Raw genomic sequence first — 288,358 nt, forward strand, 5'->3', positions numbered from 1 at the left:
GTTGGGAACAGTCGGAAGAAATAAGCCAGAACTTCCCAGTGAAATTCTGAAGATGCAGGGCAGACCTCTGCATTCCTCAATATTTGCTTTCCCTGAGAAAGCAACAGTTGTTTCATACTGCCCAAAGAGAAACAAGAATGTTCTTGTCATGAGCACGATGCACACAGATGCATCTCTGAGCACAAGAGAAGACATGAAGCCACAAATGATCCTGGACTACAACTCCACCAAAGGAGGAGTTGACAATCTGGACAAAGTCACAGCAACATACAGTTGCCAGTGCAAGACTGCTTGTTGGCCCTTGGTGATTTTCTACAACATTGTGGACGTGTCTGCTTACAATGCCTATGTCCTGTGGACTGAAATCAACCAGCAGTGGAATGCCGGCAAATTGTACCCACGTCGACTTTTGCTGGAAGAACTCGGCAAAGCACTCGTCACTCCCAAGATCCAGAGGTGAGCCAGGCCACCTCAATCCCCAGCAGCTGTAGCTGTCGTTGAAAAGGTCAGGATCAAGTGGATACAGGTGTAAAGAAACGGAAAAGATGCCAGGTCTGTCCCTTCCGAGAGGACAGTAAAACAGTACCTTTTGTGTGAAATGCAAGAATTACATCTGCAGTATAGTTACATTCTGTCCATCATGTGGAGAACACTGAAACTGTTGAACATTGAAAATCTGAGAAAATGGGGCAAGTTAAATGGAAAAAAGTGTTTGTGAAGAGGGAAAAACTTCTACTAAAAACTTCAACTAAATAGTTCTTAAACATAGTGTTGGTATTAAAAATGTATTGTATGTCTCTTTTCTAAATGCTTATATGATTTAAAATAACGTTGTTATTGGTTCACCTGATTTTTTGACTGTTTTGAGTGGATTTACACAGTATGGGTCAAAATGACCCGCAACATAATCAATGTAATTTTTTTTCAACATAATACAAGGGTTAATATTTTTCAGTTCTCCTCATTTACAGAAATATCGTTGTGTTTTTGTTGTTCATAAGTGTTACATTGTATTGTTGCATTGTTTACAAACAAAAACTATCAACAGGGAATCAGTCTTTGGACATGGGAGTGTTTTAGGATTTGACCAGTCCTGAATTACATGATCTCAAGTGAGTCGGACTTGGGACCACAGTCACCAAGACTGGGAGAATGTGATGTGGTTAGATGAGAGAGAACACCACCCCCAGTTTCAATGATGGAGGTGGTCGTATAAAACCCCTATACTGTACCGATACACTGATTAGACACTAGGGGTCAGTATTTAGCTAAAATCAAAAGGAGTGTCCATCATAATTGCTATACTATACATTACTATACATTATTTTCACTTTTTTTTTTACTTTGAATTGTATCCTGTGTGATGATATGAATTTTGAAAAAAACATATTATGCTATTGCAGTGTTATATTGAATATTCACTTTAGTGAAGTTTCTTAATTAAATAGTTGCATTGGGCAAATTAAGAGAAATATTTTCTTATTGTTGCTTCTTAATGTATTGTTGAACTGTATTCCTTTATGGCAGGGTCTCCAATGTGTGGAATGGTGACATTTTATTTTCTTTAATCTGCAAAGATGGAAGAAATGGTTGCTTGTCTGTATGTGCCCTGCAATTGGCTGGCGACCAGAGTACCCTGTCTTTTGCCCAATGTCAGTTGGGATAGGCTCCAGGTTGTCCTCCCTGCAAACCGAGTGAGGACAAGCGGCATCGAAAATAAATGAATAAAACGTGGAAATGATGATGCTATTAGCTAACAATAACAACAAGAACAAGAACAACAAGAAACCACTGAGGGCTGCACGGCGAAGGAGTGGTTAGCATGCAGGCCTCACAGCTAGGAGACCAGGGTTCAATTCCACCCTCGGCCATCTCTGGAGTACTCTGGGTACTCCGGTTTCCTCCCAAAAACATAATAATAATAATTTAATATGAATTTATATTTTATTGAATTTATGTTATTATTATTATTATTTATTTATTTATTTATCAATTTAATAATAAATTAATAAAACTCCGGTTTCCTCCCAAAAACTCCTCCCTAAGGTTAAATGGCAACTCCAAATTGTCCATAGGTATGAATGTGAGTGTGAATGGTTGTTTGTCTATATGTGCCCTGTCATTGGCTGGCCACCAGTCCAGGGTGTACCCCGACTCTCTCGCCCGAAGATAGCTGGGATAGGCTCCAGCACCCTGTGATAAGCGGTAGAAAATGAATGAATGAATATATAACATATTTTTCAATTAATAGTTCTCCATGGGAACTAAAACATATAGGCATAAAATCTGTTCTGAATAGCCATTTTCTTGAAAAAAAAATCCATAATCTTTGACCTACATATGTTAGTAATAATAAAAACCATCTACATATATTCTAATGTCATATTGATTATTCAAGAGTCAGTTCAAGTATTATAGTAGAGCAAATCAACAGTAACCCGCTGTTATTTTTGATTGTTAATGATTTATTAGCTGCCACACTGATGTAGGGCAATACCAGGCTTTTAAAGACTACATTACCCAGAATTCAACAAAAACACTACCACCACCACCAGCAGCGGCTCAGTTGTGTCTCGTTCCAGCAGACGACAGAGGCGTCCTCCACTGCGGTGTGTGCTCGAATGTGCACTCCCTCGATGGGATATACAAGCAAAACCGGGCTTGCCTTTGTGCCTCCGACTGTTTTCCTCTCGGTTCGCGGATCACCGGCAGGCCGGACACTTGTTCGCCGAGCGAGGTGCACGTCAGCCGGGTGTATTTGTTCGGACACTGACCGCCTGAGCCTATGGTGTGTGTATGTGTTTGACATGCGTGTGTGTGTTTGACAGCTCGATGTGTCACGTCGTTGAGGATAAAAGCTTGCTTAAATTTGACTTTTTTTTTTTTTTTGGACGTCTGCGGGTGATGGTCTATCGGATGCAAGCTCACGCCCATGACATGTCGATGGATGTTGCTATGCTCACTGTGCAGGTTGGGTTACAGTAAATATTATTATTATGGTGCAGCCCTTTGGATGTGGCCTAAATTACACCTATCTGTACTGAAATATTATTTATATTTAGATTTCCTTCGCTTTTATGGATGATGCATGTTATTTTTCATCTAGTGTGTATCTGTATATTTAAATACTCCCTCTTCCTACTACTTCACTGATGGATAACAGTAAAAAGCCCACCCAGTCCTGCCACCGTCATCAATGTTGTGTCCACTACAGCTGTGGACTGAAAATGAGGGACCATCTAGTGGGGGTTCTTTGAGCACCGTGGATGCATGCAGGATTTCGCTTGTGTCGGGATGTAGAGCACACCCATCCATCCATCCATTCATATATCCAATGTTATTTCCCACTTTAGAGAGAAAGGCCTATATTCATAGATATGGCTGACGGGGGAGGAGCATCGACCCTGGATAATGAGGACCCCTCGGAGGATTTCACTCAGCATTTTTATCAGTAATCTAAGCATATTCCCCTAATCTAATGACAGACCCTTTGCATTATTGCCACTTGAGTGTTGGAGCCTTTATGGGAAATTCATCCGGGAAAGAGTTTTGCATGGACAGCAGGATCCATTATTGTTTTTTTGTGAAATCTACACAGACACTTTGGAAGTTATGAGCCAGTGTTTGATGATTTGTGATATGAATTATGCCTTAAGAAACAAGACACCGGCTGTTCTTAGAAATAGATACAAACAGTGGGTGGATGTGCAGCGTCATCATTGTCCCTGAATGAGCATACTTTTTCGGAATACATGTTACTACCAGTGCAAGTGGAGCTAACATTTGGGACTATTTCATCAACAACATGCAGAAATGGGGGCTGGGTACCCCCAGTTCTTTGATACACTGAACCCCGGTCCCCCTTACTGGTGGTCGAGGATACCTCGCCTCAGTCCATGGGCCCAGTGTGTATATTGAAGCTGACTTGACAAGAGGGCAGGCTACCAGTATCCAACAACAAGTCCGGCCCCCATGAATCCGTTCGGCAGAGTGAGTACCTCGGCGACCCCCCTGCCCTGCACCAGCTGTGGGGGCTGCTGCTCCCCGCCACCTCCTTGCCTTATTCCCTCCACGGCATCCTCAATGTCTCCGCCACCATCATTGTGCGCCGCTCCGGTTATGCAGGTGGAGAATGGCAGTAGCTGGAACTCGTCTGGCTCCCCAGACACCCACCCTGGTCACCTGTGTGGGGTGCCGAACCCCTACTGGACGGCTGTGTTTGATTATGAGGCCACAGCAGATGAGGAGCTAACCTTGCACCGTGGGGACCTCCTTGAAGTTCTATCTAAAGACTCTAAAGTGTCCGGGGATGAGGGTTGGTGGACAGGCAAGATCCAGGACAAGGTGGGGATATTTCCCAGCAACTATGTGACAAAGGGGGACGCCCCCAACTACCAGCAACTTACTGTAGATGGACTGGTAGCTGGTGGGGTGGGCGTGGGTGAATGCCCGTTGGAGATAGACTTCTCTGAACTGCTCCTGGAGGAGGTTATCGGAGCTGGTGGATTTGGGAAGGTGTATAAAGGAATGTGGCAGGAAGAAGAAGTCGCAGTCAAGGCTGCAAGGCAGGATCCCGATGAGGATATCAGTGTGACAGCAGAGAGCGTACGCCAGGAGGCCAGACTTTTCTGGATGTTGCGGCACCCTAACATCATTGCGCTACGTGGGGTCTGCTTACGGGAACCCAACCTGTGCTTGGTCATGGAGTACGCCAGAGGGGGGGCTCTGAATCGTGCCTTGGCTGGAAAAAAGGTGTCCCCGAGGGTCCTGGTGAACTGGGCTGTCCAGATTGCCACAGGGATGGACTACCTGCACAACCAAGCGTTTGTTCCTATCATCCACAGAGATCTCAAGTCCAGCAATAGTAAGTACAAATAGCTACAAATACTTTTTGGTTCCATTGTATAAAGTTGTGGTTTTCAAAGTGTGAAGCGGTAGAAGACTTTGCAGCTTGAAGAAAATGAAGAAAAACATTTTCAAGGTTATGGTCTTAAACGTTATCAGCTGATGATAGCTATTTAGTTAATAATGGTTTGCTAAAAATTTTTTTTTTTTCATTTTTTTGTTTTTTTTAAAGTTAGATCTTCCAGAATCTGCACCTATTCCAGCTGTATTTTCTTGGATTTGTGCTTCCCAGCAAACATTCATTTTCTACTGAATTTCCTCACGAGGGTCGCTGGGGGTGCTGGAGCCTATCCCAGCTGTCTTCGGATGAGAGGCAGGGTACACCCTGGACTGGTCGCCAGCCAATCACATATAGACAAACAACCATTCACACTCATATTCATACCTGGGGACAATTTGGAGTGACCAATTAACCTAGCATGTTTTTGGAATGTGGTAGGAAACCGGAGTACCCGGAGAAAACCCACACATGCACGGGGAGAACATGCAAACTCCACACAGAGATGGTCGGGGGTGGGATTGAACTTGGGTCTCCTAGCTGTGAGGTCTGTGCGCTAACCACTTGACTGCCATGGTTAATTAGTTAATAATGGTTAGCAAAAAAATATATATTTTTCATTTTTTTTGTTTTTTTTTAAAGTTAGATCTTCCTTGAATTTGTGATTTTTCAAAAAAATAATAAATAGTGGCTGACTATGGACTATTATTAGTAAACAAAATGTTCAAAGAAAAGTTATATGAGCTGAGCTCTAATGGGGAAACAAAACTTCCTCTCATTGCGTGTGGAAGTGGTATTTTTTTGGCTTCTTTGTCCTTCCTCAACACTTGAAGTTAAGAGTAAGAAAATTGGAGAGGATAACTTGTTAGCTCGCTAGCTTGCTATGCTAGCGCCACCCGTCTCTTTTTTTCCCTGCAGTGATCCCGTAGCCTATGCAATGTGATGTAAACAAAGAATTTCATGTCTACAGGGCTCCAATAATATTAAAACTTGTATTGACAAAGTCATTAAGAGGCTTTATATTCTTTACAGGGCAATTAGTGGTGTTTGTAATAATTGTAGTTAATTCTAATGAAATGCTAAATGAAGTGCTCTTTACCAGCACTGCAGTCCAATAATAATAATATTGAGAGGCGCTAATGATAATGATTAAGTGTGCTAAAATTCAATTAGAGAGCAAGAGTGGAAGTAAGTCAACAATAGGTCCTTGTAGAAATACAAAAAATAATATCACGTATTTAATGACAAGAAACAAGGGAAGCCCAAAATCCATGAAACTGTTCTCCTTCGGCCATCTTTTCCCTGTCATTTCGCTGCTCCTCCTGCTACTTCTCCTCCTACTCCTCCTCCTCGAGGAGAGCAGTTCTGCTCTGCAACTAACTGCTATTTTTGGTCCTTTGTGCTACTTGCTGTTTAAAGACGCAGTTGCAGTTGTTAGTGCATCACACACAAAGCGTAGATGCATGCAAGTGCATGGGGGGAATATTATGCACCTCAGACAGTGTGCGGTGATCTTCACTGACACGGTTGTGGGGGGTGGGGGGATGTGGGGTGGTGTGTGCAGCATGATGACTAAAGGCTCTTTAAAAGTGGGAGACGGTTAAAGTGTAGCATAAATGCACTTGCTGCTGATGTGCACAAAATGACTCCATCATCTTTACATCATCTCGTCCCTCACTCAGGCCAGTGCTTCCATTTCTTTACATCATTTCTCTTCCCGTTGCTCCAACAACATCAAATGTAACACCACCGGACACCCTTCTACATGGCATTGCTTCTGTGTCACTGAGTCATGCAGCTTCTAGCCTGGATCTGCTGCTGCAATAAATGTCAATGGTCTAATTTAGAGTATTGTCTACTTGTAAATAACAGCAGAAGAAATGCAAGAATGTCTTAGTCAGGGTCTTGGACCCCTTCTAGCCCCCTTGGATGTTGTTGAAAATGTGTGTGGGTTGCAATCATTAAGGATGTGAATCATTAAGCATGACTCACAGCCACTCACTCTAAGGCGGTTTGTATTATATGCCCGGCAGGGACAAGGGGAGAAAGTAACACAGAGGAGACGTTTGGTAGAATATGGGAAATAAGATTGCTTTTTTTCTAATTTTGGTCCCTTTCGGTCAAACTTCAGGTTGTTTAACTTTTCAACTGGAAGAGGTTTTGCCACCTCAGAATCAGAATCAGAATCAGAATCGCCTTAATTGTCATTGTATTGCATACAATGAAATTTGAGTGCAACTCCATGGTGCATTTTGTAGAAGGTAAAAATAAGAATAAAGAAAAGGATAAAAATAAAACAAGGTGCTGTTCAAAATAAGTGTAAATATATTCATTCATTCATCTCCCACCGCTTTTCCTCACGAGGGTCGCAGGGGGTGCTGGAGCCTATCCCAGCTGTCTTCGGGCGAGAGGCGAGGTACACCCTGGACTGGTGGCCAGCCAATCACAGGGCACATATAAACAAACGACCATTCACACTCACATTCATACCTATGGACAATTCGGAGTCGCTAATTAACCTAGCATGTTTTTGGAATGTGGGAGGAAACCGGAGTACCCGGAAAAAACTCACGCATGCACAGAGAGAACATGCAAACTCCACACAGATATGGCCAAGGGTGGCCCAAGTGTAAATGTAAATATATGTACATCAAAAACAATAGCCTATACAGTAACAAAATATAAAATTGCAGTCAAAAAAATAACCTATACAGTAACACTATGTGGAACGTTTTATCAGCTGATGATAGCTTTTTAGTTAATGATGGTTTGCAAATAAATTTTTTTTTTCATTTTTTTGGTTTTTTTTTTAAAGTTAGATCTTCCAGAATCTGCACCTATTCCAGCTGTATTTTCTTGGATTTGTGCTTCCCACCAAACATTCATTTTCTACCGCTTATCCTCACGAGAGTTGTGGGGGGTGCTGGAGCCTATCCCAGCTGTCTTCAGGCGAAAAAACCCACGCATGCACGGGGAGAACATGCAAACTCCACACAGAGATGGCCGAGGGTGGAATTGAACACTGGTCTCCTAGCTGTGAGGTCTGCGCGCTAACCACTCGACCGCTGTGCCGCCCAATAACAAAAAAAAAGGCAATCTTACATGTTTTGTTGTGAGGCGATTTCACACTAGAATCATTATTTTATTTGTTGATGTCATGTAGGTTTGCATGCTGTCTGATTTTTGCCCATCTAAGTTGAAGATAATTACGATTACAAAATATAAAAAGTATGTGGTTATAATAACAGGAATCAATGGGACCAAAATAAGGCCAGAGAGTAGAGCGTAAGCATATGCAAATCCACTTCTATGCACCTTGCAATCACATATGCAGAATATTTAATCCTGCCTTGGGTGTTAAAGTTTATTCATGTCGTTTTGTACATTATAATCCCATATGAACACAGTCAGAGCCAAGTCACTACGAGGAAAATCATGGGCGTTAACGTCATTGGATGACCAGCTTGTGAGTTCCTTTATTTGTAAAAGCAAAATACAACTGTGCATTTTATTTTTAGTAAGAGGCTCGACTCAGGTCTGCAGAGTAACCTGTTGTGCAAGTTTGTTTTGTCAAATGTGAAAAATAAAACATGAAGGGATCTGGTGTAATTTAGTAGTTTGGATAGTCATTTTCGAACTACCTCATGTGCAGTTAAAACAACAACTTTATATTGTTTCACAGGTGTTGTTTCATGTTTTTCAACAAAATTGAAGGTGTAGTAATAAATTGATATCGGCATGTAAGGCTTTTTAAGATGGTAATAGGCCAGAAAATTGTCATTGCTGCACTCCTATTTCTCAGCTAATTTATCAAAATGCTGGCACTTGCAATTTCTTTGGCTCCATGGTGGGTTATTTTGAAGCCGTGATCAAAAGAACAGCAGAGACTTGTGGTGTAACTGTGTTCGTTAGAAAAGAACTACAGAGTCAACAGCTGATGACATTATAGATGAGCTGGGGGAAGATGACTACAAGTACGTTTTGTGGTCAAAACATTTTGTGTACCACATTTGTACACTAACTGAAAAATGTATGTGAACCGAGGCAGAAATTGACTTAAACTGAGGCATACGCTATCTGAGGTTTCACTGTAATATTAACAAGGAGCCAAGTTTTCATTTATTCATTCATTTTCTACCGCTTATCCCTTATCCTGGAACCTATCCCAGCTGTCTTCAGGCGAGAGGCGGAGTACACCCTGGACTGGTCGCCAGCCAATCACAGGGCACATATAGACAAACAACCATTCACACTCACATTCATACCTATGGACAATTTGGAGTCGCCAATTAACCTAGCATGTTTTTGGAATGTGGGAGGAAACCGGAGAAAATCCACGCATGCACAGGGAGAACATGCAAACTCCACACAGAGATGTCCGAGGGTGGAATTGAACCCTGGTCTCCTAGCTGTGAGGTCTGTGCACTGCCAAGTTTTTTTTTAATTTTTGTGACCAATACAACACGTAGTGGCGACACCCGCTGTACCTTTAGGCAGTTTAGCTGAATCAACACACAATTTAGTACACACCTTTAGGGGACTGACAAGCAAATTGTAACAATTTGAGCATGATTGGTTGAAAAACACGTCTACCGTAAATCAAAACTTCTTAGCAATAACACGAATGAGACTCAACTAATTTCCCATAAGTCATTTATGGGAAATTGTCTAATGGTTATCTTTATCATATCACATGACAGTTCAAACCTCCAGAGTGGAGACTGATGGGAAGGACTAAGAGGAGGAGAGTACAGGGGGGGGTAAACAGTGGTTCATCCTCGTTTTGAGTTACACCTCAGCTCATTGTCCTGTTGCGCTGCTCTCAGGTGTCCTCTTCAAACCGCCGACCACTTGGCATGGGTGCGCTCACAGTGCAACCCGGGCCCCCAAGCCTCTCTTAGTAAACAATGATGCTTCATTCTTTAATACGCCATCGAGGCATATTACAGAAATATGACACTTGTGAGTTGTTTTTTATAGCTTTATTTTTGGCTCACTTCTATAAATGTACCCAACTTGTAAGTCACGCAAAGTGTATATTTGTATATTCTCCGTCTTAACCTGCTCAGTGTTAACCTGGTGAGGCTGTGGAACGGGAATAATCTGATTACCATGACCTGATGTCACATCATGTTTGTGAGACGGACAGTCACTGACTGGCCTGGTGGTCATGCTTTACCTGTCACCCTGATCCCGCATCAGCCTCAGGTTTCTCCCAATGTGGGGCACTAGTCCGACTAGATTGCACAAAGACATATGTGTCAAACTCTGACCGATTTGACCTGCGTTTAGAAGCATTGCTGCATTATTTCCAATTGGACAACTTGTTCCAATCTGTCTAGGTTCTACTCTATATGGTACCATGGTCATGTGACAATGACTGAATGGCTTTGTTTGTGTAAGGCTGGGCATCGAACACATATTGAATAGCTCTATCTCCATACAGTAAATGTCAGATTTGTTCAAAAAGAGCAGAATACATGCATGGACGAGGCTTATACGATATAGACAGAGCCAGGCTGACATAACGTACTGTTTTTTTGTTTTTTTTTTGCCACAGTAGCTTCAAATGGGAGCCATGTTTACATAGTCAACAATCATCTGAATAAAAGGGAGCCCTAGGTCTCCAGGCAGACTTGACGAATATGTTTTTTTTTTTTTACAACAGTGTCATTTCCGAAGCAGTAAATAAATAATAATAGGTTTCTTCTTTTCTTCTTTTTATGAATACTTTAATAGCTACTAAACAGATTAGCGAGGCAAAATATGGAGTACGTATAATGTAGTGGTTGTAAAGCTGCGTCTGGCAGTGGCTGGGAGAATATAAGAGTGAGGCTGTTGAGGAAAAGGATTAGAGTGGTGGCCGAACCCCGGGAGCTAATCCCTCGGAGAGACGGTGGAGCGGTGGAGGACGAGACTGTGACTAACTTGGACTAGTGAGAGCTAGCAATGATGATGAAGCAGCGACAACACGGAGGGGGTTGGGTACTGTCGTGTCTCAACCTTTTAGACTGAACTATTTCATAGCTATGGATTCAGGTGCTATGTAAATGGTATTTGTAGCGCCCCCTATGGGTTGTACTCAACATGGTTTGGATCATGTAATGCAGATATGCTCAAAGTTGTATATAATTGTGAGACAAATGGGTAATGACTTATGGGCAATTAGTTGCTACGTCCCGCCCATGCTACTGCAAAGACATCTTGCTTGATGGTGGCCGTGTTTTTCAGACAATTTTTTTCAAATTGTGTGCTTGTCAGTCTAATAAAAGTGTGTACTACATTTTTCTACCATATCTTACTTATTGTGTGGAAATATGGGGTAATAACTATAAAAGCAATCTTCACTCACTAAATGTACTGCAAAAATGGTTAGTAAGGATAATTCATAATGCCACCTACAGAGAACATACTAGCTCCTTATTTCTAAAATTACAAATACAGAAACTTGCTGATATAGTTCATCTTCAAACAGCTAAAATAATGCATCAGGCTAAAAATAACCAATTACCTAAAAATGTCATCCAGTACTTCTCTACAAGAGAGGAGAAATATTATCTCAGGGAAGAACTACATTTGAAACACTTATATGCTAGGACTACGTTAAAAAGCCATAGCATTTCAGTATGTGGAATCAAACTATGGAATGGATTGAGTAAGGAACTCAAACAATGCACAGCGATGAGCCAATTCAAGAAACAATACAAGCAGTTGATGTTTGCTAAATACAAGGATGAAGAGTCTTGAACCAGTCATGATGTGCTATATATATCACTATATTGACACTTACTATGGTACCCATTATGTCATTGGATGGTCATATCACCTCGTACTTCGGTACGAGGTACATTATTTAAAAAAAAACTTAAACTGTATTCTGGAAAGCAGGAAGTGAACAAATGTAACAGTTACTGATTGTAAAAGTACCAGATGGAGGGGTAGGATTTAATAAGCTTTGCTTCTTCCTACTCCTTTTGGACATGTGGAACTGTGAACTGATTATGTGATGCATTCAGTTGTAATCTGATGCATGTTCAAATGAAATTAAACCATTACCATTACCAAACATTAGAATTTAATAACAGCGTCACCGTGTGGTTTATACTGTATGTCAGACACATAATCACCCAGGCAACACACTTGCGGGGTGAGGGTGTATGTTTTGACAACTCCTCATCCGTTTGTTTGCAGAGGTTCTGGACTATAGAAGAGTTACTTTGTTAGGAAAATGAAATTTAGACATGTAGTATGTGACAGGGTGTGACTGTATAGTGTTATCTGCTCACACACTACATAGCTTCCCAGCTGCATATCCAAGTAAAATTCCCACTACTAAAATCCACACTATTTTGCTCAGGGACAAGACGAGGGTACACACTTGAGTGACCCAGACATAAGAAAATGTGCATTGCTTTCTATTTGTGGCTGTCCATAAGCAGGTCGAGTGGTTAGCGTGCAGACCTCACAGCTAGGAGACCCGAGTTCAATTCCACCCTCAGCCATCTCTGTATGGAGTTTGCATGTTCTCCCCGTGCATGCGTGGGTTTTCTCCGGGTACTCCAGTTTCCTCCCACATTCCAAAAACATGCTAGGTTAATTGGCGACTCCAAATTGTCCATAGGTATGAATGTGAGTGTGAATGGTTGTTTGTCTATATGTGCCCTGTGATTGGCTGGCCACCAGTCCCAGACAGCTGGGATAGGCTCCAGCACCCCCTACAACCCTTGTGAGGATAAGCGACAGAAAATGAATGATTGAATGAATGTCCATAAGCGCATCCATCGTCAGTCATTGCATATACAGTATGCCTCCTCCTCAAAAGTAGAATTCTTTAGCTTGCAAGCATATTTGCCCCCATATGGACAGTTCATAGAGATAAAATCAAAGTGAAACTCTCAAGTTGTACAAATAGTCGATACTCGGCTTCACTGTCCTTGTAGATTACAAGCAATTACAAGACAAGGCTGTGTTTTCATATATTCAATTGTGCCAAGTACAGTACAGTGCAGTGAATATGCAGCCTCGTGTGTGTGTGTGTGTACATGGAGGTCAGACATCAGGACATGCTGGCGCTAGGGCAGCGAACCCACACTCTCCATACCACACAAACACATGTACACATCGCTACAGAGCAACAATGACCCCATTCTCACACAGCAGCCCAAGACAGAAAGAAAAGAGAGCATGGCTCACAGTGGCAGGAGTAGCTGCATGGTTGAGGAGGAGGAGGAGAAGGAGGAGGAGGGGTGCTATAGAAGCAGCCATGGGCGACTGTAGGCAGGGAATGAGAGAGTCTAGAGATGGATGCAAGCAAGCAAGCAGGCAAGGCAGGAGCTGAGCAGGAATGTAGAAACCCCTGGAGGCTGGAATGGAAATGGAGAGTAGGGTAGGGGGGGGGCGGGGGGGGGGGGGGGGGCAAAGAGAGGGATGAATGCTGCAATGGGGACATGGATAATACCGGTCACTTTGACTTTTGTCTTTAATGCGGTGTGTGATACCACAGGCCACACTTTTAACAGTGCTTGTGTCCATCATTGGTCTATAAAAAGTAATTTACTCAGTCCTCCCGCCAGGTATTAATAATGATGACCACCATCTTGTACAGTAGAAATAGACTAGAAATGATAAAAAAAGACAAAGCCCACTGTAATGTTGACCTCTATCTTCTATACTGGGAATAATTAGAAAGATTAGTAATAATCCACAAAGTCATACTGTATGATTAATGCCATTATTGCTTTTACAAGTAGCCACGTATACATGGACCCTTATATTCCAATTCTATTTGGATTATTTGCTTAAACGGAAATAATCTAACCTTTGTATACACCTCGTTCCGAAAGAAAAGTGCCATTCCGAATGAATATATAATCGGATTCACAGTTGTGGAATATTCCTTTCCCCAACCCGATTGAGGTATCTTGTACCCGCTCAATCGGAAAGTTGTCAGACTGCGTTCTTCTTCCTGGTGTTTTTCTTCTTCTGTTGTTTATTGGCGGTTAGCAAGCAGCTTTCGTGTGCATTACCGCCATCTGTGGAACAGAATCTAAACCCTTCTTTACGTCATTCACAAGTCCAGTTTTATTAAAAAAGAAAATAATTCTTCTTAATTATAAAATATTAGCAAGATTGAACTTTATCTTTTCCTGTTCCCGGGTGCATTCAAATCACACCGCTCTGTCTCACCAAGTGGGATAAATAGTGGCATAGTGACACTGACACCAGTCAATGGCCACATGGCCATAACAGAATGCATGCTTGCCCACACACACACACGTTTTTCTCCACTGGTCAATAAACATTTGATTGGAACCTAAAAACAGACATGACCTCTCACAGAAATGACTCCCTGTGGACCTGGGATGAATTCTGACACACATTTGCCTTCATGCTCCGTGTTAGACATGTTAAAATGCCTCAGCATAGAATGTACATGCAGTATCGAATACCTATTACATTTTAGGAAGCATTTTTTGTGCTTTAGGCATCTCTGTCTTCTATACTGCTTCTATATTATATATAAATACCACCTACCCATGCTATACCGATGCAAACGACTGTACATTCCACATAACTGCCAAATGTGACTACTTTTTTTATGTTTGACTTTACCTATGGTGCACTATTCCTTTTGGGCACTACTTTAATAGACGGTGTAGACATTGAAAGGGTGAAGGAAAATACATTTCTGGGGATCACAATAGGTGAAAATATGAGCTGGAAACCTCATATTACAAATATACAACATAAGGTGGCCAGAAATATTTCAGAATTGAACAAAGCAAAATTTGTTCTCAATCAGAAATCACTCCACACTCTTTATTGCTCTCTGGTTCTACCATATCTTACTTATTGTGTGGAAATATGGGGTAATAACTATAAGCAATCTTCACTCGCTAAAAAAGGTCAGTAAGGATAATTCATAATGCCGCCTACAGAGAACATACTAACTCCTTATTTCTAAAAATCACAAATACTTAAACTTGCTGATATAGTTCATCTTCAAACAGATAAAATAATGCACAAGGCTAAAAATAACCAATTAGCTAAAAATGTCATCCAATACTTCTCTACAAGAGAGGAGAAATATGAGCTCAGGGAAGAACTACATTTGAAACACTTCTATGCTAGGACTACGTTAAAAAGCCATAGCATTTCAGTATGTGGAATCAAACTATGGAATGGATTGAGTAAGGAAGTCAAACAATGCACAACGATGAGCCAATTCAAGAAACAATACAAGCAGTTGATGTTTGAGTCTTGAACCAGTCACTATATTGATGGTTACTATGGTACCCATTATGTAATTGTATGGTCATATCACCTCGTACTTCGGTACGTGACAAAAATAAAATAAAAAAAACTTAAACTACATTGGGAAAGCAGGAAGTGAACAAATATAACAGTTACTGATTGTAAAAGTACCAGATGGAGGGGTAGGATTTAATAACCTTTGCTTCTTCCTACTCCTTTTGGACATGTGGAACTGTGAACTGATTATGTTATGCATTCAATTGTAATCTTTTGCATGTTCAAATGAAATAAAACCATTACCATTACTTTATTATGTATTGCTGACTGCTGCTGGGCTCTGAGTAAGCAGTTTTGTTCCAAGCATGTACTGGTAAGTGTCCACCTTGAATTATTGAACCCTCACAGGTGGAAAAAAAATAAAGGTACAATGTATTTACTTTAACAGACAGCAGGGCGAGCACATTATGAGGTCCCGCTGTCCTTTTTAATTCTGTGAAAGTGGCCTGTTAGTGCAGTCAGTAGTGCAGTAAACACAGCTGTTAAACACCAAAGGCTGTGAACTGCTTCTTTATCACCTCAGCTACACCGCCTCAGTGAGAGGGACGCTATATGAAAAACAATGAGAGGAGGCTGTATTGATTCTTTACCCTAAGAGAGATATTTTTGTCTTTGTAGGGTATTTTTCACATTATTGAGTAATGTACCTCCTGGCGTGTTCGAGTGGCTGTTGACTCTTCTGTTATGGGGTCATTGCTGTTGTTGTCTGCCAGCAGTCCGGCACAGCAAGTGGCGAGTCCAGCCAACCAGAACGGGAGTCAAAGGGGCGACCTCCTGCAGACGGATCATAGTAAACCATGATTCCGATGGGATTTACCGTATTGATAGTAGAGTCTGTGATAAATTAACAGCATAAATTGTGTCTTCCACACCCATATAACACACTCCATCACTATAAGAGCCAAGAAGAAGCAGCTTTGTTTAAAAGCTCTTTGTCTTCAGCGTGAGGGGGGGTGGCCTCGTCATTACACAAACCTGACAGTAACATTTGCGTGCAGACAAAGTCAATGTCTGCAGGGCGAAAGTGTGCTAGTTGCTGCTTCTGCTGTTGCTGCTGTGTCGCTCTGGACCAGAGCCTCGGAGCCCGGTGCTGGTCCATGTGGATCCAAGCTGGGGTATCAGTGTCACAACACACATAGCACAGGAGAAGACCCACTGTGTGCTATTGTCGTAAGCTTTAATGGGTTTATTGTGACTGGGACAAGGTGTAATATGACTAAATATGATAAGGTGGGAACATAGGAATTAAAACACAATTTTAATATTATTACAATATTTTGCCTATTTTGTTATTATGTAAAACTGGATATATTGCAAGAAGATGAAGAAAAACAAGAAACTAATAATAAAGGTCACCATTATCAAAGTAAACTTTATAGCATGTATATTATAGCATCATTATCTGATTTCCGTGTATCCTCATTAAGGTCACGGGGGTATGCTGGAGCCTATCCCGGCTGTTTTCGGGCAAGAGGTGGGGTACACCCTGGACTGGTGACCAGCCAATCACATATAAACAAACAACCATTCACGCTCACATTCATACCTATGGACAATTTGGAGTCACCAATTAACCTAACATGCATGAATAACAACATTAGCACTGTTGGAATGAGTAATGTGGTGTTGTGTTCAAAGACACCACATACATTACGTTGAATTATTCATTGTTTATTATTATTATCATTATTCATTGCACAATAAGGACTTGAGACGGCCGCTAACCTGCCAAAAACTTACCACTTCCACATGGAATGGGAGCAGATTTTTTTTCCCTCCATTCTGTCATGTCAGACATGCCATGGTTGACTTCCTGTAGTCTTAAGGTAATTTAATATAAGGTAATGTCTCGTCGATGTTTTGTGTCATTACTGCCGTCTCGTGACCAAAATAGTATCACATATCACTTGTATTTCAACATGTTTTGACTAATAATAGACCATAGAAACAACAGCAAAACGCATCAAAGTGCCCCCCCACATTCATTTTTTACTGTGTGTGGCCCTCAGTGGAAAAATATTAGTATTTAGCTGGTGTGTATTGATAATGTATCACAACAGGGTGAAATGCTACCTTCCTGCGTCAATGATTGTGTCCCTCCCCTGCTTCAAGGGCATATGTCTTCATGCTTCATGGTCTTCAAATCTCTGGAGAAAAGGCTAGAGGAGTAGTAAAAGAAGAACAGTGGATGGAGTCATTGAGAGACAAAGACATGTGCTACTAGGACAAGGACAAAAGCTCTCCCTCTAGTCATTTCTCCTCTTTACCCCTCGAAGGCAGCATCTTTTCATCGTCTCATTATATATATGAGCGTCCATTTCTTGTTTCGTTGGGATGGTAGCACGGAGGGCAACAGCTGTGCAGTGGGCAGAGCCGGAGGAGAGGATGATGATAATGATGATGATGACAGGGTTAAAAACAATGAGAAGATGAATAGATGTTTGTGAGACAATTGTCATTTGTACACGTTGAGACGCCCTTTGACTCAGCATGCACGAAACCCTGCATCTTGCCAGTGTTGTGGTGTTATTAGCATATTCGCATGTCAACCAAAAGAGCTGGTGAAGTCTTTTAGTGGGATGTGAGAGTGCAGCAGAGTGTTGGAATAAAGTGGGAGGCTGCAGACAAGTCAGTTGAGTCACTAACTTGGCCTCCATGGCAACCCTTGCCCTTGTGTGTCTTGTATGCGCATGCAATGTTTCATAGAAGAAATAGAATAATCACTTTCTGTGTCAAATTACGTACCTTTTTAACATGTTTAACAGTATGAAAGTGGGAATATAAAATCACAAATACTTAAACTTGCTGATATAGGCTACAAATAACCAATTAGCTAAAAATGTCATCCAATACTTCTCTACAAGAGAGGAGAAATATGATCTCAGGGAAGAACTACATTTGAAACACTTATATGCTAGGACTACGTTAAAAAGTCATAGCATTTCAGTATGTGGAATCAAACTATGGAATGGATTGAGTAAGGAACTCAAACAATGCACAACGATGAGCCAATTCAAGAAACAATACAAGCAGTTGATGTTTGCTAAATACAAGGATGAAGAGTCTTGAACCAGTCATGATGTGCTATATATATCACTATATTGACACTTACTATGGTACCCATTATGTCATTGGATGCTCATATCACCTCGTACTTCAGTACGTGAAAAAAGACAACAACAAAAAAAAAACTTAAACTCTATTAGGAAAGCAGGAAGTGAACAAATGTAACAGTTACTGATTGTAAAAGTACCAGATGGAAGGGTAGGATTTAATAAGCTTTGCTTCTTCCTACTCTTTTTGGACATGTGGAACTGTGAAGTGATTATGTGATGCATTCAATTGTAATCTGATGCATGTTCAAATGAAATAAAACCATTACCATTACCATAAGTTAAGAAATGTGCAGATGTGAGAAATATATTTTGTTCTCTATTTTTAATGCTTACAGCCACTAGGGGCTAGACTGTAAATCACGCACCAAACTCCAAATCCGCCCCACCAGGAAAATAGCATTGAGTCGGCCCCCCTCACGAAGCTAAAACAAAGTGCTTAGAACGATTTAAGTGAGCGAGCAAGTTTTCTGGTATAAACTCTGGCATTTTGATTTTAAATAAATATTGTATATAGCATGACATTGATAACAATTCTTAAGAAGTGTGCCAGATTCAGAAACCAAAGTCCAAAATTATTTAACTGCCGGACTGGATCAAGCCATGAGCCGCAACGGAGTAAAAAGGCATAAGACAATGAAAAGTTATCAATCGAACTACAGCAAAGCATGCTGGGAAATGCAACTGCTCATTCCACAAATGCACACTCTTCCGGTTTGTTTGAAAAAACATTTTCCCACATAATTTCCCCCACTACCATGGGCGGAAGGGGGGGCACTTAGGCTTTGAGTTTTGGCCCCCGTGTGTGATTGACTTTGACGCCCCTGCCGTAAATGGTCTAATTATAGCTAATTATAGTTTACTTCCGAAAATGTCAAAACTAATTTTATATAACCTATTCTTTAAACCTTAATAATGATGTGGAGTGCATGAGAGAGTAGAGTGCATGAGAGAGTATAAAGGAAAAAAAAACATTGATCACATGGTGATTGTTTAACAAATATATGGCACGACTCCACAGCAGAACGCACAAGCAATGTTGTAGTTTCATAACAACACCATTTTAAAGCGCATGTAGAGTTAGATAAAGCCGCTGGATACTGACATCTTGTGGCGCTTCCAATAAACTACCTAAGGAGGTTGCCTGAAGCCACAGACAATGTTTTGTTAACCTGCCACTGACCTGGTAGCTATTTGTTTTTGCCGACCACGCACCAGGCGACTACAGGAGACACTGTGTGGTTCCTTGGAGCAATTATGAAATTTGCATTGTATCTTTGGTGTGCTGTGATATGCTGTGATGTATTAACAACAATTCAAACTCGACAGTTCTACGTATACTAGACATTGAAATGAACAGTGATATATTACATATGCTTAGTTGTACAGTGTAAACCCGAATGTCCAAAGTACTTAAATAAATGAAGTTATGCATGCTCAAAGTTCTTAAAAAAGTTCTAATAACTTAATTATGTCAAGTGTATTTAAAATGTTGTTCCATTTTGAGTACTTTTAGCTGATATGTTTTGATTAAATTGAACTATGGCTATATTAAGTAAGATTAACTTAAAAACAGTTTACAGAGTGTCTATTAAACATGAATAAATCAAACCAATAATCAATTAATTGTACTGTGTAGGTTACACATGCACACCTTCTTCCTATGGAAAGAGTTGAAATGACAAAGAGTTGAAGTGAGAAAAATAAAATAAAAACTTAAAACTATATTAGGAAAGCAGGAAGTGAACAAATGTAACATAAAAGTAGGAGGGGTAGGATTTAATAAGCTTTGCTTCTTCCTACTCCTTTTGGACATGTGGAACTGTGAACTGATTATGTGATGCATTCAATTGTAATCTGATGCATGTTCAAATGAAATTAAACTATTACCATTAGCATAATAAAACAGAAACTAATTCACATGAGGTTTCCCTTCTGGGACACACCTGTGACCTCCGCCCCTTGTTACCATAACAATATCCTGATGACACAGCACTTTAGCCGAAAACAACACAGTGAAATTGCGTGACATGTGCCTTTCTCCTCATGCTACCACGTCAAACAAAGTCACTGTAGTGTTTATTTGGCTTTGCAATAAAGCTATGTGTATAATTGGGATTGGCATGGTTTAGACTGCATGTTGCTGTCTGAAAGCCTTGGTATGAGTTCCATGTGACGCCCAGCTCCACCTTTTTGTGTTAATTATTTCCTTGTAAGCATTCCGTTGTCTCATTGTTGTTAAAAGTGTGCATTTCTGCTCACTGAGGAATCCCATACACCCGTCTTGGCTTTGCATGTTGGCTAATGTGTCACCTGCGTTTAATCCACTGACTAACCAACGTTGTTAAATCGTGCTTCTAACTTGTGTTGTTTAAACAGTGACTTAAAAGCATTTCAGTCAGGGTTCACGGTCAAAGGACGGAGGACCAAAGGTATGAGGTTAAAGGTTATGTCAATAAATCATCAAAAGTGGACTGGAACTTAAGTCGAAGTTGTTGTCTGTGAAGAATGTTTACCTGCCATGTATACGTAGCATTTTACAGGTGAACCTAATGAAGTGTCCAGTGTGGTGTATAATGGTCAGCTGACTTTTATTGACTTTTTATTAATGATCCACCAATACAAATTTTGCTTAGTGCATTTGTTCCTGTCGACTTCAGCTGTGCTGTTTATTGGATAGATATACTGTACAGTATACATCAGTTGGCTGTTTCTGTTTTACAAGGATATTATAAGACAGGACCATACCATCTTTGTAGTAGTTCAGGCCCTGAGAAAATGGTTCCATTGCAACAAAAAATCCCAAAAAATAAACTAAAATTGTGTTTGGTTTGGTTGTCCAGGCAACTTCCTGGTTCATGGATGATAAAACTAAGAATTTCTATACAAATGAAACTGATTTGGGGCAGCACGGCGGACGAGTGGTTAGCGCGCAGACCTCACAGCTAGGAGACCAGGGTTCAATTCCATCCTCGGCCATCTCTGTGTGGAGTTTGCATGTTCTCCCCGTGCATGTGTGGGTTTTCTCTGGGAACTCTGGTTTCCTCCCACATTCCAAAAACATGCTAGGTTAATTGGCCCCTCCAAATTGTCCATATGTATGAATGTGAGTGTGAATGGTTGTTTGTCTATATGTGCCCTGTGATTGGCTGGCGACCAGTCCGGGGTGTATGCCGCCTCTCACCCAACGACGGCTGGGATGGGCTCCAGCGCATCCCAGCGACCCTCGTGAGGATAAGCGGTAGAAAATGAATGAATGAAGCTAATTTGCGTGATCGGACTACTGTTTTCCAACTTGGATTTGTTTTGCTCTGACGAAACAATACAGTATTGTGGGCGACCTAGCTAGCCCTGTGAGGAAAATCTGAAGTTTGATTGGTTAAAGAAACCCTAATGCTAATGGTGTTTAAGTGACATGGGCCAGCACTCCTGATTTTGAAGGCCTTGGGCCTTCATAAAAAAATTACAAAAAAGGCAGATTGACATTAGCCACGTATACATGGACACAAATATTCCAATTGCATTCGGTTTATTTGCTCAAACGAAAAGAATGCAACCTTTGTATACACCTCATTCCGAAAGAAAAGTGCCAATTCGAATGAATATATAGTCGGATTCACAGGGGTGGAATATTCCTTTCCCCAATCCGATTGAGGTATCTTGTACCCACTCAAACGGAAAGTTGTCAGACTGCGTTCTTCTTCGTGGTGTTTTTCTTCTTCTGTTGTTTATTGGCGGTTGGCAAGCAGCTTTCGTGTGCATTACCGCCATCAGTGGAACAGAATCTAAACCCTTCTATACATCATTCACAAGTCTAGTTTTATTAAAAAAGACAATATGTATCTATATAAAACAAGTCCCGAGTTTAATTATAAAATATTAGCAAGATTGAATTGTATCTTTTCCTGTTTAAAATGTTCTTTCAGCACATGCTCAGATACGATGTAACACACATTGTTCAGTTTTAAGAATGGAGGCGAGCAATCGATACTGGACTGCTGCGGAAAGTTTGTTTTTGATTCAAACTAATTTCAAGACTGGATGAAGGAAAAACTGGCAATACGGAGTTATTCCAACAAGTGAAAGAAAAACTCGGGGAAGTCGGTATCACGTGATATTGATGTTTACGTTTTACTGCGTATGCCCCATTGACTATTCTGGTTGATTATATCGGCGCATGTAGACAAGAGATTGGAATATTCCTTTCCATGTATACCATTGTTTTCGGAAAGGTCCATTCGGAAAGAGAAAAACTCCTCATGTAAACGTGGCTATTGAGATAGCAACACATAGCTAAAGCACAGGCTAAAATCTGATTGGACAAAAAGCTAACAGACTGTGATAAATGTGTCACAGTGATTCTGCTCCTGATTAGGGCCAGCAGAGAAGGCTTTGCTGGCCCGAACAGCACACCACTGGTATGTGCAAACACATTTGTGTCGTGTAATAGCCACTCAATATGACAAAGGATGTTTTTATTCCCAGTTGTCATAAAATGTGTCGTGATGCTTCCCTACGCCTTTGCAGGTGTTATTGCAGGTTTAACCCCCTGAATGTTTTCCTCCATGGCCACCATGTGCAGGTCTTTGTGCACACACACGCTTCATATACTTCTTTATGTACCTGTTGGGGTCAGCCCTATCCAAACAAACCATGCAGGAAAGGTGGACACACCCATGTAAACATGCAAACACATCTCGCTGGCGTCTGCCTTTGCTCTCCAGACGGAACGAGTCAACCCCCGAGGAGGAGATCAGCTGTCTCTCCCATTAAAAAAATAAAAACAACCTCCTCTTGCCTGTCTAAATCAATGAGGCGCTCGCACGCTAACAGTGTACATAAGCACAATTCTGACAGGAAGTCATTACAATGTTGTATTCTCCTGTTGTCACTCTCACCTAATGTATTTTTTTTTAGGGTCGAACATGTTAACTCATTCATTTTATCAATTACGTTAAATTATTTTAGTTTAATTAACACATGCGCACCAGAGCAAACGTGCCTCCGTTATGCCTCAGCATAGAAACGACAATGACACAATGTCCACCCTCATTGGGATGGCTGTGTCTTCCAGCACAAGACTTCTTGTTGAGTCTTTGTAGCGAAATTAAGAGCCAGTCGTCCGTCCGTGCCGCTTGAGATGCTGAGACTAGTGACTAGCAAGGCGTTGTGTTACTACTTTTCAATGTTAGCTTCTAGTTTTTTTGTGTTAGCTTGGGTAACATATAGGTCAGTTATTTAAATGGAACACTGTTGGTGTTTTTTTAGCGTTAAAATAGTTACATCCCATGAAGTGCATTGTTAGCTAATTCATACATTTTCTCTTGTTAGAACGCACAGAAAAGGGAAAGAAATATGTGTTCATGTTTCACATAAGGACTGTGAATAATGAGCAAAATTCCCCAAACAGCGCCGTTTTCATTCAAATTAATTTAATTTGAATATTTTTAAAAGTAATTTTTTTATTTTCTAGTTTTATAGTAGTAGTCGGAGTATTTTTTTGTAGATTTTCAACTGAGCTACCTATATGTAAATGTACTTTACTTTAATTTTAGCTTTATTCATAATAATAGTAGTAGCAGCAGTAGTATTTTTGTCCATATTTTCAATTAAGTTTCTTGAGTGTTCATTCATTAATTTTCTACCGCTTATCCTCACAAGGGTGGCGGGGTGCTGGAGCCTACCCCAGCTGTTTTTCGGGCACATATAGACAAACAACCATTCACACTCACATTCATACCTATGGACAATTTGGAGTCACCAATTAACCTAGCATGTTTTTGGAATGTGGGAGGAAACCCACGCATGCACGGGGAGAACATGCAAACTCCACAGAGATGGCCGAGGGTGGAATTGAACCCGGGTCTCCTAGCTGTGAGGTCTACGCGCTAACCACTAGACCACCGTGCCGCCCAAGTGTAAATATATGTACATCAAAAACAATAGCCTATACAGTAACAAAATATAGAATTGCAGTAAAAAAAAAAATAACCTATACAGTAACAAGATGTGGAATTGCAGTGATCAAATGTGGAATTCCAGTAAATGGAATTGAACCCGGGTCTCCTAGCTGTGAGGTCTGCGCGTTAACCACACGACCGCTGTGCAGCCTTTCTTGAGTGTATTTTACTTTATTTTTCTGTATTATTATTATTATTATTATTATTACTACTACTAATCCACACTGCCAAGAAGTTTCATTTTCTCATAGTCGACTCATCCATCAACTTTCTATTTTGCTTATCCTGATGTACAGTAGGTCACTAATTACTTTACTGATGATTTTCATAATCACAGGACTTTAAACACACTCAATCCTGCTCCACATCCTTTTAATTAGAATGCAACAAAAGCAACATTTTGGACAAATCTGAGCTTCATTTTCTGTCAATCATTCATCCATTTTCTATTTTGCTTGTCCCGACACACTCGACTATTTCTGCTTTATCTTCATAGGACTTTCAAAAGTAGTAAATCAGATGCAGTACTATTAAGTCATCATGCTGAATATTTCCAATACATGTGTTAGAACTGTACCATCTGTAGGTCATGTAGACTGGTAAGGGGTTGACTAGCTTTAAAGGCAAAACTGGTTTCGCAGAGTGCTTGTGGACAGAGAGGCACACCTTTTATCACGTGAAGGTTTTGCAGTGTGCGTGTGTATGCGTTGAAGAGAGAGAGTGTGTGTGTGTGTGTGTGTAAACAAAGATGCTACTGTGTGTGTGTGTGTGTCACCGAGCTCCACCACCCTTTGCATAAGGCTGTAGATAAGCGGGAGAGACAGACAAGTCAGCTCTTCTGCACCTTGCCTCCCTGACAGTACATGTGAAGTGTGTACACTCCAAATATTTCCTTAGCTAGGTGGCTCGCACGCGGAAATGAAGGAGGAAGTCCTCCGTGGTGCATGAGGCGGAGGGAAAGAGAGATGACGGGAAAAGCTGGAGGAGCTTGGAGACACCTTCTCATGCAACTGAGTGAGAAGGGGTCTCCAAACTGTGCACACACATTATTTTGCTATCATAAAAAAATTAATTGGCTGCACGCAGGCCTCACAGCGAGGAGACCCAAGTTCGATTCCACTCTTAGCCATCTCTGTGTGGAGTTTGCATGTTCTCCCCGTGCATGCGTGGGTTTTCTCCGGGTACTCCGGTTTCCTCCCGCATTCCAAAAACACGCTAGGTTAATTGGCGACTTCAAATTGTCCATAGGTATGAATGTGAGTGTGAATGGTTGTTTGTCTATATGTGCCCTGTGATTGGCTAGCCACCAGTCCAGGGTGTACCCCGCCTCTTGCCTGAAGACAGCTGGGATAGGCTCCAGCACCCCAGCGACCCTTGTGAGGTTAAGCAGTAGAAAATTAATGAATGAATGAAAAGAATTACCCTATTTTTTAAGTCACACTTTTTTTTCATAGGTTGGCTGTTCCTGCGACTTATACTCCAGAGTGACTTATAAATGAAAAACTGTTTGTTACATAAACACTGGACATCTTTTCTGTTCATGTTCATTTTTTGTGTAGCTGAATAAGCATTGTGTTAGCATATCTTACACCTATTCAGCCTGATCTCTATTCTTTTATTAATGTTAGAACTTGCCTTCCAAGATGACGTAATGTCTGTTTTGGTAAAGTAGTTATAATATATATATTATAAATTACCCGCACAAAATGTGACTCCAGTGCGACTTATGTATGTTTGTTTCTACCTAATTATGCATTTTTGGCCTTTTTTTTGGCCATTTTTGACTTATACTCCGGAGTGACTTATATTCCAGAAAATACGAAATATATATTTTCTTTTGAGTTGCTCAAACTAACAACAATTACAACAAATAACTATGGTAATACTCGGTACGTGACAAAAAAAATTAAACTATATTAGGAAAGCAGGAAGTGAACAAATGTAACAGTTACTGATTGTCAAAGTACCAGATGGAGGGGTAGGATTTAATAAGCTTTGCTTCTTCCTACTCCTTTTGGACATGTGGAACTAGGAACTGATTATGGGATGCACTCAATTGTAATCTGATGCATGTTCAAATGAATTAAAACCATTACCATTACGATAACTAAATTGAATATACAGTACTTTCGAGTAGTCAGTGTACAGCAGTATAGATTTATTATCCACTGAAAATGACTCAACACATCAATTATTGACGCAATTCTGTGAGATCTCAGGTATTAAGATTCTAATTATGTGTCTCCTCGCCTTCAGTCCTCATTCTGGAACCAGTGGAGCGGGACGAGCTGAGTCGGAAAACCCTAAAGATCACAGACTTCGGCCTGGCCCGAGAGTGGCACCAGACCACCAAGATGAGCGCAGCGGGCACGTACGCCTGGATGGCACCGGAGGTCATCAAGCTGTCGCTGTTCTCCAAGAGCAGCGATGTGTGGAGGTGAGTGCTACACTTTTATCTGTCTTTTTTTCACTTTTTGCGTCTAAAGCTTGAAATTGTGGTCTGCTCACAGTTTTGGCGTGCTACTGTGGGAGCTGCTGACCGGCGAGGTTCCATACAGAGAAATAGATGCACTGGCTGTGGCGTACGGGGTGGCTATGAATAAGCTAACACTTCCTGTCCCTTCAACGTGCCCTGAACCTTTCGCTCAGCTTCTTGCAGGTAAATAAAAATCAAGATGGACTACTACATAATAGTGACGAGGAGACTGTCACTGTTATTGGAGCTTTTTGTGATAATGTGGCAGACGCTTGCGGACACGCTCACCCATTCGGCGGCCGATTTGGGGGCGTGGATTGTGTTTTGAGCATGCAAGTGTTCCTTTCAACTGCCGCATTGGTGACCCCAATGTGATCTTTATGAGACTTTATTCTTCATTCGTCAACAGAATGAATGTCAAGACGGGAATCTTCTAATTGGTGCCCAAACCTGTGCGGTCAAAACATAGTCCACAAACGCAACAGACGAATGCCTCACAGTGTCCGCCACATTGACTAATTCGCCCCGAAAAATGTATTTATTCATCTTTAAAAAAAAAATGCACAAGAGGCAACTCCAAAAGAGCAAGTTTTGCGCGGTTTTAAGCTCCGCATGCATCTTCAAGTGAAAAGGCGTCTCGCCATTTTGCGCGAAGCAGGTTATGCATCAAAGGTTAATTTTAACGCATTTATGCGCCTGAACGCGCACACACACATAGTTCAGCTGCAAATGTGAAAATTGCACATTTTCATGGAAAACATCCATTTTTGTGTTGTTTATGTTGAGGCATGGCTGCCGAGTGGTTAGCGCGCAGGTCTCACAGCTAGGAGACCCGAATTCAATTCCACCCTCGGCCATCTCTGTGTGGAGTTTGCATGTTCTCCCCGTGCATGCGTGGGTTTCCTCCCACATTCCAAAAACATGCTAGGTTAATTGGCGACTCCAAATTGTCCATAGGTATGAATGTGAGTGTGAATGGTTGTTTGTCTATAGTATGTGCCCTGTGATTGGCTGGCCACCAGTCCAGGGTGTACCCCGCCTCTCGCCCGAAGACAGCTGGGATAGGCTCCAGCACCCCCCATGACCCTTGTGAGGATAAGTGGTAGAAAATGAATGAATGTTGAGGCATCGTTGTTTAGACATTTTGGGTAAATATCCTGTACATGGCTAATTTTGTGTTAATAGTGAAAGTTCATTCATTCATTCATTCATTTTCTACCGCTGATCCTCACAAGAGTCGCGGGCGGTGCTAGCCAATCACAGGGCATATATAGTCAAACAACCATTCACACTCGCATTCATCCCTATGGACAATTTGGAGTCGCCAATTAACCTAGCACGGGAGAACATGCAAACTCCACACATGCAAACTCCACACAGAGATGGCCGGGGGTGGAATTGAACTCGAGTCTCCTAGCTGTGAGGCCTGCGTGCTAATCACTCGACTGCCGTGCAGCCCTTGTGAAAGTTCTGCTTGAATTTTTTTCCTCTTTTCTCTAAAGAAAAGGTTGTTTTTCCTCCAAAAGATGAGAGTTCTTTTGGTATCTCCCATGTCTGTATAGCCCATGAACACAACATTCTGTGTACCTTGAAAAATCATAAGTCGAAATCATCAAAAATGTCTGGGATTGAATGAGTTAATATCAATACATAACATGATAAGTTATGTACTTGCTTCTCCACACGCTAATCCATATCATTTGAATAATGAAGTTGACTGGATCTGTCAGACCTGCAGTATGATTCTGCTTGGCCAGATCTTTTTTATTCTGGCTCAGTAGATCTGCATCTGAAGGTGTGATGAGCGTCATGTTTGTGTGATTCTGTCAGCGCCGTTTGGCTCAGGGATTGTTGCCATATGCTGTCTCTCTGCCACGTCTCCTGATTCCTGTCTGCTGCCAGCAGGACGGACACCATCACTATGCATCCGTGCATATTTTGGTTCATCGTATAGACCCGTATACCGGAAATGAGTCCCTGGTGTGTGGTTTAGCACCGGGTCAAAATACATTGCCATTAACAGCTGTGGCTGTAGGCAACCACGGCATCTGGCAGCTTTACTTATGCTTGCATGCTTTTTAAAATATTCCTATTCAGCTGTTAATGTGAAGTCATGTTCCACGTCCAATACCGATTCAAGTCTAAAAATAAGGTGTTGCGTATTACAACTTCTATCAAATGCCCCGTCCTCTCTGCAGTTGAGTGAACTAAACACCACATCTTGTTCATTAGAGTGCTGGAGTCCGAATCCCCACAGCAGGCCCTCCTTCACCAGCATCCACAGGCGACTGTTGGCTATTGAGCAGTCGGCCATGTTCCAGATGCCCCTGGAGTCCTTCCACTCCTTACAGGAGGATTGGAGGCTGGAGATCCAGCAGATGTTTGATGAGCTTCGAGCCAAAGAGAAGGTGAGAAAACCCCAAAGGAAGCAACATGTGTATTTCTGTATACTATATATGATTATTCTTCTGCTGGTTGGATTTTTGGAGAGAATAAAGACCTGATCTTGAGAGAATATGTTTGTAATATCCCAGGAATCATATTTAATCGCACTCTGTGGGTGACATCTCACCTTGTCATTAACTGCCTACGAGGTGTTTCTGCAAATATGAATCACCTTAGCAACAAGCAGAATTCACGTGTGAGAAGAGGTGCTAACAAACATGTCTCTCCAGGAGCTGAGGTCTTGGGAGGAGGCCTTGGCCCGAGCGGCAGAGGAGCAAAGAGAGCAGGAGGAGCAGCTCAGAAGGAGAGAGCAGGAGCTGGCCGAGCGGGAGATCGATATTGTCGAGCGAGAGCTGAACATCATCATCCACCAGATGTACCAGGAGAAGCCCAGTGTGAAGAAGAGGAAGGGTCACTTTAAGAAGAACAGGTTGCTCAAGCTGTGCAGAGATGGCAACAGCATCAGTCTGCCCTCTGGTGGGTTCAATGTGCAATTACCACTTTTTTTGTACCGCATAATGAAATGTGCATCATTTGCGCATATTTTCTTGTGCAAAAGGCTTTGAACATAAGATCACGGTGCAGGCGTCCCCCAGTGTGGACAAGAGGAAGACACAAGGGAGTGAGAGCACCACGCCGCCCGCCAGCCCGGGCGTCATACCTCGACTGAGAGCCATACGACGTGAGAGCAACAGCGCAAATTTTTCATTTTTCACTTGCTTTAAGGTGTCTTCTGTGTGATAGTGACCCCCAGTGACGGCAGCAAAACGTGGGGCCGCAGTGCTGTATGCAAGAAGGAAGACATGTCAGCTGGCAAGAAGAAGGGACGCACGTGGGGGCCCAGCTCCACCCACCAGAGGGAGCGGGTCGGCGGGGAGGAAAAGTAGGTAGCAAAAAGTAGCAAAAAGTAGGTGAAAGGAAATGAAAGAAATTGTTATATATCGTTATGTTATTGGGGCTGCATGGTGGTCTAGTGGTGAGCACGTAGACCTCACAGCGAGGAGACCAGGGTTCAATTCCACCCTTGGCCATCTCTGTGTGGAGTTTGCATGTTCTCCCAGTGCATGCGTGGGTTTTCTCCGGGTACTCCGGTTTCCTCCCACATTCCAAACATTGGCGACTCCAAATTGTCCATAGGTATGAATGTGAGTGTGAATGGTTGTTTGTCTATATGTGCCCTGTGATTGGCTGGCAACCAGTCCAGGGTGTACCCCGCCTCTCGCCCAAAGACAGCTGAGAATGAATGTTATGTTATTGACAAGCTTCTTTTTTGTGAATATTTTCAGACTGAAGTCGCTAAGTGAGGGCAGCAAAGTATGGTCATCCAGCGCACCCAATCTTGGAAAGTCGCCCAAACATGCCCCTATGACAGTGGGCTTCTCCAGCCTCAGTGAAATGGGTCAGTCCCGCACGGTATTTCCATTCAAGTACTGTATTTATTCCCTTTATTCCCTTCTTATATCTCAGAGGAATGCTGCGAGTTCGAGGAGTCACCAGGTTCCTTACAACCCTCCGAGACCAGCAGTAACGGGGCTGCTGAGGATTCAGGGTCCCTGTGGAGCACCCTGGGGTCTGGCGTGGCTTCTGCCACTGTGGGGTCATCAAGTGCGAGCTCCACTCAGGGTTCTGGGGGTGTTGGGGCTACAACGAACCACCAAGACTCGCTGAGACGCTGCAGCCAGAGGAAGAAGAGTGACATGTTGTTGTTGGGTTGTGCTTCGCTGCTGGCCTCGGTGGGTCTGGGACAAGACCTGCTGCAGCTGGGAAGACTGCAGGTAAAAACTATACAATGTGCGGAACTATTAGGTAATGCCGATTTGGTAATGGTATGGTTTAATTTCATTTGAACAAGCATCAGATTACAATTGAATGCATCACATCAGTTCACAGTTCCACATGTCCAAAAGGAGTAGGAAGAAGCAAAGCTTATTAAATCCTACCCCTCCATCTGCTACTTTTACAATCAGTAACTGTTACATTTGTTCACTTCCTGCTTTCCTAATATAGTTAAATTTTTTTCATTCTTTTCTTTTTATCCCTCCAGTGAAGTCGTAACAGTATGTACAGTGTCTATCAGTGTGGGTTTGTTCTTTTGTTTATTTCTCGGTGTGCAATTTTCCACCTACAAAAAGAAACAAATGCTTTTTTTTTTTTAAGTGGTAAATATTTCTTCCTCTGTGTGGGTTTGCCTATTTGCTTATTTTTGGTTTGTTTGTGTGTTAGCTATTGGCTATAATTTTGAGATATTTTTACTTGTATCATTAATAAATTTGATGTAAATAATGTTTTTTTTTCCACTTTGTGTGTGTTTTTTTTAATATTACAATTTATCATTCATTCATTCATTTTCTACCGCTTATCCTCACGAGAGTCGTGGGGGTGCTGGAGCCTATCCCAGCTGTCTTCAGGCGAGAGGCGGGGTACATCCTGGACTGGCGGCCAGCCAATCACAGGGCACATATAGACAAACAACCATTCACACTCACATTCATATCTATGGACAATTTGGAGTCGCCAATTAACCTAGCATGTTTTTGGAATGTGGGAGGAAACCGGAGAAAACGCACGCATGCACAAGGAATGCGTGGGTTTTCTCCGGGTACTCCTGTTTCCTCCCACATTCCAAAAACATGCTAGGTTAATTGGCGACTCGAAATTGTATGAATGTGAGTGTGAATGGTTGTTTGTCTATATGTGCCCTGTGATTGGCTGGCCACCAGTCCAGGGTGTACCCCACCTCTTGCCCGAAGACAGCTGGGATAGGCTCCAGCACCCCTCGCAACCCCTGTGAGGCTAAGCGGTAGAAAATGAATGAATGAATGATCAAATAAAAACATTTCCAATAAAGGTTTGATGCTATAATCCTCCAACTGTTATTGCAGGTGCTCCAAGATGAGCAGGACCTCAGAGAGGAGCAGAGGAAGAAGAAAGAAAGTCTTTTCCAGCGAACAGGACGTTTTCGTCGCAGCACCTCTCCCCCCAGCAGAAACCTCTCCCTGTCCCTTTCCCGATATCACGACTCAGCACTCTCCTGCTTGGACCCTTCGCCCTCGGTGACGCTCCTCTCCTTGTCCTCGCTCTCGGACTGCAACTCCACCAAGTCTCTCCTCCCCTCCGACCCGGATGACTACGCCCTGACCCCCGCCAGGATGCAGGTGGTGCCAGCGGCCCCCTCCCTCAACCCGCTGTTGGACTTACGGACAGAGAGTTTCAAGAAGGAGCCCAACCAGTCGCTCACGCCCACCCACGTCTCTGCGGCCATGGCGATGAACAGGGGGCACAGGCGCACACCGTCTGACGGTGCCATACGACCCAGAGCGCAAACGCTGGTACACCACAGGACGCCATCTGACGGCAGCATGCCCATGCCGCCCCCACCTGGGGTACCCAGTATTAGGAATAATAAAGGTAGGACACATTCTTTAACATGATTTAGCAAAACGATTTTAAATAAATTAGTTACCATGGTTAACATGCTCGTTCTGATGTTATTAATATTTTTTATTTCCTTTTTCATCTTCTCCAGGTGTGCTGGACACCCTCGACATCCCTCGCCTCCCAGACCCTTTTGCCATCTACTCGGCCCCCCACCGCAGAAAGGCCCCAGCACCTCCCACCCACGACCCGACTCCTCTCTGCCTCATCAGCCCCCTTGAGAGACCCAAGACCCTCGAGTTTGCCGCCCGTCCCCGGCCCACACCAGCCCGGATGAGAGCAGACCCGTGGAAGCTGGGCACCCTGTCCAGGACCTTGAGCTCATCGCCGGGAAGCAGCTGCGAAAGCCCCCTCGGATCGGCGGACAGTGGCGTCCCTGCGACGCGGCCCAATCTGATGGACATGGACGTGGAGGGACAGAATTTGGACCATACGGTTCCTCTGTGTGGGAAGCTGCCACCCGCCACACTCTGTGGACAACAGTACACATAGTGAGGAGACTACAAAGACGCTTTTTTACAGTTTTTTTTTGTGATGGAAGCCATCTTGTCTTGTGTGCTGTTCTACTGAGCATCCTATATAAGAAGGTATGGCACCTTAAAAAACGAGCCCTAACTAACATGCACACCAGTGAGGGTCAGGATGCCTCTTAAAAGCCTTGCTCACTGGCCTACATCCTTCTCATCTGATCTCCTGCAAAAAGCCATTGAAGAAACTACTTGTTGAATTTCAATATGTCTGCCTTCTTTTCCCGTTCCATCATTCTTAACACATGTACATTCACTATGTCACCACAGCACTCTTTGGGGGGCGGGGGGCTCCAAAGAACATCACAAATATCTCCCACTAATCCTCCTCAAAAAACAACGCTCTCTGGCAGCAACCAAAGGACTTGGGCTGGCTTTTTCCACTCTGATGTTTTGCATTGGTTTGACAAAGTACTTCCTCTCAGGGTGAATGTTGATCACACAACATTGATTTACCCATTCAGTCATTTACTTTTAACCCTTAGATGCACGAGTGACTGGACCCAAATTTTGGTTAGGAATAATCACTTGTTTGATATTTAGTATTATATTTAGAACCACACAAGAATGATTTAATGTTAGAAACATCTTAATTTTTCACTTTTTTACATCTTTGAAAAAGAAAATGATCCCGTACAACAATAGAAAATGTGAGAATTAGGGATTGACCGATATGTTTTTTTGGGGGCCGATGCCGATACCGATTTTGCTTGGGCCGATAGTTGTGGCCGATACTGCTTTTGCTCCCTCAATTTACATGAAAAAATGACAATGATAACAAATATCACAGGTCTCAAGTTTAAACAAATATTTATTGAAATGTAAACACTGAACACAGTAGGATTCAGCTTTCTCAAACACACATTTAAACGGCATTATCAACTTATTATCAAGGAATAAATATTCAACCTTGTGCAAAACATTTCTGTTGTAGTTTAAGTTTATCTAGCATCGATGTGATGACTGAAACAAAAGAGTAATGCCCAACAATACATATACATCATGTTAGCCAGCTAGTGTCAGCTAGTTATAAAGTAGGCTAATTTGTTGATAATACTAACAGTCATGAAAGACACATACACAATATTATATGAAGATAATACTTGTTATATTAGCACTTTATGTGTAAAATAATCTTCCTGAGGGATGACACTTCTGATATAGTCTGTGTGGTCTCCAGTTAATTTATTCCTGACAGCCAAATTTGACAAGAATTAAAGGTTCCTATTGGATTCCATAGAAAAAATGCATGCAGGTCATTTTTGGCCCACTTATGGAAGGTTGGGGCAGTAACACAAAAACAAAAAATTATAAAAGGTAAGCTAAAAATGTGAATGGCATGATATCAAAAACATTTTTTTGAGGAATACCTGGAATATTAAATGATAAAAATTTTTCATTATGAAGATATTTCTAGAAAACAACCTGACCACGTCACTTTTGACCCACTTATGCATCTAAGGGTTAAACACACAAATTATTTTACAAAGGAATATTAGGGCCACACTGAATGACAACAAAACAAGAATAAGGTCACAGGATTTCCTGAACTATTACGAAAATACAACATTTTTGTGGCCCTGATACATATTTTTGCCTAAAAAGCTCCATCGAGGGTTCTATTTGTTCATCACATGGTGCATCCGAGTGTGTTGCGACACTGTCATGTCTCTGTCCTTCTACAATATGTAATATTTCTTGCCGGGTGGGGGTCGAACATTCCTCCTTGGCTCCCTGGATGCATGTTTCAATATTCGGAGACAACCTTACGTCACGTCTACAACTTCACGCTCACGTTCACACAGGACCACTGAACTCAACACGCACCCTTCAGGACCAGGTGGCACTTTATAGGAGCCTTGCTTGTGGGCGACTTGCAGCTGACAAATCATCGTGGATCTGACCAGTTGTTTGTAGCAATGGACTGGGCTGACCGTGCTAGTTAGATTCCTGTGTTTGTGTGTGTGAGTGTATTTGTTATATGTATGGAATGAAGTTGGAAGAGTTGTCCTGTGATCATGTACAATGAGTATTTATTATGAGATCTATTGTTATTGGAAATAATTATTGCTACCATGCTTTTTTTCCAGGGATATCTGTATATATTTGTTAATATAATATTAAGGGCAGGGAGGAAATATGACGTATTGAATCATCCCTGCCGTTTTTTGGGGCGGTGGTTAAATGAAGAATAAAGTGTGTCATGTGATGAATGGTTGACATGAGAGATGAATAATAAAAAAAAAGAAAGATGCTTCAGTGTTAGTATGGAATCTTTTTTTTACTGGACATCTCTGTCCCCCCCGCCGCCCCTTTGTGGGTTTTCTCCGGGTACACCAGTTTCGTCCCGCACTCCAAAGACATAGATACTGATGTGCGTTTTAATGATTGTTTGTCTATATGTGCCCTGTGATTGGCTGGCGACCAGTCAAGGGTGTCTCTCGCACAAATCAGCTGGGATAGGCTCCAGCATACCCCGCCACCCTAGTGAGAATTAAGCGGCATTGAAAACAGTTGAGATATATATAGATATATATATATATGACTTTTTATGATAATGTTTTGTATTCAGGTATCACATTCAGTCATATTCAATTAATAGATGAGCTACTTTCCCATTTTTACCTTATTAAATAGCTAATAAAGTCATTCATTTAAACAGAAGCAATAATTTAAAGCTAGCTGTTTGTTTTTCTGAGATAAGATAACAAGCTAGCATGTGATAGCATAAATTAACATAGCCAATACAATAACATCATGAAACCTTACCTTCCACTATTCCCCCACATATTATCAGCATTTGGGACCAAATATGAGAAAAATACAGTACAGCGGTCGATTGTTTATCAGGGGGATAGGTTCCAAAATATCAAACAAGTGAAAAATGCAAAGTAGTCAACTGTGTGTGACTTATTCTATATGTTTCAAGAATTTAAAAACATCTGTCCTCACATTTCTGTCTGTTTTTTAAACACTCAAAAAAGTTCAAACATTCCTTTGAATTTTAACGGTCAAACTACAGGTTGGAGACAAGAATTTTTTTATGTGACTCACCCGTAATCATCCCTTTTCGTCCTGGCGCCGTTCCTTTGTACTCTAGCGTTTTTGTATACTTGTTACAACATGTAACTGCAGTCCTTCCAACCAAAGATGCATTCACAGTATTCCAAAATGGCGCCGTATAGCCGCTTAACTTCTCCATTCGTTCAGTATGTCCAGAAGTCCAAAATTTTGTGTCATGGTTAGTATTCTTCTTTGTCTTTTGGTCGCAGGCCGTTTCGTCGACATTGTGGGTTTTATCATGAAGAAAACTACAAACATACAGAAACTTCAAGCTAGCAAGAGACTGCAAGCTAGCAAGCCGTCAGAAGCGGTCGTCGGCATGGCCGCACGAAGAAGATTGATTGACAATGGCCTGCAGCCAATCAGGACGCAGAAGACAAAGGTGTGGAAACGATTGACGAGAGAGAGACACAACTTCCCACAATGCAATTTCTCTTAAAGAACCATACTCAATCAGTAACAGGAAGTGATAAAAAATAGAAGCACTAAAAAGAAAGAGCAAATCCGCGAAAGGTGAACCGCGACAGAGCGAGGAAACACTATAAAGCCATCTACCTGTGCAGCGTGGGAGAAAGTTAGATGGTACGTTCAAGGACCATCAAACAAAGTGGGACGGCTTGCAGCTCAAAAAACAAACAACACGATTTCTAACTGTGCATGATTTATTTAATAAAATAGTAGCCTAAAATGATATCTATTTACGTAATATTTTATTTACTACTTTTCTTGATTATTTATTTTAAACATTTTGAGGTTTTTTTTCATTGCGCCTGGCGGCTGGGGACACTTGCTCTATTATGACTAGAAGGTTGCTTGCAGTACCAAATACAAACCACTAGATGTCATCCACGTGCAGTATGATGTCATGTTTTTCTGCAGCCACATGTGTCTGACGTTGCAATAACCACAAAGAGCAATGACTTCATGCAGAAAAATAATTTATTCAACACAAAAAAAAGCAGGACGGATGGAATTATTCCAAATATATGACAACTCCCTCCCTCCTTTTGTTGACAAAGCTGACCTGGAAAAGCAAACAGACACACGTCCGCCAATCAAACGTCCTGCTAGACGCCAGCCAGTTGCCTAGCAACCCATCCTCACTGCCATGGCGATGCTATTAAAGGCAACAACAAAGGGGGAAAAGGAGGGATGATATGCCTGGAAATGGAAGTGTGCAAAGACAAAAAAGATCTCCTTTTTCTCTCTTTTTGGGACACATCCTGTCCAAGCTTGGGACTATGTTCTGATTTGAGACAATGAATATTTTGTGAGGATTTAAACAGATTGCCTTGACAGTTGCTGGCTGTCTTTTTTTGCTTCACTTTTAATTTATCCTCTCGGAATGATCACCTCTAAACCGTCAGAGGTTGTCTTTGTTATTGTTGTTGCTCTAGAAACAGTGTTCTCGTTGGCTGTGTACTCTGTGTACCCTCATGACTGAAGGCCTCATATTTAATATCAGGGGAAAATATAATAAAAACTATAATTTTAGAAATTTTGCAAATAAAGTTACTTTTTTTTTCAAAAAGGCCATTTTGCAAGGCAAAAGTCAATATTTTACAAAAAAAGAGTTAACATTTTCTGACAAAAAATGTATTCTCAAAAGAAAAAGTTTATTTTCCAATGAATATTATAATATAATAAAATATAATAAAAACATATATTTGAGAAATTTTGTGCAAATAAAGTTACTATTTTTTTTCAAAACGGCCGTTTTGCAAGGCAAAAGTCAATATATTACAAAAAATAGTTGACATTTTCTGACAAAAAATGTATTCTCACAAGAAAAATGTTATTTTCCAATTATATTTAAACTAAAATTATATATTATATATTATAATTAAACTATAATTATTAAACATAATCTTTTTTTTACATAATCACAACTTTATTTCCCTAACATTAAGACTTTTTCCTCTAATAATTTGGCATAATTTTTTACATATTATTTTTATTTTTACATATTTTACATTATATTTTTTAGGCCCTAATACTCTTTTGTACAGTACGCTGTTTACCTTTTACAACACAATAATAGACAAATCAAATACATGCAGTAGAATTATGTAAAAAAAATACAGTATGAAGTAATTTGTTGGTATTTTTAATGCAAAAAAAAACATGTGACTCAGTTTTTTATTTAATTTCAACACAAACTCTCCATATGTCTGCTTTGTTTGCAACTTTATTGATCACTGACCAATCAGTAGTAATGCATTCCTGGGCTAGCAGTGGAAAAAAACCCAGTCATGATGTCTGGAAGTCAGAGGGGGAAAGAACTGGAAAAAGGTTCAAGGCCAAATAGAAATCCTCCATACAGCAAAACAAGTTGACGTTTTTTCTTGTGTTTAAGAACACAAGTACAAGTTCCTCAGCGTTCTCATCCAGTCCAATATTAGCGCTCGGCTTATCGTACACAGACAGGTCAGACGGGAATGTCAAAGGTCATTGCACCAGCTCAGGATCCCTCTTGAAAGAAAACATTGACAAAAACACAGTCACAAAGCAGCTCTGCACAGGAGCTAATAGTTACTTCTATCTTTTTTTTTTGCTCTTCTATTCTGTCCATAAAGTAAAGCTTTTCACAACCAGAAAGGTTTTTTCTTCTTTTGTACATTTATATAGTCACAAAACTTTGACAAACATTTACCTCAAATGACATCAAAGTAAAAAAAAAAAGCCCAGATAACACAAGCAGGAAAAAATTCAACTCTTCTTTTATTTTCTTCTATTTCATTTTGTTGTGCTTTTTTTTGTTTTGTTTGTTTGTCTTGTTTTTAAAATTACACCCATGCCTCATATTATCTGTTATTCATTGAGTGGAACCTCCAAAATCCAACACCCTCAAATCTTTTTTCACTTCAACTGCAGTTTTCTGAAAAAAAAAATAATCTTGCAAATCAAGCAAATCTTGTAAAATTTTGGGGGGCAATTTTTGTGTCGCCATCACAGAAAAAAAAAACAGAGTAAGAAAGTGTGCTGATAACCATAGAACATGGAACACAGGAAGGTTGACATGGTGTATTTCTAATAATGTACAATAAGTAAGACATTCTGAAGGATAGTATGATGCAGAAAAATGTGACGATTGTCTTCAGAAGGTCAAAGGGCAATATGATTAACGCCCCTAATGAGGGTGATACAATTGTCAAAATGTGTTTGTAGATCAGTACTTCTCGAATAGGTAGGGGTCACTGCTGTAGATTGATTTATCACCTCATAATGTCCCCAAAAATCAAAGAAAAATGGAATTTATAACCTCAATAAAACAATAAATAATGTCTAACTACCAAGACTAGATCAGACGTCAACGGCGTAGCTCACCTTCCATCTTGGGAAGTCATAAATCAATCAACAATCAGAGACAAATTATGTTACAAAACCTACCAACCACCACTAGGTGGCAGAATGCAGTACTCTTACTATTGTTATGTTACATTTGGAGGTTCCACTGTCCCCCAAAAAGTTCCATGTTGTGGTGTGCAGTCGGGGTGTCACAAGACACTGAGGTCGCGAGACAAGAAAAATACGATGAAAAAATATAAGATTTACAACAATATATCATTCATTTTTTACCGCTTATACTCACGAGGGTTGCGGGGGGTGCTGGAGCCTATCCCAGCTGTCTTCGGGCGAGATCTGATGTAATTTAGTAGTTTGGGTAGTCATTTTCGAACTACCTCATGTGCAGTTAAAACAACAACTTTATATTGTTTCACAGGTATTGTTCAATGTTTTTCAACAAAATTGAAGGTGTAATAATAAATCGATATCGGCATGTAAGGCTTTTTAAGATGGTGATTGGCCAGAAAATTGTCATTGCTGCACCGCTATTTCTCACCTTATTTATCAAAATGCTAGCACTTGCAACTTCTTTGGCTCCATGGTGGGTTATTTTAAAGCTGTGATCAAAAGAACAGCAGAGACTTGTGGTGTAACTGTGTTCGTTAGAAAAGAACTACAGAGTCAACAGCTGATGACATTATAGATGAGCTGGGGGAAGATGACTACAAGTACGTTTTGTGATTAAAACATTTTGTGTACCACATTTGTACACTAACTGAAAAATGTATGTGAACCGAGGCAGAAATTGACATAAACTGAGGCATACGCTATCTGAGGTTTCACTGTAATATTAACAAGAAGCCAAGTTTTCATTCATTCATTTTCTACCGCTTATCATCACGAGGGTCGCGGGGGCGCTGGAGCCTATCCCAGCTGTCTTTCGGGCGAGAGGCGGGGTACACCCTGGACTGGTGGCCAGCCAATCACAGGGCACATATAGACAAACAACCATTCACACTCACATTCATACCTATGGACAATTTGGAGTCGCCAATTAACCTAGCATGTTTTTGGAATGTGGGAGGAAACCGGAGTACCCGGAGAAAACCCACGCATGCACGGGGAGAACATGCAAACTCCACATAGAGATAACCGAGGATGGAATTGAACTTGGGTCTCCTAGCTGTGAGGTCTGCACGCTAAGCCCATGATAATATATCGACTCGTTTAATTTGTACTACATTATACTGATCTGCACTGTTCTGTGTGTATGCTAGCAGCCGTGCCTCCACCCACCCAGACAAAAAGACCGTATAACTCTTTATATGACTCTCAAAAGGGCTCCCTCTGTCCATGCCGTTGTTCTATGTTAACAAGGGTTAACCTCTTCTTGCCTGTTATTGTGTTATGAATACATTTATTTATGAAAATCCCGGGCCGGATCTTGTGACACCCCGAGTGTGAAGCTGTACTGCACTGTGGTGTACATTGATTGCTCTGACATGTTGAACATGACTTTGCGGAGGCTGGCAAAAACAATAACATGATGGAGCGCTGCCATGGAGAGAGAGAGAGAGCGACATCTAACCCCCCGAGGGTGCCCGTGAGGCAGGAAACCAATTGTTTGTTGAGTCTCCTCCACGCCGACAGTATGACGAGACTTGATGTGTGCTGCTTTAAGACACTTGTATCTGCATTTTCATACAAGTTATGTGAATTGTTATATTACTGATACGCTGAGAAGGCAAACGCAAATCGGTATAGATTGGTATCAAGTGGCGGTACGCCATATGTATTTACCAACTACAACGTTAATGTATAATCTCATCATATTAGATAAGACTACATCTGATATTGTGCCGCTCTCATGAAATTAAAAAATAAAATGGATAATAAAATCAATTAATTTTGGCGTGGGAAAATCAAACGCCAGCAAGGTAAGATCAAACAGTACATAAATCATAATTAAAAATCATAATGTGTGGGCCTGTTGATATATGTGTTGATTTTAATCCAATATATCTATTTATATTTTGCAAATAGTATTACATAATTCATAAAAATATATTAAAATAGTTATCACTACAGAATAATGATACAACTAATATATTATAAATAATAAACATAACCTTAAATAGCTAAAGAGAATGAATTATCTTCTTGTTTTCAGTTACCTAAGAAAGGTGTGTTTTTGTGTGTGACATCATTACCGATGGAGGGGTGGGAGGGAGGGGCTAGGGCGCAGGTGAGGGGGTCGGGAGGCGGGCTTTTTTTTTTTTTGGACAACAAACTCAAGACACTGCAGCTCCTAACGTAAGCATACCTGACAGTTAGACTTCAAAGAAAGATTACAAACACATTTTAAATTAGCCCTTAATTGGAAAAAAAAAAGTCCAGAATTGTTATGAAAATCTAGAAAGGAGACAAAGTCTGCTTAAAGGGCCCGAGTGAGCCCTACTGTTGGGTCGGATTTTCGATGTAGACCTCTCTTATTACACCTTCAACACCCTGATGTTCTCCTCGGAGAGAGAGAAGGCAGAGAAAAAGATAACGAGCAAGGAATAAAATGCTTTACTAAGTGATGTGGGGATAATACAGCACGTCGCTTGAGGGAGAAGAGCCACAGCACCTGAGGGACAAACAGGAGGAAGAGGAGGAAGGGAGGAAGAGGAGGGAGGAAGCGGGAGAAGAGGAAGATGTCCTTCACTTGTCACCGATAAACGTTTGTCCTGCGTGCGGCTGTGCTGTCATCGTAAGTAGGGTCAGGGCAGGATTCAAGGGGAAAGGGTCAAAATGGGATTAAGAGGGGGAGGGATGGGGGTGGGGTCAGAAGGGCAGAAAGGCCAAAGGTCAGCCCTGTGTGTCTTTGCCGATGTCCCGATCTCGAAGTCCACTCTTGCTCATCTTCATCTCTGTGAGCTGGATGTAGCGCAGCACGTTGGTATCTGGAGTAGAGAGACATTCCTGTAAACTTCCTGTAAAGCAACAGTCAGCGAACCAAGTGTTTTGCTCAAAAGGCGGCATATTCACTCATTTCTTAGGAATTAATTCATTAATGTGTGCTGTTTTGTCTGATTATTATTATTATGTCATTACATAACATTAACATATGCAATCCTACCACAGCGTGGGACATGTCCTGGCTGGTCCACCAGTACTGTAGCACACTATATAGGTGAGTAACAGGTGATGTGGAGATTGTTCTCCTCTATTATGAGCTAGTGTGGCATCAGAATTATTGTGACAATGCTATTTTCAGGTCAATAATTACATAGTGTTGCTTTAATGTAAAATACTGATTCATTCAATGCATTCAATTTCATCAAATACTGTATATATTTTTTTCATTTTATAACTTTTATACTACAATAATATAATATGTATTATATGTATGTATAATATGTAATGTGTGTTAAATTAAACAATGTTAGAATAATAATAATCATTATTATTATTAGTAGTAGTATAGGATTACAATAACAATATCATATCACTAAGGTAAAATTTATCTATCTCAAAAAAGCCTAAAAACACCCCTGTTATCCAACATAAGAATAATAATAATAAGTTTGTTTAATTGTTTAATTTAATTACATATATTATTGTTGTATATAAGATGTAAAATAAAAAAAATATATATTTGATGAAATTGAATGAATCAGTATATTATATTAAAGCAACACTAAGTAATAATTGACCTAAAAATAGCATTGTCACAATAACAATAATGATGATGATTATTATTTTTGTTATTATTATTATTATAACAATGATAATAATAATGTTATTATTATTATATTATTATTATTATTATTATTATTATTATTATTATTATTATTATTATTATTATTATTATTATTATTATTATTATTATTATTATTATTATTATTATTATCATTAACTGGTGAGTATTATGAATACTAAAAATTACTAAATACTAAATAATAAATACTAATAATACTAAAAAATATTATTTAACTAATATTAAATGTTCTGAAAATAATATTAGAGCAAAAAGAAAACAAAACATATTCAATAAAAATAATACTGAATGACATGATGTTATACTTGTATATAAAAATGTAAATTCATATATACCATTTAAAAAATAAAAACTTATAAAGGGTATGCCAAATGTTTGTTATTAAGCTATAATTTGAAAAAAACAACCCAATAGATTGACAGGTTTGAATTCAAAATAAGGTTCCAATTCAGTATTTTTTTTTCCACGTTTAGTAATTGAATAACACATTATCCTTAATTATTGGGTGAGGAGGTGGGCATCTATGCAAGCGGACAATTTATTTTCATTGCGGGCCACACTGGAGTTCTAATTGCCCTCACAGGTGCCGTTGTTGCTGTTAAATCATCGAACTATCACCCCCCCCCCCCCCCGCGCCAGCTCATTTTTACCTGTGGGCTCGCGGCTCTTGGCGTCTCTCAGGTAGCGTAGGGCACATTCATAGTCGCCCAGGTGGTAGAAGGCAATGCCGGCACGGTACATGGCCTTGAAGTGGTCTCTCTGGTGACTCAGAACCTTCAGGCAGTACTCCTTCACTCGTTCGTAGTTGACTAGCTCGGACTGCAACAGACAAGCTGCCACCAGCAGGGGGAGCAAAAGAGAGCGGTGGTTCATTACTAAGAAGATACCTACAGAGGAAATCATCAATATGGCTGCCTTTGTAGAGACACAGTCCTTCCTCAGGGCAACAGTGAGCTGACTATAAATAGACAATAGTAATGTTGCACGAGCCAAAAAAGACATAAAAAAGCAGCGTAAGCAGTTTTGGCCCCCCCAGGCAGGGGAGCAATGTTCTCTGTATTCCAGTGCAAAGAGAAGCCATGTAGAAACAAGAGCTCCATTGACTGAATGAATAAACGCAAAAGGTGTTACTGTTCAGTACAAAATACATAAACAAAAATATTTTGGGATCTCATCTCTGCTGTTAGGGCGGCACGGCGGTCGAGTGGTTAGCGCGCAGACCTCACAGCTAGGAGACCAGGGTTCAATTCCACCCTCGGCCATCTCTGTGTGGAGTTTGCATGTTCTCCCCGTGCATGCGTGGGTTTTTTCCAGGTACTCCGGTTTCCTCCCACATTCCAAAAACATGCTAGGTTAATTGGCGACTCCAAATTGTCCATAGGTATGAATGTGAGTGTGAATGGTTGTTTGTCTATATGTGCCCTGTGATTGGCTGGCGACCAGTCCCGGGTGTACTTTGGGCCTCTCGCCCAAAGACAGCTGGGATAGGCTCCAGCACCCCCATGACCCTTGTGAGGAAAAAGCGGTAGAAAATGAATGAATGGATCTCTGCTGTTTGTGGATAATGAGGTGCTGACGGCCGCATCAGGCTGTGACCTTCAGCGTTGACTGGAGTGTGGAGCTTCTGCGATGAGACTCAGAACCTCCGTTTGGGAGTGACGTCTTGCCCCCGGTGGAGGAGTTCAAATATTTCTTGTTAACTAGTTAAAAGCTGCAGTGTGAGATTGATAGGCGAACTGGTGCAGTATTAAACGGTAAACGGTCTTTCAAGGCACTCAAAATGGCCGACTCATGGGCAACTGGGGGTTCAGTATCGGAGGATGGAACCCAGAAGCTTCAGTGTCAACCACCAGTGCTGGCAGTAATGTGTTCGCTGTATCGGCCAATCATCTCCATTCCTACCGTCGTCAAAGAGTTTTGGGTGGTGTGACCGACAGATCAAGATGGCGGACACAAGCAGTCTCAATGAGTTCCCTCATGGGTGAAGAGCTCAGGCATCCTGGAGGATCTCTGAGTAGTACCAATAGCCACGTTTACATGAGGAGTTTTTCTCTGCCCTTGACACACACACACAGACATATCTGTGAACAACATGAGTCAGGACTATTAACCGGGAGGCAGGGTGAGTCAGGGAGCGTGAGACAGAGGTGGGAGGCGTACGAGGAATGAGGGACAGGGCTGCATTAAAATGAGAGAAGGGGGGAGATGAGAAAAATGGACGAGAGATGAGAATCACACGAGTGTGTGCGGTGTGAGGGTTTTTGTTAAAAGCTGTTGTTGCTGCCCTACCTGTCGTTCCCCGTCAGTGTAGTAAGAGTGTGTGGACAAAAAGCGAGTGCGAGATGAGGTCAGCCAGGTCAACATGAACGGAATCCATCAAGGAGCTCAGCCAGGCACACAGTCGTGTTTCAGGCTTTATTTAAGATCACATTGAGCTACTTTGTTTTTTTTTTTTCCAAGATTGGACAAGGCTTCTAAACCCATCTTTTATGACCTTGACAATTCATGCTTTGATAGGATACTGGGACTAATGATAGTACACAAAAACACACCAAAATGGTGATAGTTCAGTTGTACACAACTTCCAGTACTACTAGAACTCATTCATTTATTTTCTACTGCTTTTTCCTCACAAGGGTCGCGGGGGTGCTGGAGCCTATCCCAGTTGTCTTCGGGTGAGAGGCGGGGTACACCCTGGACTGGTGGCCAGCCAATCACAGGGCACATATAGACAAACAACCATTCACACTCACATTCATACCTATGGACAATTTGGAGTGGCCAATTAACCTAGCATGTTTTTGGAATGTGGGAGGAAACCGGAGTACCCGGAGAAAACCCACGCATGCACGGGGAGAACATGCAAACTCCACACAGAGATGGCCGAGGGTGGACCCTCGTCTCCTATCTGGCAACACAGGCTACTACTAAGATAATTGTGTCTTGCCTACAGTCAAACATGACGGTGGTAGTGTCACGGTCTGGGGCTGCATGAGTGCTGCCAGTATTGGGGATAAAACTAAGCAACTCTTCTGTTACTGTCTTTAATATTTTATTACTGTATTTTAGATATTCGGGCGAGAGGCGGGGTACACCCTGGACCGGTCTCCAGCCAATCACAGGGCACATATAGACAAACAACCATTCACACTCACATTCATACCTATGGACAATTTGGAGTCGCCAATTAACCTAGCATGTTTTTGGAATGTGGGAGGAAACCGGAGTACCCGGAGAAAACCCACGCATGCACGGGGAGAACATGCAAACTCCACACAGAGATGACCGAGGGTGGAATTGAACTCGGGTTTACTTCCACTGTGCAGCCTCAATTCAAATCTTTATGCCAATATTTTATATGAGAAATTAAAAGGATTATGCAAAAGACAAGGCAGCTGACGTCAATGCAACATATTAAAAAGCTTTCAGCAATGGGCACATCGTAGAAAACACATTTTTATCGTGGAGTTCATGACAATTTGGAGTGGCCAATTAACCTAGCATGTTTTTGGAATGTGGGAGGAAACCGGAGTACCCGGAGAAAAAACCCACGCATGCACGGGGAGAACATGCAAACTCCACACAGAGATGGCCGAGGGTGGAATTGAACCCTGGTCTCCTAGCTGTGAGGTCTGCGTGCTAACCACTCGACCACCGTGCGGCCCCATTTAGTCAATAATGGTTTGCAAAAAAATATATATTTTACATTTTTTTGTTTTTTTTAAAGTTAGATCTTCCAGTATCTGCACCTATTCCAGCTGTATTTTCAGCTGTATGATGCTATTATATTGCAACGGACTGCACTGTACTGCGTTCTATCACATTGTTTCATATTGTATGGCAATGTAGTGTACTTGTGTGTCATATCATTGAGCTAAAATATCCTCATTGTGTTATTACAGCGATTTTCTAAATATCCACTGAGTAGCACATAGTGGATTGTGCCGGTCAACCATGCAAGTGCTTAATGCTGAATAATTCAGTATGGACATGAGGGAATGGACAGAGTCGATATCAAAGTGTTTTGGTGTTTGGTGGTCAATGCTGCATGCTGTTTTCGAGATGTAAATACTGGCCTATTCTCTTATTTGTGGTATTTTGGGGCACAGCGGCAGATACCAATCATGTTTTTGTTTAACCGATACCTTCAACCGCATATCAATCTGTTGGGTCAACTCCTCCAAGTCTCTATACGGGAAGGCAAGATGGGTTTCAGGTTGAAATAAATCCAACACACCCTAATATACCGAAAACAGTGCTGCAGACTCTACTGGTATATTTGTTTTTACAGCCGTCTTGCACACACCCATCCATCCTGCCCCTCATTAGTGGACATGAGCGTAGCTTTCAGGGGATTTTGTTACAGTCTGTACTGCCTAATGGCACGGAGGTTTCAGCAGTGAGTTGGCACAAACGCAGAAGGCTAGGCTATATTTTACAGTACACACACACAGCAGCACACAAAAGGACAAACAATAATCGTATTTCCCTAAATACTGTAAAAATTATCCTTTCTTATCCTCACTAGGGTCGCAAAAGGTATGCTGGAGTCTATCCCAGCTGACTTCGGGCAAGAGGCGGGGTACACCCTGGACTGGTCGCCAGCCTATCCCAGTGGATATAAGATGACCCCTGATTTTCAAGGATTTTAAAGACAAAATCAAGCCTAAAAATAATGTTTTTAATATCGTATAGGTCTCACAGCGAGGAGACTCGAGTTCAATCCCACCCTCGGCCATCTCTATGTGGAGTTTGAATGTTCTCCCTGTTTCTCCGGGTACTCCGGTTTCCTCCCACATTCCAAAAACATGCTAGGTTAATTGGCGACTCCAAATTGTCCATAGGTATGAATGTGAGTGTGAATGGTTGTTTGTCTATATGTGCCCTGTGATTGGCTGGCCACCAGTCCAGGGTGTACCCCAGTCTCTCACCCAAAGACAACTGGGATAGGCTCCAGCACCCCCGCGGCCCTCGTGACGAAAAGCGGTAGAAAATGAATGAATTAACAAATGTCATTATTTTGACTTTTTATCTCATAATTTGGACTTTGTATCTCATAATTATGACTTTTTATCGCATAACTTTGACTTTATTTCATAATTTAGACTTTTTATCTCATAATTGTGACTTTTTATCTCATAATTATGACTTTTTAATCTCATAATTGACTTTTTATCTCATAATTTTGACTTATCTCATAATTTTGACTTATGTCATAATTTTGACGTTTTATCTCATAATTATGACTTTTTATCTGACTTTTTTTTATCACCCACGCGACCCTCGTAAGAATAAGCGGTAGAAAATGAATGAATGAATATTTCCAGTCATCACAGTTATCTTAGAATGAGCATCATAACTCCTCTGTTTGACCTTTTTAGGCCATTGATGTATGTGAGTGACAGGAAGAAAAGCTTGAGGAAGTCGTATATAGAACACCACATTTTTTTTCCAGACTTGTTCTTTCAGTCTTGTATTCGGTTCAGTATGGAAGCATAACAAATCCACAGATGAAAAACTGTATTTGATACCATCACACTACAGCCACACTATTATACTGCTTGCATAATAAAGAAGAAGGCATCAAGGTTTCCACAAAAACAAACACACAGGTTGAATATGATTCACGAGTCTCAAAAAAAAATAAAAATCTTAAAAGTCCACCCCCCCCCCCCAAAAAAAAACAAGCGCGCATGTACAAGTGATGACTGGCCCAATGCGCCCTGTTGGTCCATTAGGCAGATGGATGGCACGCCGGAGAAAGTGGAGTGTGGTGAGATGCATTAAGGGTGTGATAATGACAGGACCACTGGATCAGGTGGGGCACACACACACATGCACACACACACACACACACACAAACGACCGAAGCCTCATTAAAAACAGCATTTCACATCAGTGAAATGACACCCTGAACAATAATTGCAGCCAGTGTGGCGCTATCCGAGTGGCTCATCAATGTTTCCGAGTACATCTTCAAAATGTTCTGAGCAAAAACAATCGTATTTTCCGAAGCTTGCCCGAGCCCACTATGTGTGGCAGTAAACAACACGCCCTGCCTGAACATCATATCCGGCATCTGTAAAGCTGATGTTCACAGCTTCACGCTTCACTAATGCATTATTTTCCCACAAAAGAGCTGTAAAGTGAAGCTAAAAATGACACTGACATTGCAAAATGAGTAATATTAGCCATATTTTTATGGTATAAACTTGAATGATTTTTTTTTATTTTTATTTATTTTTTTTATTATTGTAATTGAAATGATTAACTGATTTGTGATGTAGTGTGTGTATGTTTTTGTTATCACACTTGAATGTTTGGGATCATCAAACGTAAATTAAAGATTAGTTCATGACAACACAACTGAACACAAAATGCAGTTTTAACATGAAACTTTTTATTATTAAGGGAGAAAATAAATCCAAAGCTACATGGCTTTGTGTGGAAAAGTGATTGCCCCCCCACTTCTCAAAGGTTATAAATCCTATTTCTATCCATATGACTTTTTAACGCATAATTTCGACATTCTTATCTCATAATTTTTAGTTTTTATCTCATAATTTTGACTTTTTATCTCATAACTTTGACTTTATCTCATAATTTAGAATTTTTAGCTCATGCTTTAGACTCTTTATCCACAAATTGTAACTTTTTATCTCATAATCTTGATTTTTTATCTCATAATTTCGACATTCTTATCTCATAATTATAACTTTTTATCACATATCTTTCTATATCTTTGGGACTCCAGCAAACTATAGTGAGAGCCATTATCTACAAATGGCAAATACATGCAACAATAGTGAACCTTCCCAGGAGTAACTGGCCAAATAAATTTTTTGTTTTTATTGCATAATTTTTTATCTCATAAATATGACTTTTTATCACATAATTTAGATTTTTTTATCTCATACTTTAGACTCTCCATCGGAAAATGTAGACTTTTTATCTCAGAATTATGACTTTTTATCGCATAACTTCGACTTTATCTCATAATTTAGACTTTTTAGCTTTCAATTATCTACAAATGGTGAATACATGCAACAATAGTGAACCTTCCCAGGAGTAACTGCCCAAATAAAATTACCCCATGAACGCAGCAACAACTCATCCAAGAGGTCACAAAAGACCCCACAACAACATAATTTTGTGTTCAGTTGTGATGCATCAGATTACAATTGAATGCATCACATAATCAGTTCCCAGTTCCACATGTCCAAAAGGAGTAGGAAGAAGCAAAGCTTATTAAATCCTACCCCTCCATCTGGTACTTTTACAATCAGTGACTGTTACATTTGTTCACTTCCTGCTTTCCAAATATAATTTAATTTTTTTTTGTCACGTACTGAATTACGAGGTAATATGACCATCCAATGACATAATGGGTACCATTGTAAGTGTCAATATAGTGATATATATAGCACATCATGACTGGTTCAAGACTCCTCATCCTTGTATTTAGCAAACATCAACTGCTTGTATTGTTTCTTGAATTGGCTCATCGTTATTTATGATAGATAAAGAAAAAAACTGTTTTATGAGGGTGACTCATTACATTTTGTTGTTTTCTATTTGACAGTTTAAAAAACCAGAACAAATTAGAAATGGGCTAAGCATCCATTGGATAGAATTGACTATATTTAGCAATTTTTACACAAGCATCAAATCAATTAATTAATGTTGTGAGGTCATTTCTCGAGACGATATATTCGATACGCTTTGCTTTTTAATTAGAAATGTAGCGTTTTACGATGAAAGAAGACGACTAATGAGATGTGACGCCGCACAAAAAAGAAGGTGTGGCGGCGCCGCCGCCGACGACGAGGCAGGGAAATTCGTCTTAATGAGGAACCTGATGTGAGAGCGCCGGTACGGAAGAATGAGCCGAGGTTTTAATGGGATGCTGTAACGCTGGCTGAGTTTGTGTGTGTGTGTGTGGGGGGGGGGGGGGGGGGGGGGTGTTGTAATAATTGTTAAAAGCTTGAGTTGGACAAAACACAGGAGAATGTATTCAATTCAATGGGAATAAACCTCGCTCGGCGTCGTGGATGACTGCGTGACCATACGACTACCTTTCCGTGCTCATGCAAAGAGGTTAACACTTGAGGAACCCCGACGGGTAGCCTGAAGCATCATGTCGCCTTGTATTCATTAAAGGCAAGCACAGCTGAAGCCGAAACAAGAGAGACAAGCGGTGAAAGATTGAGGCAATGAGGGAACAAAATCCATTAACAGAAAAGGAAAAAAAAATCCCCACGGAGGAAAGAGGTGTGATTATTTTCCTATTTTGCTCGTTTCCTTTTTTCGTACATGAAGCCTGGAATCATCTCACCAGGCGTGACATCACAATACAGCTCATTTTAAGGCACTCCTGGCCCCGGTGATTAGTGCGCTGTCCATCACTTTGTAATTAGTTCTGCCGGAAGATACCACCGAGAGAGAGAGAGAGAGAGAGAGAGAGAGAGAGAGAGAGAGAGCCATCACTCGTCTGGCAGCAGGCCTTCAATTTCCTCACACATTCGTGTTGCATTTGTGGTCCGTGGTACTTCCTCTCCAAAACAACACAACACAAGTAGCCAATCCAATATGTTAACATTTATAATGCTTTAAAATGGACAAAGGAACCGCGCAAAATTACATTCATTCATTCATTTTCTACTGCTTTTTCCTCACGAGGGTCGCGGGGGTGCTGGAGCCTATCCCAGCTGTCTTCGGGCGAGAGGCTGTGTACACCCTGGATGGTGGCCAGCCAATCACATGGCACATATAGACAAACAACCATTCACACTCACATGCAAACTCCACACAGAGCTGCCCACGCAAAATTGCATCTCAAAAATATTTTTTTTTTGGAACAAAACACAATTTGACGTCACAGCTCTCGGACAGAACCGCAGGCCAGCTAAGAATAGCTCCACTCCCAAAGCAATGCCGTTCATTGTTATGAAGTCATAAAACTCACTTTATCATAACTGCCACAACTCGGAATCATCGTACAGCTGACACGTTTTGCCACAGAGATTTTTGGAGACTTTTGTAAGGAAAAATGGAATACTCACTCTACAAATGCCATAACTGCCTTAACCAGAAAGCATTATTATTACATAATTACACTAATCCCGCATACATTTTCACTTACTTCCACAAAACAACAGCAGATTTGCAAAGAACAACCTTCAACTTTAATACACCAAAGGTAACCAATTAGCTAAAAATGTCATCCAATACTTCTCATGTTATACGTACGTATGTTGCTGCCTTTTCTTTAATTAATTGTTTTGGCAAGCAATTTATCCAAAAAAATAAAGGTGTGTTTTGAAAAACTGACTCATATAGTCCAAAAAATATTACTGTATAATATTTGACAGCAGTTTTGGGGAAACTGACTGAATTTTTGCTCATTACGGACTTGTTAGTTTAAATAACGGAAATATAATTACAATAGTGCATTTTGGGGGCAAAAAGACACCAATTCAGCATCATACAAATTGCAAATGGAAAGAAAAAGCATCCAGAATTAATCCCATTAGGATAACAATTAGTAGTAATTAATATCATTTTTCCCCCATTTTAGTGCAAAGGAAATCACAACTTTAAAGTCCATTTTGAAAAAGGCCAGTAAGGATAATTCATAATGCCGCCTACAGAGAACATACTAACTCCTTATTTCTAAAATCACAAATACTTGATATTTGATACTGATATTATTCCTCTTCAAACAGCTAAAATAATGCACAAGGCTAAAAATAACCAATTACCTAAAAATGTCATCCAATACTTCTCTACAAGAGAGGAGAAATATGATCTCAGGGAAGAACTACATTTGAAACACGTATATGCTAGGACTACGTTGTGGAATCAAACTATGGAATGGATTGAGTAAGGAACTCAAACAATGCACAACGATGAGCCAATTCAAGAAACAATACAAGCAGTTGATGTTTGCTAAATACAAGGATGAAGAGTCTTGAACCAGTCATGATGTGCTATATATATCACTATATTGACACTTACTATGGTACACATTATGTCATTGGATGGTCATATCACCTCGTACTTCGGTACGTGACAAAAAGAATAAAAAGAAAAATTAAACTATATTAGGAAAGCAGGAAGTGAACAAATGTAACAGTTACTGATTGTAAAAGTACCAGATGGAGGGGTAGGATTTAATAAGCTTTGCTTCTTCCTACTCCTTTTGGACATGTGGAACTGTGAACTGATTATGTGATGCACTCAATTGTAATCTGATGCAAATATCAGTCAAGTGCATCACAACTGAACACAAAATGATGTTGTTGTGGGGTCTTTTGTGACCTCTCGGATGATTTGTTGCTGCGTTCATGGGGTAATTTTATTTGGCCAGTTACTCCTGGGAAGGTTCACTATTGTTGCATGTATTCGCCATTTGTAGATAATGGCTCTCACTATAGTTTGCTGGAGTCCCAAAGATATAGAAATATATGCGATAAAAAGTCATAATTATGAGATAAAAAGTCAAGATTATGAGATAAAAAGTCACGATTTGGGGATAAAGAGTCTAAAGCATGAGCTAAAAAGTCTAAATTATGAGATAAAGTCAAAGTTATGCGATAAAAAGTCATAATTCTGAGATAAAAAGTCTAAATTTTTTCGATAGAGTCTAAAGTATGAGATAAAAAATCTAAATTATGTGATATATATATATCACTATATTGACATTTGCCCATTATGTCATTGTATGGTCATATCACCTCGTACTTTGGTACGTGACAAAAATTAAATTTAAAAAAACGTAAACTATATTAGGAAAGCAGGAAGTGAACAAATGTAACAGTTACTGATTGTAAAAGTACCAGATGGAGGGGTAGGATTTAATAAGCTTTGCTTCTTCCTACTCTTTTTGGACATGTGGAACTGTGAACTGATTATGTGATGCATTAAATTGTAATCTGATGCATGTTCAAATGAAATTAAACCATTACCATTACTAACGGCCAAATGCCAAACCACAACAAACCAACAATAGTATGCCTCACAGTGAACCCAGTGGTGGTAAACTATATCTGTATCCTCAGCTGCTCTAGGGTAAACTGACAAAAATGTGCTTGCCGATTTATCTCTCGTCTCTGACAAACCAAAAGACTGTCACAATAACAGTATTTAACAAGGATAGCAAGGAATAACAAGGAAGCGAGGATTGAACCAGCAGCCTTACAGTTGCTGAGCCACTGCCGCCGGCAGGACTAATACTGCTGACAAAAGTTCATGGAATTGTGAAAAATTCAAAATCAAAAATCGAAAAATTGTCAAGAGGTAAGACTAAAAATAAAGCTCTCATCAATCTGCAGCACTCTTAAAATAGTTGCTGACTCAGGATTAATGTTCATCTCCTTAAATATTTATACCAGCGAGGAAGTGGCTCATCATTGATACCGCTAATGCGTTCCTCTGGTGTGGCTTTCAGTACATAGAATGCCAAGACTCCACACTAACTTTTTCAACTCGGAACACAATAGCAGCTAACTTAACATTTTAGCGCAAGCAGAAAATGTGGGGGCGCACACCAAAATCATGTTAGCACATGAACGTGACAGCCATATAGCTTTTGGTAACTTCTATAACTTTTTATTTCATAGTTTTGACATTTTATCTCATAATTATGACTTTTTATCTAAGTATGAGTTTTTATGTATAAACTTTTTATCTATACGACTTTTTATCTCATAATTTCGGCATTCTTATCTCTTAATTTATAGTTTTTATCTCATAATTTAGACTTTTTATCTCATACTTTAAACTCTCTCAAAAAATGTTGACTTTTTATTTCATAATTTTGACTTTTTATCGCATAACTTCAACTTTATCTCATAACTTAAAACTTTTTATCTCATACTTTAGACTCTTTATCTAAAAATTGTGACTTTTTATCGCATAACTTTGACTTTTTCATCTCAAAATTATGACTTTTTAATCTCAACATTTTGAGTTTTTATCTCATGATTTTGATTTATGTCATAATTTTGATGTTTTATCTCATAATTATGACTTTTTATCTTATAATTTTGGCATTCTTATGTCATCATATTGACGTTGTAGCTCATAATTATGACTTTTTATGTCATTATTTTACCTTTTTAATCTCATAATTTTGAGTTTTTATCTCATAAGTTTGAGTTTTTTATCTCATAATTTTGACTTATGTCATAATTTTGACATTTTATCTCATAATTATGACTTTTTATCTCATAATTTTGGCATTCTTATCTCATAATTATGACTTTTTATGTCATTATTTTGACTTTTTATCTCATAATTTGGACTTTTTATCTCATAATTTTGACATTCTTATGTCATCATTTTGACTTTTTATCTAATAATTATGACTTACTATTTGTTTTTTTCAGTGGTGGAAATGGGCTTCCATAAAATATTGATCTGAAATCAGAAGATAACGTCAACACCAAGCAAGCAGGAGGGTTTGGAGTTGGCTGAGCCAAGTTGTCCAAAATAGACACCGGTGATCTCAGGAAGTAACCCCTGTGAAAAGTAGAAATCTACTGTAGTCTGTTTCCTGTCCAACAGCTAAAAGAGCTCCAGCATATTATGAGTGAAAGCAGGCACTCAAACAGCACATAAGTGCAGTTTAATAAAGCATTGAAAAGCCTTTTATTGAGGTCATCTGTTTGCCGGGCCATTATCTGACTGCTGCTGATGTCGTATGTGAATGCTACGCACTCTCCGTCTTTGCGCTGCCACATGCCACACGAACCTCAACCAACAGCGCCTCTGCTGCTTGCAGCCAGGAAATACAATCCATTACGCTGAACCACCCTAAGACCCGCCAATCAATTCAAGCAAATACTCCAACCGTCTTCTATTTGAAAGGAATCAAACAGTAAGAAGAAGGCTGTTTTTAGTCCATATGTATGTGCTGTATGAAGCGTGGACCCGGGTCTGTAAATTGTCACTGTCAACTGCCAGCAAGCGTAACGAGGCGTTCACTGACAGGCCGCACAATCTGTGCTGGGAAAAGATATTGGGATTCTTATTTTTGAATAAATGCGCAGCTGTGTGTCTGTGAATATAAAACAGCCAGTTGGTTTATTGCGCAACCTCGACTGCAGCACACGGGGTGTCGGATACGTCAAATAGCGTTAGCAGACGGTCATTAGTGACAGCTTGCATAGGTGGAATATGGTTTCTCTTTGATGGCTATTAATAAACTATGGTGGCAAGGAGCTCATGTTTGTTTGTGTGAAATGTCTAAAAAGCATAATAGAATAGAACACAACTAAGTCAATAAGAAAGATATTATTTTGGACATTTCTATTTCTCTCTGTTTTGGCCCCAACCTCTCCCCAATGATGACTTCATTTTGTATTTTTGTATTTGTGTAGAATCTTATATTTATTATATTAATGCTGCAATTAATATCTCTATTCAATTAAGTCTACAAAAACAAGTAAAACAATGGCATTAAGAGCTACGGCTGTAGGTAACTTCCTGATGAAGCTTTATATTTATCTATAGTTGAAGTATTATGAGTATCACACTTTCTCATGCACTTCAAATGATAACGGTCATGGTTTTATTTCATTTGAACATGCATCAGATTACAATTGAATGCATCACATAATCAGTTCACAGTTCCACATGTCCAAAAGGAGTAGGAAGAAGCAAAGCTTATTAAATCCTACCCCTCCATCTGGTACTTTTACAATCAGTAACTGTTACATTTGTTCACTTCCTGCTTTCCTAATATAGTTTAAGGGTTTTTTGGTTGATTTTTTTTTTTATCACATACCGAAGTACGAGGTGATATGACCATACAAGTTCTAGTTTCTCCCAGTATCGGAGAAAAAAAAAAACTAAAGTATGACATTAAACATGAATTCTATAAAGAAAACAACATATTATGAATTATACTTAACAGGCCATCTCACCCTTGACCTTTTGTACCTAACACATGTGATGACGATGTGTTACTATAGCTTTAAGAATTCCACTAAACACAAAGATGATAAGGTTTGTCGTGTCCTACATCCAGAAGATATCATTTAAATTCTGTCAGTCAAAGTGACGCAAGCTTACATTTCTTTGCCAGGCTTTACATGCTTATACATACTGAGCGACACACATGACATTTATTTCAACCGCCGATGCATCACTGAAGAGTCAGCCAATAAGAGAACCCCAAGTCACGGTGAGGGGATTAACCAAGTTATTGTTTTATTTCATAAATTGGTGCCAAATTGTTACAATATATAGGAATATACTGTTACTCTAACCACAATAACATGTATTATCACCATGACTCTTTAGAGCAGGGGTCTCAAACTCAATTTACTTGGGTGCCACTGGAGCTAGGGTCTGGGCAAGGCTGGGCCGCATCAGGTTTTCCAAAAAAAAAAAAAAAACGCATTTATTAAAAACAGAAAAATATACAAACTTTTTCAGTGCTTTGGTTCCGATTTTCTACAATAAAAGCTCTGATAAAACATTCCACTGTTCTTTTCATTTTTCTGCACAAAATAAGATGAAAAATTAATGAACAAATCAAGAATAAAGAAAATCAATCAATCAGTAATAAATAAATAAATATAATAATAATAATAATAAAACGGCAAATAATAAAAACTTAAGAAACCACATATAGTTGGTGGGTAGACAAATTATTTTTTTCAGATAAAAATTAACCAAGCATTATTAGAGCCCTGTAGACATGACAAAACACGACTATAGTCACATTTATACTTTTTTTATTTACAACATATTGCGCAACTGCAGGGTCTTGAGACACATGCTAACTCGCAAACTAGAGAGCTAGCGACCTAAACGGTAGCCTTCAAGTTATTTCCTTTAAACTTAAATAGCCAAAAATTTACCACTTCCACACGGATAGGGAGGATAACTATTAACAGTTATTTAACCTTTAACATGAACATTAATCAAACATAATAATTTTTTCTGGGTACATGATACCATACAGCATCCATATCAAACTTGCGCGGGCCGCACTAACATTAAACTTTCATATCAAGACGGGGGCCTCAAACTAGTGTCCTCATTTGGCCCGCGGGCCGGGTGTTTGAGACCCGTGCTTTAGAGGTCATGATGGTTTCCCTTCCTTCCTGGTCTGATAGAATAATCCCATCATGTTCAATGAATGTGTCCAGTTGGCTTTTCCGTCTTATTTTAGCCCCCTTATGTCCCTTCCCTCATTCTCCGCATCTTAATATGGAGGGAGGTGGTGAAGATGGGACTGGAGCATCATACAGTGAGAGTACAGTAGCGGGAGCGCCGGTCATGACCGTGCCATCTGCAGCCCTGGCACAGAAGCTTTCCATCATGCTGTAAGGCAGACAGACGCATGGACAAAACCTGGCCCATCCGGCCCGACTTGCTTTACCCCTTTCATACCCCAACCTCCTTTTCATCAGTAGCCACGTATACATGGACGCTAATATTCCAATTGCATTCGGTTTATTTGCTGAAACTGAAAAAATTTAACCTTTATATACACCTCATTCCAATCCAAATGAATATATAATCGGATTCAAAGGGGTGGAATATTCCTTTCCCCAATCGTGTGGTTAGCGCGCAGGCCTCACAGCTAGGAGACCAGGGTTCAATTCCACCCTTGGCCATCTCTGTGTGGAGTTTGCATCCCCCGTGCATGCGTGGGTTCTCTCCGGTTTCCTCCCACATTCCAAAAACATGCTAGGTTAATTGGCGACTCCAAATTGTCCATAGGTATGAATGTGAGTGTGAATGGTTGTTTGTCTGTATGTGCCCTGTGATTGGCTGGCCACCAGTCCAGGGTGTACCCCGCCTCTCGCCCGAAGACAGCTGGGATAGGCTCCAGCAGCCCCCCCCCCGCGACCCTCGTGAGGATAAGCGGTAGAAAATGAATGAATGTTGTTCATTGCCGGTTGGCAAGCAGCTTTCGTGTGCTAGAATCTAAACACTTCTATACTTATATATAGAAAATATATATCTATATAAAACACGTGCAGAGTTTAATTTTAAAATATTAGCAAGATTTAATTTTATAAAGGTGCGTTCTTTCAGCGCATGCTCAGATATGACGTAACACACAGCTCGAGACGTTCTTTAGTTTTAAAAATGGAGGCGAGCAATCGGCACTGGACTGCTGCGGAAAGTTTGTTTTTGATCCAAACTAAATTTCAAGACTGGAACAAACGAAAAACTGGCAATACGGAGTTATTCCAACAAGTGAAAGAAAAACTCGAGGAAGTCGGTATCACGTGATGTTGATGTTTACGCTTTACTGCGCATGCCCCATTGACTATTCTGGTTAATTATAGTGGCGCATGTAGACAAGACATTGGAATATTACTTTCCATGGATACTTCAAAAAAGTAATTCGGAAAGATTTCATTCGGAAAGAGGAAAAACCCCTCATGTAAACGTGGCTAGTGTTTCTTCTTCTCTTATCTCATGAGCTGTCCCAGTGAGGGAGCTGTCTGGAGATGAAAGGCAGGGTTTTTTTCTGCTTATGCATGTATGTGCCAGCATAAGGTGGACTGTAGCAGCAGATTGTGGAGGACTGGTGTTACACATGCAAAAAAAAAACGCCAGGTGTATCATCAAAGCTGCTACTGTGTATTGTTAGCATCTCACAGCAGTTCCTATTTAATTGCATGACGGTGCAAACAGATGTTTTGTTATGTCAGGGTTTGAAAGGTTCACTAATGACCTCTATAGAGCCTTGAAGGAAATACTATGAGTGCTAACAGCAGTAATAGCACTTACAATAGCAGTAATATGGATAATATTTTATTTATTTTAATTTATCTGAGATGAGATTTTTACACTCAACTGATTCAAATTATTGTAGCTATAAATGCTAGAGACCCATTACTGTCATCATTATGCAAACAGATCAAAAGAGAAAAAAAAGATGTTATCTTTCTCATGTTACGAAACAAACCATTCCAATAAGCCCATCCTGCGAGCGTCGCTCCCCATGACTCATTCCCGGATCCGGGCAGTCAGGAGGAACAAAGGAAGATTTGAGGCGAGAGATCAGAGTGAGCGGAAGTTGGAGAAAGTCTGTCTTGCTTCAATTTGTGATGACACGGCTACATTTTATGTTTTATTACAATCAAACAATACCACCCACAGGGTTTCCCCCCGAGGATTTATTGAAGCTGTGGCGGTGCGCTGCATGGGAGGCGAACTACCGCCTCGGCGTGGTGATGCTGCTGCTGCTGCATCAATATCTTTTTTTATATATTTAATTTTACCGTCAGTAATAATGTCAATATTTTTGCATTTGATTAGTATCAGTTGTTCACAATTCAAATCGTTCATTCATTTTCTACTGCTTATCCTCACGAGGGTCGCGGGGGTGCTGGAGCCTATCCCAGCTGTCTTGGGGAGAGAGGTGGGGTACACCCTGGACTGGTGGCCAGCCAATCACAGGGCACATATAGACAAACAACCATTCACACTCACATTCATACCTATGGACAATTTGGAGTCGCCAATTAACCTAGCATGTTTTTGGAATGTGGGAGGAAACCGGAGTACCCGGAGAAAACCCACGCATGCACGGGGAGAACATGCAAACTCCACACAGAGATGGCCGTGGGTGGAATTGAACTCGGGTTTCCTGTCACCGTGCAGCCTCAATTCAAATATATATGCCAATATTTTATATGAGAAATTAAAAGGATTATGCAAAAGACAGGCGGCACGGCGGACGAGTGGTTAGCACGCAGACCTCACAGCTAGGAGACCAGGGTTCAATTCCACCCTCGGCCATCTCTGTGTGGAGTTTGAATGTTCTCCCCGTGCATGCGTGGGTTTTCTCCGGGTACTCCGGTTTCCTCCCACATTCCAAAAAACATGCTAGGTTAATTGGCGACTCCAAATTGTCCATAGGTATGAATGTGAGTGTGAATGGTTGTTTGTCTATATGTGCCCTGTGATTGGCTGGCGACCAGTCCAGGGTGTACCCCGCCTCTCGCCCCAAGACAGCTGGGATAGGCTCCAGCACCCCCGCGACCCTTGTGAGGAAAAAGCGGTAGAAAATTAATGAATGAATGAATGCAAAAGAAAAGGCAGCTGACGTCAATGCATCATATCAAAAAGCTTTCAACAATGGGCAGAAAACACTTTTTATCGTGGAGTTCATGACTTTTTCGTTGAACGGGGTTTAATGACATCTACAAAGTGACAGTTATGATGTGGGTGCCAAGAGACCCCCCACTACCCTCGCAATCACCATAATGGGACCCCTAATACACATGTAGTATATACTGTATGTCCATTCATACACCCCTACAGGAGATATGCATGCAGTTTTTTTGGCTTAAAACTGCACCGAACATGCTCTGTTCTTTTGTGCAGTTGCATCATCACCTCTTTGTGCCTCTGACATATAAGTCAAGTCTAGTGAAAATGCTCGATATTTCTCATCGGGAAGTGGAAGATAAAACAAATTGCACAAATGTAGGTTTGTGGGCGCGCACAGACATTCTAAAAGACAAACTATAAACTAAAGCAATAAGGCAATGCAAATATACCATTGGAGTCCACATACAAAAACACTGTTAAAATACCTCCAATGTGACTTGGAAGTCAAAATGGCCATCATGAGTCAAGATGAGCAAGGAAATGAAGCACTGAGCGAAGGCTACGAGGGGCACTAATAACTACAACAAGAGGGACAAGGCCCAGCGATGGTTGCTATGGTAAATATGGCCCCCTGTCGTGCGTATGGCACTCCCCTCCCCCCCTCTTCTTCCTCTTCAACTGCTCCTCGTTTTTCCTCCCCTACATGTTACTGACCGTTTCGCTTCCCTCTATCTCCTTATCCGAATTCTCTCTTTAAATCTCCTTCCCTCCACCCCCCTCCCATACTTCATTTATGCCACGGTGGCCTCACTAAAGGAGACCTTCAGCGCAGATACTAACTAGAGCATCTGTCATGTACACACACACACACACACACATGCAATCTCCCCACTGGTAGTGATGTCTTATATGTGATGGTATGTAAAGACACCCCTCCCTGATAGCTCTCCATTCATTTTCAATGGGAAAAATGTCACCGAAAATATAAAATGACGGAAAATGTGGCAATTTTTAGAAAAGTCCCGATAACCTACATGTCCACAATGAGCGGAATATTTTAATGTTGGAATGGTTGGTAAGAAAAGTGGGAGTCGTCACTCGTCTATAGCGGCTAATTGGTTCCACAACTGTGATATATGTTTCAATGTTAATAAATAGAAGATTTTCATAGTTTCATACATTTTTTTAACATCATAAGAGCCCTGTAGACATGAAATACCACGCTATAGTGACGTAAATACTCCTATTATTCATTTGTTTACCTCAACTCTTATGCTGCTAGCTCCCAAGATAGCAAGCTAACAAGCTACCTACTAACTAAGCATCCGTTCTCTATTGACTGGTCGCCCGCCAATCACAAGGGACATATGCTCCTGATTTGGTCGTTGATTAACCTAGCATGCATGTTTATGGAATGTGGCAGGATTACCCGGAGATAACCTACGCACACACGGGGGAGAACATTCCAGCTCCGCAAAAAGATGCCCAAGCAGAGATTAAAAACCAGACATTCCCATCTCCTGACTGTGTGGCCAACATGCTAACCACTCGACCACAAACTCATCAGTTTTGCCTCCAATAAGAAGCCAAAAATGTACCACTTCCACACAGAATGGGAGGAGAACTTTGCTCACTCTGTTGTGTGTATTCCTGAAAAACTGGGACACAGCGAGGGAACGATAATGAACTGAAATATTGCGAGGGAAATTTGTAATTTGAAATTGGACAATGATTGAAATGTATAAATAAGTTGGACCGAGAATCAAACCAGCAACCATCAGGTTGGGAAAACTGTGAAAAATGGTGTACAATTTTATGTTTGTGTGTGTTACATCAGCGTTTTTAGGAGCAGGAAGAGGCGAGAAAAATAGTATTTGTATGATTTTACTGTATGTCAACCCATATATGAAACTGTATTTTTTCCCCTCAACAACAATCTCGGGCATATACTCTTAAATTTGGGGTCTACAGAATAATACATGCAAACTAAACACGTTTTATTTGTAAAAACGTATTTGTATTTTGTACTATTTGTTGTTATTATCATAATCATAGCCGATAAAGAGCAAATAAGACTTCTATGTAGCATCGCTACTGTATCTGCTGTTACCCTCACATGACTTACTGCACAGCCTTGCCATTGAACATGCAACCTTACATCATCCGTTTGCCACCTCACAACCTCTGAGAAATATTTCAACAACACAAGGACACGAAGACGCCATCATTGGACATATCGAGCCTGCTTTTAATCATCTAAGGCACCAACGCAGCTTAGAGAAACACCAAATCAATGCATGGTGAGGTAAATGGCTTGCAGCGTCCATAATGTACATTAAACGCCGGAAGTGGTTCTCAAAGGTTGTACACCACAATATGCTATTTTACTTTAGAAATACAAATAGACGGTGTGGACATTGAAAGGGTGAACGAAAATAAATTTCGGGGGATCACAATAGATGAAAATATGAGCTGGAAGCCTCATATTACAAATATACAACATAAGGTGGACAGAAATATTTCAATATTGAACAAAGCAAAATTTGTTCTCAATCAGAAATCAATCCACACTCTTTATTGCTCTCTGGTTCTACCATATCTTACTTATTGTGTGGAAATATGGGGTAATAACTATCAAAGCAATCTTCACTTGCTAAATGTACTGCAAAAAAGGCCAGTAAGGATAATTCATAATGCCGCCTACAGAGAACATACTAACTCCTTATTTCTAAAATCACAAATACTTAAACTTGCTGATATAGCAGCAAGCTAAAATAATTCATAAGGCTAAAAATAACCAATTAGCTAAAAATGTCATCCAATACTTCTCTACAAGAGAGGAGAAATATGATCTCAGGGAAGAACTACATTTGAAACACTTCTATGCTAGGACTATGTTAAAAAGCCATAGCATTTCAGTATGTGGAATCAAACTATGGAATGGATTGAGTAAGGAACTCAAACAATGCACAACGATGAGCCAATTCAAGAAACAATACAAGCAGTTGATGTTTGCTAAATACAAGGATGAAGAGTCTTGAACCAGTCATGATGTGCTATATATATCACTATATTGACACTTACTATGGTACACATTATGTCATTGTATGGTCATTGTATATCACCTCATACTTCGGTACAAGGCACACTATTAAAAAAAACCCTTAAACTGTATTATGGAAAGCAGGAAGTGAACAAATGAAACAGTTATTGATTGTAAAAGTAAACGGTATTATGGAAAGCAGGAAGTGAACAAATGTAACAGTTACTGATTGTAAAAGTAGCAGATGGAGGGGTAGGATTTAATAAGCTTTGCTTCTTCCTACTCCTTTTGGACATGTGGAACCTGTGAACTGATTATGTGATGCATTCAATTGTAATCTGATGCATGTTCAAATGAAATTAAACCATTACCATTACTTTAGAAGTAGCACATTTTTTGTTAGCTCCACTTAGTATTACGGTTTAGCTTTGAATAATAATATACTTGCCTGTTTGCGGTTTGGCATTTTTTTTATATTGATAATTGTTTTTCTTTGATATTTTTTCTGTTCATTCTCCCAGATCATTAATAAGATCTGAGGGTACTAGATAAGGTGTTAGATAATTAAGATTAGAGGAGCAAAACTAAACATTAATTAAAAACATTTGTGCAATTGCTTAAAGGGTGTGTCCCAACATTTGCAATATAAATAATGTCATTTACGACACAAGCCTGAAGACAAGTCCGCAATATGAACCCAATGAACCAGAAGTAGAAATTGAGTCATGATTACTTCATCTCACCTGTCAGGCTGTCGTAGCATTCTATCTCGGTGCTCTCCACGGCTCTCCACTGATCCTCGGTCAGCTTGGCCGCGGCTTGGCTCAGCAGGTTGACCTCAGAGCCGGTCGTCCCATCGACGACGTGAACCCCTTTGAGCTGGAGCAGAGCCCGGTGGTATTTACCTATGGCCTCACGGAATTTCTTCTCCTTGTAACAGCGGTGCCCCTCGGCCTTGAAGTCGATGGCTTTCTGGATTTTCGTCTCCATGTCCATCTCGGTGGAACCGCCGACTCGACTCCCTCCGTCTCCTCCTCCACCACCCCCACCTCCAGCGGCGGCGGCGGCTGCTGCTGCTGCCAGACTCCGGCCACCGGTCTCCGGGTAGCTTTTGAGGCTCTTTATCGGGTGCTGCTTGGCTTCCATGCCGCCTAGTGAGTGGGACTGGAGCCGGCCATGGTGCTCTGTGGGGGAGGACCGGAGCAGCGTGCTGTGCATAAAGGATGCGGTTCTTGGACTGAGGAGACGTCGCGCCTCGGAGAGAAAGAAAAAAAAAAAGCAGCACGAGACAAAGTTAGCGCTTTTCCGGGTTAACTATTTAGAAATTAAAACCACAATAAGTTGCAGCGATATTTAAGAAATAACCCCCCCACGCATGAGGATACTGGCTAAGATGTGTTGTGGTTAACGTCTGATGGACGCGCAGCTTCAGCACCACAAGGCACGCGACCGCCCCTGCCGCAAAGCATTGTGGGGGAAAAACACACATACACAACACTCGAGTCGTGAGGGTTTTACTGCAGCCCAATTTAATAAACCGTGAAGTATTCACGTTTTTATTCGACAAAATCGTGTGACAAAAACGTGCACGTGACTTTAAAAAAATGTACAATTACTTAATTACTAATTCAACCGAGTAATGATTAAAAAAAAGTAAAAACAAATACATCATAAACATCTTAATTCCAGTTTCACAGCAGTTCAACAATGCACGATGACGTCATCCGCCGAGGTTTCAAAGAGATTGAACGATAGGAGGGACTAAGGCTGCAGAGTAAGACAGCACCCTCTAGCGGCCATGACATCAATCACACCCTCTTTTCCAATGACGTAACCTGCAGGACACCGACCTGCCCTGCCATGCAGTCTGCACCAATGTACAAATAAACACGTCCAAAACGCGCCAAATAAACAAGTGATCCATACCCAAACCATAAAACACGCTGAGTATTAAAAATGGATTAGGAACCAAAACAAAAGAAAAATTCTACAAATGCCAAAACGGAGCCTATCCCAGCTGTGTAGGGTCTAGTATATTTCTCTATTTAATTTAGGTAGCGGTGGTAAGCGAACGAGTTAACAGACTCGAGCACCCGTACGTTCCGAGTCGGAATTAACTCGTGAGTTTTGAACGGCTCGTTCATGACTCGCACTTTCCCGTATAGGTAAAACGCAGTTGAGTCGCTAGTGAGGAAGAACAGCGTCACTTTTGGTCTTTTCTTGATTATGTATCCCAAACGTGAGTCAGGCTTCTAGTGCTTTGAAGTGGAGTCCACCATAAGGCTAAAAAAAATGCATTTTTGAACATTTGAAATTAAAAGTGCTAACTAAGCAGGGTCGTGGTCTAATTATTTGGCCCAATAATAATTGTGGTCACATGACAACCAAAGGGATGAAGTAAGTCATTTTTTTCATACAATTTTTTGTATTTAATCTTATTACTGTATTTCATACTGTCTGTGTGTACAGTTCGAGCAACTTAGATCTTTAAGTATAATTTAGGACACTGCACACCTACTTGAAATGCAACAAAAAATACACAAAACATTTGTGAATCCTTTGTTTTAATTCTTATGAGGTACTTTTTTTCTCTCTTTTTTTTCCTTTTGTCCTCTTTCAATGTTTCTAGAGACATTAAAACACTTTAAATGTGTACAACCTTAACAAAATTCAAGTGTGAAGTCTAAAAGACAGACAGGTGGATGAGGGTAAAGTGTTGACCCATGACACCGATCAGTGCTTTTAGGTGTAGAGTTCATTTTTCCCACATAGAAAAATATCGAGTGTCATATTGAAGTCAGTGTGAAATCAAGTTTTTGTAAATCTATACATTGCATTTGAAAATATCCGACATGCTGCCTTCAGGTTAGAAGATGATTTAGTATTATAGTAGAAAAGTCGACCAGGAGGTTCGGAGGTATTCATACCTGCAAGAGGTGCAGAACAGTAATCTATCAATGCTGAAAACACACTGTTGCGGGTGGTGAAGGTGGGCATCCTGTGGCTTGTTCTATGACAGACTATATAGAGGTTTTAGACTGCATAAAACGAGAAGGAAAACAAACATGAGATTTTGCATTTCAAAAAACAGTTAAGTATCAAAACAAAGATATTACTATAAATACTGTATCGGGGGTTTGGACAACAGCAGCATCCTTCAAAGGGAAATTGCTAAAAGCTATTAAACTAGCGGTTTATGTCATGCTCATGCCTTAGGCTCATTACTACTTCGATATTTATCTGCTTAAAAGGGGGTGGTGGACCCAGGTATCTCAGTCCAAGCAATAAAATAGACGGTAAAAATGAGGTTTTAGGTGGCACCAAAATTAGAAAGAAAAGCTTATATTGTCCGTACAGAAAATAAAACATCAAACTCCTATCGACTATAATCAATTTGCAGTCCTTGTAAAAGAAAAAAAAAAAAGTTTGGGATGCGAGTTATTTTTTTTTGCTACCCAGTCTCTTAAAAACACTGACAGCCTGGCAGTCCATCTGGGCCCCCGCGCAGTCCCCCGCTCCGCCTCCTCCAGCATTGGTGGTGCTGCTGCTGACTTTACAGCTCACTCTGTTGCCTTTCTGCTTGGCTCGGGGCCGAGTGCTTGTCACTCTGTTGTCCTGCGTGTCAGCCGGAGGAGGGGACACGGTAACGGTGGGCTGGTGTGTGGCGGCGGGGAGTTTTCCCAGTCTCTGAAGCACACTCATTTTTGCAGGGGGGACTCCGTTGGAACACGAGGAGGAAGTGGGCATTTCAGGCGAGGGTTGTTTGAATTTTCCTCCCAGGCGTCGCAGGGTGATCGGGGCTGACTTTTTAGCGGGCTCGTTTCTCACGGAGGGGGGCGTCCTCTTGAGGACACCGGCGTACTGGAGGACAGAGCCTTCCCCATCACTATCGTCCTCCTGTGTGCTTACCGCCTTCTTTCCCGACCTGGGCACCTCCTCCACTTCGTCTGTTCGGTCCAGACGGCTGAACACGCCCGTGGGCTGCCAGGACAGGGATCATGCCAAGTCATCAGGAAGTCGTTCTTTTCACTTTCATCTATGAAGAATGACTGACAGCTCTCACCTTCTTGGTGCTGGCTGTTGTGTCCGCATTTGCCTCAGCTCCAAGTCTTGCAAACACAGAGGTGCGCTTCAAACCTGTTTGAATCACACAGTAGAAAGAAGACCAAAAAAAAAAAAAAAAGGACTGTGAATCTTTCATGAACCAGTTTTGATGAACCAGTAGCAAAAGCACGCAAACAAACAAAACTTTACTGGATAATTCTCATGGAAACAACTCTTAAGGGTGAAGGGTGAAAAGACACAAGCTCCAATTCATGCCCAGTGAAGCCAAAATGCCAGAAACAGAACAAACCCATAAAAATATAATTTCTTGATGGATTTTTAGTACCCATTATGGATGTCCGATAATATCGTCCCCCAATATTGGCATAAAAATGTCATATCAATCAATATCGCTATGTGTTTTTTTTTTTCCCATTATGAAAACTAATATAACCCTTCAAGCACCAAAGTCGCAAACAAGCAACAATACTGAATTTGCTGTTTATATGATGCCTCATATAGTTCATACTTCACACCAGGAAATGATGGACATCTGTAACTTCAATCTAAGTAACATTTGTGGGCGTATTTCTGTGTTTACCCCCGTGTGCGTGCAACAGCGGGTCTGCACGCAGCACATACTTGAAACCGATGCTATGCTTTGTTTGGGGTGGCAGGACGTGGTGGGTTGTCAAAACACCGGTAATGGAGGGGCGGTTAGTGGGAATGTATTAAAAAAATGCCGAAATAGCGGCAGGCAGACGTGGGAAACTCAGCAGTAAATGTACTGCTGCTGGATTCACCATATCAAACCTGTGGAGTTCCTCAAGCCACCACGCAAAACAGCAAGTATTGTTGTTTAATTGCTGATGTTTAACACATTAGCATCACAACAGACGTGTTAATTCTACGACAGGCGATATGGGTTGATATTGGAGTCGGAAATTGAGAGTTGAACAATATAAAGTAAAGCTGATATACATGTACTATGTGCACTCAGTGGCCACTTCATTAGGTACATGAATCTGGTACGTGCATTATTTAAAAAAAACATTAAACAATATTAGGAAAGCAGGAAGTGAACAAATGTAACAGTTACTGATTGTAAAAGTACCAGATGGAGGGGTAGGATTTAATAAGCATTGCTTCTTCCTACTCCTTTTGGACATGTGGAACTGTGAACTGATTATGTGATGCATTCAATTGTAATCTGATGCATGTTCAAATGAAATAAAACCATTACCATTACCATTACCATTACATGGAGATTCTGCCATTACAAGGATAATACTGCTCAATTTCATTCATGAATTTTCTACCACTTTTCCTCATGAGGGTTGCGGGGGGTGCTGGAGCCTACCCCAGCCGTCTTCGGGCGAGAGGCGGGGTACACCCTGGACTGGTGGCCAGCCAATCACAGGGCACATATAGACAAACAACCATTCACACTCACATTCATACCTATGGACAATTTGGAGTCGCTAATTCTGCTCAGTTTCAGATGTATTAATTTAATAATGTTTATGGTGGTGGCTTTAGTTTGCAGTGGTGTATCACGTCATACTGACAAATGTTTCTATTATGAAACGAGTGGGACAAAAGTAAAATATTTAATAGGTGTACCCAATGAAGTGAAGCTGAAAATCTAAACCGTTACTTCCCGTAAGAAAGGTTAGTAGGGTGTGAAACAAGCGAAACAAAAGAATAGCATGCCATGATTTTTGGTTGGGAGTTTTAGAAGGACCAGAGTGGATGAGTGACTACTTTTAGTACGGATTAGTTGATTAGCCACGTGTTTAGCCGTCATTCGGCGAGGCGCCCAGCCCAACTGGTTCAGGCCTACCTTTCTTGGCCTGCTGGGCCAGGATGCGGCGTGTGCGTGCCGTGGTGCCTTTGGGCATGTTGATGATGTACTTGCCTTCCATCTCCGCTGTCACACGCCGGTGCTTGGTGTCGGACAACCCGTTGCCTTCGTCTGCTGGCTGACTTACAGCTATGGAGGGAGGAAGAAAGGTGGTAGGTGAAATCAATGGATCGGTATGTGGAAACACACTTGAACATAACATTGGTGCTTACCTGCTCTGCTATTCTTGTTTGCTGGCACGTTGGACACCGTGACTGAGAGGCGGTTGTCAGTTCGACGGGGTGGAGTGACTGGTGGGGAGTCATGGCTCAGTGCGTTGGCTATCATACGAGTAGCAGCTGAGAGAAGACAAAGATTATTTTCTAACTGTATGATTATTTTTGGTGGTGCAAAGTTAAAATCGCCAAGAAATGCTACTTACGAGTATTGGCAGTTCTTCTGAGCTCTGCTTTCACGCTGGTCTGTCCTGAGTTGATGGCTTCTGTGGCCATTTTGCACATGTCCTGAATGGGGAATGAGGTGCAAAATGGAGGATTTCGGTTAACATTCCAACGAGGGATGGGGCTGACATAATCAAGTATTGGTATCTGGTTCTGATACCAGCATAATTCATGTAAAAAAATTCCCAAAACCCCTTGTGGGGGAGAACGCAGCAGTCCTCCTCAAACGCGCCACACAACAAAACATCACTACAATATCATACTTGCCTGTAGACAGCAGTGTATTACAGCCTCATATCAAATCAACAATAATGATAATGTAGCAACCTACAAGTAATAATAATAATAATATAACGCGGCGGCACGGCGATCGAGTGGTTAGCGCGCAGACCTCACAGCTAGGAGGACCAGGGTTCGATTCCACCCTCGGCCATCTCTGTGTGGAGTTTGCATGTTCTCCCCGCGCATGTATGGTTTTTCCCCGGGTACTCCGGTTTCCTCCCACATTCCAAAAACATGCTAGGTTAATTGGCGACTGCAAATTGTCCATAGGTATGAATGTGAGTGTGAATGGTTGTTTGTCTATATGTGCCCTGTGATTGGATGGTGACCAGTGTACCCCGCCTCTCGCCCGAAGACAGCTGGGATAGGCTCCAGCACCCCCGCGACCCTCGTGAGGAAAAAGCGGTAGAAGATGAATGAATGAATTTATAACCCACTTTACATCACATGAATGATCTCAAAGTGCAACAGTTACAATAAAAGAATAAAAGTTAACAGCAAGTGTCACAATAACACAATAAGAACATCCAAAATTAGTAGAGCAGTCGAGGTGGAAATTACCAAAGGCAAACTAACACAACCAAAGACATTAAATATGCATTAAAATAGGCAAACTATGTAAAAGCTTTTCTAAAAAGATATGTTTTTAATACCTTTTTAAAAACAGTCTAATGTCTGTGGCGCCCTCAGATAATCGGGGAGTCCGTTCCACAGACTTGGGGCAGCTGTGCAAACGGCGCGATCGCGGAGGATAAGTTAACAGAGAATAGTCATTTTTTCTGCATTGCTGCAGTATCCATCAGATAACAGAGCTAGTTAGCTCTATGCTAGCTTGTCATCGAGCGTCAACGTGAGAGTTGTCAAAGAAAAATTATACGAGATTTATATACGTTTGCGTGAAAATACTACCCTAGTTTTGTTCGCTTTGTACGGACTTATTTCAGTAGCAAAATGCGAATGAAATGGTTGAAAAATGTACTCGCACCATTGCTACCGTTTTATTTTTTCCCCCACTCGCACAGTGTAATTTCTTGGCGCATATGTGGGTGAATTAGTCGCACTGTACAGCCCTGTTCTGTACTTTTAATTTCATTCCAGAGGGGACTGAGGCCAGCTAGAAAAGCAGACCGCAGCAGCAAAGTGGAGACTGTGGAGTATAATACTACAGCTTTCAGACTAAAATAACTTTAGCATGTGTGTTTATTTTGTTATTTCTAGCCATGTATCCCCAAATGTTATAATTATGCAGCCACAATGAAGCTGCTTAATGGCTTACACATGGTGGCCTGACACAGCGTGCATGGCAAGCAGGCTGACCTGACTTAGCAACAGTACCTGCGATGGTACTGGATTTATCAATGTAAAGTGTCAAGAAAAGAGTGCAATGGAAACGGGGCATACACAGAGACTTACACAACATTGCAAACAATACCAAAGGTGGGATCTCACCTGCCTGTGGACGAGTTTGGCGTGTTTGAGAATGGCAATGATGTCACCAACAACAGTGATGCCGAGGTCCATCATGATGTCCTTACTCAGGTCCATCAGCATGTTCTTTTGAATTCTGTAGTAACAAACGGAAAACATTTTTGTTGTGCATCATCCAGAATGTTAATAGTGTTGACATTTTGATTCGTTTTGCAGTGGAAAGCCAGCATTGAAAAAAAAACAGGATATAGATTACCGGTTATCCACAAAGGAGACTGCGTAAGTGACAGCGAGGCCGGCTGGGATCCCAGCATCCTTGAAAAACTGGATCCACTCTGAGGTGGCTTCAGAGGACAGACATATTGCAATCGATTAATCATGGTCATTTACCAGTAGCTTCATCCATTAAGATGGAAAATTGATTTTTCAATGATGATGTTGCTATGACGCCAGTGGTTAGCACGCAGACCTCACAGCTAGGAGACTGGGGTTCAATCTCTGTGTGGAGTTTGCATGTTCTCCCCGTGCATGTGTGGGTTTTCTCCGGGTATTCCGGTTTCCTCCCACATTCCAAAAACATGCTAGGTTAATTGGCGACTGCAAATTGTCCATAGGTATGAATGTGAGTGTGAATGGTTGTTTGTCTATATGTGCCCTGTGATTGGATGGTGACCAGTGTACCCCGCCTCTCGCCCGAAGACAGCTGGGATAGGCTCCAGCACCCCCGCGACCCTCGTGAGGAAAAGCGGTAGAAAATGAATGAATGAATGGTGTGAATGTCCAAAATAAAGCATTGGCAACTATTTGTCAGTCAGCTCCAGGCATTGGACTTTAACTTGGATATTTCCCCTTCAGATAATAGGCTAACCTAGCATTAAGTTGCAGTTAACATGCAAGTAAATTGCTAGTACTGTACCTTGCATAGCTATGAGAGTGCATTAAGTGTACAAAAGCATTTCTTTGTTGGACAAGACACAAAGCACTTTTAAACTACAACCACAGCAACATTGTGCAGCACAGTAGAGAGGGAGACAGCAGCAGGCTATGGTTATATGTTATGACACATGCTGCCCACAAGCAACTGGAGGTTATTTATATCCACTTGAAGTCACGTCTCATGGCGGGTGTAAAAATGATGGCAGCAGCTGCCATAACAATGGATCACCTCGACATGTTCATCATGATGCGAGTTGCACATCACAGCGGACAAATCCTCATTTGGAGCGAGTCATCAACTTAAATACACTGTTTATCTGTGGCATGAAATATAACGCCAGATTCAAATAGACATTACATTCGATACTGTAGCTATGTTACTGTATTACTGCATACAGCTAAAAGTATGTACAAGGCCACTCAATGCACTGTTACCCCTTAATGAGGAATTCAACAATAAACCAAGGTCATCCATTTTAGCACCAACATAAGACCCATGTGTTAGCATGGCGCGCTAGCACTGGTTCGGAGGTGGCTATTGTCGTGGATAAAATGGCGCTAGCGGCCATTTGCAGCGTTTTCTGAACGAAAATGCTCAAACGTGTTGCTATTATTCTTAAATCGATGAAGAAGGCGTATCTCGGAGTGGTAGAATGACAAAATATATTAGCAAATAAAAAGATGTGTGAGCCCGGCCCTTTCCTTCTCACCTGTTGTCACGGACGCCATGTTTACTCAAATGTGCAGAGACGTCACCACACCAATGACGTCACTTCCTCCTCCCGCCCTTCAGTGTTGTTGCCAGATAGGAAATGACAAATTGTCGTACCAGAAACTGAAAATAATCATATTGGGAGAAAAAAAAGATCTAGATACCATATTTTACATAGATACAGTAAACATTTATACAATCAATGTACAGCATAGATTATAATGTGGTTTTTATGCTAACTAAAAGCACTGTTGGAAAAAAAAAAAAACTGCCACTGGAAAACACCGCCCTCATCCGGCACGTGAGACAATGCACTTCCGGCGCCCTGTGAAGTTTCTGCTGTAAACTCAGAAACTAAACAAACAATCCACTCACATTTTTTCATGAAAGAAGACAAAAAATCAGTCAAGAAGGTTAAATGTTATTTATTAATTGGTCAGTTTATTGTGGATTTCAATTTATTGTAAATAGCAAATAATTCTGTTAACATTTCAAGTAGTTACCCACCACCCACAGTCTCAAAAATGTGGAAATTTACTGGATTTGGATAATTGACTGAAAATATTATATTAGGTAGATATTTGATTATATTCCAATTGAATTTTGGAGACAAAGTACTGTATATACTGTAAGTTATTATGTGAACAGACGTTTGAAGTGGGATTGTGGAGTTGAGACTACATATTCAAATATTTTTCATATATGTTGGCCCACTTCAAGCATAATAAGCCTGACATTAAAACTAGAAAAATAATGAATACAGGTATTTGACATTATGTATACGCAGAGAAAAATAATACATCATATCCAACAAAATATCTTTGGCTCTTCACTGCTGTAAACATAACATGTACTTTATATCGTTATTATTGTATTGAATGTGACAATTATGAAAAAAATACAATATCATGATAAGCGAAACAGATGAAACAGTGACACAAAACAAAGGTAACTGTTGCAATAAATTTGTGAGAATAAATTTGAATATTCAAAGCAATACATCATCACACTGGACATACTGTATGGTCGCAGTTTGACCCCCAACTTAAGATTTTGCTACATTATGTTCATCCAAGATCATCGCAGGTATTGCATTTCAAATCAACAATAACGACTGGATATGTGACGAGTATGGAATGATAAAAAAAATACATTGCAACAGTCAAAGCATCATGTAGAAAAATAGGAGCAACTCTTGTTCAGTTGATGCTGTCACAGCCGTTGTGTACAGTACAAGCAGGTTGGTTAGTTAGTGTTGATAAACGTGCCTCCATTTTTTAGGTCACTTTCTTGTATTCATGAAAAGAAATATGTAAATCCAAAAAACAATATATAAATGATTGGTGTGTGTTCAGTGCGAGGGCCTCTCAGGTGTAGTTCACACATTTAATGGTGCGTGTTAATATCAATATTGAGTTTATGACGCAACTACAGGAGATCGCACTGCACTGAAATCACTACTTCTGCTATTGGCTGGAGCCAATGTAAGCTGTGGCACCATACGACATGAAGTCCTCTTTTTTGTCATTATTGGAACGTAGCACCACAAGGAAAGAAATATCTATATACATGAGAACTAGTGAATATGTTTTATGCTTATTCCGACACCAGAACATATTCTTATCACATTTGCATCTTGGAGCGAAACAAAAAAAAAAGGTATCTTCAACATCTAAATACAGTTGTTAATAACTTAACAAAGCGAGGTCCACCCATTGTCTGAGCACCTGAAGCCACATTTGATTGGAAATTGGGTTTAAATTGTGCATTTATTCAAAATAAAGCAAACTATCATCATAAATACGGAAATGAATGAATATGCTTGTCCTTCAAATACATATTATTTGAGCTCATTACGGAACAATAACTTGAAGTGCATTAAGAATATGGTCTGCAAATGTAACTTCAACATGGTCTGACCGGTCGTAACATTTGTTTTTTTGTCATTTTGGCTCGACCAAAGACGGCAGCAACAGTAGCTCTGGGTCAGACCTCACAGAGGAAAAACAGACAAAACAAAAGGCGTCACACCACAACCTTCGAACGTCATCGTTTACGTATCAACATACATCGGCGCTTTTATAAAACATAAATACACATTGCAAGAAACATAGTGCTTTGTGTTAAGGGACACGGCTATTTCTGTTTGAAATCTATCATATATATATATTTCCATTGTCTTAGAAAAATATTCATTTTAAACCTCAGTTACATCAGATTCTTCTTCAAAAATATCCGTTTTCCATCTGCAAGACATTCATACTCAACAATCATAATACATACACTTATATAGTATATATACATGACGTAAAAGCTTTTTTTAAAAAACGTGTGCACAACATGCCTCCAAAGTTGCCACATGAAACACAATCAAATCATAGAAAAAAATAGTACAATGCAACAATAAGAGCTGGAGGTTCGGGGGCAATAGAACAAGGCACGAGTAAAAGCAGAACAATCAAACACATAAAAAAAGACATGAAAATATGTAACACGTGTCACTGGAACTGGAACGTACAAGGAAAAAAACAAATGGTACAAATTCACAGGCAAAGAGAGAGGACGCTCAACACAACGTCGGCCCCCCCGGGATGCTCTCCTCTTTTTGTTTTCTGGGTCTTTGCTGTTTGTGCTTAGTCGCCAATACAACCTCACTCAAGAAAGAAATAAACAGGGCAGGTGCCCAATGCTTTGGAGGTTGTCTGGATCTTCACGTCGAGGGTGGGGGGACGACACACAATGCAAAAGCGATGATGACGTCTTTAAAGGGTCAAGCTGCCATAAAAATTGGCTAGAGCAGGATCTTGTTCTTTTTTTATGTGTTTTTTTAGCTTTGCATTGAGCTCACAACAACAAACATCCATGGACAGAATGGGTGTCATCCATCATCCCAGCACTTCTTCCTTTGTCTTCAGATCCACACAACATCATAGTGTGGCTCCTTCAAAGACCTCCATCTTACTTTTTTTATTTTGCATCGACCTTGTGTCCGTGTGTGCAAGCATCCGGCTGCAGCTCCCAGTGAGGGCGTCTCAGGTGAGCTTTTTAGGAATCCAGAATCCTGATCCAGGAGTTCTGCATCTTAACCGAACGGTTAAGGTGGTGTTTGTGTGTTTTCACTCAAGGTTCCAAGGGCTCTCGGGGGTCTTCGGGCTCTCGGGAGTCGAGGACTTCAGAAAGAGAGAGAGAGGGGGAGAAACACAAGAGACAGAAGAAGAGAAAAAGAGATGCTGGCACGGCAGAGGAATTGTTAAAAAAAAAAAAAAAGAGAAGCAGACCCCTTCCAAGCAAAAGTGGATGAAGGGATAGCGGTGGTGAGTGCGACTATCTCTCCTCCTTTTGGTCAAAAGAGGAGGGAGGGAGGGATGGAAGAGCGGATGAGCGAAGGCGGGACGACGCTCAGAGGGAACAAGGTGGGGGCACAGGTGCAGTTTTCTGATGACCGAGTCGAGTCTAAATGCGTATCATAATGTTGATTTGTTTGATTGACAGCAATTCCACCGCCACGCTCAGTTGGCACGGCTCTTTCTCGGAATGCTTTCAATTTTTTTTGGTGTCTTTTACTCAATCTGTAAGACTGCTCAAAGTGGGGGGCGTCACCCCGTACTGTCAGCAAGCGTAAGTAAGATATGCGCGTGTTTTGTCGGTCAGTCAGAGCGCCAGCAGAGAAGGCGAGTTCAAGGAATCAGATGACTGCTCGCTACTGCTGTTCCGATGGTTGGCACTGACCCCGCAGGCTCCCTCTGGGTAGGTGAACACAAATGAAGATGTGTATGAGGTGCTGTGGCTGGCAATGGCCGCATTGTCATGGTTACCACCACCACCACCACCACCGTCGCCGGCCATGAGGCACAGCCCGCCAGGCGCCAAAGCCTCACTCGGGCCATAGAAAGAACGAGAAAACTCTACCTCCTGCATCATCCCCGGCTGAGGCTGTTGCTGGACTTGCTGCTGTTGCGACTGTGAGGAGGCCGGGTGGCCCGTTGTGTATGTGGCGGGAAGATAGAAAGAGTCTTCCTTCACCGCCAAGCTCACAATGGAGGGAGGGGCTTGTAAGGTCGGGGCGGGCAGCGGCGCCGAGCTTGGCTGGGGTTGCTCCTGGTACAGGATCTTGCAGTTGGGCTGGTGGGCCACCAGGACAAACTCCAGGCGCTCCTTCTCCTTTTGGAGCTCAGAGATCTCGGCCTCCAGCTCGGCCTTCTCCTCCTCCAGGTTATCGGTCTCCTGTGGAGGCAGAGTGTGGAAAATGCTGATGGCGTTCCTAAGACGTGCTAAGAAGTTGATGAAAAAGCAGCCGACAGGTCAGCTGTGTGTTATTTGTTGCAACATTTCTACTTTTCCTCCATACTTTTCCTCCATTTTTGCTAATTTTTCTTCTGTTGTTTTTTTTTCTAAGTAATTGCTTTACAATGTGTCCCTTGGGCCTCACTTTGGACACCCCTGCACTACACTTTATTGGGTAACCATGCACAATCAAGTGGGGTCCAATTAAAGCTCTGTTGTCCATCTATAATGTACATGCTTGCTAGGCAGAATTTGTGGGTAAAAATTGTACTACACCAACCATGCCCAGAATTGAATTGAATACCGGCTCTCTATATTAAAAAATTAATATTCAGTGCATTTCAGAAAAAGAGAAAAATTATGGGCACAGGCCCCTTTGCCCATGATGAGCTAATAAAACCAAAACATTGCACAGTATTGTATTACAAAATGAAGAAGTACTATGATTACAAATATAGAACCTTTGATACAAACATTTTGGATCTCATTGGATTTGTGTAGGGCTGCACGGCAATCGAGTGGTTAGCACGCAGGCCTCACAGCTAGGAGACCCAAGTTCAATTCCACCCTCTGCCATCTCTATGTGTAGTTTGCATGTTCTCCCTGTGCATGCGTGGGTTTTCTGCGGGTACTCCGGTTTCCTCCCACATTCCAAAAACATGCTAGGTTAACTGGCGACTCCAAATTGTCCATAGGTATGAATGTGAGTGTGAATGGTTGTTTGTCTATATGTGCCCTGTGATTGGCTGGCCACCAGTCCAGGGTGTTGTACCCCGCCTCTTGCCCAAAGTCAGCTGGGATAGGCTCCAGCACCCCCGCGACTTTCATGAGGATAAGCAGTAGAAAATGAATGAATGAATGAATGGATTAATGTAGGTGTGCCTAATGTTGTGGTTGCTTGAACGTTACACATTCATTAACGCTGGAAGCAACACTGTTAAGTGGGCCAAGCTCACCGACTGCAGTCTGTCTGTGAGCTCCCGTCTCCGGTTTCTGCATTTGGCCGCAGCCAGTTTGTTCCTCTCTCGACGGACACGGCGCTTTTCTTCCTCCTCTGGAGACAGCTAGGATGAAGAAACAGAGGGTTAAGATATGTTCCTGTGAGCTGGGAGTAGTCATAGTGTCTGGGAGTGGTATTTGTATTATGTTGCGGCTGCATGTGGTCTAATCCAGGGGTTTTCAAAATGCAGTTGGGGCCCCGCCTACGCCCCCGATTTTGAAATTGGCATGACTCAAGTCAGCTTTTTTCAAGCTTCTGTGCCATGTGGCCCTTCACAGGGGAGGCCCACCTCACACTTTAAAAACCCATGCTCTAATGTAACTGTCATGGAAGTGATACTGAATGTGTAAAACATGTGAGGGCAAACAAACAAACCCTCCAAGCACACACACTTACTAACACACCAACATCTCCGTCTTCACTCACAGACTCGTCTCGTGTGCGACGACTACGGGCCCTGGACTGGCGGATGGGGCCCGGAGTCGGACCGGGAGTGTCTGAACTCGGAGGGGTGAATCGAGACCCGGAGGAATAACTCGGACCCGGCATGTCATACGGGTCAACCAGTAACACCGGCTGGGTCATGGTGGAGGTGCCAGTGGTGCCACTCTGTCCCGAGGCCTGGGAGGAGATGAGCGTGGGCTGAACCATCCACTGCAGGTCCTGGCTGGTGGTGATGGCAGTGACGGTCGGCACAAATGAGCCGGGCATCTCCCCTCCGGCACTGGATGTTGGCCCGCTACCCACAATGCTCAAGCCAGGTCCGGCTGACACACACTCCTGAACAGGAGACACAAACACATCGTCTTTAAAGGCACCGCATGGAGGAAATCACCGTTGTATCACAGTACTTTATCATGGTGAGAATTCCACTACCTGTCAATCAAATTATTCTATTCTATATGACCCGCATGTATTCACTCATGCAGCCATCCATTTTGGACTCTATCCCGGCTGACTTCAAGTGGAAGGGTAAACTTTGGAATGGTCGCCAGCCTATCACAGGGCATATATGGAGAACAACCATCCACAATCACTTTCACACAAAGCTGGAGTCTCCAAAGAGACATGCTTTTGGGATATGTGAGGAAACCATAAACACAGAGAACATGCAAAATCTACACAAAAGACATTTTAACCTAAATTTCTGAACAGTGAGGCTAAACACAAAGTGCAACCCAACATGTTTCCAATAATAAATAAATTCCTGTATAAAGTGTAAAAAGCCAATTTACAAAGTAAATAACGTGCAAATTAAAAACAAAATGAATTAATTTCATTAATTCATTATTCGAATTCCTTAATGTATTTTTTTACACAACTTTCACCAATAGGACTGTATCTCTAAGCTCAGTTTTCTGTTTTTATGTGTTTTTTTTACTTGACAAACAACAGGGTTGACTTATTATTCCCTCAACAGTCGCCATGACAGACAGCTCTCTGCCCGGGTTTGTCTCCTCCCGCTTCCTCCTCCCCCGTCACACCCCCGGTGTTCCCCTTGACAACGCGACGTAGCATTCCAAAATAGACCGGCCATTTACGTCACCGCCTCAGAGAGGGAGAGAGAGTGGTCCAGCAGCGGGAAAGGGGGCGGAGCTTCGCTAGTGACGGAGGGAGGATTGCAGCTGTCACCCGGCTGCACGACGAAGTCGAAAGCACGTTTCCACAGCGGGAGACCTTCCTAGCAGCCGGTACCGATTATTTTTTTGTAATCTTAATAGACATTCCACGCCGTTCCATTCTTGTACGTTATTATTCTAACATAAAAGCGTACAGTACATGTCGATGCTGGCGAGCTAACGAGCTAGCTATTTCCGGTCGGCTGTAGCACACGCGCGACACCCATATCAAACATTAAGATTAGCTTACTTCATTTAGCTTTGCCTAAAAAAAAAGTAACTTTTAATATGTTTACCTGAGGAGCACTGGTGGTCGGCGGGCTACCAAAGGAGTCCACGGAGGAGAGGTACTGGGACTCTATGGACGGAGAGGAGCTTCCACGGGAACCGCTGTCGTGGTCGCCGGGGAACCCTTGGTACATTTCCCCGGGGGGACCGAAAGGGAGCGTGGCACCTAGAGTCGTCAACATTTTGTGTGTGTGTGTGTATATATATATATATATATATATATATATATATATAAGCAGCATACATAAATCAGTTTGCTATATATAATAAACACTCGCTATATTACACTAAACTGAGTTATTTGTTAATACAACTCACCGTTAGTAGTCTTTTTGCTGGTTCCGGGTGAGCTGCTCCTGTTGTCTTTCCAAAAAAGTTGCATGAAGAAACTTTTAATCCACTTCCCCGCAAACAAAATAAATGTCCTCGGTTCCGCCCTTCCTTACTGCGATAGATCCATAAAGTCCGTTTGGCGGCGAGACCCGGCGGATGCAAGATGAAATTACGGTACAAACAAGCCGATTTTGTCTTATGAATGAATCCTCCTTGGGTAAGCCTACAACCGAGGCATTTAAGTCCCGCCTCGGGGTTCCGCTGACGTACATGCCCATATTTGTGCACTGCTGTTGTGTTTGGTATCCTTGGTGACGTCGAGGGATTCCCTCTCGCGCTGAAAGGCTCCAAAACCTTACCTCGCCGGTGGATAATAATAGATGTTTCCTTTTTAAAAATATAATTTCAAACGCAATGGTTATTTTTCACTGTCTGACTATTTCTGACAGGAAACTTCCAGATTTATAAGTGTTGCAAATATTAGAACATGTTTATGTGGACGTTATGTTTTTTTAACCCATATACACAGGTGGAAATAATTACTGACACTTTAATTACATGATTACTAAAGTACAGGTAAAGTAAAAAAAATACCTGATGTAAAATATACTCATGGTGAAAGTATTTTAAATCCAAACTACAGTAGTAGTAGGAGTTTTGGACTTTAAAATACTTTTACACAGCATAAGTTATTATTGGTTTTAGTGATATATTAGGTGTAAAAAGTTGTAAATAATCACTCTGCTAGAATACCAATCACTTATGTGTACTACTAAGCAATTTAAGTAACCTCCATCTAAAGTACAGTGGTTTTCGTCATTAATCAGCTCTAAAAGGCCAGAAAACCAAAATGTATATTATAGTTTTACATAGAGAAAACAAAGTGAAATGCATATAAATGACAAATGAAGTGAACACATATCATCAGAAATATGCAGTATGCTTGAGCGCCTCGTTGCAGTGGGGGAATGAGACGGATACTGAGTTGTTAATTGTTCTGTGTGTGTGTGTGTATTCTAAGAATAAACAAACCACACACATACAGATGATTACATGATTCCCTGACCATAATCTGTCTATAGTAGCCTAACTCTAAAAAGAATCACTATCCATTCTTCACCAGTCACAAGTGCATGGATGCTTTGTTTTGTGCACTCAACTAATTTGTGGACAAAAAGCGAGATATATTTGTAGAAATATTTTTTGTCAAGTACTAGTTCTGCTGTATGTTCTTTTAAATTAGTGTAAAATGGTGTAGTCTTAGCAGTTGTAAGTTTGAATAACAGCTTCCTGTGTACTTTCTGTATGAATCGAGTAAGTGCCTCTTAAATCCCTCTGCAAAGATTCTCAGCACACACCCACGGGAATCCTTACAACCTTCACAAAGGGAGATCCTTTTCATTTACGTACTTGAGCATGTCCTGTAACCTGTAGTCTGGATTGAAGCCAATATGAGTAATGTACTGTTTTTCTAAACTGGGATAAACATAAATGTAAAGTAACCAACAGGCACAAGAAAGGGACACAAAATAACACAATAAACAGTGTGTGTGCTAATTTAGACGTGTCCTGTGGGCAGCAGTGACGGAAATCAGATCCTGTCAAAGACACACACACACACACACCAAAGTGATTCATGATGGTGGCCTACATGCAGGGGTGGACTCACTATTAGGCAAAACAGTGCAATTGCCTGGGGCCCCAAGATTTCCAGCCCCCCCCCCCCCAAACGTCTGATAACAACCAATTGATTTTTTTCTTCAATTTATGGCACATACTGTTTTAGTCTTAATTCACAGGCTTAGATACAGTAGATAAAGCTGAGAGTGACGCTTTTCATCACAAAGATGTGAGTGTTGCTTAATGTTCTTATGAATTACGGTAAAAAAAATGTTGAGATGATGCGCTTCTTAGGTATTAATAATAATAATTCACTGGGATTTTTTAGGACCTTATCTAGTTCAAGAAATTCTTATGTATACACACTTGGATGATAAGCATTCATATTGGAAGTAGTTTTTTTAACATACTTGCATTTTGTAAAAGAAATATATATATATCGAGCGGTCGAGTGGTTAGCGCGCAGACCTCACAGCGAGGAGACCAGGGTTCAACTCCGGTTTCCTCTCACATTCCAAAAACATGCTAGGTTAATTGGCGACTCCAAATTGTCCATAGGTATGAATGTGAGTGTGAATGGTTGTTTGTCTATATGTGCCCTGTGATTGGCTGGCGACCAGTCCAGGGTGTAACCCGCCTCTTGCCCAAAGACAGCTGGGATAGGCTCCAGCACCCCCACGACCCTCGTGAGGAAAAAGCGGTAGAAAATGAATGAATGAATATATATATATATATATGTGTGGAGGACCGCAATGACTTGGTTTGCTTTGGGCCCCCAAATGACTAAATACGCCCCTGCCTATATACAACACCAGCAGCAGGAATGCGGCAGGTGGTTCGGTGGGGGTAGTTGATGATCCATTCGGGAATTCGAGGTGGCATCACATGAATGGAAAAAGTACAATTCTACGTTTTTTTAAGAGTTGTGGTGTAAAACAAAGCCGCGGTGCGTGAGTATGTGAACAAGGGGGGTAGTCAGAGCTACAACGTCAGACATCCACGGAGGACGTGATTTGAGCCGGTTGGTACCGACGCGACGGACCCGGAATGACTCCTGATTGAATCACACGTTCTGAAGGAGGCATGACTGAATGTCCTAATGGCGTCACATAACCAGATGAAGATGATTGTAAAACAAATAAGCAACTACCACGGCAACTGTTTACTAATCACAGTATGCCAAAAGTGTATTGTTAAATCAAATGCGGAGCGTACGGTCACCATGGATACACCGCTGCTGCCGCCGTCTCGTGTGTTGTGCCGCCCAGCAAACGGTTTCCATGGCGACGAGCTGGCAACGACGCGTCTTCCGGGTTCTGTCAGGACGCGAAGCGAGCGCGCTGATTTTATTAGTTAATGCTGCCCCGACTGCGCGTTTAACACCACCATTCCCCACGTCGCACTAGTGCCAACAAATATGATTTACGTGTTTATTCGTCACTTGAGTGGTTTCCATGCTGTATATATTTGTTTCCACACGCGAGGGAAGCTAGCTAACTAGCATGCTAGCCTAGCCAGGCGGTTAGTGTCTCTGCACACTATTTGTGGTCGTTTTAAAAAGTGTATCCTCTGTGTTTGTTTTTTTGCAACTAGTGGTAGTCTAGACTCCAGTTAAGTCGGATTCAAACAGACCCAGTGCTGCCCAATTTCCCCCCGACGTGCTTTGTTTTGCTTGTCTCTGTATCATAGCATACTTTCGGGAAGTTACTAGCCTGCCGTCGCGCTCGTGAGGCCACCCCCTGCTTCCTATTGGAAGGCAGGCCGTGTTTGTGTGCTCGTCCTGCCCAAAATATTTGTTACCAGGCAACGGTTAGGCATGTCCCACTTCGGAGTGTTTTTTTGTTTACACCCCTTCTGGCTCTAACAATATTACGTAACCCCACAAGGCTTCCCTCTTTCACCCCACCGCTGTGCAAGAAATATGATCGCCCTCTGTCATCAGCCAACCAAAATGGCCCTGTTTACCCCTGCTTCCACTTTGTAAGGCTGTGTTCACTCAGCGTTTTTCATAAGCTTGGACTGTAACTGCGGTTGGGATTGTTTACAAGAAAGCTACTCTTCACTTAACGTTTAAGACAGTCTTTCATTAAATATCCCATTGCAGCATTGTCAGTTTGAGAAAACCCAGCTTGCGTAATGGCTGACACTAAAATGAGGTTAGACAGCTAGGTGACAATGTCTATCTCACCTTTTGTCAACATGTAAGGTCACTTGTTTCATATTCTATGATGTATGTTAGCTTTTTTGTTCCATCACTTCAAGCGTCCCAAATTGAAGCATAAATGCAAAAATTAATGAACGTTTCAGTCATAAGATTTTCACTGTTTTCTGATATTGTTGCAGTTTAAGACTGCACAGTCCACATCTTCACATCTATTTACATACAAACTGGATTAGAATTAGGATTAAGTTATTCAATGTATTATTTCCATCAAACACAATCTGGTTAAGGCAAGAGGTTGATCTGTTTAGTTTGTTGGTTAAGATGATGCTAAAACTACATAACACAGTTTCTGATAAACGATGCACAGGCTGAGAAAAAGCCACAGAATTTTGCAGATCCGGACAAAGGAGGGGGCTCAAGTTGGGCAGTGACCCACCAAGTCCAATAAATGTGTGCTTTTTAAAAAATAAAAAATCCCTTGTATTGTAGCAGGCGGCATGGCGGTCGAGGGGTTAGCGCGCAGACCTCACAGCTAGGAGACCAGGGTTCAATTCCACCCTCGGCCATCTCTGTGTGGAGTTTGCATGTTCTCCCCATGCACCCATGGGTTTTCTCCGGGTACTTCGGTTTCCTCCCACATTCCAAAAACATGCTAGGTTAATTGGTGACCAAATTGTCATTAACCCCATGATAAAAATGTGTTTCTTATGATGTGCCCATTGCTGAAAGCTTTTTAATATGGTGCATTGACGTCAGCTGCCTTGTCTTTTGCATAATCCTTTCAATTTCTCATATAAAAAATTAGCATATAGATTTGAATTGAGGCTGCACAGTGGAAGGAAACCCAAATTCAATTCCACCCTCGGCCATCTGGGTTTTCTCCGGGTACTCCAGTTTCCTCCCACATTCCAAAAACATGCTAGGTTAATCGGCGACTCCAAATTGTCCTTAGGTATGAATGTGAGTGTGAATGGCTGTTTGTCTATATGTGCCCTGTGATTGGCTGGCCACCAGTCCAGGGTGTACCCCGCCTCTCGCCCAAAGACAGCTGGGATAGGCTCCAGCACCCCCGCGACCCTCGTGAGGAAAAGCGGTAGAAAATGAATAAATTAATGAATGTATTGTAGCAGTTAGCATTCAAATACTCCCCCATGTGAGTCGACATGCCTGCCTGTCTAAGCCCAGTCTTGTGGCTACTATGCTAACATCTACTGTGTGTTTCATGCAGCACAGTATCAGCATTAGCTTGCTTTGAGCATGTACAATATAACCGAGGCATATTCCTTTGGCTTTTGTTTTTACAAGGGCCAGATACTCGCCGAGCAATTCCGCCAGCTCTCCAGGATCCTTCAGTAAGGACAGTTAAACCGTCAAAAGATCCATGCTGACTGCACAAGGACGATTCCCATGGCCTGTCTCAGCGTGAATGTGAGTGCAAAGAGTTTTTTTTTTTTTTGACTTTCCAGTTTTTCTTGTTCTCCGTGCAGTTTGCTAAGACGCTGTTGGGCTAGCCCGCTGGTGCGTCCATGACGTTCATATTAACGGCTTTACAATGGTGCAAACCTCAGAACGTTCTTGTAGACTAAATGATCATGGTTGATTGCAGACCTTTTGTGCTTTTTTTTTTTTGCTGTGACTAATAATAAATTCATCCTCGAGTAAGAACTGCTGTTCTATACTATACTAATATATATACACAATATACTAATACCTACTATTTAGCGCGCAGACCTCACAGCTAGGAGACCAGGGTTCAATTCCACCATGCATGCGTGGGTTTTCTCCGGGTACTCCGGTTTCCTCCCACATTCCAAAAACATGCTAGGTTAATTGGCGACTCCAAATTGTCCATAGGTATGAATGTGAGTGTGAATGGTTGTTTGTCTATATGTGCCCTGTGATTGGCTGGCCACCAGTCCAGGGTGTACCCCGCCTCTCGCGCCAAGACAGCTGGGATAGGCTCCAGCACCCCCGCGACCCTCGTGAGGGTCAATACCTCACAATACCTACTATTGTTATCTGTTTGTGTAATATCAATTGATCAATCCTTTTACCGTTCCACACTACAAAGAAATAATGCAAATATGTACGATTTGTGCTGATTCAATTATATCAGTATCATATCAGTGAAAAAGTTCTATTGGTACAACCCTGCTATGGACCGTTTTAAAATGTCAACAAAGCTTGCGTTGACCTGACATTTACACAGTATTGGAAAACTTTTACACCGGATTGTCAAAGTTGATGCAACGGCAGTTCATCATGAATCATTACAGGTTGTTAGTAAGTGAATAGTTAGCAGTCACCCTTCTCAGATACCAGATGCTGCATCAAAACAATCAAAAGTGTTCCCTTCCAGCTTTGAGACAATCGTCAGCAGTGAGGCGCAGTCTCACATTATTATGCACTGCATGGGAGTCGTACGCCTCAAGTTAAAATGCATTCAGTGGGTTGCAGCTCACAGTGACTCAGACACAAGCAACGCGTCAATCCTAGCCTACTTTCAAGAGGCTTCCTGCCAGTTTGTGAGGCTGAACGCCAGAAAGCGAGATCAGAGGTGGACACAAGCATGTTACATTTGGGCACGCATCATTTTCAGGCAGTGACTCAGTGGGGTTATCATTTTTGCTCAAAGAAATGATCCCTATAGCCTCCATGACATGTTTTGAGACAGACATTTCAGCCCTGTCATGTTTGGGAAAGTGTTGTTGTCATGATCGTCATGCTGGAATGTCCCAGCAGCTCATGACAGCGAGCCAGCATCACCGGGGCTCTCCAAGCGAGGCAGCTAAATTTAATCCAACCATCTGTACAGTTCATTATTTACACCTGTGCTCTTCTCTGATGGATTATTTTCACTAATGCATTATGGAAGTTTGCGTTCATTCATTTTTTGAAAGTGACAGAAAAGCAGCCGAGCGGGACTTTTAATACTCACTGAGGTATTAGAAGCAGCAATATGTTATGTGTCATTTGAGCTTTCACATTTATAAATCAATAAAGTCAATTGTTTGTCACTTAATGATTTCATTTGACGTCGACAGCTAAGCATGGCTGAGCATGATGCGTTAATGAGTTTGCCAAAATGAATTCCAAGCATGTTTTTGCTGCAGGCTTTTCGTGTATCGTATATGCAAGCACGCACAACTGACAGCGGCAGGTCAATATTTACTCTCCATAACACCAGATCATATTCTTCCCATCTGTGATCGCTGAGGGACTCTGTGACGCTTCATTAAGTCTAATAATATAGTAATAACCTATAATAAATAATCACTTAATATATATCCTATATGAAGATTAATTAATTCATTCATTCATTTTCTACCGCTTTTTCCTCACTAGGGTCGTGGGGGGTGCTGGAGCCTATCCCAGCTGTCTTCGGGCCAGAGGCGGGGTACACCCTGGACTTGTGGCCAGCCAATCACAGGGCACATATAGACAAACAACCATTCACACTCACATAAGATAAAATAAATAATGTCAAAGAGGTATTCATTGATTATATCTGATGTCGCCCAAAGTCACCTGACATAGGCTCCAGCATACTTTCCTTATTTATAAAGCAAATATTTTCGAACTATGAGCATAGAAAACCAATTTACAACCTTCTAAATATGTTTTTTTTAACATTAATAGAGCTTACAAGACATTAAATAACACCCCTATTGTACTTTCACACGCATATTACCCAATATAGGAGACACAATGAGAGAAAATCGGTAATTGAAAACATGTGTGTGTTGCAGTACATGTGTTCTGGGAGGGAGGAGAACAGGAAGTGAAGTTGGGGATTCAGAGTTGAGTCAGGGTATACTCTGGCCTGGTCGCTAGTCAATTGCAGGGCACATTTAGACAACACATTTCCTTTATGGACATGCAGAGTTGATTGTGTGCATGTTCCAGATGAATTAAACCATTAACATTCATACCCAAGTACAATTTCGAGTCGCCAATTAACCTAACATGCATTTTTTGGAAGTTGGGAGGTAGCTGGAGTATCCAGAGAAAATACAGAAATGCCCAAATTGAGATTCAAACCCAGATCATCCCCATCTACGGACTGTGTGGCCAACATGGTGAACACCAGGCTACCATGTGATTGTTAGTCTCAAGCGCACACACACACACACACACACACACACACCTTTAAATATCCTAGCTATGACGACTGCAATCGTGCTGCTCATCAAATTTATGCGTGAGCAAGCCGAGTCTAAATTTGCCGAGAAGAAGCCAACTTACGCAATCCTGCCTGCTTAGCCCAGCCCACCAGACCACACCACCACCACCACCACCACCACCACCACCAGCAGCTGCTGGCTTTACAAAGGCTTATAACCCTCTCACTTTCCAACCATCAGATGCCGCCCCCACACAATATACTCTACAACTCGGGCGCTATTCTTGTGGCAGCGACACCCCACCCCCCCGACACAAAAATACCAGCACCACCTTCCCTGAACAGACGCCAATCTCCCCGTCAAAGCATCATTACATCCCACAGGACAGCTTGGGAAGTGGAGGGGTGGGGGGCATCATCAAAGTGCAAAAGGAGTAGGTGGTGGGGAGAGGAAATAAAGAGTGGCACACACAAGCGTGAGGACGTGTCTTGTTGCTATATGACAGTCATCACTGTTGATCATTTGTACTTCATTGTAAGGAAATATGGCTGCTTCATTTGCTGCGATGAAGCATTCCATTCAGTACATTCACTGGTCTGTATATTATTATTCATTCATTTTCTACCGCTTATCTTCACGAGGGTCGCGGGGGTGCTGGAGCCTATCCCAGCTGTCTTCGGGCGAGAGGCGGAGTACACCCTGGACTGGTGGCCAGCCAATCACAGGGCACATATAGACAAACAACCATTCACACTCACATTCATACCTATGGACAATTTGGAGTCGCCAATTAACCTAGCATGTTTTTGGAATGTGGTAGGAAACCGGAGTACCCGGAGAAAACCCACGCATGCACTGGGAGAACATGCAAACTCAGAGAAACACAGAGATGTGTATATTTTTAAGTAAATATAATACAAGCTAATACAGTCTGCTATACAACCTCCAACTAAAACAATTGCATTGGTACAGTAAGCATAGTCTACTATAATTCATAGTTCTTCCAGAATCTACACCTATTCATTTGTATTTCTTGGTTTTAATGTAGTGCATGAATTGGATGTGTTTGTTTCCGAATCTGATCTGGAAGTAGAGACTGGACAGTCCAAATTTTCTCAAGAAAAGAGCTTACTTCAAGAAGTCTCTCAATGCTAAGTAGCATTTTAGCGTGGCTAACATCTCATGTGGCATCTTTTTGTGGTGGGAAACGGTTATTAGCAACCCTGCTCCCTGGAGGCAAGCATTTTCGCTGCATTACTTACACAAAATAAACACAGGACACTGATAAATTGTGAGTTACTGCTTGCTCTTCTGACACCTCCACACAACCAAGTAACATTGGAAAGGCCTCGGTCCATGTTGAATCAGGAACCCGTTGTGCCAGATGGTGGCATTTTTAGGAATTGTAAACAAATGTAGCTTTCCTGTACAAGCCATTGCTAGCAATTGGAGAGAGGAGCAGAGCTTGGGGGAGAGCAGAGAGTTTAACTGACCCGTCTTAAGGAAGTCTGTCCTTCTGTGACATCACAAAGGGGCAGTTTTAAAAACAGAAACAGAGCATTTTGAGCCACCCCAAAGGGGTAATTTCCAAATGCGCAAACCTCATTATTTGAAACTTTGGCATTGTTTAACACGAGAATACAACATTCTAACTACACTTATAGGTCAGAAAAGTGGAAAAAGCATAATAGGTCCCGTTTAAGTCATTTTAAACTTCTTCAAAGACCAGCTCCCAAAAATTCACACTGGCCTATTTCTTTTTAATGGTTGTTTGCAATAATTTGCTTTCTTAAATTATTTTCTGGGGCGGCCTAGTGGTTAGCGCGCAGACCTCACAGCTAAGAGACCAGGGTTCAATTCCACCCTCGGGCATCTCTGTGTGGAGTTTGCATGTTCTCGCCGTGCATGCGTGGGTTTTCTCCGGGTACTCCGGTTTCCTCCCACATTCCAAAAACACGCTAGGTTAATTGGCCACTCCAAATTGTCCATAGGTATTAATGTGAGTGTGAATGGTTGTTTGTCTATATGTGCCCTGTGATTGGCTGGCGACCAGTCCAGGTTGTACCCCGCCTCTCGCACGAAGACAGCTGGGATAGGCTCCAGCACCCCCTGCAACCCTTGTGAGGAAAAAGCGGTAGAAAATGAATGAAATTATTTTCTGTCTGGTTACCATTTTGACGCTCCAGTGAGAAAGATCCTGAAAAGATCCATCCATCTTCTATCACTAGAGTACTAGGTATGGTCACTGGGGTATGCTGGAACCTTTCTCAGCTGATTTCGGGCGAGAGGCGGGGTACACCTGGACTAGTCGCTAGTCAATGGCAGGGCACATAGTATAAAACAAAACAACCAACCTTTGACCCTCACATTTATACTTATGAACAATTTAAAGTCCCAATTAACCTAAAAGCAAGGAAACCGGAGTACCCAGGAAACACTGTCATAACTATGTGAGCTTAAGTGCTAACATTAAGCTACATCGGCCTTTTTTGTTTTTTTACAAAAACAAACTGATCAAACTTCCAGCTCCTAACTTCTTTTTACACTTGTATGACAAAGGTTTTATAAAAGGTGGCAGCTGATGATTTATATGACTTCCTATGGACATCAGAGGTTGTACAACAATTGCCAGTCATCTGACTTCCTCCTCTCCACTCCATCAGGAAGCAGCTGAGGTGCACTCACTTCATAATGAACACAAGGTGGTGTGAGAGCAGCAAAAGGAGCTAAGAATAGCAGCAGGTGAAGAAGGGACATTGGCGCGCGTATGAGAGCATCTGTGTGACACTGGGAAGAGGTTGCAAATAGTGCGACTCAGACGGTTACTAGAGAGAACATGAGTGAGGGAGGGATGGATATAGGGAGCGAGGGTGTGTTTGACGCTGTACATGGCGTCAGTGTGATAAGAATAGAGAGTGTGCGTGTAGCGCTGCTGAGACATCACCGCATCGCACATTCTCGCTGTGCGTGTGTCAGTAAGTTCATAGATATTAGCCGGGCTATGCTCTTGGGTACATGATGAGTAAACTGTTGGGGCCGCAGTGATGCTTGTGGTTGGATATTAAATACAGCATGAACTATTGCCTTTCTTTTGGTAGTATCATTCCAAACTCACACAGAATAATGGTACTTATACTTAGATCAGTCAGGTGTTTATTTTATTTCGTAAAAATCACTACATTTGTATATTCCCTGATCAAATACTGGGCAGAAAACTAAGATTGTTCATCTCTGCTGTCCTTTCATAGAGAGGAAAAGCCTTTTTTTGTTGTTTTTTTTGACAGTTGCAATAGCATTTTTATTCTGTTGTGAATGAATAAATTAATTTAGGGAATTGTATATCCAAGACATTTATAACAAAGATTTTTTGGAGAAGGATACTGCCCATGTACTTCAAAAGGTAGTAGTAGTATTTTCAAACCATTTAGAAACATTCATTCATTTTCTACCACTTATCCTCACGAAGATCACAGGTGTGCTGGAGCCTGTCCCGGCTGTCTTAGGTCGAGAGGCAGGGTACACACTGGACTGGTGGCCAGCCAATCACAGGGCACATATAGACAAACAACCATTCACACTCACATTCATACCTATGGACAATTTGGAGTCACCAATTAACCTAGCATTCTTTTTGGAATTTGGGAGGAAACCGGAGTCCCAGGAGAAAACCCACGCATGAAGATGGCCAAGGGTGGAATTGAACTCGGGTTTCTTAGCTGTGTGGCCTGCGCGCTAACCACTCGTCCGCCATGAAGCCCATTTCTAAACATTTTTAACCAAAAAGTTGAAGTAAATTCTAATAACACACATATTATCTCTGAATTCTATATATTTTATGAATGACGCATTCTATTCTTCAGTATTAAAATGGTGATCTCGCTTAGAATACCTCCAATTATTATTATCATTAATAGTCACTAATTGTTAAGGAGCGACAGTGTCTCAGGAGGTAGAGCAAGTCATCCAAAAACTGGAAGGTTTTCGGTTCAATCCCTGCTCCCTCTTCCTTGCCTCCAGTGCTGCCCACACTGGTGTCGGCACAAATTGGCATCCATGTTTCAGTCAGACCACCCCAGGGCTGCTGTAGCTACGGATGTAATTTACCACCACCACCAGTATGTGTGACTGAGGAGTGAATGAATAATGGATTTTACAAAAGCGCTTGAAAAATACTATAAAAAAATCCATCCATCTTCTTTGTCGGTTACCCACACAAAACTGAAACTCAACTCTGGACCCTAAATTCCGGTAACGGAACACATTTATAGCAACATGCATCATACAACATACGGTTTGTCTACAGCCATGAAAACCTGTTTACGACTTTCTAAATGCAGTTTTTAACATCATTAGAGCCCTCTCAACATGATATATGAGTATGATAACTGAAATATTACAATATCATGATGCATCGCAGTGTGAGGTTATTTATTTTTTGCTTAACTGTCGTCTACTTTTCCGGAATACACATCATTTGAAAGGTTTTGGAAAATGTTGAAACGGCAGCATTAGATGAAGACAAGAAGGAAAAACAGCTGCGTATGCATTGACGCTATTCTGAGTCCATGTGGAGACCCTCCTCACACCACCAGAAAGTGAATGAGCCACTGTGATGGACAGAAAAGTCCCACAAAGAATGAGAACCAAAACTGAGTTCACACACTTTGTAGACGAACACAAGATAAATCTACTCACAGAGTTGATCCCTCTGTCTTTTACCTCATGACTGGTCTCTGCGTTGTACAGCGCTGAAGAGAGGGGGAGGCAGGACGTGAGGGCAGGGGTAAGGAAGCTATGGCTACGGAGCCAGATGTGGCTCTTTTGATGGCTGCATCTGGCTCCAAATATATTTGTTTTAACGTTTCTTTTGCTGACATTTTAAAGTAAAACATTACAAAAATCACTGTTGTATCGAGTGTGAATGAATGTGTGTGTGTGTGTGTGTTACCAAAGAGTTTTCGCAGCCGTGTGACAGCAGCCACAAAGCCATGGAAGGGCAGGTGAAGCTCTCCAGATGCAAAGCGCTCAGAGAGCAGCTGGACGATTTTACTATCACACTTCATTCCTGAAAAAGACAGAGATAATGTTTGTGCATATTATGGTATATATAATGAAAAAAAAAAAAAAAAAAAAAAAAAAATATATATATATATATATATATAATGAACGCGTGTGTCACTGAATGCATACCCACGGCCAGTAGAGCTGCAGTGAGTTCAAAAGGACTCATGGTCCCAGAAGAGTCCTCATCAAAGTGGAAAAAGATTAACTGAAATAGACAGCGGTCTTAGTTATTCTCCTAGTTATGTATTTATGTTCACAGGTCTGGTAAAATTATAATGTTGATGTATTGAAACAGGCATTTGAAGATAAGTAAATACACAATTTGTATAATTGGTAATGGTAACGGGTACCTCTCACATTCCAAAAACATGCTAGGTTAATTGGCGACTCCAAATTGTCCAGAGGTATGAATGTGAGTGTGAATGGTTGTTTGTCTATATGTGCCCTGTGATTGCCTGGCCACCAGTTCAGGGTGTACCCCGCCTCTCGCCCAAAGACAGCTGGCATAGGCTCCAGCATCCCCGGCAACCCTTTTGGATAAGCAGTAGAAAATGAGTGAACAAAGGGTTTATTTTCACTTGAACATGCATCAGATTACAATTGAATGCATCACATAATCAGTTCACAGTTCCACATGTCCAAAAGGAGTAGGAAGAAGCAAAGCTTATTAAATCCTACCCCTCCATCTGGTACTTTTACAATCAGTAACTTTTACATTTGTTCACTTCCTGCTTTCCTAATATAGTTTCAGTTTTGTTTGTTTTTTAATTAAATTTTTGTCACGTACCGAAGTACGAGGTGATATGACCATACAATGACATAATGGGTACCATAGTAAGTGTCAATATAGTGATATATATATAGCACATCATGACTGGTTCAAGACTCTTCATCCTTGTATTTAGCAAACATCAACTGCTTGTATTGTTTCTTGAATTGGCTCATCGTTGTGCATTGTTTGAGTTCCTTACTCAATCCATTCCATAGTTTGATTCCACATACTGAAATGCTATAGCTTTTTAATGAAGTCTTAGCATATAAGTGTTTCAAATTTAGGTCTTCCCTATTCCCTATAATTGATGTCATTGTTACCATACTTGGTAATTAGAATAATAGTACAGTAGATCTTTCAGAATCTACACCTATTCCAGCTCCTTTTGTGGCTTTGTCATGCTCACTACTGCCACCCACGGGATTGGAGTCTCAGTCGCTTGCTTGGTCTTGACGGATGTTGCAAGGAAAATGTTACACACACATCGTGTAGTTACCTGCAGGTTGCGTAGATCGGAGAGCAGGTCTTCAGTTTGCTGACGATTGAGACTTGCTCGTCCTTTAGTCTTATAAGCACACTTAAGGCCAGATGATAACCATGTGAGTGAAAGTCTCTGCTCAGGTATGTTGATTATATCGACAACAAACATGGTTGGTGATGATAATGAGAGACAGAAGTTGATGGAATTAGTGGAAGGTGAAAGTCATTAGAAGAGAGCCGTAGAGAGTACAATGCCACTGTTGGGAACCCTCTCAGTGTCTCACTTCCTGCCATCACAATGGAGATGGATGGTTGCCAAGTGTAACGTGTGTAGTCACCTAGCAGTGATAGGCTGGGGTTGTGTGACCGAAGCGGCTAAGAATAGCAGCATGTGGATGAAAAGGACGTACAGTATGTGTCTATGCTGATTTAAAAAAAAAAAAGGGTGGTGAAAAAAGTGGTGAAGTCCGAAACAGCTGTTAGTCATTTTGAACCACAAGTAGGCCAGAATTCAGTGGCATGACTGGGCAAAAAGGATACATCCTTTCCAAGAATGATCTGTCTGCACGTCTCCAGTGGCAGGTGGTAATGTTTGTCCAAGACTGAGAATTAGAAGAAAAAAAAAAAACCAAGAATGGATGCCAGCTCCAGTTTGGGATGAGGTGAGGATGGGGACAAGGCTCGCTGCTGTTCAAATAAGCTTCAATTACGCCATCTCACAGGAAGTGATGAGCTTTAGTCTAGACTGCTGACCTCTGTGACTCTTGACAGTGAACACTTTGCTACGTCGTCCCCACCTAGTGGCGACTTGCAGGTTTGACACAGTCAAATCTTCTTGGTGGAACTGGGTTAGAACTAAAACAAAATGACCAAAAAAAAAGTATATATTCACCTGAGTTGAACAGCTTCATGAGCTCTTTGACGTTCAACCTGTCATCCTATGTGACATAAACAGTATTGTGATTTAAAAAAAAAATTACTTTACCAGTATTTAAGAGTCTTGTTAGTACTTACTGATCCAGCCGCTTCATCAAAAGCCCTCAAAACTCTCATTTTTTCCTCCGGGGCAACAGGAGCTGCCATCACCTGTTTGATACAAACAATACATACATTTATTTTATAGTCTCTATAACATATAGTATGCAATATCAAGTATAGTATAGGTATTCTTTAAACACACCGGGAGATAGCCAGAAGAGCACATAAAGTCCTGAGTCCTGAGAGAGAAAAGTAAAAAGGTACATCAGGACAATTTCACAAAATACTTAAAAAACGTTAAAAAATTACCACAAGATCTACTTTTTCATGCACTCCAAATTATTATTAAAGTTTAAAAATTCAATTATCATGTATACTGTAGGGCTGCACGGCGGTCGTGTGGTTAGCGTGCAGCTAGGAGACCAGGGTTCAATTCCACCGTCGGCCATCTCTGTGTGAAGTTTGCATGTTGTTGACATAATTGCATGTTCCCGGGTTTTCTCCGGGTACTCCGGTTTCCTCCCACATTCCAAAAACATGCTAGGTTAATTGGCGACTCCAAATTGTCCATAGGTATGAATGTGAGTGTGAATGGTTGTTTGTCTATACGTGCCCTGTGACTGGCTGGCCACCAGTCTCGCCCAAAGACAGCTGGGATGAGGATAAGCGGTAGAAAATGAATGAATGTATACTGTAATTAGTATTCATATTTAGGAAATAATAGCTTCTCACTAATGATCGCCAGCTTCTGATTAACACACCGCCATCTTTGTTGTTTTAATATTGTATTAGCATTAGTTTCCTCCATCTCACCCCAAAGTGTTCCCAGTCTTGGAAAAGATGCGCACAAAGAACTCTCCAGGCTGGTTGGGTCGATAGGTGGATGCGACGATGACGTAGTGACCCGGATCCAGGTGTACCTTCCTCCACACTCCCCTGTCAGACACGTCCACGGGTGTGAAAGTCAGCATGGTAATGGTAATGGTTTAATTTCATTTGAACATGCATCAGATTTACAATTGAATGCATCACATAATCAGTTCACAGTTCCACATGTCCAAAAGGAGTAGGAAGAAGCAAAGCTTATCAAATCCTACCCCTCCATCTGGTACTTTTACAATCAGTAACTGTTACATTTGTTCACTTCCTGCTTTCCTAATATAGTTTTTAAAAAAATAAATTATTTTTGTCACGTACGAGGTGATATGACCATCCAATGACATAATGTGTACCATAGTAAGTGTCAATATAGTAACTGTTACATTTGTTCATTTGTTCACTTCCTGCTTTCCATAATACAGTTTAAGGTGTTTTTAAAAATGTTTTTAATAATGTACCTCGTACCGAAGTATGAGGTGATATGACCATACAATGACATAATGGGTACCATAGTAAGTGTCAATATAGTGATATATATAGCACATCATGACTGGTTCAAGACTCTTCATCCTTGTATTTAGCAAACATCAACTGCTTGTATTGTTTCTTGAATTGGCTCATCGTTGTGCATTGTTTGACTTCCTTACTCAATCCATTCCACAGTTTGATTCCACATACTGAAATGCTATAGCTTTTTAACATAGTTAAAAAGTAGCATGATCAGAGTGTTTTGTTGTCACGGCTAAAACCTGACCTGGGTAAAAGTTGCTATAGATTCCCATCATTTTTACCTTTGAGCCTTGTATTTCCCTGAGCGACCAACGGGGCGATTTTTCAAGAAGAAGTTGCGCTGCAGACACATACCTTGAAGCTATGTGGCGAAATAAACCAGAACAAAGTCAATATTTCATACTGTGTTAAATCAATGACAAAATAACTGATGTTATGAGAAAGATCACCTCGGGGGGAACCTGAAAAAAAACAAAGAGAATACTGTGAGCTCCGAAAGTCAAATGAGGATGTTGGATGTAAAAATAAGGACCTTGTAAATGTGAAAACCGATGTAGAGGAAGTGGACTTTATCCCTCCGCCTTCTGTCTTTCTGCAGGACTTCCACCAACACAGTGCACTTTTTTGCTTTCAGCTTCTGTTTCTCTGTCTTTTTGCTCTCATGTGGCGTACTGTCCTCCTCCTCATCGTCCTCCTCCGCTTCGTCCTCCTCATCGTCCTCCTCAGGCTGGTCCTGCTCCGTAAGAACCAACTCAAACTGGGGGTTCTTCCAAAATGATCCTACGGGGAGATCATGACACCAGTGTGATGGCTAAAGTACAGTATGTGTATACATACGGTTGTATTTGCGGCTTCCACCGGCGGAGCTTCCTTGTAGCCACAACCCTTCATGCTCGTTGATCGTCCATTTGGATGACGACGAGCTGAGAGGGTCTGCTCTGTTTCTTTCCACAAGGGTGTCAGGATTAACACTGCAGAGCTCCACATACTCAAACTTCTTGCTAAAATCATCAACACTGATCCTGATATCCAGAGAAAAGAGAAGATGGAGTGGAGCGTGATACCAAAATGTTTATTAGACTAGTTACTTACCAGAACTCTCCATCTTCCTTTCTTTTCATTTCGAGCCTTTCTTTCTCTTCTTTGGATACGTCATCCCATTCCTTGCCCCTGCAGCCACACACCAAGATAAACACAACATGTGGCCAGAACATACACACACACACACACACACACACACACACACACAAACACGCAGGGGACCGCCTCACTTGTCACTCCAGGGTCCACTATATTCAACAAAGCCCCAAGGATTCCTCAATCTCAGGAGCAAAATCTCATCTGACACGTGTTTCACCTGAAAACAGGAATGCATTTAAAGATGAAGCAGCTTCATAACGCCAGTGAGGAATGATGGAGGAATTATTTCATAATTACCAGTGAAATATCTGCAATTTTGATATGTACTCCATTATTATCACAAACATCATCATGAAAGAAATAATATTTAGATCACTACTACTACTATCTTGAATACTGTTATTTTAGAGTACTATCACACTTCAGGGTCCTGCCTATGCTTATCCTCACGAGGGTCGTGGGGGTGCTGGAGCCTATCCCAGCTGTTTTTGGGTGAGAGGCGGGGTACACCCTGGACTGGTGGCCAACCAATCACAGGGCACATATAGACAAACAACCATTCACACTCACATTCATACCTATGGACAATTTGGAGTCGTCAGTTAACCTAGCATGTTTTTGGAATGTGGGAGGAAACCGGAGTACCCGATGGCCGAGGGTGGAATTGAACTTGGGTTTCCTTCCACCATGCAGCCTCAATTCAAATCTATATGCCAATATTTTATATGATAAATTAAAAGGATTATGCAAAAGACAAGGCAGCTGACGTCAATGCAGCATATTAAAAAGCTTTCAACAATGGGCACAATCACCAAAATGGGACCATAACTCCACACAGAGATGACGAGGGTGGAATTGAACTCGGGTCTCCTGGCTGTGAGGCCTGCGTGCTAACCACTCGTACAGCCCTGTTAATGAATGCTAATCATGCTAATACTAATAGGGTCAGTTGAATGCAACACAGAATGACTATGTAGTGTACTGGCCTGGTCTGTTTCAGTGATGGCGTAGGTGTGGCCCTTTATAAGGCCATCTTTGTTTATTTTACCTACTTCCCGGTAGTTGTTGGCCTGTGGAGACAAAAAAAAGGCTCTAAATCAGAGTTGCCCCATGCTTATTTGCATGTTGGGACACCGAGGCTGGCGTGTACCTGAATAAAGCAGCTGAGCAGGCTGCCTCGAGCAAGGGCAGCTGTCAGTAACCTCCACAAGACCCGAGGCGTATGAGAGGAAACCGGCAGGGAGTATGCGATGCCGCCTGTAAAGTCCTCCATCCCCTCGGAAATGTTGCCCCCCTTCAGACTTCCGTATGATCCAATTAACCTGTAAGAGGTGGGAATCGGATGCGAGGAGTGGAGGATGTCAGACATTACAACCCAGAGACATATGCTTGCTAGTAGCGGTATACCGACTTGGCATAGGCCTTCTCCACCAGGGCGCTCCAGTACTCGTTGCGGGTGTGAGAATAGCTGAAGAGCAGACGGCCCTCTCGTACTGGCAGCCTGTCATCCACAACCACCTCCACCCACTCACCATACTGCCAGAACTACACGGGACACACGGATAGCACACAGACAAGCACCGTGATTGAGATTACCGTATTTTCTGGACTATAAATCGCTCCGAAGTATAAGTCGCACAAGGCCAAAAATGCATCATTAGGTAGAAAAAAAAAAACATACATAAGTCGCACTGGAGTATAAGTCGCATTTTTTGCAGGTAATTTATTTTACAAACTACTTGACCCAAACAGACATTACATCCTCTTGGAAGGCAACAATAAAAGAATAAAGAAAAGGCTGAATAGGTGTAAGATATGCTAACACAATTCAGCTACACAAAAAAAATAAACATGAACACAATAGGTGTCCAGTGTTTATGTAACATAAACACTTTTTTTGTTTATAAGTTGCTCTGGAGTATAAGTCGCAGGAACAGCCAACCTTTGAAAAAAAGTGCGACTTATAGTCCGCAAAATACGGTATATTGAATTATAAACAGTTTTAAGTACAGTAACTGTTTAGTTTTCTTCATGGCGGTAAGAGTAGCCTCCGCTTTACGCTAGTCCCTAACAAGTTTCTCACTTACTTCAAACTTTTTCTCTGCTGTTCGATTTACTGTTTTCAGTTGTTAATTTCACTACTTGCAGCTTGTAGTCTGCAGAATATTATTTTCTTCTGGGGGGCATTTGTGTTAAGTCGTTCTCAATTGTCTTTATAAGCCAACGTCTATTATTTAAATATTGAATTGTGGCTGTCTGTCAAACTATATGCCGTATTTTCCGGACTTTAAGTCACACTTTTTTTCATAGGTTGGCTGTTCCTGCAACTTATACTCCAGAGCGACTTATACATGAAAAAACTGGACACCTTTTTTGTTCATGTTTATTTTTTGTGTAGCTGAATAAGCATTGTGTTAGCATATCTTACACCTATTCAGCCTGTTCTCTATTCTTTTATTAATATTAGAACTTGCCTTCCAAGATGACGTAATGTTTGTTTTGGTCAAGTAGTTTGTAAAATAAATTACCCGTAAAAAATGCGACTTATACTCCAGTGCGACTTATGTATGTTTTTTTTCTACCTAATGATGCATTTTTGGCCTTGTGCGACTTATACTCCGGAGCGACTTATAGTCCAGAAAATACGGTATATATTTTTTCATTTATAAGTCGCACTGGAGTAAAAGTCGCAGGAACAGCCAACCTATGAAAAAAAGTGCGACTTATAGTGCGGAAAATACGGTAATTACGCAGGTGGTGTATGTTTCATTCTGCTAAATCCTTTTACTTTTTATGACGGTACATTTATTTTAAATGTAGAAGATCAAAAGTAAAGGAACTGGGCTGTTAAAAGAGTTGAGTCATAAAACACACAGTTCTCTTGTCCTTTTACATGTACCATTTTCAAAGGCAGTAATTGGTCATGACGCAGGGTGTGTTCTCTGCTACTGACTGTGTGTACACAGCCCTGCAGGTGTGTGTGTGTGTGTGTGTCAGTGGGTAGTCACTCTCCCTGCATGTCCGGACTGCTCTCATATCACCCTGACAAGGCAAAATGAGTTTACAGTCCCTCCGTCCTGCAAGTTAAGTCATGTCACATTCTCGTTAAGAGTCTCCAAAGGGCCCCTGCTCCAAGGGGAAACACACCTTGAAAAGCTATAGGACTGCACAATTCTTCAACAATCTTTCAGAAGAATGATGGAATTTAGTGATGTGTAATTGGCAAGTTGATGCCTCTTCATCTGGAAATAACTTAAAATACACATCCTGGAACACATTTGGCAGGATTGACAATTTGAATTGGTATGAGCTCCATTACCCTAGCTATCATCTCCTGGAAATTATATGGTAATAGTAATTGTTTAATTTCATTTGAACATGCATCAGATTACAATTGAATGCATCACATAATCAGTTCACAGTTCCACATGTCCAAAAAGAGTAGGAAGAAGCAAAGCTTATTAAATCCTACCCCTCCATCTGATACTTTTACAATCAGTAACTGTTACATTTGTTCACTTCCTGCTTTCCTAATATGGTGACATAATGGCATGCATATACGATTAATTCCATCATTTACTGCACATAATACAGGGGCTGCAGCAGCTAATGATTTTCTTAGTTGTTTCTTAGTGAGTTACATAATGGGTGTGCTTTCATGGATGACTAAAGCTGAGTCCAATCAATTAATCATTGATTCAGATTAATTGTTGCAGTAGTAATGATACACACCTAAAAAGTATGGCATTTTCAAAATGTAAATTCCATAGGAATCCTGCATGAATAAACGAGTACAACCGATTGGTAGTCAGTGTCAGGTTGAGCGGTAGGGAATATTGGTTGGTAAATAGACAGGTATAGGTTGGTTGGCTGGTAAATTGGTGGTAGATGGATTATAACTTATGTAGGTTGTGTTCTAGGTGGATGGGTATGTCGGTTGGTCCCCCTTCTGTCATTGTTTTGCATGCTATCCTCATTAAAATATGAAAACCTATAAATGTTTGTGTGGTTTTAGTTAAAGCAGACACTGTTTTTTTCCTCTGTGTGATTTTGACAAAGATCAGATCACATTTGATGGTGATTTTAGGCAGAAATGTGAGAAATTCCAAAAGGCTCAGATACTTTTTCATACCACTGTATGTTGTGTGGTGGATAGACGAGCAGGCCCAAGTTGGTAACTCTGTCGCAGGTTGGTAGATATGTGAACTTGCTAGGTAAGTAAGTAGGTTTTTTCGTAGGTTGGTAGGGAGTTAGGTAGGTTAATTGGTAAAGTGGTACGAAGTTAGATAGGTAAATAGGTAGGTAGGTATTGATTGGTTGGTAGGTTTTGTGGTGGTCAGGTGGCTAGGTTGGTTTTAACGTGACTTTTAAAAATCCTAACAGTTATTTCCATTTTCTACTATTTGTCCTGCTCAGAGTAACAGTGAGCTGTAGTCTAACCCAGCTGACTTGAGGTGAGAGACGGAGTCCACCCCCGGACTGGTCACCGGTCAGTTACAAAAACATGCACAATTACAAGGTGCAGGTCTCGGCTGTAATTAACTGTCTCTCATTAGCAACACTATGAATGGAGGACGTCATAGCTGAGTAGTGGTGGTGGGATTTTAAGATTCTCTTACTGGTTTTTAAATGTCTTAACGGCTTTGCCCCTTCGTATTTATCTGATCTGCTTTTACCATATCAACCCCCGCGGACCCTGCGGTCCTCCGGCACTGGCCTTTTAACTATACCAAAACCCAGAACAAAAACCCATGGTGAGGCAGCATTTAGCCACTATGGCCCCCAACTGTGGAACAGCCTGCCGGAGGGCCTCAGGATTGCGGAGACTGTTGATATTTTTAAAAAAAGATTAAAGACGCACCTTTTTAATCAGGCTTTTAACTAATATTTTTAAACTTTTCTTATGTTTTTATCTTTTTAGTCCTATTTTATGCTCTTAGTCTTCAGCTTTTAACTCCAGTGTTATGTTTTTATCTTTTTAGTCCTATTTTATGCTCTTAGTCTTCAGCTTCTAACTCCAGTGTTTCCTCAGGAGGGTCCTCCACATTGGGGGCTGTTCGGGTCTGCTGAGGGGGTGCCATCCTTGGGTCCCTTCGGCCCGGCCGGCTGGGGGTTCCTCCCTTTAATGTGGGGGTCCGCCCGTCTGTCGGAGTCGGGGGGCCCGGGTGCCGGTCCTCCGATGGCACGGCCTGCAGCTCGTCCCAGTGTGGACGGCCCCAAAGGTGGCGTTTCCTTGTTCCTCAGTGCCATGCCATGTCTCCCTACTGTGTGTGATTGTGTGATTGCGTGTGTGTGTGTGTGTCTAGTATGGAGGGTGGGAAGAAGGGACTTTCTTTTGTTTCATTGTTTTTTCCTTTTAATTGTGGAAATTGTTTTAATTCTGTAAAGCACTTTGTGTTGCATTTCTTTGCAGGAAAAGTGCTATACAAATAAAGTTGATTTGATTTGATAAAACTTAATCTCTGTTACTCACCCTGAAATGAAAGATGCCTGCATAAGACTGGGACAGGCTTTGGTTGGCCGGAACCACCTTGATGAAAAGTTTAGGATGCATTGTAAGACAGGACAGCGCCGCCAGCAGCCAGCAGTTACCTGGCAACACCCAAGCGAACACACGAAAGATTTAATAAGTCACATTCCTCTCTGCGAGAAAGCATCTGTTCTGTGTTGTTTTACAGAGTAGCTTTCTGTGAAGCTCTGTTTACATGTAGGGGAAAAAAAATGTCAAAAAAAAAGTGGAGGAGGAGGTGAGCATTGACCTCTTACTCAGACGCTCGCTATTGGAGGCGGAATCATCAGTGCAGAAATCCCACAAATAGGAAGTTTCCAAATTAACAGTCACTTCTGCTTCCTCCATGCCTTCAATGAAGCATTTTTCGATGAAGTCGTGTACTCACCTAGCTGACCTTGGCAGATGTCGGTGGTACCGGTGGTGCCTTCCACAAACACAGCATTCTCACTGATGTCCTTACAGAATAAACAGGAGTGTAACATGTCACCAACTTATATATCCAATATTCAGCTTGGCAAAAGATAATGCTCACTATTAATGGTTTGTTTCACAATAGTTTCTTCTTCAGTTGTACAAAAAGTATGTCACTAGTCATAATGGAAGCACTGCTCTTACCTTGGGTCTCTTCCACTTGATCGCCTTGGTGGGGTCGTCATCCTCCGGCATGCCGATGGACTTTTGCTCGGCTGGAAAGAACGGATCAGAGAACATCTCCCCAGCATTGAGACACTTTCCCAGCAGGGTTTCAAAGTCCTGATCCTGAAACCTGATGGGGTTCTTGAAGGAACCTGAAGGGGCCTCCATGTTGTCTGTTCAGTCAGTAAAATGTTGGGACTTTACTAGCTGATGCTTAAATACAAGAGCGCACACCCACAAAAAGCTCCTGAAGAAGCAGCAGCAGCGCCTCCTCGGTGCGGTGCTGCCCATCCCGGGAAAGAATGCATACCGCCGGGGGGGTAATGTCGAGCTGGAGTCGGTGTAATGACACGGTGCCGAGAATCTCTTTGATCCTGCTAATTTATTGTCCAGCATGACTTTAAAAGAACGTAAAAAAAACACAACAAATGTGGGGGTCATAGTTCAAAATGACTGTGATTAATCACTTCCGGTACCAGTAAACTTTGAGTTCTTAAACGCCATGTTTATCTAAATTCTGAACTAAAGAAACTAACCGTTTTATGTGGCAATATCAAAATGATCTTTAATCCATTTTCTATCATTCACATGTCGTGAGTTTAATATTTATTGTTGGACTGGCTGTAGCTACATCAGTCGTTTCCTCTATCTGACGCTAGATGGCAGTATACTCCAGCCACAGCCTACCGGTGCCGAGATCATAAATCATTAGGTAATTGATAGAAAAGAACGTGTTTTTATAACATCAACCATGTCAATAAATTATACGTATGAAATTGTACGTATTTGAATACAAACTTAAAATACTATATGTTATTGTGGTTGTAGTTTTTAGTGGCATAGATTTTGTAGTTTTTAAGTGGTCCAGAGCACTGATAGTTCTCATTTGACTGCCTCCAGTAGCTAATGGAAAAATCTGTTATCCAAAAAAAAAAAAAAAAAACCTCAGACAAAATGTTATTCCACATTTGAAAAGCTTACTGTCAATTCTCCAGCTATGTACCATACAAAAAATGTTTCTCCCTAAAGCAACCCAAAGTGCTAAATTCATAACATTTCAAATAAATTAATATTACATAAGACAATATTCAATTAGTGCACCATATGTAACAATGAAAAATATAAATAGAACAGAAATAATACACAATGTTGTGAAAAAATGTATGCCCCTTCTTGATTTTTGTCACACATTTGTTTAATGATCTGAAACATTTACAGTAACTATTAACACAAAATGCAGTTTGTAAATAAAAATCTTAATTATTAATAGAGGGAAAAAAATCTACCTTGCCCTGTGTGAAAAAGTGATTGTATCCCTGTTATAACAAAACTGCGATTAACTGATTACTTAATTGCAATACTGTACATAATACTGTTATATCTTGTCACATTCATACTGTGCGTACTGTTTATAATCTGTATAATCTGCAATAGCCATGCTATGGTGATTTATATCCACACTGTATCATAGTCATAGCCTGTTATAGTTTGTACATATATCTGTCCATTTACAGCTCTATTCTATTTCTTCATTTATTTACTAATAAGGTATTTATAAATTTGCACTTCTGGTTGGATGCTAACTGCATTTTGTTGCCCTGTACCAGTGACATGAGCAATAACAATAAAGTTGAATCTAATCTAATCTAATCTAATCTAATCTAAAACTGAGATCTATCAGTCTGGAAAAGCTTATAAAGCTAATTTTTATTAAAGCTTTGGGACTCTAGTGAACCACAGTGAGAGCCATTAACCACAAATGGTGAAAACATGACAACAGTCACCACTTCCCAGGAGTGGCCGTCCAACCAAAATTATCCTAAGAGTGTAGCAACGACTCATCAAAGAGGTCACAAAAGACCCCGCAAAAACATCCAAAGTACTGCAGGCCTCACTTGCCACAGTTAATGTCAGTGTTCATGACTCCACCATAAGAAAGACACTGGGGAAAAAACAACCTGCATCGCAGAGTTCCTAGACCAAAACCACTGCAGAAGAAAACGAACATTAACATTTGTCTGAATTTTGCCAGAAAACCTCTTGAGAATCCCGAAGACCTTTGGGAAAATACTCTGTGCTCTGATGAGACAAAAGTTGTACTTTTTGGAAGGTGTGTGTCCCAACGGCCCACGTCAGAAAAAGAACATCATACCAACAGTAAAATATGGTGGTGGTAGTGTGATGGTCTGGGGCGGTTTTGCTGCTTCTGGATCTGGAAGACTGCGATAAATGGAACCATGAATTTTGCTGTCTACCAAAAAATCCTGAAGAAGAATATCCGGAATATCTGTTTGTGACCTCAAGCTGAAACCAACGTGGGTTTTGCAGCAGAACAAAGATTCAAAACAAACCGACCTGTATCAAAGTAGATGGTGCCTGATAATTAATTAGTTGTGAAAATTACAAAGAAAAAACTAACAAAATCAAAAATAGAAAATAAAACAAAGAAGTCCTGAAGATAAATTGATCCCAAGCAACAATTTACGCTTGAACCATCAAATTCAACATCATGTTCCCTGATGGTGTCATTAGTTTTTGTGTTTTGTTGTCATTGGTAGGCCTAAGCAGATGAGGAAGGCCTGCTTTTGGCCTCTCTATGGACCACTTGTGAACTTTGGTCCTCATACAACTTGAAGTGGACGTCCAATTACCGACCCCGATCCCCTCTTCCTCCCCACTTGCATCAATGCCATTCATGAAGTCGAGGTGGTTATCCATCTCCAAGAGGCCGTTTCCCCCCGCCGCGCTCTCACTCCAGGCCTCTCTCCATCCCACGCCTGATTACACCGCGAACGTGAGACTGACCGGGACTAAACAAACAAGAAGAATAGCAACACAGATCTGTCTAATGGTCACCATTTAACTCCATTCATAGGCTCTCCATTGTGTCCGTATGGTCTTTGAGGCCCAGATTATAGGAAGCCTTCAGTGACAAAAGGTCAGAGGGCTGAGCAGACACTCCCACACGTCCGTGACCCGCTCTGATCCCACGACCTCGGCACCAGGAGCCTTCGGGGCCCGCTCGCTCTCCTCGCTGGTTAACCGGCTTTGTCTTGGCCCGTTTTATGCCGCATCACTCACACATATCAGGCGGGACGGGTCAGGAGATGCCTAGAGAAGGGCTAGGGGTGTGTGGGGGGGATAATTAGCTTCGGTCACACTATGAAGAAATGATTTTTGTGTGAGTTGTTGTGTCATCATTCTCCAATTTGCTGTCTAATTGTTGTTTGTTCCCATCGTAATTACACTATATCAACATAGACATGTAATGTTAATTGCTTTTCTTTTCATTGTCAACATGTATTAACCTGTTTTATGTCTATGGACTTGACAACTTCTTTTTTGATATAATGGTGTTTTGCAAAGGGTATTCATTCAATTTGTGTGAAACTGTTTTTTTTTTAATTGAATAACTTCCATTTTTGCTGTCATTTTGCTGGAGTGGCACATTAATCAGTTCAAATCCGATAAAAACACAAATAGGTTTTTTTTTTCGCTGCTTGAGCTCACCCCATGTTTGTTTATTTGAATCCCACTGGAACAATGTAACAATGTTTTCCCCCCACTTTTGTTCCACAATTTTGAATCCATATGAAACTGTACCCCCGTTCGCCCAGAATCAGAACTTATACAGTCCAGTTCATTAATCTGCAATGTCTCAAACTGTGGTATGATTACCACTTATGGTACGTGGACTCCATGTAGTGGTACTTAGAACATTATTTTTTAAATGAAAATGACATTATACAGTACTAACTTATGGAATAGTTGTACCAAAAATGGTCATACTTGCTGGAAAAAAACTGAGAAGAATTGTCCACACACAAGGAATACCATGTCCCAGAATCAGAAATGGTACAGTCCACTTTGTAATGTAACTACGTCGTTGCCTGTTAAGCAAAAACAAAAAACAAAAAATGAGCTAATTGCTATACACATTTAAACTGCTGTGCTTTCAACAAAATGCCCGTCTCGGTGTGTAGCCCAGTTAATTAATCTGCAATGTCTTACAGGTTCTCAAACTGTGGTATAATTACCACTGATGGTACGTGGACTCCATGTAGTGGTACTTAGAACATAATTTTTTTTTAAATGAAAATGACATTATACAGTACTAACTTATGGTATAGTTGTGCAAGTAAAAGCTGAACCGTGATGGTACCAAAAATGGTCATACTTGCTGGAAAAAAAATTGAGAAGAATTGTCCACACACAAGGAATACCGTGTCCCAGAATCAGAAATGGTACAATCCACTTTGTAATGTAACTACGTTGTTGCCTGTTAAGCAAAAACAAATTAACTAATTGCTATACACATTTAAACTGCTGTGCTTTCAACAAAATGCCCGTTTCAATGTGTAGGTCCACTTTTACCGCAAAACTGTGACGCAAGCCACGAGATAAGCACTAACTGATGTGAAACATAAAGAGCTACATAGTTGTGCAGTCCACATATGTTCAAAGTGGGCGCCTTTCAGCTGCCCTCGGGCCTGCAGTGGAGACAAACAAATGATATATTTTTCCTCTTGTCACAGGACCAAACAGCCACCTTCTAACCTTACTATGCACGCTATCTTGGACCAACCTCTGACCCCTGTCTGTGTGTGTGTGTGTTGGGGTGGGGGGGTCAAATTGTGGCCTGCTGGAGGAGCATGTTCAGATCCAGTTTTCTGGTATTTCTGTTCGTTTCAGGGCAGGGCATGCAAAAAAAAAAAAAAAACTGACCTGAATGTATACGAGTGACTAACTGAATGTGTGGATGTGTCAAGGGGGTCACCAGGTGTAACAGGTAGAGTGTGTGTGTGTGTGTGTTTTTGAAAGGCTAAAATTTCGACCTAGATTTTGAAGGCGTATTTCATCAACTGTAGTAGGCCCATATAGAATATAGTATTACAAATATAAAACTTATTTTTATTTTTTTAAGTCAACTACATTTGTGACATATTCCATGGGATGTGCTCAAATTGCTTTGGAAGACATGCCAGCATATACGTATGTGTAATACATATATCTTCAAGAGTTTTAGAATCATTAGATGTATTGTGTTGCTTAATGGCGGCCATGTTTTTCTACCAGTCATTTAGCGGTGATGCGAATAAACACCCTAAAGTTACAGTTGGCGCGTTGTAGCACTGTGTGAAAATTTTCAAATCAATCTTCATATCGATTGCAAACTGAGGTTTAACAACAGCGCCACCATGTTGTGAATTTGTTAGAAAAATAATAGCAAAGGGGCATATTTTGACAAATGTCACCCTTTTCTGTGCAGCGGTTCAGGAGTACAAGAGCTGGCTTACACAAACAAATACACTCCATTGGGTTGTCATTTTACAACTGTATTTGTGGAAAAAAAGTCATAAATTCCAAACAAAAAAGTTGTAAATTTATGGGAATAAAGTCGTAATATAACATGTCAGAAGGAAAATAGAGCATAGCTCTTCAAGAGGGAAACTTTCCTCTTGCTTTAGGCAAGCTTTTATTTATAACGTGGCAGCAAAACAGAGCAGTCGAGCACAAACAGATTAGCATGGGTAGCCCTTCTCACGTCCACCTTCTTCACCCCGCCAACTCCACATGCTCAAGGCCAAAGGTCACATAAGTCCGCCATTAGCATAGCTATCTGAGGCAATGCCTGTAACAAAGTTTTTTTCTCTCAATTGATTCTTAATTCTCTCTTTTCTATGACAAAAAAGTCATAGATTTACGACTTTAGTCTGAAAAATCCCCCCTCATGTAGTCCCAATTTCTTGTAGTTTATATCCAAAAAACATATTGTCTTTTTTGCCGAAAACCGATATACCAATATTGTCCAACTCTCAATTTCCGATACCGATATCAGCTGATACAGATACTGATATGTGTAACATGACATCTGAATAAACACATACAGTATGTGTTGTATACAGCTTTTTTTTTTTTTTAAATATAGGTTTTCATAAGCAGGAAAACAATCTGATACCGATATTGCATTTTTATGCTGATATCAGACATCCCTAATAATTAGCTTATGGATCATTCTCCTAAAAAGGGGCACCAAGAGTGACATAGCAAGCAAAAATACAGTTGCTATTTTCTAACCAACTTGCATATTAAAATAAAGGAGGGCCGCAAGGCACTGTTTACCGAAATCTCAGTTGTAATATTTACATTTGAAATGCTCTAATTTATTTACTCTTTTGATTTGCACTTTGTATGCGTAAAGAAAGAAACTGTTTTGACATTTTTACATGTGCGTCACAGATTTTCAGTGTGATTAACAAGTGCCTCACTGTTTCTTTAGTTTTACCATGCATATACAGCAACATGTGCAATATTGACTTAACGCTGTGTTAGTTAGCACAAGGGTGGCAGGTGTCACCTTCTGTGGAAACATGATGTAAAAACAATAGTTCCCCAAAAATGCATCATGGACACTACTCCATATTTCTGATTTTCAACTTTGATGAAAATGCTTATGTCAGCTCCAAAATGACCTATATCTTTGATTCTCGTACAAAGAAAGACTAGAGACATCTTCACTGGTCAGTTTTTCTCGTCCTCCCACACTCACTGGGAAGAGAAGGTGAGGCAGGGTCTAATTCCAGTGTTCAGGTTTCACTCTGCGGTCATTGAAGGAGGGAGGGAACGGTGAAGAGGGCGAGGAGAAGGGGGGGGGGGCAAGTAAAAGTGGGCCCGCTGCAACCGACCTAACATTAAGAACTGAGAGGGATTCCTGCAGTTAGTCTGATCGCTCCCGAGTGCATCTTTCTCTTTCTTGTTATCAGCGTCCACCGCACTCGTGATTTAATACTGAATCCCCCCCATCCACCCTACGCTTAACTTTTATGTGTGCCATGTCAGGGAGGGTAAACAGGACAGGGGCCTGCAGAGATGATTGGAGGCACCACACAGTGTAGGAAAAGTAATTAAAAACTCCCAGTTAATTGGCTTTTTATATGATAAAGCACAATCTCCTCATGCATACGTGAGAGCCTCTTATGGCCACAGGCCAGGCCTACAGGAAAGTAAACATACAGCTCACACATTCCCTTTGTTGTGCAAGTTTTACAGCTAATCATCTTAAATTTAATCGGAATGAGAGAGTGCACCAGTGTTGGCAGAAAAGTGTGCTTTGTGTGTGCATAATGACCGTGACTAGCCACAAGGCCGGGATCACTTTAGTTAGTGTTTTTTTTTTTTATATATATTTTGGAAGTGTGGCTTTGGATGCCATACATGACTGACAGTGCTGGATTATTGTACTTCTTTGCGATTTTGTCAACAAAACTATAACATGAATTGTTGAGTTCCCCAAGGCTCACCCTCGAGCCCCTTTCGATGTGCTAATTTGTATGGGTTTTTATTTGTGCCTAATGTTTTGTTCTTTTGAAAATGAAACATACTACAGGCCCACAGGTTTGGCAGTGAGCCTCCCCTACCTGCCCCAAAAAACACTTCGACACCGTGTCGTGAAACAAAAGCAATTTTAGTCATCAGCTATTTATCTCACTTGAATCTTCATGTTTTATGTTACTTTCTGCAATCATTTAGTGAGGACTTAGCTGTCTAGAATATAATTTTTCTGTATATATTACCGCCATACTATATCTGGGATTGGAAATCCAGTTCCCAGTATAAAAAGCAACCTATTTAACCCTTTATGTTCAACCACATAGTCACCAATACACCTGACTTAATTTCTCCCAGTAACTTCCAGCATGAGTAACTTGTGGAGTACTGCGCTCGGCCAAATGTAACATGACTAAATTGTGGATCATCAATCACGTGGACAAGTTCTGAATCAATATTTATCTAAAAACATAACAAAAACAATTTTAAACAATTGTTGTCAATTTCTCCTCCTTAGTCAGCCATTGTGGGCGTAATGGCTGATCAACCCATCAGATGACCTTGCTGACCTTATTGTAGGCCAGCTAGCTGGCCCTGTGAGTGAATCTGAAGTTACACTAAGTAACCTACATATTAGAAACAGCTCAGTTTAATGCATTGCCATACTAATAGTTAACTACAGACACAATAATAAACATCACATTGAATATATGAATACCTCTTAATCAAACTGATCATTATAATCTTTGTAAAGACAAATGTGAGTGTCCAACATGGCAGTTTATGGTTTGAGGTGTGGTGTGTGTGTAGATGTCTCAATGGTGCTAATAGGGGGCAAAGTCCATGTTACTGCAGTGAAGGGACAGTCACTTGGTCAAGAAACACACCTGACTCTCCTATTGGCCGATGACCTCAACTTGCCGCTGTGATTGGCTCGTGTCGACTCTGGCATGTGAAGGACAGCAGAGAGGTGTGCCCTGCAAAGAAGGACAAAGGGGCACTCAGGGACGTGGTGGAAAAGATAGGCCTACAAGGCTGCAGGTTCTGCCGCGTATCACCTTACCTTACATAATTGGGCTCATACAAGCGCCAAATGGCGGCCAGGGTGGCGCCTCCGAGACAGGGGACGGAGTTTACCAGAGGAAGACGTGGAAGATGTTACCTGTCACCTGGACGTTCTCCCATCCCTCTCTCCTTCTTTTCTGTCTCTGTGGAGCAAAACGGAAAAACTGACTCATCCGAGTCTGAGGGGCGGGCCATTGGCTTCTGTCATCATTTCCACTTTATTCTCTATAACACAGTGGTAATTGGTACGAGTGGGCGTGTGTACATCTGGTGCAATAACTCACCCCCCCCCAGCCCTGCTCATCCTCATCTACCCAACCCCCACCTTGTTGAAAGCTCATTAAAAGACCTGCTGTTAATGAGCTAGAGGGATCATAGAACTTCATTTTCATGGGGAAAGGGGGGGGGTTGCGGCCAAGATGCTGGTGCAGAGGTTTTTATGTCCTTAAAATAGAGTCAGCAATTATCCCAACCCCTTGACACTCCCCATTCACCCTGCTCTGCCTCCCAAAATGCCTGCAAACAATAACCAACCCCCCCCCCCTCCACAGTTTTGTGTCCTGAGAAATCTTAGCCTGCCGTGTCTCATCGTCAGCACCGCTCTCTGCACCCGTCCCGCGACCTGCTGGAGAACAAGTACACACGCCACTAGAATAGCATTAAAAACGTCTCCGCACAAAGCCGGGAACATCACAAGGATGTAAACAAGGAGCGAGGGTCCCTCACCCAAAGACTTGCATTAAAAATTAATAAGTCAGCGCTGACTGGGTTCCTCAGAGAAAACACTGACTAAGAAAACACCATGCTGAGAAGAGACGCTTAGAAATAGTTTCAAAAAGCTTTTTTTTTTTTGCAAGTCCCACACTGCAGGGCAGTACAACAATAATGTAGAGAAATGATTCAGTAGAGAAATGACATCTAATAATAGTAACTGTAAACAAAAGTGAACTTAATCGTGTTTGTGTGTTTAGCCGTCTATACATGCTAGCAAACAGGCTACTTCCTGGTTCATAGTAAATCAACGATGATGGTAAATGGTAAAAAAAACGTTCATAAGCTAGCAGGCTAAAGACAACAGGATCACACAATCACACAATAGTGACAATATGTGGTTCACGCCATAGTTCTATGGTGACTCATACCATAAAAAAGACAATTAATTAATCCGATATAAATTAAAAACATTGTGGAGCTCAGTGAGACACAAAGACCATACCAGTTTTGATTATGTTCATCTGCTAGCATGCTACTTCCAGACAGGAGGAGGACCACACCAATTTGGATTCAGCTCATACAGGTGTACTAGCAAACTACGTCCGGGTTCAGAGTTGCCAATCGTCTTTTGGAAAAAAAAAAACGAATTGCCCTGTATTTAGGGGCAAAAGAGGGGAAAGAGCGGCAAAGAGATTCACTTTGATGGGGTATATATTGAACCCAGTTGTTTTCACCCCAATTGCATGGGGAATTGAATGACATTCGACAGAACTTCTGATTCTGAAGGCACTGGGCAGATTACATTGACATGGCAACACATAGAAGCTAAAATCTGATTGGACAAAACAAAAAAAATCTTCCAACATAGACATACCGTACACTACTGTACGCAATACAGCCAGACACTTCTGAAATGAAAGTAAATAACTGTTGGGAATAAATTAATTGAATTTCATGGAGGAAATACTAGAATTTAAGTTGGAAATGGGGATGCTGGGATCAGGGTTTTATGTTGCCCATTCCATACCAATTATCCATGAGTTAAATCTGTATAAGGGGGAAAAAAAAGACAATTCCAAGGTCCCCTAACAGCTTTATTGAGACTAAAATGACAAAAAGGAAAAAATAGAAATAAATGTATTCCTCAAATATGGAAAAACAACGTGGGGTACTGTATTTCTGTTAGTAACTGAGGACAACAGGACTGTACCATTTTTTAATTCTGTCCATGTAGCAGACTACTTCCTGGTTTAGGGAGCATGGCCATTGGACCTCACCATATTTTAATTCCAGGTTAGGTGAAACCGTTTTAGAGTTACTCAAATGACACAAAGGGAAAGTACATTTAGTTTCTTAGTACTAGTAAAAGAGTGTAGCGTAAGCAAATAAGGCTGTGCCATTTTTTTTATTTTGCCTGAACTATGCAGCAAGTCACTTCCTGGTTCAGGGGAGGGTCACGTGAGGCAACAGGACCACACCATTTTCAAATCTGAGCAGGTGGAACAATGATCAAAAGGTACTAAATGGGCTTTTTGTCCTCTGAAAAAAGGAAAAAAAAGAACATAATCATGTTTGTATAGTTAGCAAGATATGTTGTCTTCTTTAGCTAGCAAGCTAATTTCTAGTTTATGATGTAAGCTTGCCAAAGAGACTCTTATCAATATTGTTGGTATTCTGGGGTTGAGTGTCAAACACTTTTATGCTGGTTTAACTTCGCCTAAGGCAGGGGTCTCAAACTCAATTTACTTGGGGGCCACTGGAGCTCGGGTCTGGGTGAGACTGGGCCGCATCAGGTTTTCCAAAAAAAAACAAAAACGCATTTATTAAAAACAAAAACATTTAAAAAAACTTTGCTTTGGTTTTAATTTTCTACAAGAAAAGCTCTGATAAAACATTCCACTGTTCTCAAATATCTTACTTTTTATTTTTCTACACAAAATAAGATGAAAAATAAACAAATCAAGAATAAAGAAAATCAATCAATCAGTAATAAAGAAATAAATATAATAATAATAAAACTGCAAATAATAAAAACTTAAGAAACCACATATAGTTGGTGGGTAGACAAATTATTTTTTTCAGATTAAAATTAACAAAGCATTATTAGAGCCCTGTAGACATGACAAAACACGACTATAGTCACATTTATACTCTTTTTATTTACAACATATTGCGCAACTGCAGGGTCTTGAGACACATGCTAACTCGCAAACTAGAGAGCTAGCGACCTAAACGGTAGCCTTCAAGTTATTTCCTTTAAACTTAAATAGCCAAAAACTTACCACTTCCACACGGATAGGGAGGATAACTATTAACAGTTATTTAACCTTTAACATGAACATTAAATCAAACGTAATAATTTTTTCTGGGTACATGATACCATATAGTATCCATATCAAACTTGCGTGGGCCGCACTAACATTAAACTTTCATATCAAAGCGGGGGCCTCAAACTAGTGTCCTGCGTGTTTGAGTCCCCTGGCCTAAGGGAAGAAACAGACCACAATACAAAAGAATACACCTCATTTTTTTTATTGAGGCTCCTCAAGACAAGATTGTAAAATGATGTCAGACAAGCAAGTGTCAAGGCTAAAGGAGACAATCAGCAGGAGACGATGCGGGGCATGTAACAGCGACAGGCAGCCATATAATAATAATAATAATAATAACAATAATAATAACAGCAAAGATTGTCAATCTATGTACATTATCTGATCCCTGAACAGTTACACTGCTTTTACACAACACACATTGTTTTGGTGTCTCTGATATGGATACAAGCAGACATTGGAAGAAAAAAAAAAGTCACAAAATGAGTTGATGGCACACTCTCTACTTGATAAAAAAGTGTTTGCATGAGCTTCTCAGCATCAAAAATGAGCTACAAACACAGCAATTATGACCAGAAGAAGTCATGCTTTGGACACAAGATCACGGGACAGAGTTCAAGTAGAAGACACACACACACACACAGAAAGAACATTCAAACTCTCTCTCTCTCAAGTGCTCCAATCAACCAAGTGGGCCTCACAACTCTTGCAACAGTGAGACACAACTACCAAGTGCTGCATTGATAAATTAGAAAGCATTAAAAAATACAGTCTCTAAGCAGTTGGACATTTTAACAAATGTAAACAAGAGCAGATAAAATAAAGAAGACACCAAAACAGAAAAATAATATACACCCGTTTTCACACATATAGGGGGGGTCGATTACAGTTTGTATGCATAGAAAGTAATCCTGGAAAGTCTATTCACATTTCGAATAGACAGTGTGGAGTGTGTGTGTGTATATGTGTGAGACACAACCTTGCCGGGCCCCCTGTGAGCCCTGTAAACACAACCTTAAGTGACGAGCGCCCAGGTTGACAACCCGCAGGCATACAATGTTTGCATTCATTCCAAGTCTTTAAAAATGTCTTCTCAAAAGAAAACCCGCACAGAGATGTTTTTTTTAATCCGTCATTCATTTCTTCACCATGACAGTTTATGTCCGTCACCGCCTGTCCAGTCAAGTCAAGTCAAGAGACAAGCTGTTTGATTGCATCGTTTGCAACACGGTATAGGATTTCCTGTGTTGGCGTGGACTGTGGTAGCTCACTTCCTGTTCTACAGCGCTGGTAATGTCCCAGTTGAATGTCACTGTTTTGTTCTGTGGTCTCAAAGTAGGCACTTCATTTTCAGCCTGCAGCTTTTGCATATGATGTCTGCTTCAGTTCTATTTTCTACTCCAGGTTGTCAGTTCAATAAGTTTTATTTTGAAGGGCAAATCCAGTTCTGTACAGTTTATATTGTGAATGTCTCAGGGGGCAGGGGTCAAAGCCACGCCCACCTCTGCTAAGCTATCTACAGCAGGACTGCCTCTGCCCCCCTCTTGGGTAAGTCCTTGGTTCTCCATGTTTACGGCACCCCGCATCTCCGTTTGATCCAAACTGGCTTCGTCCTCCTCCATTTTCACGACTACGGCGGCCGCTGCCGCCTCTTCTTCAGCCTTGATGGCAGCCAACGTGTCAGCGGCGCTGGCTTGGGCGTAGGCGCCCACGCTGGCGTGACTCAAGCCGTGCACCTTCTTCAGGTGCTTTTCCAGGGTGGCATACACAGTGAAAGGCACGGCGCACAGCTGGCATAAAAATGGTGCCTTGGCTCCTTGTGCGCCGTGCGTTTTCATGTGACGTGTGAGTTTGGAGCTCTGAGCGCAGGCGTAGTTGCAGAGACCGCATCGGTACGGTCGCTCTCCCGTGTGGCTGCGTCGGTGCACGGTCAGGTTGCTGCTGTTGCGAAACTGTTTCCCGCAAAACTCGCAAGCTTCGTCTTTCTTCTTTTTGGTAGAAGAGCTGGAGGTCACGTTGGCGCCGTTGCCGCCGTTGCCGCCGTTGCCGCCGCCACCTCTCCGCTCGTTCTCCCTCTGCCACTCCTGTACCGCCTCGCTGACTTTCGCCGAGCTGAAGTCAATAATCTCCGCCCGTTCGCTTTCCCACTCGCCGACACCTCGCACCCGTTCGCCCATTTCAGGGCGTTTGGGTGTGCAGTTTCCGCTAGCGATTCCGCTCTCTCCGCTGCCACCGGTCTCACCGCTTTCTAGCGAGCCCTCTGAGGGGCTGGCACAGGGTGAGGCGTGCCGCGTCTCGCCTTGTCCCTCTGCCTCCTCCTCCCCCGCTTCGCCACCGTCCCTCGGGGCCTGGTAGAGCCTCAGCAGCTCTCTGTCTGCAGGTCTAACCTGCGAGGGGAGCAACATGAGAGCCGAAGGAATGGCGGGATGCTTGTCCAATTCCGAGGGTCCTTGTGCTCTCATGTCCATCACCTTTCCTGACTGCATTTGAAACCTGCCCCTGGTACCCTCCGCCGCTACTATATCTGCTGATTCATAGGCGCTGCCTCCACCCGCAGCGTCACGGTGATGGTTCCTGATGTGACGTGCCAACTGGCCGCTCTGGGAGAAGGCTTGGCCGCACACTCCACAGTGATATGGTCTCTCGCAGGCATGAGTCCGGCGGTGAGCGGAGAGGGCGCGCAGGGACTGGAAGTTATGGTCGCATATCTCGCAGTGGAAGTCGGCCTGGAGGACGCCCATTTGAGGAAAAGGGGACGCGGCTGGTGGGGAGGAGGAGGGCGACACCGGTGAGCTGTTGGCAGGGTTGTTGTTGTTGTTGTTGCCTTCAGCGAGTTCCCTGAGCCGCACCGAGAAGTTCAGAGCCTGCAGGTTGGCAGGGGGTGGGGCGGCGTGCGTCTGGTGGGGGCGACCGAGCCCCCGATGGGCGGAGGGCTGGAAGGCGGAGGCAAGGGCTTGGCTCAGGTGGCGCGGGTCCAGTGTAGCTGCAACAGGTGAGTTATCTTGAAGGCCCCCTGATGCTCTGACATCATCGTCGTCGTCGTCGTCCTCCAGGTAGATGCTGAAGGAGTGTGTGTGCTGGGCGTGTTGCAACAGCGCCCACGCCGAGGAGTGCACGCTCTCGCACTGCTGGCAGGTAAAGTAGGAGGGCTCCTCGGGCGCTGGAACACAGAAGAAGAAAGCGCCGTTAGTGAAGCCTCGCTAGAAACGTGTACTTTTTGATTGGTGGTTTTTGAGCAACTTTTTAACTTCAGAGGTACTCATTTTTTTCACTTGTTGCTAGGCAGAATTGCGTCTTCTACACTTTAGAGTAGTCAGTGTACAGCTTGTACAGCAGTACAGATTTACTACCGACTGAAAATGACTCAACAAATTTAGTCGTCTGTAAATTCAGCAGGAGTCATGCTCTGCTTCACACGTTTTCCTCAATGAACCGCAGCTTCCCAAAGCTGACATCACTCATGCAGACCCTACCACTACTGTACTTGACTTTAGGCAAAACATGTCTAATCATCTTGCTATTTGCTTGTGTTGACTTATTTTCAATAGCTATACTTCCATATAAGCTGTACACTGACTACAGAAAAGTATATCCGAGTGGTTAGCGCGCAGGCCTCACAGCCAGGACACCAGAGTTCAATTCCACCCTCGGTCATCTCTGTGTGGAGTTATGGTCCCATTATGGTGATTGTGCCCATTGCTGAAAGCTTTTTAATATGCTGCATTGACGTCAGCTGCCTTGTCTTTTGCATAATCCTTTTAATTTCTCATATAAAATATTGGCATATAGATTTGAATTGAGGCCTCACAGCTAGGAGACCAGAGTTCAATTCCACCCTCGGCCATCTCTGCGTGGAGTTTGCATGTTCTCCCCGTGAATGCGTGGTTTTCTCCGGGTATTCCGGTTTCCTCCCACATTCCAAAAACATGCTAGGTTAATTGGCGACTCCAAATTGTCCATAGGTATGAATGTGAGTGTGAATGGTTGTTTGTCTATATGTGCCCTGTGATTGGCTGGCCACCAGTCCAGGGTGTACCCCGCCTCTCGTCCGAAGACAGCTGGGATAGGCTCCAGGATAGGCTCCAGCATGAATGAACTGTCCATAGTTATGACTGAATGAATGTTCATACTATATGGACAGAAGTATTGGGACATGGGGGGGGGGGGGGGTGCCTCCCCAACGCATTCCCACAAAGTTTTAAACATACACGTGCGATCCCTGATTGATGAACGAGTCGCGGTGTCGCCAGTGCAAAAATGTCAGACAGCCACACTTCGGCGAACAAACATGTGGCTGAGAGGAAGCGTCGCAAAGGAGTGGAGGCGTGTTGCCGGGTACATCTGGAGATATTTTTATACGTGGATAGCTTTGTCTCCTAAGCGAGGAGACACTTTCCAATTAAGCTGCAAATTGCTAATTAGCAGAACGTGGAAAACGAATGCTTTATGCAAATGAGCCACTGACTCAGCCTGCTTTGACAAATGAGGCCTTTTCTGCATTAATTAAAATTGGAGAGACGATCTCCAAATTGAGGAGGGGGAGAAAGTGTTCTATTTTTTCTGTCTTTTTTTTTTGGAGAGGTTCAAAGCCGACTGCTATAAGCCTCTTTCATGTTTCCTCAAGTCAAATCCTTCTGTATTTTCCTGGAGGGGGGGAGGAGAGGAAAGATGAAAAAGAGAGCAACTGTTTCTCCATTTCTTCTCCCTCTGAGGTGTCTTCATGTCCTTTCACCTAGCTTGAGGAAGATGCCAGAAGTTGGGATGCTTCTTTAAAAAAAAAAAAAATGGGGTGAGAGCAGGAAAAAGAGATAGGTAGGTCAGGGCTCGGGAGATAAAAAAAGAAAATGACATAAAAAGATTATAAAGTAGCGCAAGGGAGGGAGGGCGTGAAAATATGTCACCCCTTTGGATTGTACTCCAGACCCATCCTCCAAGCCCTCCGCCCCCAAATCTATCCCTGAGGGGGCGGCAGGATGGTGGTGGGTGGTGGGGGTAGGATGGTGGCTTTTGTCTTGTGGTCCCGCAGAGAAACACAATACACAGCCGCTTTCTCTTCTCCTCCACTCCCTCAATGTTTTTTTTTTTTTTGCAAGGATTCCCATTTGGCCCGGGGTAGCACTTGAATATTAAGCAGAAGCAATAACTACTAATTAAAAATGCAGATTGGCTGGGAGCGCTAACGAGCAGCAGGCAGAATCTCTTTTCCCTAGGGAGGCAGAGGAGGGGAGGAAAGAAGGAGAGAAATTGAAAGAGGGCAAAGCAAAAGTGTGTTGAAGATGGAGGAGGTGGTGCGAGGGTGGCGGTGGAGATGAATTAAAAAAAAAAAACAAACAAGGAGAATAAATAAAAAGGAAGGAGACAGATGCACGAGGCTCTCCAGTAATCCATCCCCACTCTAACCCCCCCCCCCCCCCCCCAACAGTCTCTACCCCGCCTCCCTGCACGTCTTAGATGCAGAAAATGAAAGGCGTCTGCTTGTGGGATAACTGCTCTTTCACTTTCCCTCAGCACCACAACACAAACACACACACACACACCAGCACATTTCTTAGTTTCATTTTTGACCTTTATCACAACCCTCAGCAATGGAAACTTTACCACTTCACTCACTGTTAACTCGCCTAAAATTAAGGGCTTGTAGCCGTCATTCTACGCCTCTACTTTCTTCAACAGTCAAATAAAGTACATTCATTCATTAGGCGGGTTGATAATTTCATAAAATATAAAATATATTTTTTCCCAGAATTGTGTGTATTAAAAGTAGAATAGTTGTTATAGACACTTGATGCCATAATGGATGAAGGATGAATATGAAGGGTCTTGAACCAGTCATCATGTGCTATATATATCACTATATTGACACTTACTATGGTACCCATTATGTCATTGGATGGTCATATCACCTCGTACTCCGGTACAGGACAAAAAAAATTAAAAATGAAAAGAAATTAAATAAATAAAAAAAAAACTATATTAGGAAAGCAGGAAGTGAACAAATGTAACAGTTACTGATTGTAAAAGTACCAGATGGAGGGGTAGGATTTAATAAGCTTTGCTTCTTCCTACTCCTTTTGGACATGTGGAACTGTGAACTGATTATGTGATGCATTCAATTGTAATCTGATGCATGTTCAAATGAAATTAAACCATTACCATAATTATTCAGAATTTTCTCCCATTATATTCACTAAAGGGCTCCTTGTCACCATCTAGAATAATCCAGAACCAAGAGGGAACCGGGGGGGTCTCCGACGTTTACGTTTAAGTGAAAATGGCCAAGATCTATACTCATTATTGGAACATTTATTTTCATATTTCTTATTTCGACCACAATATGAACAAATTCAATGAAAAGCAGGCTTACGGGGCGGGGCGCCTCGTAGGAGTTGGCCGAGGGGGGAACCCAAAACATTAGGATACTTTGTGTCTTTTAAATAAAATATCGAAATAGTCTACTAATTAAAGTAACTGACATTTACTGATGATGTTATATTGGTTATATTCTAATAAATGACACTGCGTTGATATGTGATAATGATATATATATATATATATATATATATATATATATATATATATATATATATATATATATATATATATATATATATATATATATATATATATATATATATATATATATAGTATAGTATTTATAGTCATTACAGTATGGTCAGTGGAACATTCCCATTCACTTTTAAAAACTTTGAACCGTGATCCTGGGATGAATAAAGTATCTAACCGCTAAAAAAAAACAAAACAAAAAAAAGAGATATTTTGCACACTGTTGACACCCTTGTCAGCAAAAAGAGATGTAGGAAGGGGGTAGAAGAAGGAAAAAAAAAACAAGAGACGTTGTAGATGGACGGAACACCAGCGTCAACCCCCCCCACGAGGGTTGCACAAAGGAAGGAACTCGTGCTAACGTGCGCGTACATCATGACACCAGAGGTTTCAACATGTGCACAGGGACGCTCATGCACTCTCCTGCAAGACCTGATCACGGACTCGTTATCCAGACAGAGATATGATCATTACAGATTTGAATGGGATTTTCTGTGCTATATTTACATTACGGCAAAATCTGGATCAAATCTGGATACAATCTTTTTTGACAATGTGAGGATTCTAACATACACAAAAAAAATACCCATAATAATAAACAAACTGGGGCTGCACGGTGGGCGAGTGGTTAGCGCGCAGAACTCACAGCTAGGAGACCAGGGTTCAATCCCACCCTCAGCCATCTCTGTGTGGAGTTTGCTACGATGTGCCCATTGCTGAAAGCTTTTTAATATGTTGCATTGACGTCAGCTGCCTTGTCTTTTGCATAATCCTTTTAATTTCTCATATAAAATATTGGCATATAGATTTGAATTGAGGCTGCACGGTGGAAGGGTTCAATTCCACCCTCGGCCATCTCTGTGTGGAGTTTGCATGTTCTCCCCGTGCATGCGTGGGTTTTCTCCGGGTACTCCGGTTTCCTCCCACATTCCAAAAACATGCTAGGTTAATTGGCGACTCCAAATTGTCCATAGGTATGAATGTGAGTGTGAATGGTTGTTTGTCTATATGTGCCCTGTGATTGGCTGGCCACCAGTCCAGGGTGTACCCGACATCTCGCCCAAAGACAGCTGGGATAGGCTCCAGCACCCCCGCAACCCACGTGAGGAAAAGCGGTAGAAAATGAATGAATGAATGAATGAATAAACTATATTAGGAAAGCAGGAAGTGAACAAATGTAACAGTTACTGATTGTAAAAGTAGCAGATGGAAGGGTAGCAATGAATAAGCTTTGCTTCTTCCTACTCCTTTTGGAAAGGGTTAGGGTAGAAAATGAATGAATGAAAAACGTAAGTCATTTTAATTGAATGTAATTCAATAGAATTTAGGGGGCGTCAAGAAATGATACGTCAAGTATAGGCATATGAAGAGGGTGCGGATCGGGAGTCAGATGGTAAAAAGGGGGCGGAGACAAGTAAAGATACGAGTTCAGGTGGAGGTAGATGATGCAAAGCCGTCCATAAAGTGTGCATGCAATGTGTTTCATGAATAAACAAAGACGCGTGTTCTCCTGGAACATGTTTACCTGCTCACCTTAGAGACAAGCAGGCAGGGGAGTGTGTGTGTGTGTGTGTGTGGGGGGGGGGGGGGGGGGGGGGTATGGGGGCAGCTCTGGAGCTCAGGTGCTGGCGCAGGAGGGCCCCCAGGGGGACCCTTGGTTCCCTCCGAAACCCTCCTGACAGCACTGCTTTTCTCCACAATTATCCTGTGCATCACTAACTCACCAAGGCCTGCTAATGGCAACGGCTAGCTAATGAGCTGGGGGCGGGGGTGGGGCTGGGGGCGGGGGGGTTTGGGAGAGGGAAAAAAACAAAACAAAAAACAAAAATCAGCCTCACTAATTAGCTTTTTTTCCCCTGCTTTCTGTAATACTCACCTGCTTTACTGGGCTCCGCCTTCACCTTTACACCAAGCTCCGCCCCCCAGCTTCGGTCCCTCTGTGCCTCCTCTCTCCTCAGCTCAATGAAGCCCGGTCCCAGCACGGCGGCCGCAGTGACGGCGGCCCCAGCAACACGTTGCCGATGCTGCAGCTGCTGATGGGCAGGTGAGGGTGGCGCGGCATTGGCGCCGGCCCCCTGGTTGCGAGATAGACATCCGCCCTGTTTGTGCTGGATGAAGGCCAGGATGTGCGCCAGGGGGAAGGCCTGGCTGCACTGGCCGCAGGTTAAAAGGTCACGACCCCCAGAAACTGTGGGGATCTGCGTGGCTGGAAAATGATGCTGTGGCGGTCCGCTTCCTTCCGCCGTGTCCACAGCTTCTAAGAATCAACACAAAAGACACAGTAGATTTCTTCCATTAGCATATTTGGGTCAAAACTTGTTCCATACATGCAGAAAATATACATTTTATTTATTCAAGCTAATTAATGCATGTCAGCGTACGTTAAATTATCTAGAAATATGAAAAACAATCTTCGTGTCACAGATGGCACCCACCCACTTCATCTACGAATTTATACATGCAAACAGAAAAAGCGAGTCAGAGCTTTTCTTCCCGTCACTTACGCTACATGAACGTTCATCGCAAAGATTCAGTTTGTCTCTTAAGTGGTGATGACGCAACGTCCCCCGCAAATACACGTGGCTGTCGCGTTTTAGTTTCAAGCTATAAAAACGGCCACAAGGTGGCAGAAGAGCTTGGCGGCGTGTTTGTAAATAGAAGGAAGGAGGACGGTGGAGGAGTGTAGTGTGCAGGCGGTATATGCACACACATACGCACTCATACACAGTGAAAATTTAAATAGTTCATGTCGTTCTATTTGCCAATAAATTATTTTAATGTAAAAAAAAAAATGAAATGACATTGAGTTTTGGAGTTTTGATGAAATGTTTTCCGACTTTTGCCGTATGTTTTAGGTATTTTCATTTGTACATTTCATGAAGGAACGGTGCATCGAGGCAAATCCTAAATAATAACCATTTCGGAATGTTCCTAAATAGACGATTACAATTTAAAACCAGTATCATAAATAAATATTATTTTGAGCCGACACAAATAAGTGAGAGGTCTCACTCGCTCACATTTTGTATTTGCTGAACGTTTGTGGGCGAGTTTAAGAGCTAATATGCTAAAAATAAAGAAAAATAGCAATATATAAAAATATATTACATAATAAAATTATTTAAAAAATATTAATTTAATATTATAATATATAAATAATATTTCTAAAATATAATTTGATTAATTTGATAGAATTTTATAATGTAATATAATGTATAATATTAATATAATAATAACAATATAATTGTAATATATATATATATAAAATATAATATAATATTAAAATAATATATAACAAAAACATACTTGCTGACTGTATTGTTTGAAATAATTGCGCATAGTTCCCAAATCAATATCCTTTCACATAATCATCATAGTAGTTGTACATCAAATCGATTTCCCCTATTTATTATCGCTAAAAAAGTATTTCTATCTGCGATTAAATGTGATTAATTGAGAGTTAACTATGTACAAAATGTGATTAATCGCGACCAAGTGTTTTAATCAATTGACAGCCCTAATTTTTACACATTGGACATAGAATTTTCTGTATCTTCATCAACCATTTCCATAGTATGATATGAAAAAGTACTTCTGTACTACGTACTAGCGTGTTTTCAGCATGTTTACCATGAGTGGATGCATTTAAACAGCGTCTAGGACACAAAACATCACACCTGACTTTATAAACTCTAACATATTGTTAACCTTTTCCCATCCATCATTATTATCTTCCTAAAAAGGAGTGTGCAGTTGTGTCCGGCGCGAGTATTTGACTTCCGGCTTCATGCCCTCACAAGAGAAAGGTATGAAGCGTGGAGCGGAGCGGTGTGCGAGAGACGTGCTTGATGTAAAGCGCTTGTGTCAGTTAGAAGCGGTCTAACAATGAGGACACACTGCTCACAGGCCACTGACCACTTCCTTCAAGCGACCCAGAACTGATCAGCTCGCTCACAAGACACACACACACACACACACACACAAGACGAGGGGCGGGGGGCTGTCACCTCATTCACCTCAAGCAACTGATTGAAAAAAAAAAAAACAAACAAAAACATCATATTAACAAAAACAGACACTTCTATACCACACTCTTTCTCAACAGGAAGTAGAATGCAATAAAGGTGGAGAGAGGAAAAAAAGGGTGTAAAGATAAAAGTGTGTGTGTGTGTGTGTGTGTGTGTGTGCTCTCACAAATTTCACATGTGACCTACCTGACACATGTGGTTAGAACAAGAGTCAGAAATGAGGCCAAGGTAAGTAAAGCAGTAGGACAAAGTGTACTTCAAATGCATATGAAAGAAAAAAAAACTTCAATCATAACATTAAAAAAGGAGGACACCAAGAAACTGAGATGATGAAAAAAATTCAAAAAAAGGTTTCCAATGGTCATTTCATGTTAAAAATACAATTAAACATCGTGAAAAACACCAATACTTTAAATTCATTGTGAAAATAAAATTAAATCCAATAAGATTCAATATTAATAATAGTTTTTAGTTACAGCATAGACAACCTGTTTAAGGCATCACTTTCTAAATACATTATTAGAGCCCTGTCGACATAAAATAACACCCCTATAGTCACATTTACACTCTTATTATTCTTTGTTTACATCACATTTCTAAAGCACAGGAGGCAGGGACCCGAGAGACGGCCACGGCTTTAAGCATCACAAGCTACTAAGCTAACTAGTTAGCCTACAATTCATTTATTCTTAACTAAAGAGTTTCAGAAAAGAAGAATGAACCACTTCCACACAGAATGGGAGGAGCAGCTGTTACTCTATCGTGCAATGGCTGACGACATGCAATGTGACAGTAGTCAAATGTCACGTTTCATCGATGTAACATTACTGACACCTAGTGACCGGAATACTGCGTTTGATTTGTATTTTGTTATTTTTGAAACCATGAAACGGCGATTATTCATTTTTGAAAAATGGCGACAGAGTGATGTTTGAACAGCCACATGTGTTTGTTTATATTATATATATGTATATACGCATATTTTTTTTTAAAAGGCACAAACAATGAATATAATTCATAATATCAAAATGGCCTCCGCATCCTTTGATGCTGATTCGCCGCTTCAAGTGTCGAGCGTATGTTACGCCTACATTGTACCAAAAAAAAAGGCGTTTAATCGGGTTTTATGTCACATTTACATGCTCTCTAAATCTGGATCAAATCCAGTTGCAACTTTTAAGTTTAGAACTCATTTTCCCAAATTTACCCCCAGGTTAAAAAAAAAAAAATGTGTCAACCAAAGTGCGGCCTGGGGGCCATTAGTGTCACGCAAGTAATTTATTTATTGGCCGTTGACAGATTTTACTAGGAAAATAAATAATGGTGTTTTTCTGAAGAAAAAAAAAGGTAGCATCGCCTATGTTGAATTGTTTTTTAATGGAACATGAATGTGAAATTTTTTGTGCATGGTTCAATGTCATCCGGTAGAAAAGAAAGCTGGGACACTTCTCCACTGTTAGAAAAGTGAGGGAGTCCACTCCACGGACACACCTTGATGGTCTGGACTGGATCCACCTGCCCAAGCATGAGCAGCGTGATATTATACAGAGGACAGGTACAGACAGTACAGTGTGAAGTCGGATCTCGCCAGTTGTTACTCAAAAATGTCACCTTTCCTGTTTCGGAGCTGCGGCTGTTTGCGCAGACTTGCAAGGCGCGGCCACACACACACACACACACACACACGTCTATGTTGTGGTCACACACACGTAACATTGGTCGATTGCATAGGTTTGTTTTAAAGTTTGAGTTTCAATTCATTTATGAACTGATTTAGTCGCCATATTTTGTAAATAATATACTAATCATTTAAAAGTATGTAAATCCGATCCAGGATCGATTCTTTAGAAGTAATAAAAAATAATAGAAATTAACCTGTAGCCTCTTCATTCAATGAATTATTTGGAATCGATCAAGTAAAAAAAAAAGTAAAGTCAAGCCTCTTTCGTCCTTACCGTGAATTGCACTCAGGTGCTGCGGTCTGCTTCCAAGTTTGCGTCTGGACATCTTCTCCCTCCAAAAAAAAAAACAACACGAAGAAGAAAAAAAGAAGACGCCTCCAAAGAAGGAGCCGCTTGCTTCCAGATGGTTGTGCGATATAGCTCGCAGAGAAGGGGGAGGACAGCGCTGATAAGACGGCCTCGCTTTCTCCTTGTGTCTCCCCCGCCGGGCTGGACTGACATGAGAGTGCTGCGTTCAAGTTCACGCGTCCACTCCACAGCAAGCCAGCGCGCGCGAGAAAGGGCAACAAGGGGGGCGTGGTAGATTTTTACCAGCCCCGCCCCAGTGTAACCTACGAGACCACGCCCACTGAGGAGAGCACGAGCACGTCTCATTAAAAGAGCTTCTAAAGTCTAGGTAAAGGAGGTTTAATTGCTTCGTTTAAGGAATAAAATGGAGAAAAAAATAGTTTCGTGTTTCTGAGGAACTGCTATTTGAGGTCCACAGGTGTCTCGAGAACATTCACTTCTGCTTTCCTTGACAGTCCACATAATGTATCAAGTTAAAAGTCATTACATGTAAATAAATAACACGTATTTCCTTTGTAAAATGTGTTATACATATTATAAATTCATATAATAAATTCATTATAAATATGAAAATATCTTGTGTTTCCATGCATTTTTTTAATGTGGTTAAAATTTAACCACATACAAAAAATGCATGGAATTTTTTTTTATGTGGTTACATTTTAACCAAAACAAAAGCAAATATGTGTTATAAATTCATTATAAATATGAAAATATCTTGCGTTTCCATGCATTTTTATGTGGTTAAATTTTAACCAAAACAAAGGAAATGTGTTATAAATATCATTATAAATATGAAAATATCTTGTGTTTACATGCATTTTTTCTATGTGGTTAAATTTTAACCACATTTTAAAAAATGCACAGAAACATACATTATAAATATGAAAATATCTTGTGTTTCCATGCATTTTTATGTGGTTAAATTTTAACCAAAACAAAGGAAATATGTGCTATAAATTCATTATAAATATGAAAATATGTTGTGTTTCCATGCATTTTATGTGGTTAAATTTGAACCAAAACAAAGGAAATGTGTTATAAATATCATTATAAATTCATAATAAATATGAAAATATCTTGTGTTTCCATGCATTTTTTCTATGTGGTTAAATTTTAACCACATTTTCATATTTATAATAAATAAATAAATTTATATTTTTTATTATATTATTCTATTTATTATTTTATTATATTATTATATTTAAATAGATTTATTATATGGATTTATAATGATATTTATAACACATATTTCCTTTGTTTTGGTTAAAATTTAACCATATAAAAATTGCATGGAAACACAAGATATTTTCATATTAATGCTGCTGAACAACAAAAAAAAATACATTCACATCATTTCAGTACATTTCCTGCAAAGTTTTTCATCCTATAGTTCAAAACTACAAAACTACTCTTGCCCGAAGTGCGCTGGGATAGGCTCCAGCATCCCCCCTTTGACCCAAATGAGGATAGACGATATAGAAAATTGCTACCATTCATCAACATAAATGTAAATATAATGTGGAGTGAGAGTGCTTTTGACTTGATGGATTATTTTATATCAATTGCCCACGTGGGTGGAACAAAACAAGGTTTGGAGAATAGGTTCAATCTGTCAATTGAGTTAACTCTGAGGGCTCCTAAAATTAAAAATTCACCCAAAAATGATGAGAAAAAAAAACAATGCCTCAAAATTTTGCAGTTCAAGAAGGGATAAAGTCCTGGCTCTGCTTTTTCTTAGTTTACACACTAAAAGGTTGCAGGAAGTCACACTCAAAAGCAGTAAGACGACTTTGTCATCATGCGTCATCACTTGTTATGTAAAGCTCAGGAAGAGTGTTTTTTTTTTACTGTGGTTCGCGTCTTTTTACACTTGATACCAAAAGGTACAGCAACGACCCAAATCCCTTCCACAGTATCGGTTCTAGTGTTTGGGGGTTTTAATACACCCATGTTCAAGTACAAAGAAATTGGTTCTGATTTCAGTGGAAGATATTTTAACTCATTTCATCACCTACCAAAGGCATATTTATAACGCAAAGAGGTGATGATGCGACTGCACGATAGAAGAGAACATGTTTGGTGCATTTTATAAGAGGTCAGCCTCTATCTCTCCCATGGAAATACATGCTCTGCAGCAACTAAGAAGTGAAAAGCCATCTTGCCGTGTCGCGTCAAGGTGGTTATGCAGAGAGGAAATTTTTAACACATGCGCACAGTTCAGTTGCAAAGCTGAAAATTGTTAATTGTTCATGGTGTGTCTTTGTAAAAAATACAAATAACTTAATGTTTTGTGTTTATGTTGTGGTGTTGTTGTTCAGATATTTTGGCTGAATGGCCACCAGTCCAGGGTGTACCCCGCCTCTTGCCCGAAATCAGCTGGGATAGGCTCCAGCATACCCCTGTGACCCTAATTAGGATAGATATGTGTATATGGCTAAACATGAACTGATATTTTGCAGATACTTACCTACTGTATGGTCTTCTGCCGATTACTAAAGAAAGGAAAAGAGTAGAAACCAACTTTTTTTCTAATGAAAGAGGAGTCTAATCTTTCTTTTGGTATATGTCATGTACATACAGTGGTCCAAATCATCAAAAATGTCTGGTACCGTGAGGGACGGCTTTAGAAAAAAGTCTGGTACGAATCCACTTTCTATTCAATAAAGGCTTCCGTCATTAAAAAGACACCATTCACTTAAAGACGTATTAATGCTCATTTTGCATCATGATGACTTTTATTTTGGACATGCCAGTCAGCAGAAAGATTTAGAAAAGGAGCAAGCGAGGATCTCATTGAATCAGGGTTACATGACCTAAAAAATGTTTTGTTCAGTGTTGTGAAGGAAGACATGGAAGCTAAAAAAAAGGCAAAATGCTCAATGCGAGACACTTTATAGAAATATGAGAGGAAGTGTTCAAGAAAGAAAGAAACATAACGAGGAGCATGCAGAGGTCAAAAAAACATAAACCGGTTTAATAACCCTGCAGCGACTGACGGCAAAAAAAAAAAAATGAAGATAGGAATTAGCAAAGAGGTCAAAGTTGGCAAGAGAACATACTTTGAGGTGTAGATGTGTTTGTCAACAACTTGACCACCCTGTCCTCGGTGCTGCTTTATTCTTCAGATATTTCCAACATTGACCCTTGGATGATTTCAGTATCGGCTGTACGGACTCCTGGAGCGAGAGCGAGACCGGGAGCGGGACCGAGAGCGGGATCGAGAATGAGAGCGTGACCTCCTAGGACCAGGAAACAAAAAAGGTCAGAATGAAAGACATTTAAAATACTTACTGGTTGACTTTCTTGACAGATTACACAATAATGCATGATAAGAACTATTTTTTTTCTTATTTGATCTTTTAGTTTTGGAATAAATTCAATTTGTACCTTTATTTATTGTATTTTATTTTTACTTTTTATTTCAGTAGTCTGTGCAGCACTTTGGAAACTCTGTTTATAAAATGTGCTATATAAATAAAGTGCGCGGCACGGCGGTCGAGTGGTTAGCGCGCAGACCTCACAGCTAGGAGTACCAGGGTTCGATTCCACAATTTTCTACAATGTGCCCATTGCTGAAAGCTTTTTAATATGTTGCATTGACGTCAGCTGCCCTGTCTTTTGCATAATCCTTTTGATTTCTCATATAAACTACTGGCATATAGATTTGAATTGAGGCTGCACGGTGGAAGGAAACCCGAGTTCAATTCCACCCTCGGCCATCTCTGTGTGGAGTTTGCATGTTCAACCCATGCATGCGTGGGTTTTCTCCGGGTACTCCGGTTTCCTCCCACATTCCAAAAACATGCTAGGTTAATTGGTGACTCCAAATTGTCCATAGGTATGAATGTGAGTGTGAATGGCTGTTTGTCTATATGTGCCCTGTGATTGGCTGGCGACCAGTCCACGGTGTACCCCGCCTCTCGCCCGAAGACTGCTGGGATAGGTTCCAGCACCCCCCGTGAATGAATAAATAAAGTGGATTGGATTGGAAATACTAAATCTAACATTCAGTGGTACACACGCCCCTATTGTTTTAAATGCTAGTATGATTAGCATTGGATGTAATGGAAATGAATAAACTAAGATTACAGCAGGGGTCTCAAACTCAATTTACTTGGGGCTGGGGCGCATCAGGTTTTCAAAAAAATAAAAAAATAAAAACACTTTTTCAGTGCTTTGATCTCAGTCATGAATGATGAGAGAAAAACGAAAACAGGCGGGCTCGTTCGCTTGCGTATGGGCGGGGCAAAATCGCGTCAATTGTGTCCGGTGTGCACGCAGCTTTAAGCTGTCATTTCTGGGTACATGAAACCATACGGCATCCATATCAAACTATTAAGGCGAGGGCCTCAAACTAGCATCCTGCGGGCCGCATTTGGCCCACGAGTTTAAGACCCCTGGATTACAGTGTGGCAGTGCTTACTCATGAATAAGTAGTGGGAAGACGGGGGGCGGGGGGAACAAAAAAAACAAAGAGTTGCTTGGCAATGAAGAGGAAGAGGAGTTCTCACATACCTTCTGGATGAGCTGGAATCTCGGCCTGGAGGGACAAGAGCACACAGAGCTGCCATCAAAACACAAGCAAGCCACAAGAACCTCTTGGGGCCTGTAAAACTGTCACCGGGAGCATCACTGACATTGGAATGGAAAACGTGGAAAACGGCTAAAGCCGGCCATTTTGAACACAACGGCACATTGCTATCAAACTAAAAAACAATGGAGGACAACTGTGAAGTGACTGCATCCCACGGGAGACGGCAGGCAGCAAGAACAAGGACGTATAATACTGCAGGTATAACTCTGTATCCTCGACGAATGTTAAGTTGACCAATGAGTGGCCATTGGTGCTTTAAGTCAAACGTACAGCATTTTTTTTATGCCAATAGAAAACATAAATCGTGAATCTTTGCTTTGGGAGGCCCCACGTGGCTTCTGGAGAGAGAGAGAGAGAGAGAGAGAGAGAGAGAGAGAGAGAGAGAGAGAGAGAGAGAGAGAGAGAGAGAGCGAGAGAGAGAGAGAGCGAGAGAGAGAGAAAGAGATCCCGAAGTCTTACTTACCATATTTGGAGGGAGAGGGCGAGTGGCTCTGCCGGCCGTACTGTCGCTCCCATTCATCGCGCTCTTTCTCGCGCCGCTCACGCTCCCTAAACACAAAAAAAAAAGCCTTGGGGTCAGACGGTTGCAACACACTCAAATACCAAACAGTCCACCTGCGCGCACACACACACACACAAAACACACACACACTGCCTTACTTCATGCGTATCTTGCGTGCCATGGCTCGCAGTTCTCCCTCTCGCTCCTGTAAAATAACCACGTAGCAATAAGAGGAAATGGAGGAGAATGAGTCTTTGTTGCTGCTGTGCTGAATTCAAGTCAACACACCTGTCGTTTATGCTCCTGTTGTTGGATCTTCACCTGGGCTGCTTTCTTATCCGCCTTGGCTGCCAGAGGAAAAAATATGTAATTATGTTAAAAATATATACACATTTAAAAATGACAAAACAACACCAAAAATAATGACTGAACTAATACATTCCAGATCCAAATTTTTGGATTTTGGCTTCAAAATGCAAAAAAGAAAACATGGCTTTGAGCCAAAAATAACCTTAAAAAAATAAATAATAAAAAATATCATAATAATAAAATAAAATAAAAATAAAACAAAAAAAATAAAATACCTATTGTAAACAACCATTATCAATGGTTCATCAGCTGATCAAATAGACTACAGCTGCCATTTGACACCCCTGCACAACCCAAAGCTCCATTTAAAAAAAAAAAAAAAACCACCCCAAATCATGACAGTGCCATGAAAACATCTCAGATGGGATCTCCTTGTCATGCAACAACATCGGAAGCCACCAGGTACGTTTTTCTCTTCAGAGAATAAAACTTTCAATGTACCACATTTGGTGCGTTTGTGTAAATTTGAAACTGGCAATTTTGTAGCGCTGAAGAAGACATTTTTGTTCTTAAAACGCCATCTGATGGGTATCGGACTGCAGTAACAACCTTTCATTTGGGGTGTCCAAAGAGCAGCCCGGTGACCATTTGTGGTCATTGGCGGTTTTGCAGCACATTGTAAAATAGTTTAAAAATAGTAAAAATGTTTCACACACTCACGGCTCCTGCACTTACACTGCTTGTTGAGGGCCTTCTGCATACGTAGCTTGAGCTTCTCCTGTGGTGTCAACTTGGACTGTGGGCAACACAACCGTGTTAGCAAAAAAAATACACAGAAAAACGTTTTAGATGTGCTACGACATAATTTGGATAATGTCCACTTCACACATAGTACTGTTTGTGGATTATTCGGTCGAAAAGACAACAGGTAAATGAGGCCCTACATATAGAGTGTTAGCGGCAGCAGCTCCTGAAGCCACCACACAAGTGTCCAGTAAATTTGGAATACACCAAACAGTGTCAGGGGAGATTAATGCAGTAGGACAGCTGAGGGAACAGCGAGGGACACTACGTGAAACAAGTGCAAGTTCAGGTCCGGCGAGTTCACAAAAGAGCCAGTGGCATTTTGCTGCCGACACACCCAGCAGTGGGCTGTTTAAACCTGGCCAGGCAAGAAAAACTGCAGGTCACAACACCGCAGGCAAGTCAAACACGGGAGCACTACTCAAACTGAGGGCTGGCGTGTATGCAAAGCTCCTCTTTCTCTGCCAGGAGGAGAAGCAGCAGCGAGAAGGGCAGCCCAAACGTCCAGAGTGATTGACAGTAAACGACAAATCGCACCAAATGATCTCACCGTTTAAAACTGTAAGACATAAAAAACCTTCATTTGTTTAAACAAGCCCAGACGTTTGTCCAGAACACACCCAACATATCCCTGAACGAACCATGGCTCAGGAGTATGTATGAACGTTTGAAAAAAAAAAACAACAAAAAAAACATGTAAATATGAACACGCAACACAATAATGGTAATAACGGTGCCTGAAGTCCACTTTAAGTCCACTGGAGCAACATGTTTCACTTCACTTGTGTAAGACGAAGGCTACGGGTGGAGGGGGTTAAACAAGAAAAGAATGATTATTTTGAGTGGCAACAAAGGCTTCTCCATCCCCATGTGCTGGACACCTTGTCAGCCTGTCAGGGATGAGGGAGGCGTAGTAGGCTTTAGCAAGAAAGCTCAGTGAGATCAAATTCTTACTGACTTTGGCAGCTCCCGTCTTTTTACCACCCGCTGTTTCAGGCCTGCAGGGATGGATGACAAGCATTGAGCGGTTAGCGATGGACGGCAAGGAGGGTCGACGACGCCATCGCCGTCAGATTGCCTTCACGGTCTTACTTTCTTAGTTTGTCGGTAATTGTTTTTGAAGGATCGGGGGGTCCTCTGTGCTCAGGGGAGGGGCTGTGGTTGAGGCGACTGGGAGACGGCGAGGGACTGCGGCTGTCGCTCTCGCCCCGCCGATGACTGCCACTGCGTCGGACGCTTCGCCGTGAGGAGCCCCCCTGCCGTGAGCTGGAGCGGGATCTGGTACAAAAAAAAAAAAAAAAGTGAATTCAGGTCGAGGCTATACCTGTTTAAAAAATTCCAGGACATATCTTGACCTTGTTCGCCTCCTTGAAGTGTATCGTCTCCTCTCCCGGTCTCTCGGCCGCTCTCCATCACGGTCGTTGGATCGCGATCGCGATCTCGATCGGTCGCGTCTCCTGCGGGATCCTCCCCTGTCACGCGAGTACGATCGGGAATATCGTTTCAAGCGGGAATGGGAACGACGCCCGTCCCTTCCCCGCCGTCCTCGTCGGTTGCGGCGTGAACGGGAGGATGAGGAAGACGGTGATGAAGAGCGGGATGAGGAGTACGAAGGAGAACGACTGGATGATGACCTTCGTCTCCTGAACAAATACAAAAGCTAAGTTTTAGCCACACGAACGCCACAGTTACTAGCCTGCTGTTTGTATGATCCTTTGATTGATACAACTTTTATTGCTAGTAAATCGACATGCACACAAAAGTAGTCCAATGGAGTCACATGAGAAGAAAAACTCTTGCCGCATCATGCACGGTGGTGTCATTGCAGATTAACAAACCTCACCATCAAATACTATCAGCATTGGGAATCAGCCTCTGCAGTGATCATGTCAACGGTCAAAAAGACTAACCAATGAAAAGCCAGGAGAAGGGAAAGTTACCGACCGGGAGCCCCTGCTATGACCTGCAGGGTGCTGCGCGTTGGAGGAGGCGTGGGGGGCGCCGGCTTGTGATGCTGCCGCTGCTGCTGCTGCTGCTACCGTTTCGTCATCGCTGCCTCCAAAGCTGGTGATGAAGGTGATTTTCTCTGGACCCGGCGTCCGAGAGCGCGAGCGCGACTCAGAGCTGGATTCTGACTCGGGCCTGAGAAAAAGAGAAATCAAACAATTCCTGAGTGTAACACACATGAACGCACACATGCCATAATATGGCTTACAGAAGGGAAGAGAGGGGGAAAATAAATTCACCGTTTGTAAGGATCGTAGGTGGGACTGTCTCTCCTTGCGTAGCTGATTGATGAGCACAAGAAAATAATAATAATAAAGCCATTAATGCCAAATATTGTGTATTATAGTAGTACAGTAAGGCAAAGTATGAGTTATGATAAACATAAATTGTCCATGTAATGCTTGAATACCATTGTAAGCTTTATGTAAACAAGTTCTGTTGGCTTGCTATTCATACTGGAGCTATTAAATATTTCATCATAGTTGAAATAAAAAGGTATTTTTGCTAGTCCATTAGAACAATTGCATACAATAAGAGATTTCTCCCATTAATTGTGTCACTGGTAGTGTGCTTTAATTAATACTTTTATATAGACATTTTTTATATATATAGTCACGCAAAAATATTACCTTGGTGGGCTGATCTGTCGACCTTTTAATCTTTTCTCTCTAAACTCTCTCCTTTGTCGGCGAGAACGGCGGCCCTGAAATCACCCAACATGTCACACAACGAGCAGCAAGCAAAGAGACGTCATAACAAGAGTACGTGTACTAACCGAGTACATGGCTTTCTCTGCCTCCAGCGCTTTGGCATGCTTGATGGCCTCCACCTCCTCTTTGTCCTTCCTCAACATCCTGATGGACACAGTTGCCGTACATACCGTCAAGCTCAGTACTTCCTTAATAACGTTTGTTTACTGCTACTCAAAAATAAACATGGAATTGAACCCCTCAAGCAACAAAACCACCATATCATTAGCATAAAAAAGCGAATGCACATCTTAACTCAATATGTCTAAATGTAATCCTATACATTTACATTATTGCTTCACTGTACTTGTGTCAAAAATCAAACAGAGGTGTCAGACGTAACTGATTGCACCCGACAGTTGCAGTCCTTTCATAGTGGAACTAGCGCCCTCTGCTGTCAAAAATGGGAACAACACTGCAGTAAGTTGTAATGTTATGTAAAATGTTATTAAACGCTACCTGACAAAGTCTCCTTCAGCCATGCCGTAAGGGGTGGCGGTTTTGTTGAGTTCCATTTCCTGTTCTTTGTTCAGCTCGTCAATGTCAACCTCCACATCTGCAAACGCATGCAAACACAACTATGACATACAGTGGTTATCTCTGTGTATTTCTTATTCAGCATTCGTGATCCTGCAAATTAGCGTATTTTTGGTCAAACGCCTAACGTAATAGTTGTAGTACAGAATGCCTCTAGAGCAGGGGTCTCAAACTCAATTTACTTACAAAAAAAAATTGAAAAAACTTCGCTTTGGTTCCAATTTTCTACAAGAAAAGCTCTGATAAAAAGTAAGATATTTGAGAACAGTGGAATGTTTTATTTTTCTACACAAAATAAGATGAAAAATAAATAAACAAATCAAGAATAAAGAAAATCAATCAGTAATAAATGAATATAATAATAATAATAAAATGGCAAATAGTAAAAACTTAAGAAACCACATATAGTTGGTGGGTAGACAAATTATTTTTTTCAGATTAAAATTAACAAAGTATTATTAGAGCCCTGTAGACAAAACACGACTATAGTCACATTTATACTTTTTTTATTTACAACATATTGCTCAACTGCAGGGTCTTGAGACACATGCTAACTAGCAAACTAGAGAGCTAGCGACCTAAAAGTTATTTCCTTTAAACTTAAATAGCCAAAAACTTACCACTTCCACACGGATAGGGAGGTTAACTATTAACAGTTATTTAACCTTTAACATGAACATTAATCAAACGTAATAATTTTTTCTGGGTACATGATACCATACAGCATCCATATCAAACTTGCGCGGGCCGCACTAACATTAAACTTTCATATCAAGGCGGGGGCCTCAAACTAGTGTCCTGCGGGCCCCATTTGGCCCGCGGGCCTTGTGTTTGAGACCCCGGCTCTAGAGGGTGTTTGCTCACCGATATCTGGGATAACCTCATCTTCTTCGGATTCGCTGTTCTCCGAATCGTCGTCCTTGTCAGATGCCGGGTCAGGCTCTGTCACGGTGCTGTCCTCGTACGTATAACCAATGGCAACCTTTTTCTCAGCCAACCTGCATCACGAGTGAAATAGGTTTGTCAAAAATCATATACAGATGCTTGGGTAAGGAAACCATTATCAATACTGGTGACAAGACAGAACTCAGGAAGGTACGAAATGAACTGAAAAGGGGAAACAGAAACATCTACTGAAGAAAGCTAAGCGAGAAACAGGCAAAAAATAATGTCTGGGCTGTCTAAAGTGGGATGAGAGAGTTCACTGGTTTCAATCTTAAAAAGTCATGGAGACGCTGGTGCTTGCACACCTGACAACTTAGATGTGTGCAGTGAAAGACCCACTGGAGTACACATACCAGCCCCATGTGGGGTGGACCATGCCGTTTATATATCCGCTGCAGAGGGCCTAGTCCTCCCTGGACAGACCAAACACTTCGATCCGCATTATATTCTTCGATTTCTATTCTGACTTCAACAGCATCCAACCCAGGCCGCTTAGGGAAAAGTCGGAGCATGGAAGTGGACGCCTCCCCTCATCACCTTCATCACAAACTACCCGACAAGCAGACCGCGGTGTGTGTGAGGCTTCAGATCTGTGCAACATCAGAGCCTCCTGAGGGAAGAGCGAGTTCCCCCATTCCTGTGCACCGCCTACACTGCGCATTTGAAGTACTCTTCCAAGTCGTGTCATCGATAAAAATATTCTGATGACACGGATATAGTGGGATGTTTTAGGGTGAATGACTGATGTGGCGTGGGGAGAAATTATCTGCAGCTGAATGTGGACAAGACAAAAGGAAGATGCTAATTTCAGCTGTAAGAAGGCCGCCCACCGCCGTAAGCTGGTAGTGATGTGGAGCAGGTAACATACAGTATATACCTCCTACGTATATACACCATAAATACCTCGGGGGTCAACTTGGACCGCAAGCTTGAGTGATCCACAAGTGTGGCACTCGAAGAAAAGGGCCTGAGAGGGCTGGTTGATGTCCTTGAATGTCTGCAACTAACTATAGGGCTGGCCTGGCCAACCACCGGCTTGCGAGCCTCATGCGACTCTTTAGCTAGTTTCATGCTGCTCTCCTGGAGCTTTCACATGACATGCGTCAAAAATGCTTGACTGATGCTGCCATTCATTCCCCTTACTGCTAGATGGCACGCTGACGAGGTAAGCCTGTTAGAGTGACGTCAAACGCATGACGAGAGAATATCTGGCGTGACATTGTTTGAATTGTAAACAATTTCCGTTAAGTTGGCTCTCAAAATGGCAGGGAAAAAATGCACAGTTAAACGAAAATATGAAGAACACAGGAATTTTTTGACAGAATGGGAGAGTTCGGTCTGTCTTATGTCACGCAGCATTAGTTAGCGCATTTCAAAGCTTTCGATCTTCAGCGTCACTTCAGCTCACTCCATCTTAACATCGAACAGGAAGTTCCCAAAAGGGACTGAACTTCGCAAAGCACAAGTTGGTCAAGTTTACGAAACACTCGGAGACCGTAATGCTTGCATCATATCAACTGGCTTGGAACATCGCACAGACTAAAAAGCCATACAACTAAGGGGACTTCATTAAAAAAAAATGCCTCATTGACGCCGTTGAAATATTGACGACAAACTAAAACGGAGCGTATCAGACATCCAACTGACCCGCCACAGTGTTGAACGCAGAATATCGGATATTAATACTGCTGTTAAATCACTAACTCATGATATTATCATGTTGGTGTGGGATGTTTTCAATGAATCTGGCTGAGCAGGGTCCTTCGTGTGCGTGCATACGTGATGAAGGCATGGGATGATGTTCATGTGTGCCCATGTGTATGAAAAAAAAGTGGCTCTTAGTCTCTGATTGGTTGGCCACCCTCTGCTATAGGGGGTTGGAATTAAGGTAATGGATTAAAAACAAAATGTTTTTTGTGGGCATCATACTGGTTACATAGGAGGAGGTGACCACAGACTGAACACTGTAAGGTCAAAGCTATCGTGTCTCTCAACCTCCCCCATAGCACCCGTTCAGCACCACACGGTCAGCGGTCTCTTTTATGGTATAACTGTTGTAAGAAGTATGGTATATTTACATATTTATAAGTTTCCACACATTGGAAAATGTATATTTTTGTTATATTTTGGATCAGATCCCCGGATCTCGTCCCTCTTGAGTTCTATCTTTGCAGGGTATCAAGGTGTGTGTATGTTTGCATACTTTTTCTTTTCATCCTCATTTGGTTTCTGTAGACCACCATAGAGCTCATCCACGTAAATCTGGTACAAACACTGTTCCTCGGAGACTGCAAGAGCACAAGTTCATGGACAATTACGGTCACATTGTGTGACAAATTAATGAGTTGTGCTGAAAGATTGACATTGTGTATTACTCACTGTTGGCAAAGTCGTTCTGCACCAGGCCTCTGTAGCGCTCATAATTGCACCTCCTCTCCTCCATCTCCTGCTCTGGAGTTCTGGGGATAAAACAATTTGATGTTAGTGTCATTTTATCATGACACCAACTTATATATTTGCCTTAAATAGATAATACTTAAACCAGTGGCATGAAATTGTGAAGGGACGCATACTTGACTTTGCCTATGCACACCATTTTCAGTCACGAATTGTGTAATTTAATCATAAACAATACGCACACAGTCCGCAAACTAATTTTCACGCTTTCGGGCGTACCGTCTCAAATCAGTGCTTCTCAACTTGATTTGGCTGCAGGACCATCTATCACCTCTTAAAGGGGAACTGTCCATCATTCACAATCCTTATGTGCAACTGGATCACATATTTATTTTCATTTTCGGTGTATTATAACTAGGGCTGTCAATCAATGCTGTTAATAACTTTTGTTGATCTCAATTAGTCGCATTTTTTCAGAGTTAACTCAGAATTAATCACATTTAATAGCAGACAGAAATAAAACGTTTTTATCATAAGGGAACTGATTCAGTGTGCAACAATAATTACATAAAATTTTGGAACTATGGGCAAAACAATATTCCGCAAGCATATTTTTGTATTACTATTTTTCTTTATTATTAGCATATTCGCTCTTAAACTCACCCACAAAAGTTCAGCAAAGACAAAATGTGAGCGAGTGAGACCTCTCACACTGACACAAACATGTTTTTTTTTATTACAGTGTCAGCTCAAAATAAGATTTGTTTATTTATGATACTTGTTTTAAATTCTAAATGTTTGTTTTCTGTTTAGGAACATTCAGATATGCTTATTGTTAAAGATTTGCCTCAATGTAGCTTTCCTTCATGAAATGTACAAATGAAAATACTGGGGCAAACACAGTGCAATAGTCATAAAACATATAATCAAAATGGTAATAGTAATGGTTTAATTTCATTTGAACATGCATCAGATTACAACGGAGTGCATCCCATAATCAGTTCACAGTTCCACATGTCCAAAAGGAGTAGGAAGAAGCAAAGCTTATTAAATCCTAGCCCTCCATCTGGTACTTTTACAATCAGTAACTGTTTGTTAATTTGTTCACTTCCTGCTTTCCTAATATAGATTACTTTTACAATCCGTAACTGTTTCATTTGTTCACTTCCGGCTTTCCATAATACAGTTTAGGGTTTTTTTTTATTATTGCAAACTCAATGTAATTTCTCTTTTAAAACACATTTAAATCCATAGAAATGAATAATTATATTACAGAAAATATTAGAAATGCTAGTTTTTTAATGTAAGCTGCGATTAGTCCCTGTCCCTGAGACTGTCATAGGGATGACCCTCTCCTCCACCAATTACATTGCATTCCTGTGGGAAATGCCACAAAATTTACTGGAATATTTATGCTAGTGCAAGTAAATGTGATTGAAATGTTCATTCGAACAAACGAAAATGATACGGAAATTGCTGAATGACATGAAAACATGGAACAACTATGGCAGACTCACGTGGTGCTAAGCAGCGCAGGCGTGTAGGTGGGGACATAGTCCAGATGAGCTCTCACATCAAACCTGTCAATCATGTTGCTGGCATCTCCTTGCCAGGGCATCCTTTAGAAAAGAACACGCTACAGTGAGCATCAACATATCACAGATTTACATGAGTGAATGAGAAAAGTTCATTTGACATCAAGATCAAAACAGTAGCTTTTGTATTTGTTAAGTAATTAATTAATGTTAAAGCATATTCAGATTAGAATGGTTAAGCTGACTTTTGTGCGCGTGTCCCTCACATGTTGATAGGAGACTCTGCAGCCACGGCCACAGCAGGATCCAGGTGAATTTTGTAGGCTCGGCCATGAACCTGAAGAAACTGGGCTGGGTCTTTTTTCTGAAGAGATAAAATGAGAATGTAAGACGGTAACTTTAAACTATACCGCTGTAGCTCACAATCCTAAAATGTGTCAGTTCAACTCTAAACTCCATTACAGGAAAAACTAGGTGGCAGTGAGAGAACAACACAAGACCCTCTGAGGGCCGGAAGATCGAGTTTGAGGAGTCAGAAGGTCTATATTTCTTATTATGCAAGAGTCGCTAAGTGACAATGTCTCTTACTATCTTCTCGTAGTACTCCCGGCGACGCTCGCCTCGCCGTTTGTAGTCAACCATCATGCCACGGAGCTTGCGCTCGTGTTTGCGGGCCTCCTGCCACATGACGGCTCCGCTGGGGGTGGGGGCGCGGCGGGGCACGGCTGCTGCAGGGATTTAAGGTGGGAAGGTAAATGACAGCTTTCAGGAATGTTTCTTGGATATGAAAGTAATACTCTATCAAACAAAAATACATCACAGAGGGTGATCCTTTGAGTTACACTGTAAAAGGTGATGGACATTATAAGATTTTTCGGACGAAATGCACTACTTTTTGTCATCAAGCAACATGCTACACAAACAGTATTCATAGTGGATGACTCCATGTTAAAGCAATTGGGACCAAAGGAACTATTTTTCTGTACAAAATCTGTTCAGACTTATTTAATATTTGCTGCATTAATTAAAGTTGAAGTTGATAATCACTGACTTGATTTTTACACATTTCAAAATGTTGTACTATAAGTATAAATCACGCTGAATTGCCGATTAAGACGATTATTTCTCAAAAAAAGGATAGCGTTAGCAAACTTCTCTTTAGCTCATATTTTGGAATTATGACGGAAACTGCTAGCAGCTAACCTGACTATGGAGATTACAGACAGCTAGGGTTGTCTGACTGTTTTGACTTACACGCCTTACGTCATGCATTCGCTTTTGTTTTAAACATATACTGACACAAATAGAAATACAACAAAAATACATGTTTACTCGTGTTTTATTATCAGTCTCAGCAAAATTACGATAACGCGTGCAGTCGTAGGGCCTAAACTACCCTAGTTTAGCTTAGCTAGCTTAGCTAGGCTAATTGCCGCGAAACTAACAAGTCAACAATTATGTACCTCACTACAGTTCGAGAAAGCATGTTTAATGTAATTTTGAATTCAACTGCTTACCTGTTTCACTGGCAACTATTACACAACTGGGTTTATTATTCGATGACCCAAGAGGCCACCGTACACGACTTCTTCTTCCGCGCTGGTTTTCTTCTTCGTGGAGTCTGAGGTCGGTGATGGTCAACTGCCCCCTACTGGCCGGAAGTGCAACTGTTTAAAACTCAACAACGGTTTTTTTAGGGAAGTGCTGAATCAAAAAAAATGTCAATTGCTTACAGTGTGTGGTTGTGTATTAATTTACATATTTCTTAATTGTATTTTATTATTGTCCAATATATTCCCCTATAATTCATATTACACTAAATTTGGAGTTTGAATGTTGTCCCCCTGCATGTGTATATGGGTTTTTTTCCAGGTACTCCGGCTTCCTCCTACATTCCAAAAATATGCATGTTAAGTTAATTGATCCAACATACCCCCCACCCCCCCATGAGGATTACGCATCATAGAAAATGGAGTGTCCATCATGGAATATCTTGGATATTGCACCATAGCAGGTTGTAGTAATCCTGACACAAGTTGGACAATATTAAGGTGCATTCAAGACTGTTCTCAGAGGCTCAGCAAATGTTGTAGTCTGTGACATCCTGTGGCACACTGCAGGTGTATGGAGGGTCGTAGCCAAGCAGCAGAGTGAGTGTGCATGCGTCTGTTTCCTACATTTCCTCCTAACCAGGGCGGTTACGGGAAGCCTTTTCTAGCCTGCTGCTGTTTGCACAGGCCAAAGGTCACATTGGGCATAACTGTCTTTTTTTTGCATCCCACTGCCTTGACAAAAAAAAAAAAACTTTTCCTTTCATACACTGTCACTGAGTTCAACATGTTTATATGCATGGCATTCATTCATATGTACACAATCTAATGTGATTTATTATGAGAACATTATTAGTTTAACCTGAGAATTTGAATAATAACTCCCGTTCCCGATAAATCCAAACTGGTAAATGCACTTTTATTACAATCCACATTTTGCTGGAACGTCATCTGAGACCAAGTAATACAATAAAAGTGATCTCATACCGAAGCACAGTACAAAAAAAAAGAGCATCAATATGTACAATACATTTATGTACAAAAAATATTTTACATGTAGAGTGGGGTGAAAAAACATCTACGTTGACAAATTGCAGCATCACAAAGACAATACAGGCAACTGTTTAAAAAAAAAAAACAATTTCATGAGGCTTTAAAGCACAACTCTGAGGTTTGTGTCTTTGACTTGCACAATCACATCAAGTCCAAATGTCCAGTTAATGGACACAGTGGAGCTATTTCCCTTGTAAATACAATAATATACAAGCACATTCATTCACTTGGACTTTAAATAATCATCCTTTCATTCCTTCATTGACCCACTTAGTCAAATATTGTCCTGAATTACAAATAGGCAGTCTGACACAATTCCAGGCACTGCGAGGTCACTGCAAGTGTCCAAGATCATAACGTTAAACATCACGGTGCCTTCAAAGACATACTGGTCTATCTGAGCTGAGATGAGGCCCATGTGCATCCCAAAAAAGAACCTCCATACCGAAAAGTGGACCCTGTGAGCAGAAGAGTGCAAAGTATGCATGATAAAATAATAAGCCAGAGAGTTCAAAGGTCAGACTTCTAGTTCTTGGTTGTCTGTGCAGTGGATGCGGTTCAGCTTCTCCCTCTCTTGGTTGGAAATGTCCACTTTGGGATGTCCACTTTGAAGCGGCTTTAGCGCAGGGGAGGGATATGGAAGCGTGAGTTCGATCTCCTCGTAGCAACGTGGGGCGGTGGCGTCGGTGGTAGGGGCGGGATCTGGTGTCTCGGTGAGGGTGGTGGTGGCCGAAGGAATCAGAGCGACGGGGAGGGGGCGGTCCACATTTCGAATGAGGTTGACAAACTCCCTCTGATTGTTGATGCTTTCTTCCGGCGGAACGGCCTGCTGCTTCTTCCGCTTGTGATGGATATGAGAAAATATGAAGGCACAGGTAGCGCAGCCACACAGCATCACCAAAGCCAAGATGCCCACCAGGATCATGTAGAAGCTGACGCCCCCACTGGTTGTGTCCGACATGGCACCTGGAGGAGGGGGGACGGACATTAATGATGAAATAATTGGAGGCGTTGTGCTATTTAAAAAAAAACACTCCTCTTACCTGGACAGTGTGGACCAAAACAAGGATTCTTCAAGCTCAGGCACTTGTTGCCATAGTAACCCTCAGGACAAGCACACATGTACCTGCCATCTATGCTGTGACAGGGCACCCCCTCCTGGCAGGGGTTGGGGTTGCAAAGATCCAACACTACCTGAAATAAAAAGTGCCAATCTATTATTATTCATTTTATTGTTGTTGTTATTATTACAGTAGCTTGGAATGACGTACGGTGTCATCTTATAAAAAAAACCCTCTAAACTCATCACACAGCAACTTACCACTCAAAAGGTATGTCTAAGAGATAAACAAACAAGTACTAATATGAATTTAATTTGGCCAAAAAATAAAATATTTTCCCATAATGCAGTGCCTCCAAGAAAAATAATTTATTGCTGCCTGCTGGGGCGCTGCAATGACGTCAGCCTCCCTCTGTGCTCTGGGCTAATCTGTCTCCCTCTGGTGGACAGAGGCAGCATCCACCCATCCTTTTTCTATACCCCTTGTCCTTTAATGAAATGCTTTGTTCAGCTGTAATAAAAAGTGCCAATCTATTATCATTCATTTTACTGTTGTTGTTATTATCACAGTAGCTTGGAATGACGCACGGTGTCATCTTACAAAAAAAACCTCTAAGCTCATCACACAGCAACTTACCACTCAAAAGGTATGTCTAAGAGATAAACAAACAAGTACTAATATGAATTTAATTTGGCCAAAAAATAAAATATTTTCCCATAATGCAGTGCCTCCAAGAAAAATAATTTATTGCTGCCTGCTGGGGCGCTGCAATGACGTCAGCCTCCCTCTGTGCTCTGGGCTAATCTGTCTCCCTCTGGTGGACAGAGGCAGCATCCACCCATCCATTTTCTATACCCCTTGTCCTCTAATGAAATGCTGTAATTATCTGGAACTTACAGAAATGTTGAAAAATACATAAAACACACATAAAAATAAATGTATAAACTGTGTCATAATTTGGGGTCCTTGGCGCTCTACCGACCTCACAGCGGATTCCAGAATATCCAAAAGGACAGTTGCAGGTTGCGGTCCCTTCGTCCTTCTCCATGCACTTCCCACCGTGCAGACAGGGGGCGCTATCACAAGGACCTGGGGGGATTTGGCAGTGTTTTCCAGAGAAACCAGGCGGGCATAAACATCTGGGCCCTGATAGCTGGTCCTAATGCAGGACAATTTACATCAGACCATGACAGTGCAACATAATTGAGAGTAATTTGTGGAAATGCATGCAAATTAGCTGCTAGTCAGAAACAATCAAGCCAGCTGGGATATGGACAGTTCACCTCGCAACGTCCACCATTGAGGCACAACCCCCAACAGCTGCTGTTCCCTGATAAATGAGAAAAGACACAATCGTAACTCTGATCATGTCTAGTATGTGTCTTATTTGCATTTATATAAATAATGCAATGAATAACAAGAAGAGGAAATTCACTCACTGATGTCACAATTCGGCCCTGCCCATTCAGGAAGGCAGTCACACAAGTACCCTCCAATCAGATTGCGACAAGACCGTGCGTGAACGCATGTGTTCATTTCACACTCATCTGTGTCTAAAAAGACAAAAAAAGACAAAAAAGGTAATATTATTATCATCCATCCATCCATTTCCCTCCGCTTATCCGGGTCCGAGTCGCGGGGGCAGCAGTCTCAGTATGGAAGCCCAGACTTCCCGGTCCCCGGCCAACCTCCTCCAGCTCCACCTGGAGGACACAAAGGCGTTCCCAGCCCAGCTGTGAGACATAATCCCTCCAGCGTGTCCTAGGTCTGCATGCCCGGAACACCTCACCAGGGAGGCGTCTGGGTCCATGTCCCAAGAACCAGATTTGGCCGCCCAGGCACCCGCCCTTGACCGCCACCCAACACACAATGCACCAGACCCTTATGCTTGCCCCCGTAGGTGGTGGGTCTACAAGGGGGAGATCCCGTGTGGCTTCTTCGGACTGGGCCCGGCCGGGCCCCACGGGTGAAGGCCCGACCACCAGGCGCTCGCCTGCGAGCCCCTCCCCCGGGCCTGGCTCCAGGGTGAGGCCCCGGTATCCCACATCCGGGCGAGGTACGGTTCCTCCTCTTGGTTTTTTTCATAAGGGTCTTCTGGTGGTGATTCACGGAGAGGTAATATTATCATATATATATATTTTAAATAATATTATCATGGGCTGCACGGCGGTCGTGTGGTTAGCGCGCGGGACCTCACAGCTAGGAAACCGGGGTTCAATTCCACCGTTGGCCATCTCTGTGTAGAGTTTGCATGTTCTCCCTGTGCATGCGTGGGTTTTCTCCCGGTACTCCGGTTTCCTCCCAACATTCCAAAAACATGCTAGGTTAATTGGTGACTCCAAATTGTCCATAGGTATGAATGTGAGTGTGAATGGTTGTTTGTCTATATGTGCCCTGTGATTGGCTAGCCACCAGTCCAGGGTGTACCCCGCCTCTCGCCCGAAGACAGCTGGGATAGGCTCCAGCACCCCCTGCGACCCTTGTGAGGATAAGCGGCAGAAAATGAATAAATGAATGAATATTATCATATATTTTCAAAATGTATATGTGAATGTGTGACCCCCTTGGCTTATTACTAGTGATGAAACCTGGGGGAGGTCGACCATGATAGACAACGAAGTCAGTAGCCACTTAGGGGCAATCAAAGCATGCTACTTTCTCAACTACTGTGCGCATAATATGTCATGCAAATAATTGCCTTTCACCAGCGTGGGCTTTAAAGGTCCACTATTATGCAAAATACGCCCACCACTTCACGGCGGACAGCTTAATGGAAAGGAAGGGAGACCAGGCTTCACTACACATCTTCAAATGAAACCTGACACTCAGCTTGTTTGATCTGCTGTGTGCAGCATCATTTTTTCCCATATAAAAACGCCACTGGTCAACCTACGGTATGAGCTCAGGTTGTTCATCTTAAAAGCAGTGTATATGTGTGTGGTGAGTTCGAGTGTACTAGAGAGCTAGAGGGGATTATCAAGTGTCAGAGTTATGTATCACTGTCGCACAGGGGGAGTCATTGTGAAATATGGTTCTTTGTTTTTTTTTTAACTTTACAATCCCCAGGCAGCTGTACTAGTACAGTATATACAATGTGTGTATGTGACCTGACTGTACACAATATCCCCTTCCCTGACAACGATCCAACACCATCATGCCCACAGGAACAGGCTTGTCAGTATAAATGAATGCAGCACAATGATGCTGGAGGTCCTGAAGGGTCTGTGGGAGAATTATATTACACTTTCTATTGCTTGACATTCCACTCACGAAAATACAATTTTTTACTAGCATCGAAGGTCTCATTTAGAATTAGCAGTAGATTCGATAAATGAAAGATTTCAGAGTGGAAATCTGTGAAGAGTTCCCCCGTGGCTCAGTAATGAGAGTTGTTTTCAATCCAATTGGATAATGTAAGTTCATGTTCAGGTCATTAGAATCCTTATTTGAATCTTAGCAAACATAATTAGCGTTGCAATGTTTTTCAAAATGATAATGGTTTTATTTCATTTGAACATGCATCAGATTACAATTGAATGCATCACATAATCAGTTCACAATTCCACATGTCCAAAAGGAGTAGGAAGAAGCAAAGCTTGTTAAATCCTACCCCTCCATCTGGTACTTTTACAATCAGTAACTGTTACATTTGTTCACTTCCTGCTTTCCTAATTTTTATATTTTTTTAATTTTTAATTTTTTTTATTTTTTGTCACGAACCGAAGTACGAGGTGATATGACCATACAATGACATATTGGGTACCATAGTACCTGTCAATATAGTGATATACATAGCACATCATGACTGGTTCAAGACTCTTCATCCTTGTATTTAGCAAACATCAACTGCTTGTATTGTTTCTTGAATTGGCTCATCGTTGTGCATTGTTTGAGTTCCTTACTCAATCCATTCCATAGTTTGATTCCACATACTGAAATGCTATGGCTTTTTAACGTAGACCTAGCATAGAAGTGTTTCAAATGTAGATCTTCCCTGAAGTATTGGATGACATTTTTAGGTAATTGGTTATTTTTAGCCTTATGCATTATTTTAGCTGTTTAAAGATGAACTATATCAGCAAGTTTAAGTATTTGTGATTTTAGAAATAAGGAGTTACTATGTTCTCAGTAGGCGGCATTATGAATTATCCTTACTGGCTTTTCAAAATGGACTTTAAAGTTGTGATTTCCTTTGCACTAAAATGGCAAAAAAAATTATATTAATTAATACTAATTGTTATCCTAGTGTGATTAATTCTGGATGCTTTTTCTTTCCATTTGCAATTTGTATGATGCCGAATTGGTGTCTTTTTGCCCCCAAAATGCACTATTGTAATTATATTTCCGTTATTTAAACTAACAAAGCAGTACAATATCATTCTATTTTCTTATATTGCATTATTTTCACCTCATTATCATCACATTCTGTTTTCCTGCCTCAACATCAGACATGCATGGACCAGTTCTAACAACACACTTGAGTTACAAATAGAGTGTATCTTGACCGACTGACCCAACTTGCAGGTCCTGCCGCTCCATCCAGGCGGGCAGAGGCAGCGGTAACCTCCAGGAACCTCCTGACACGTTGAACCTCGTCCACAAGGGCTTCGATCGCACCGCTTCACCGCTGTGAGGAGAAAATGTCCATCAACTACTGACCTGTGTAATGGGAATGTGTGCATCAAAGATGTGGATGTGTGCATGCATGGCCAATGGCACCGTGTGTGAACCGTGCAGCACTGGTATGCCGAAGCTTCTTAGTGGCTTTCATCATTTTCTTTCAGGCATTATTTTCTCCTGTGCAAACAGTGATAAATGCAATCATCTGCTGCGAAGCTCTTATGTCTCAAAGCACACACAGTGGAAAAGTGTGTTTAAGTAAAGCGGGACGGTGATGAGAAATAACAGGGGTCAAATCCATGTGTTGCCCTCATCTGAAATAGGTTTTTAAATAAGGACAACAGGGAACAATGAGCTTGAATTGAAATATGATGACATGCTGGGCAATATTGTTTCACTCCAGCCCTGTAGGTGGCGGTAATGCGTATTAAAATTATACAGTACTATCAACAGGATGTGGTGCCTCACTTGGTGCCAACGATTACATGAAAGAAATATGAATATTTACAAAGAAATATTTAAATATAAATATATATATATTTATTATATATATCACCTCACTTGGTGCCAATGATTACATGAAAGAAATATTAATATTTACAAAGAAATATATAAATATATATATTAATATTTACAAAGAAATATATATATATATATATATATATATATATATATATCTCTATATTTATTTATATATATTTCTTTATTCATTCATTCATTTTCTATCGCTTTTCCTCACAAATATTAATATTTCTTTCATGTCTCTCTCTCTCTCGATATATATATATTTCTATATTTATAAATATATATATATATATATAAAGAAATACATTAATAATAATATTTATATTAATGTTTATTCATATATTAATATAATATATTTCTGTTGAACTGTATTCTCAATATTAATATTTACATTACATTTTATATTACATTTAATATTTACAAAGAAATATATAATTATGGGCGGCACGGTGGTCTAGGGGTTAGCGCGCAGACCTCACAGCTAGGAGACCAGGGTTCAATCCCACCCTCGGGCATCTCTGTGTGGAGTTTGCATGTTCTCCCAGTGCATGCGTGGGTTTTCTCCGGGTACTCCGGTTTCCTCCCACATTCCAAAAACATGCTAGGTTAATTGGCGACTCCAAATTGTCCATAGGTGTGAGTGTGAATGGTTGTTTGTCTATATGTGCCCTGTGATTGGCTGGCGACCAGTCTAGGGTGTACCCCGCCTTATGCCCAAAGACAGCTGGGATAGGCTCCAGCACCCCCGCAACCCTCGTGAGGAGAAGCGGTAGAAAATGAATGAATTAATATATAATTATATATATATTAATATTTCTCTCTATATATTTATTTATATATATTTCTTTATTCATTCATTTTCTACCGCTTTTCGTCACAATTATTAATATTTCTTTCAGCTCTCTCTCTCTCTCTATATATATATATTACTCTATATATTAATATATAAAATATTAATATTATTATAATATATTATATAATATATAATAATATTATTATTTATATTAATATAATATACATATATTAATATAGTATATTTCTGCTGAACTGTATTCTCAATGTCTTTCTGTATGAGTCCATGCGCATATACACATCTTTGATGCATATATTATGTGGATCGCGACATTAAGCTCCACTCCTGATTCACTTCTCAGGTATCCATCATTAACAGGACCATCCTAAATGTTCCCATGCTTAGCTCTCTGTGTCTGTATGTCCACGGCTTTTCCACAAACCTGACCCTGACTCCAACCCTGGGCAATAATAACCCTCCCAAAACTAAACACAGCGTTCCAAACAAACAGATCCTTTAATGAACATTGGTTGTGCATATAAACTACCGTTGAAGCAACAGACAAGCGTGACTAACAAAAAACCCTTTTGTTGATCTGCTTGTCTGGCTCTCATCATAATATCCATCCAGCCATCCTCTCGACCGCCTGTCCTCATTAGGGTCACGGGTGAGCTGGAGCCTATCCCAGCTGATCTGAGAGAAAGGCCGGGTACACCCTGGACTGCAGCCAATCGCAGGACTCACATAAACAAAGAACCGTGCACAGTCACATACAAACCGATGGACTGTTTATAAACAGAGATTCGAACCCTTAATCTCCAGACTGTGAGTCCAACATGCTAACCAATCGTTCACCATTCGGCCCTCATCATAATAATGATAATAAAAAATGTTGTTGTGTATACATGCCAACAAGCAAATCCTGACGGAATGGAACAGCAGAGATGTGTTTACACTCTCAGCTGTGACCTGTACCTATCTAATATCTTCTGCTGTCACATACACACACACACACACACACACACACAATGGCCACACAAACACACATATCATAATCAGACTGCTTTGACAGCTCACTTGTTACTCCACCAAAACATGCTTGACCTTTTTTTCTTGCGTCATAGCACAGATGTGGAGGAGTTCATGAGGTGTGACGGGACTGCTGCAGGTCGGGGCATTCAAACATTACATGCTGGAGCTTGTGTCTATTTACATGGAAATGGAGTGTTTCAGGCTGCACGGCTGACGAGTGGTTAGCATGCAGGCCTCACAGCTAGGAGACCCGAGTTCAATTCCACCCTCGGCCATCGGTTTTCTCCGGGTACTCCGGTTTCCTCCTACATTCCAAACATGCTAGGTTAATTGGCGACTCCAAATTGTCTATAGGTAAGAATGTGAGTGTGAATGGTTGTTTGTCTATATGTGCCCTGTGATTGGCTGGCCACCAGTCCAGGGTGTACCCCGCCTCTCGCCCGAAGACAGCTGGGATAGGCTCCAGCACCCCCGCAACCCTTGTGAGGATAAGTGGTAGAAAATGAACGAATGAATGAATAATATTAATGGGGGGCTGCACAGATACTTGATCTCTCAAGCAAACCCAGCCATCATCATCGTCACTTAGAGCTGGATCTTGACTGCCACTATTATTATTATTATTATTATTACATATATATATATATATATATATATATAAAGTAGGCTGCACGGCGGTCGAGTGGTTAGCACGCAGGCATCACAGTTAGGAGACCTGAGTTCAATTCCACCCTCGGCCATCTCTGTGTTGAGTTTGCATGTTCTCCCCGTACATGCGTGGGTTTTCTCCGGGTACTCCGGTTTCCTCCGACATTCCAAAAACATGCTAGGTTAATTGGCGATTCCAAATTGTCCATAGGTATGAATGTGAGTGTGAATGGTTGTTTGTCTATATGTGCCCTGTGATTGGCTTGCCCCGCCTCTCGCCCGAAGACAGCTGGGATAGGCTCCAGCACCCCTTCGACCCTCATGATGATAAGTGGTAGAAAATGAATGAATAATATTAAATGGTAAAATGTACAGCAGACCACAATTGTTATATGTTAATCAGTCCTTGAACGCACCACTCGACCCAGATATTATTGTCTGAATATCTAACACAAGTGAATACCAAGATAAATGTGTCTTGCCTACAGTGAAGCATCATGGCCGGGGGGGCTGCATGGGGGCTCCCTGCAGTAAGGAGCCATGGTTCAAATAGTTTGAAATATTCATTGTTTGTCTTGCCGGCTACATATTTAGACAATAATGGCTAATAGTAACTCTCGAACCAACTTTCATTCCTATAGTATTGTCCATTGAGAATATACTGTATAATAAAATGCTTACTGAAGTGTGAGGGAGGGGGGTGTCCTCCCTGGATGAGTGAGATACTATATAGATACTCGGTATGTGCATGTGTGTCAGTCACCATCTGCGCAGGTCAGCCCCGTCCAGCCATCGGCACAGATGCAGCTGAAGCCAGTTGGATCTTCCACACAGGTGGCAGCATTCATGCACGGGGATGACATGCAAGCGTGTTCAACTGATGAAAGGTGATAGGAAGCAAAAGAAGCCTTTATTACTCCCCTGAGGGGAAGTCAAATTGTTATGCCGCCATATAACATGCTGCATGATTACACATTAGAACGATGTGGAATGATGATGATGATGAAACACACAAGGGGCTAGCAGTTGGGGGGGGGGGGGGGGGGGGGGTCTACATCCAGGACGTTGAAGTTTTGCTTACCAATGTCACAGTTGCGTCCCTTGAAACCTTCCTGGCACTCACACTGGTACTCGTTCGGCTCGGTGTTGGTACAGGTTCCACCGTTTTTGCAGGGCTGGTGTGTCCCACAGTAGTTCAGGTCTAAATCGAAAAATATTAATTTAGGTTAATATCATAATGACACTGCTTAATGCATCACAGCATATCCCCAAATGGAGGGAATGAGCCGCGTAGGAAGGACGTCATACCATATCTGGATATTTAGTAAGTGCTGAGATGTTCTGGAGATGCTTTGACATCATTGTTACGTCAATTCTATTTAGTCTAAAATTAAATATTACTAAAATTAATATTCATTCATTCATTTTCTACCGTTTTTTCCTCACGAGGGTCACGGGGGGTGCTGGAACCTATCCCAGCTGTCTTCGGGCAAGAGGCGGGCTACACCCTGGACTGGTCGCCAGCCAATCACAGGGCACATATAGACAAACAACCATTCACACTCACATTCATACCTATGGACAATTTGGAGTCGCCAATTAACCTAGCATCTTTTTGGAATGTGGGAGGAAACCGGAGTACCCGGAGAAAACCCACGCATGCACGGGGAGAACATGCAAACTCCACACAGAGATGGCCGAGGGTGGAATTGAACCCTGGTCTCCTAGCTGTGAGGTCTGCGCGCTAACCACTCGACCGCCGTGCCGGCACTAAAATTAACATAAAATATAAAATTAATATTACTAAATATAACTATTGTGCTCATTTTCGGCCCTTTGTATGGAGTTCTGGACTCCTATAGAGAAGCTACACACAATAACCCGCACAGAAAGCTTTCTAGATCTTCCAGAATCTGCACCTATTCCAGCTATATTTTTAATGTATTCCATTTACGGACCGCCTCCGAGCCCGCCCACTCTGCTGTGATTGGTCCCACTTAGCTTGTACAGTATTGTTTAACACAAGAATACAATATTCTAAGTACATTTATAGGTCAGAAAAGTGGGAAAAAATAGAATGAAAAAATAAATAAATAAATAGTTTAACAATAAAAGCATTATTATGCAGTTCCAATGATAACATTTTTGTTATCCGATAGTGTTTAGAGATTACACATGTTTGTATACCTTTGTCACACAGCAGCCCTCCCCAGTTGACGTCACACACACACTGCCAAGGTTCGCTGCAGCTCCCATACACACACCCGGGGAACGTCACACACTGGTCGCACAGAGTCCCGGTCCAACCATAGTGACACCTGAGGAGAGAAAGACGTGAGAGGGGGGACCACTCTGAAGTAATTTAACTCCACAAACGGGTGATACCATCTGCATCCTTGGCATGCTTTTGGTCCGAACCATAACATACTTTCCGGATGACTGAAAATAGGCTCATTCTTCCATAACGGCGGGAAGCACCAATGCATGAGCCATCGGATAAAACAAATATAAAGCACGGTTCATGTTCATTACAACATTAGGTACACCAATACAAAATGGGTATTTCAATCAATCACAATAATAAACATATTGTTAAATTGAATTAATAGCGCTTGTTTGATATTGATTAGACTGCATGTGGCCAGAAAGTGAATACTGCACACTGAAACTCACTTGCATTCCCCGGGTACCGTGCAGGAGCCATGGGCCTGGTGACACCCTTGCTTGCATACCGCTGCAAACACACACACACACACACACACACACACACATTTTAGAAACTAAAAAAACTGAATCAACCAAGCAACACAACATAGTACACACATGACCCAAAACCTATGCAATCCATCACTATCAGGACCCTGCAGGTGGTACAGGGCAATGTCCCAGATAATATTTTGAACTTCCTGCCGTCCAATCAACAGCCTGCTGAGGAGGAAGTGGAACCAAGCAAGGCAGATAGAGGTGGTAGCGGCTGCAGGATGTCCTAAGACTAATTAACTGCGTGCCCTTCTTCTCCATTTCCACTTTGGTTTCCTCCAGTCAAACACACACGGAGATCAGACCTCTCAAATGTGTACTGTGTACTCTAATGTGTACTGTATTTCATACAATGGAGTTCATGCTTCACATACTATAAGCACCCTAAACAACATTATTACAACGTATCTTCTCAAGGGACAATACTACAGAAAGTAAACTTGGATAAACTTTACAGTAGTAAAGTAGTAAACTCATTTAATCCCAGGCACACAGAATATTGTGTTCTTGGGCTATATAGACATGGTATGCACGAAAAGAATATACCAAATATCAGAGAAAAAAAGGCATTTTGTGAAAAGATACATTTCAAGCGTTGAAACTTTCACTTTGACAGAAATTTAGCTATAAATGTCAAATGCCAAAATGTCAAAACAACAATACCACAATACACCAAAAATGGTTGTTTTACATGAAAAATAACAATTTCTGTACAAACACCATGAAGTATTTATAATTTTCACATTTGCATATGTACTATGTGTGTGTGCATGCATTTGTACGTGCATGCAAAATGCAGGCCGAGATCTTATAAAATGCATTTGCCACTGTATAAATACGTCTTTGGTAGCGAAAGCGTTAACATCAAGCGGACATCTGTAATTCAATCTGAGCAATATTTGTGGGCGTGTCTATGCAAAGTTTATACATTTATAGATTTGAAGCCCCTTGTGCGTGAGAATATTCACAGGCATAATAGATAGATACTTTATATATTCAATCATTCATTCATTCATTTTCTACTGCTTATCCTCACGAGGGTCGTGGGGGGTGCTGGAGCCTATCCCAGCTGTCTTCGAGCGAGAGGCGGGATACACCCTGGACTGGTGGCCAGCCAATCACAGGGCACATATAGACAAACAACCATTCACACTCACATTCATACCTATGGACAATTTGAAGTCGTCAATTAACCTAGCATGTTTTTGGAATGTGGGAGGAAACCGGAGTACCCGGAGAAAACCCCACGCATGCACGGGGAGAACAGGCAAACTCCACACAGAGATGGCCGAGGGTGGAATTGAACCCTTGTCTCCTAGCTGTGAGGTCTGCGTGCTAACCACTCGCCGCCGTGCAGCCTACTTTATATATATGTAATAATAATAATAATAATAATAATAATAATAATAATAGCGTCAGTCAAGATCCCGCCCTAAGTAACGATGATGATGGCTGGGTTTGCTTGAGAGATCAGGAAGAGTATCATTTTGATGAGCCGGTATCATGTCTGGTAATGTCATAATATGCACATTAAATGAGTACAATTATGGCCATCAAAAACTTTGGTCATACTAATAATTTTTGTAATTTACAGTTTGCTTTTATCGCTAAATTTGGCACCTGAAGGGTTCATATTCGCTGAAAATGACTTAATACAACCATTATTGTCTGAAGGTGTGAGGCCTACAATCAAGCATAGCGGTAGTGGTGGTATCCGGGCCTGCATGAGTGCAACTGGCAGTGTGTAGCCGCGGTTCGATGATGTGAAACTCACCTTCTTTACACTCTAGTCCCGTCCAGCCCTCCATGCAGACCTTGGAGCCACTGAGATCACAGTTGAAGTGTCCAAAAAAGTCATCCCTGGCCCGACAGAACTTGTTACAGAAAGGCCCATAGTAGTTGGAGTCACATCGAAAACGGAGGCGATACTCCATGCTGAAGGTAGTTCCATGGTGACGGTGCGTCTGCCACTGTTCTCCGGGATTCAACATGGAGGAGAGAAGCACACGCTCAATCAGCTGATCTGAGAGAGAATGGGAATAAGAAAAACACAAGTTGGACGGTGGTCCACTTTGGAGGTTCTGCCGTGCTTCAGGAATATGACATTTTTGTAACATTGAATTTTCCGCAGTCTATTAAATCCCAAGTAATGAAAATCTGAGTAGGAGCCATCTTTAAAAAGACCTTGTTCAATAACACCGGCGCTGTTTTATTCCAACAAAACTGAGAGAAGGTCAAAGTGTTCTCAAAGAACTTAATGCTTTTAGGTTTTTTTTTCGACAGTCAAGGGCAGTTTCAGGGGTGCAGACAGTAATCCTCTTTGATTGATAGTGCTGGTAGCCCTTGCTGCTGTATATATACATTATATATAGTGAATCTCTACAGTGACATAGTATAGGAGCTGTCAGGAGCTCAGGTGGATGATAATGACAAGTAGATGTAAGCGTAGCTGTGTAGGGCAAAAGGAAGGAGAAACGGTTTTCCATGCCTCATCCTCATTATCTCCACTATCTTTTTTGGGGGGGAGACAGGGGATGAAGACCGACTCTTTCCTTCCACTGCCACAATGACACAAAGGATGGTGTGATGAAAAAAAAAAAGAGCCCTGACAGGAATGAGGAAGCCATCGTAGCATCTGTGCGTGTGGTGGACTTTAGATATAGCATGCAGCTCACACTGACTGTCACGCAGCTTTTCCTGATTAGGAGGAGAAACAACCAGCAGGAAATGAAAGAGTCTGCTTAAAAAAAAAAAAAAAAAAAAAAAAGACCTTCTAACCTTGTTTGATCAGAGACATGAGAAACAAGGAGGACATATTCACACACATGCACCTCATTAGAATGATGACTTTGTGAGTAGTGCGCATATAGATACACTGAGCGGACATTTGATTAGGTCCAGTCCAATGACAACTTTAACTGACATCTGCCATCCGCATGATATCTGCAATGTTTCGGTTGCTTCTTTCAAGATGAACTCCACAAACAATAAGAAAAAGTACCAAGAAGTATTAATGTAACAACATGTCTAATATTATTATCGTGGTATGCAGTGATAAAACTGTAGTAAAAGTCAAAATATAGACTCTAATAATGCTCCAACCACAAATGCGCATTGTTATCTTTGTCAGTGGTGTCAGAAGTACTGACCTCTTTTGGTCGGTTAGTCACCGACGCAAAGAGATAGGGGCCAATTGGTGTATTCGTAACTAGAAGATATTTAAAATCAGAAAATTCATTATTCTCGCATGTGGAAATAGTTTAAATAAGTACAAGATTGTTGTAAGTTGGAATTTGCAGGAGGTCAATAGTCGATATAACAATCTGACTCTCAGTTTCATCCGACAAACAACACTCAAAATTATACCTCAGAAATGTAGAAACATATACAAATACGGGTTATATATGAAAAAAACTAAATTTAAAATGTTCCCATAATGCATTTTCATTCATTCATTATTCTCATGAGGGTCGCGGGGGTGCTGAAGCCTTTCCCAACTGTCTTCGAGTGAGAGAGGCGGGGTACACACTGGACTGGTCACCAGCCAATCACAGGGCACATATAGACAAACAACCATTCACACTAACATTCATACCTATGGACAATTTGGAGTCGCCAATTAACCTAGCATGTTTTTGGAATGTGGGAGGAAACCGGAGTACCCGGAGAAAACCCACGCATGCACGGGGAGAACATGCAAACTCCACACAGAGATGGCCGAAGGTGGAATTGAACTCGGATCTCCTAGCTGTGAGGCCTGCGCGCTAACCACTCGGTCATAATGCATTTTGTTCGATAAAATCAATTTCATTGGAGGAGAGCATAGAATGCATAGAAAATGGTGCTGTAATGCTGCTTCTGTCCACCAAAGGGAACCTGAGGACCTGGAGCCCAAAACAAAAAGAGGGAAGCTGACGTCATTGCAGCACCCCAATGAATGTGTTGCTCAGATGGGAAAACTTTAAAGTATTGTGTTTTTTTCATTTTAAAGTCACATTGGGGGACTTTGAATGACACATTTGAGTGTTAAGTTGCTGTGTGATGACTTTAGTGCTGTTAGTAAAGTGTTCTTTGAAAGATGACACAAGTAAGTCGGATGGCTATGGTGGTACGGTTAGACTGGCGCACTCACACAACTGGAGCCAATTTCAACAACTAAGTTTCTTTTTACACTTTGTTGAGTAAAAGATCCCGATTCAACAACTTTTTAAAAAAGTACTACATAATACTACATAATACCTTTCCTACACAAACAAGTATGTATTGAGCCTGACGCCACTTCCCAAAACATCTGCAAGGCCATGTTTTCAAGGCAGGAAAAATATCATGCGCAGCGCTGTCCATTGTTCTGAAACAACCACTTCTCTTATTTCCAGTCTATATGCAAATATTGTGGGCGGCACGGCGGACTAGTGGTTAGCGCACAGACCTCACAGCTAGGAGACCAGGGTTCAATTCCACCCTCGGCCATCTCTGTGTGGAGTTTGCATGTTCTCCCCGTGCATGCGTGGGTTTTCTCCGGGTACTCCGGTTTCCTCCCACATTCCAAAAACATGCTAGGTTAATTGGCGACTCCAAATTGTCCATAGGTATGAATGTGAGTGTGAATGGTTGTGTGTCTATATGTGCCCTGTGATTGGCTGGCAACCAGTCCAGGGTGTACCCCGCCTCTCGCCCAAAAAACAGCTGGGATAGGCTCCAGCACCCCCGCGACCCTCGTGAGGAAAAAGCGGTAGAAAATGAATGAATGAATGAATACTGAAAGTGTTATTTCTTACATGCACAACATTTGTGTTTCCCATCACCTGATTGTGTCGTGCCGTTGTCATTGTCCAAAGCCTCCAGCACCAGAGAGAAGGACTTCTGTGGAGAACAGACAAAACCCAGAAAAAATACATTTTTTTATATTAAACACTGCAAATATTGCGGTCATTTTACAAGAGATTCAAAAACATTTACATCAATCCTTTCCCAGTGCTTTAGAAGTCTTTTTGTCATATAAAAATCTATTAAAATTCATAGCTGTGTGAAGAGATAAGGAGGTGGACATCGTCTCATGGAGACACTGAGCTTGCAGATACGTATACCGCCTAAGAGATAAAAGAGAGGGCATGCACTCTTTCTTTTTATGAATACATTCATGTCATACCATACCATCAATATGCATACTATGTCTCCTGCAGCCATCATTTGTGATTGTTTCTATTTATTATTTTAGGATTATTGTCACCCAAAGGGCTCCAGTGATGTATGGTCACATTGTGAGAGTCAGCATGGCAATAATAATGTGGGAACAGAGAAGTCAGATGAAGGCAGGCAGGAAAAACAAAAGCGGAATGACTGGAAGATAAGATGAAATCATTTGTAGGACGCTTTGTGTTGGTCACATTTATATAATTGTGTCATTTTTCTAGTGAATAGGAAGAACAAAGAGGTTAGAAGGAACACAAAACAATCAGATGACAATACAAAAGGAGCCCAAAGATTACAGGGGCTGACTATAAAATGGCGAGATGATAACACACACCCACACACACACACAGCATGTGAGAGAGGCAATGGTGCTAATGAGATGTACAGGGCAGCAGTTCATTAAGGTTAGCAGAGAAGAGACAGTTCGCCGATGGACCGGCCATTAAATACTGTTTAAAATTCATTATTAACAACTTGGAATGAAAACAAGCCAAGGTAAACCTAAGTACATCTCAGAAGGTGCAATTGAAGTAAATTATTCATTATCTTTCAGCACAAACGAATAGGAGGCTCTTGAATTAAAAAAATAAAAATAAAAATCACATGCTCAAGGTCTAACCAGTACATTTCAAAAATACAGAAAAATAATTACCGCAGTTACGTTAATAGTCAAGTGTGTGAAATAATAGCATCTATGAATTCTGATGGGGAAAAGTATGCATTCATTTTGGGGGAGATTTGTTTACGTTGTCTAATTAAAATACGTTTTGAGGATAAAGCCATTAGACGTTATTTGCTTGGCTTACCATGATAACGTGACATCATTTCTATGATTGTTGTTCTCTCTTTTACAACAATTTACTTAATTACTAGCTGGGAAAAAAACAAGTAATGCAGAGGGGAAGTGGTTCTACTCAAGACCTCATATTACAAATATACATCATAAGATGGACAGAAATATTTCAATATTGAACAAAACAAAATTTGTTCTCAATCAAAAATCACTCCACACTCTTTATTGCTCTCTGGTTCTACCATATCTTACTTATTGTGTGGAAATATGGGGTAATAACTATAAAAGCAATCTTCACTCGCTAAATGTACTGCAAAAAAAGGCCAGTAAGGATAATTCATAATGCCGCCTACAGAGAACATACTAACTCCTTATTTCTAAAATCACAATTACTTCAACTTGCTGATATAGTTCATCTTCAAACAGCTAAAATAATGCATTAGGGTACAAATAACCAATTACCTAAAAATGTCATCCAATACTTCTCTACAAGAGAGGAGAAATATGATCTGAGGGAAGAACTACATTTCAAACACACATATGCTAGGACTACGTTAAAAAGCCATAGCATTTCAGTATGTGGAATCAAACTATGGAATGGATTGAGTAAGGAACTCAAACAATGCACAACGATGAGCCAATTCAAGAAACAATACAAGCAGTTGATGTTTGCTAAATACAAGGATGAAGAGTCTTGAACCAGTCATGATGTGCTATATATATCACTATATTGACACTTACTATGGTACCCATTATGTCATTGTATGGTCATATCACCTCGTACTTCGGTATGTGACAAAACCCCCCCAAAAAATTTTAAATTAATTAATAAAAAAATATAAATATATAATATAATAAAATATAATTATTTTTCATAATTTTAATAATTTAATAATTAAATAAAAATAATACAAAATTTTTAATTATATTAGGAAAGCAGGAAGTGAACAAATGTAACAGTTACTGATTGTAAAAGTACCAGATGGAGGGGTAGGATTTAATAAGCTTTGCTTCTTCCTACTCCTTTTGGACATGTGGAACTGTGAACTGATTATGTGATGCATTCAATTGTAATCTGGTGCATGTTCAAATGAAATAAAACCATTACCATTACCAAGAGTTTCTCCTGAGTGACATGGTCCAATACTTACAAGTTGTGCATCCAATTAAGATGTTAAATAAAACAAATTGTCTCATAGTCATCTTTTGCTTTTTTGTGGTTTTATTTAATACAATGTTTTGTGTATGTGGTGATGATGTCATCCGTACAGGAAGGGCAAGTCTGTGATAAAAGTTTTTTTTAAGCTAAATTTGGAATCCTGCAGAGGTCACGCTAAACACTGCAGCCCACTCAAGTCAACTCCCAACAAGAGCAGATAAGCGCAAGCTCTAACAGCGAGCGCTTCCTGACAACGTTTCCAAAACACACAAGCTAGCAAGTTAGTGTGTGACGTCAAGCAGCCATTGGAGCAGGCGGGACGATAGCGAGGACCGAGCAAACGGAGGAAAACTTACATGTTACGCCAAGCCACAATAAGGAAAGGCAAACTGTAAACAAAGATGATGTGATGCCTTTACGTCCTTTCTGACATCTCACTGATAAATGTTGATGACAGGTTGGGAAATGACATCATGGGAAATATGTGTGTCATGAAAAAAAAAAAAATCACGAAGGCCCATGTTTGTGTTTGTTTGTCCATCCGTATTTTAACAGGACACTTCCTGGGTTAATGAGCGCAACGTAAGAAACAGGAACAGTATGGTGAAGGGGGAGAACACTTCCACTACAGCAAATTATTATTTTCATTATTTCACTTGAACATGCATCAGATTACAATTGAATGCATCACATAATCAGTTCACAGTTCCACATGTCCAAAAGGAGTAGGAAGAAGCAAAGCTTATTAAATCCTACCCCTCCATCTGGTACTTTTACAATCAGTAACTGTTACATTTGTTCACTTCCTGCTTTCCTAAGATGTTTTAATTTGAAAAAAAAAAACATTTTTTTTAATTTTATTTTTGTCACGTACCGAAGTACGAGGTGATATGACCATACAAGTATTTGTGATTTTAGAAATAAGGAGTTAGTATGTTCTCTGTAGGCGGCATTATGAATTATCCTTACTGGCCTTTTTCAAAATGGACTTTAAAGTTGTGATTTCCTTTGCACTAAAATGGGGAAAAAATGATATTAATTACTACTAATTGTTATCCTAATGGGATTAATTGTGGATGCTTTTTCTTTCCATTTGCAATTTGTATGATGCTGAATTGGTGTCTTTTTACCCCCATAAATGCACTATTGTAATTATATTTCCGTTATTTAAACTAACAAGTCCGTAATGAGCAAAAATTCAGTCAGTTTCCCCAAAACTGCTGTCAAATATTATACAGTAATATTTTTTGGACTATATGAGTCAGTTTTTCAAAACACACCTTTATTTTTTTGGATGAACTGCTTGCCAAAACAATTAATTAAACAAACGGCAGCAACATACGTATGTATAACGTGACGTGTTGTTATTGTTACCCCAATTGAGGTACATTGGTGGCGTATTGACGCCTTGCCGCACCACACTGGGGGCTTCACCACACACGCTCTCATTGCCTCAGGCATGACCTGCGGCAATAAGCGTAAGACACTACCATATCATTCCTTTCTATGTTGATATGTGAAATATGACCAATATACACCAAAATACTGAATGAAGTGATGCAAACACAAATACAGCAGCTCCAGACTCTTTTTCTTCACTGGAAGAGGATACAAAATGTCTCATTTGCCGACCCCTGGTGTGGTAGTTTGTTTTGCTTGACTTGACAGTTGCAAGCAGCGTGCGTTCAGTTATCTGTACGTGCCCTGTGATTGACCGGCGACCAATCCGGGGTGCAGTACCCGTCTTTAGCCCGAAATCAGTGAAGCTAAGCCTCACCTCACACCCTCCCCCCGTGATCACTGGAACGTGATAGTGAAGTGGTAGAATGGAAATAACGGGGCCTTGACGGTGCTTTACACTCATCCATGATTCAAACATACTGAATCATAAGCTTGCACCATCGCTTCACATAACACTGCATTACTGCATCTTGAACTTGGTAATGGTAATGGTTTAATTTCATTTGAAAATGCATCAGATTACAATTGAATGCATCACATAATCAATTCACAGTTCCACATGTGGGCTGCACGGCAGTCGAGTGGTTAGCGTGCAGACCTCACAGCTAGGAGACTCGAGTTCAATCCCCCCCTCGGCCAACTTTGTGTGGAGTTTTCATGTTCTCGCCGTGCATGCGTGGGTTTTCTCCGGTTTCCTCCCACATTCCAAAAACATGCTAGGTTAATTGGTGACTCCAAATTGTCCATAGGTATGAATGTGAGTGTGAATGGTTGTTTGTCTATATGCGCCCTGTGATTGGCTGGCGACCAGTCCAGGGATAGACAGCTAGGATAGGCTCCAGCACCCCCCGCGACCATCGTAGAAAATGAATGAATGAGTTCCACATGTCCAAAAGGAGTAGGAAGAAGCCAAGCTTATTAAATCCTACTTTTACAATCAGTAACTGTTACATTTGTTCACTTCCTGCTTTCCTAATATAAAATTTATTTATTTTTTATGTATTTATTTATTGATTATTATTATTATTCAAGTATATTATTATATACTTGACTTACTGCTAAAGGTGGCAGTTATCATATACTATAATGAGTTGAATTCGCCACCTATTCACAAACTCATTCATTCATTCATTCATTCATTTTCTACCGCTTTTCCTCATAAGGGTCGCGGGGGTGCTGGAGCCTATCCCAGCTGTCTTCGGGCGAGAGGCGGGGTACACCCTGGACTGGTCGCCGGCCAATCACAGGGCACATATAGACAAACAACCATTCACACTCACATTCATACCTATGGACAATTTGGAGTGGCCAATTAACCTAGCATGTTTTTGGAATGTGGGAGGAAACCGGAGTACCCGGAGAAAACCCACGCATGCACGGGGAGAACATGCAAACTCCACACAGAGATGGCCCCTATTCACAAACTTTCTTGAAAAATCAGTTTTTCTCTGGCTCACACTTTCCAATCTCTCCAAATGTCACAAAGGGAGGATATATTGATTTTCTTTTCCCTTTGCTCCTGTAAACAACCCTCCTAAAATCAGTCAATAAAACAACAATCATGCCCACCAGTAGCGGACTTATATGTGAGTCTTTACAGCGACTCTCAGAGGCACAGATAACATTGTTTTTCTATTGTAGTTCATCCAAGTGGAAATCAATCCTGCACCTTTTCAGTTATTTGACCCAAATATACGTCAACACACACACACACACACACACTTTGACTGTGTGAGCCATGCTGCCAGAATATTAATGGCATTGTTACTACGCTTACTTCAGCACCATACTTGTCGTACAAGTGAGGCATCGCCTGTCCAATCTGACACACGCACACTTGCTGTCATGACAACCATATGTGTGTGTGTGTGTGTGTGTGTGTGTGTGTGTGTGTGTGTCCACCGTGTTTGCATATGTGTCTGTAAGCGTGTAATTGCCTTGAGCCTCCTCCTGCTGAAGGTGAGAGTTGGCAGGTGCAAGAATGCATGGAATACACAGATGCGTGTTATTAGCATCATACCAAGTTGTCATTCAGCGTTGTTTAAACATTGTTAGCCTGATATGCTTTTCCGAGGTGTATACACTTACATTTAGAATTGTTAATTTTGTCTCCGCCTTTGCCAATTAGCACGCTGACTTCAATTAATTCGACAGTTTGAGCCTGGATTCCACCCAACCCCCAGTGATTTAATGCTATTGGTGTTAAAAAAAAAAAAATACACACCATATACGATTGAATTTAAAAAAGTAAATTGAGCAGTATGGTAAAAAAGAACCGAAAATTGGACAAATGGGTTCAAAATATGGAATAAAAAATTAAAAGTATAGAGTTGCGATTTAAAAAAAAATATGATTTCAGGTCAATGGAAAGAAAAATCCATAATTATCTTGAATGGTAATTCTGATATAATGATTTATATGCTGAGAATCTGTGTTTTATCTAACAAATATGATGAAATCTTATATTTAAACTTAATAAACTTATTTAAATTATAAATTATCCACTTGGTACTGGGGAGTAATAATAATTCATTCATTAATTCATTCATTTTCTACCACTTATCCTCACGAGGGTTGCGGAGGGTGCTGGAGCCTATCCCAGCTGGGTACACCCTGGACTGGTGGCCAGCCAATCACAGGACACATATAGACAAACAACCATTCACACTCACATTCATACCTATGGACAATTTGGAGTCGCTAATTAACCTATGGACCTATTTTTGGAATGTCGGAGGAAACCGGAATACCCAGAGAACATGCAAACTCCACACAGAGATGGCCGAGGGTGGGATTGAACCTGGGTCTCCTAGCTGTGAGGTCTGTGCGCTAACCACTCGACCGCCGTGCAGCCCGAGTTATAATAATGATGATAATAATAACAAAACAATAAAGTATGTGACTTTATATTGATTATAGCCATTATTATGTAGAATATACTTTGCTCATTGTTATTATTATTATTAGTAGTAGCATGCCTTTGTTGCTGACCTGTCATTACGGTTGTAGTCTCATTATATTTGCTATGATATGCAGTGATCTGTGCCATTTGTTCGGAAATGTCATATGCAATTTCCCTTTTTGTATATTGTTCAATGAGATTTATATTCTGCTGTCATTGAAATAATAATAATAATAATGTCATTGAACTTCCACACCATGCTCGGATGAGTTTGGTGTGGAAGAACAAACCTGTGAAGCAGAACAGCTATTGTTCAATGCTTGTAGTTCTGCCGTCAAATTGTGTTTCGTCCCCATCCATCAGTTCTAATGGCGAATGGTGGACGTAAGTGTGTATATGCATGAGTGTGTGAGCACTGAAGGGAAATTCCTCTCTCAGGGTTGGGAGCTCTTCCTGTCCAAAAGCTGTGTTTGTACAGCCTGGCTTTGTCGGGATATCCTACTTGACCGGCCCATGTCTGAGCGACATGGAGGGAAGGATGCATTGGGGAGGGGTGGAAGAAGGGGGGCACCAATAGACAGGGGCATGGGTAATACTGGGAATAGCAGACAAGCAGTAGATCTGAGGTTCAGTGGGATTTGATCTCATTAAATGTGAATTTGGGCTGTCATTTGAAATGTCTGTGCCCTTGTTTTAAGTGAGGGAAGTCTGCACCAGCCCATGTAATCCTCTTTTTTTTTTAGCTTGACTACTATTAAGACAAACAGACAGCCTGAAGGAAGAAGCCATTTCTAATTGTCTGATGTCTTTATGTTCTTGTCCCATTTTGGAAACCCCTCATCTGTCTAGCCTTCATGGGCTTAGACCAGGGGTCAGCAACCTTTACCATCAAAAGAGCCATTTTACCCCCATGTTTACTGACGGAAAATGGATAGGAGCCGCATGCATAATTTAAAAACAATATCTTATAAACTTTGGAAAGTTTGAATCTGTTTTAATTTGAATTCTTAACAGAAGAATACAACAAATTGTTGTTTCTATTCACATTCATTCATTCATTTTCTACCGCTTTTCCTCATGAGGGTCGCGGGGGTGCTGGAGCCTATCCCAGCTGTCTTCGGGCAAGAGGCAGGGTACACCCTGGACTAGTGGCCAGCCAATCATAGGGCACATATAGACAAACAACCATTCACACTCACATTCATACCTATGGACAATTTGGAGTGGCCAATTAACCTAGCATGTTTTTGGAATGTGGGAGGAAACCGGAGTACCCGGAGAAAACCCACGCATGCACGGGGAGAACATGCAAACTCCACACAGAGATAGCCAAACACCCGCTTCCCCTCCATTGCTTGGGCTCATCCAATCACGAGTCAGAACTCAGCCAGGATTCATTCAGTGTCTCACAGAAAGTCAGATTTTTAAAAAACTAATTAAAAAATGCATATTTACCCGATTCGGGTGTTAAAAAAAAATACTTGAGCATTACAAAGGGAGCCACAACAAAGAGGTTGAAGAGCGACATGCGGCTCTGTAGCCATGGGTTTGTGGCCCCTGGCTTAGACCAAGGATTGGCAACCCTTACCAACAAAAGAGACATTTTGTCTCTTCTTCTAGTCACAAAAAAATAGTCTGTTCTCAAAGACCGAGCACAACCACTTTGCAATACTGCTTCCTACATCAACAACCCGAGCCAAAAAAAAAAACATTGCAAGTGCCAGCATTCCAATAAAAAAGACCGTGAAAAACGGTATTCAGGTGATGAAATAACTCATGGCAAAACACAAAACAGAAAGAAAATGGAGGTGAATGGAGCTTTTAGCTTCTTCAATGAAGGTAAAAGTAACCTTTTTCATTTGTCATGTATGTGCATTGCATATTTTATGCACGTAAAACTACAAACGTTGATGAAATAACTCATGGCAAAACAGAAAAATGGAGGGGAATGGAGCTTTTAGCTTCTTCAATGAAGGTAAAAGTAACCTTTTTCCATTTATCATGTATGTGCATTGCATGTTTTATGCACGTAAAACTACAAACTACTACCGTTGTACACTGTATTGATAACACGACAAGACGCGCTCCATATTGTACGCTAACCGGAGAAGGCATGCAAACAGAGACAAAATTGTGGTGTAAATTTTTTGATTTTTAAAAACGTTGCTCGCAGGCTGAAAAAGTGCGAGCTACATGAAGCTATCCAACACCGCCCACCCTAAAAACACCTGTATCCCATACCTCCCCTTCCTGCTGCTTAATAACTCAACCTAGCCCCCCCGCCCCCTCGGGGCCGGGATCAACTTGAGCCTCTCTGTGAGCTCTCTTTACCATCCTCCACCTTTCCCTTCGCTTCCCAGCCCAGACCTGCTGCCCTTGTCCCTGCGAAGGCACCACCCACCCCCTTTCTGCTCTCTAATGTCCGCAGGAAATTACCTTGTCTAGTCGCGTCACACCCACGGATACACTTTTAGGAAGGCATTAGTGATTAAATATGGTAATGGTGTGTCTGGAGAAATGTATGTGTTATTCATGGAGACCGGCATTGATGTTTAAAAACAAATGTTAACAGTAATGACTTTTGGAGGAAAAGCAATTGAATACACTCTTGGTCAATCCTTATTTTACAGAAAACTGCACTTTTTGGGGGGGAACTTTGCCTCCAGTTTCCTACCATATTCCAAAAACATGGATGTTAAGCTTATTGGTGACTCTAAATGGATGGAATGTATTGAGTAAGGAACTCAAACAATGCACAACGATGAGCCAATTCAAGAAACAATACAAGCAGTTGATGTTTGCTAAATACAAGGATGAAGAGTCTTGAACCAGTCATGATGTGCTATATATATCACTATATTGACACTTACTATGGTACCCATTATGTCATTGGATGGTCATATCACCTCGTACATCGGTACGTGACAAAAATAAAATAAAAAAAATGTAAACTATATTAGGAAAGCAGGAAGTGAACAAATGTAACAGTTACTGATTGTAAAAGTACCAGATGGAGGGGTAGGATTTAATAAGCTTTGCTTCTTCCTACTCCTTTTGGACATGTGGAACTGTGAACTGATTATGTGATGCATTCAATTGTAATCTGGTGCATGTTCAAATGAAATAAAACCATTACCATTACCAAGAGTTTCTCCTGAGTGACATGGTCCAATACTTACAAGTTGTGCATCCAATTAAGATGTTAAATATAACAAATTGTCTCATAGTCATCTTTTGCTTTTTGTGGTTTTTTTTAATACAATGTTTTGTGTATGTGGTGATGATGTCATCCGTACAGGAAGGGCAAGTCTGTGATAAAAGTTTTTTTTAAGCTAAATTTGGAATCCTGCAGAGGTCATGCTAAACACTGCAGCCCACTCAAGTCAACTCCCAACAAGAGCAGATAAGCGCAAGCTCTAACAGCGAGCGCTTCCTGACAACGTTTCAATTGTAATCTGATGCATAGCCCGCGATCCTAATGAAGATAAAAGGCATAGACGATACTAAATGACAGGTAATGTGTCTAGTTAAAGGTGGCAATAAGCTAAAAAAAAGTTGGTTAACTAAACATCCAGACAGATCAATTACGCTCAGCACTGTTTACATCAGGACTATGCTGAATTTACCAGTCCTGTGCTGGAAGATACAGCCATCCCAAGTGAGAGCGGACATTGTGACTGTTTTATTACTGTCTTATTTTGTCCATTAAACATTTAGCACAAGTGCTACATGATAACGCAATAAGAATGGCTTCATGTTTCCCTATAGCTGGATCTGCCTAGCACGTGAAGCAGGAAAACAAATAATGTCTCAAATAAGGATTGTGGTTGATGGTCAAAATTCCGCAAAAAAGTACCTCGTAAGTCGACCTCTAAAATACAAAAATAAGAAATTGATTTTATTGGATTGATCATTAAAGTCTGCATGTTCTCCCCATTTTTTCCGGTTTCCTCCCACATTCCAAAAACATGCTAGGTTAATTGGCGACTCCAAATTGTCCATAGGTATGAATGTGAGTGTGAATGGTTGTTTGTCTATATGTGCCCTGTGATTGGCTGGCGACCAGTCCAGGGTGTACCCCGCCTCTCTCGCCCAAAGACAGCTGGGATAGGCTCCAGCCCTGCGGTAGAAAATGAATGAATGACCATTAAAGTCAAATATGCTGCTCATCAGCTGATAAAAAACGTTTAAGACCATAACTCAAAAATCCGAAACCCCCTAAAAAACATATAAATAAAATGACTTAGTAGCTCAGCAACTCTTGTTAATCACCTCAAAAATTGGTCTGGGCATGTTTGATGCCAGTGTTTCCAGGAGGCAAGTGGGAATGCTGCTGCAGCTGGTGAAGATGGCTTCATGGAGCGCATCCAAGTGTGTGGAACTCATGTCCATTTTTGTAAATTTCCCTTGCCATTTCCATCCCCAAATGTTCTCATTCGGACTTAAACCGGACTTAAATGTGGCCCGCAGGACACTAGTTTGAGGCCCCCGTCTTGATATGAAAGTTTAATGTTAGTGCGGCCCGCGCAAGTTTGATATGGATGCTGTATGGTATCATGTACCCAGAAAAAATTATTACGTTTGATTAATGTTCATGTTAAAGGTTAAATAACTGTTAATAGTTAACCTCCCTATCCGTGTGGAAGTGGTAAGTTTTTGACTATTTAAGTTTAAAGGAAATAACTTGAAGGCTACCGTTTAGGTCGCTAGCTCTCTAGTTTACGAGTTAGCATGTGTCTCAAGACCCTGCAGTTGCGCAATATGGTGTAAATAAAAAGAGTATAAATGTGACTATAGTCGTGTTTTGTCATGTCTACAGGGCTCTAATAATGCTTTGTTAATTTTAATCTGAAAAAAATAATTTGTCTACCCACCAACTATATGTGGTTTCTTAAGTTTTTATTATTTGCCGTTTTATTATTATTATATTTATTTATTTATGACGGATTGATTTTCTTTATTCTTGATTTGTTTATTTATTTTTCATCTTATTTTGTGTAGAAAAATAAAAAGTAAGATATTTGAGAACAGTGGAATGTTTTATCAGAGCTTTTCTCTTGTAGAAAATCGGAACCAAAGCGAAGTTTTTTCAATTTTTTTGTTTTTAATAAATGCGTTTTATTTTGTTGTTTTTTTTTTGGAAAACCTGATGCGGCCCAGTCTCACCCAGACCCGAGCTCCAGTGGCCCCCAAGTAAATTGAGTTTGAGACCCCTGCTCTAGAAGAAGTCCTTTGTTAGCTTCAAAGTTAATGTAGGCAAGAGTTAAAATGCTCTATGCTATTTTTCCATTGTTGAGGGTGGCATAGTTTCTTGGGTGAAGGTTAGTTTGATTCATATTTTAATATTGTTGTGAATTTTGTACGTTTGGAACTAAATTTCAAAGAACATTGCATGCTTTTCATTTACTGAAGACAAAAAAAAGGACAAAAAGAAGTCACAAGTTTAGGCCTGGCAAAGCATCTCCAAGGAAAAATCTCCAAAAGCTCCATATTTCAAATAATCATTAACCGCAGTATTAAAAGCCTAACAATTGCATATAAAAAGAACCGCCATCCCAACAATAATTTCAGTGAAATGTCTTCTATTAAAGCTGAAAGTCTACATTTCACATCACATCTTGATTGTTTTATTGTAAATCTATTTTGCTGGTGTATAAAAAGCAAAACCTGTCCTTGTTCAAATATTTCTGGATCATAACTGTAAGCCGAAATATTTGTGGTAGATCCTGTCAAAGTCCATCACACATAAGTAACCGCAGAGAGAAGAGCTTTAATGTAAGTCAGCCTGCTTCTCTCTCTCTCATCCTCGGGGGCAGGGAGTAATAATAATGTAGCTCAACATCACCGCAGGGCAAACAAAAAAAAAAATCAAGTAGGAGAAGACGGAGTGGATCGATGGCGGTGAAAAGGAAAATATCAGCGGTAATTACACCTGTGTAAGAGGTGACTCAATGACATCCACGCTGACACACTAGTTTAACAACAATGATTCTTTTGTTTCCTTCCAATCCAATTTGCACACAAATTAAATCATTAAATTTTTTTTCCCCTTGAGATGACACTTATCTCTTTGGAACACAAGCTTCAAAAAAAAATCCTATGGGAATCTAACGCTCTCTCTCCTCTCTGCTGCCAGGATGAATTCATGATCTGTTCGTTGGGGTGTGTCTGGAGTGGGAAAACCCAAATGTGGATGTGCAAACAATGCACACAAGAGTATCGGCGTACATGCAGGTATGCGAGGCAGCGTGGGAGAGTCAATTAGGGAACAAAAGAGAGGATAGAGTGAAAGAGAGACGCGGGCAGAGAAAGAAAGCTGCTCTCTTCTCGTTTTGCCTTCACTGGCTTCACATGATTGGATCCCACACAAACACACCACGGATGTTGAAATGCATGTGCTGTTTTTATGATGCGCTCTCCGGTTCCTGTGTCAAAAAGTCATCTTACCCTACGTTAGCCCCACCTAATAACATCTCCTCAACAAAGCTCCATTATCGGATTAAAGCATGTATGTTTCCATCGGAAATGTCAAACAGAGGACTACAATATCAGTATCATCACAGCATACCATAGCAATCCCCACCAGTGATGGGAATAACAGCGTTTTAAATAAACACTGTTACTAACTTTGTTACTTTTTTCAGTAACGGGTAATCTAACTAATTACTCTTACTGTCAGCATAACGCTGTTACTATTTTCGACACCCCATTACTGCACGTTACTGAAGCCACCTAAAAAAAAAAAAAAAATATATATATATATATATATATATATATATATATATATATATATATATATATATATATAGAGAGAGAGAGAGAGAGAGAGAGAGAGAGAGAGAGAGAGAGAGAGAGAGAGAGAGAGAGAGAGAGAGAGAGAGAGAGAGAGAGAGAGAGAGAGAGAGAGAGAGAGAGAGAGTGGGCGAGTGTTTAGAGCACATAAGCGATGAGGATTGGCTAAGATTGCATCTTCAGCCAATCAGAGAACTTGGGTGGGCGAGTGTTTAGAGCACATCGAATGAGAATACAGCGTTTACCGAAAGGGAAGTACAGGCACTATTTTAACCTAGTTGAGGTGAAAGGTCAAAATGTACATTATAGGCTGCATGGCGGACGAGTGGTTAGCGCGCAGACCTCACAGTTAGGAGACTCAGGTTCAATTCCACCCTGCATGTTCTCCCCGTGCATGCGTGGGTTTTCTCCGGGTACTTCGGTTTCTTCCCACATTCCAAAAACATGCTAGGTTAATTAGCGACTCCAAATTGTCCATAGGTATGAATGTGAGTGTGAATGGTTGTTTGTCTATATGTGCCCTGTGATTGGCTGGCCACCAGTCCAGGGTGTACCCCGCCTCTTTTCTCTGATTATATCTACTATATTGCATAATATGAGTGTAAAGGTGACTCTAGGGGTGTTATTGTATATCTAGAGGGCTCTAATAATAGTTTAAACTGTATATTGAAGGTCATAAACAGGTTTTCTATTGTATATATACACAATTATTTGATTTATAAATACGGAATCATACTTTGCAGAAATTCATCCATCAAAATCGGAAACAGGTGGAACGGCAGTCGAGTGGTTAGCGCGCAGACCTCACAGCGAGGAGGCCAGGGTTCAATTCCACCCTCGGCCATCTCTGTGTGGAGTTTGTATGTTCTCCTCTGTGCATGCGTGGGTTTTCTCCGGGTACTCCGGTTTCCTCCTAAATTCCCAAAACATGCTAGGTTAATTGGCGAGTCCAAATTGTCCATAGGTATGAATGTGAGTGTGAATGGTTGTTTGTCTATATGTGCCCTGTGATTGGCTGGCCACCAGTCCAGTCCATGCGATAAATGAGGGATTACTGTACAAAAGTACCCAAATGGAAGTAAGTGGAATAGGATCGCTCCGCCATCTTTGGACTACACTAACCCATTAAAAGCTGTTTTAATGGCTTAAAACTGAATTTAGTTACATTTGAATGTCAATAGAAATAGAATTAAATAGAATTAAAATGATTTTGAAAAACAGGTCGTTCCCATGGATGAGCACATGATTCGAGTATACGGATGGGCGGCCCTGATAACACTCTCTAATCAAGAACAAAGCAATGAGCTAAGAATGAGTAGCATTGCTGTATGCAGGTTATAAACAAGAAACGGTGATTCACTGAGCTAATTGTAAAACATAAACATGGTATCTGCAAATTGCAAAATAACAAGAGGATGTTGTTGGTAAGAATTGTTGACTGACAACTGCAAAGGTCCAACTTGAACTACAATTGTACAACACAGACGTTAAGCAGATGTCTATGCAGCCATCATCTCGAATACAACCTTTGTACTTTTGATTGAACATTCTGTGCTTTTAATACAATAGATCAGGCGTTTTCAAAGGGAGAGCATAATGACTTGGGCTACGTTTTGTGCTTACACCAAGATTCCGTTTAGGAATGAAGACATGAATTTTGCCATAAAATAGCTGAAGCTAGTAAGGGCACATATGAGCGGGGTTTAGAAATAAGTTAATATAATTATTGGGAAAAGAAAGACTAAGCGATACAAAAAAAGGATGGATTGAAATGACATTTGGTTTAGTCAGCATCGGTTATTAGTGTTTATGTTTGTCGGTGATGAAAAATAAAACACAAACAATAAATAGGAGTGTCCCGAGATGCCACGAGATGAAAATGGGATGATACTTCTCGTTTAGGGAACACTATAAACACTACAGTAAACCTCGGATATATCGGATTCAATTGTTCCCACTGGTTTTGTCCGATATAAGCGAAATCTGTTATATGTGTATACCGGAAAATGTCCGTTTTACGCATATATCGGATTTATATCCGGTATATGCGTAAATCGGATTTTATCCGTTATAAAAAGGCACTTCCTTGACTATGTTTCCAATGTACCTGGACGCGCAGGCAACGCTGCAAACGCTGCAAATGACGTCGTATAGTGGCCTGTCACGATTCGGCGAATCGGAGCGCCACGATGCGGCCATCCGATATATGCGAGGGAAATTTAATGGAAATGCATTGGAACGGGACTGGAGCTTTTGTCCAAAATAGGCGAAATCCGTTATAAAAAATCCAATATATGCAATGAATTTTTATTGGAAATGCATTACAGAAAAATTGGTTCTTTTTTATCTGTCCGTTGTGAGCGAATTTCCGATATATCCGAGTCCGATATATTCAAGGTTTACTGTACAAACCTTGCAATCCAACTGGTTACCAGTGTAACTTGTGTTTGATGTGTGGCTGTTTTTCCCCATTGGAGTTGAACAACTGTGGTAATTCTATATTTGATCAAAGTTACTTAAGATTTTTCAGATGAAAACACGATCGCTGCATATGACTTCTATGAAAACTTGTGGTAGTAACATGTATTTCACTATATCCTGGTAGCACGGCATCATGGGAACTGTAGTTCTTTTAGCGTAAATTTATTCATTCATTTTCTACCGGTTTTCCTCACGAGGGTCGCGGGGGTGCTGGAGCCTATCCCAGCTGTCTTCGGGCGAGAGGCAGGATACACCTTGGACTAGTCGCCAGCCAATCACAGGGCACATATAGACAAACGACCATTCACACTCACGTAAAATATTCTGCCATCTATTTTACATACGTAACTACACAACAACATAAATTATTAGTGGTTGTAGCTACAACTGTGGTGATTTTTTTTTTGTTTTGTTTGAATTTGTGTTCTCCCCGTGCGTTTTCTCCAGGTACTCTGGTTTCCTCCCACATTCCAAAAACATGCTAGGTTAATTGGCGACTCCAAATTGTCCATAGGTATGAATGTGAGTACGAATGGTTGTTTGTCTATATGTGCCCTGTGATTGGCTAGGCACCCTGTCGTCCAAAGGCAGCTGGGATAGGCTCCTCCCCCGCGACCCTCGTGAGGAAAAGCGGTAGAAAATGAATGAATGTTTGAATTCGTGTGAAAGAAAAGCACCATGCATGCCACCATACAAAATGTACACTGCATAGTTTTGTGACTCAGTTAAATAATCGGTTAAATCTGTTTGTTCTGTGACACCCCTAATTAGAACAGTGGTTAGCGCGCAGACCTCACAGCTAGGAGACCAGGGTTCAATTCCAACCTCGGGCATCTCTGTGTGGAGTTTGCATGTTCTCCCCGTGCATGCGTGGGTTTTCTCCGGGTACTCCGGTTTCCTCCCACATTCCAAAAACATGCTAGGTTAATTGGCGATTCCAAATTGTCCATAGGTATGAATGTGAGTGTGAATGGTTGTTTGTCTATATGTGCCCTGTGATTGGCTGGCCACCAGTCCAGGGTGTACCCCGCCTCTCGCCCGAAGACAGCTAGGATAGGCTCCAGACACCCCCGCGACCCTCGTGAGGAAAAAGCGGTAGAAAATGAATGAATGAATGAATGAATGATCAAATACAAGATAGAAACCTAAAATGAGGCTGCCAAGAGTGTCTCTTCTCTTCTTAGTGCTTAGTTGGATCATGGCGCCTGCCAGTTTCTGTTTGTCAGCATGTCGCCAACAATATAATGTTGTTGAAACATTTGTTATCCGCCATACAGCCTGTGTCTTTAATGCAAGTGTGACATCATTATTCTTGCAAATAAAATACAACAAAATGTCATAGGGTATCACACTAGAGAACCCACCCACTCCATCCCGAATAGTCTTCCAGCCACAATGCATTGCTGCCTTCATGTTACGTGTTATTGTGGGATGCATAATGCAATCACGGCACACACCAACAAGTGTAATTGGCTGTGGTAGAATCAATCAGTGAAATGGGACGGATACTAGAAGTAATCAATGAGAAGAAAGCTAACAGTGATTAAAGTTGTGTGGACATCAGTGTGGAGAATCGGGATTTTGTGAAGTACTGCAGCATACTTTTATGTTTTGCAATGCTTTCAGAATTATAACAAGTCCATGTTTGAGAGCAATCAAAATTCCTCTGATTGAAAGAGACGAAAGCAACGTCCTTGCCAGGTTAGACTTTAACCAATACAGTAAAAGAGTGAAGTAAAAAGCTCCTCTCATACTGCAGACTGAAGGGTTTTTTTTCGTTTTCCTGGTTTGCCATTATGTAGAAACGGCATTGAAAGGAATCTGGGGACAAAGTCCACTTAGCAATATTCTGTCTTCAGAGATCAGAAGGCCCGTACCACAATACCTGCTACAGTATATCTGGCCCCAGACATGTCTGCAGTGTACTAGGGGTGTAAGAAAATATCATTTTGGCGATATATCGCAATACTTCATTCCACAATACTGTATCAATATTAAAAAGTATATAGTGATACCGACATTTTCAGGCATTTATCATAGACTGTATATGGTATTTATTCAAAGATTCATTTCTGATTTTAATTTAAACCTCCGATCGTTAGGTGCCAGCACTTCCGTAGTCAATTAGGCAAGGACGTTGAACGAGATTCACGAGTGAAACGTCCTCACACATAAACACAGTTCAACATGGCGGAATACCAGCACGTAACAGCGGCCCCTGTGGCGTACAAGGCTGAAGTGTGGACACATTTTGGATTTCTACACAAAGTAGGGTGCGCAGAAATTGACAATACCCATGCCGTTTGTAAAAATGTGTCGTGCCCGAATAAAGTATTCGGGAAACACGACAAATCTGCAAGTCCACTTAGCGAGACACCATGAGGACTTGCCGCTAGCAAGCAATGCGAAGGTACTTTTGTATACTACAAAAGTAGTACTGTGATATTGCAGGTATTTTGTTTTTTAAATTGGTATCACTATTTTGTTAAATAATGGTTATTTCAAGCATCCTAAAAGGACTTTTTTACTGATGTTAGTTACTTTGTTGCACAAAAATACTGTTCTGATGGTGGATAAGTCAGGGACTGTATACTCTGCATTTTTTCACAGCTAATAGAATGTGAACATTTGAGAAGGATCTTGAGACATAATTTAATTTATTTGTTTTTATATATATTTTTGTAAATTTAAAGCTGGATGTTAAAGCTTTATTTATCCAATTTTTACAGAGGAAAGTTTGTGATACAGCATAACATACTGTTCTAATGGAATAAAAATGTGTTTAGTAAGTGCATATTGCTGGTGTAATTCAGTTTTTCCAGGAAATAATCTTTAACTCAAGAAAAACAAAAAAAAATATCACCTTGTTAACAGTATCGTGATATATCATAATATATCGTATCGTGAGCCTAGTATCGTGATACGTATTGTATCGCCAGATTCTTGCCAATACACACCCCTACAGTGTATCGTCGTGAAGTTAGTTTCACTTTGGACGTTGGATACTAGGCGTCTTAGCTACAGCGGTAGTTGGCCCTCACTGTACCCCCAATGCTGTGTCATTGTGCGGTGAGCTCACCGCTCTTACCGCTGGTTGGTTGTTAATGCTATGGACCGTTTATCAAGTGACCTCAACACACACAACAACACTTTCAGCCTTCAAAATAACAGCACATCCTGTGGTGGTACAGAATAAAGGTATCACAAAAACATAACTTATTGCTAATTTGTAAAAAAAAAAAAATAAGTCAAATATTCTAAATCACACCACAAATTGATCTTAAACCATGTCAAATGATTAGTTGTATTAGTATGGACCGTTTATCAAATGACAACAATACTTCCTGCCTTCAAAATAACAGCACATCCTGTGGTGGTACATAATAAAGGTACCACAAAAACATAGCTTATTGATAATTTGTAAAAAAAAAAAAAAAAAAAAAAAAGTCAAATATTCGAAATCACACCACAAACTGATCTTAGACCATGTCAAATGATTAGTTGTATTAGTATGGACCGTTTATCAAATGACAACAATACTTCCTGCCTTCAAAATAACAGCACATCCTGTGGTGGTACAGAATAAAGGTACCACAAAAACATAGCTTATTGCTAATTTGTAAAAAAAAAAAAAAAAGCCAAATATTCGAAATCACACCACAAATTGATCTTAGACCATGTCAAATGATTAGTTGTATTAGTATGGACCGTTTATCAAATTGCGTCCTCACACACAACAAATACTTCCTGCCTTCAAAATAACAGCACATCCTGTGGTGGTACAGAATAAAGGTACCACAAAAACATAGCTTATTGCTAATTTGTAAAAAAAAAAAAAAAAAAAAAGTTGAATATTCTAAATCACACCACAAACTGATCTTAGACCATGTCAAATGATTAGTTGTATTAGTATGGACCGTTTATCAAATGACAACAATACTTCCTGCCTTCAAAATAACAGCACATGCTGTGGTGGTACATAATAAAGGTACCACAAAAACATAGCTTATTGCTAATTTGTAAAAAAAAAAAAAAAAAAAAAAAAAGTTGAATATTCTAAATCACACCACAAACTGATCTTAGACCATGTCAAATGATTAGTTGTATTAGTATGGACCGTTTATCAAATGACAACAATACTTCCTGCCTTCAAAATAACAGAACATCCTGTGGTGGTACATAATAAAGGTACCACAAAAACATAGCTTATTGCAAAAAAAAAAAAAAAAAAGTCAAATATTCAAAATCACACCACAAACTGATCTTAGACCATGTCAAATTAGTTGTATTAGTATTTTGGACACCAATATTTTTTCCCAATTTTAACTTTTATTATATGGACGTTTATTGGATCGGAAAAATGTGGATCGGGACATTTTTAGCTTGCAGTAATATATATTATCTGATTGTGGGATACTGTGTTGCTGTGTGAAAGAGGTTTATGTCAAACTGTTAATCGTTTTCCTGTCTTTAAATACACAATACACTACAATACACAAAAATACAATAACACATACCTTTAGTGTTCTGGGACTTTGAGTGCTATGTCAAAAAAAAACAACTAAGACCGAGTGGTTTCAGGTGTATTGGTTGAATAATCGATATTGTTGGGCTAATTAATTACTGTGCTCGAGTGAGGGGATGAAAATTAGGGTAGTCAGCAGTTCAGTATCGTATCGTTTTTAGCATTGCCTTGCGGTGCATTTTCTCAGCAGCTTAATTGTAACAATCACTAAAAACAATGGTGATAATGGCCTGTAAACACAAGTAAGTACTATACAAGGGTATAATACATTATGCTGTTACATATGTGGGATGTAACTGTTATGGTTTGAGAATGCTTTGCACCGTGAGTCAATTAAACATGATGGACCTGAAGGCAGCACTTTAAAAAAGGGAATTTCCCTACCAGATCTAGCGATAAACCCTTTGTCACCCGGCCCCGCTTGGCAGGGGAGGGAAAGAAAAGGAATCTGAACTCTGCCTCTGAGGGTGATTGTTATTCCACCCGGCCTCAGTTTGAGTGCATTGTTGTACTTGAAGCTTAGTCTGTTACCTTGGTAACCCCACAGATAACCAGCTTTGCCCCCCTGTACTTACTGGCCAGGCGTATTTGAAGGGAATGACAATGAGTCCATTAGTCCCATCCTCTCCTCCGACTCCTCCATCATGACCATGGTGACCACGGAGCGACTGGGAATTTCCTCCCAGGATCTTTGTACCACCCGAGCCGAAGGTGCAGGCTCCGGTAGGGACGACACGGTTTTGGTACTCTTTGAGGCAGGCTTGGAAAAAAGTGTCGCACTGGTCTCTCGAAGAGCAGCGCTGCCCCACTCCGACCTGGAGGTCGCAACAGTTGCCGTTCAGCAGGAGTCCGTTTGGGTTCTGGTAGTGACGGATCTGGAGCTCAAACAGGCCGACTGTCCACACCGCCTAAAAAGTACATAAAGAGTTCAATGACATCATGTATTACAAATTTACAAAACTGATTGACACTGTCAGAAAAGTTATCGTTCAGCACAGGGGGTCGGCAACATTTTTGCCTCCTCTTGCTTGTAAAAGTGGTCATCTGTTTTTAATTGTTATCTCCATCCATCCATCCATTTCTACCGCTTATCCTCACAAGGGTCGCGGGGGTGCTGGAGCCTATCCCAGCTGTCTTCGGGCGAGAGGCGGGGTACCCGTTTTTCGGAGAAAACCCACGCATGCACGGGGAGAACATGGGAACTCCACACAGAGATGGCTGAGGGTGGGAATGAACTTTGGTCTCCTTTTCGAAAATAACTTTATTGTTTCTTTACTTTATTTTGATTTTATTTTTCTTTTTTTAATTTTTATTTTTTTTAAAATAAAAAGACTTTTTTGTTTCTTTACTTTATTTTGCTTTTATTTAACCTACAAATGTGTCAGATAATTTTTCCTGACCCTGTACAAGCATAGAAATGTACCCGGAGAAAACCCACGCATGCACGGGGAGAACACGCAAACTCCACACAGAGATGGCCGAGGGTGAAATTGAACCCTGTTCTCCTAGTGGTGAGGTCTGCATGCTAACCACTCTACCGCCGTGCAGCCCATTTTCAGAATAATTAGCTTTATTTATTAATTCTAAGGCTTGATACTCTGATATTTTTGAATGAGTCGTTCATGTATTCTCCATCTGTCCACAGTTTTCCCTTCTCCTTCCAATCTCACATGCAGTCCACTGTTGCTAACTTGCCGGTTTTCTTCCCAAACCTGGTGACTTTCCAAAAACTCTCCACTTATTTTCTCAACAACAAATAGCAACAAAAACGTAGGCACTTTTCTCGTATTTAGAGACTTAAAAGTGAAAGCATCTATCCTTCTGCGGTTGCTGCCACATCACAGCAGTCACAAGCAGTCAGTGCACAATCAGCTTCCGCGGCACGCTCCTCTGCGATTAGCGTATCACAGGCTCCGAGTACTTCTCATTATAAAACCTATTGGTATGCTCTCATTAATCACATCGTTTTATTTAACTGTGCAGTAACTTGCCTCAGACTTCAAAACGTCCTTGCCTTAGTGTGCATCAGTGCATCCCTACCTACAATGTGCAAGATTTCAATAGATTCTCTTCACAAAGAAAACACCAACACAAATGTATGAATAAACGTTCTTACAGACAGACGCCATGTTCCACACTAGCATATATCAGTTATTCTGCAAAGTGAGTGAATATTGATAGAAAGGCTTCAAGCTCCTGTGCCGTTTATTATCTCTTCAGTTTGATCTCCTTTCTTTTCTCCTCCTGTGTGTCACGGCCACTCCTCTTGTATTCCGCACTCTCCTGTCAAGGGAGGAGGAGGTGGAGGACAGCAGTTTTTCCCTCCTCCTCCTCTTCTTCTTTTTTCTACATGGGAACAAGCTGTAATTCTCCTCCTGTCATTTCTTTTTCCTCTGACTATTTTCTCTGTCACCATTCTTCTTTTTATTCACTCTAATGGTTGGAGATGAGTGGGTGGAGGACACACACACACACACACACACACAGTGAAGAGTTAACAAGACCCCCTGAGAGTCTGAAAGCTGCAGGGTCCGGTGTGTGTGTGTGTGTGTGTGTGTTTCTGGGCGCTATCAGTCTACCAGTGGTGAAACAACTGCTTTGGCTTCCAACAATGGCTTAAAAAAAAACTAAAACCACAAACTTATCTCTGTTTGCCATCAAAACTCTACCGAGTTAATAAAGCCCATTTATTTATGTGAAGCATTCTTGCGCAACACTGAACTAAAGACAGCTCATTAAGAGCCATAAACGTCATACACAAAGAAATGACAAACAGTGTGTGAGCCCAATTCTGTCAATGCAGAGTCTACACCAGAGCTATTCAACCATTAAACCTTTTTACAGCATATTTCCCTGAACAACAGAGCTCTCCTGTCATATAGAGGATCTTTGACTAGAGCAGGGGTCTCAAACACGTGGCCCGCAGGACACTAATTTGAGGCCCCCGCCTTGATATGAAAGTTTAATGTTAGTGCGGCCCGCGCAAGTTTGATATGGATGCTGTATGGTATCATGTACCCAGAAAAAAATTATTACGTTTGATTAATGTTCATGTTAAAGGTTAAATAACTGTTAATAGTTATCCTCCCTATCCGTGTGGAAGTGGTAAGTTTTTGGCTTTTTAAGTTTAAAGGCGGTTGAGTGGTTAGCGTGCAGACCTCACAGCTAGGAGGACCAGGGTTCAATTCCACCCTTGGCCATCTCTGTGTGGAGTTTGCATGTTCTCCTCGTGCGTCCGGGTATTCCGGTTTCCTCCCACATTCCAAAAACATGCTAGGTTAAATGGCGACTCCAAATTGTCCATAGGTATGAATGTGAGTGTGAATGGTTGTTTGTCTATATGTGCCCTGTGATCGGCTGGCCACCAGTCCAGGGTGTACCCCGCCTCTCGCCTGAAGACAGCTGGGATAGGCTCCAGCACCCCCGCGACCCTCGTGAGGAAAAAGCGGTAGAAAATGAATGAATGAATGAACTTGGAGGCTATACCGTTTAGGTCGCTAGTTCTCTAGTTCGCGAGTTAGCATGTGTCTCAAGACCCTGCAGTTGCGCAATATGTTGTAAATAAAAAAAGAGTATAAATGTGACTATAGTTGTGTTTCGTGTCTACAGGGCTCTAATAATGCTTTGTTAATTTTAATCTATGAAAAATAATTTGTCTACCCACCAACTATATGTGGTTATTTATTACTGATTGATTGATTTTCTTTATTCTTGATCTTATTTTGTGTAGAAAAATAAAAATTAAGATATTTGAGAACAGTGGAATGTTTTATCAGAGCTTTTCTTGTAGAAAATCGGAACCAAAGCAAAGTTTATTCATTTTTCTGTTTTTAATAAATGCGTTTTTTTGAGGTTTTTTTTTTGGAAAACCTGATGCGGCCCAGCCTCGCCCAGACCCTAGCTCCAGTGGCCCCCAGGTAAATTGAGTTTGAGACCCCTGGACTAGAGCCTTATAAACAGCACAGCATTCATCTCATATACAGCATTGATTAGTAGAGTCTTAAGAGGACCACAAGACTCGTATATTTGTGTTTGACTACCAGTTTTACACTAGATTCCTAAAAAGAGCTGAGCACTCCTGTCATATAAAGGATCTTTGGCTGCTGTTTTGACTCTATTCATGATGTTTTAATATATGACAGAGGTTTGTAGTACAATTGTGTTGATGGACATTAATATACCAATATCGTAAGCCCCATTCTGTTCCTGTCCCAGAGCTGCTGGGAGATAAGATAGGGGGATCAGTGGTCCAGGGGGCAAAATCTATGGGGGGGTTAAATCCATCTACATCAAAAGGCCGGTGGAGATATAGTGATGCTCATCACTCTACACCTTCCTTTCTTCCTCCTCCTCTCCTGTCTGTGTCTGACTTGTTCCCGGCATTCCGGTGTTTCAGCGCTCAATCCGACCAGAGACAAGAGATGCCAGCCATTTCTGTACCTTACCCAAAAACATGACAAAAAAAAAAAACAATTCGAAGGCCACTCCTTGCTTTACAGCATATGTGTGAACGAGTAAAGTGGGTTAGAAGTAAAGCCAGATGTTTCAAACAGGAGCCCATTGTCAAACCTCCCGGTAACCACCTACACAAAAAGGGCTCATCTTTGAACTAAATATAAGAGATAAGATAACATATTGTTTATTATCATATGCACAGCAAGGAAAGTCTTCCTTTTCTTCCCAGTATATTGACTAAGCATGGACCGATCCATTGGCAATTGCCAATTTCCTTAAATTTGGGGTATTCCGATCCTTACATTCATTCATTCATTTTCTACCGCTTATCCCCACGAGGATCGCAGGTGTGCTGGAGCCTATCCCAGCTGTCTTCGGGCAAAAGGCGGTGTACACTCTGGACTGGTGGCCAGCCAATCACAGGGCACATATAGACAAACAACCATTCACACTCACATTCATACCTATGGACAATTTGGAGTCGCTAATTAACCTAGCATGTTTTTGGAATGTGGGAGGAAACCGGAGTACCCTGAGAAAACCCACGCATGCACGGGGAGAACATGCAAACGCACACACAGAGATGGCCGAGGGTGGAATTGAACCCTAGTCTCCTAGCTGTGAGATCTGCGCGCTAACCACTCGACCGCCATGTAGCCCATTTTCAGAATAATTAGCTTTATTTATTCATTCTGAGGATTGATACTCTGATATTTTTGAATGATTCGTTCATGTATTCTTCATCTGTGAACAGTTTTCCCATCCTTCCAATCTCACGTGTTGCTAACTTGCCGATTTTCTTGCCAAACCTGATGACTTTCCAAACCCTCTCCACTTATTTTTTCAACAGCAAATAGCAACAAAAATGTAGACACTTTTGTGGGAGGACACCGGAGTACCCGGAGAACATGCAAACTCCACACAGAGATGGCCAAGGGTGGAACTAAACCCTGGTCTCCTAGCTGTGAGGTCTGCATGCTAACCACTCAACCACCGTGCAGCCCCCAATCCTTACATATTTAACCAATTTCACCCTCAGATCTTATCTACTTCTGCAAAACTTCTAAAAGTCACCAACTGCTCTGGTTTGTAGTAGAATCGGTTAAATTAGAAACTGGGCTCATTCGTCACATCATAGACAGATTAGAAGGCACCTTAGTCCCCCTCGCATAAGCAGCACTTTACAGTCATTGGAAAAATTGCTTATGTACAATGCAAAGACAAAAAATGGGAATAATTATGCCAAATTATGCCTTTTAGCAACAAAAACAGGCGGTGTAAATGACACATGTGTATTACATCCAAAGCCAGAACATTCCCATCATTCCAATCTTTAACAGAAAGACTGAAAGGGGGTTCGATGCTGCCCTTTAGCATCATCAATGCAAAAGGGCCGTTTGACTACAACTGACCAATTATAGCAACCAAAGAAAGACTTTTCAGCAAAATAATCTTCCAAGATGTTGTCAAGCATGCCATCTCCTCTAAGGTCAAATGTCTAAACTGATGTTAAATTTCTGCAACGACAGATGGAGCTTCAGGTTAGCATCTCCTGATGATGCATCTCAAGAGGCTGTGATTGTGTGTGTGTGGTCAGAGAATGCAGGGAGTGGAGTGTGTGGAACTGCTCAGCCGTGCACACACACACACACACACACTACACAGACACACACAGTGCTGCCCGAACATTCACACGCCCCAGTTTGCTAGGCTGTGGCCTGAGGGAGGGGGGGGGTCTTTGCACACACCCAGAACTACACAGGTGCTAGGATGTGTGTTTAGTGTTAATAAAACACCCTTGCAATTACATACACACACACACACACACACACATCACAGGAGCATAAAGTCAGTGTTGTGTTACTGCATTAAATCTTCTGCACAGTATATTTTTTCTTATAAAGATCAGCAACATCTTCACTGGAGGAACATGGCATCCAATATATGTACATGTACATTGATGATGAACATTCAGTACATCAATGTAATGAGATTCACAATAATGCACCTTTTGGACCATAATAATGATGATTTATCTTTACAAAAGGACTGCAGTACACTTGCAGCATCTCCTGTCAATTGAGCTGAAGGAAATATGAAATAATATTCATCACAGAAAATATGTAACCAAGTGATTTCATCATCTTTTTTGCAGCCATGCAATTACTATGGCTGACTGGACTGGAACAACAGGTGGGCAGCACAAAAAGAGAGGAAAGGAGGGAGGTTCATTGTATCCGTATACAGTATATATACACAAGTGAACTAGTGTTACAAGTCAGCTGCTTTAAGTGGAGCCGGAAATAGCACTTAATCATGGGCTTACCTGTGGTTGCACGGTGAACGCGACGAGGAAAAACACAGTCCGAGGCAGGTGGAAGATACCCGGGTGTCGGTCACTCCTTCTCCCGGTGACGCTCCTGGGCTCCAAGCGACTTGTGCCTTGCTCCATCCCTTGCCTGGAGGCGAGGAGACACTCTCCTCTTATTCCGACCCAAATCTTGGAACACTTCCTCCGGAGTCCGCGTTACTTCATCTTCAGCTCGGATTGATCGCCCTCCACCCACCGCACCTGCACCTCCTTGTCCGGTTAAGGTGTCAACCGTGTGTGTCCGCGAACGCACCACAACAAGAGCGCGGCTACGGTTGGTTTCTTTGAGAGGCTTTAAAAGCTCCAATCTGGCGGCTCACTTTAGTTGAACTCTCATCCCAATTAGGCGACGCGCTCTCTCCTCCTTCTTTTTTCAGGCTGATCAATCAAACCCCCAACAACCAATCGACAAATCCCCGTATGATCGATTCCAACATCCAATTCCTGTTGTCTATCACCAGGATAAAAAGTTAAGTCTTCTTTGTGCACCTCCTCATCCAAAAAAAGGGGGGTCGGCTGCTGGTCATTTGTCAACCAGAAACGAAGCCTGGCGGCGACCCAGCGTGAGAAACAATGAGAGAAAAGAGGTTGAGAAGAGAGCATGGAGGGTGTGTCCTCAGGCAGGGAATATCCGTCTTTCAGCTCTTGTCCGGAAGATTCTAAGCGCTGACAAAAGTTCCTCTCTCTCTCTTTCTCTGTGTGTGTGTGTTGCAAACTTTGCTTCACGTCAAGAGTATACTTTTGAGTAGTCAGTGTACAGCTTGTCTGGTATAGTGTAGATTAACAATCCACTGAAAATGACAACAGCTCGGGGACCGGAGTTCAATTCCACCCTCGGCCATCTCTGTGTGGAGTTTGTATGTTCTCCCCGTGCATGCGTGGGTTTTCTCCGGGTATTCCGGTTTTCCTCCCACATTCCAAAAACATGCTAGGTTAATTGGCGACTCCAAATTGTCCATAGGTATGAATGTGAGTGTGAATGGTTGTTTGTCTATATGTGCCCTGTGATTGGCTGGCGACCAGTCCAGACTGTGCCCCGCATCTCGCCCGAAGACAGCTGGGATAGGCTCCAGCACCCCCGTGACCCTTGTGAGGATAAACGGTAGAAAATGAATGAATGTTTTTTAACATTATTAGAGCAGGGCTGCACGACGGGAGAGTGGTTAGCATGCAAGCCTCACAGCTAGGAGACCAGAGTTCAATTCCCCCCTCGACAATCTCTGTGTGGAGTTTGCATGTTCTCCCCGTGCATGCGTGGGTTTTCTCCGGGTACTCTGGTTTTCCTCCCATATTCCAAAAACATGCTAGGTTAATTGGCGACTCCAAATTGTCCATAGGTATGAATGTGAGTGTGAATGGTTGTTTGTCTATATGTGCCCTGTGATTGGCTGGCCACCAGTCCAGGGTGTACCTGGACCTGCAAAGACAGCCGGGATAGGCTCCAGCACACCCTTGTGAGGATAAAAGGTAGAAAATGAATGAATGAATGAAAATGACAACAGGAGTGACTACCAAGATACAGTGATTGTGGAAGGTCAGGCATGGTGGCAAAGTCTAGGGCTGCATGAGTGGGGGTGGGGGGTTGCTACAGTTCATTGAGGGAATCATAAATTGTACTGACTTGACACTGTGAAGCATAAACTGACGCTTTGAACCACACTAGTCAACATGAAAATAATATTGACGGGTCGTGGCATTTTGAATTTGGAGACATGAAGTGCATTCATAAGAGCGTGTACTGCTACACAAGCTGCACACTGACTACTCTAGACTGTAAATATTTTCTCCCACCCACCATCACAGTGCGATGACACTTGTTTTGACAACTGCTCGGTGATCCAGATTCAAATAAACAACTGCTCGTCACGATGATGGTGGTGATGAAGGCTGCAAACATCAATTCAGATCCATAAAAATCACATGGCGTGTTTTTCTACATAAAACGTCTCAGCTGGCTACAATGTACCTTCTTTATCGGTCGGCACGTTGGTGGTCTTCTTGTTGCTCAACAACTTTTCCCTGACAACCCGCTGGTGTTTCCTCGGGCCTGGAGCTTGTGCCAGTGAGCCCCCCACCCCAACCCCAACCCACCCCGAGCAGAACAGAGAGCCCTTGAGGAACCGTGGTCCTTGATTTGCATGAAGGAGCTCTGACCTCAGTGGCATCCGGAAATAGACTTCATGAGATTCTCTGCGTCTCACCTGAAGAAGTTATCAGGAAGAATAGATAAGTGGTAAAAATAGCAGTAAACACTGTCCTTGTATTACATGAGCAAGCACTTGCGTATAGGTGAGGGAATGGCAGTCTCCAAGAATAGAAAGAAAACATCAAACAGTGTGGGGCTCGACAGACTGAGCTAAAAGAGACGGGTGTGTAGGATATACTACAACAACAAGCACCCACAAACGTCAGTTGACTCGGAAATTCTGAGTTTTCACAACATTATGCATGAAAAAGTGGACATACCACCTCTGATGCAATCGTAGCCCATCCAGTGTCACACCCACTTCCATTTTCTATACTGCTTGTTTATTCATTCCTTTCATTTTCTTTTTTCCTCACCAGGGTGCTGGAGCCTAGCACAGCTGTCTTTGCTGCGAGAGGTGGGGTCAGCCAATCACAGGGCACATATAGACAAACAACCATTCACACTCACATTCATACCTATGGACAATTTTGAGTCGCCAATTAACCTAGCATGTTTTTGGAATGTAGGAGGAAACCAGAGTACCCAGAGAAAACCCACGCATGCACGGGGAGAACATGCAAACTCCACACAGAGATGGCCGAGGGTGGAATTGAACTCAGGTCTCCTCACTGTGAGGCCTGTGTGCTAACCACTCGGTTTCCGTGCAACTCCCATAATACAATTTCATTCATTCATTCATTTTCTACCGCTTTTTCCTCATGACGGTCGCGGGGGTGCTGGAGCCTATCCCAGCCGTCTTTGGGCGAGAGGCGGGGTACACCCCGGACTGGTCGCCGGCCAATCACAGGGCACATATAGACAAACAACCATTCACACTCACATTCATACCTATGGACAATTTGGAGTCGCCAATTAACCTAGCATGTTTTTGGAATGTGGGAGGAAACCAGAGTACCCGGAGAAAACCCACGCATGCATGGGGAGAACATGCAAACTCCACACAGAGATGGCCGAGGGTGGAATTGAACTCAGGTCTCCGAGCTGTGAGGCCTGTGCGCTAACCACTTGATTTCTGTGCAGCCCCCATAATGCATTTTGTTCGATGAAATCAATTTAATTGGAGGAGAGCATAGAATGCATAGAAAATGGTGCTGTAATGCTGCTTCTGTCCACCAAAGGAAACCTGAGGACCTGGAGCCCAAAACAAAAAGAGGGAAGCTGACGTCATTGCAGCACCCCAATGAATGTATTAAGAATGTGTTGAGAAAACCCACTCATGCAAGGGGAGAACATGCAAACTCCACACAGAAATGGCCGAGGGTGGAATTGAACTCAGGTGTCCTAGCTGTGAGGCCTGTGCGCTAACCACTTGATTTCTGTGCAGCCCCCATAATGCATTTTGTTCGATAAAATCAATTTAATTGGAGGAGAGCATAGAATGCATAGAAAATGGTGCAGTAATGCTGCTTCTGTCCACCAAAGGGAACCTGAGGACCTGAAGCCCAAAACAAAAAGAGGGAAGCTGACGTCATTGCAGCACCCCAATGAATGTGTTGAAAAAACCCACGTATGCACGGGGAGAACATGCAAACTCCACACAGAGATGGCCGAGAATGGAATTGAATCCTGGTCTCCTAGCTGCGAGGTCTGCGCGCTAACCACTCAACCACCGTGGAGGTCTACTTGTTTATATTATGTAAAAAATGTAATATGGGACCTTTAAGGTATAACGGTTATACTGTATGTCAAAATTGTTACGTGCAAGCGATATGGCGATGGCTATTTGCGGCAACATTTTCCAAGATGTGAAAAATATAAATGCTGTTTCACACAAGTGTATCAGAAAGGAAGCAGACTGACAAGCGATATGGTCTGGAGAAAGAGGGGGGGCGGGGAGGTACAAAATCTTCAGGACGATCTGTCACTCTTTATTCCACCGCAGAGTGACGTAAACACCTCCCACATGCAAGCCAACAGATAAGTTGCCTTTTCATCCCGTGCAACTGGAAGAACACTGTGTTGGTGAGGAGGAAGGCGCTAGGCATAGTGCCAGAAACATGCAACACACACACACACACTCATTGACTCACACATATGGCGCCCTGGTGGCTAAGGTCAGTGCTTTCTCAAGGCAAAATAAGGGAGTGTGGAAAGGCTTGGGAAAGTGCCGGAAGAATGTGCATTTTGTGCGAACACGTAAAACACAACCTAAAGACAATAACTCAGGGCACAGTTTAAGTCCACAACAGGGGGGGGGGGTACCCTGCGAGTGTGTACAGTGGGCACAGTGATTCCAAATTAAGCTGTTCAGGCCTAATTCACACATCCTACTACACTGCACTCATGAATACGTTGGTCTTTGGGGCACATAATTACTCTGCAAAGCTACTGTGCCACATGAAGGCTACAAAAAAGGGGCCCATTGGGAATGGGGGGGCACAAGTGGACATTCGCTAATTGGTGGACCACCGTGTTAAATGTCATTAAGAGTCTGACTTAAAATAAATAAATAAATAAAATAGGTGGACGAGTGGTTAGCGCGCAGACCCCACAGCTAGGAGACCCGAGTTCAATCCCACTGTGTCCCATCTCTGTGTGGAGTTTGCATGTTCTCCCCGTGCATGCGTGGGTTTTCTCCGGGTACTCCGGTTTCCTCTCACATTCCAAAAAAACATGCTAGGTTAATTGGTGACTCCAAATTGTCCATAGGTATGAATGTGAGTGTGAATGGTTTTTTGTCTATATGTGCCCTGTGATTGGCTAGCCACCAGTCCAGGGTGTACCCTGCCTCTCACCCGAAGACAGCTGGGATAGGCTCCAGCACCCCCGCAACCCACGTGAGGAAAAGCGGTAGAAAATGAATAAATGAATGAATAAACTATATTAGGAAAGCAGGAAGTGAACAAATGTAACAGTTACTGATTGTAAAAGTAGCAGATGGAGGGGTAGAATTTAATCAGCTTTGCTTCTTCCTACTCCTTTTGGACATGTGGAACTGTGAACTGATTATGTGATGCGTTCAATTGTAATCTGATGCATGTTTAAATGAAATAAAACCATTACCATTACTTATGTATAAATGTCCTATATTTATATATGGTGTAAAACAGTGTAAACCATTGTTTTAACTCCTGCCAACAAAAGTGACTGGATGCCTATGTTACACTGCAAACTGGGCTCAGTTCGCCATTTTTTGTCCCTGAGAGGTGTGCGAAATTTGGTGTTATTGCTCTCACACTTATCACTGGAAGTTCAACACAGCACTTAATGGAAAATAACTCTCCAGGTATGCTCTAAATACAGGCGTTCTAGGTTATAAGACAGTCAACACCTTGAAAGTGAGCACAGCGGAAAGACCATATAGTTCCACTCAGAGCAGGCCTTCCCATGGTCCATCATAAGAGGTCGCGTGCACATGCTCAGTGGTGCCAGCATTGCTGCAGAGGTTGAAGTGGTTAAAGGTCAGCCTACTAGTGCTCGGACCTTTTGCCACACTCATCAAATGGGTATACATGAGGTCTCTTCTATAGTCAGACATGGTGGTCAATTTGTCACGTTATGGGCTTCTTTGAGGGGAAACAAACGCCAACAACTCACCAAAAAGGAGGTGAGGTTTGTTGTGGAAAAAAATTCTATCATCCTAAGTAGGATAGAGAATGCCTGAAATAAATACATAGCTCTGGCAGTTTTTATTACCTTTGCAAAACAAAGGGGTCAGACAACACACAGTATGCATGGCGGTCTGTAGGTGTCTGGCCAAGAGTGGCCTCTTGGCGGGAACTTTTATACTCCATAGCATGCAAATGAATTACATTACAATAGAAAAGAGACATTCTTGTCACTCCCCCGATGCCATCCTCATGTATGGGGGTTAGCCTTCACACCCATTCTTCTGGCACGGTTTGTCACACCCATGCGAGACAACCTCCTAGGGTCAACCATTTGGTGGGACCTCTTGATGTCCCCTTGTCCCATGAAGGTAAAGCTTTGATCAAAGAATGACCTCCTCCGACACTGCCCCTAACCCCAGGTTACAGATAGCCTCCTGCTGTGCCACCATCTTTGAAGGGACAGCAGGATGTGCTTGGATGCAAATGTTGAAGCTCCACAAAAGGCCGTAAAGTAATTCAAACAATGTGTAAACTATGTTATACCTGTGAAATATAAATTTTCCCATCACAGGTTTAATGTGTTGGACCTCAACCCGAAGGTGTCTATGATGTCATCATGGAAGGCCTAAAAGAGGATTCCAGATGAGCACCATGCCCAAAAGTCGGGGCAGAATAGAAAGTAATGGTATCCACACTAAATATTGACACTTGAGGCACAATTTGGACACATCCGTATGGATCTTGACATAAAATATTTGCACAAATGAGGTGTGTGTGATATCACTTTAGCTCCAAATATGAGCCTGGGATGGCAAATGTTGGTCTCAGCTGCTCATACACCCACCTCCACTGGGCGAGTGAAGTTCCCATTGCCTCAAATTGGTCCGAAGGCGCCATCTGCTGATCTTAAGAATACTTGATTATGAGAGAAAAAGAAAAATTGTGATGAAGCAGCAAATCTTTTCTGAGAACGTTTTAATTGTAAAATGAACAGCTCCAGGTACAATGTCTGACAGGCCAGACACTGGGTGCAATGCTTTAGAACAAAAAAACTCAACGCTAAAAAAACAAAACATAAGAGCAGCAATGCAGGAATTGTAGAGAATTTGAAACTACACCATGTAATCCCAGAACATAACCAGTAAATATATGCAGTCATGGAAAAAATTATTAGAGCACCCAGTTTCTTGTTTATTTTAATGCCTGGCACAACTAAATATATCTTTATTTGGACAAATAATAAAGTTTTTCAGCAGTACAATGCTATCTACTGATATAAGAACTTAAGTGATTTTGATTATCAAGAAAACTGCTAGCTCAAACCATTATGAGCCATTCTTGTTATTATATCTGTCCAAACAAATGTCCCTTTAGTTGTAGCGGGCATTAAAATGGATCAAGAAACAAAGATGGTCTAATTTTTTTTTTGTGACTGTATATTTAAAAAAAATTCTGAGTTTCGGGCCTGTGTGAGAGTGTGTCAAAGAGGCCGGTCTCATCCTGCCTGTTATTTCTTGGCAAACGAGATCTTCATAGCGTTGCTTTGGGTGATCTTAAAGCCTTGCAGTGATTCTCGTGCGGCGCCCGCCTGCACTTCGTTGTCAAACTCCACAAAGGCAATGTCGTGGCGACCGGGGACCAGACGCACTTCTTTGAATCCTGGAAATCTGGGAAACACGACAGACATGTGTTTATAAAAGATGGATACATCCAGAAAAATATATGTGGAGGGCTTTTTTTACTGACTGGTTGAAGAGCATGGACAGCATGAGTTCGTTGGTCTCCTCGGGCAAGTTGGTGAGGAAGAGGATGTGATTGGGAGGATTTTCCGAAACCTGGAAGCACAAACATATAGTTAACAACTAGAAACAGGATGGGCATGACCTGAGGAGAATATGGCTAATAAATTAAGGCAGGGGTGGGCAAACTACGGCCCGGGGGCCATATCCGGCCCGCCAAGTGTATGAATATGGCCCATCTGTTCTTTCCAAAGTATTTAATTTCAACTTAACATAGAACCAGGCATCATGGCTTGAGCCAACCTTTTGATGGTTTAAGTTTTTTTTTTCTATCAATTTAGTTATTTGGGCGGCATGATGGTTGAGTGGTTAGCGCGCAGACCTCACAGCTAGGAGAACAGGGTTCAATTCCACCCTCGGCCATCTCTGTGTGGAGTTTGCATGTTCTCCCCGTGCATGCGTGGGTTTTCTCCGGGTACTCCGGTTTCCTCCCACATACCAAAAACATGCTAGGTTAATTGGCGACTCCAAATTGTCCATAGGTATGAATATGAGTGTGAATGGTTGTTTGTCTATATGTGCCCTGTGATTGGGTGGCGACCAGTCCAGGGTGTACCCCTGCCTCTCACCCAAAGACAGCCGGGATAGGCTCCAGCAACCCCCGCGACCCTTGTGAGGAAAAGCGGTAGAAAATGAATGAATGAATTTAGTTATTTGATGTGGTCTGCCGTTTACAAAGTGCTCCTGGAAAAAAGGGACACAACACACACACACACACACTTTTACAGATACAATACTTCCAGGTGGACTGTTACATGTAAAATATATAGTCCCATTAATTCTGTTAAAGCAATGCGGCCATATGGAAAAACTAACCAACTCTGGTCTGTATGCATTACTGATCATTTATGGTCAATAATTATGGTCATCAAGGAGTCAGTTTCACTAAATTTCCTTGGAGAATTGATGATTTTTGAGCTCCCGTTTCCTGGTGTCATTTTGCACAAATCAATCCTGCACACCAGTAATGCTATAGCATAAAAGAAGAGGAAAAATATGCTCTTAATGACAATACCTGCTGCGCCATCTGGCCGGACATCATCTGACCAGAACCCATTGCGCCTGGAGGCATCCCGGGAGGTGGCATCATGCCCGGCGGGGGCATGTAGGCTTGCTGTCCAGGCATATGCATCATGCGGGCCTGGTTGATTGCAGGCATTCCCTAAGAATTCAATAATTATTGTTCATAATATGTGTACTTGTGCGATAACCTCTGGGACTCAACACCGATTCAAAATATCAAACGCGTTTCGCTTACAGCCATGCCTCCAGAGGAAGCAGACTTCTTGTTGCCACTTGACTCGGGTTTCACTGGCTTCTTCTTTTCCTTTTTGCGATCACGCTCCACATAAGTCCCTTTCATTTTGGCAATGATATCTGAATCCTGATTGGCATACTGGATACGCTGTAGGGAAAGTTGAAGGATTGAGAACATATTCATAAACGATGCAGGCTGTGTGAAATCAAGTGAGTGACATACCATCGGTTTATCATAAAATGGGAATCCATGCAGGGACCTGAGGGCGTGGGAGGCGCTGTTAACCTCTTTAAAGATGACAAAAGCCTGGCCTTTCATTTTTAAGGTACGTGCCACCAAGATATCCAAAATCTGGCCAAACTGTGAGAAGATGGCGTACAACGATTTCTTCAACTCTGCAAAAAAAACAAACAAAAAATAATTACTCCACAAGTGACTTCGGTAATCAAGGAGGCACACAATTGTCCATTGTATAGAATATCAATTGAGAACATACCAAATGTTGCAGAAAAAAACACCATTTCAACAACTCTGTATTGCATAACGCTCTTTAAAATAAATGAAACCTATAACCAAGTCTGCGTAACCAGTAAAGTATACTACCAGACTACCATTACAATTAGCATTAAGTTACGAGCAATTCTCTTGGTGCTAAAATACGAATAACAAAGCGGAACTCACCATCTTTCTTGATTTTTTCGTTCAAGTTGTTGATGTAAATTGTGTGATTGGGTCGAGCCTCCGTCGTAGCCATCTAAACTTGTTCAAAATGAGACACGTAAACGGACACAAAGAGAGAAAACACACATTTAACCGTTTGGGTGACGAGCTAAACTATTAGCAATAGCAACCGCCATTCATTTGAACGACGTGCACTTACGCTAGCCAAACTGCTAACTAAAACCAAGTTCTATCTTCTCGCAATCACATAGTTTTTCAATTGCTCTGAATGAATTTAATAATTTAAAAGACAATAAACTTACAGTGTTCCCACACACGCTTCCTAAAGAACGTATTCGTTTATACACAAAATGAGAATTACTATAAAGACTAACAAGAACGTACCTCTTCTTCTTCGTCTATCCCTTTTCTGCTTCTCTTCTGTCTCTTCTTCTTCTTCTTCTTCTTCTTTATTGGCGGTTGGCAAGCAATTTACGTTACCGCCACCTTCTGGTAAAGAGTGTGCCTCAATATGTTAAAATAGTAATAATAATGGAAAAAAACGAAATAGTTTTTATAAGAACTTACATATTTTCCTGAACCAGACATGTTTTGAATGTGACTGCAGAATACCCTCAACTACCATGCTAATATGCTCTTTTCCAGCTTCATCTTCGGTTTTTCTTTCATTATTTACTACAATGAATGTACACATGCTGTTTTCTGTTTCGTTGCAATAGACACACAAACCTGTTTCCTCGTCTGTTTTAGCGAACTATTTAGATATGAAGTAATATCTTCTTTCCCCTTCTTACTAGTAACAATAATTCACACCTTCTTTATTGACTTAACTAATTCAAATATTCCGAAAATACACGTTTTAAACTGGTTAAGGCACACACGACAGCTTTCTCTGATCATCACTAATTATTTTATTTATTTCACCTTTTGAGTTGTGTACATACCTGACATGCAAGAGATGAATCCCGCGCTCGTCTCGCGATAATAGCCAAGGAAAACGCTGGGCTTCTTCTTCTTCAACTTAGAAAGGCACTACCGCGACCACCACACCTATCGTCGAGGTTGTGTATTACTTTAAAACAATAGTCCTACATCCCCACAATTCTTTCTTCACGTTCACATTTCACACTTTTAAGATGAACACGTTCCTAAATACGATATCGTCCATAAATACAGACATTATTTAACAAAAAGCACACATTTCCTCCGTACCAACGAGGGCGACAAAATGGCGGTTGGTGATCGACTCAACAAAAAACACACGAAGAAGACGCTTCCATATATGGTCATAAACAATGAGCGCTAAGGTAGTCTAAAAATGGGTACACATTCTCACCACAAATTTTACTCAACAAGCACATTAATGTAGTTTGCTATAATATTAGCAAGCGTGAACGTAGCATTCGCTCCAGAAAACGAAGAGGACGACTACTGATAGGTTTTGTATATTTGTGATGCAAGGATCTGTTTCAGATCCTCTATTTCAGTCCAAAGTCATAATCTCTGGGAAGAATGTCTGGGTGTTCCGTGCCCCCTCTTCCACCTCGTCCGCCACCTCCACCTGAACCTCCATGCTCAACAGAGAACAGTGAGAAGAAGAAAAGGAAGCTGTATCAGATCATAGGACTCAGCAGAAGTGCCATTGAGGGCGATTACACAGAGCCTATTATGCTTATTCAACAAAGAGAAAGCAGGTAATTGCATGATTACAATGAAATATTATAATTTGCACCATGTACCTGAGATGTGTCACCTGTATTTACAGTAGTAGTGGTATTTCTTTTTTAAATAATAGTATCATTTTTATTTCGCTTAGTCAATTTGTACAGTTGGTTCACGTCTATCATGCAGTGTGAATTTGCAGTGGTTATTTATCTCTATGTGCCCTGTGATTGGCTGGCGACCAATTTAGGGTGTACCCCAGCTCGTGACCCTCGTGAGGATAAGCTGCGTAGAAAGTAAATTGATTTTCCATTTATCAATATTATGAAATCAATATCAACTTAGTGCCCTGTTTATGAAAATACAATGCATTTTTATACATTATATCATTATGGCATTATTTAATCAATCCCAATTCAGTGTAATTCTTTTTAATATTATATTATTTGAATATGAGTAGAATTTTATTTTTGTCCAGTTATTTTCAAACACTAACGTCACTTTAAAAAAAATCTCTATATGTTTCACTATTTATAGATATTACAGAGAGACATTTTTTGAAAGAGCAGAAATTCTCACACTGTGGTACGGGGCGCCCTCTAGTGGCTGTACAGTATAGCGGTGGTGTAGTGGATTTTTTTAATACACTAGAGACATCTTATACAGTGTATATATACATGAAATAATTGTACAAATAGAAATTAACTAACCAAATAAATTTTAAATTGTATCAGTTGCTGAATTATTATTATTATTATAAGATCTATAATTTAATTGTGTTTCAGTTTCAGTAAGGATCTACAGTGGATACTAATGAACACATATGTGCCTTCCCTGGTCCAAGATGGTCCACAGTAAGTTTTGAATCCAAGTGTAGTCATGCTCCACCTTTGACTAACCAGTTATTGATGTATTTCTGTACTGACGTCATTATTAGACATATTTGCTATGGTGTGACTGTACGCTCAGTACTGTACACTATGTGTTTTGTTTATCTTTAAGGTGCGGTTTGGTGGCTTTGTGGATGGCCGCTCACCTCCTCCAGCACACTGTTGTTGACATGGACGCTGTTGTGCAGACTGCACGAAGGCGAGGCTTCACAGCACAGGGGGAAATGTTCTCAGGTTAAAAAAAAACAAGAAACAAAAGGGAAATGTTCAGTATGTAACAAGAAGGTATCTTACTTCATCAGCCTTCAACATGGCGCTACTGGCCGAGGAGGTTTGTGGATGTAAAGCAGAACTGCTGTCAGGTGGATTGAGTGGCAACGCGTCGAGGATTATAGGGCACTTGTGGGCCAGACAACCGCTTCTCATCCCGTATCCTTGACCTAAACATTCAAGAAAACAAGTTTTTTTGTGTTTCGTGTATGTAAAAATTCAAGGTATTGAAGTCAATGAAAAGTTCCAATCCGATGGATATGTACATAATTCATTAAGAGCAGGTGATTTTTTTTGTGGGATAATAAAACTTAGCAGAACGGGAGCTGGATCTTGGTGAGCCGTTCCTTTCAAAGAGACGTTCAAAAAACTGTCTCATTTGGCTCATTTTTATATTTATTAAGTTTTAAGAAGGGCTGCACGGTGGTCAAGTGGTTAGCGCGCAGACCTCACAGCGAGGAGACACAGGTTCAAATCCACCCTCCCTCTGTGTGGAGTTTGCATGCTCTCCCGATTTTCTCTGGTTTCCTCCCACATTCCAAAAACATGCTAGGTTAATTGGCGACTCCAAATTGTCCATAGGTATGAATGTGAGTGTGAATGGTTGTTTGTCTATATGTGCCCTGTGATTGGCTGGCCACCAGTCCAGGGTGTACCCTGCCTCTTGCCCGAAGACAGCTGGGATAGACTCCAGCTGAGGATAAGCGGTAGAAAATGAATGAATGGAGTTTGAAGAAGCCAGCCGGTTCCTAGCTGCGACTCGGTTCCCGTCGTTCATGTTAACGAGCCGTTCAAAAGAACCGGTTCGTTCGTTAACGTCACAACACCAGTGAAGTGAGAGAGCCCTCGGCGAACCCGGTGTCTTCTTCCGAGAAAGGCTGGTGATCGCGTCTGATTAATTCAATTATTTCTCGGGTTGTTAGCTAAGCCTTCTGGCTGTCACGCACATACGAGCAAAGTGTTGTCCACTGTCTGCTTTGGTTGGAAATGGTGGACAATGTGCCTAAGAAACTCACCATACTTCGTCACTTGTTTGTTCTTCAAATGCTGTTATTTAACGTGGTACTCACGCAAGGTAGTTTTCGTGGCAGATGTGAAGTTCTGCACGGCAGATAGTTTTAGCATGCCTGCACGCTGTAAAGGGAATTGGGAGGAGGACGTTGCACAAGACGTTAGTTAGGGCAAGGCACTTAATGCACGCTGACTGGAATAGCACCAGCCACAAGTGATCAACGTGGAAACGGGAGACACTGATCGGTGACAGATCCCGAGTAATAACACATTAAACTCTCAGCCAAGCGCCATATTTCTCAACATTTTGTGCTTTACCCCCGAAATATTAGACCTAAATGTATTTTATCTACATATTCAAGATTAATTACCCATGAAAACATAACATGGAAGCGTTAGCATGCTAACACCTATCAAAAAAGCACTAAGTGCTTACCTTAGAATATGCTAAAAATGTTAGTATCATTATGTTAGTACGCTAACATGAATATGCTAACACCTACCATGAGTTCATGAGTGCGTAAGTTCTTTCACGAAAGCTAGTTTTTCATGAAAATCGCTAAAAAAAATTAGTACGTTTATGTTAGCATGCTAGCAATGCTAACATGCAGATTTTACTGTGCTAACATCTAACATAATGGTGTCTACCGATGAAAATACTAAACATGCTACCGTGTTAATGTTAGCATGCTAACATGTAGCATTATAGTGATGTTTATATATGTGTCTACCCATGAAAATAGCAAAAAAATGTTAACATTAGCATGCTAACACGGGTTAAATGTCTTGAACAAGTGTTCAGACCATTTTTTATATTATTATGATATCGCTCAACGTTAAAAAACAGTTAAAAAATAGTTAAAAATGGTTTAAAAATAGTTTAAAAAAATAGTTTAAAAATTCCTGGATCCTGACGGTGATCCCGACAATTCTGGCAAAAACAAAAACATTTACAAAAATACAAAACATTTTTTTATTGTATAGAGTTTTAAAAACTACAAATATGACCTAGGGGTTAAACCTAAAGACCAAACCACGGAATAAACAACAATACATGTATATTTCATTGTGATTTGTATTGTTGTAGAACTGCACTGCATCATATTGAGAGAAACGGGTCTCTTGTGCGATGCAGTGATACATAATAAATGTCATTCTAAGGTGCGGGTCTAGACCGCTACTAAACTAGCAGATAAACTGTTTTCCATGTAGCACTTGTCAAAATACTTTGACATCAGACACCCAGATATGATGAAGACTACAACCACGAGCCGTGCTGCCGCACAGGCCACAGGGCACACTGGGCTGTAGTGTCAGGTAAAGTCATGGAGGTCAAAAAACACTTGTGCACTACTTAACACGTCTACCTTATCCAGGTGTTCTCCTGGGGATGCACCAGGGAAGCGGGAACATACAACACACTCAACGTGACCCCACCTTGCCGTGGATTCACCTGTGTGGAGACTCCTCCTCCTCCTCCTCTTCCTCGTCATGTCCCGCAGTCTGCACCTCAAGCCTCAGAGAGGTCTACATCCTGGCCAAGCAGGGTAAAAGTCTTCGCTACCAGATGTGGACTTTGGATAGTGTTGCCGGTAGCAACCAGCAGCTGAAGACGATGGACCCTCAGAGGTCAGCTGATGGGACTACATATGTGGTTCCTGAAGGAGGATTAGAGGTCGGGTTGGCTGGTCAGGCTGTTTTACTGCACGCCAGGACCTAGTGTGAAAAATATCATAGGACATTATGAGACATGTTCAAGCCCGTTCAAATAGTAGTCAGTATTTTTACATGTTAATTGAATTAACAAATGGTTCTTCAGCGATATCATAATAATATCAAAAAATGGTCTGAACACTTGTTCGAGACATTTAACCCGTGTTAGCATGCTAATGTTAGCATTTTCATGGGTAGACACATATATAAACATCACTATAATGCTACATGTTAGTATGCTAACATTAGCGTAGGTTTAACCCCTAGGTCATATTTGTAGTTTTTAAAACTCTATACGATAAAAAATATTTTGTATTTTTGTAAATGTTTTTGTTTTTGCCAGAATTGTCGGGATCACCATCTGGATCCAGGAATTTTAAAACTATTTTTAAACTATTTTTTAAACTATCTTTTAACGTTGAGCAATACCATAATAATATCAAAAAATGGTCTGAACACTTATTCGAGACATTTAACGCGTGTTAGCATGCTAATGTTAGCATTTTTTTGCTATTTTCATGGGTAGACACATATATAAACATCACTATAATGCTACATGTTAGCATGCTAACATTTGCACGGTAGCATGTTTAGTATTTTCATCGGTAGACACCATTTTGTTAGATGTTAGCACAGTAACATCCGCATGTTAGCATTGCTAGTATGCTAACATAAACATACTAAATTTTTTGTTAGCGATTTTCATGAAAAACTAGCTTTCATGAAAGAACTAACACATGAACTCATGGTAGGTGTTAGCATATTCATGTTAGCGTACTAACATAATTATACTAACATTTTTAGCATATTCTAAGGTAAGCACTTAGTGCTTTTTTTGATAGGTGTTAAAAAGTGTTTAATCTTGGAAGATTTTTCAAGCTCATGTACGTATATTGTGTGCTATAAATGAGCTGATCTTTATGGTGCTTTTTGAGCTGTAAGTTTATATACTGTATACCAGGGGTCTCAAACACGCGGCCCGCAGGACACTAGCCTTGATATGAAAGTTTAATGTTAGTGCGGCCTGCGCAAGTTTGATATGGATGCTGTATGGTATCATGTACCCAGAAAAAATTCTCACATTTGATTAATGTTCATGTTAAAGGTTAAATAACTGATAATAGTTATCCTCCCTATCTGTGTGGAAGTGGTAAGGTTTTGGCTATTTAAGTTTAAAGGAAATAACTTGAAGGCTACCGTTTAGGTCGCTAGCTCTCTAGTTTGTGAGTTAGCATGTGTCTCAAGACCCTGCAGTTGCGCAATATGTTGTAACTAAAAAGAGTATAAATGTGACTATAGTCGTGTTTTGTCATGTCTACAGGGCTCTAATAATGCTTTGTTAATTTTAATCTGAAAAAAATAATTTGTCTACCCACCAACTACGTGTATGTGGTTTCTTAAGTTTTTATTATTATGGACTGGCTCAGTAGCCAGCCCATAGACTGCTACTTGCAGTAGCAGTCTATGGGCTGGCTACTTGTTATTCCTTGTGGTGTTTAGTTATGGACTGGCTCAGTAGCCAAAAGTTTTCTCCATATATGGCACATGTGTGCCACGTCCAAAAAAGCACTACACTCGCTCAGAGAAGAGCGTTTTGGCACTTATGGAACACATTTAGCGTGATGTGCTTTATTGCTTGGCTCACACAACCATTGTTCAAGAATCACTTTATTCGCTCTCAAATACATTGTGAGCAAAGGATGATACGGTGCGTCATTGTGAACCAGCGGAAGGTGCCAGGAGGCTCATTCTAAGCGTGCCTGACGCAGCTTTGCATCCCGTTCTATCTGCAACAGTTTCAGGTGGCTGAGAAGCACTGCCGTGGAGTTACACCTAAAATGAGAAAATGTGTTTCTCTCGCTGTGGTAATGTATTTCAAGCACCCTATTGGGCTTTGTGGTAAAAAAAATTCTCCATATATGGCACATGTGTGCCACGTCCAAAAAAGCACTCCACTCGCTCAGAGAAGAGCGTTTTGGCACTTATGGAACACATTTAGTGTGATGTGCTTTATTGCTTGGCACACACAACCATTGTTCGAAAATGCACTTTATTCGCTCTCAAACACATTCTGAGCAAAGCATGATACGTCATGTCATTGTGAGCCAGCGGAGGCTCATTCCAAGTGTGCCTGACGCAGCTTCGCATCCCGTTCTATCTGAAACAGTTTCAGGTGGCTGAGAAGAACTGCTGTGGAGTTACAGCTAAATGAGAAAATGTGTTTCTCTCGCTGTGATAATGTATTTCAAGCACCCTATAGGCTTTGTGGTAAAAAAAATTCTCCATATATGGCACATGTGTGCCAGGTCCAAAAAAGCACTCCACTCGCTCAGAGAAGAGCGTTTTGGCACTTATGGAACACATTTAGCGTGATGTGCTTTATTGCTTGGCTCACACAACCATTGTTCAAAAATCACTTTATTCGCTCTCAAATACATTGTGAGCAAAGGATGATACGGCGCGTCATTGTGAACCAGCGGAAGGTGCCAGGAGGCTCATTCTAAGCGTGCCTGACGCAACTTCACATCCCGTTCTATCTGAAACAGTTTCAGGTGGCTGAGAAGCACTGCTGTGGAGTCACAGCTAAAATGAGAAAATGTGTTTCTCTGGCTGTGATAATATATTTCAAGCAACCTATAGGCTTTGTGGTAAAAGTTTTCTCCATATATGGCACATGTGTGCCACGTCCAAAAAAGCACTCCACTCGCTCAGAGAAGAGCGTTTTGGCACTTATGGAACACATTTAGCGTGATGTGCTTTATTGCTTGGCTCACACAACCATTGTTCAAAAATCACTTTATTCGCTCTCAAATACATTGTGAGCAAAGGATGATACGGCGCGTCATTGTGAACCAGCGGAAGGTGCCAGGAGGCTCATTCCAAGTGTGCCTGACGCATCTTCGCATCCCGTTCTATCTGCAACAGTTTCAGGTGGCTGAGTAGCACTGCTGTGGAGTTACAGCTAAAATGAGAAAATGTGTTTCTCTCGCTGTGATAATGTATTTCAAGCACCCTATAGGCTTTGTGATAAAAAAAATTCTCCAAATATGGCACATGTGTGCCATGTCCAAAAAAGCACTCCACTCGCTCAGAGAAGGCCTCCGAAGCGCGTTTTGGCAGTTATGGAACACATTTAGTGTGATGTGCTTTATTGCTTGGCACACACAACCATTGTTCGAAAATGCACTTTATTCGCTCTCAAACACATTCTGAGCAAAGCATGATACGTCATGTCATTGTGAGCCAGCGGAGGCTCATTCCAAGTGTGCCTGACGCAGCTTCGCATCCCGTTCTATCTGAAACAGTTTCAGGTGGCTGAGAAGCACTGCTGTGAAGTTACAGCTAAATGAGAAAATGTGTTTCTCTCGCTGTGATAATGTATTTCAAGCACCCTATAGGCTTTGTGGTAAAAAAAATTCTCCATATATGGCACATGTGTGCCAGGTCCAAAAAAGCACTCCACTCGCTCAGAGAAGGCCTCCGAAGCGCGTTTTGGCACTTATGGAACACATTTAGTGTGATGTGCTTTATTGCTTGGCACACACAACCATTGTTCAAAAAAGCACTTTATTCGCGCTCAATTGTGAGCAAAGGATGATACGGCGCGTCATTGTGAACCAGCGGAAGGTGCCAGGAGGCTCATTTTAAGCGTGGCACATGTGTGCCACGTCCAAAAAAGCACTCCACTCGCTCAGAGAAGGCCTCCGAAGCGCGTTTTGGCACTCATGGAACACATTTAGTGTGATGTGCTTTATTGCTTGGCACACACAACCATTGTTCGAAAATGCACTTTATTCGCTCTCAAACACATTCTGAGCAAAGCATGATACGTCATGTCATTGTGAGCCAGCGGAGGCTCATTCCAAGTGTGCCTGACGCAGCTTCGCATCCCGTTCTATCTGAAACAGTTTCAGGTGGCTGAGAAGAACTGCTGTGGAGTTACAGCTAAATGAGAAAATGTGTTTCTCTCGCTGTGATAATGTATTTCAAGCACCCTATAGGCTTTGTGGTAAAAAAAATTCTCCATATATGGCACATGTGTGCCACGTCCAAAAAAGCACTCCACTCGCTCAGAGAAGGCCTCCGAAGCGCGTTTTGGCCCTTATGAAACACATTTAGTGTGATGTGCTTTATTGCTTGGCACACACAACCATTGTTCAAAAAAGCACTTTATTCGCTCTCAAATACATTGTGAGCAAAGGATGATACGGCGCGTCATTGTGAACCAGCGGAAGGTGCCAGGAGGCTCATTCCAAGTGTGCCTGACGCATCTTCGCATCCCGTTCTATCTGCAACAGTTTAGGTGGCTGAGTAGCACTGCTGTGGAGTTACAGCTAAAATGAGAAAATGTGTTTCTCTCGCTGTGATAATGTATTTCAAGCACCCTATAGGCTTTGTGGTAAAAAAAAATCTCCATATATGGCACATGTGTGCCAGGTCCAAAAAAGCACTCCACTCGCTCAGAGAAGAGCGTTTTGGCACTTATGGAACACATTTAGTGTGATGTGCTTTATTGCTTGGCTCACACAACCATTGTTCAAAAAGCACTTTATTCGCTCTCAAATACATTGTGACCAAAGGATGATACGGCGCGTCATTGTGAACCAGCGGAAGGTGCCAGGAGGCTCATTCCAAGTGTGCCTGCATCTTCGCATCCCGTTCTATCTGCAACAGCTTCAGGTGGCTGAGAAGCACTGCTGTGGAGTTACAGCTAAAATGAGAAAATGTGTTTCTCTGGCTGTGATAATGTATTCAAGCAACCTATAGGCTTTGTGGTAAAAGTTTTCTCCATATATGGCACATGTGTGCCACGTCCAAAAAAGCACTCCACTCGCTCAGAGAAGAGCGTTTTGGCACTTATAGAACACATTTAGTGTGATGTGCTTTATTGCTTGGCTCACACAACCATTGTTCAAAAATCACTCTATTCGCTCTCAAATACATTGTGAGCAAAGGATGATACGGCGCGTCATTGTGAACCAGCGGAAGGTGCCAGGAGGCTCATTCTAAGCATGCCTGACGCAGCTTCACATCCCGTTCTATCTGAAACAGTTTCAGGTGGCTGAGAAGCACTGCTGTGGAGTTACAGCTAAATGAGAAAATGTGTTTCTCTCGCTGTGATAATGTATTTCAAGCACCCTATAGGCTTTGTGGTAAAAAAAATTCTCCATATATGGCACATGTGTGCCAGGTCCAAAAAAGCACTCCACTCGCTCAGAGAAGGCCTCCGAAGCGCGTTTTGGCACTTATGGAACACATTTAGTGTGATGTGCTTTATTGCTTGGCACACACAACCATTTTTCGAAAATGCACTTTATTCGCTCTCAAACGCATTGTGAGCAAAGGATGATACGGCGCGTCATTGTGAACCAGCGGAAGGTGCCAGGAGGCTCATTCCAAGTGTGCCTGACGCATCTTCGCATCCCGTTCTATCTGCAACAGTTTCAGGTGGCTGAGTAGCACTGCTGTGGAGTTACAGCTAAAATGAGAAAATGTGTTTCTCTCGCTGTGATAATGTATTTCAAGCACCCTATAGGCTTTGTGGTAAAAGAAAATCTCCATATATGGCACATGTGTGCCAGGTCCAAAAAAGCACTCCACTCGCTCAGAGAAGAGCGTTTTGGCACTTATGGAACACATTTAGTGTGATGTGCTTTATTGCTTGGCTCACACAACCATTGTTCAAAAAGCACTTTATTCGCTCTCAAATACATTGTGACCAAAGGATGATACGGCGCGTCATTGTGAACCAGCGGAAGGTGCCAGGAGGCTCATTCCAAGTGTGCCTGACGCATCTTCGCATCCCGTTCTATCTGCAACAGCTTCAGGTGGCTGAGAAGCACTGCTGTGGAGTTACAGCTAAAATGAGAAAATGTGTTTCTCTGGCTGTGATAATGTATTTCAAGCAACCTATAGGCTTTGTGGTAAAAGTTTTCTCCATATATGGCACATGTGTGCCACGTCCAAAAAAGCACTCCACTCGCTCAGAGAAGAGCGTTTTGGCACTTATGGAACACATTTAGTGTGATGTGCTTTATTGCTTGGCTCACACAACCATTGTTCCAAAATCACTTTATTCGCTCTCAAATACATTGTGAGCAAAGGATGATACGGCGCGTCATTGTGAACCAGCGGAAGGTGCCAGGAGGCTCATTCTAAGCGTGCCTGACGCAGCTTCACATCCCGTTCTATCTGAAACAGTTTCAGGTGGCTGAGAAGCACTGCTGTGGAGTTACAGCTAAATGAGAAAATGTGTTTCTCTCGCTGTGATAATGTATTTCAAGCACCCTATAGGCTTTGTGGTAAAAAAAATTCTCCATATATGGCACATGTGTGCCAGGTCCAAAAAAGCACTCCACTCGCTCAGAGAAGGCCTCCGAAGCGCGTTTTGGCCCTTATGAAACACATTTAGTGTGATGTGCTTTATTGCTTGGCACACACAACCATTGTTCAAAAGAGCACTTTACTCGCTCTCAAATACATTGTGAGCAAAGGATGATACGGCGCGTCATTGTGAACCAGCGGAAGGTGCCAGGAGGCTCATTCCAAGTGTGCCTGACGCATCTTCGCATCCCGTTCTATCTGCAACAGTTTCAGGTGGCTGAGTAGCACTGCTGTGGAGTTACAGCTAAAATGAGAAAATGTGTTTCTCTCGCTGTGATAATGTATTTCAAGCACCCTATAGGCTTTGTGGTAAAAAAAAATCTCCATATATGGCACATGTGTGCCAGGTCCAAAAAAGCACTCCACTCGCTCAGAGAAGAGCGTTTTGGCACTTATGGAACACATTTAGTGTGATGTGCTTTATTGCTTGGCTCACACAACCATTGTTCAAAAAGCACTTTATTCGCTCTCAAATACATTGTGACCAAAGGATGATACGGCGCGTCATTGTGAACCAGCGGAAGGTGCCAGGAGGCTCATTCCAAGTGTGCCTGACGCATCTTCGCATCCCGTTCTATCTGCAACAGCTTCAGGTGGCTGAGAAGCACTGCTGTGGAGTTACAGCTAAAATGAGAAAATTTGTTTCTCTGGCTGTGATAATGTATTTCAAGCAACCTATAGGCTTTGTGGTAAAAGTTTTCTCCATATATGGCACATGTGTGCCACGTCCAAAAAAGCACTCCACTCGCTCAGAGAAGAGCGTTTTGGCACTTATAGAACACATTTAGTGTGATGTGCTTTATTGCTTGGCTCACACAACCATTGTTCAAAAATCACTTTATTCGCTCTCAAATACATTGTGAGCAAAGGATGATACGGCGCGTCATTGTGAACCAGCGGAAGGTGCCAGGAGGCTCATTCTAAGCGTGCCTGACGCAGCTTCACATCCCGTTCTATCTGCAACAGCTTCAGGTGGCTGAGAAGCACTGCTGTGGAGTTACAGCTAAAATGAGAAAATGTGTTTCTCTGGCTGTGATAATGTATTTCAAGCAACCTATAGGCTTTGTGGTAAAAGTTTTCTCCATATATGGCACATGTGTGCCACGTCCAAAAAAGCACTCCACTCGCTCAGAGAAGAGCGTTTTGGCACTTATGGAACACATTTAGTGTGATGTGCTTTATTGCTTGGCTCACACAACCATTGTTCCAAAATCACTTTATTCGCTCTCAAATACATTGTGAGCAAAGGATGATACGGCGCGTCATTGTGAACCAGCGGAAGGTGCCAGGAGGCTCATTCTAAGCGTGCCTGACGCAGCTTCACATCCCGTTCTATCTGAAACAGTTTCAGGTGGCTGAGAAGCACTGCTGTGGAGTTACAGCTAAATGAGAAAATGTGTTTCTCTCGCTGTGATAATGTATTTCAAGCACCCTATAGGCTTTGTGGTAAAAAAAATTCTCCATATATGGCACATGTGTGCCAGGTCCAAAAAAGCACTCCACTCGCTCAGAGAAGGCCTCCGAAGCGCGTTTTGGCCCTTATGAAACACATTTAGTGTGATGTGCTTTATTGCTTGGCACACACAACCATTGTTCAAAAGAGCACTTTATTCGCTCTCAAATACATTGTGAGCAAAGGATGATACGGCGCGTCATTGTGAACCAGCGGAAGGTGCCAGGAGGCTCATTCCAAGTGTGCCTGACGCATCTTCGCATCCCGTTCTATCTGCAACAGTTTCAGGTGGCTGAGTAGCACTGCTGTGGAGTTACAGCTAAAATGAGAAAATGTGTTTCTCTCGCTGTGATAATGTATTTCAAGCAACCTATAGGCTTTGTGGTAAAAGTTTTCTCCATATATGGCACATGTGTGCCACGTCCAAAAAAGCACTCCACTCGCTCAGAGAAGAGCGTTTTGGCACTTATAGAACACATTTAGTGTGATGTGCTTTATTGCTTGGCTCACACAACCATTGTTCAAAAATCACTTTATTCGCTCTCAAATACATTGTGAGCAAAGGATGATACGGCGCGTCATTGTGAACCAGCGGAAGGTGCCAGGAGGCTCATTCTAAGCGTGCCTGACGCAGCTTCACATCCCGTTCTATCTGAAACAGTTTCAGGTGGCTGAGAAGCACTGCTGTGGAGTTACAGCTAAATGAGAAAATGTGTTTCTCTCGCTGTGATAATGTATTTCAAGCACCCTATAGGCTTTGTGGTAAAAAAAATTCTCCATATATGGCACATGTGTGCCAGGTCCAAAAAAGCACTCGCTCAGAGAAGGCCTCCGAAGCGCGTTTTGGCACTTATGGAACACATTTAGTGTGATGTGCTTTATTGCTTGGCACACACAACCATTGTTCGAAAATGCACTTTATTCGCTCTCAAACGCATTGTGAGCAAAGGATGATACGGCGCGTCATTGTGAACCAGCGGAAGGTGCCAGGAGGCTCATTCCAAGTGTGCCTGACGCATCTTCGCATCCCGTTCTATCTGCAACAGTTTCAGGTGGCTGAGTAGCACTGCTGTGGAGTTACAGCTAAAATGAGAAAATGTGTTTCTCTCGCTGTGATAATGTATTTCAAGCACCCTATAGGCTTTGTGGTAAAAAAAAATCTCCATATATGGCACATGTGTGCCAGGTCCAAAAAAGCACTCCACTCGCTCAGAGAAGAGCGTTTTGGCACTTATGGAACACATTTAGTGTGATGTGCTTTATTGCTTGGCTCACACAACCATTGTTCAAAAAGCACTTTATTCGCTCTCAAATACATTGTGACCAAAGGATGATACGGCGCGTCATTGTGAACCAGCGGAAGGTGCCAGGAGGCTCATTCCAAGTGTGCCTGACGCATCTTCGCTCCCGTTCTATCTGCAACAGCTTCAGGTGGCTGAGAAGCACTGCTGTGGAGTTACAGCTAAAATGAGAAAATGTGTTTCTCTCGCTGTGATAATGTATTTCAAGCAACCTATAGGCTTTGTGGTAAAAGTTTTCTCCATATATGGCACATGTGTGCCACGTCCAAAAAAGCACTCCACTCGCTCAGAGAAGAGCGTTTTGGCACTTATAGAACACATTTAGTGTGATGTGCTTTATTGCTTGGCTCACACAACCATTGTTCAAAAATCACTTTATTCGCTCTCAAATACATTGTGAGCAAAGGATGATACGGCGCGTCATTGTGAACCAGCGGAAGGTGCCAGGAGGCTCATTCTAAGCGTGCCTGACGCAGCTTCACATCCCGTTCTATCTGAAACAGTTTCAGGTGGCTGAGAAGCACTGCTGTGGAGTTACAGCTAAATGAGAAAATGTGTTTCTCTCGCTGTGATAATGTATTTCAAGCACCCTATAGGCTTTGTGGTAAAAAAAATTCTCCATATATGGCACATGTGTGCCAGGTCCAAAAAAGCACTCGCTCAGAGAAGGCCTCCGAAGCGCGTTTTGGCACTTATGGAACACATTTAGTGTGATGTGCTTTATTGCTTGGCACACACAACCATTGTTCGAAAATGCACTTTATTCGCTCTCAAACGCATTGTGAGCAAAGGATGATACGGCGCGTCATTGTGAACCAGCGGAAGGTGCCAGGAGGCTCATTCCAAGTGTGCCTGACGCATCTTCGCATCCCGTTCTATCTGCAACAGTTTCAGGTGGCTGAGTAGCACTGCTGTGGAGTTACAGCTAAAATGAGAAAATGTGTTTCTCTCGCTGTGATAATGTATTTCAAGCACCCTATAGGCTTTGTGGTAAAAAAAAATCTCCATATATGGCACATGTGTGCCAGGTCCAAAAAAGCACTCCACTCGCTCAGAGAAGAGCGTTTTGGCACTTATGGAACACATTTAGTGTGATGTGCTTTATTGCTTGGCTCACACAACCATTGTTCAAAAAGCACTTTATTCGCTCTCAAATACATTGTGACCAAAGGATGATACGGCGCGTCATTGTGAACCAGCGGAAGGTGCCAGGAGGCTCATTCCAAGTGTGCCTGACGCATCTTCGCTCCCGTTCTATCTGCAACAGCTTCAGGTGGCTGAGAAGCACTGCTGTGGAGTTACAGCTAAAATGAGAAAATGTGTTTCTCTCGCTGTGATAATGTATTTCAAGCAACCTATAGGCTTTGTGGTAAAAGTTTTCTCCATATATGGCACATGTGTGCCACGTCCAAAAAAGCACTCCACTCGCTCAGAGAAGAGCGTTTTGGCACTTATAGAACACATTTAGTGTGATGTGCTTTATTGCTTGGCTCACACAACCATTGTTCAAAAATCACTTTATTCGCTCTCAAATACATTGTGAGCAAAGGATGATACGGCGCGTCATTGTGAACCAGCGGAAGGTGCCAGGAGGCTCATTCTAAGCGTGCCTGACGCAGCTTCACATCCCGTTCTATCTGAAACAGTTTCAGGTGGCTGAGAAGCACTGCTGTGGAGTTACAGCTAAAATGAGAAAATGTGTTTCTCTCGCTGTGATAATGTATTTCAAGCAACCTATAGGCTTTGTGGTAAAAGTTTTCTCCATATATGGCACATGTGTGCCACGTCCAAAAAAGCACTCCACTCGCTCAGAGAAGAGCGTTTTGGCACTTATAGAACACATTTAGTGTGATGTGCTTTATTGCTTGGCTCACACAACCATTGTTCAAAAATCACTTTATTCGCTCTCAAATACATTGTGAGCAAAGGATGATACGGCGCGTCATTGTGAACCAGCGGAAGGTGCCAGGAGGCTCATTCTAAGCGTGCCTGACGCAGCTTCACATCCCGTTCTATCTGAAACAGTTTCAGGTGGCTGAGAAGCACTGCTGTGGAGTTACAGCTAAATGAGAAAATGTGTTTCTCTCGCTGTGATAATGTATTTCAAGCACCCTATAGGCTTTGTGGTAAAAAAAATTCTCCATATATGGCACATGTGTGCCAGGTCCAAAAAAGCACTCCACTCGCTCAGAGAAGGCCTCCGAAGCGCGTTTTGGCACTTATGGAACACATTTAGTGTGATGTGCTTTATTGCTTGGCACACACAACCATTGTTCGAAAATGCACTTTATTCGCTCTCAAACGCATTGTGAGCAAAGGATGATACGGCGCGTCATTGTGAACCAGCGGAAGGTGCCAGGAGGCTCATTCCAAGTGTGCCTGACGCATCTTCGCATCCCGTTCTATCTGCAACAGTTTCAGGTGGCTGAGTAGCACTGCTGTGGAGTTACAGCTAAAATGAGAAAATGTGTTTCTCTCGCTGTGATAATGTATTTCAAGCACCCTATAGGCTTTGTGGTAAAAAAAAATCTCCATATATGGCACATGTGTGCCAGGTCCAAAAAAGCACTCCACTCGCTCAGAGAAGAGCGTTTTGGCACTTATGGAACACATTTAGTGTGATGTGCTTTATTGCTTGGCTCACACAACCATTGTTCAAAAAGCACTTTATTCGCTCTCAAATACATTGTGACCAAAGGATGATACGGCGCGTCATTGTGAACCAGCGGAAGGTGCCAGGAGGCTCATTCCAAGTGTGCCTGACGCATCTTCGCTCCCGTTCTATCTGCAACAGCTTCAGGTGGCTGAGAAGCACTGCTGTGGAGTTACAGCTAAAATGAGAAAATGTGTTTCTCTCGCTGTGATAATGTATTTCAAGCAACCTATAGGCTTTGTGGTAAAAGTTTTCTCCATATATGGCACATGTGTGCCACGTCCAAAAAAGCACTCCACTCGCTCAGAGAAGAGCGTTTTGGCACTTATAGAACACATTTAGTGTGATGTGCTTTATTGCTTGGCTCACACAACCATTGTTCAAAAATCACTTTATTCGCTCTCAAATACATTGTGAGCAAAGGATGATACGGCGCGTCATTGTGAACCAGCGGAAGGTGCCAGGAGGCTCATTCCAAGTGTGCCTGACGCATCTTCGCTCCCGTTCTATCTGCAACAGCTTCAGGTGGCTGAGAAGCACTGCTGTGGAGTTACAGCTAAAATGAGAAAATGTGTTTCTCTCGCTGTGATAATGTATTTCAAGCAACCTATAGGCTTTGTGGTAAAAGTTTTCTCCATATATGGCACATGTGTGCCACGTCCAAAAAAGCACTCCACTCGCTCAGAGAAGAGCGTTTTGGCACTTATAGAACACATTTAGTGTGATGTGCTTTATTGCTTGGCTCACACAACCATTGTTCAAAAATCACTTTATTCGCTCTCAAATACATTGTGAGCAAAGGATGATACGGCGCGTCATTGTGAACCAGCGGAAGGTGCCAGGAGGCTCATTCTAAGCGTGCCTGACGCAGCTTCACATCCCGTTCTATCTGAAACAGTTTCAGGTGGCTGAGAAGCACTGCTGTGGAGTTACAGCTAAATGAGAAAATGTGTTTCTCTCGCTGTGATAATGTATTTCAAGCACCCTATAGGCTTTGTGGTAAAAAAAATTCTCCATATATGGCACATGTGTGCCAGGTCCAAAAAAGAACTCCACTCGCTCAGAGAAGGCCTCCGAAGCGCGTTTTGGCACTTATGGAACACATTTAGTGTGATGTGCTTTATTGCTTGGCACACACAACCATTGTTCGAAAATGCACTTTATTCGCTCTCAAACGCATTGTGAGCAAAGGATGATACGGCGCGTCATTGTGAACCAGCGGAAGGTGCCAGGAGGCTCATTCCAAGTGTGCCTGACGCATCTTCGCATCCCGTTCTATCTGCAACAGTTTCAGGTGGCTGAGTAGCACTGCTGTGGAGTTACAGCTAAAATGAGAAAATGTGTTTCTCTCGCTGTGATAATGTATTTCAAGCACCCTATAGGCTTTGTGGTAAAAAAAAATCTCCATATATATCGCACATGTGTGCCAGGTCCAAAAAAGCACTCCACTCGCTCAGAGAAGAGCGTTTTGGCACTTATGGAACACATTTAGTGTGATGTGCTTTATTGCTTGGCTCACACAACCATTGTTCAAAAAGCACTTTATTCGCTCTCAAATACATTGTGACCAAAGGATGATACGGCGCGTCATTGTGAACCAGCGGAAGGTGCCAGGAGGCTCATTCCAAGTGTGCCTGACGCATCTTCGCATCCCGTTCTATCTGCAACAGCTTCAGGTGGCTGAGAAGCACTGCTGTGGAGTTACAGCTAAAATGAGAAAATGTGTTTCTCTGGCTGTGATAATGTATTTCAAGCAACCTATAGGCTTTGTGGTAAAAGTTTTCTCCATATATGGCACATGTGTGCCACGTCCAAAAAAGCACTCCACTCGCTCAGAGAAGAGCGTTTTGGCACTTATAGAACACATTTAGTGTGATGTGCTTTATTGCTTGGCTCACACAACCATTGTTCAAAAATCACTTTATTCGCTCTCAAATACATTGTGAGCAAAGGATGATACGGCGCGTCATTGTGAACCAGCGGAAGGTGCCAGGAGGCTCATTCTAAGCGTGCCTGACGCAGCTTCACATCCCGTTCTATCTGCAACAGCTTCAGGTGGCTGAGAAGCACTGCTGTGGAGTTACAGGTAGAATGAGAAAATGTGTTTCTCTGGCTGTGATAATGTATTTCAAGCAACCTATAGGCTTTGTGGTAAAAGTTTTCTCCATATATGGCACATGTGTGCCACGTCCAAAAAAGCACTCCACTCGCTCAGAGAAGAGCGTTTTGGCACTTATGGAACACATTTAGTGTGATGTGCTTTATTGCTTGGCTCACACAACCATTGTTCCAAAATCACTTTATTCGCTCTCAAATACATTGTGAGCAAAGGATGATACGGCGCGTCATTGTGAACCAGCGGAAGGTGCCAGGAGGCTCATTCTAAGCGTGCCTGACGCAGCTTCACATCCCGTTCTATCTGAAACAGTTTCAGGTGGCTGAGAAGCACTGCTGTGGAGTACAGCTAAATGAGAAAATGTGTTTCTCTCGCTGTGATAATGTATTTCAAGCACCCTATAGGCTTTGTGGTAAAAAAAATTCTCCATATATGGCACATGTGTGCCAGGTCCAAAAAAGCACTCCACTCGCTCAGAGAAGGCCTCCGAAGCGCGTTTTGGCACTTATGGAACACATTTAGTGTGATGTGCTTTATTGCTTGGCACACACAACCATTGTTCGAAAATGCACTTTATTCGCTCTCAAACGCATTGTGAGCAAAGGATGATACGGCGCGTCCATTGTGAACCAGCGGAAGGTGCCAGGAGGCTCATTCCAAGTGTGCCTGACTTATCTTCGCATCCCGTTCTATCTGCAACAGCTTCAGGTGGCTGAGAAGCACTGCTGTGGAGTTACAGCTAAAATGAGAAAATGTGTTTCTCTGGCTTTGATAATGTATTTCAAGCAACCTATAGGCTTTGTGGTAAAAGTTTTCTCCATATATGGCACATGTGTGCCACGTCCAAAAAAGCACTCCACTCGCTCAGAGAAGAGCGTTTTGGCACTTATGGAACACATTTAGTGTGATGTGCTTTATTGCTTGGCTCACACAACCATTGTTCCAAAATCACTTTATTCGCTCTCAAATACATTGTGAGCAAAGGATGATACGGCGCGTCATTGTGAACCAGCGGAAGGTGCCAGGAGGCTCATTCTAAGCGTGCCTGACGCAGCTCCACATCCCGTTCTATCTGAAACAGTTTCAGGTGGCTGAGAAGCACTGCTGTGGAGTTACAGCTAAATGAGAAAATGTGTTTCTCTCGCTGTGATAATGTATTTCAAGCACCCTATAGGCTTTGTGGTAAAAAAAATTCTCCATATATGGCACATGTGTGCCAGGTCCAAAAAAGCACTCCACTCGCTCAGAGAAGGCCTCCGAAGCGCGTTTTGGCACTTATGGAACACATTTAGTGTGATGTGCTTTATTGCTTGGCACACACAACCATTGTTCGAAAATGCACTTTATTCGCTCTCAAACGCATTGTGAGCAAAGGATGATACGGCGCGTCATTGTGAACCAGCGGAAGGTGCCAGGAGGCTCATTCCAAGTGTGCCTGACTTATCTTCGCATCCCGTTCTATCTGCAACAGCTTCAGGTGGCTGAGAAGCACTGCTGTGGAGTTACAGCTAAAATGAGAAAATGTGTTTCTCTGGCTTTGATAATGTATTTCAAGCAACCTATAGGCTTTGTGGTAAAAGTTTTCTCCATATATGGCACATGTGTGCCACGTCCAAAAAAGCACTCCACTCGCTCAGAGAAGGCCTCCGAAGCGCGTTTTGGCCCTTATGACACACATTTAGTGTGATGTGCTTTATTGCTTGGCTCACACAACCATTGTTCCAAAATCACTTTATTCGCTCTCAAATACATTGTGAGCAAAGGATGATACGGCGCGTCATTGTGAACCAGCGGAAGGTGCCAGGAGGCTCATTCTAAGCGTGCCTGACGCAGCTTCACATCCCGTTCTATCTGAAACAGTTTCAGGTGGCTGAGAAGCACTGCTGTGGAGTTACAGCTAAATGAGAAAATGTGTTTCTCTCGCTGTGATAATGTATTTCAAGCACCCTATAGGCTTTGTGGTAAAAAAAATTCTCCATATATGGCACATGTGTGCCAGGTCCAAAAAAGCACTCCACTCGCTCAGAGAAGGCCTCCGAAGCGCGTTTTGGCCCTTATGAAACACATTTAGTGTGATGTGCTTTATTGCTTGGCACACACAACCATTGTTCAAAAGAGCACTTTATTCGCTCTCAATTTTTGAGAGCTTTTTGAACATTGTGAGCAAAGGATGATACGGCGCGTCATTGTGAACCAGCGGAAGGTGCCAGGAGGCTCATTCCAAGTGTGCCTGACGCATCTTCGCATCCCGTTCTATCTGCAACAGCTTCAGGTGGCTGAGAAGCAGTGCTGTGGAGTTACAGCTAAAATGAGAAAATTTGTTTCTCTGGCTGTGATAATGTATTTCAAGCAACCTATTGGGCTTTGTGGTAAAAAATTTCTCCATATATGGCACATGTGTGCCACGTCCAAAAAAGCACTCCACTCGCTCAGAGAAGGCCTCCGAAGCGCGTTTTGGCCCTTATGACACACATTTAGTGTGATGTGCTTTATTGCTTGGCACACACAACCATTGTTCAAAAGAGCACTTTATTCGCTCTCAAATACATTGTGAGCAAAGGATGATACGGCGCGTCATTGTGAACCAGCGGAAGGTGCCAGGAGGCTCATTCCAAGTGTGCCTGACGCATCTTCGCATCCCGTTCTATCTGCAACAGTTTCAGGTGGCTGAGTAGCACTGCTGTGGAGTTACAGCTAAAATGAGAAAATGTGTTTCTCTCGCTGTGATAATGTATTTCAAGCACCCTATAGGCTTTGTGGTAAAAAAAATCTCCATATATGGCACATGTGTGCCAGGTCCAAAAAAGCACTCCTCGCTCAGAGAAGAGCGTTTTGGCACTTATGGAACACATTTAGTGTGATGTGCTTTATTGCTTGGCACACACAACCATTGTTCAAAAAGCACTTTATTCGCTCTCAAATACATTGTGACCAAAGGATGATACGGCGCGTCATTGTGAACCAGCGGAAGGTGCCAGGAGGCTCATTCCAAGTGTGCCTGACGCATCTTCGCATCCCGTTCTATCTGCAACAGCTTCAGGTGGCTGAGAAGCACTGCTGTGGAGTTACAGCTAAAATGAGAAAATGTGTTTCTCTGGCTGTGATAATGTATTTCAAGCAACCTATAGGCTTTGTGGTAAAAGTTTTCTCCATATATGGCACATGTGTGCCACGTCCAAAAAAGCACTCCACTCGCTCAGAGAAGAGCGTTTTGGCACTTATGGAACACATTTAGTGTGATGTGCTTTATTGCTTGGCTCACACAACCATTGTTCCAAAATCACTTTATTCGCTCTCAAATACATTGTGACCAAAGGATGATACGGCGCGTCATTGTGAACCAGCGGAAGGTGCCAGGAGGCTCATTCCAAGTGTGCCTGACGCATCTTCGCATCCCGTTCTATCTGCAACAGTTTCAGGTGGCTGAGTAGCACTGCTGTGGAGTTACAGCTAAAATGAGAAAATGTGTTTCTCTCGCTGTGATAATGTATTTCAAGCACCCTATAGGCTTTGTGGTAAAAAAAAATCTCCATATATGGCACATGTGTGCCAGGTCCAAAAAAGCACTCCACTCGCTCAGAGAAGAGCGTTTTGGCACTTATGGAACACATTTAGTGTGATGTGCTTTATTGCTTGGCTCACACAACCATTGTTCAAAAAGCACTTTATTCGCTCTCAAATACATTGTGACCAAAGGATGATACGGCGCGTCATTGTGAACCAGCGGAAGGTGCCAGGAGGCTCATTCCAAGTGTGCCTGACGCATCTTCGCATCCCGTTCTATCTGCAACAGCTCCAGGTGGCTGAGAAGCACTGCTGTGGAGTTACAGCTAAAATGAGAAAATGTGTTTCTCTGGCTGTGATAATGTATTTCAAGCAACCTATAGGCTTTGTGGTAAAAGTTTTCTCCATATATGGCACATGTGTGCCACGTCCAAAAAAGCACTCCACTCGCTCAGAGAAGAGCGTTTTGGCACTTATAGAACACATTTAGTGTGATGTGCTTTATTGCTTGGCTCACACAACCATTGTTCAAAAGTCACTTTATTCGCTCTCAAATACATTGTGAGCAAAGGATGATACGGCGCGTCATTGTGAACCAGCGGAAGGTGCCAGGAGGCTCATTCTAAGCGTGCCTGACGCAGCTTCACATCCCGTTCTATCTGCAACAGCTTCAGGTGGCTGAGAAGCACTGCTGTGGAGTTACAGGTAAAATGAGAAAATGTGTTTCTCTGGCTGTGATAATGTATTTCAAGCAACCTATAGGCTTTGTGGTAAAAGTTTTCTCCATATATGGCACATGTGTGCCACGTCCAAAAAAGCACTCCACTCGCTCAGAGAAGAGCGTTTTGGCACTTATGGAACACATTTAGTGTGATGTGCTTTATTGCTTGGCTCACACAACCATTGTTCCAAAATCACTTTATTCGCTCTCAAATACATTGTGAGCAAAGGATGATACGGCGCGTCATTGTGAACCAGCGGAAGGTGCCAGGAGGCTCATTCTAAGCGTGCCTGACGCAGCTTCACATCCCGTTCTATCTGAAACAGTTTCAGGTGGCTGAGAAGCACTGCTGTGGAGTTACAGCTAAATGAGAAAATGTGTTTCTCTCGCTGTGATAATGTATTTCAAGCACCCTATAGGCTTTGTGGTAAAAAAAATTCTCCATATATGGCACATGTGTGCCAGGTCCAAAAAAGCACTCCACTCGCTCAGAGAAGGCCTCCGAAGCGCGTTTTGGCACTTATGGAACACATTTAGTGTGATGTGCTTTATTGCTTGGCACACACAACCATTGTTCGAAAATGCACTTTATTCGCTCTCAAACGCATTGTGAGCAAAGGATGATACGGCGCGTCCATTGTGAACCAGCGGAAGGTGCCAGGAGGCTCATTCCAAGTGTGCCTGACTTATCTTCGCATCCCGTTCTATCTGCAACAGCTTCAGGTGGCTGAGAAGCACTGCTGTGGAGTTACAGCTAAAATGAGAAAATGTGTTTCTCTGGCTTTGATAATGTATTTCAAGCAACCTATAGGCTTTGTGGTAAAAGTTTTCTCCATATATGGCACATGTGTGCCACGTCCAAAAAAGCACTCCACTCGCTCAGAGAAGAGCGTTTTGGCACTTATGGAACACATTTAGTGTGATGTGCTTTATTGCTTGGCTCACACAACCATTGTTCCAAAATCACTTTATTCGCTCTCAAATACATTGTGAGCAAAGGATGATACGGCGCGTCATTGTGAACCAGCGGAAGGTGCCAGGAGGCTCATTCTAAGCGTGCCTGACGCAGCTTCACATCCCGTTCTATCTGAAACAGTTTCAGGTGGCTGAGAAGCACTGCTGTGGAGTTACAGCTAAATGAGAAAATGTGTTTCTCTCGCTGTGATAATGTATTTCAAGCACCCTATAGGCTTTGTGGTAAAAAAAATTCTCCATATATGGCACATGTGTGCCAGGTCCAAAAAAGCACTCCACTCGCTCAGAGAAGGCCTCCGAAGCGCGTTTTGGCACTTATGGAACACATTTAGTGTGATGTGCTTTATTGCTTGGCACACACAACCATTGTTCGAAAATGCACTTTATTCGCTCTCAAACGCATTGTGAGCAAAGGATGATACGGCGCGTCATTGTGAACCAGCGGAAGGTGCCAGGAGGCTCATTCCAAGTGTGCCTGACTTATCTTCGCATCCCGTTCTATCTGCAACAGCTTCAGGTGGCTGAGAAGCACTGCTGTGGAGTTACAGCTAAAATGAGAAAATGTGTTTCTCTGGCTTTGATAATGTATTTCAAGCAACCTATAGGCTTTGTGGTAAAAGTTTTCTCCATATATGGCACATGTGTGCCACGTCCAAAAAAGCACTCCACTCGCTCAGAGAAGGCCTCCGAAGCGCGTTTTGGCCCTTATGACACACATTTAGTGTGATGTGCTTTATTGCTTGGCTCACACAACCATTGTTCCAAAATCACTTTATTCGCTCTCAAATACATTGTGAGCAAAGGATGATACTGCGCGTCATTGTGAACCAGCGGAAGGTGCCAGGAGGCTCATTCTAAGCGTGCCTGACGCAGCTTCACATCCCGTTCTATCTGAAACAGTTTCAGGTGGCTGAGAAGCACTGCTGTGGAGTTACAGCTAAATGAGAAAATGTGTTTCTCTCGCTGTGATAATGTATTTCAAGCACCCTATAGGCTTTGTGGTAAAAAAAATTCTCCATATATGGCACATGTGTGCCAGGTCCAAAAAAGCACTCCACTCGCTCAGAGAAGGCCTCCGAAGCGCGTTTTGGCCCTTATGAAACACATTTAGTGTGATGTGCTTTATTGCTTGGCACACACAACCATTGTTCAAAAGAGCACTTTATTCGCTCTCAATTTTTGAGAGCTTTTTGAACATTGTGAGCAAAGGATGATACGGCGCGTCATTGTGAACCAGCGGAAGGTGCCAGGAGGCTCATTCCAAGTGTGCCTGACGCATCTTCGCATCCCGTTCTATCTGCAACAGCTTCAGGTGGCTGAGAAGCAGTGCTGTGGAGTTACAGCTAAAATGAGAAAATTTGTTTCTCTGGCTGTGATAATGTATTTCAAGCAACCTATTGGGCTTTGTGGTAAAAAATTTCTCCATATATGGCACATGTGTGCCACGTCCAAAAAAGCACTCCACTCGCTCAGAGAAGGCCTCCGAAGCGCGTTTTGGCCCTTATGACACACATTTAGTGTGATGTGCTTTATTGCTTGGCACACACAACCATTGTTCAAAAGAGCACTTTATTCGCTCTCAAATACATTGTGAGCAAAGGATGATACGGCGCGTCATTGTGAACCAGCCGAAGGTGCCAGGAGGCTTATTCCAAGTGTGCCTGACGCATCTTCGCATCCCGTTCTATCTGCAACAGTTTCAGGTGGCTGAGTAGCACTGCTGTGGAGTTACAGCTAAAATGAGAAAATGTGTTTCTCTCGCTGTGATAATGTATTTCAAGCACCCTATAGGCTTTGTGGTAAAAAAAAATCTCCATATATGGCACATGTGTGCCAGGTCCAAAAAAGCACTCCTCGCTCAGAGAAGAGCGTTTTGGCACTTATGGAACACATTTAGTGTGATGTGCTTTATTGCTTGGCACACACAACCATTGTTCAAAAAGCACTTTATTCGCTCTCAAATACATTGTGACCAAAGGATGATACGGCGCGTCATTGTGAACCAGCGGAAGGTGCCAGGAGGCTCATTCCAAGTGTGCCTGACGCATCTTCGCATCCCGTTCTATCTGCAACAGCTTCAGGTGGCTGAGAAGCACTGCTGTGGAGTTACAGCTAAAATGAGAAAATGTGTTTCTCTGGCTGTGATAATGTATTTCAAGCACCCTATAGGCTTTGTGGTAAAAAAAAATCTCCATATATGGCACATGTGTGCCAGGTCCAAAAAAGCACTCCACTCGCTCAGAGAAGAGCGTTTTGGCACTTATGGAACACATTTAGTGTGATGTGCTTTATTGCTTGGCTCACACAACCATTGTTCAAAAAGCACTTTATTCGCTCTCAAATACATTGTGACCAAAGGATGATACGGCGCGTCATTGTGAACCAGCGGAAGGTGCCAGGAGGCTCATTCCAAGTGTGCCTGACGCATCTTCGCATCCCGTTCTATCTGCAACAGCTCCAGGTGGCTGAGAAGCACTGCTGTGGAGTTACAGCTAAAATGAGAAAATGTGTTTCTCTGGCTGTGATAATGTATTTCAAGCAACCTATAGGCTTTGTGGTAAAAGTTTTCTCCATATATGGCACATGTGTGCCACGTCCAAAAAAGCACTCCACTCGCTCAGAGAAGAGCGTTTTGGCACTTATAGAACACATTTAGTGTGATGTGCTTTATTGCTTGGCTCACACAACCATTGTTCAAAAGTCACTTTATTCGCTCTCAAATACATTGTGAGCAAAGGATGATACGGCGCGTCATTGTGAACCAGCGGAAGGTGCCAGGAGGCTCATTCTAAGCGTGCCTGACGCAGCTTCACATCCCGTTCTATCTGAAACAGTTTCAGGTGGCTGAGAAGCACTGCTGTGGAGTTACAGCTAAATGAGAAAATGTGTTTCTCTCGCTGTGATAATGTATTTCAAGCACCCTATAGGCTTTGTGGTAAAAAAAATTCTCCATATATGGCACATGTGTGCCAGGTCCAAAAAAGCACTCCACTCGCTCAGAGAAGGCCTCCGAAGCGCGTTTTGGCACTTATGGAACACATTTAGTGTGATGTGCTTTATTGCTTGGCACACACAACCATTGTTCGAAAATGCACTTTATTCGCTCTCAAACGCATTGTGAGCAAAGGATGATACGGCGCGTCATTGTGAACCAGCGGAAGGTGCCAGGAGGCTCATTCCAAGTGTGCCTGACTTATCTTCGCATCCCGTTCTATCTGCAACAGCTTCAGGTGGCTGAGAAGCACTGCTGTGGAGTTACAGCTAAAATTAGAAAATGTGTTTCTCTGGCTTTGATAATGTATTTCAAGCACCCTATAGGCTTTGTGGTAAAAGTTTTCTCCATATATGGCACATGTGTGCCACGTCCAAAAAAGCACTCCTCTCGCTCAGAGAAGAACGTTTTGGCACTTATGGAACACATTTAGTGTGATGTGCTTTATTGCTTGGCTCACACAACCATTGTTCGAAAATCACTTTATTCGCTCTCAAATACATTGTGAGCAAAGGATGATACGGCGCGTCATTGTGAACCAGCGGAAGGTGCCAGGAGGCTCATTCTAAGCGTGCCTGACGCAGCTTCACATCCCGTTCTATCTGAAACAGTTTCAGGTGGCTGAGAAGCACTGCTGTGGAGTTACAGCTAAATGAGAAAATGTGTTTCTCTCGCTGTGATAATGTATTTCAAGCACCCTATAGGCTTTGTGGTAAAAAAAATTCTCCATATATGGCACATGTGTGCCAGGTCCAAAAAAGCACTCCACTCGCTCAGAGAAGGCCTCCGAAGCGCGTTTTGGCACTTATGGAACACATTTAGTGTGATGTGCTTTATTGCTTGGCTCACACAACCATTGTTCAAAAAGCACTTTATTTGCTCTCAAATACATTGTGACCAAAGGATGATACGGCGCGTCATTGTGAACCAGCGGAAGGTGCCAGGAGGCTCATTCCAAGTGTGCCTGACGCATCTTCGCATCCCGTTCTATCTGCAACAGCTTCAGGTGGCTGAGAAGCACTGCTGTGGAGTTACAGGTAAAATGAGAAAATGTGTTTCTCTGGCTGTGATAATGTATTTCAAGCAACCTATAGGCTTTGTGGTAAAAGTTTTCTCCATATATGGCACATGTGTGCCACGTCCAAAAAAGCACTCCACTCGCTCAGAGAAGAGCGTTTTGGCACTTATGGAACACATTTAGTGTGATGTGCTTTATTGCTTGGCTCACACAACCATTGTTCAAAAAGCACTTTATTCGCTCTCAAACGCATTGTGAGCAAAGGATGATACGGCGCGTCATTGTGAACCAGCGGAAGGTGCCAGGAGGCTCATTCCAAGTGTGCCTGACGCATCTTCGCATCCCGTTCTATCTGCAACAGTTTCAGGTGGCTGAGTAGCACTGCTGTGGAGTTACAGCTAAAATGAGAAAATGTGTTTCTCTCGCTGTGATAATGTATTTCAAGCACCCTATAGGCTTTGTGGTAAAAAAAAATCTCCATATATGGCACATGTGTGCCAGGTCCAAAAAAGCACTCCACTCGCTCAGAGAAGAGCGTTTTGGCACTTATGGAACACATTTAGTGTGATGTGCTTTATTGCTTGGCTCACACAACCATTGTTCAAAAAGCACTTTATTCGCTCTCAAATACATTGTGACCAAAGGATGATACGGCGCGTCATTGTGAACCAGCGGAAGGTGCCAGGAGGCTCATTCCAAGTGTGCCTGACGCATCTTCGCATCCCGTTCTATCTGCAACAGCTTCAGGTGGCTGAGAAGCACTGCTGTGGAGTTACAGCTAAAATGAGAAAATTTGTTTCTCTGGCTGTGATAATGTATTTCAAGCAACCTATAGGCTTTGTGGTAAAAGTTTTCTCCATATATGGCACATGTGTGCCACGTCCAAAAAAGCACTCCACTCGCTCAGAGAAGAGCGTTTTGGCACTTATAGAACACATTTAGTGTGATGTGCTTTATTGCTTGGCTCACACAACCATTGTTCAAAAATCACTTTATTCGCTCTCAAATACATTGTGAGCAAAGGATGATACGGCGCGTCATTGTGAACCAGCGGAAGGTGCCAGGAGGCTCATTCTAAGCGTGCCTGACGCAGCTTCACATCCCGTTCTATCTGCAACAGCTTCAGGTGGCTGAGAAGCACTGCTGTGGAGTTACAGCTAAAATGAGAAAATGTGTTTCTCTGGCTGTGATAATGTATTTCAAGCAACCTATAGGCTTTGTGGTAAAAGTTTTCTCCATATATGGCACATGTGTGCCACGTCCAAAAAAGCACTCCACTCGCTCAGAGAAGAGCGTTTTGGCACTTATGGAACACATTTAGTGTGATGTGCTTTATTGCTTGGCTCACACAACCATTGTTCAAAAAGCACTTTATTCGCTCTCAAACGCATTGTGAGCAAAGGATGATACGGCGCGTCATTGTGAACCAGCGGAAGGTGCCAGGAGGCTCATTCCAAGTGTGCCTGACGCATCTTCGCATCCCGTTCTATCTGCAACAGTTTCAGGTGGCTGAGTAGCACTGCTGTGGAGTTACAGCTAAAATGAGAAAATGTGTTTCTCTCGCTGTGATAATGTATTTCAAGCACCCTATAGGCTTTGTGGTAAAAAAAAATCTCCATATATGGCACATGTGTGCCAGGTCCAAAAAAGCACTCCACTCGCTCAGAGAAGAGCGTTTTGGCACTTATGGAACACATTTAGTGTGATGTGCTTTATTGCTTGGCTCACACAACCATTGTTCAAAAAGCACTTTATTCGCTCTCAAGTACATTGTGACCAAAGGATGATACGGCGCGTCATTGTGAACCAGCGGAAGGTGCCAGGAGGCTCATTCCAAGTGTGCCTGACGCATCTTCGCATCCCGTTCTATCTGCAACAGCTTCAGGTGGCTGAGAAGCACTGCTGTGGAGTTACAGCTAAAATGAGAAAATGTGTTTCTCTGGCTGTGATAATGTATTTCAAGCAACCTATAGGCTTTGTGGTAAAAGTTTTCTCCATATATGGCACATGTGTGCCACGTCCAAAAAAGCACTCCACTCGCTCAGAGAAGAGCGTTTTGGCACTTATGGAACACATTTAGTGTGATGTGCTTTATTGCTTGGCTCACACAACCATTGTTCCAAAATCACTTTATTCGCTCTCAAATACATTGTGAGCAAAGGATGATACGGCGCGTCATTGTGAACCAGCGGAAGGTGCCAGGAGGCTCATTCTAAGCGTGCCTGACGCAGCTTCACATCCCGTTCTATCTGAAACAGTTTCAGGTGGCTGAGAAGCACTGCTGTGGAGTTACAGCTAAATGAGAAAATGTGTTTCTCTCGCTGTGATAATGTATTTCAAGCACCCTATAGGCTTTGTGGTAAAAAAAAATTCTCCATATATGGCACATGTGTGCCAGGTCCAAAAAAGCACTCCACTCGCTCAGAGAAGGCCTCCGAAGCGCGTTTTGGCCCTTATGAAACACATTTAGTGTGATGTGCTTTATTGCTTGGCACACACAACCATTGTTCAAAAGAGCACTTTATTCGCTCTCAAATACATTGTGAGCAAAGGATGATACGGCGCGTCATTGTGAACCAGCGGAAGGTGCCAGGAGGCTCATTCCAAGTGTGCCTGACGCATCTTCGCATCCCGTTCTATCTGCAACAGTTTCAGGTGGCTGAGTAGCACTGCTGTGGAGTTACAGCTAAAATGAGAAATGTGTTTCTCTCGCTGTGATAATGTATTTCAAGCACCCTATAGGCTTTGTGGTAAAAAAAAATCTCCATATATGGCACATGTGTGCCAGGTCCAAAAAAGCACTCCACTCGCTCAGAGAAGAGCGTTTTGGCACTTATGGAACACATTTAGTGTGATGTGCTTTATTGCTTGGCTCACACAACCATTGTTCCAAAATCACTTTATTCGCTCTCAAATACATTGTGAGCAAAGGATGATACGGCGCGTCATTGTGAACCAGCGGAAGGTGCCAGGAGGCTCATTCCAAGTGTGCCTGACGCATCTTCGCATCCCGTTCTATCTGCAACAGCTTCAGGTGGCTGAGAAGCACTGCTGTGGAGTTACAGCTAAAATGAGAAAATGTGTTTCTCTGGCTTTGATAATGTATTTCAAGCAACCTATAGGCTTTGTGGTAAAAGTTTTCTCCATATATGGCACATGTGTGCCACGTCCAAAAAAGCACTCCACTCGCTCAGAGAAGAGCGTTTTGGCACTTATAGAACACATTTAGTGTGATGTGCTTTATTGCTTGGCTCACACAACCATTGTCAAAAGTCACTTTATTCGCTCTCAAATACATTGTGAGCAAAGGATGATACGGCGCGTCATTGTGAACCAGCGGAAGGTGCCAGGAGGCTCATTCTAAGCGTGCCTGACGCAGCTTCACATCCCGTTCTATCTGAAACAGTTTCAGGTGGCTGAGAAGCACTGCTGCGGAGTTACAGCTAAATGAGAAAATGTGTTTCTCTCGCTGTGATAATGTATTTCAAGCACCCTATAGGCTTTGTGGTAAAAAAAATTCTCCATATATGGCACATGTGTGCCAGGTCCAAAGAAGCACTCCACTCGCTCAGAGAAGGCCTCCGAAGCGCGTTTTGGCACTTATGGAACACATTTAGTGTGATGTGCTTTATTGCTTGGCACACACAACCATTGTTCGAAAATGCACTTTATTCGCTCTCAAACGCATTGTGAGCAAAGGATGATACGGCGCGTCATTGTGAACCAGCGGAAGGTGCCAGGAGGCTCATTCCAAGTGTGCCTGACGCATCTTCGCATCCCGTTCTATCTGCAACAGTTTCAGGTGGCTGAGTAGCACTGCTGTGGAGTTACAGCTAAAATGAGAAAATGTGTTTCTCTCGCTGTGATAATGTATTTCAAGCACCCTATAGGCTTTGTGGTAAAAAAAAATCTCCATATATGGCACATGTGTGCCAGGTCCAAAAAAGCACTCCACTCGCTCAGAGAAGAGCGTTTTGGCACTTATGGAACACATTTAGTGTGATGTGCTTTATTGCTTGGCTCACACAACCATTGTTCCAAAATCACTTTATTCGCTCTCAAATACATTGTGAGCAAAGGATGATACGGCGCGTCATTGTGAACCAGCGGAAGGTGCCAGGAGGCTCATTCTAAGCGTGCCTGACGCAGCTTCACATCCCGTTCTATCTGAAACAGTTTCAGGTGGCTGAGAAGCACTGCTGTGGAGTTACAGCTAAATGAGAAAATGTGTTTCTCTCGCTGTGATAATGTATTTCAAGCACCCTATAGGCTTTGTGGTAAAAAAAAAATCTCCATATATGGCACATGTGTGCCAGGTCCAAAAAAGCACTCCACTCGCTCAGAGAAGGCCTCCGAAGCGCGTTTTGGCCCTTATGAAACACATTTAGTGTGATGTGCTTTATTGCTTGGCACACACAACCATTGTTCAAAAGAGCACTTTATTCGCTCTCAAATACATTGTGAGCAAAGGATGATACGGCGCGTCATTGTGAACCAGCGGAAGGTGCCAGGAGGCTCATTCCAAGTGTGCCTGACGCATCTTCGCATCCCGTTCTATCTGCAACAGTTTCAGGTGGCTGAGTAGCACTGCTGTGGAGTTACAGCTAAAATGAGAAAATGTGTTTCTCTCGCTGTGATAATGTATTTCAAGCACCCTATAGGCTTTGTGGTAAAAAAAAATCTCCATATATGGCACATGTGTGCCAGGTCCAAAAAAGCACTCCACTCGCTCAGAGAAGAGCGTTTTGGCACTTATGGAACACATTTAGTGTGATGTGCTTTATTGCTTGGCTCACACAACCATTGTTCAAAAAGCACTTTATTCGCTCTCAAATACATTGTGACCAAAGGATGATACGGCGCGTCATTGTGAACCAGCGGAAGGTGCCAGGAGGCTCATTCCAAGTGTGCCTGACGCATCTTCGCATCCCGTTCTATCTGCAACAGCTTCAGGTGGCTGAGAAGCACTGCTGTGGAGTTACAGCTAAAATGAGAAAATTTGTTTCTCTGGCTGTGATAATGTATTTCAAGCAACCTATAGGCTTTGTGGTAAAAGTTTTCTCCATATATGGCACATGTGTGCCACGTCCAAAAAAGCACTCCACTCGCTCAGAGAAGAGCGTTTTGGCACTTATAGAACACATTTAGTGTGATGTGCTTTATTGCTTGGCTCACACAACCATTGTTCAAAAATCACTTTATTCGCTCTCAAATACATTGTGAGCAAAGGATGATACGGCGCGTCATTGTGAACCAGGGGAAGGTGCCAGGAGGCTCATTCTAAGCGTGCCTGACGCAGCTTCACATCCCGTTCTATCTGCAACAGCTTCAGGTGGCTGAGAAGCACTGCTGTGGAGTTACAGGTAAAATGAGAAAATGTGTTTCTCTGGCTGTGATAATGTATTTCAAGCAACCTATAGGCTTTGTGGTAAAAGTTTTCTCCATATATGGCACATGTGTGCCACGTCCAAAAAAGCACTCCACTCGCTCAGAGAAGAGCGTTTTGGCACTTATGGAACACATTTAGTGTGATGTGCTTTATTGCTTGGCTCACACAACCATTGTTCCAAAATCACTTTATTCGCTCTCAAATACATTGTGAGCAAAGGATGATACGGCGCGTCATTGTGAACCAGCGGAAGGTGCCAGGAGGCTCATTCTAAGCGTGCCTGACGCAGCTTCACATCCCGTTCTATCTGAAACAGTTTCAGGTGGCTGAGAAGCACTGCTGTGGAGTTACAGCTAAATGAGAAAATGTGTTTCTCTCGCTGTGATAATGTATTTCAAGCACCCTATAGGCTTTGTGGTAAAAAAAAATTCTCCATATATGGCACATGTGTGCCAGGTCCAAAAAAGCACTCCACTCGCTCAGAGAAGGCCTCCGAAGCGCGTTTTGGCCCTTATGAAACACATTTAGTGTGATGTGCTTTATTGCTTGGCACACACAACCATTGTTCAAAAGAGCACTTTATTCGCTCTCAAATACATTGTGAGCAAAGGATGATACGGCGCGTCATTGTGAACCAGCGGAAGGTGCCAGGAGGCTCATTCCAAGTGTGCCTGACGCATCTTCGCATCCCGTTCTATCTGCAACAGTTTCAGGTGGCTGAGTAGCACTGCTGTGGAGTTACAGCTAAAATGAGAAATGTGTTTCTCTCGCTGTGATAATGTATTTCAAGCACCCTATAGGCTTTGTGGTAAAAAAAAATCTCCATATATGGCACATGTGTGCCAGGTCCAAAAAAGCACTCCACTCGCTCAGAGAAGAGCGTTTTGGCACTTATGGAACACATTTAGTGTGATGTGCTTTATTGCTTGGCTCACACAACCATTGTTCAAAAAGCACTTTATTCGCTCTCAAATACATTGTGACCAAAGGATGATACGGCGCGTCATTGTGAACCAGCGGAAGGTGCCAGGAGGCTCATTCCAAGTGTGCCTGACGCATCTTCGCATCCCGTTCTATCTGCAACAGCTCCAGGTGGCTGAGAAGCACTGCTGTGGAGTTACAGCTAAAATGAGAAAATGTGTTTCTCTGGCTGTGATAATGTATTTCAAGCAACCTATAGGCTTTGTGGTAAAAGTTTTCTCCATATATGGCACATGTGTGCCACGTCCAAAAAAGCACTCCACTCGCTCAGAGAAGAGCGTTTTGGCACTTATAGAACACATTTAGTGTGATGTGCTTTATTGCTTGGCTCACACAACCATTGTCAAAAGTCACTTTATTCGCTCTCAAATACATTGTGAGCAAAGGATGATACGGCGCGTCATTGTGAACCAGCGGAAGGTGCCAGGAGGCTCATTCTAAGCGTGCCTGACGCAGCTTCACATCCCGTTCTATCTGAAACAGTTTCAGGTGGCTGAGAAGCACTGCTGCGGAGTTACAGCTAAATGAGAAAATGTGTTTCTCTCGCTGTGATAATGTATTTCAAGCACCCTATAGGCTTTGTGGTAAAAAAAATTCTCCATATATGGCACATGTGTGCCAGGTCCAAAGAAGCACTCCACTCGCTCAGAGAAGGCCTCCGAAGCGCGTTTTGGCACTTATGGAACACATTTAGTGTGATGTGCTTTATTGCTTGGCACACACAACCATTGTTCGAAAATGCACTTTATTCGCTCTCAAACGCATTGTGAGCAAAGGATGATACGGCGCGTCATTGTGAACCAGCGGAAGGTGCCAGGAGGCTCATTCCAAGTGTGCCTGACGCATCTTCGCATCCCGTTCTATCTGCAACAGTTTCAGGTGGCTGAGTAGCACTGCTGTGGAGTTACAGCTAAAATGAGAAAATGTGTTTCTCTCGCTGTGATAATGTATTTCAAGCACCCTATAGGCTTTGTGGTAAAAAAAAATCTCCATATATGGCACATGTGTGCCAGGTCCAAAAAAGCACTCCACTCGCTCAGAGAAGAGCGTTTTGGCACTTATGGAACACATTTAGTGTGATGTGCTTTATTGCTTGGCTCACACAACCATTGTTCCAAAATCACTTTATTCGCTCTCAAATACATTGTGAGCAAAGGATGATACGGCGCGTCATTGTGAACCAGCGGAAGGTGCCAGGAGGCTCATTCTAAGCGTGCCTGACGCAGCTTCACATCCCGTTCTATCTGAAACAGTTTCAGGTGGCTGAGAAGCACTGCTGTGGAGTTACAGCTAAATGAGAAAATGTGTTTCTCTCGCTGTGATAATGTATTTCAAGCACCCTATAGGCTTTGTGGTAAAAAAAAAATCTCCATATATGGCACATGTGTGCCAGGTCCAAAAAAGCACTCCACTCGCTCAGAGAAGGCCTCCGAAGCGCGTTTTGGCCCTTATGAAACACATTTAGTGTGATGTGCTTTATTGCTTGGCACACACAACCATTGTTCAAAAGAGCACTTTATTCGCTCTCAAATACATTGTGAGCAAAGGATGATACGGCGCGTCATTGTGAACCAGCGGAAGGTGCCAGGAGGCTCATTCCAAGTTATGCCTGACGCATCTTCGCATCCCGTTCTATCTGCAACAGTTTCAGGTGGCTGAGTAGCACTGCTGTGGAGTTACAGCTAAAATGAGAAAATGTGTTTCTCTCGCTGTGATAATGTATTTCAAGCACCCTATAGGCTTTGTGGTAAAAAAAAATCTCCATATATGGCACATGTGTGCCAGGTCCAAAAAAGCACTCCACTCGCTCAGAGAAGAGCGTTTTGGCACTTATGGAACACATTTAGTGTGATGTGCTTTATTGCTTGGCTCACACAACCATTGTTCAAAAAGCACTTTATTCGCTCTCAAATACATTGTGACCAAAGGATGATACGGCGCGTCATTGTGAACCAGCGGAAGGTGCCAGGAGGCTCATTCCAAGTGTGCCTGACGCATCTTCGCATCCCGTTCTATCTGCAACAGCTTCAGGTGGCTGAGAAGCACTGCTGTGGAGTTACAGCTAAAATGAGAAAATTTGTTTCTCTGGCTGTGATAATGTATTTCAAGCAACCTATAGGCTTTGTGGTAAAAGTTTTCTCCATATATGGCACATGTGTGCCACGTCCAAAAAAGCACTCCACTCGCTCAGAGAAGAGCGTTTTGGCACTTATAGAACACATTTAGTGTGATGTGCTTTATTGCTTGGCTCACACAACCATTGTTCAAAAATCACTTTATTCGCTCTCAAATACATTGTGAGCAAAGGATGATACGGCGCGTCATTGTGAACCAGGGGAAGGTGCCAGGAGGCTCATTCTAAGCGTGCCTGACGCAGCTTCACATCCCGTTCTATCTGCAACAGCTTCAGGTGGCTGAGAAGCACTGCTGTGGAGTTACAGGTAAAATGAGAAAATGTGTTTCTCTGGCTGTGATAATGTATTTCAAGCAACCTATAGGCTTTGTGGTAAAAGTTTTCTCCATATATGGCACATGTGTGCCACGTCCAAAAAAGCACTCCACTCGCTCAGAGAAGAGCGTTTTGGCACTTATGGAACACATTTAGTGTGATGTGCTTTATTGCTTGGCTCACACAACCATTGTTCCAAAATCACTTTATTCGCTCTCAAATACATTGTGAGCAAAGGATGATACGGCGCGTCATTGTGAACCAGCGGAAGGTGCCAGGAGGCTCATTCTAAGCGTGCCTGACGCAGCTTCACATCCCGTTCTATCTGAAACAGTTTCAGGTGGCTGAGAAGCACTGCTGTGGAGTTACAGCTAAATGAGAAAATGTGTTTCTCTCGCTGTGATAATGTATTTCAAGCACCCTATAGGCTTTGTGGTAAAAAAAAATTCTCCATATATGGCACATGTGTGCCAGGTCCAAAAAAGCACTCCACTCGCTCAGAGAAGGCCTCCGAAGCGCGTTTTGGCCCTTATGAAACACATTTAGTGTGATGTGCTTTATTGCTTGGCACACACAACCATTGTTCAAAAGAGCACTTTATTCGCTCTCAAATACATTGTGAGCAAAGGATGATACGGCGCGTCATTGTGAACCAGCGGAAGGTGCCAGGAGGCTCATTCCAAGTGTGCCTGACGCATCTTCGCATCCCGTTCTATCTGCAACAGTTTCAGGTGGCTGAGTAGCACTGCTGTGGAGTTACAGCTAAAATGAGAAATGTGTTTCTCTCGCTGTGATAATGTATTTCAAGCACCCTATAGGCTTTGTGGTAAAAAAAAATCTCCATATATGGCACATGTGTGCCAGGTCCAAAAAAGCACTCCACTCGCTCAGAGAAGAGCGTTTTGGCACTTATGGAACACATTTAGTGTGATGTGCTTTATTGCTTGGCTCACACAACCATTGTTCGAAAATGCACTTTATTCGCTCTCAAACGCATTGTGAGCAAAGGATGATACGGCGCGTCATTGTGAACCAGCGGAAGGTGCCAGGAGGCTCATTCCAAGTGTGCCTGACGCATCTTCGCATCCCGTTCTATCTGCAACAGTTTCAGGTGGCTGAGTAGCACTGCTGTGGAGTTACAGCTAAAATGAGAAAATGTGTTTCTCTCGCTGTGATAATGTATTTCAAGCACCCTATAGGCTTTGTGGTAAAAAAAAATCTCCATATATGGCACATGTGTGCCAGGTCCAAAAAAGCACTCTCCACTCGCTCAGAGAAGAGCGTTTTGGCACTTATGGAACACATTTAGTGTGATGTGCTTTATTGCTTGGCTCACACAACCATTGTTCAAAAAGCACTTTATTTGCTCTCAAATACATTGTGACCAAAGGATGATACGGCGCGTCATTGTGAACCAGCGGAAGGTGCCAGGAGGCTCATTCCAAGTGTGCCTGACGCATCTTCGCATCCCGTTCTATCTGCAACAGCTTCAGGTGGCTGAGAAGCACTGCTGTGGAGTTACAGTTAAAATGAGAAAATGTGTTTCTCTGGCTTTGATAATGTATTTCAAGCAACCTATAGGCTTTGTGGTAAAAGTTTTCTCCATATATGGCACATGTGTGCCACGTCCAAAAAAGCACTCCACTCGCTCAGAGAAGAGCGTTTTGGCACTTATGGAACACATTTAGTGTGATGTGCTTTATTGCTTGGCTCACACAACCATTGTTCCAAAATCACTTTATTCGCTCTCAAATACATTGTGAGCAAAGGATGATACGGCGCGTCATTGTGAACCAGCGGAAGGTGCCAGGAGGCTCATTCTAAGCGTGCCTGACGCAGCTTCACATCCCGTTCTATCTGAAACAGTTTCAGGTGGCTGAGAAGCACTGCTGTGGAGTTACAGCTAAATGAGAAAATGTGTTTCTCTCGCTGTGATAATGTATTTCAAGCACCCTATAGGCTTTGTGGTAAAAAAAAATTCTCCATATATGGCACATGTGTGCCAGGTCCAAAAAAGCACTCCACTCGCTCAGAGAAGGCCTCCGAAGCGCGTTTTGGCCCTTATGAAACACATTTAGTGTGATGTGCTTTATTGCTTGGCACACACAACCATTGTTCAAAAGAGCACTTTATTCGCTCTCAAATACATTGTGAGCAAAGGATGATACGGCGCGTCATTGTGAACCAGCGGAAGGTGCCAGGAGGCTCATTCCAAGTGTGCCTGACGCATCTTCGCATCCCGTTCTATCTGCAACAGTTTCAGGTGGCTGAGTAGCACTGCTGTGGAGTTACAGCTAAAATGAGAAATGTGTTTCTCTCGCTGTGATAATGTATTTCAAGCACCCTATAGGCTTTGTGGTAAAAAAAAATCTCCATATATGGCACATGTGTGCCAGGTCCAAAAAAGCACTCCACTCGCTCAGAGAAGAGCGTTTTGGCACTTATGGAACACATTTAGTGTGATGTGCTTTATTGCTTGGCTCACACAACCATTGTTCAAAAAGCACTTTATTCGCTCTCAAATACATTGTGACCAAAGGATGATACGGCGCGTCATTGTGAACCAGCGGAAGGTGCCAGGAGGCTCATTCCAAGTGTGCCTGACGCATCTTTGCATCCCGTTCTATCTGCAACAGCTCCAGGTGGCTGAGAAGCACTGCTGTGGAGTTACAGCTAAAATGAGAAAATGTGTTTCTCTGGCTGTGATAATGTATTTCAAGCAACCTATAGGCTTTGTGGTAAAAGTTTTCTCCATATATGGCACATGTGTGCCACGTCCAAAAAAGCACTCCACTCGCTCAGAGAAGAGCGTTTTGGCACTTATAGAACACATTTAGTGTGATGTGCTTTATTGCTTGGCTCACACAACCATTGTCAAAAGTCACTTTATTCGCTCTCAAATACATTGTGAGCAAAGGATGATACGGCGCGTCATTGTGAACCAGCGGAAGGTGCCAGGAGGCTCATTCTAAGCGTGCCTGACGCAGCTTCACATCCCGTTCTATCTGAAACAGTTTCAGGTGGCTGAGAAGCACTGCTGCGGAGTTACAGCTAAATGAGAAAATGTGTTTCTCTCGCTGTGATAATGTATTTCAAGCACCCTATAGGCTTTGTGGTAAAAAAAAATCTCCATATATGGCACATGTGTGCCAGGTCCAAAAAAGCACTCCACTCGCTCAGAGAAGAGCGTTTTGGCACTTATGGAACACATTTAGTGTGATGTGCTTTATTGCTTGGCTCACACAACCATTGTTCAAAAAGCACTTTATTCGCTCTCAAATACATTGTGACCAAAGGATGATACGGCGCGTCATTGTGAACCAGCGGAAGGTGCCAGGAGGCTCATTCCAAGTGTGCCTGACGCATCTTCGCATCCCGTTCTATCTGCAACAGCTTCAGGTGGCTGAGAAGCACTGCTGTGGAGTTACAGCTAAAATGAGAAAATTTGTTTCTCTGGCTGTGATAATGTATTTCAAGCAACCTATAGGCTTTGTGGTAAAAGTTTTCTCCATATATGGCACATGTGTGCCACGTCCAAAAAAGCACTCCACTCGCTCAGAGAAGAGCGTTTTGGCACTTATAGAACACATTTAGTGTGATGTGCTTTATTGCTTGGCTCACACAACCATTGTTCAAAAATCACTTTATTCGCTCTCAAATACATTGTGAGCAAAGGATGATACGGCGCGTCATTGTGAACCAGGGGAAGGTGCCAGGAGGCTCATTCTAAGCGTGCCTGACGCAGCTTCACATCCCGTTCTATCTGCAACAGCTTCAGGTGGCTGAGAAGCACTGCTGTGGAGTTACAGGTAAAATGAGAAAATGTGTTTCTCTGGCTGTGATAATGTATTTCAAGCACCCTATAGGCTTTGTGGTAAAAAAAAATCTCCATATATGGCACATGTGTGCCAGGTCCAAAAAAGCACTCCACTCGCTCAGAGAAGAGCGTTTTGGCACTTATGGAACACATTTAGTGTGATGTGCTTTATTGCTTGGCTCACACAACCATTGTTCAAAAAGCACTTTATTCGCTCTCAAATACATTGTGAGCAAAGGATGATACGGCGCGTCATTGTGAACCAGCGGAAGGTGCCAGGAGGCTCATTCTAAGCGTGCCTGACGCAGCTTCACATCCCGTTCTATCTGCAACAGCTCCAGGTGGCTGAGAAGCACTGCTGTGGAGTTACAGCTAAAATGAGAAAATGTGTTTCTCTGGCTGTGATAATGTATTTCAAGCAACCTATAGGCTTTGTGGTAAAAGTTTTCTCCATATATGGCACATGTGTGCCACGTCCAAAAAAGCACTCCACTCGCTCAGAGAAGAGCGTTTTGGCACTTATAGAACACATTTAGTGTGATGTGCTTTATTGCTTGGCTCACACAACCATTGTCAAAAGTCACTTTATTCGCTCTCAAATACATTGTGAGCAAAGGATGATACGGCGCGTCATTGTGAACCAGCGGAAGGTGCCAGGAGGCTCATTCTAAGCGTGCCTGACGCAGCTTCACATCCCGTTCTATCTGAAACAGTTTCAGGTGGCTGAGAAGCACTGCTGCGGAGTTACAGCTAAATGAGAAAATGTGTTTCTCTCGCTGTGATAATGTATTTCAAGCACCCTATAGGCTTTGTGGTAAAAAAAATTCTCCATATATGGCACATGTGTGCCAGGTCCAAAGAAGCACTCCACTCGCTCAGAGAAGGCCTCCGAAGCGCGTTTTGGCACTTATGGAACACATTTAGTGTGATGTGCTTTATTGCTTGGCACACACAACCATTGTTCGAAAATGCACTTTATTCGCTCTCAAACGCATTGTGAGCAAAGGATGATACGGCGCGTCATTGTGAACCAGCGGAAGGTGCCAGGAGGCTCATTCCAAGTGTGCCTGACGCATCTTCGCATCCCGTTCTATCTGCAACAGTTTCAGGTGGCTGAGTAGCACTGCTGTGGAGTTACAGCTAAAATGAGAAAATGTGTTTCTCTCGCTGTGATAATGTATTTCAAGCACCCTATAGGCTTTGTGGTAAAAAAAAATCTCCATATATGGCACATGTGTGCCAGGTCCAAAAAAGCACTCCACTCGCTCAGAGAAGAGCGTTTTGGCACTTATGGAACACATTTAGTGTGATGTGCTTTATTGCTTGGCTCACACAACCATTGTTCAAAAAGCACTTTATTTGCTCTCAAATACATTGTGACCAAAGGATGATACGGCGCGTCATTGTGAACCAGCGGAAGGTGCCAGGAGGCTCATTCTAAGTGTGCCTGACGCATCTTCGCATCCCGTTCTATCTGCAACAGCTTCAGGTGGCTGAGAAGCACTGCTGTGGAGTTACAGTTAAAATGAGAAAATGTGTTTCTCTGGCTTTGATAATGTATTTCAAGCAACCTATAGGCTTTGTGGTAAAAGTTTTCTCCATATATGGCACATGTGTGCCACGTCCAAAAAAGCACTCCACTCGCTCAGAGAAGAGCGTTTTGGCACTTATGGAACACATTTAGTGTGATGTGCTTTATTGCTTGGCTCACACAACCATTGTTCCAAAATCACTTTATTCGCTCTCAAATACATTGTGAGCAAAGGATGATACGGCGCGTCATTGTGAACCAGCGGAAGGTGCCAGGAGGCTCATTCTAAGCGTGCCTGACGCAGCTTCACATCCCGTTCTATCTGAAACAGTTTCAGGTGGCTGAGAAGCACTGCTGTGGAGTTACAGCTAAATGAGAAAATGTGTTTCTCTCGCTGTGATAATGTATTTCAAGCACCCTATAGGCTTTGTGGTAAAAAAAAATTCTCCATATATGGCACATGTGTGCCAGGTCCAAAAAAGCACTCCACTCGCTCAGAGAAGGCCTCCGAAGCGCGTTTTGGCCCTTATGAAACACATTTAGTGTGATGTGCTTTATTGCTTGGCACACACAACCATTGTTCAAAAGAGCACTTTATTCGCTCTCAAATACATTGTGAGCAAAGGATGATACGGCGCGTCATTGTGAACCAGCGGAAGGTGCCAGGAGGCTCATTCCAAGTGTGCCTGACGCATCTTCGCATCCCGTTCTATCTGCAACAGTTTCAGGTGGCTGAGTAGCACTGCTGTGGAGTTACAGCTAAAATGAGAAAATGTGTTTCTCTCGCTGTGATAATGTATTTCAAGCACCCTATAGGCTTTGTGGTAAAAAAAAATCTCCATATATGGCACATGTGTGCCAGGTCCAAAAAAGCACTCCACTCGCTCAGAGAAGAGCGTTTTGGCACTTATGGAACACATTTAGTGTGATGTGCTTTATTGCTTGGCTCACACAACCATTGTTCAAAAAGCACTTTATTCGCTCTCAAATACATTGTGACCAAAGGATGATACGGCGCGTCATTGTGAACCAGCGGAAGGTGCCAGGAGGCTCATTCCAAGTGTGCCTGACGCATCTTCGCATCCCGTTCTATCTGCAACAGCTTCAGGTGGCTGAGAAGCACTGCTGTGGAGTTACAGCTAAAATGAGAAAATTTGTTTCTCTGGCTGTGATAATGTATTTCAAGCAACCTATAGGCTTTGTGGTAAAAGTTTTCTCCATATATGGCACATGTGTGCCACGTCCAAAAAAGCACTCCACTCGCTCAGAGAAGAGCGTTTTGGCACTTATAGAACACATTTAGTGTGATGTGCTTTATTGCTTGGCTCACACAACCATTGTTCAAAAATCACTTTATTCGCTCTCAAATACATTGTGAGCAAAGGATGATACGGCGCGTCATTGTGAACCAGGGGAAGGTGCCAGGAGGCTCATTCTAAGCGTGCCTGACGCAGCTTCACATCCCGTTCTATCTGCAACAGCTTCAGGTGGCTGAGAAGCACTGCTGTGGAGTTACAGGTAAAATGAGAAAATGTGTTTCTCTGGCTGTGATAATGTATTTCAAGCAACCTATAGGCTTTGTGGTAAAAGTTTTCTCCATATATGGCACATGTGTGCCACGTCCAAAAAAGCACTCCACTCGCTCAGAGAAGAGCGTTTTGGCACTTATGGAACACATTTAGTGTGATGTGCTTTATTGCTTGGCTCACACAACCATTGTTCCAAAATCACTTTATTCGCTCTCAAATACATTGTGAGCAAAGGATGATACGGCGCGTCATTGTGAACCAGCGGAAGGTGCCAGGAGGCTCATTCCAAGTGTGCCTGACGCATCTTCGCATCCCGTTCTATCTGCAACAGTTTCAGGTGGCTGAGTAGCACTGCTGTGGAGTTACAGCTAAAATGAGAAATGTGTTTCTCTCGCTGTGATAATGTATTTCAAGCACCCTATAGGCTTTGTGGTAAAAAAAAATCTCCATATATGGCACATGTGTGCCAGGTCCAAAAAAGCACTCCACTCGCTCAGAGAAGAGCGTTTTGGCACTTATGGAACACATTTAGTGTGATGTGCTTTATTGCTTGGCTCACACAACCATTGTTCAAAAAGCACTTTATTCGCTCTCAAATACATTGTGACCAAAGGATGATACGGCGCGTCATTGTGAACCAGCGGAAGGTGCCAGGAGGCTCATTCCAAGTGTGCCTGACGCATCTTCGCATCCCGTTCTATCTGCAACAGCTCCAGGTGGCTGAGAAGCACTGCTGTGGAGTTACAGCTAAAATGAGAAAATGTGTTTCTCTGGCTGTGATAATGTATTTCAAGCAACCTATAGGCTTTGTGGTAAAAGTTTTCTCCATATATGGCACATGTGTGCCACGTCCAAAAAAGCACTCCACTCGCTCAGAGAAGAGCGTTTTGGCACTTATAGAACACATTTAGTGTGATGTGCTTTATTGCTTGGCTCACACAACCATTGTCAAAAGTCACTTTATTCGCTCTCAAATACATTGTGAGCAAAGGATGATACGGCGCGTCATTGTGAACCAGCGGAAGGTGCCAGGAGGCTCATTCTAAGCGTGCCTGACGCAGCTTCACATCCCGTTCTATCTGAAACAGTTTCAGGTGGCTGAGAAGCACTGCTGCGGAGTTACAGCTAAATGAGAAAATGTGTTTCTCTCGCTGTGATAATGTATTTCAAGCACCCTATAGGCTTTGTGGTAAAAAAAATTCTCCATATATGGCACATGTGTGCCAGGTCCAAAGAAGCACTCCACTCGCTCAGAGAAGGCCTCCGAAGCGCGTTTTGGCACTTATGGAACACATTTAGTGTGATGTGCTTTATTGCTTGGCACACACAACCATTGTTCGAAAATGCACTTTATTCGCTCTCAAACGCATTGTGAGCAAAGGATGATACGGCGCGTCATTGTGAACCAGCGGAAGGTGCCAGGAGGCTCATTCCAAGTGTGCCTGACGCATCTTCGCATCCCGTTCTATCTGCAACAGCTTCAGGTGGCTGAGAAGCACTGCTGTGGAGTTACAGTTAAAATGAGAAAATGTGTTTCTCTGGCTTTGATAATGTATTTCAAGCAACCTATAGGCTTTGTGGTAAAAGTTTTCTCCATATATGGCACATGTGTGCCACGTCCAAAAAAGCACTCCACTCGCTCAGAGAAGAGCGTTTTGGCACTTATGGAACACATTTAGTGTGATGTGCTTTATTGCTTGGCTCACACAACCATTGTTCCAAAATCACTTTATTCGCTCTCAAATACATTGTGAGCAAAGGATGATACGGCGCGTCATTGTGAACCAGCGGAAGGTGCCAGGAGGCTCATTCTAAGCGTGCCTGACGCAGCTTCACATCCCGTTCTATCTGAAACAGTTTCAGGTGGCTGAGAAGCACTGCTGTGGAGTTACAGCTAAATGAGAAAATGTGTTTCTCTCGCTGTGATAATGTATTTCAAGCACCCTATAGGCTTTGTGGTAAAAAAAAATCTCCATATATGGCACATGTGTGCCAGGTCCAAAAAAGCACTCCACTCGCTCAGAGAAGAGCGTTTTGGCACTTATGGAACACATTTAGTGTGATGTGCTTTATTGCTTGGCTCACACAACCATTGTTCCAAAATCACTTTATTCGCTCTCAAATACATTGTGAGCAAAGGATGATACGGCGCGTCATTGTGAACCAGCGGAAGGTGCCAGGAGGCTCATTCTAAGCGTGCCTGACGCAGCTTCACATCCCGTTCTATCTGAAACAGTTTCAGGTGGCTGAGAAGCACTGCTGTGGAGTTACAGCTAAATGAGAAAATGTGTTTCTCTCGCTGTGATAATGTATTTCAAGCACCCTATAGGCTTTGTGGTAAAAAAAAATCTCCATATATGGCACATGTGTGCCAGGTCCAAAAAAGCACTCCACTCGCTCAGAGAAGAGCGTTTTGGCACTTATGGAACACATTTAGTGTGATGTGCTTTATTGCTTGGCTCACACAACCATTGTTCAAAAAGCACTTTATTTGCTCTCAAATACATTGTGACCAAAGGATGATACGGCGCGTCATTGTGAACCAGCGGAAGGTGCCAGGAGGCTCATTCCAAGTGTGCCTGACGCATCTTCGCATCCCGTTCTATCTGCAACAGCTTCAGGTGGCTGAGAAGCACTGCTGTGGAGTTACAGTTAAAATGAGAAAATGTGTTTCTCTGGCTTTGATAATGTATTTCAAGCAACCTATAGGCTTTGTGGTAAAAGTTTTCTCCATATATGGCACATGTGTGCCACGTCCAAAAAAGCACTCCACTCGCTCAGAGAAGAGCGTTTTGGCACTTATGGAACACATTTAGTGTGATGTGCTTTATTGCTTGGCACACACAACCATTGTTCAAAAGAGCACTTTATTCGCTCTCAAATACATTGTGAGCAAAGGATGATACGGCGCGTCATTGTGAACCAGCGGAAGGTGCCAGGAGGCTCATTCCAAGTGTGCCTGACGCATCTTCGCATCCCGTTCTATCTGCAACAGTTTCAGGTGGCTGAGTAGCACTGCTGTGGAGTTACAGCTAAAATGAGAAAATGTGTTTCTCTCGCTGTGATAATGTATTTAAAGCACCCTATAGGCTTTGTGGTAAAAAAAAATCTCCATATATGGCACATGTGTGCCAGGTCCAAAAAAGCACTCCACTCGCTCAGAGAAGAGCGTTTTGGCACTTATGGAACACATTTAGTGTGATGTGCTTTATTGCTTGGCTCACACAACCATTGTTCAAAAAGCACTTTATTCGCTCTCAAATACATTGTGACCAAAGGATGATACGGCGCGTCATTGTGAACCAGCGGAAGGTGCCAGGAGGCTCATTCCAAGTGTGCCTGACGCATCTTCGCATCCCGTTCTATCTGCAACAGCTTCAGGTGGCTGAGAAGCACTGCTGTGGAGTTACAGCTAAAATGAGAAAATGTGTTTCTCTGGCTGTGATAATGTATTTCAAGCAACCTATAGGCTTTGTGGTAAAAGTTTTCTCCATATATGGCACATGTGTGCCACGTCCAAAAAAGCACTCCACTCGCTCAGAGAAGAGCGTTTTGGCACTTATGGAACACATTTAGTGTGATGTGCTTTATTGCTTGGCTCACACAACCATTGTTCCAAAATCACTTTATTCGCTCTCAAATACATTGTGAGCAAAGGATGATACGGCGCGTCATTGTGAACCAGCGGAAGGTGCCAGGAGGCTCACTCTAAGCGTGCCTGACGCAGCTTCACATCCCGTTCTATCTGAAACAGTTTCAGGTGGCTGAGAAGCACTGCTGTGGAGTTACAGCTAAATGAGAAAATGTGTTTCTCTCGCTGTGATAATGTATTTCAAGCACCCTATAGGCTTTGTGGTAAAAAAAATTCTCCATATATGGCACATGTGTGCCAGGTCCAAAAAAGCACTCCACTCGCTCAGAGAAGGCCTCCGAAGCGCGTTTTGGCACTTATGGAACACATTTAGTGTGATGTGCTTTATTGCTTGGCTCACACAACCATTGTTCAAAAAGCACTTTATTTGCTCTCAAATACATTGTGACCAAAGGATGATACGGCGCGTCATTGTGAACCAGCGGAAGGTGCCAGGAGGCTCATTCCAAGTGTGCCTGACGCATCTTCGCATCCCGTTCTATCTGCAACAGCTTCAGGTGGCTGAGAAGCACTGCTGTGGAGTTACAGGTAAAATGAGAAAATGTGTTTCTCTGGCTGTGATAATGTATTTCAAGCAACCTATAGGCTTTGTGGTAAAAGTTTTCTCCATATATGGCACATGTGTGCCACGTCCAAAAAAGCACTCCACTCGCTCAGAGAAGAGCGTTTTGGCACTTATGGAACACATTTAGTGTGATGTGCTTTATTGCTTGGCTCACACAACCATTGTTCAAAAAGCACTTTATTCGCTCTCAAACGCATTGTGAGCAAAGGATGATACGGCGCGTCATTGTGAACCAGCGGAAGGTGCCAGGAGGCTCATTCCAAGTGTGCCTGACGCATCTTCGCATCCCGTTCTATCTGCAACAGTTTCAGGTGGCTGAGTAGCACTGCTGTGGAGTTACAGCTAAAATGAGAAAATGTGTTTCTCTCGCTGTGATAATGTATTTCAAGCACCCTATAGGCTTTGTGGTAAAAAAAAATCTCCATATATGGCACATGTGTGCCAGGTCCAAAAAAGCACTCCACTCGCTCAGAGAAGAGCGTTTTGGCACTTATGGAACACATTTAGTGTGATGTGCTTTATTGCTTGGCTCACACAACCATTGTTCAAAAAGCACTTTATTCGCTCTCAAGTACATTGTGACCAAAGGATGATACGGCGCGTCATTGTGAACCAGCGGAAGGTGCCAGGAGGCTCATTCCAAGTGTGCCTGACGCATCTTCGCATCCCGTTCTATCTGCAACAGCTTCAGGTGGCTGAGAAGCACTGCTGTGGAGTTACAGCTAAAATGAGAAAATGTGTTTCTCTGGCTGTGATAATGTATTTCAAGCAACCTATAGGCTTTGTGGTAAAAGTTTTCTCCATATATGGCACATGTGTGCCACGTCCAAAAAAGCACTCCACTCGCTCAGAGAAGAGCGTTTTGGCACTTATGGAACACATTTAGTGTGATGTGCTTTATTGCTTGGCTCACACAACCATTGTTCCAAAATCACTTTATTCGCTCTCAAATACATTGTGAGCAAAGGATGATACGGCGCGTCATTGTGAACCAGCGGAAGGTGCCAGGAGGCTCATTCTAAGCGTGCCTGACGCAGCTTCACATCCCGTTCTATCTGAAACAGTTTCAGGTGGCTGAGAAGCACTGCTGTGGAGTTACAGCTAAATGAGAAAATGTGTTTCTCTCGCTGTGATAATGTATTTCAAGCACCCTATAGGCTTTGTGGTAAAAAAAATTCTCCATATATGGCACATGTGTGCCAGGTCCAAAAAAGCACTCCACTCGCTCAGAGAAGGCCTCCGAAGCGCGTTTTGGCACTTATGGAACACATTTAGTGTGATGTGCTTTATTGCTTGGCTCACACAACCATTGTTCAAAAAGCACTTTATTTGCTCTCAAATACATTGTGACCAAAGGATGATACGGCGCGTCATTGTGAACCAGCGGAAGGTGCCAGGAGGCTCATTCCAAGTGTGCCTGACGCATCTTCGCATCCCGTTCTATCTGCAACAGCTTCAGGTGGCTGAGAAGCACTGCTGTGGAGTTACAGGTAAAATGAGAAAATGTGTTTCTCTGGCTGTGATAATGTATTTCAAGCAACCTATAGGCTTTGTGGTAAAAGTTTTCTCCATATATGGCACATGTGTGCCACGTCCAAAAAGCACTCCACTCGCTCAGAGAAGAGCGTTTTGGCACTTATGGAACACATTTAGTGTGATGTGCTTTATTGCTTGGCTCACACAACCATTGTTCAAAAAGCACTTTATTCGCTCTCAAACGCATTGTGAGCAAAGGATGATACGGCGCGTCATTGTGAACCAGCGGAAGGTGCCAGGAGGCTCATTCCAGTGTGCCTGACGCATCTTCGCATCCCGTTCTATCTGCAACAGTTTCAGGTGGCTGAGTAGCACTGCTGTGGAGTTACAGCTAAAATGAGAAAATGTGTTTCTCTCGCTGTGATAATGTATTTCAAGCACCCTATAGGCTTTGTGGTAAAAAAAAATCTCCATATATGGCAGATGTGTGGCAGGTCCAAAAAAGCACTCCACTCGCTCAGAGAAGAGCGTTTTGGCACTTATGGAACACATTTAGTGTGATGTGCTTTATTGCTTGGCTCACACAACCATTGTTCAAAAAGCACTTTATTCGCTCTCAAATACATTGTGACCAAAGGATGATACGGCGCGTCATTGTGAACCAGCGGAAGGTGCCAGGAGGCTCATTCCAAGTGTGCCTGACGCATCTTCGCATCCCGTTCTATCTGCAACAGCTTCAGGTGGCTGAGAAGCACTGCTGTGGAGTTACAGCTAAAATGAGAAAATTTGTTTCTCTGGCTGTGATAATGTATTTCAAGCAACCTATAGGCTTTGTGGTAAAAGTTTTCTCCATATATGGCACATGTGTGCCACGTCCAAAAAAGCACTCCACTCGCTCAGAGAAGAGCGTTTTGGCACTTATAGAACACATTTAGTGTGATGTGCTTTATTGCTTGGCTCACACAACCATTGTTCAAAAATCACTTTATTCGCTCTCAAATACATTGTGAGCAAAGGATGATACGGCGCGTCATTGTGAACCAGCGGAAGGTGCCAGGAGGCTCATTCTAAGCGTGCCTGACGCAGCTTCACATCCCGTTCTATCTGCAACAGCTTCAGGTGGCTGAGAAGCACTGCTGTGGAGTTACAGGTAAAATGAGAAAATGTGTTTCTCTGGCTGTGATAATGTATTTCAAGCAACCTATAGGCTTTGTGGTAAAAGTTTTCTCCATATATGGCACATGTGTGCCACGTCCAAAAAAGCACTCCACTCGCTCAGAGAAGAGCGTTTTGGCACTTATGGAACACATTTAGTGTGATGTGCTTTATTGCTTGGCTCACACAACCATTGTTCCAAAATCACTTTATTCGCTCTCAAATACATTGTGAGCAAAGGATGATACGGCGCGTCATTGTGAACCAGCGGAAGGTGCCAGGAGGCTCATTCTAAGCGTGCCTGACGCAGCTTCACATCCCGTTCTATCTGAAACAGTTTCAGGTGGCTGAGAAGCACTGCTGTGGAGTTACAGCTAAATGAGAAAATGTGTTTCTCTCGCTGTGATAATGTATTTCAAGCACCCTATAGGCTTTGTGGTAAAAAAAAATTCTCCATATATGGCACATGTGTGCCAGGTCCAAAAAAGCACTCCACTCGCTCAGAGAAGGCCTCCGAAGCGCGTTTTGGCCCTTATGAAACACATTTAGTGTGATGTGCTTTATTGCTTGGCACACACAACCATTGTTCAAAAGAGCACTTTATTCGCTCTCAAATACATTGTGAGCAAAGGATGATACGGCGCGTCATTGTGAACCAGCGGAAGGTGCCAGGAGGCTCATTCCAAGTGTGCCTGACGCATCTTCGCATCCCGTTCTATCTGCAACAGTTTCAGGTAGCTGAGTAGCACTGCTGTGGAGTTACAGCTAAAATGAGAAAATGTGTTTCTCTCGCTGTGATAATGTATTTCAAGCACCCTATAGGCTTTGTGGTAAAAAAAAATCTCCATATATGGCACATGTGTGCCAGGTCCAAAAAAGCACTCCACTCGCTCAGAGAAGAGCGTTTTGGCACTTATGGAACACATTTAGTGTGATGTGCTTTATTGCTTGGCTCACACAACCATTGTTCAAAAAGCACTTTATTCGCTCTCAAATACATTGTGACCAAAGGATGATACGGCGCGTCATTGTGAACCAGCGGAAGGTGCCAGGAGGCTCATTCCAAGTGTGCCTGACGCATCTTCGCATCCCGTTCTATCTGCAACAGCTCCAGGTGGCTGAGAAGCACTGCTGTGGAGTTACAGCTAAAATGAGAAAATGTGTTTCTCTGGCTGTGATAATGTATTTCAAGCAACCTATAGGCTTTGTGGTAAAAGTTTTCTCCATATATGGCACATGTGTGCCACGTCCAAAAAAGCACTCCACTCGCTCAGAGAAGAGCGTTTTGGCACTTATAGAACACATTTAGTGTGATGTGCTTTATTGCTTGGCTCACACAACCATTGTTCAAAAGTCACTTTATTCGCTCTCAAATACATTGTGAGCAAAGGATGATACGGCGCGTCATTGTGAACCAGCGGAAGGTGCCAGGAGGCTCATTCTAAGCGTGCCTGACGCAGCTTCACATCCCGTTCTATCTGAAACAGTTTCAGGTGGCTGAGAAGCACTGCTGCGGAGTTACAGCTAAATGAGAAAATGTGTTTCTCTCGCTGTGATAATGTATTTCAAGCACCCTATAGGCTTTGTGGTAAAAAAAATTCTCCATATATGGCACATGTGTGCCAGGTCCAAAGAAGCACTCCACTCGCTCAGAGAAGGCCTCCGAAGCGCGTTTTGGCACTTATGGAACACATTTAGTGTGATGTGCTTTATTGCTTGGCACACACAACCATTGTTCGAAAATGCACTTTATTCGCTCTCAAACGCATTGTGAGCAAAGGATGATACGGCGCGTCATTGTGAACCAGCGGAAGGTGCCAGGAGGCTCATTCCAAGTGTGCCTGACGCATCTTCGCATCCTGTTCTATCTGCAACAGTTTCAGGTGGCTGAGTAGCACTGCTGTGGAGTTACAGCTAAAATGAGAAAATGTGTTTCTCTCGCTGTGATAATGTATTTCAAGCACCCTATAGGCTTTGTGGTAAAAAAAAATCTCCATATATGGCACATGTGTGCCAGGTCCAAAAAAGCACTCCACTCGCTCAGAGAAGAGCGTTTTGGCACTTATGGAACACATTTAGTGTGATGTGCTTTATTGCTTGGCTCACACAACCATTGTTCAAAAAGCACTTTATTTGCTCTCAAATACATTGTGACCAAAGGATGATACGGCGCGTCATTGTGAACCAGCGGAAGGTGCCAGGAGGCTCATTCCAAGTGTGCCTGACGCATCTTCGCATCCCGTTCTATCTGCAACAGCTTCAGGTGGCTGAGAAGCACTGCTGTGGAGTTACAGTTAAAATGAGAAAATGTGTTTCTCTGGCTTTGATAATGTATTTCAAGCAACCTATAGGCTTTGTGGTAAAAGTTTTCTCCATATATGGCACATGTGTGCCACGTCCAAAAAAGCACTCCACTCGCTCAGAGAAGAGCGTTTTGGCACTTATGGAACACATTTAGTGTGATGTGCTTTATTGCTTGGCTCACACAACCATTGTTCCAAAATCACTTTATTCGCTCTCAAATACATTGTGAGCAAAGGATGATACGGCGCGTCATTGTGAACCAGCGGAAGGTGCCAGGAGGCTCATTCTAAGCGTGCCTGACGCAGCTTCACATCCCGTTCTATCTGAAACAGTTTCAGGTGGCTGAGAAGCACTGCTGTGGAGTTACAGCTAAATGAGAAAATGTGTTTCTCTCGCTGTGATAATGTATTTCAAGCACCCTATAGGCTTTGTGGTAAAAAAAATTCTCCATATATGGCACATATGTGCCAGGTCCAAAAAAGCACTCCACTCGCTCAGAGAAGGCCTCCGAAGCGCGTTTTGGCCCTTATGAAACACATTTAGTGTGATGTGCTTTATTGCTTGGCACACACAACCATTGTTCAAAAGAGCACTTTATTCGCTCTCAAATACATTGTGAGCAAAGGATGATACGGCGCGTCATTGTGAACCAGCGGAAGGTGCCAGGAGGCTCATTCCAAGTGTGCCTGACGCATCTTCGCATCCCGTTCTATCTGCAACAGTTTCAGGTGGCTGAGTAGCACTGCTGTGGAGTTACAGCTAAAATGAGAAAATGTGTTTCTCTCGCTGTGATAATGTATTTCAAGCACCCTATAGGCTTTGTGGTAAAAAAAAATCTCCATATATGGCACATGTGTGCCAGGTCCAAAAAAGCACTCCACTCGCTCAGAGAAGAGCGTTTTGGCACTTATGGAACACATTTAGTGTGATGTGCTTTATTGCTTGGCTCACACAACCATTGTTCAAAAAGCACTTTATTCGCTCTCAAATACATTGTGACCAAAGGATGATACGGCGCGTCATTGTGAACCAGCGGAAGGTGCCAGGAGGCTCATTCCAAGTGTGCCTGACGCATCTTCGCATCCCGTTCTATCTGCAACAGCTTCAGGTGGCTGAGAAGCACTGCTGTGGAGTTACAGCTAAAATGAGAAAATTTGTTTCTCTGGCTGTGATAATGTATTTCAAGCAACCTATAGGCTTTGTGGTAAAAGTTTTCTCCATATATGGCACATGTGTGCCACGTCCAAAAAAGCACTCCACTCGCTCAGAGAAGAGCGTTTTGGCACTTATAGAACACATTTAGTGTGATGTGCTTTATTGCTTGGCTCACACAACCATTGTTCAAAAATCACTTTATTCGCTCTCAAATACATTGTGAGCAAAGGATGATACGGCGCGTCATTGTGAACCAGCGGAAGGTGCCAGGAGGCTCATTCTAAGCGTGCCTGACGCAGCTTCACATCCCGTTCTATCTGCAACAGCTTCAGGTGGCTGAGAAGCACTGCTGTGGAGTTACAGCTAAATGAGAAAATGTGTTTCTCTCGCTGTGATAATGTATTTCAAGCACCCTATAGGCTTTGTGGTAAAAAAAATTCTCCATATATGGCACATGTGTGCCAGGTCCAAAAAAGCACTCCACTCGCTCAGAGAAGGCCTCCGAAGCGCGTTTTGGCACTTATGGAACACATTTAGTGTGATGTGCTTTATTGCTTGGCTCACACAACCATTGTTCAAAAAGCACTTTATTTGCTCTCAAATACATTGTGACCAAAGGATGATACGGCGCGTCATTGTGAACCAGCGGAAGGTGCCAGGAGGCTCATTCCAAGTGTGCCTGACGCATCTTCGCATCCCGTTCTATCTGCAACAGCTTCAGGTGGCTGAGAAGCACTGCTGTGGAGTTACAGCTAAAATGAGAAAATGTGTTTCTCTGGCTTTGATAATGTATTTCAAGCAACCTATAGGCTTTGTGGTAAAAGTTTTCTCCATATATGGCACATGTGTGCCACGTCCAAAAAAGCACTCCACTCGCTCAGAGAAGAGCGTTTTGGCACTTATGGAACACATTTAGTGTGATGTGCTTTATTGCTTGGCTCACACAACCATTGTTCCAAAATCACTTTATTCGCTCTCAAATACATTGTGAGCAAAGGATGATACGGCGCGTCATTGTGAACCAGCGGAAGGTGCCAGGAGGCTCATTCCAAGTGTGCCTGACGCATCTTCGCATCCCGTTCTATCTGCAACAGTTTCAGGTAGCTGAGTAGCACTGCTGTGGAGTTACAGCTAAAATGAGAAAATGTGTTTCTCTCGCTGTGATAATGTATTTCAAGCACCCTATAGGCTTTGTGGTAAAAAAAAATCTCCATATATGGCACATGTGTGCCAGGTCCAAAAAAGCACTCCACTCGCTCAGAGAAGAGCGTTTTGGCACTTATGGAACACATTTAGTGTGATGTGCTTTATTGCTTGGCTCACACAACCATTGTTCAAAAAGCACTTTATTCGCTCTCAAATACATTGTGACCAAAGGATGATACGGCGCGTCATTGTGAACCAGCGGAAGGTGCCAGGAGGCTCATTCCAAGTGTGCCTGACGCATCTTCGCATCCCGTTCTATCTGCAACAGCTCCAGGTGGCTGAGAAGCACTGCTGTGGAGTTACAGCTAAAATGAGAAAATGTGTTTCTCTGGCTGTGATAATGTATTTCAAGCAACCTATAGGCTTTGTGGTAAAAGTTTTCTCCATATATGGCACATGTGTGCCACGTCCAAAAAAGCACTCCACTCGCTCAGAGAAGAGCGTTTTGGCACTTATAGAACACATTTAGTGTGATGTGCTTTATTGCTTGGCTCACACAACCATTGTTCAAAAGTCACTTTATTCGCTCTCAAATACATTGTGAGCAAAGGATGATACGGCGCGTCATTGTGAACCAGCGGAAGGTGCCAGGAGGCTCATTCTAAGCGTGCCTGACGCAGCTTCACATCCCGTTCTATCTGAAACAGTTTCAGGTGGCTGAGAAGCACTGCTGCGGAGTTACAGCTAAATGAGAAAATGTGTTTCTCTCGCTGTGATAATGTATTTCAAGCACCCTATAGGCTTTGTGGTAAAAAAAATTCTCCATATATGGCACATGTGTGCCAGGTCCAAAGAAGCACTCCACTCGCTCAGAGAAGGCCTCCGAAGCGCGTTTTGGCACTTATGGAACACATTTAGTGTGATGTGCTTTATTGCTTGGCTCACACAACCATTGTTCAAAAAGCACTTTATTTGCTCTCAAATACATTGTGACCAAAGGATGATACGGCGCGTCATTGTGAACCAGCGGAAGGTGCCAGGAGGCTCATTCCAAGTGTGCCTGACGCATCTTCGCATCCCGTTCTATCTGCAACAGCTTCAGGTGGCTGAGAAGCACTGCTGTGGAGTTACAGCTAAAATGAGAAAATGTGTTTCTCTGGCTTTGATAATGTATTTCAAGCAACCTATAGGCTTTGTGGTAAAAGTTTTCTCCATATATGGCACATGTGTGCCACGTCCAAAAAAGCACTCCACTCGCTCAGAGAAGAGCGTTTTGGCACTTATGGAACACATTTAGTGTGATGTGCTTTATTGCTTGGCTCACACAACCATTGTTCCAAAATCACTTTATTCGCTCTCAAATACATTGTGAGCAAAGGATGATACGGCGCGTCATTGTGAACCAGCGGAAGGTGCCAGGAGGCTCATTCCAAGTGTGCCTGACGCATCTTCGCATCCCGTTCTATCTGCAACAGTTTCAGGTAGCTGAGTAGCACTGCTGTGGAGTTACAGCTAAAATGAGAAAATGTGTTTCTCTCGCTGTGATAATGTATTTCAAGCACCCTATAGGCTTTGTGGTAAAAAAAAATCTCCATATATGGCACATGTGTGCCAGGTCCAAAAAAGCACTCCACTCGCTCAGAGAAGAGCGTTTTGGCACTTATGGAACACATTTAGTGTGATGTGCTTTATTGCTTGGCTCACACAACCATTGTTCAAAAAGCACTTTATTCGCTCTCAAATACATTGTGACCAAAGGATGATACGGCGCGTCATTGTGAACCAGCGGAAGGTGCCAGGAGGCTCATTCCAAGTGTGCCTGACGCATCTTCGCATCCCGTTCTATCTGCAACAGCTCCAGGTGGCTGAGAAGCACTGCTGTGGAGTTACAGCTAAAATGAGAAAATGTGTTTCTCTGGCTGTGATAATGTATTTCAAGCAACCTATAGGCTTTGTGGTAAAAGTTTTCTCCATATATGGCACATGTGTGCCACGTCCAAAAAAGCACTCCACTCGCTCAGAGAAGAGCGTTTTGGCACTTATAGAACACATTTAGTGTGATGTGCTTTATTGCTTGGCTCACACAACCATTGTTCAAAAGTCACTTTATTCGCTCTCAAATACATTGTGAGCAAAGGATGATACGGCGCGTCATTGTGAACCAGCGGAAGGTGCCAGGAGGCTCATTCTAAGCGTGCCTGACGCAGCTTCACATCCCGTTCTATCTGAAACAGTTTCAGGTGGCTGAGAAGCACTGCTGCGGAGTTACAGCTAAATGAGAAAATGTGTTTCTCTCGCTGTGATAATGTATTTCAAGCACCCTATAGGCTTTGTGGTAAAAAAAATTCTCCATATATGGCACATGTGTGCCAGGTCCAAAGAAGCACTCCACTCGCTCAGAGAAGGCCTCCGAAGCGCGTTTTGGCACTTATGGAACACATTTAGTGTGATGTGCTTTATTGCTTGGCACACACAACCATTGTTCGAAAATGCACTTTATTCGCTCTCAAACGCATTGTGAGCAAAGGATGATACGGCGCGTCATTGTGAACCAGCGGAAGGTGCCAGGAGGCTCATTCCAAGTGTGCCTGACGCATCTTCGCATCCCGTTCTATCTGCAACAGTTTCAGGTGGCTGAGTAGCACTGCTGTGGAGTTACAGCTAAAATGAGAAAATGTGTTTCTCTCGCTGTGATAATGTATTTCAAGCACCCTATAGGCTTTGTGGTAAAAAAAAATCTCCATATATGGCACATGTGTGCCAGGTCCAAAAAAGCACTCCACTCGCTCAGAGAAGAGCGTTTTGGCACTTATGGAACACATTTAGTGTGATGTGCTTTATTGCTTGGCTCACACAACCATTGTTCAAAAAGCACTTTATTTGCTCTCAAATACATTGTGACCAAAGGATGATACGGCGCGTCATTGTGAACCAGCGGAAGGTGCCAGGAGGCTCATTCCAAGTGTGCCTGACGCATCTTCGCATCCCGTTCTATCTGCAACAGCTTCAGGTGGCTGAGAAGCACTGCTGTGGAGTTACAGTTAAAATGAGAAAATGTGTTTCTCTGGCTTTGATAATGTATTTCAAGCAACCTATAGGCTTTGTGGTAAAAGTTTGCTCCATATATGGCACATGTGTGCCACGTCCAAAAAAGCACTCCACTCGCTCAGAGAAGAGCGTTTTGGCACTTATGGAACACATTTAGTGTGATGTGCTTTATTGCTTGGCTCACACAACCATTGTTCCAAAATCACTTTATTCGCTCTCAAATACATTGTGAGCAAAGGATGATACGGCGCGTCATTGTGAACCAGCGGAAGGTGCCAGGAGGCTCATTCTAAGCGTGCCTGACGCAGCTTCACATCCCGTTCTATCTGAAACAGTTTCAGGTGGCTGAGAAGCACTGCTGTGGAGTTACAGCTAAATGAGAAAATGTGTTTCTCTCGCTGTGATAATGTATTTCAAGCACCCTATAGGCTTTGTGGTAAAAAAAATTCTCCATATATGGCACATGTGTGCCAGGTCCAAAAAAGCACTCCACTCGCTCAGAGAAGGCCTCCGAAGCGCGTTTTGGCCCTTATGAAACACATTTAGTGTGATGTGCTTTATTGCTTGGCACACACAACCATTGTTCAAAAGAGCACTTTATTCGCTCTCAAATACATTGTGAGCAAAGGATGATACGGCGCGTCATTGTGAACCAGCGGAAGGTGCCAGGAGGCTCATTCCAAGTGTGCCTGACGCATCTTCGCATCCCGTTCTATCTGCAACAGTTTCAGGTGGCTGAGTAGCACTGCTGTGGAGTTACAGCTAAAATGAGAAAATGTGTTTCTCTCGCTGTGATAATGTATTTCAAGCACCCTATAGGCTTTGTGGTAAAAAAAAATCTCCATATATTGCACATGTGTGCCAGGTCCAAAAAAGCACTCCACTCGCTCAGAGAAGAGCGTTTTGGCACTTATGGAACACATTTAGTGTGATGTGCTTTATTGCTTGGCTCACACAACCATTGTTCAAAAAGCACTTTATTTGCTCTCAAATACATTGTGACCAAAGGATGATACGGCGCGTCATTGTGAACCAGCGGAAGGTGCCAGGAGGCTCATTCCAAGTGTGCCTGACGCATCTTCGCATCCCGTTCTATCTGCAACAGCTTCAGGTGGCTGAGAAGCACTGCTGTGGAGTTACAGCTAAAATGAGAAAATGTGTTTCTCTGGCTTTGATAATGTATTTCAAGCAACCTATAGGCTTTGTGGTAAAAGTTTTCTCCATATATGGCACATGTGTGCCACGTCCAAAAAAGCACTCCACTCGCTCAGAGAAGAGCGTTTTGGCACTTATGGAACACATTTAGTGTGATGTGCTTTATTGCTTGGCTCACACAACCATTGTTCCAAAATCACTTTATTCGCTCTCAAATACATTGTGAGCAAAGGATGATACGGCGCGTCATTGTGAACCAGCGGAAGGTGCCAGGAGGCTCATTCCAAGTGTGCCTGACGCATCTTCGCATCCCGTTCTATCTGCAACAGTTTCAGGTAGCTGAGTAGCACTGCTGTGGAGTTACAGCTAAAATGAGAAAATGTGTTTCTCTCGCTGTGATAATGTATTTCAAGCACCCTATAGGCTTTGTGGTAAAAAAAAATCTCCATATATGGCACATGTGTGCCAGGTCCAAAAAAGCACTCCACTCGCTCAGAGAAGAGCGTTTTGGCACTTATGGAACACATTTAGTGTGATGTGCTTTATTGCTTGGCTCACACAACCATTGTTCAAAAAGCACTTTATTCGCTCTCAAATACATTGTGACCAAAGGATGATACGGCGCGTCATTGTGAACCAGCGGAAGGTGCCAGGAGGCTCATTCCAAGTGTGCCTGACGCATCTTCGCATCCCGTTCTATCTGCAACAGCTCCAGGTGGCTGAGAAGCACTGCTGTGGAGTTACAGCTAAAATGAGAAAATGTGTTTCTCTGGCTGTGATAATGTATTTCAAGCAACCTATAGGCTTTGTGGTAAAAGTTTTCTCCATATATGGCACATGTGTGCCACGTCCAAAAAAGCACTCCACTCGCTCAGAGAAGAGCGTTTTGGCACTTATAGAACACATTTAGTGTGATGTGCTTTATTGCTTGGCTCACACAACCATTGTTCAAAAGTCACTTTATTCGCTCTCAAATACATTGTGAGCAAAGGATGATACGGCGCGTCATTGTGAACCAGCGGAAGGTGCCAGGAGGCTCATTCTAAGCGTGCCTGACGCAGCTTCACATCCCGTTCTATCTGAAACAGTTTCAGGTGGCTGAGAAGCACTGCTGCGGAGTTACAGCTAAATGAGAAAATGTGTTTCTCTCGCTGTGATAATGTATTTCAAGCACCCTATAGGCTTTGTGGTAAAAAAAATTCTCCATATATGGCACATGTGTGCCAGGTCCAAAGAAGCACTCCACTCGCTCAGAGAAGGCCTCCGAAGCGCGTTTTGGCACTTATGGAACACATTTAGTGTGATGTGCTTTATTGCTTGGCACACACAACCATTGTTCGAAAATGCACTTTATTCGCTCTCAAACGCATTGTGAGCAAAGGATGATACGGCGCGTCATTGTGAACCAGCGGAAGGTGCCAGGAGGCTCATTCCAAGTGTGCCTGACGCATCTTCGCATCCCGTTCTATCTGCAACAGTTTCAGGTGGCTGAGTAGCACTGCTGTGGAGTTACAGCTAAAATGAGAAAATGTGTTTCTCTCGCTGTGATAATGTATTTCAAGCACCCTATAGGCTTTGTGGTAAAAAAAAATCTCCATATATGGCACATGTGTGCCAGGTCCAAAAAAGCACTCCACTCGCTCAGAGAAGAGCGTTTTGGCACTTATGGAACACATTTAGTGTGATGTGCTTTATTGCTTGGCTCACACAACCATTGTTCAAAAAGCACTTTATTTGCTCTCAAATACATTGTGACCAAAGGATGATACGGCGCGTCATTGTGAACCAGCGGAAGGTGCCAGGAGGCTCATTCCAAGTGTGCCTGACGCATCTTCGCATCCCGTTCTATCTGCAACAGCTTCAGGTGGCTGAGAAGCACTGCTGTGGAGTTACAGTTAAAATGAGAAAATGTGTTTCTCTGGCTTTGATAATGTATTTCAAGCAACCTATAGGCTTTGTGGTAAAAGTTTGCTCCATATATGGCACATGTGTGCCACGTCCAAAAAAGCACTCCACTCGCTCAGAGAAGAGCGTTTTGGCACTTATGGAACACATTTAGTGTGATGTGCTTTATTGCTTGGCTCACACAACCATTGTTCCAAAATCACTTTATTCGCTCTCAAATACATTGTGAGCAAAGGATGATACGGCGCGTCATTGTGAACCAGCGGAAGGTGCCAGGAGGCTCATTCTAAGCGTGCCTGACGCAGCTTCACATCCCGTTCTATCTGAAACAGTTTCAGGTGGCTGAGAAGCACTGCTGTGGAGTTACAGCTAAATGAGAAAATGTGTTTCTCTCGCTGTGATAATGTATTTCAAGCACCCTATAGGCTTTGTGGTAAAAAAAATTCTCCATATATGGCACATGTGTGCCAGGTCCAAAAAAGCACTCCACTCGCTCAGAGAAGGCCTCCGAAGCGCGTTTTGGCCCTTATGAAACACATTTAGTGTGATGTGCTTTATTGCTTGGCACACACAACCATTGTTCAAAAGAGCACTTTATTCGCTCTCAAATACATTGTGAGCAAAGGATGATACGGCGCGTCATTGTGAACCAGCGGAAGGTGCCAGGAGGCTCATTCCAAGTGTGCCTGACGCATCTTCGCATCCCGTTCTATCTGCAACAGTTTCAGGTGGCTGAGTAGCACTGCTGTGGAGTTACAGCTAAAATGAGAAAATGTGTTTCTCTCGCTGTGATAATGTATTTCAAGCACCCTATAGGCTTTGTGGTAAAAAAAAATCTCCATATATTGCACATGTGTGCCAGGTCCAAAAAAGCACTCCACTCGCTCAGAGAAGAGCGTTTTGGCACTTATGGAACACATTTAGTGTGATGTGCTTTATTGCTTGGCTCACACAACCATTGTTCAAAAAGCACTTTATTTGCTCTCAAATACATTGTGACCAAAGGATGATACGGCGCGTCATTGTGAACCAGCGGAAGGTGCCAGGAGGCTCATTCCAAGTGTGCCTGACGCATCTTCGCATCCCGTTCTATCTGCAACAGCTTCAGGTGGCTGAGAAGCACTGCTGTGGAGTTACAGCTAAAATGAGAAAATGTGTTTCTCTGGCTTTGATAATGTATTTCAAGCAACCTATAGGCTTTGTGGTAAAAGTTTTCTCCATATATGGCACATGTGTGCCACGTCCAAAAAAGCACTCCACTCGCTCAGAGAAGAGCGTTTTGGCACTTATGGAACACATTTAGTGTGATGTGCTTTATTGCTTGGCTCACACAACCATTGTTCCAAAATCACTTTATTCGCTCTCAAATACATTGTGAGCAAAGGATGATACGGCGCGTCATTGTGAACCAGCGGAAGGTGCCAGGAGGCTCATTCTAAGCGTGCCTGACGCAGCTTCACATCCCGTTCTATCTGAAACAGAATCAGGTGGCTGAGAATCACTGCTGTGGAGTTAAAGCTAAATGAGAAAATGTGTTTCTCTCGCTGTGATAATGTATTTCAAGCACCCTATAGGCTTTGTGGTAAAAAAAATTCTCCATATATGGCACATGTGTGCCAGGTCCAAAAAAGCACTCCACTCGCTCAGAGAAGGCCTCCAAAGCGCGTTTTGGCCCTTATGAAACACATTTAGTGTGATGTGCTTTATTGCTTGGCTCACACAACCATTGTTCCAAAATCACTTTATTCGCTCTCAAATACATTGTGAGCAAAGGATGATACGGCGCGTCATTGTGAACCAGCGGAAGGTGCCAGGAGGCTCATTCCAAGTGTGCCTGACGCATCTTCGCATCCGGTTCTATCTGCAACAGTTTCAGGTGGCTGAGTACCACTGCTGTGGAGTTACAGCTAAAATGAGAAAATGTGTTTCTCTCGCTGTGATAATGTATTTCAAGCACCCTATAGGCTTTGTGGTAAAAAAAAATCTCCATATATGGCACATGTGTGCCAGGTCCAAAAAAGCACTCCACTCGCTCAGAGAAGAGCGTTTTGGCACTTATGGAACACATTTAGTGTGATGTGCTTTATTGCTTGGCTCACACAACCATTGTTCAAAAAGCACTTTATTCGCTCTCAAATACATTGTGACCAAAGGATGATACGGCGCGTCATTGTGAACCAGCGGAAGGTGCCAGGAGGCTCATTCCAAGTGTGCCTGACGCATCTTCGCATCCCGTTCTATCTGCAACAGCTTCAGGTGGCTGAGAAGCACTGCTGTGGAGTTACAGCTAAAATGAGAAAATTTGTTTCTCTGGCTGTGATAATGTATTTCAAGCAACCTATAGGCTTTGTGGTAAAAGTTTTCTCCATATATGGCACATGTGTGCCACGTCCAAAAAAGCACTCCACTCGCTCAGAGAAGAGCGTTTTGGCACTTATGGAACACATTTAGTGTGATGTGCTTTATTGCTTGGCTCACACAACCATTGTTCCAAAATCACTTTATTCGCTCTCAAATACATTGTGAGCAAAGGATGATACGGCGCGTCATTGTGAACCAGCGGAAGGTGCCAGGAGGCTCACTCTAAGCGTGCCTGACGCAGCTTCACATCCCGTTCTATCTGAAACAGTTTCAGGTGGCTGAGAAGCACTGCTGTGGAGTTACAGCTAAATGAGAAAATGTGTTTCTCTCGCTGTGATAATGTATTTCAAGCACCCTATAGGCTTTGTGGTAAAAAAAATTCTCCATATATGGCACATGTGTGCCAGGTCCAAAAAAGCACTCCACTCGCTCAGAGAAGGCCTCCGAAGCGCGTTTTGGCACTTATGGAACACATTTAGTGTGATGTGCTTTATTGCTTGGCTCACACAACCATTGTTCAAAAAGCACTTTATTTGCTCTCAAATACATTGTGACCAAAGGATGATACGGCGCGTCATTGTGAACCAGCGGAAGGTGCCAGGAGGCTCATTCCAAGTGTGCCTGACGCATCTTCGCATCCCGTTCTATCTGCAACAGCTTCAGGTGGCTGAGAAGCACTGCTGTGGAGTTACAGGTAAAATGAGAAAATGTGTTTCTCTGGCTGTGATAATGTATTTCAAGCAACCTATAGGCTTTGTGGTAAAAGTTTTCTCCATATATGGCACATGTGTGCCACGTCCAAAAAAGCACTCCACTCGCTCAGAGAAGAGCGTTTTGGCACTTATGGAACACATTTAGTGTGATGTGCTTTATTGCTTGGCTCACACAACCATTGTTCAAAAAGCACTTTATTCGCTCTCAAACGCATTGTGAGCCAAGGATGATACGGCGCGTCATTGTGAACCAGCGGAAGGTGCCAGGAGGCTCATTCCAAGTGTGCCTGACGCATCTTCGCATCCCGTTCTATCTGCAACAGTTTCAGGTGGCTGAGTAGCACTGCTGTGGAGTTACAGCTAAAATGAGAAAATGTGTTTCTCTCGCTGTGATAATGTATTTCAAGCACCCTATAGGCTTTGTGGTAAAAAAAAATCTCCATATATGGCACATGTGTGCCAGGTCCAAAAAAGCACTCCACTCGCTCAGAGAAGAGCGTTTTGGCACTTATGGAACACATTTAGTGTGATGTGCTTTATTGCTTGGCTCACACAACCATTGTTCAAAAAGCACTTTATTCGCTCTCAAGTACATTGTGACCAAAGGATGATACGGCGCGTCATTGTGAACCAGCGGAAGGTGCCAGGAGGCTCATTCCAAGTGTGCCTGACGCATCTTCGCATCCCGTTCTATCTGCAACAGCTTCAGGTGGCTGAGAAGCACTGCTGTGGAGTTACAGCTAAAATGAGAAAATGTGTTTCTCTGGCTGTGATAATGTATTTCAAGCAACCTATAGGCTTTGTGGTAAAAGTTTTCTCCATATATGGCACATGTGTGCCACGTCCAAAAAAGCACTCCACTCGCTCAGAGAAGAGCGTTTTGGCACTTATGGAACACATTTAGTGTGATGTGCTTTATTGCTTGGCTCACACAACCATTGTTCCAAAATCACTTTATTCGCTCTCAAATACATTGTGAGCAAAGGATGATACGGCGCGTCATTGTGAACCAGCGGAAGGTGCCAGGAGGCTCATTCTAAGCGTGCCTGACGCAGCTTCACATCCCGTTCTATCTGAAACAGTTTCAGGTGGCTGAGAAGCACTGCTGTGGAGTTACAGCTAAATGAGAAAATGTGTTTCTCTCGCTGTGATAATGTATTTCAAGCACCCTATAGGCTTTGTGGTAAAAAAAATTCTCCATATATGGCACATGTGTGCCAGGTCCAAAAAAGCACTCCACTCGCTCAGAGAAGGCCTCCGAAGCGCGTTTTGGCACTTATGGAACACATTTAGTGTGATGTGCTTTATTGCTTGGCTCACACAACCATTGTTCAAAAAGCACTTTATTTGCTCTCAAATACATTGTGACCAAAGGATGATACGGCGCGTCATTGTGAACCAGCGGAAGGTGCCAGGAGGCTCATTCCAAGTGTGCCTGACGCATCTTCGCATCCCGTTCTATCTGCAACAGCTTCAGGTGGCTGAGAAGCACTGCTGTGGAGTTACAGGTAAAATGAGAAAATGTGTTTCTCTGGCTGTGATAATGTATTTCAAGCAACCTATAGGCTTTGTGGTAAAAGTTTTCTCCATATATGGCACATGTGTGCCACGTCCAAAAAGCACTCCACTCGCTCAGAGAAGAGCGTTTTGGCACTTATGGAACACATTTAGTGTGATGTGCTTTATTGCTTGGCTCACACAACCATTGTTCAAAAAGCACTTTATTCGCTCTCAAACGCATTGTGAGCAAAGGATGATACGGCGCGTCATTGTGAACCAGCGGAAGGTGCCAGGAGGCTCATTCCAGTGTGCCTGACGCATCTTCGCATCCCGTTCTATCTGCAACAGTTTCAGGTGGCTGAGTAGCACTGCTGTGGAGTTACAGCTAAAATGAGAAAATGTGTTTCTCTCGCTGTGATAATGTATTTCAAGCACCCTATAGGCTTTGTGGTAAAAAAAAATCTCCATATATGGCAGATGTGTGGCAGGTCCAAAAAAGCACTCCACTCGCTCAGAGAAGAGCGTTTTGGCACTTATGGAACACATTTAGTGTGATGTGCTTTATTGCTTGGCTCACACAACCATTGTTCAAAAAGCACTTTATTCGCTCTCAAATACATTGTGACCAAAGGATGATACGGCGCGTCATTGTGAACCAGCGGAAGGTGCCAGGAGGCTCATTCCAAGTGTGCCTGACGCATCTTCGCATCCCGTTCTATCTGCAACAGCTTCAGGTGGCTGAGAAGCACTGCTGTGGAGTTACAGCTAAAATGAGAAAATTTGTTTCTCTGGCTGTGATAATGTATTTCAAGCAACCTATAGGCTTTGTGGTAAAAGTTTTCTCCATATATGGCACATGTGTGCCACGTCCAAAAAAGCACTCCACTCGCTCAGAGAAGAGCGTTTTGGCACTTATAGAACACATTTAGTGTGATGTGCTTTATTGCTTGGCTCACACAACCATTGTTCAAAAATCACTTTATTCGCTCTCAAATACATTGTGAGCAAAGGATGATACGGCGCGTCATTGTGAACCAGCGGAAGGTGCCAGGAGGCTCATTCTAAGCGTGCCTGACGCAGCTTCACATCCCGTTCTATCTGCAACAGCTTCAGGTGGCTGAGAAGCACTGCTGTGGAGTTACAGGTAAAATGAGAAAATGTGTTTCTCTGGCTGTGATAATGTATTTCAAGCAACCTATAGGCTTTGTGGTAAAAGTTTTCTCCATATATGGCACATGTGTGCCACGTCCAAAAAAGCACTCCACTCGCTCAGAGAAGAGCGTTTTGGCACTTATGGAACACATTTAGTGTGATGTGCTTTATTGCTTGGCTCACACAACCATTGTTCCAAAATCACTTTATTCGCTCTCAAATACATTGTGAGCAAAGGATGATACGGCGCGTCATTGTGAACCAGCGGAAGGTGCCAGGAGGCTCATTCTAAGCGTGCCTGACGCAGCTTCACATCCCGTTCTATCTGAAACAGTTTCAGGTGGCTGAGAAGCACTGCTGTGGAGTTACAGCTAAATGAGAAAATGTGTTTCTCTCGCTGTGATAATGTATTTCAAGCAACCTATAGGCTTTGTGGTAAAAGTTTTCTCCATATATGGCACATGTGTGCCAGGTCCAAAGAAGCACTCCACTCGCTCAGAGAAGGCCTCCGAAGCGCGTTTTGGCACTTATGGAACACATTTAGTGTGATGTGCTTTATTGCTTGGCACACACAACCATTGTTCGAAAATGCACTTTATTCGCTCTCAAACGCATTGTGAGCAAAGGATGATACGGCGCGTCATTGTGAACCAGCGGAAGGTGCCAGGAGGCTCATTCCAAGTGTGCCTGACGCATCTTCGCATCCTGTTCTATCTGCAACAGTTTCAGGTGGCTGAGTAGCACTGCTGTGGAGTTACAGCTAAAATGAGAAAATGTGTTTCTCTCGCTGTGATAATGTATTTCAAGCACCCTATAGGCTTTGTGGTAAAAAAAAATCTCCATATATGGCACATGTGTGCCAGGTCCAAAAAAGCACTCCACTCGCTCAGAGAAGAGCGTTTTGGCACTTATGGAACACATTTAGTGTGATGTGCTTTATTGCTTGGCTCACACAACCATTGTTCAAAAAGCACTTTATTTGCTCTCAAATACATTGTGACCAAAGGATGATACGGCGCGTCATTGTGAACCAGCGGAAGGTGCCAGGAGGCTCATTCCAAGTGTGCCTGACGCATCTTCGCATCCCGTTCTATCTGCAACAGCTTCAGGTGGCTGAGAAGCACTGCTGTGGAGTTACAGTTAAAATGAGAAAATGTGTTTCTCTGGCTTTGATAATGTATTTCAAGCAACCTATAGGCTTTGTGGTAAAAGTTTTCTCCATATATGGCACATGTGTGCCACGTCCAAAAAAGCACTCCACTCGCTCAGAGAAGAGCGTTTTGGCACTTATGGAACACATTTAGTGTGATGTGCTTTATTGCTTGGCTCACACAACCATTGTTCCAAAATCACTTTATTCGCTCTCAAATACATTGTGAGCAAAGGATGATACGGCGCGTCATTGTGAACCAGCGGAAGGTGCCAGGAGGCTCATTCTAAGCGTGCCTGACGCAGCTTCACATCCCGTTCTATCTGAAACAGTTTCAGGTGGCTGAGAAGCACTGCTGTGGAGTTACAGCTAAATGAGAAAATGTGTTTCTCTCGCTGTGATAATGTATTTCAAGCACCCTATAGGCTTTGTGGTAAAAAAAATTCTCCATATATGGCACATATGTGCCAGGTCCAAAAAAGCACTCCACTCGCTCAGAGAAGGCCTCCGAAGCGCGTTTTGGCCCTTATGAAACACATTTAGTGTGATGTGCTTTATTGCTTGGCACACACAACCATTGTTCAAAAGAGCACTTTATTCGCTCTCAAATACATTGTGAGCAAAGGATGATACGGCGCGTCATTGTGAACCAGCGGAAGGTGCCAGGAGGCTCATTCCAAGTGTGCCTGACGCATCTTCGCATCCCGTTCTATCTGCAACAGTTTCAGGTGGCTGAGTAGCACTGCTGTGGAGTTACAGCTAAAATGAGAAAATGTGTTTCTCTCGCTGTGATAATGTATTTCAAGCACCCTATAGGCTTTGTGGTAAAAAAAAATCTCCATATATGGCACATGTGTGCCAGGTCCAAAAAAGCACTCCACTCGCTCAGAGAAGAGCGTTTTGGCACTTATGGAACACATTTAGTGTGATGTGCTTTATTGCTTGGCTCACACAACCATTGTTCAAAAAGCACTTTATTCGCTCTCAAATACATTGTGACCAAAGGATGATACGGCGCGTCATTGTGAACCAGCGGAAGGTGCCAGGAGGCTCATTCCAAGTGTGCCTGACGCATCTTCGCATCCCGTTCTATCTGCAACAGCTTCAGGTGGCTGAGAAGCACTGCTGTGGAGTTACAGCTAAAATGAGAAAATTTGTTTCTCTGGCTGTGATAATGTATTTCAAGCAACCTATAGGCTTTGTGGTAAAAGTTTTCTCCATATATGGCACATGTGTGCCACGTCCAAAAAAGCACTCCACTCGCTCAGAGAAGAGCGTTTTGGCACTTATAGAACACATTTAGTGTGATGTGCTTTATTGCTTGGCTCACACAACCATTGTTCAAAAATCACTTTATTCGCTCTCAAATACATTGTGAGCAAAGGATGATACGGCGCGTCATTGTGAACCAGCGGAAGGTGCCAGGAGGCTCATTCTAAGCGTGCCTGACGCAGCTTCACATCCCGTTCTATCTGCAACAGCTTCAGGTGGCTGAGAAGCACTGCTGTGGAGTTACAGCTAAATGAGAAAATGTGTTTCTCTCGCTGTGATAATGTATTTCAAGCACCCTATAGGCTTTGTGGTAAAAAAAATTCTCCATATATGGCACATGTGTGCCAGGTCCAAAAAAGCACTCCACTCGCTCAGAGAAGGCCTCCGAAGCGCGTTTTGGCACTTATGGAACACATTTAGTGTGATGTGCTTTATTGCTTGGCTCACACAACCATTGTTCAAAAAGCACTTTATTTGCTCTCAAATACATTGTGACCAAAGGATGATACGGCGCGTCATTGTGAACCAGCGGAAGGTGCCAGGAGGCTCATTCCAAGTGTGCCTGACGCATCTTCGCATCCCGTTCTATCTGCAACAGCTTCAGGTGGCTGAGAAGCACTGCTGTGGAGTTACAGCTAAAATGAGAAAATGTGTTTCTCTGGCTTTGATAATGTATTTCAAGCAACCTATAGGCTTTGTGGTAAAAGTTTTCTCCATATATGGCACATGTGTGCCACGTCCAAAAAAGCACTCCACTCGCTCAGAGAAGAGCGTTTTGGCACTTATGGAACACATTTAGTGTGATGTGCTTTATTGCTTGGCTCACACAACCATTGTTCCAAAATCACTTTATTCGCTCTCAAATACATTGTGAGCAAAGGATGATACGGCGCGTCATTGTGAACCAGCGGAAGGTGCCAGGAGGCTCATTCCAAGTGTGCCTGACGCATCTTCGCATCCCGTTCTATCTGCAACAGTTTCAGGTAGCTGAGTAGCACTGCTGTGGAGTTACAGCTAAAATGAGAAAATGTGTTTCTCTCGCTGTGATAATGTATTTCAAGCACCCTATAGGCTTTGTGGTAAAAAAAAATCTCCATATATGGCACATGTGTGCCAGGTCCAAAAAAGCACTCCACTCGCTCAGAGAAGAGCGTTTTGGCACTTATGGAACACATTTAGTGTGATGTGCTTTATTGCTTGGCTCACACAACCATTGTTCAAAAAGCACTTTATTCGCTCTCAAATACATTGTGACCAAAGGATGATACGGCGCGTCATTGTGAACCAGCGGAAGGTGCCAGGAGGCTCATTCCAAGTGTGCCTGACGCATCTTCGCATCCCGTTCTATCTGCAACAGCTCCAGGTGGCTGAGAAGCACTGCTGTGGAGTTACAGCTAAAATGAGAAAATGTGTTTCTCTGGCTGTGATAATGTATTTCAAGCAACCTATAGGCTTTGTGGTAAAAGTTTTCTCCATATATGGCACATGTGTGCCACGTCCAAAAAAGCACTCCACTCGCTCAGAGAAGAGCGTTTTGGCACTTATAGAACACATTTAGTGTGATGTGCTTTATTGCTTGGCTCACACAACCATTGTTCAAAAGTCACTTTATTCGCTCTCAAATACATTGTGAGCAAAGGATGATACGGCGCGTCATTGTGAACCAGCGGAAGGTGCCAGGAGGCTCATTCTAAGCGTGCCTGACGCAGCTTCACATCCCGTTCTATCTGAAACAGTTTCAGGTGGCTGAGAAGCACTGCTGCGGAGTTACAGCTAAATGAGAAAATGTGTTTCTCTCGCTGTGATAATGTATTTCAAGCACCCTATAGGCTTTGTGGTAAAAAAAATTCTCCATATATGGCACATGTGTGCCAGGTCCAAAGAAGCACTCCACTCGCTCAGAGAAGGCCTCCGAAGCGCGTTTTGGCACTTATGGAACACATTTAGTGTGATGTGCTTTATTGCTTGGCACACACAACCATTGTTCGAAAATGCACTTTATTCGCTCTCAAACGCATTGTGAGCAAAGGATGATACGGCGCGTCATTGTGAACCAGCGGAAGGTGCCAGGAGGCTCATTCCAAGTGTGCCTGACGCATCTTCGCATCCCGTTCTATCTGCAACAGTTTCAGGTGGCTGAGTAGCACTGCTGTGGAGTTACAGCTAAAATGAGAAAATGTGTTTCTCTCGCTGTGATAATGTATTTCAAGCACCCTATAGGCTTTGTGGTAAAAAAAAATCTCCATATATGGCACATGTGTGCCAGGTCCAAAAAAGCACTCCACTCGCTCAGAGAAGAGCGTTTTGGCACTTATGGAACACATTTAGTGTGATGTGCTTTATTGCTTGGCTCACACAACCATTGTTCAAAAAGCACTTTATTTGCTCTCAAATACATTGTGACCAAAGGATGATACGGCGCGTCATTGTGAACCAGCGGAAGGTGCCAGGAGGCTCATTCCAAGTGTGCCTGACGCATCTTCGCATCCCGTTCTATCTGCAACAGCTTCAGGTGGCTGAGAAGCACTGCTGTGGAGTTACAGTTAAAATGAGAAAATGTGTTTCTCTGGCTTTGATAATGTATTTCAAGCAACCTATAGGCTTTGTGGTAAAAGTTTTCTCCATATATGGCACATGTGTGCCACGTCCAAAAAAGCACTCCACTCGCTCAGAGAAGAGCGTTTTGGCACTTATGGAACACATTTAGTGTGATGTGCTTTATTGCTTGGCTCACACAACCATTGTTCCAAAATCACTTTATTCGCTCTCAAATACATTGTGAGCAAAGGATGATACGGCGCGTCATTGTGAACCAGCGGAAGGTGCCAGGAGGCTCATTCTAAGCGTGCCTGACGCAGCTTCACATCCCGTTCTATCTGAAACAGTTTCAGGTGGCTGAGAAGCACTGCTGTGGAGTTACAGCTAAATGAGAAAATGTGTTTCTCTCGCTGTGATAATGTATTTCAAGCACCCTATAGGCTTTGTGGTAAAAAAAATTCTCCATATATGGCACATGTGTGCCAGGTCCAAAAAAGCACTCCACTCGCTCAGAGAAGGCCTCCGAAGCGCGTTTTGGCCCTTATGAAACACATTTAGTGTGATGTGCTTTATTGCTTGGCACACACAACCATTGTTCAAAAGAGCACTTTATTCGCTCTCAAATACATTGTGAGCAAAGGATGATACGGCGCGTCATTGTGAACCAGCGGAAGGTGCCAGGAGGCTCATTCCAAGTGTGCCTGACGCATCTTCGCATCCCGTTCTATCTGCAACAGTTTCAGGTGGCTGAGTAGCACTGCTGTGGAGTTACAGCTAAAATGAGAAAATGTGTTTCTCTCGCTGTGATAATGTATTTCAAGCACCCTATAGGCTTTGTGGTAAAAAAAAATCTCCATATATTGCACATGTGTGCCAGGTCCAAAAAAGCACTCCACTCGCTCAGAGAAGAGCGTTTTGGCACTTATGGAACACATTTAGTGTGATGTGCTTTATTGCTTGGCTCACACAACCATTGTTCAAAAAGCACTTTATTTGCTCTCAAATACATTGTGACCAAAGGATGATACGGCGCGTCATTGTGAACCAGCGGAAGGTGCCAGGAGGCTCATTCTAAGCGTGCCTGACGCAGCTTCACATCCCGTTCTATCTGAAACAGAATCAGGTGGCTGAGAATCACTGCTGTGGAGTTAAAGCTAAATGAGAAAATGTGTTTCTCTCGCTGTGATAATGTATTTCAAGCACCCTATAGGCTTTGTGGTAAAAAAAATTCTCCATATATGGCACATGTGTGCCAGGTCCAAAAAAGCACTCCACTCGCTCAGAGAAGGCCTCCAAAGCGCGTTTTGGCCCTTATGAAACACATTTAGTGTGATGTGCTTTATTGCTTGGCTCACACAACCATTGTTCCAAAATCACTTTATTCGCTCTCAAATACATTGTGAGCAAAGGATGATACGGCGCGTCATTGTGAACCAGCGGAAGGTGCCAGGAGGCTCATTCCAAGTGTGCCTGACGCATCTTCGCATCCGGTTCTATCTGCAACAGTTTCAGGTGGCTGAGTACCACTGCTGTGGAGTTACAGCTAAAATGAGAAAATGTGTTTCTCTCGCTGTGATAATGTATTTCAAGCACCCTATAGGCTTTGTGGTAAAAAAAAATCTCCATATATGGCACATGTGTGCCAGGTCCAAAAAAGCACTCCACTCGCTCAGAGAAGAGCGTTTTGGCACTTATGGAACACATTTAGTGTGATGTGCTTTATTGCTTGGCTCACACAACCATTGTTCAAAAAGCACTTTATTCGCTCTCAAATACATTGTGACCAAAGGATGATACGGCGCGTCATTGTGAACCAGCGGAAGGTGCCAGGAGGCTCATTCCAAGTGTGCCTGACGCATCTTCGCATCCCGTTCTATCTGCAACAGCTTCAGGTGGCTGAGAAGCACTGCTGTGGAGTTACAGCTAAAATGAGAAAATTTGTTTCTCTGGCTGTGATAATGTATTTCAAGCAACCTATAGGCTTTGTGGTAAAAGTTTTCTCCATATATGGCACATGTGTGCCACGTCCAAAAAAGCACTCCACTCGCTCAGAGAAGAGCGTTTTGGCACTTATAGAACACATTTAGTGTGATGTGCTTTATTGCTTGGCTCACACAACCATTGTTCAAAAATCACTTTATTCGCTCTCAAATACATTGTGAGCAAAGGATGATACGGCGCGTCATTGTGAACCAGGGGAAGGTGCCAGGAGGCTCATTCTAAGCGTGCCTGACGCAGCTTCACATCCCGTTCTATCTGCAACAGCTTCAGGTGGCTGAGAAGCACTGCTGTGGAGTTACAGCTAAAATGAGAAAATGTGTTTCTCTGGCTGTGATAATGTATTTCAAGCAACCTATAGGCTTTGTGGTAAAAGTTTTCTCCATATATGGCACATGTGTGCCACGTCCAAAAAAGCACTCCACTCGCTCAGAGAAGAGCGTTTTGGCACTTATGGAACACATTTAGTGTGATGTGCTTTATTGCTTGGCTCACACAACCATTGTTCAAAAAGCACTTTATTCGCTCTCAAACGCATTGTGAGCAAAGGATGATACGGCGCGTCATTGTGAACCAGCGGAAGGTGCCAGGAGGCTCATTCCAAGTGTGCCTGACGCATCTTCGCATCCCGTTCTATCTGCAACAGTTTCAGGTGGCTGAGTAGCACTGCTGTGGAGTTACAGCTAAAATGAGAAAATGTGTTTCTCTCGCTGTGATAATGTATTTCAAGCACCCTATAGGCTTTGTGGTAAAAAAAAATCTCCATATATGGCACATGTGTGCCAGGTCCAAAAAAGCACTCCACTCGCTCAGAGAAGAGCGTTTTGGCACTTATGGAACACATTTAGTGTGATGTGCTTTATTGCTTGGCTCACACAACCATTGTTCAAAAAGCACTTTATTCGCTCTCAAGTACATTGTGACCAAAGGATGATACGGCGCGTCATTGTGAACCAGCGGAAGGTGCCAGGAGGCTCATTCCAAGTGTGCCTGACGCATCTTCGCATCCCGTTCTATCTGCAACAGCTTCAGGTGGCTGAGAAGCACTGCTGTGGAGTTACAGCTAAAATGAGAAAATGTGTTTCTCTGGCTGTGATAATGTATTTCAAGCAACCTATAGGCTTTGTGGTAAAAGTTTTCTCCATATATGGCACATGTGTGCCACGTCCAAAAAAGCACTCCACTCGCTCAGAGAAGAGCGTTTTGGCACTTATGGAACACATTTAGTGTGATGTGCTTTATTGCTTGGCTCACACAACCATTGTTCCAAAATCACTTTATTCGCTCTCAAATACATTGTGAGCAAAGGATGATACGGCGCGTCATTGTGAACCAGCGGAAGGTGCCAGGAGGCTCATTCTAAGCGTGCCTGACGCAGCTTCACATCCCGTTCTATCTGAAACAGTTTCAGGTGGCTGAGAAGCACTGCTGTGGAGTTACAGCTAAATGAGAAAATGTGTTTCTCTCGCTGTGATAATGTATTTCAAGCACCCTATAGGCTTTGTGGTAAAAAAAATTCTCCATATATGGCACATGTGTGCCAGGTCCAAAAAAGCACTCCACTCGCTCAGAGAAGGCCTCCGAAGCGCGTTTTGGCACTTATGGAACACATTTAGTGTGATGTGCTTTATTGCTTGGCTCACACAACCATTGTTCAAAAAGCACTTTATTTGCTCTCAAATACATTGTGACCAAAGGATGATACGGCGCGTCATTGTGAACCAGCGGAAGGTGCCAGGAGGCTCATTCCAAGTGTGCCTGACGCATCTTCGCATCCCGTTCTATCTGCAACAGCTTCAGGTGGCTGAGAAGCACTGCTGTGGAGTTACAGGTAAAATGAGAAAATGTGTTTCTCTGGCTGTGATAATGTATTTCAAGCAACCTATAGGCTTTGTGGTAAAAGTTTTCTCCATATATGGCACATGTGTGCCACGTCCAAAAAGCACTCCACTCGCTCAGAGAAGAGCGTTTTGGCACTTATGGAACACATTTAGTGTGATGTGCTTTATTGCTTGGCTCACACAACCATTGTTCAAAAAGCACTTTATTCGCTCTCAAACGCATTGTGAGCAAAGGATGATACGGCGCGTCATTGTGAACCAGCGGAAGGTGCCAGGAGGCTCATTCCAGTGTGCCTGACGCATCTTCGCATCCCGTTCTATCTGCAACAGTTTCAGGTGGCTGAGTAGCACTGCTGTGGAGTTACAGCTAAAATGAGAAAATGTGTTTCTCTCGCTGTGATAATGTATTTCAAGCACCCTATAGGCTTTGTGGTAAAAAAAAATCTCCATATATGGCAGATGTGTGGCAGGTCCAAAAAAGCACTCCACTCGCTCAGAGAAGAGCGTTTTGGCACTTATGGAACACATTTAGTGTGATGTGCTTTATTGCTTGGCTCACACAACCATTGTTCAAAAAGCACTTTATTCGCTCTCAAATACATTGTGACCAAAGGATGATACGGCGCGTCATTGTGAACCAGCGGAAGGTGCCAGGAGGCTCATTCCAAGTGTGCCTGACGCATCTTCGCATCCCGTTCTATCTGCAACAGCTTCAGGTGGCTGAGAAGCACTGCTGTGGAGTTACAGCTAAAATGAGAAAATTTGTTTCTCTGGCTGTGATAATGTATTTCAAGCAACCTATAGGCTTTGTGGTAAAAGTTTTCTCCATATATGGCACATGTGTGCCACGTCCAAAAAAGCACTCCACTCGCTCAGAGAAGAGCGTTTTGGCACTTATAGAACACATTTAGTGTGATGTGCTTTATTGCTTGGCTCACACAACCATTGTTCAAAAATCACTTTATTCGCTCTCAAATACATTGTGAGCAAAGGATGATACGGCGCGTCATTGTGAACCAGCGGAAGGTGCCAGGAGGCTCATTCTAAGCGTGCCTGACGCAGCTTCACATCCCGTTCTATCTGCAACAGCTTCAGGTGGCTGAGAAGCACTGCTGTGGAGTTACAGGTAAAATGAGAAAATGTGTTTCTCTGGCTGTGATAATGTATTTCAAGCAACCTATAGGCTTTGTGGTAAAAGTTTTCTCCATATATGGCACATGTGTGCCACGTCCAAAAAAGCACTCCACTCGCTCAGAGAAGAGCGTTTTGGCACTTATGGAACACATTTAGTGTGATGTGCTTTATTGCTTGGCTCACACAACCATTGTTCCAAAATCACTTTATTCGCTCTCAAATACATTGTGAGCAAAGGATGATACGGCGCGTCATTGTGAACCAGCGGAAGGTGCCAGGAGGCTCATTCTAAGCGTGCCTGACGCAGCTTCACATCCCGTTCTATCTGAAACAGTTTCAGGTGGCTGAGAAGCACTGCTGTGGAGTTACAGCTAAATGAGAAAATGTGTTTCTCTCGCTGTGATAATGTATTTCAAGCACCCTATAGGCTTTGTGGTAAAAAAAAATTCTCCATATATGGCACATGTGTGCCAGGTCCAAAAAAGCACTCCACTCGCTCAGAGAAGGCCTCCGAAGCGCGTTTTGGCCCTTATGAAACACATTTAGTGTGATGTGCTTTATTGCTTGGCACACACAACCATTGTTCAAAAGAGCACTTTATTCGCTCTCAAATACATTGTGAGCAAAGGATGATACGGCGCGTCATTGTGAACCAGCGGAAGGTGCCAGGAGGCTCATTCCAAGTGTGCCTGACGCATCTTCGCATCCCGTTCTATCTGCAACAGTTTCAGGTAGCTGAGTAGCACTGCTGTGGAGTTACAGCTAAAATGAGAAAATGTGTTTCTCTCGCTGTGATAATGTATTTCAAGCACCCTATAGGCTTTGTGGTAAAAAAAAATCTCCATATATGGCACATGTGTGCCAGGTCCAAAAAAGCACTCCACTCGCTCAGAGAAGAGCGTTTTGGCACTTATGGAACACATTTAGTGTGATGTGCTTTATTGCTTGGCTCACACAACCATTGTTCAAAAAGCACTTTATTCGCTCTCAAATACATTGTGACCAAAGGATGATACGGCGCGTCATTGTGAACCAGCGGAAGGTGCCAGGAGGCTCATTCCAAGTGTGCCTGACGCATCTTCGCATCCCGTTCTATCTGCAACAGCTCCAGGTGGCTGAGAAGCACTGCTGTGGAGTTACAGCTAAAATGAGAAAATGTGTTTCTCTGGCTGTGATAATGTATTTCAAGCAACCTATAGGCTTTGTGGTAAAAGTTTTCTCCATATATGGCACATGTGTGCCACGTCCAAAAAAGCACTCCACTCGCTCAGAGAAGAGCGTTTTGGCACTTATAGAACACATTTAGTGTGATGTGCTTTATTGCTTGGCTCACACAACCATTGTTCAAAAGTCACTTTATTCGCTCTCAAATACATTGTGAGCAAAGGATGATACGGCGCGTCATTGTGAACCAGCGGAAGGTGCCAGGAGGCTCATTCTAAGCGTGCCTGACGCAGCTTCACATCCCGTTCTATCTGAAACAGTTTCAGGTGGCTGAGAAGCACTGCTGCGGAGTTACAGCTAAATGAGAAAATGTGTTTCTCTCGCTGTGATAATGTATTTCAAGCACCCTATAGGCTTTGTGGTAAAAAAAATTCTCCATATATGGCACATGTGTGCCAGGTCCAAAGAAGCACTCCACTCGCTCAGAGAAGGCCTCCGAAGCGCGTTTTGGCACTTATGGAACACATTTAGTGTGATGTGCTTTATTGCTTGGCACACACAACCATTGTTCGAAAATGCACTTTATTCGCTCTCAAACGCATTGTGAGCAAAGGATGATACGGCGCGTCATTGTGAACCAGCGGAAGGTGCCAGGAGGCTCATTCCAAGTGTGCCTGACGCATCTTCGCATCCTGTTCTATCTGCAACAGTTTCAGGTGGCTGAGTAGCACTGCTGTGGAGTTACAGCTAAAATGAGAAAATGTGTTTCTCTCGCTGTGATAATGTATTTCAAGCACCCTATAGGCTTTGTGGTAAAAAAAAATCTCCATATATGGCACATGTGTGCCAGGTCCAAAAAAGCACTCCACTCGCTCAGAGAAGAGCGTTTTGGCACTTATGGAACACATTTAGTGTGATGTGCTTTATTGCTTGGCTCACACAACCATTGTTCAAAAAGCACTTTATTTGCTCTCAAATACATTGTGACCAAAGGATGATACGGCGCGTCATTGTGAACCAGCGGAAGGTGCCAGGAGGCTCATTCCAAGTGTGCCTGACGCATCTTCGCATCCCGTTCTATCTGCAACAGCTTCAGGTGGCTGAGAAGCACTGCTGTGGAGTTACAGTTAAAATGAGAAAATGTGTTTCTCTGGCTTTGATAATGTATTTCAAGCAACCTATAGGCTTTGTGGTAAAAGTTTTCTCCATATATGGCACATGTGTGCCACGTCCAAAAAAGCACTCCACTCGCTCAGAGAAGAGCGTTTTGGCACTTATGGAACACATTTAGTGTGATGTGCTTTATTGCTTGGCTCACACAACCATTGTTCCAAAATCACTTTATTCGCTCTCAAATACATTGTGAGCAAAGGATGATACGGCGCGTCATTGTGAACCAGCGGAAGGTGCCAGGAGGCTCATTCTAAGCGTGCCTGACGCAGCTTCACATCCCGTTCTATCTGAAACAGTTTCAGGTGGCTGAGAAGCACTGCTGTGGAGTTACAGCTAAATGAGAAAATGTGTTTCTCTCGCTGTGATAATGTATTTCAAGCACCCTATAGGCTTTGTGGTAAAAAAAATTCTCCATATATGGCACATATGTGCCAGGTCCAAAAAAGCACTCCACTCGCTCAGAGAAGGCCTCCGAAGCGCGTTTTGGCCCTTATGAAACACATTTAGTGTGATGTGCTTTATTGCTTGGCACACACAACCATTGTTCAAAAGAGCACTTTATTCGCTCTCAAATACATTGTGAGCAAAGGATGATACGGCGCGTCATTGTGAACCAGCGGAAGGTGCCAGGAGGCTCATTCCAAGTGTGCCTGACGCATCTTCGCATCCCGTTCTATCTGCAACAGTTTCAGGTGGCTGAGTAGCACTGCTGTGGAGTTACAGCTAAAATGAGAAAATGTGTTTCTCTCGCTGTGATAATGTATTTCAAGCACCCTATAGGCTTTGTGGTAAAAAAAAATCTCCATATATGGCACATGTGTGCCAGGTCCAAAAAAGCACTCCACTCGCTCAGAGAAGAGCGTTTTGGCACTTATGGAACACATTTAGTGTGATGTGCTTTATTGCTTGGCTCACACAACCATTGTTCAAAAAGCACTTTATTCGCTCTCAAATACATTGTGACCAAAGGATGATACGGCGCGTCATTGTGAACCAGCGGAAGGTGCCAGGAGGCTCATTCCAAGTGTGCCTGACGCATCTTCGCATCCCGTTCTATCTGCAACAGCTTCAGGTGGCTGAGAAGCACTGCTGTGGAGTTACAGCTAAAATGAGAAAATTTGTTTCTCTGGCTGTGATAATGTATTTCAAGCAACCTATAGGCTTTGTGGTAAAAGTTTTCTCCATATATGGCACATGTGTGCCACGTCCAAAAAAGCACTCCACTCGCTCAGAGAAGAGCGTTTTGGCACTTATAGAACACATTTAGTGTGATGTGCTTTATTGCTTGGCTCACACAACCATTGTTCAAAAATCACTTTATTCGCTCTCAAATACATTGTGAGCAAAGGATGATACGGCGCGTCATTGTGAACCAGCGGAAGGTGCCAGGAGGCTCATTCTAAGCGTGCCTGACGCAGCTTCACATCCCGTTCTATCTGCAACAGCTTCAGGTGGCTGAGAAGCACTGCTGTGGAGTTACAGCTAAATGAGAAAATGTGTTTCTCTCGCTGTGATAATGTATTTCAAGCACCCTATAGGCTTTGTGGTAAAAAAAATTCTCCATATATGGCACATGTGTGCCAGGTCCAAAAAAGCACTCCACTCGCTCAGAGAAGGCCTCCGAAGCGCGTTTTGGCACTTATGGAACACATTTAGTGTGATGTGCTTTATTGCTTGGCTCACACAACCATTGTTCAAAAAGCACTTTATTTGCTCTCAAATACATTGTGACCAAAGGATGATACGGCGCGTCATTGTGAACCAGCGGAAGGTGCCAGGAGGCTCATTCCAAGTGTGCCTGACGCATCTTCGCATCCCGTTCTATCTGCAACAGCTTCAGGTGGCTGAGAAGCACTGCTGTGGAGTTACAGCTAAAATGAGAAAATGTGTTTCTCTGGCTTTGATAATGTATTTCAAGCAACCTATAGGCTTTGTGGTAAAAGTTTTCTCCATATATGGCACATGTGTGCCACGTCCAAAAAAGCACTCCACTCGCTCAGAGAAGAGCGTTTTGGCACTTATGGAACACATTTAGTGTGATGTGCTTTATTGCTTGGCTCACACAACCATTGTTCCAAAATCACTTTATTCGCTCTCAAATACATTGTGAGCAAAGGATGATACGGCGCGTCATTGTGAACCAGCGGAAGGTGCCAGGAGGCTCATTCCAAGTGTGCCTGACGCATCTTCGCATCCCGTTCTATCTGCAACAGTTTCAGGTAGCTGAGTAGCACTGCTGTGGAGTTACAGCTAAAATGAGAAAATGTGTTTCTCTCGCTGTGATAATGTATTTCAAGCACCCTATAGGCTTTGTGGTAAAAAAAAATCTCCATATATGGCACATGTGTGCCAGGTCCAAAAAAGCACTCCACTCGCTCAGAGAAGAGCGTTTTGGCACTTATGGAACACATTTAGTGTGATGTGCTTTATTGCTTGGCTCACACAACCATTGTTCAAAAAGCACTTTATTCGCTCTCAAATACATTGTGACCAAAGGATGATACGGCGCGTCATTGTGAACCAGCGGAAGGTGCCAGGAGGCTCATTCCAAGTGTGCCTGACGCATCTTCGCATCCCGTTCTATCTGCAACAGCTCCAGGTGGCTGAGAAGCACTGCTGTGGAGTTACAGCTAAAATGAGAAAATGTGTTTCTCTGGCTGTGATAATGTATTTCAAGCAACCTATAGGCTTTGTGGTAAAAGTTTTCTCCATATATGGCACATGTGTGCCACGTCCAAAAAAGCACTCCACTCGCTCAGAGAAGAGCGTTTTGGCACTTATAGAACACATTTAGTGTGATGTGCTTTATTGCTTGGCTCACACAACCATTGTTCAAAAGTCACTTTATTCGCTCTCAAATACATTGTGAGCAAAGGATGATACGGCGCGTCATTGTGAACCAGCGGAAGGTGCCAGGAGGCTCATTCTAAGCGTGCCTGACGCAGCTTCACATCCCGTTCTATCTGAAACAGTTTCAGGTGGCTGAGAAGCACTGCTGCGGAGTTACAGCTAAATGAGAAAATGTGTTTCTCTCGCTGTGATAATGTATTTCAAGCACCCTATAGGCTTTGTGGTAAAAAAAATTCTCCATATATGGCACATGTGTGCCAGGTCCAAAGAAGCACTCCACTCGCTCAGAGAAGGCCTCCGAAGCGCGTTTTGGCACTTATGGAACACATTTAGTGTGATGTGCTTTATTGCTTGGCACACACAACCATTGTTCGAAAATGCACTTTATTCGCTCTCAAACGCATTGTGAGCAAAGGATGATACGGCGCGTCATTGTGAACCAGCGGAAGGTGCCAGGAGGCTCATTCCAAGTGTGCCTGACGCATCTTCGCATCCCGTTCTATCTGCAACAGTTTCAGGTGGCTGAGTAGCACTGCTGTGGAGTTACAGCTAAAATGAGAAAATGTGTTTCTCTCGCTGTGATAATGTATTTCAAGCACCCTATAGGCTTTGTGGTAAAAAAAAATCTCCATATATGGCACATGTGTGCCAGGTCCAAAAAAGCACTCCACTCGCTCAGAGAAGAGCGTTTTGGCACTTATGGAACACATTTAGTGTGATGTGCTTTATTGCTTGGCTCACACAACCATTGTTCAAAAAGCACTTTATTTGCTCTCAAATACATTGTGACCAAAGGATGATACGGCGCGTCATTGTGAACCAGCGGAAGGTGCCAGGAGGCTCATTCCAAGTGTGCCTGACGCATCTTCGCATCCCGTTCTATCTGCAACAGCTTCAGGTGGCTGAGAAGCACTGCTGTGGAGTTACAGTTAAAATGAGAAAATGTGTTTCTCTGGCTTTGATAATGTATTTCAAGCAACCTATAGGCTTTGTGGTAAAAGTTTTCTCCATATATGGCACATGTGTGCCACGTCCAAAAAAGCACTCCACTCGCTCAGAGAAGAGCGTTTTGGCACTTATGGAACACATTTAGTGTGATGTGCTTTATTGCTTGGCTCACACAACCATTGTTCCAAAATCACTTTATTCGCTCTCAAATACATTGTGAGCAAAGGATGATACGGCGCGTCATTGTGAACCAGCGGAAGGTGCCAGGAGGCTCATTCTAAGCGTGCCTGACGCAGCTTCACATCCCGTTCTATCTGAAACAGTTTCAGGTGGCTGAGAAGCACTGCTGTGGAGTTACAGCTAAATGAGAAAATGTGTTTCTCTCGCTGTGATAATGTATTTCAAGCACCCTATAGGCTTTGTGGTAAAAAAAATTCTCCATATATGGCACATGTGTGCCAGGTCCAAAAAAGCACTCCACTCGCTCAGAGAAGGCCTCCGAAGCGCGTTTTGGCCCTTATGAAACACATTTAGTGTGATGTGCTTTATTGCTTGGCACACACAACCATTGTTCAAAAGAGCACTTTATTCGCTCTCAAATACATTGTGAGCAAAGGATGATACGGCGCGTCATTGTGAACCAGCGGAAGGTGCCAGGAGGCTCATTCCAAGTGTGCCTGACGCATCTTCGCATCCCGTTCTATCTGCAACAGTTTCAGGTGGCTGAGTAGCACTGCTGTGGAGTTACAGCTAAAATGAGAAAATGTGTTTCTCTCGCTGTGATAATGTATTTCAAGCACCCTATAGGCTTTGTGGTAAAAAAAAATCTCCATATATTGCACATGTGTGCCAGGTCCAAAAAAGCACTCCACTCGCTCAGAGAAGAGCGTTTTGGCACTTATGGAACACATTTAGTGTGATGTGCTTTATTGCTTGGCTCACACAACCATTGTTCAAAAAGCACTTTATTTGCTCTCAAATACATTGTGACCAAAGGATGATACGGCGCGTCATTGTGAACCAGCGGAAGGTGCCAGGAGGCTCATTCCAAGTGTGCCTGACGCATCTTCGCATCCCGTTCTATCTGCAACAGCTTCAGGTGGCTGAGAAGCACTGCTGTGGAGTTACAGCTAAAATGAGAAAATGTGTTTCTCTGGCTTTGATAATGTATTTCAAGCAACCTATAGGCTTTGTGGTAAAAGTTTTCTCCATATATGGCACATGTGTGCCACGTCCAAAAAAGCACTCCACTCGCTCAGAGAAGAGCGTTTTGGCACTTATGGAACACATTTAGTGTGATGTGCTTTATTGCTTGGCTCACACAACCATTGTTCCAAAATCACTTTATTCGCTCTCAAATACATTGTGAGCAAAGGATGATACGGCGCGTCATTGTGAACCAGCGGAAGGTGCCAGGAGGCTCATTCTAAGCGTGCCTGACGCAGCTTCACATCCCGTTCTATCTGAAACAGTTTCAGGTGGCTGAGAAGCACTGCTGTGGAGTTACAGCTAAATGAGAAAATGTGTTTCTCTCGCTGTGATAATGTATTTCAAGCACCCTATAGGCTTTGTGGTAAAAAAAAATTCTCCATATATGGCACATGTGTGCCAGGTCCAAAAAAGCACTCCACTCGCTCAGAGAAGGCCTCCGAAGCGCATTTTGGCCCTTATGAAACACATTTAGTGTTGATGTGCTTTATTGCTTGGCACACACAACCATTGTTCAAAAGAGCACTTTATTCGCTCTCAAATACATTGTGAGCAAAGGATGATACGGCGCGTCATTGTGAACCAGCGGAAGGTGCCAGGAGGCTCATTCCAAGTGTGCCTGACGCATCTTCGCATCCCGTTCTATCTGCAACAGCTCCAGGTGGCTGAGAAGCACTGCTGTGGAGTTACAGCTAAAATGAGAAAATGTGTTTCTCTGGCTGTGATAATGTATTTCAAGCAACCTATAGGCTTTGTGGTAAAAGTTTTCTCCATATATGGCACATGTGTGCCACGTCCAAAAAAGCACTCCACTCGCTCAGAGAAGAGCGTTTTGGCACTTATAGAACACATTTAGTGTGATGTGCTTTATTGCTTGGCTCACACAACCATTGTTCAAAAGTCACTTTATTCGCTCTCAAATACATTGTGAGCAAAGGATGATACGGCGCGTCATTGTGAACCAGCGGAAGGTGCCAGGAGGCTCATTCTAAGCGTGCCTGACGCAGCTTCACATCCCGTTCTATCTGAAACAGTTTCAGGTGGCTGAGAAGCACTGCTGTGGAGTTACAGCTAAATGAGAAAATGTGTTTCTCTCGCTGTGATAATGTATTTCAAGCACCCTATAGGCTTTGTGGTAAAAAAAATTCTCCATATATGGCACATGTGTGCCAGGTCCAAAAAAGCACTCCACTCGCTCAGAGAAGGCCTCCGAAGCGCGTTTTGGCACTTATGGAACACATTTAGTGTGATGTGCTTTATTGCTTGGAACACACAACCATTGTTCGAAAATGCACTTTATTCGCTCTCAAACGCATTGTGAGCAAAGGATGATACGGCGCGTCATTGTGAACCAGCGGAAGGTGCCAGGAGGCTCATTTTAAGCGTGGCACATGTGTGCCACGTCCAAAAAAGCACTCCAATCGCTCAGAGAAGGCCTCCGAAGCGCGTTTTGGCACTTATGGAACACATTTAGTGTGATGTGCTTTATTGCTTGGCACACACAACCATTGTTCGAAAATGCACTTTATTCGCTCTCAAACACATTCTGAGCAAAGCATGATACGTCATGTCATTGTGAGCCAGCGGAGGCTCATTCCAAGTGTGCCTGACGTCGCTTCGCATCCCGTTCTATCTGCACCAGTTTCAGGTGGCTGAGAAGCACTGCCGTGGAGTTACAGCTAGATGAGAAAATGTGTTTCTCTCACTGTGATAATGTATTTCAAGCACCCTATTAGGCTTTGTGGTAAAAAAATTCTCCATATATGGCACATGTGTGCCACGTCCAAAAAAGCACTCCACTCGCTCAGAGAAGGCCTCCGAAGCGCGTTTTGGCACTTATGGAACACATTTAGTGTGATGTGCTTTGTTGCTTGGCACACACAACCATTGTTCGAAAAGGCACTTTATTCGCTCTCAAACGCATTGTGAGCAAAGCATGATATGTCATGTCATTGTGAGCCAGCGGAGGCTCATTCCAAGTGTGCCTGACGCAGCTTCGCATCCCGTTCTATCTGCAACAGTTTCAGGTGGCTGAGAAGCACTGCTGTGGCGTTAAAGCTAAAACTAGAAAATTCCCGCGGAAATTTTGATGGACTGGCCACCTGTGCTGTGAACCTCGGGCCCGGTGTGCCAACGGCTACCGTGGTAGCACCTAGCAAGAAAGCCCCATGTACGGAAAAGGTTGATGCAGTCCCATAGTGTCCACACATCATGCCAAGTGTGTATTTGCCTTTAAACTTGAGTAAATTAGCTAAAATGCTAACATGATAACGGCTACCGTGCTAACACGTAGCAAAACAGCCTCAGGTCCTGAAAAGTTTGGGGCAGTCCTACAGTGTCCCCACATCATGCCATGTGTGTATTTTCCTTTAGACATGAGTAAATTAGGTAAAATGCTAACATGCTAACAGTCATCATGCTAGCACCTAGCAAGAGGGCCTTTAAGTTTACAAAGTACCAAGGTTGTCCTATAACCTCCCCACATCATGACATGTGCTTAGTAGCCTTTAGGCATGAGTAAATGAGCTTAAAAGCTAACATACTAACAGTCATCATGCTAGCACTTAGCACTTAGCCTTACGTTAAAAAAGTGCCTGGGTTGTCCTGTAACCTTCCTAAATCATGCCATGTGTGTATTATCCTTTAGACATGAGTAAATTAGCTTAAATGCTAACATGCTAACGGCTACCCTGCGAGCACCTACCAAGATGGCCTTAAGATTAGAAACTACAAAGGTTGTCTTATAACCTCCCTATATCATGCCATGTGTGTATTTGCCTTTAGACATGAGTAAATTAGCTTAAATGCTAACATGCTAACGGCTACCATGCTAGCACCTAGCAAGAGAGCCTCAAGTTTAGAAAGTGCCAAGGTTGTCCTATAACCTCCCTACATCATGCCATGGGTGTATTTGCCTTTAGACAATGGGTAAATTAGCTTAAATGCTAACATGCTAATGACTACCATGCTAGCTCCTAGCAAGACAGCCTCAGGTCCCGAAAAATTTGGGGCAGTCCCATAGTGTCCCCACATCATGCCACGTGTGTATTTGCCTTTAGACATGAGTAAATTAGCATAAATGCTAACATGCTAACAGTCATCATGCTAGCACCTAGCAAGAGGGTCTCAAGTTTAGAAAGTGCTAAGGTTGTCCTATAACCTTCCTAGATCATGCTATGTGTCTATTTGCCTGTAGACATGAGTAAATTAGCTTAAATGCTAACATGCTAACAGTCATCATGCTAGCACCTAGCAAGAGAGCATCAAGTTAAGAAAGTGCCTGGGTTGTCCTGTAACCTCCCTAAATCATGCCATGTGTGTATTATCCTTTAGACATGAGTAAATTAGCTTAAATGCTAACATGCTAACGGCTACCCTGCTAGCACCTAGCAAGAAGGCCTGAAGTTTACAAACTGCCAAGGTTGTCTTATAACCTCCTTATATCATGCCATTAGTTTATTTGCCTTTAAACATGAGTAAATTAGCTTAAATGCTAACATGCTAACAGTTATCATGCTAGCACCTAGCAAGAGAGCCTCAAGTTCAGAAAGTGCCAAGGTTGTCCTATAACCTCCCTACATCATGCCATGTGTGTATTTGCCTTCAGACATGAGTAAATTAGCTTAAATGCTAACATGCGAACAGCTACCATGATGACACCTAGCAAAACAGCCTCAGGTCCTGAAAAGTTTGGGGCAGTCGCAAAACAGCCGCAGGTCATGAAAAGTTTGGGGCAGTCCTACAGTGTCCCCACATCATGTCAAGTGTGTATTTGCCTTTAAACTTTAGAAAATT

The 288,358-nt window shown here is 42.4% G+C and overlaps 10 protein-coding genes and 2 long non-coding RNA genes across 28 annotated transcripts; 3 read left to right on the forward strand and 9 right to left on the reverse strand.

Moving 5' to 3' along the window:
• Positions 1-2,445: 2,445 nt before the first annotated feature.
• On the reverse strand, positions 2,446-17,725 carry LOC131134528 (uncharacterized). Its single transcript, XR_009131408.1, has 3 exons — positions 17,288-17,725; positions 15,862-15,988; positions 2,446-4,809 (listed from the first exon to the last, which is right to left on the reverse strand). It is a non-coding gene; the product is annotated as an uncharacterized LOC131134528 (long non-coding RNA).
• map3k10 (mitogen-activated protein kinase kinase kinase 10) lies at positions 2,511-35,436 on the forward strand. The gene is made up of 11 exons (XM_058079916.1): positions 2,511-4,864; positions 26,544-26,724; positions 26,798-26,946; positions 28,996-29,171; positions 29,439-29,685; positions 29,768-29,890; positions 29,953-30,091; positions 30,495-30,607; positions 30,676-30,983; positions 32,091-32,616; positions 32,735-35,436. The coding sequence occupies exons 1-11, from the start codon at positions 3,973-3,975 to the stop codon at positions 33,133-33,135; spliced, it is 3,255 nt and encodes a 1,084-aa protein (XP_057935899.1). The 5' UTR covers positions 2,511-3,972; the 3' UTR covers positions 33,136-35,436.
• Positions 35,437-38,152: 2,716 nt separating this feature from the next.
• On the reverse strand, positions 38,153-65,881 carry ttc9b (tetratricopeptide repeat domain 9B). Its single transcript, XM_058080299.1, has 3 exons — positions 65,161-65,881; positions 43,935-44,117; positions 38,153-42,466 (listed from the first exon to the last, which is right to left on the reverse strand). The coding sequence occupies exons 1-3, from the start codon at positions 65,633-65,635 to the stop codon at positions 42,372-42,374; spliced, it is 753 nt and encodes a 250-aa protein (XP_057936282.1). The 5' UTR covers positions 65,636-65,881; the 3' UTR covers positions 38,153-42,371.
• Positions 65,882-66,023: 142 nt separating this feature from the next.
• c8h19orf47 (chromosome 8 C19orf47 homolog) lies at positions 66,024-74,212 on the reverse strand. Of its 2 annotated transcripts, none has more exons than XM_058080298.1 (8): positions 74,122-74,212; positions 72,732-72,819; positions 72,497-72,611; positions 70,747-70,828; positions 70,538-70,663; positions 70,380-70,454; positions 68,481-68,554; positions 66,024-68,398 (listed from the first exon to the last, which is right to left on the reverse strand). In XM_058080298.1, exons 1-8 carry the CDS (start codon positions 74,138-74,140, stop codon positions 67,856-67,858), a joined length of 1,122 nt encoding a protein of 373 aa, XP_057936281.1. In that variant the 5' UTR covers positions 74,141-74,212; the 3' UTR covers positions 66,024-67,855. The 2 variants fall into 2 exon arrangements, with proteins under 2 accessions (XP_057936281.1, XP_057936280.1); XM_058080297.1 differs by having other exon boundaries at positions 66,025-68,398; positions 70,305-70,454.
• A 330-nt stretch (positions 74,213-74,542) lies between these two features.
• fosb (FBJ murine osteosarcoma viral oncogene homolog B) lies at positions 74,543-82,064 on the reverse strand. Of its 4 annotated transcripts, none has more exons than XM_058080872.1 (5): positions 81,633-82,064; positions 81,323-81,480; positions 79,804-80,187; positions 79,364-79,471; positions 74,543-78,347 (listed from the first exon to the last, which is right to left on the reverse strand). In XM_058080872.1, the coding sequence occupies exons 1-5, from the start codon at positions 81,694-81,696 to the stop codon at positions 77,775-77,777; spliced, it is 1,287 nt and encodes a 428-aa protein (XP_057936855.1). In that variant the 5' UTR covers positions 81,697-82,064; the 3' UTR covers positions 74,543-77,774. The 4 variants fall into 4 exon arrangements, with proteins under 4 accessions (XP_057936855.1, XP_057936858.1, XP_057936856.1 ...); XM_058080875.1 differs by lacking the exon at positions 81,633-82,064 and having other exon boundaries at positions 74,543-77,866; positions 78,033-78,347; positions 81,323-81,566; XM_058080873.1 differs by lacking the exon at positions 81,633-82,064 and having other exon boundaries at positions 79,834-80,187; positions 81,323-81,566.
• A 2,527-nt stretch (positions 82,065-84,591) lies between these two features.
• Positions 84,592-90,018, forward strand: LOC131134609 (uncharacterized). Its single transcript, XR_009131428.1, has 3 exons — positions 84,592-85,247; positions 86,737-86,859; positions 88,777-90,018. It is a non-coding gene; the product is annotated as an uncharacterized LOC131134609 (long non-coding RNA).
• Positions 90,019-91,962: 1,944 nt separating this feature from the next.
• capn12 (calpain 12) lies at positions 91,963-115,393 on the reverse strand. Of its 3 annotated transcripts, none has more exons than XM_058080339.1 (25): positions 115,137-115,393; positions 113,919-114,063; positions 113,743-113,832; positions 105,506-105,699; positions 105,276-105,345; positions 104,852-104,970; positions 100,790-100,914; positions 100,529-100,700; positions 100,365-100,448; positions 99,510-99,595; positions 99,331-99,408; positions 99,076-99,260; positions 98,771-99,018; positions 98,688-98,699; positions 98,520-98,599; positions 97,663-97,785; positions 97,052-97,088; positions 96,886-96,957; positions 96,764-96,809; positions 96,412-96,473; positions 95,888-95,956; positions 94,746-94,824; positions 94,504-94,620; positions 94,251-94,303; positions 91,963-94,162 (listed from the first exon to the last, which is right to left on the reverse strand). In XM_058080339.1, exons 4-25 carry the CDS (start codon positions 105,692-105,694, stop codon positions 94,136-94,138), a joined length of 2,133 nt encoding a protein of 710 aa, XP_057936322.1. In that variant the 5' UTR covers positions 105,695-105,699; positions 113,743-113,832; positions 113,919-114,063; positions 115,137-115,393; the 3' UTR covers positions 91,963-94,135. The 3 variants fall into 3 exon arrangements, with proteins under 3 accessions (XP_057936322.1, XP_057936320.1, XP_057936321.1); XM_058080337.1 differs by having other exon boundaries at positions 100,790-100,923; XM_058080338.1 differs by lacking the exons at positions 113,743-113,832; positions 113,919-114,063; positions 115,137-115,393 and having other exon boundaries at positions 100,790-100,923; positions 105,506-106,687.
• A 1,757-nt stretch (positions 115,394-117,150) lies between these two features.
• znf296 (zinc finger protein 296) lies at positions 117,151-129,759 on the reverse strand. Of its 2 annotated transcripts, none has more exons than XM_058079259.1 (3): positions 129,512-129,759; positions 125,405-125,782; positions 117,151-120,124 (listed from the first exon to the last, which is right to left on the reverse strand). In XM_058079259.1, exons 1-3 carry the CDS (start codon positions 129,561-129,563, stop codon positions 118,437-118,439), a joined length of 2,118 nt encoding a protein of 705 aa, XP_057935242.1. In that variant the 5' UTR covers positions 129,564-129,759; the 3' UTR covers positions 117,151-118,436. The 2 variants fall into 2 exon arrangements, with proteins under 2 accessions (XP_057935242.1, XP_057935241.1); XM_058079258.1 differs by having other exon boundaries at positions 125,405-125,785.
• Positions 129,760-132,295: 2,536 nt separating this feature from the next.
• On the reverse strand, positions 132,296-145,608 carry clasrp (CLK4-associating serine/arginine rich protein). Of its 3 annotated transcripts, XM_058079261.1 has the most exons (21): positions 145,486-145,608; positions 144,557-144,696; positions 144,235-144,332; positions 143,951-144,052; positions 142,416-142,495; positions 142,240-142,324; positions 139,956-140,089; positions 139,014-139,110; positions 138,581-138,659; positions 138,435-138,508; positions 138,045-138,086; positions 137,743-137,940; positions 137,154-137,441; positions 136,891-137,076; positions 136,757-136,796; positions 135,730-135,790; positions 134,974-135,032; positions 134,844-134,890; positions 134,647-134,732; positions 134,105-134,129; positions 132,296-132,828 (listed from the first exon to the last, which is right to left on the reverse strand). In XM_058079261.1, the coding sequence occupies exons 2-21, from the start codon at positions 144,653-144,655 to the stop codon at positions 132,744-132,746; spliced, it is 1,965 nt and encodes a 654-aa protein (XP_057935244.1). In that variant the 5' UTR covers positions 144,656-144,696; positions 145,486-145,608; the 3' UTR covers positions 132,296-132,743. The 3 variants fall into 3 exon arrangements, 2 of the variants coding, with proteins under 2 accessions (XP_057935244.1, XP_057935245.1); XM_058079262.1 differs by lacking the exon at positions 143,951-144,052; XR_009131365.1 differs by lacking the exons at positions 132,296-132,828; positions 134,105-134,129 and having other exon boundaries at positions 136,753-136,796.
• An 808-nt stretch (positions 145,609-146,416) lies between these two features.
• LOC131134224 (protein jagged-1) lies at positions 146,417-190,852 on the reverse strand. 3 transcript variants are annotated; one of them, XM_058079255.1, is made up of 15 exons: positions 190,098-190,852; positions 183,892-184,224; positions 162,816-162,873; positions 159,785-160,033; positions 157,924-157,984; positions 157,438-157,568; positions 156,332-156,451; positions 156,014-156,127; positions 152,146-152,259; positions 149,072-149,185; positions 148,916-148,962; positions 148,615-148,791; positions 147,615-147,765; positions 147,488-147,537; positions 146,417-147,412 (listed from the first exon to the last, which is right to left on the reverse strand). In XM_058079255.1, the coding sequence occupies exons 1-15, from the start codon at positions 190,221-190,223 to the stop codon at positions 147,089-147,091; spliced, it is 2,169 nt and encodes a 722-aa protein (XP_057935238.1). In that variant the 5' UTR covers positions 190,224-190,852; the 3' UTR covers positions 146,417-147,088. The 3 variants fall into 3 exon arrangements, with proteins under 3 accessions (XP_057935238.1, XP_057935237.1, XP_057935240.1); XM_058079254.1 differs by having other exon boundaries at positions 146,417-147,537; positions 190,098-190,850; XM_058079257.1 differs by lacking the exon at positions 156,014-156,127 and having other exon boundaries at positions 146,417-147,537; positions 190,098-190,851.
• Positions 190,853-196,860: 6,008 nt separating this feature from the next.
• Positions 196,861-200,624, reverse strand: snrpa (small nuclear ribonucleoprotein polypeptide A). 6 transcript variants are annotated; one of them, XM_058079282.1, is made up of 8 exons: positions 200,585-200,624; positions 200,025-200,129; positions 199,641-199,713; positions 199,182-199,354; positions 198,960-199,106; positions 198,717-198,842; positions 197,649-197,737; positions 196,861-197,569 (listed from the first exon to the last, which is right to left on the reverse strand). In XM_058079282.1, the coding sequence occupies exons 3-8, from the start codon at positions 199,711-199,713 to the stop codon at positions 197,410-197,412; spliced, it is 768 nt and encodes a 255-aa protein (XP_057935265.1). In that variant the 5' UTR covers positions 200,025-200,129; positions 200,585-200,624; the 3' UTR covers positions 196,861-197,409. The 6 variants fall into 6 exon arrangements, with proteins under 6 accessions (XP_057935265.1, XP_057935260.1, XP_057935261.1 ...); XM_058079277.1 differs by having other exon boundaries at positions 198,717-198,863; positions 200,585-200,614; XM_058079278.1 differs by lacking the exon at positions 200,585-200,624 and adding an exon at positions 200,208-200,223 and having other exon boundaries at positions 198,717-198,863.
• Positions 200,625-200,684: 60 nt separating this feature from the next.
• On the forward strand, positions 200,685-206,550 carry actmap (actin maturation protease). The gene is made up of 7 exons (XM_058079272.1): positions 200,685-200,701; positions 201,102-201,334; positions 202,088-202,156; positions 202,305-202,426; positions 202,495-202,621; positions 204,720-204,790; positions 204,850-206,550. Exons 2-7 carry the CDS (start codon positions 201,153-201,155, stop codon positions 205,191-205,193), a joined length of 915 nt encoding a protein of 304 aa, XP_057935255.1. The 5' UTR covers positions 200,685-200,701; positions 201,102-201,152; the 3' UTR covers positions 205,194-206,550.
• The last annotated feature ends 81,808 nt before the right edge of the window (positions 206,551-288,358 follow it).

The sequence above is a fragment of the Doryrhamphus excisus genome, chromosome 8 (genome assembly GCF_030265055.1).
Source record: "Doryrhamphus excisus isolate RoL2022-K1 chromosome 8, RoL_Dexc_1.0, whole genome shotgun sequence".
NCBI classification, from domain to species: Eukaryota; Metazoa; Chordata; class Actinopteri; order Syngnathiformes; family Syngnathidae; genus Doryrhamphus; species Doryrhamphus excisus.

Excerpts from the sequence above, each read along its gene's own strand:
- znf296 (XM_058079258.1), bottom strand. The coding sequence starts at position 129,563 with ATGTCCAGACGCAAACTTGGAAGCAGACCGCAGCACCTGAGTGCAATT. Across the intron at positions 125,786-129,511 it reads GCACCTGAGTGCAATTCACG|AAGCTGTGGACACGGCGGAA; the intron begins GTAAGGACGAAA and ends GTTGATTCTTAG. Across the intron at positions 120,125-125,404 it reads GGCGGAGCCCAGTAAAGCAG|CGCCCGAGGAGCCCTCCTAC; the intron begins GTGAGTATTACA and ends TCTGTGTTCCAG.
- capn12 (XM_058080337.1), bottom strand. The coding sequence starts at position 105,694 with ATGGAGGCCCCTTCAGGTTCCTTCAAGAACCCCATCAGGTTTCAGGAT. Across the intron at positions 105,346-105,505 it reads TCAAGTGGAAGAGACCCAAG|GACATCAGTGAGAATGCTGT; the intron begins GTAAGAGCAGTG and ends TTATTCTGTAAG. Across the intron at positions 95,957-96,411 it reads AGATCATTCTTGGAAAGGAT|ACTAAAGGACGAGCAAGTCT; the intron begins GTATCCTTTTTG and ends TGTGCTTATAAG.
- ttc9b (XM_058080299.1), bottom strand. The coding sequence starts at position 65,635 with ATGCACAGCACGCTGCTCCGGTCCTCCCCCACAGAGCACCATGGCCGG. Across the intron at positions 44,118-65,160 it reads ATGCTACGACAGCCTGACAG|CTTGTCTGTTGCAGTCCGAG; the intron begins GTGAGATGAAGT and ends TGCTGGTGGCAG. Across the intron at positions 42,467-43,934 it reads CAAGAGCCGCGAGCCCACAG|ATACCAACGTGCTGCGCTAC; the intron begins GTAAAAATGAGC and ends TCTCTACTCCAG.
- clasrp (XM_058079261.1), bottom strand. The coding sequence starts at position 144,655 with ATGTGGCAGGAGGCCCGCAAACACGAGCGCAAGCTCCGTGGCATGATG. Across the intron at positions 138,509-138,580 it reads CAGAGAAAGCCATGTACTCG|GGCCGCCGTTCTCGCCGACA; the intron begins GTTAGTACACGT and ends GGGTGATTTCAG. Across the intron at positions 138,087-138,434 it reads CGACAGATCAGCCCACCAAG|CTACGCAAGGAGAGACAGTC; the intron begins GTAATATTTTTG and ends CTCATCAATCAG.
- fosb (XM_058080871.1), bottom strand. The coding sequence starts at position 81,556 with ATGCTGCTTATATATATATATATATATATATATATATATATATACACA. Across the intron at positions 79,472-79,803 it reads ACGGAGATGTTGGTGTGTTA|CTGTCTCCAGAGGAGGAAGA; the intron begins GTAAGTGTGTGT and ends TCTTCATCCTAG. Across the intron at positions 78,348-79,363 it reads TCACAGACAGACTGCAGTCG|GAGACCGATAACCTGGAGGA; the intron begins GTGAGCTTGGCC and ends CTGCCTCCACAG.
- actmap (XM_058079272.1), top strand. The coding sequence starts at position 201,153 with ATGTCTGGGTGTTCCGTGCCCCCTCTTCCACCTCGTCCGCCACCTCCA. Across the intron at positions 201,335-202,087 it reads ATTCAACAAAGAGAAAGCAG|TTTCAGTAAGGATCTACAGT; the intron begins GTAATTGCATGA and ends ATTGTGTTTCAG. Across the intron at positions 202,157-202,304 it reads CTGGTCCAAGATGGTCCACA|GTGCGGTTTGGTGGCTTTGT; the intron begins GTAAGTTTTGAA and ends TTTATCTTTAAG.
- c8h19orf47 (XM_058080297.1), bottom strand. Across the intron at positions 72,612-72,731 it reads GTCTCCTTTGTGGATAACCG|AATTCAAAAGAACATGCTGA; the intron begins GTAATCTATATC and ends TTGTTACTACAG. Across the intron at positions 70,829-72,496 it reads CCAAACTCGTCCACAGGCAG|GACATGTGCAAAATGGCCAC; the intron begins GTGAGATCCCAC and ends TTCCCCATTCAG.
- LOC131134224 (XM_058079254.1), bottom strand. The coding sequence starts at position 190,223 with ATGGAGCAAGGCACAAGTCGCTTGGAGCCCAGGAGCGTCACCGGGAGA. Across the intron at positions 160,034-162,815 it reads CAACGGCACGACACAATCAG|ATCAGCTGATTGAGCGTGTG; the intron begins GTGATGGGAAAC and ends ATTCTCTCTCAG. Across the intron at positions 148,792-148,915 it reads TCAATGGTGGACGTTGCGAG|GACCAGCTATCAGGGCCCAG; the intron begins GTGAACTGTCCA and ends GTCCTGCATTAG.
- map3k10 (XM_058079916.1), top strand. The coding sequence starts at position 3,973 with ATGAATCCGTTCGGCAGAGTGAGTACCTCGGCGACCCCCCTGCCCTGC. Across the intron at positions 4,865-26,543 it reads AGATCTCAAGTCCAGCAATA|TCCTCATTCTGGAACCAGTG; the intron begins GTAAGTACAAAT and ends CCTCGCCTTCAG. Across the intron at positions 29,686-29,767 it reads CAGCATCAGTCTGCCCTCTG|GCTTTGAACATAAGATCACG; the intron begins GTGGGTTCAATG and ends CTTGTGCAAAAG.
- snrpa (XM_058079277.1), bottom strand. The coding sequence starts at position 199,713 with ATGGCTACGACGGAGGCTCGACCCAATCACACAATTTACATCAACAAC. Across the intron at positions 199,355-199,640 it reads CGAAAAAATCAAGAAAGATG|AGTTGAAGAAATCGTTGTAC; the intron begins GTGAGTTCCGCT and ends TTTTTTTTGCAG. Across the intron at positions 197,738-198,716 it reads CCGGCCAGATGGCGCAGCAG|GTTTCGGAAAATCCTCCCAA; the intron begins GTATTGTCATTA and ends TTGTGCTTCCAG.